This window comes from Biomphalaria glabrata, chromosome 6 (genome assembly GCF_947242115.1).
Source record: "Biomphalaria glabrata chromosome 6, xgBioGlab47.1, whole genome shotgun sequence".
In the NCBI taxonomy this organism is placed as follows: Eukaryota; Metazoa; Mollusca; class Gastropoda; family Planorbidae; genus Biomphalaria; species Biomphalaria glabrata.
Genome location: NC_074716.1, coordinates 25,202,729 through 25,443,263, shown reverse-complemented (window position 1 = coordinate 25,443,263; position 240,535 = coordinate 25,202,729). Strand labels below are relative to the sequence as shown.

At 33.8% G+C, this 240,535-nt stretch overlaps 11 protein-coding genes across 31 annotated transcripts; 6 read left to right on the top strand and 5 right to left on the bottom strand.

Moving 5' to 3' along the window:
* Nucleotides 1-6,359: 6,359 nt before the first annotated feature.
* LOC106063558 (uncharacterized) lies at nt 6,360-23,988 on the top strand. 7 transcript variants are annotated; one of them, XM_056032368.1, is made up of 16 exons: nt 6,360-6,543; nt 7,030-7,272; nt 7,940-8,101; nt 10,932-11,019; nt 11,281-11,398; nt 11,507-11,636; nt 11,828-11,974; nt 12,749-12,946; nt 14,601-14,729; nt 14,834-15,001; nt 15,401-15,562; nt 15,659-15,870; nt 16,412-16,532; nt 20,041-20,193; nt 21,477-21,662; nt 22,854-23,988. In XM_056032368.1, exons 2-16 carry the CDS (start codon nt 7,101-7,103, stop codon nt 23,231-23,233), a joined length of 2,526 nt encoding a protein of 841 aa, XP_055888343.1. In that variant the 5' UTR covers nt 6,360-6,543; nt 7,030-7,100; the 3' UTR covers nt 23,234-23,988. The 7 variants fall into 7 exon arrangements, with proteins under 7 accessions (XP_055888343.1, XP_055888345.1, XP_055888344.1 ...); XM_056032370.1 differs by having other exon boundaries at nt 7,027-7,272; XM_056032369.1 differs by having other exon boundaries at nt 7,006-7,272.
* A 49-nt stretch (nt 23,989-24,037) lies between these two features.
* Nucleotides 24,038-33,996, bottom strand: LOC106072039 (60S ribosomal protein L24-like). Of its 2 annotated transcripts, none has more exons than XM_056032373.1 (5): nt 33,978-33,996; nt 33,511-33,586; nt 29,967-30,214; nt 24,253-24,304; nt 24,038-24,159 (listed from the first exon to the last, which is right to left on the bottom strand). In XM_056032373.1, coding segments are annotated over exons 1-5 (462 nt in total). In that variant the 5' UTR covers nt 33,980-33,996; the 3' UTR covers nt 24,038-24,075. The 2 variants fall into 2 exon arrangements, with proteins under 2 accessions (XP_055888348.1, XP_013087757.1); XM_013232303.2 differs by lacking the exon at nt 33,978-33,996 and adding an exon at nt 33,783-33,877.
* An 18-nt stretch (nt 33,997-34,014) lies between these two features.
* On the top strand, nt 34,015-106,157 carry LOC106067773 (uncharacterized). 10 transcript variants are annotated; one of them, XM_056032361.1, is made up of 24 exons: nt 34,015-34,079; nt 40,156-40,340; nt 40,662-40,820; nt 42,529-42,630; nt 42,782-42,895; nt 42,992-43,075; nt 43,554-43,636; nt 43,818-43,929; nt 84,505-84,634; nt 88,271-88,345; nt 88,636-88,713; nt 90,081-90,953; nt 91,081-91,225; nt 91,482-91,557; nt 92,063-92,230; nt 93,061-93,148; nt 93,528-93,614; nt 94,003-94,203; nt 96,063-96,156; nt 96,354-98,129; nt 98,900-99,074; nt 99,613-99,645; nt 100,031-100,055; nt 104,660-106,157. In XM_056032361.1, the coding sequence occupies exons 1-24, from the start codon at nt 34,064-34,066 to the stop codon at nt 104,716-104,718; spliced, it is 4,938 nt and encodes a 1,645-aa protein (XP_055888336.1). In that variant the 5' UTR covers nt 34,015-34,063; the 3' UTR covers nt 104,719-106,157. The 10 variants fall into 10 exon arrangements, with proteins under 10 accessions (XP_055888336.1, XP_055888337.1, XP_055888335.1 ...); XM_056032362.1 differs by having other exon boundaries at nt 100,027-100,055; nt 104,660-104,798; XM_056032360.1 differs by lacking the exon at nt 100,031-100,055 and having other exon boundaries at nt 94,039-94,203.
* A 380-nt stretch (nt 106,158-106,537) lies between these two features.
* LOC106050936 (coiled-coil domain-containing protein 28A-like) lies at nt 106,538-125,981 on the bottom strand. 3 transcript variants are annotated; one of them, XM_056032375.1, is made up of 8 exons: nt 125,858-125,876; nt 122,818-122,922; nt 122,119-122,267; nt 119,821-119,952; nt 119,081-119,186; nt 109,915-109,975; nt 109,698-109,720; nt 106,538-108,860 (listed from the first exon to the last, which is right to left on the bottom strand). In XM_056032375.1, exons 3-8 carry the CDS (start codon nt 122,192-122,194, stop codon nt 108,806-108,808), a joined length of 453 nt encoding a protein of 150 aa, XP_055888350.1. In that variant the 5' UTR covers nt 122,195-122,267; nt 122,818-122,922; nt 125,858-125,876; the 3' UTR covers nt 106,538-108,805. The 3 variants fall into 3 exon arrangements, with proteins under 3 accessions (XP_055888350.1, XP_055888349.1, XP_055888351.1); XM_056032374.1 differs by lacking the exon at nt 122,818-122,922 and having other exon boundaries at nt 125,858-125,981; XM_056032376.1 differs by lacking the exons at nt 122,818-122,922; nt 125,858-125,876 and adding an exon at nt 125,724-125,742.
* A 7-nt stretch (nt 125,982-125,988) lies between these two features.
* LOC106050935 (sorting nexin-12-like) lies at nt 125,989-132,896 on the top strand. The gene is made up of 4 exons (XM_013206018.2): nt 125,989-126,200; nt 129,320-129,415; nt 130,596-130,720; nt 131,467-132,896. Exons 1-4 carry the CDS (start codon nt 126,042-126,044, stop codon nt 131,570-131,572), a joined length of 486 nt encoding a protein of 161 aa, XP_013061472.1. The 5' UTR covers nt 125,989-126,041; the 3' UTR covers nt 131,573-132,896.
* A 1,555-nt stretch (nt 132,897-134,451) lies between these two features.
* On the bottom strand, nt 134,452-145,836 carry LOC106050946 (deoxyribose-phosphate aldolase-like). Its single transcript, XM_013206038.2, has 8 exons — nt 145,668-145,836; nt 142,195-142,292; nt 141,507-141,657; nt 138,347-138,445; nt 137,734-137,868; nt 136,323-136,451; nt 136,116-136,228; nt 134,452-135,084 (listed from the first exon to the last, which is right to left on the bottom strand). The coding sequence occupies exons 1-8, from the start codon at nt 145,702-145,704 to the stop codon at nt 134,878-134,880; spliced, it is 969 nt and encodes a 322-aa protein (XP_013061492.1). The 5' UTR covers nt 145,705-145,836; the 3' UTR covers nt 134,452-134,877.
* A 6,897-nt stretch (nt 145,837-152,733) lies between these two features.
* LOC106050947 (ganglioside GM2 activator-like) lies at nt 152,734-160,956 on the top strand. The gene is made up of 4 exons (XM_013206039.2): nt 152,734-152,921; nt 153,757-153,973; nt 158,092-158,263; nt 160,731-160,956. The coding sequence occupies exons 1-4, from the start codon at nt 152,834-152,836 to the stop codon at nt 160,878-160,880; spliced, it is 627 nt and encodes a 208-aa protein (XP_013061493.2). The 5' UTR covers nt 152,734-152,833; the 3' UTR covers nt 160,881-160,956.
* A 6,452-nt stretch (nt 160,957-167,408) lies between these two features.
* On the top strand, nt 167,409-178,193 carry LOC106050932 (coiled-coil domain-containing protein 81-like). Its single transcript, XM_013206012.2, has 14 exons — nt 167,409-167,583; nt 168,176-168,237; nt 168,720-168,876; nt 168,964-169,220; nt 169,350-169,429; nt 169,591-169,886; nt 171,491-171,659; nt 173,211-173,493; nt 174,443-174,550; nt 174,653-174,736; nt 174,874-174,959; nt 175,139-175,217; nt 175,329-175,549; nt 175,679-178,193. The coding sequence occupies exons 1-14, from the start codon at nt 167,502-167,504 to the stop codon at nt 175,941-175,943; spliced, it is 2,229 nt and encodes a 742-aa protein (XP_013061466.2). The 5' UTR covers nt 167,409-167,501; the 3' UTR covers nt 175,944-178,193.
* Nucleotides 178,194-179,601: 1,408 nt separating this feature from the next.
* Nucleotides 179,602-203,506, bottom strand: LOC106050933 (uncharacterized). Of its 2 annotated transcripts, none has more exons than XM_056032156.1 (7): nt 203,051-203,506; nt 196,725-197,213; nt 194,429-194,507; nt 193,162-193,307; nt 192,559-192,699; nt 192,106-192,282; nt 179,602-183,699 (listed from the first exon to the last, which is right to left on the bottom strand). In XM_056032156.1, the coding sequence occupies exons 2-7, from the start codon at nt 197,053-197,055 to the stop codon at nt 183,239-183,241; spliced, it is 1,335 nt and encodes a 444-aa protein (XP_055888131.1). In that variant the 5' UTR covers nt 197,056-197,213; nt 203,051-203,506; the 3' UTR covers nt 179,602-183,238. The 2 variants fall into 2 exon arrangements, with proteins under 2 accessions (XP_055888131.1, XP_013061467.2); XM_013206013.2 differs by lacking the exon at nt 203,051-203,506 and adding an exon at nt 198,072-198,260.
* A 542-nt stretch (nt 203,507-204,048) lies between these two features.
* Nucleotides 204,049-218,760, top strand: LOC106050945 (uncharacterized). The gene is made up of 9 exons (XM_013206037.2): nt 204,049-204,279; nt 208,511-208,645; nt 208,835-208,896; nt 209,157-209,402; nt 209,538-209,707; nt 210,583-210,771; nt 213,578-213,651; nt 214,017-214,077; nt 214,954-218,760. The coding sequence occupies exons 1-9, from the start codon at nt 204,212-204,214 to the stop codon at nt 215,098-215,100; spliced, it is 1,152 nt and encodes a 383-aa protein (XP_013061491.2). The 5' UTR covers nt 204,049-204,211; the 3' UTR covers nt 215,101-218,760.
* A 3,162-nt stretch (nt 218,761-221,922) lies between these two features.
* Nucleotides 221,923-238,522, bottom strand: LOC106050942 (circularly permutated Ras protein 1-like). 2 transcript variants are annotated; one of them, XM_013206031.2, is made up of 18 exons: nt 238,394-238,522; nt 237,281-237,382; nt 232,832-232,896; nt 232,217-232,309; nt 230,762-230,943; nt 229,717-229,908; nt 229,017-229,238; nt 228,753-228,904; nt 227,776-227,979; nt 227,476-227,560; nt 226,838-226,944; nt 226,610-226,728; nt 226,193-226,254; nt 225,746-225,923; nt 225,536-225,659; nt 225,305-225,401; nt 224,155-224,295; nt 221,923-223,463 (listed from the first exon to the last, which is right to left on the bottom strand). In XM_013206031.2, the coding sequence occupies exons 2-18, from the start codon at nt 237,370-237,372 to the stop codon at nt 223,311-223,313; spliced, it is 2,268 nt and encodes a 755-aa protein (XP_013061485.2). In that variant the 5' UTR covers nt 237,373-237,382; nt 238,394-238,522; the 3' UTR covers nt 221,923-223,310. The 2 variants fall into 2 exon arrangements, with proteins under 2 accessions (XP_013061485.2, XP_055888948.1); XM_056032973.1 differs by having other exon boundaries at nt 238,439-238,457.
* Nucleotides 238,523-240,535: the final 2,013 nt, after the last annotated feature.

Genomic DNA, 240,535 nt, shown 5'->3' with positions numbered 1-240,535 from the left:
TGAAAGCGATTAACTGTTTATTTTTTTAAATTAAAAAAGCAATATTTTTTTATAAAACATTTTAGATAAAACACCCTTCCTTATGAAACCGGAATGCCGCTTCCTAATCCAACTTAGGCAGACCCTGCTATCAATTCAGGTTTTATAATATGGCGCATATCACTTCATTATTAACTCTGGCTTTATTCATAGACAAGCATTGCACACCAGCTACGTCCGTTAATAGTTCAACTATTTTTACCATTACCCTTGGGGGTGAGGGTATAAACTTAGGCCTACAGAAAGGTATTATAGTTTGTGTGTGTGGGAGGGGGAATACACCTTTGGTAGGCCTATATAGGTACAATAAAATGATTTGTTTTTTTAGTGGCCCCCGAAAGGGGAAAAGACGCTATTAGTTTTGTGTGAAATGTCTGTCCGTCCGTCCCGTTTAGATCTCGTAAATTAGAAAATATATTGAAAATCCGACATCACAATATTTTAGACCATTCAAAGTTCTGATGCAACGGCTACTTTTTTTTTTCTGAAAGCGAAAAATCTAATTTTTAAATCAGTTATGCAAGCAGTTTTTTAAAGAGAAAAAGCTAATTAGTATGCATTATAAGTAAGACCTAATTTAAAAAGAATAGTAATCTTGTAAATTTCATTTTCCTTAACTTTATTTTATAGCACACACACTCCATTTTTTTTAAACATTTACATCAATTATAAGACGTCAGTTAGGCCAGGAGAGGCGCGGTAGCTGAGCAGTAAAGCGCTTGGCTTCCGAACCGGGAGTCCCCGGTTCGAATCCTGGGATTTTCAACTTCGGAATCCTTGGGCGCCTCTGAGTCCACCCAGCTCTAATGGGTACCTGACATTAGTTGGGGAAAAGTAAAGGCGGTTAGTCGTCGTGCTGGCTACATGACACCCTCGTTAACCGTAGGCCAAAAAAAAAAACAGATGAGCTTTACAACATCTGCCCTATAGACCACAAGGTCTGAAAGGGGAGCTAGTTAGGCCAGGTTCACATCTAACTTTGCATTCACTTGCATCTATCCTTTGATCTGCTGGACCGTTGGGGCATTACACAAGATCTGTCAACCTTCTTTCTCCATTCTTATCTCTCATTTGTCTTTGATATAATTTCATTTGGATGTTCTTTCTGAAAATATTGAAGCCTGCCTGGGTGGACCACTTCGGGGGCCGATTTTGAGTTTGTTTCCACACAAACTGTCTTTTGTAACCTTGTTTGTTTTTGGAAATATCCAGTGAACGATTTGTTTGTCTGTGAACGAATTGATAGTGAACGATTTGTCGCGTGAACGATTTGTCGTGAACCAACTGTCGGTGAACAAGTTGTCGGTGAGCGAATAGTCCGTGAGCGAATAGTCGCATGAACGAATTGTTATAAATGCTTTTCTTGATATTGTTATGACTTTGCCATGCGCACCGCCATCCAAGATAGTGCAGAAAGAAGGTGCGCACTATCAGTGACCAGACAAGTCGGATGTTGACAATTGAGACTAACGATTTCCGCCCAAGTCGAGAGCCAATATGGAGATGTTGTATTCAAGGCAGATGCCCCTTTGTGTTTGTCATGTCTCAGTGTAAATAAACGTCTATGTCTCGTTGAGTTGCCTCCCTTAAGTTATTACATTGGTGTCAGAAGTGGGATTATAGGCGACTCAACGAGAGGAGGTAGGATTCTAGCACAATGGCATCTTTGAAACAACTAGACCAGCTTTTAGTTAAAGAGCTAAGGCAGGAACTTCGTTACAGACGCCTGAAGCTTGGAGGTAACAAGGAGGTGCTTACAGCTCGTCTCCGGCAAGCCCTAATTGATGAAGACGAAGATCCGGAGACCTACCTATTTGAAATTGAACCGGAGATTTATGAGCTTATTGGCAAGATAAATGAAGGTATTGATGCAATGTGTGAACAAATGAACAGTATGGGGAACAAGGTAGATAAAATGGTGTCTCAGCTGAAAGAAGGAGTAGACTCGTTGGTAAAGGAGCAGTTGCCTGTAGACTCGTTGGTCAAGAAGTTGCGTGGTCAAGACTGTGGTTGCACAAACAGTGGTGACGGAGACGCTGGGGATTTGAGCGCCGTCTGTGTCTGTGTTGTGGGCAATTCTTGTGGTTGTGACTTTCAAGACGAGAAACGTGATGGCGATTGCTGTGATGATCTCAACGGGATGTACCGAGTCGAACGGAAGGAGACAAATGAAGAAACTGAAGTCTGTTATGTGCCTGAAGCGTTTGTTCCTGTTGTACCTGTTACCAGTACCTCAATGAGCCGGACAGATCAAGACAACGTTGGGTCTGCGTTCAAGCCTGTTGCTGTGGACTTAAAAGACCTCTGCCTATCTTCCGGTGCCTACGAAGGAAATTCGAAGCTCGGCAACTGCATCCAGAAGTTTACCATGAATTGTACGTGCGGCGCATCACACATAGAATTTAGATGCCAAGAAAACCACCAACAGGGCATATGTACTTCTACCATCATCATCGACATTGGCATAGACGAATGTCAATAGGACTACTCTAAATCTGAGCCGTCAAGAGGAAGACATTTTCCACATGAAACTGAAGAGACCTGTATTCTGGACGTGAAACTGTTGTCTGAGGATGACTGCGGTGCATTGGACTTTGTTTGCAACGTGGCTGCATGTGAACCTGCAGCTCCCTTGAGAGGCGTCTGTCGGGAAGGTCTGCTGAGACAGCGTGTCCAATCAACGGCTGTGCTGAAGAAAACAGTGCTCGACAATATCTCTTTGTGTGTCAAACGGCCACGTCATCGTCGCAACAACAACCTGGTCAACTGGAGAAAGAGAAAGCGGCACTGGAGGAAAACAATGCGGATGGCCTCGTGGGGAACACGCTCCCTGCCGCCTGTGGCTCCCACTGATCGACCTCCACCTGAACTGTCAAACCTCAGCTGCAGTGTTTCTTTTCGGGACGAAAAGTGCTAAGACGGGGGCAATGTTATGACTTTGCCATGCGCACCGCAATCCAAGATAGTGCAGAAAGAAGGTGCGCACTATCAGTGACCAGACAAGTCGGATGTTGACATTTGAGACTAACGATTTCCGCCCAAGTCGAGAGCCAATATGGAGATGTTGTATTCAAGGCAGATGCCCCTTTGTGTTTGTCATGTCTCAGTGTAAATAAACGTCTATGTCTCGTTGAGTTGCCTCCCTTAAGTTATTACAATATTATCATAGAACTAAATATTTTTGCCTCACCTGTGGTGTATGTCTATCGCCGTGGAAGAAATATGGAAATAATAGGCTACACATTAGTAGCCTATATATAGTCTATTTATATGTATGGTAAATGAGGGAGGGGGGTGGGAGACATCTAGGTCCCCTAAGCAGTTTAGTATAGTTGACGCTGTGTAGTGACACCAACAATCAGGGGTGGACAGGGTATCAAAATCGGCCCAGGCATAATCATATTAGGCCTACTATCCAGATCACATTTTCCCATTTAGGTAAAGTTACCTTGCGATCTATAGGGCAGATGATAAAAAAGGTCATTCGTTTCTTTGGTCGACGGTTAACGATGGTGTCACGTGGCCAGCACAACGAATATGTTCACTCCAGCGCGAATTCTTATGTTTTTAAGATACATATGTCCTGCTATGTTTGCAATTCGCTTAGTTTGTAGAAGGGTAGGCCTATGAGCCTGCATGAAGCACGGCATAAAGGTCTAGATTAGTTCGCCACTCTTTCGGAAATTTGTAAAGTCGGTAAAAAAAATAATTAATTAGCCATAAAGACGACACATGAAGGACTCCTTTAATTAGAGAATATTAAATATATTATCACATGTAATGTAAACAATTCTGCAGTTCTCACTGTCTAATTAGGTACCGGCCCGAATGCCAGTTCGCCCCTGCCAACAATGAAAGGTGATATTTTTCGGTGTAATTTAACAGGCTTTAAAATGTTATGTTTCGATATTATTAATTTAAGAAAAAGCTTTATAGCATTTGGACGTTCCTTCAGAAATGAATATCAATTTATTACAACCTAGCACAAACATCCTGCAGACGACATGTGATGATAGTCTATGGCAGGGGTTCTCAACCTGTGGGTCGCGACCCCCTTCGGGGTCGATTGACGATTTGCCAGGGGTCGTTTAAGACCATCGAAATATGGATTGTTTTTGTCTATTCTTCAATTGATGTATGTGTGTGTGTGTTGGGGGGGGGGGTCGCGACAGAGTGGGGGATTCTAAAATGGGGTCGCCGAGCTTAAAAGGTTGAGAAACGCTGGTCTATGGGGTTCGAACTCAGGACCATCGGGGCGACAGTCCGAAGCACCAATAAGCCTTATACCCAGGTACACGATCAGGCAGCCCATTTTGATGTTCAAATTGCATTAATAGCCTATAAGGTTTCAAGAAGAACGTTTTAAAATCGTTTCTAATCAGCTTTCCCCCCCCCCTCCACCAACAGTAGGCCTAATAGTTACACCCCAAAGCAGGTTTATAGATTACAAAAGACAGTGGTTACTAGATCTAGAACAGTGGTTCCCAAACGTTTTTGTCTTGTAGACCCCTTGCTATGTTTTCTGGTTTTCGGTAGACCCCCTGCTCAACTTGCAACTTGCTCAACTTGCACATTTTTTCAAATTCATTAACAAAAAAGTAATTTAAAACTACACAACTACGGATATTGTTTCATATACACATTTATCGTTCTATGAAGTAGTCTTTCCAACATTAAATATTAATTAATTAATTAATATGCCTTAAGTATCATTGTAAAGGTTTCGCAATGAGCAGTTTTGAATCTGCGGAACTGTTTTCATTAACAGGGTCGAAGGCAAGTAACTGGGGCCTAAACTATTAAGCTTCGAGCAGGAAGGGCCCTTTAACCTTGGCTTGCTACCCACCTAGCAGAAGGAAAACTGAATTCAAACCTCTGTTGCCTTGCTACTATACCCAAACATGGGAAAGGTCTCGTGGGTCAACCATAAGGAAATATAAGGAGACGGTGACCATTAGCGCCATGTATTCCTGGACCGTCCCCTCTTTCTCTTTCCTTAGGTCTTCCAGGTTAGGGCGCGCCTTGTTATGTTGGATGCAGGCTTGTGAAGGGTCTGTCCTATCCATCTTCAGCGTTTCTGAAGGATATCTACTTCAATGGGCTGCTGCTTTGTTCTTTGCCACAGTTCGAGAACTTGTCTGGCCAGCGGATTATAAGAATCTTCCTCAGGCAGATATTGATGAATACCTGGATTTTTTTCATGGTGGTGATGGTGGTTCTCCAGGTCTCCTCGATTCGGAAGCAGATGGGCAAGACGTGGGGACAGTTGGAGAGATTCGCCCAGAACCGAGATGCCTGGAGGAAGCTGGTTGGTAACCTATACCCAGAAGGAACCACAGGCATAGATGAGATGAGATGGTGACCATTAGACAGTTTGAAGCACACAGCGCTACATCTTGTCAGACAAAACTGTATTTATGTCTTTTGCAAAGATTTACAAAAGAAGCTTTTAATTTTATAACTCATGCTACCGAAGTGACCTTGAACTGTATATGTTGCTTAAAGAAATTCTTTTAATAATAACAGATGTAGGTTTGTGCAAAACAGCTGGTAGAATTAATGTTTGACCTTTGCTGTTTTCCGTATTTTGCTATAAGTAAAGAAATCTTGCAAAACTCTCACAAACCATCATCTTCTCTATATGATGTCGAACAGAGATTTTGTGGGTCTATTTTGAACTTTGAGTGTTCGAAAGATTTTCAAATCTTAATTTTTGTCAAGGTGACATTGTCTCAGATGATCCTCCAGCGTAACTGGTTCATATCGTCATAAAAAAGTCACTTAGGCAACTGCTTGTTTGACAAGGAAGGAATGAATCCCAATTTAAAATAATTAATGCTGTACTGTCTACATTTCTTTTTTTTTTTTCTAAATATTAGTTAGGCTACATGTAGACAAAATTAAGCTATTTAAATAAATATTGAAATTGATTACAACAATTTTTCATTTGAATAGCAGGATAAATATTTAAATGATTAACGAAGGTACAAATCATATATTAGTGTATGAAATACTTACATTAATGGAATGTGAAAATAAAGTAACTCGACCTGCTTAAATGAAATCTAATATCGTAGACCCCCGTGGACATCTCATAGACCCCCAATTTATTTTTTCACTTTCGTAGACCCCTTGGAGGTCTTCGTAGACCCCTGGGGGTCTATGTAGACCACTTTGGGAATCACTGATCTAGAATCTAGGGCTATATGATATGTTTAGTAGGGGAGGGGAATATGTTGGAGTTTCCGCCCTTGGATTTTGCCCCGGAATAGGGGTGCTAGCAACCAAAGCGTCAGTAGCTACTTCATTTCAAGTATTATATTTCTTCTAATAATAGCATAAGGCCTGTGCCTGTAGATCTAGATGTCTAGATCTCTGATTTGATAAACGATTTCTATGTCAAGACGCAAACATGCGTCCTGTTTCAGGACTTACACAGTTTTCTAGATCCGTGTGCTTCATAGATCTTTCTGGAGCTATTCTATTTATTTATTATTATTATATGTAAAGAATAATGATCCATAATCCATGTGTTGTGGATTATAGCTATAAATAATATTATACTTTACTAAAATTCTTATATCTATTTATTACTTTATTTATCTCAATAATACTATTTTTTTTAAACTGCTGATCAGTCTTTTATAGTACAGTACTTTTGCTAGTTATTATAGGCGTGATCTCAAGTGCTTTTAAAATATATTAGTTTTTGTTAGTTCAAATATGTACATAGACAGTATACTTTAAAATTATGCTTGATCTAAGGCAAGATAACTACATATATTTTGACATAATAAACTAGCTTGAATTACAAAACTAATCATGCCAATATTTCGTTTTTACTTATTTTCTTGATCACTGGACATATAGGGCTTATATTCATTTAGGCTATCGAGAAGATAACTTTTAATTAAAAAAAAAAAAAAAAGAAAGAAATGCATTTCAATTAAAGTCTTCAATCTGTAGACACCATTGTTTACCCTCAAGGAGATACACAGCCAGACTACATTCCTGACCAAAGCAGACTAGGATATAAAACCATAGTGCTTAAATTTAAAACAATGTCACAGTTCAGGTGCACAGCAGATATTGTATTTGATGAGCTAGATTTAAAACCAGGACAGATTTGCAATGTGCACTTAAAACAATATTCAGAAACATGCAATTTTCTACAGTATCTGAAGCCACTTACTCCAGAGAAGCCTTATTTCTATGCTCAAATCAAAAGTCTAAGTAAGAATGTTTATCATCATGGTTTGTCAAGAATAATATTTTATTTGTTTTACATTAGAGTTTTACTTAAAATAATTCTCAACTTTTAAAATGCACAATATAAACAAGAAATTTTAATATTATTTCTTTATTTTCTATTAAAATTGCAATGATGTACTTTTACAGCTTTACATTAATTAAGTTATAAGTACGGTAACATTATGTAACATGAAATGGACGTTTGATAAACAACTACTTCATCAAAGGTATCATAGACAGGGCATTCCTATAAATAAAAAAATCCAGTTCCCTCTAAAAAATTGGGCTACAAGGCTTTCTTTTTCCAAAAATAAGTAGTAATATTGGAAAGTTAATAAGTTTTAACAGAAATGCAACTCTTTTCTTCTTCATAGATGAAGAAAGTTCTACAGCAAAATTAACATTCTTTGTTGTTGTTTTTTTTTTTGGTCCACCAATTTAAGGTTTTCTCTATGGAACATTTCAATCTGTAAGGCATCTCAAATTAAACCCTTATATTTTTCTGCATTATTCCATCATGCATGCCATTTCTGCTAAATATTTACTAAATTAACCATAATTTTATAAATAAAATAACATATATTATAAAAAATAAATTTGAACTTTTGCTTATTTTTTAAGTGACACAATCTTGTGAAATTTTTTTTAGATGCAAATAGCAAGATAACATTAGGCATTGCAGGACCAGATATTGCTCCTGAGGCACAACCTGGGAACTGGCTTGACTCTGTTGGTTACCAAAGTGACACAGGTCAATGCTATACATGCCATCAGCGGAATGCCAATACCATAGGTGAAAAATTTGGTGTTGGTAAGTGCTATATGGATATTTAAAAATAATTATTTTACATAAATGTTTTCCAGTTAAACCCATCACACCTATTGAACAGGTGTGGGTTATGTACTTTCAGTGTGTCATTTTTTTTTTTTTTAAACTTCTAAAAAGCTAAAGAAAGTTTATTTAGGTTAAAGGGAGCTAAGAGTGCACTAATTTACTGATAAAAAATTTACAACAGTAATAAAAAAAAAACTATTGGCAACTATTAGGTAGCTGTACACAAGGAGGGACTGCTTAAATAGGCATCTGGCCAAAATGCTTGGTGGGCCAGTGGGTTGATGTAGAAAGTGTTGCTTGGAAAATTTAATAATGGGTAAGGCCAATAATACCCTCAATGATTTTATTCCCTTTTAAAGACGCCCACAGAAGGTCTGCACTGGCCCTCGCATTACTATTTCTAATAGTTCGTTTACACTTTACAATGTAAATACTATTTCAACAAATTTTCCTTAAAAATGTAATAGATTATATCCACATATTATGCTTCTGGTGAGCTCTGAGGTCTTTTGCAGAGAATTTTTTAAGCAATTAACTAACAATATAGGGCCTCTTATTTCATAAATTCATATACAATTTTCATGAATGTTAACACAGAAGGATCATAATAAAGTAATTCAAAATAATTAAGGCTGTGTCTGTAGGGCTATGCATAAAGGTTTAATATATTCTACCAGCCTACAAAGCTACACATGCATGTGTTAAGTTTTTATGCATTTTAAAACTTTTACATATTATAAGGACAGGTACAAATTAATTCCATCATCATCATAGGTCATGGAATTTGTGTGCTGGATCATATGATAGTGCCTGGGATAATTTTATGTCCAGTCCACTTGTGGTTGTACATATACAGCTATTTAAATTAATACACTTCATTCAAGTTTATTGGACCATACCGAAATTTCATTTTAAAAGATTAATGATAGCATATAGGTCACAGCTGTGACTGCATAGCCATGGGAAATACTGCATTCCTCATTAATCTTTGGACTTGAAGACAAGCCTTGTTTTATATATATTTCTGATCTAGTCTTGCTTTCATATGCTGTATGTGTGATCCACACATTTTTTGTAGTGATTGTCAGATTTACCTGATTGTTTTACCTTCATTACCATTTGTATGACAGCAATAAATATGGTACAATTTTATTTCAATATAACCTATACTTTCTCATTCAAAATCAGAAAGTTAGTACTTTTTAAATCATTTTTATTTTAATTATATATATATATATATATATATATATATATATATATATATATATATATATATATCACTTATGGTCAATCTTTTATAATCTTTGTTTCATAGCCTTTATTTGTTAACATTGCTTTCCATTATGGTAAATAACTAACCAAAGGTACAATGTTTTTATCAAAGGACACACTTTAAGCTTCTTTTTCAGCTAATGTAATTAGTGTAAATCTTTATTCCACAGGAATCTGTAAAAATTATTTGATATTTTTATAATATATGTATGAAAAAAAAATGATCAAAATATAAAGCTCATAGTATAATACAATGAAGATAAATAGGAATTCAATTATACTTTTTTTTATTTTATAAAGAAATTTAAACTTTACAAGATTAAAGAAGAATTTAACAAATTTCTTTAAAAATTAATTTTTAATTTATAAAAAGTTCCAAAATTTGTCATTCTCCTGGAAGCAGTCTTTAACTAACAGCAACTGCTGTCCCTATCTAAAACTAAATAGAGAACTAAGATTATCTTCTTTTTACAGGATTTTAAAATCCAGATCAACAAATAAGCTCATGCAGTAAACGACATCTTTTGAACGGACCATTATTTAAAAAAACAAACAAGTCATGTGTTAGAAATCCCCAAGAAATTTTGATGATCTAGTTTCTACTAATACTTCTATTAATGCCCTACTTGAGTGATTGGCCCATGTGTCTAGACAGCATAGTTTTCAATGGTGCATCTTTGTTGAGAGAAATACGTAACTGACTTAAGTGCTTTTTGCTGCCTTCAAATGAGAGTTTGGCAGAATAATTCTCCTCTCCCCCTCTCCCAGGCAGGGAATCTTTGAATCTTTCTGTATTACCCTGTGACCTGGGAGTTGCTTAGAAAGCATCTACAACCACTAGAAAGATTCCAGCAAATATAAATTATGGGCATTAGATGGCATCCATTATAATAGTGATTTGAAGATCAATTAGCTCATAGTATAGTATAGAAGCAATATTTATTGAATTCTGGGGGTGGGGCACACCTATGCTCTGCCTTAGGATGGTTGACCCCATGCCAAAGCCAACTAAAGAACTTTACAAGTAACCATCTAAGAAAGGCACAGATAACAAAAACAAAATGAATTGACTTTAGTGGACAGTTGACTTATCTACAAGAGATGTGGCAAAATATTAGACGTTGCAAAAGAAAATGATACAAATATCATTTTAATATATATATACCTACACACATTACTTTTATTTGCATCTATTTGCACCAATTGCTTTCAATATCAAAACTGCAAATGACATCTAATATGTTTTTACATAGGATCATATTTCTGCTGATAGTAGTAGTAATTAAGTACTTTAAAACTTTAAAGATTCTTACTTAAAATTGTATAAACATCAGAAAGTATTAGGTATTACAAGTTACAAATAAAGTACAAGTAGACTAAATCTATAAGGAGATTTAAAACATAAATAGGCTATTATGATTTTCTTTATATGACAAATCAAAGCATTTACCAGGGTACATATAAATGTTCATGTAGTAAATGAAATTATTATAAGAATTAAATAAATACTGAACTTTTAATTCTTTCTCTCCAGGAGATTTGTTTGGTGTTCTTGTTAATTATTTTGGAGACAAAAAGTCAACTGTGATATTTATTAAAAATGGTTCCCCTGTAGCAACCAGGTATTTAGCCTAATAAATAATAATAATAATTAATTGGCTACCTTTTATAGGCTACTTTTTGCCCAACAATTTAATTCTGTGAAAAATACCAGACTACTTTAAAAGCTGTTTAAAAAAATGCCTTCCTACTCTTAAGAACTCCATAATTTTGTAAAAAATGTTATTTTTAAATAAATGCTTAAAAACTTAAAAAAGAATAAGTACAATCTACAGTATTGTTGCTGCCAATTTAATCATTCACATTTTTAACCTTCTAAACAGATACCATTTTGAGTCTGATCAGAGTCGTTTCCTGCCAACTGTTTCATTAGAAAATGGTCCAATAGATTTAATCTTAATGTTACCAGAAGCAACAATGAGTATACCCAGTTATAGTTTGGTAAAGATAAATATTTGTCTGATAGTCTGTTTCAAGTAGTTTATCAACAAAAACTAACATCATTTCCTAATAAATTTAAAAATGTGTTCTTTTCTTTTTTTTTTTTAGAAAAATATGTTACACTGGATCCATCCACCAACAATAAAATATGATGCATACAAAAATATGTTCATTTGTACAGAAAATTCTGAAAATCATGAAGAGCTAACTATTCAAAGTCCCCAACCTTTGACCTTAGGTAGGCCATATATGTCTACATGTGTATTGTTGACTGATTTTTCCGTGTTTTTTGTTTTTGTTTTAGAATAATGTATTGTTTTCTCTAAACTTTATTATAAACATTACATTTGCTGATGTTTATAAAAATTGTACATAATTGAAAACATTTGTGATGCTTTTGTACACTAAGAGCTTCTTTTTCTTATTCAGACATTCACCATTATGAGGTTATTATTCAGGAGATGGATTCTGGGTCTACATGTCCCTCAATATCATTAGCATCTTGCAGTCCAAAGGTTCCTTCTTCTGCCTCATCACTGCTACAAGATTACATTAGATTTGATTTAAGTCCAGAGAGTAAGACATATATAGGATATAATATATATATATACATACTTACAGTGCTTTTTTTTGTGATGGTACCAGCACCTTTTTCAATGTGGGGAAAAACTTATTACTTTTCTTGTATTTTAACATTTATTATTAACTTATTAATAGTTAAAAATTAGGCAATCCATCACTGAGTACCTATTTTTTTTTTACAAAAAAAAAGGATATAATAATTTTAAAAAAGTTTGGTTTCAGAATATTACAATTAGTAATTGCACCTAAAATTAGCAAGCTACAAATCAAGGTGAAATCTGATTCTCAAAAGCTTTTCTAATTTTTAATATCTAAATGTAACAGATGGATGAATGGTCAGAATGATCACATATAGGTTACTAATAGTAGCTTTTCCAATTATGGAGGCTGCAAAAAAAAAAGTGATAATAGAAACACATACCTTATTTTTTGTATCCATAAGATATACCTATATTAAAAAAAGTAATATTCTAAATGAAATGTGGGCTCTAGTATTTATATAATAGTCACCAAAAACACAATGGCCTACAAAATAGCATATTTCACTACCTTTAGGTACCTTAATTTTCTACATGTTAAATTCAATAATTTTCTTTTAGTAGTTTTTCATCATAGAAGACTTGAATTGAAATAAATTTACCAATAAAAACCATTCATCAATTGTTTGTAAAGTTGTGTAAATTAAGTTATTTACTTTGTTTTTACTTCAGTGTATATCACATATACCAGGTAGCTATTGAAACTTTTTTTTTTTTCATTTATTTTTAGTTCGCCAGTCTCCAATAGGTGTGAGATTAGGCTGGGGTGTACATTATGACCCAGATGCTTGCCATCTAAGCAATTTTAATCCCAAGCAAGAGCAGTTGGTTTACTGCTATGTTACAGCTAATTCAGAAGTTATTTCTGGCAAAATGATGATGCAACCAGAGGGTGGTTTTTATCCAGTTGTAATTCTAAACAAAGAAGGTAAATTGTTTTTCTCAAACTTTTTTTTTCTTAGCTAGTCTTGCTTTCATATGCCATATGTGTGATCCACACATTTTTTGTAGTGATTGTCAGTGTTACATGATTGTTTTACCTTCATTACCATTTGTATGACATCAATAAATATAGTACAATTTTATTTCTATATAACCTATACTTTCTCATTCAAAATCGGAAGGTTAGTATTTTTTAAATCATTTTTATTTTGTTTAATTTTTATGTTAACCAATGAAACGATACTAGAAGCTGACTTTCTTAATGAGTTAAATGTGTTCTTGAAGCTATAAAGAAGGACCATGATGCATGGGTTTCCTTAGTCATGAAAACACTGAACTCAACCTTAATCTTCAAAATTGAAGACATTGCCATTATTATTATTATGATGCAAGTGCATGAGCCACCATTGGCCTCTTTATCTAAAAATGCTAAGAGTGCAAAACATCCTTTGTTTTTAATACAGAAGGAGTCATAAATAAACTACTTTGAACTGGTTTAGATCAAGGCAGTAAATTTGTAGAAACATTCAAATTGCAACAAATTTTGCTAGATAGTTATGGATTTCAGTTAAATATCTAAGACATGCTGTCAGGTTTTTCTGGTTTAATATTTTGATATTAATAAGTGTAATTTTATAATAATAATTATATGATGGTCCCTAGTTTCAGCCTGACAATTATGCCATTCACACACTGTCTCACTGTATGTTTATATACAATGAGAATGATGGAAATGATTGATAGAATGATGATATATCTTGGTGTTCAATAATAAAAAAAATCCACATTACAATTCAAAAATCCACAACAAAATTCATTAGGGTACAGAATAATAGGCCTACAAATAAGGACCTTGCTAATGCTGGAAACTTGTCAACATGGTTTCATAGCAGAACATACACTGACAGTAAGAGATTCCAATAATTCTAATGGCAATGGAGTAAGTACATCTGGCATTAACTCTACTGTACTGGTAAATGACACTTCAACGCTGTCAATGAACACCAATGCTAACAATGACACTCAAAAGACTGTAACAGACACTTCTAAGCAGTTAATACAACACCCACACTGGCAATGTAATCTTAGTCCAGTAATACAACACCTACACTGGCACCCTATCAAAAATAAACACAAAACTCAACGTCTACTTCAAGACTAGAAATAGTAAATAAAACCTCATAGAAAATATAATAAGGATATAACAAACAAAGTAATTCACCCTAAACAGGGGTCCAAAAATCTTACAAAATAATAAGTCCATGGGAATGGTACCAAAGCTGTCCACTAGTTTAAACAAGCAGAAAATCTTTTACGGACCAAACACACGGTCTGTATCAGTTAACTTCAGAGTGTGAACTGTCTCATGATCAGAGAATGACCAATAAACGTCACCGGACTTTTTATGACATAGCAAGCAAATCAAAACAAACAAAAGGCACTCTCCCCCCTCCCCCTTACAAGGTATATTAGTAGAGAAAAAAAATCTACCAGAGTAGGGAGAAAGAAAAATACACTGTTCAAATTACTCATGACACATATGTTACTGGTACATACATTTTGCTTCATATAAACATTTGATAAACAATTGTTGTCAGTGCTAAAATCTTACAGTATGATAAAAAAAAAATACTTTACAGCAGCAAAGGTTATCATTCAAGTGGACAACAATGCTAAGCCTGTAACTCTCACACAGAAGCTTGATGAACATTTTAGAAATGAAATTGTAAAGGCCAAACAATTGTTAAATATTGAAAATGCCCAAAAAGGTAAACAAATAATTTAAAAAATATATTATTGTTTGAATTTAAATTAATTCTTTTTTTAAAATCTTACAATCTTTTTTTTTTTTAACTACTTATGGATGCAACAGATATAAAGATATCTATGTTTAGAATGTCTGCTGCTATAGATGTGACAATTACAGAGGACTTTTGCAGACTGCATTTACCAAAAGATAAACCTGGCATTCATGTAGTTCAATTCTTAAAAACTCTCAATGAAGAAAACAGTTTTTATCTTGTCCGTGTTAATGAATTGAGTAAGTATTAACAAATCCTAAATACTGAAAAAAATGTATATCATTGTCAACAGGTTTTTAAAAAGATGAGTACAACAGTTTAGAAAACTAGAGTGTAAAATACATTCATACTTATCAAAAAGTAGCAAAAGTAACAGTTTGATGGTAATAAGAGCAAAAAGTCTTCTTTTCATCATTTGATAACAAAATAAGAAAAAATAAAACAAACAACACATTATAACTTGAACAAAATACATTTTTATATGCCTATAATTTAATTAGCCTACTTATTTCACTGGTTAGAAAATTAAACGTTTTATATAATGAATAAACATTACCGGTATTAATAAAGGCTTTCTCAAATCTCTTTTTCTCTTGTTGATGTCAAAATAAAATTCTACACTTTTATATGTTATAAAGATGAGAATTCCAGTATTGGTATTGGAGTGGCAGGCAAAGATTTTCCATTAAACAAATTTCCTGGTAAAATAAAACCATCTGTTGGATGGGCTTCAAAAGATGGCAAGTTATACAGAAACTCCAGAAACGATGGGAATTTACCTGGAGAGATCTACCAGAAAGGTAATTTCTCTAATGATAAAATATTAGCTTAATTTTTAAAGAAAAAAAATCTTTAAAATTTTTATTGTTTTTAAAAAATCTTATAAAAAAATTTAGGGGACTTAATTGGAGTGGAGATGGAAGCATTTGCCAAAGAAATGTCAGTGGCACTTTTTACCAAGAACTTACGTCCAGTTGGCACAGCTTATTACACACAGTCTGACAGAAGCTCATTTTTACCTACTTTAGCTTTGTGCGGCAATGGATGTGAAGTAATATTGGAAGTTCATTGGCAGAACACAATGAGAGGACCACCAATTTTCAGTGTGGTAAATTGTAGCTTAATTTACTCTTAAGATCACTGGTTTGAAAGTTCTATGAATTGTCAACAGTGAATTAATAAAACTTTCTTGTAAATGTGACTCACTTTGGCAAAGAAGAAACACGCTATATCTAACCAATTAAAAAAATAAAGGTTTTGTGAGTCAAAGAATCCAAAAGACCTACAATTGATTTTAAGGATTGGAATAGATTATTATATGTGAGTGTTTGATTAAGAAATTCAAATGCAATTTATCTTTTTTCTTTTTCTACTTTAATATGCTTACTGTGCTGTACTTGCATTAGAAAGGATATCTTGGAGGTTTCCATGCTGCCTTTTGGCACTTAGGAATCCCAACTTAGGTCAAGTTAAATCTAAAAAAAATACATGTCTGGTCTCCATCTAGATTTGAATTCCACTTTCTCAATTACATAGCCAAATGGTTTATTCTTTCAATTGATATTAACACTAATATCTTTCACAATAAAATTAAAAAAAAATAAAATCTAAGAATGTTTTAAACTTTAACATAAAAAAAACTATTGCAGGTGAACTTGGAACATTGGTGCCTTCCACCTGGTGCCAAAGTAGATTCTAGTCAAAATAAAGTAATAGTAAAAGATCATGAGCTTCCAGTATGTATACAAGCACCTTATAGTTTACATAAAGGTAAGAAAATATTTTAATAGGCATTAGGCATTATATTTGAAGTTTCCTAGTAGGCCTACTGTTCCCTGAAGGAACATCTTTGCAAGCCCAGAGAACCTTGTGATATGACCCTAAGGCATTGAAGTTCCTCCAACTACAACTAAGATTTGGAGGTCAAATTACCATTGTGATCCTGTTTTGAAACTTCTCATTTGTGATGCATTTTTGTAGGTATCTTTCTAAAGTATCTCAATTCCATTGCAAGGATTCTCCTCTCTAGTTCTGCAGTTAGCGTCCAAGATTCACTAACATACAAGAATGTGGCCATGACCAAGGAGCACATCAGAGACAGAGAAAGCTGTGTAAATACAACATTAAAGAATGGATGGGCCTGTCATTGAAAAAGATTCTAACAAAGGCAAGAGACAGGATTGGAGAAAGACAGTCGACATATCCTAAAAATATCCTTTGTGGTGCCATAATAGTTTAACAGACTAAGGAATTAATGAAGGTGATCTTTGAATTTAAAGATTAATGAAGTCTGCAGCATTTTAGAGATCTACACATTTTGCTACATTTGAAGTAGATAAAGTCATTGTTATGGGTTGATTTACATTCTCTTTTTGTAATCCCCACTTTGCACATTTTTTTGGGTCTTAGAGGATGTTCTACAGTCTTTGTGTAGTGGAGTGGATATCTTTTTAGAAAACACCGGCCACCCCGATATCCACGTGACCCTTCACCCTAGATGGCACCTTGTGTCCGCGCATGACAAGGCAGACCAACGTGGGCACTGTCCATTCGACCGGCATCTCTTGTCGCTGTAGTGTCCGTATGTTACTGGACCTACGTCGTCTCCACTCCCTGTTTGTGTCTGGTTCTACACCATGTGTTTATGTATGGCTGCAGGTCTTTAATGCATAATAAACAGTTGGAATCGTCCTACGAGTTCCTTTCATCATTTAGAATTTAGTTGTCTTCTGTGCCAAACCCACCACAGAAACTTGGTAGCACAAGTGGGGTCAGGAAGAGAGACTACACTGTGGGATCAGAAGACGTCTCAGAATCTGCTTCCTGACAACCGAAACTAAGAAAGTGACAACCAGACGTAGATGTCTACAAGTAACAGTTTTCTTTCCCGTTTCTGTACTTTCAAATATTTTCTATTTTTGTTTTCTTCTTTTTGTTTCAGGGTAGGTAGATTTAGTTTTAGTTAGTTTTTAAGATAATTTGCTTATATTTTCTTAATTGTGATTTTACTTAGCTTGAAAATTGTTTCTGTTGAGATAAATTTAGTTATTAGGTTACTATTATTGTTAGAGTTTCTTAAGACCTGCAGCCAGATGGAGAGAAATATGGTGGAACCTAGTTCAGTGAAGGGGAGAGACGTGGGTCCCACGTGCAGTGGAGGAGAGCCGGAGGGAATGGAACGTGTCACTAAGGGGATGTTGACTCGACTACAAGCTGAACTTGAGGCGTTGAAGCTGGCCTGTCAGCGCCCTCACTACATTATAGAACCTGCTAGAAAAATGAGACAGTGCAGCGGGGATGGCAGAAATGTTGAGGTTTCAATTGAAGATTTCGTCAGAGAAATAAGAGATCTATGGGAGCTCCGGCCTTACCTCTCGCCTCAAGAGAAGACTGCAACCATCCTTGAGAACATAAGTGGTCCAGCTAGAGTAGAGGTAGATCTTCAGCCACCTCATATCAGAAGTGATCCAGAAGCTCTGCTCGATGCACTTACCTCTGCGTTTGAAGTAGTTATACCGGTGCGAGAGGCAGAGATTACATTTCTGATGTCGCAGCAAAGAAGAAGTGAGTCACTGCTCGAATTCTCTCGACGACTATTTAAGGAGTTCACAACGGCCATCAGGCAAGAACAAAGAGAAGGAATAGATTGCTTCAAGGAGGAAAGATTGAGGGACCAATATGCCTACGGAGTCAGAGATCCAGAACTTCGCAGAGAGCTGTTTAGGTTCATAGCGCAACATCCCCAGATAAGTTTTCAAAGTCTACGAAACTATGCATTCAAGTTGGAGAACCAGAACAAAGATGCAGCTCGAGCCCAAGAGCAGTGGTCTGAGGTTCTCTTAGCAAAATTGGCCAAGTTAGAGAAGCAACTTGAAGAGATAAAGGGGTCAGGCTATAACATTCTGCTAAGTTCAACTAACGCTAACTCACTCTCTAGTCAACAACACCAGGGGTCTGGTTATAACAGTCTACCAAGCTCAACTAACCCACTTTCTAGTCAACCACATAGTCAACGCAGACCAACACAAAGACACACGAAACATAGCAACCAAAACAGAATTCGACCAACAGCACCGCCGGGTCTTGTGTGGTCAAGGACGAAGAGAGGATTCTTCCCATACACTGATGATGGATCACCAGTCTGCACCCAGTGCTGGGAAGTTGGACATGTAAGGCGTCACTGTCAGCAATCACCACAACTCACAGCTGAGGTTCAATCTGTGTGCAATAGTGAACCCATTGTTTCACAGCCAACCCACCAAGTAGAACAACGAACCAATGAGCAACAAGCTGATGCAATGTACAGTACAGATGCAAGTCACTCAATTCAAACATCGAGAAATAGAAACTTTAACTCTGGGCAGCCAAACAAGAACAGGCATAACAGAGTCCGGAGGCCAGATAGACAAAGAAGAAACTACAAGCATTTTAACCAGCCACAAAGACGATTTCGCTCACTGCTCCCTGTCACACTTTCTACAGCTTCCCAGACATTATGTTTAGAGAAAGACAGACCACTCTGTATGACCGATGGAACCAGCACGTTACAAACTGGAAAGATGCTTGTCGTTCCAGAAGACACTGACAAGAAACAGTTGTTTCAGTTTTCAAAAACCTACTAGGCTGAACGCCCAGGGACGGGTCATTTCAAGCTAGGGGCTCTGTAGTGGAGTGGATATCTTTTTAGAAAACACCGGCCACCCTGATATCCACGTGACCCTTCACCCTAGATGGCATCTTGTGTCCGCGCATGACAAGGCAGACCAACGTGGGCACTGTCCATTCGACCGGCATCTCTTGTCGCTGTAGTGTCCGTATGTTACTGGACCTACGTCGTCTCCACTCCCTGTTTGTGTCTGGTTCTAAACCATGTGTTTATGTATGGCTGCAGGTCTTTAATGCATAATAAACAGTTGGAATCGTCCTACGAGTTCCTTTCATCATTTAGAATTTAGTTGTCTTCTGTGCCAAACCCACCACATTTGTAAAAGTTATCCAGCTGATCATTTTGAAGTTTGTTGCTATCAAGTGCTCTCAAAATACATAAGAGAAAATTGATGTAAAAACTGTTTTTTTATTCAATTTAATAAAACCTTGTACAAAAACAGTATTTCAATTCCAAATTAACAAAAAAAGGCAATCACAGGTTTTTATTACATTTTATTTTCTTACAAATACTGCTTTTAGAAAAAGAAAACAAAAGCAAAGAAATTTAAAGCAGATTTTTTAACAAGCACATAGAAATATCAAGTATATAATAATTTTTTTACCTTTCTAGGTTACAATCACTTTGAGGTGGAAATAACACACAAGTTGGAAACAAGCTCAGCCCCACCTCCAGCTATAGTTCTGTCCACTGCCACCCCGCTTGACCCACCACCTCTGTCCTGTCTGAAATTAGACTATCTCAGATATTGGCCTGTTAATGATGGTAAGAAGAAATTGTACTTGAACAAACTTCTTTCTAAACATAACTTTGATTAATAAATATACAGCTTTCAACTTCAATGTCGAAACACCAATGAAACAATGATAATTAAACATGACATAACTGACTAAAAATACATTTCTGTGATTTGTCACTTCAACTAGTACATCAGAATCTCTTCAGCTTATACAACTAAACCACCCACTCACCTTAACTCATGATAACATCAGAAACATCTACGTACGGTCCATTAAAAATGACAATTCTATAAAAAATATTTAGATCTTAATATATTTAATTAATTTTTTGGTGTACAGGGGTTGATTGTTCCATACGAGGTTAAAAATATCTTAGTGATAAAAAAAAAAGATTTAGTTCAAAGAAAGGCAAGTTATTTTCATTAAAATTGTATGCTACTTAAAAGGCTTACGAGAAAACACTACATCTACCTGACCTAACCCAAAGGTCTAAAAAGGTAGCAGGTTTTACAGAACATTTTTTTGGTCATAGTTACTATTTTTGTTGAAGATGGTGAGGCTCATCCAGGGTTTGGTTACTAGAATTAAATGAAAAACTGTTATGGCAGATAAGTTCCTCCAACACTAGACTTGGTAGCCAAGCGACTTAATTTTCCTTGAGATTTTTTCTTAAATAAATATAGAAAAATTAAAGAAGAAATAGAATGTAATTGAAGTGCCAAAAAAAGTTTCTTTTAAAAGTATTTTTTACAAAAATGTATCCTTATTTCAGCTTTTTCAACTTGTGATTTAATGAAGGAAAATATTTTAAATTTTAGTTCGACTTTTAATGTACTGTACCTGATAGTATTAGTTTCCATTCTACAGCTTATTGCACTAATTATTTTACTGCTTTCATTGCTCATAATTAAATGTTTGTATTTCTTTTAACTAGGAGGCGTGGTGGCTGAGCGGTAAAGTGCTTGGTTTCTGAACCGGGGGTCCCGGGTTCAAATCCTGGTGAAGAATGGGATTTTAAATTTCGGAATTTTTGGGCGCCTCTGAGTCCACCCAGCTCTAATGGGTACATAACATTAGTTGCGGAAAAGTAAAGGCGGTTGGTCGTTGTGCTGGCTACATGATACCCTCGTTAACCATAGGCCACAGAAACAGTTGATCCTTACATCATCTGCCATACAGACCACAAGGTCTGAAAGGGGAACTTCTACTTTTTTCTTATTCATATAGTTTAACTGGTGTTTTTGTTTCCAGTAATGATGACACTACTAGTAAGAACTGAATGATTGAAAACCAAATGCATTGTTTCAGCAAGTACTCTGGTGAAAGTTGGAGATAAGGTTGGCTGGGGTCTACTTTACCTGGATGATGATGTGCATCACGATGAAGAGCAGCTAGTTATATGTTACCTCACAATCAATCGAAAAATTTTGCTGGTCAGGGTTGTGTCCCAACCACCTGGAGGCTTCTATCCGCTGGTTGTTTTACCACCTCTGTGTATGTATATTGTTTTATACCTGAGTACCTCCCACTAACACAGTCCATCTTACTACCACCATGTCAATGGGGGTTATAGTTTAATTAACTCCATTATCTTAGTTTAATTAAAATTAATGACTTAAGTTGCATACAGGTATATTTAATTTATTGAAAGTGCAGGCTTACCTATTAATGCCATGTACTGGGTATCTCATTTCAGAAATGAAACTATACTAGATTAGAATAATTTATTTCAAATATATATGAATCAATGTGATTTTTTTTTTCCGCTTAGATGATACATAGAAACAAATGATAAACATATTGTATGTACTACCGGTACAAGTTTTATTGTGTAGATTAGATGATTAATTGTCAATAAAAATAACAAGGCAAGCTGTGCAATGACAAAGCTTCAATCAACTCACACACTCTGTCTGGGTGGAAACTTGAACACATTATTTCTTCCACTTTCCATTCTCAGATCAAGCTGAAATGTTGCACAATTATTCATTGTCAATGACACCACATGAAGCAATTAGTTGCAATAAATTAATGTTGTTTTATTTAGAGACAGTAAGGTCTAATAAGCTAAGCCTTATGTATAGTTAAAAAGTTGTTTTCTAAAATTTTTAAACTAGCAATAGACTAAAAAACCTACGTTCATATCTCAGTGGCTAACAAGTTGGCCTTTCATCAAGGAGGTTCAAGTAACTTTTTTTTATTTCCAAGACAGCATTAAAACATTCCTTCCTCCCTACTGGATCATAGCACACTAAGCATGCTAAAAGCATGAAAGTATTTCCCATTGCACACATCTATAATTGTTATTTACCAAAAAACATTCTACTTTTATAAGTACCAGTACTTGGATAGCAAAATATTTTGTTTGTTTAGTTTTGACTGTCACTAGGCTATATTTAAAGTTAATAATTTAGTTTATGGAAAAAATTCACATATAATGTAATTTTAATTTCTTAAAATACAGATTTAATGGGATACGGGTACTAAATTCATTTGACATTCTACATTATAACAGTACCGTACAAATTCAGAACTTCCAATAGTAATTGTAAGTCATGTAACAACAAAGTACTGTCAAATGATTTCTTGGAGAAATGACTCTATTGTTAGCTATTTCTATCATATTAAAATTTAACATGGAAATGGGTGATATAACTAAGAATTATTTTTATAATTGCCTTTCAGTAAATGAAGTGACTCTTGTCTTCTCTGCCACAATTATTAAACAACACCCCATAACTGATAAAGATGTACAAATACTCGTAGAAGAAGCAATGAATTTGATAGAAGCTGAGAAAGAGATTCTTAAAAAGGGAGATGATCCAGCAACAGAATTGGCTGGTCAAAATCTTTTTCGACTCCTACCTAGTGCAGAGCATGAGGAAACAAATGGAGCCATTTTAAAATCAGAATGGGGGCAGGAAAATGTTGTGGACACTAGAGTGGAGAAAAATGTCAAAACCAGTAGAATGTTGACAGTTATAACAGCTCCCAAAACTAAAAATGATAATAAAAATGTCAACAAAAACAACCATAAAAGTTCACAAAGTTGTAGAATAATTTAAGAAAAATAAAATTTCTTATGGCAGCAGCACAAACCTCACTAGGAATACTGGTATCATAAACTTTATCAAGTGTAATAAACATCACAATAGTTGTTTCAAACTATCAGCTTTGTAACGTATTGCTAACTTATGATAATATCAGCATTATAATATTGATATTTTCCTGTATTCTTATGTGCATATTAAACAAGTTGAAAATTCAATTTATTTTGAAACAGATTTTCGCCACAGCTTATCAGTAATTGTATCATTTTACTACATTATAACATTGATAAATGAAATTATTAGTAACATTAACACAAATGATCCAAAGATATTTTTGTTTATGTTGTTATGGTTGGAGTGTTAACATTATGCTATAGAAGAACATATTTATGTCCATTTTTTTTTTTTGCTTTAATGGTACACTATTATCAATGCATTACAATAGGAAATTTGACAAAGATTTCACAAGTAAAAAAATAAAATAAATTCTAATATGTAAGTTTAATGTTGTAAGTTTAATGTGTATGAACTAATGAAGCTGAATTAAAGAATAATGCTAACATTGAAATGGCCCAATCACTAGATAAAAAGAATTAGGGTTTATAATGATGGGGCTTCACTCACTAGAAAGTGTGTACTATTCAGGCTATGAAATATTTTGTTATACTTTGCTGATTCAGCAATAATTACTCAACTGTTATTGTATACACAATTAATGTGATGTTTAGTCTATTTACAAACAAGAAAAATTAAATGTTAAATGTATATTACTGTGTTTGTTAATATTTTCTTTAAAAAAAAACAAAAAAACAACAAATATTTTATATGGTCACAATTTTATTTAATGATAAAGCAGCTTATCTCTTTCCACCAACACGAGGAGCTTTAGCCATAGGCTGCTTGGTTGCTTTAGCTTGTTTGGGCTGTTTGGTTGGGACAGGCTGAAAATACAGAACAAGGAATCACATGAAGGAGCTGTCTATATAATACTTATGTGTACTCAGTTTAACTGAACAGTCAGAGCACTGACATACCTTTACATTTTTCTTCTGAGCTTCTTTAACTTTAACCTTTTCTTTGTATGCCCTGTTAAATAAAATAGGGTTAGTTTAATGATACACATAGACCATGGATGCAAGCAACAGAGCCCTGTTTTGCCTGCAAGGGGGGGTTGGCAACCCCAAAAAACCTGTAAGCATGATGTCTCTTATATCGTCACGACATAAATAAAACATTTACCGATATATATATATATATATCTTTAAATACAAACTATAAATACAGACCTGCCTACCAAAAAAAGTCCAAATGCGTAACGCTGATGGTCAAAATGCGTATTTTGGCACCAGAATGCGTAACACTTACGCGATCCACTATTTTGTCATATATATATATATATATATATATATATATATATATATATATATAATATTAGATCTAGATGTCATGATTAGATCTACAATCTAAACCTAGATCAATACGACAAACAAAGTAGTGGATCTCGTAAGTGTTACGCATTCTGGTTCCAAAATACGCATTTTGACCATCAGCGTTACGCATTTGGATTTTTTTTGGTAGGCAGGTCTGATATATATATATATATATATATATATATGTATAATATTAGATGTCATGATTAGATCTACAATCTAAATCTAGATCAATACGACAATAGAGATGATATCTAGACTAGATTTGGATCTATGTCTATATAATGAATATAATCTACTCTAGATCTGGGCTCAAGAGTGTTACAGATGCCGTGGATCCGCTACAAACGTAGGTCTACTCCAAACTTTCGTAGGCCTACCTTCATCCTTGATCTATTCTATACTAAGAATCTAGTCTAGATCTAGACTAGATGGTAGTAGATGTTATCGATCTAGATCTAGTCTATCTAAATCATACTACAACTAAATTGGATCTAGAATGTAGAGTAATGTAGAGAATCATGACATAACGTAATGACTACCTAGACTCTAGCTAGATCTATTCCTGTATAACAAGTTATCTAGATTCTAGTTCTAGAATCCAGATCTAGACTAGATATCTACAATGTCACTCAATGTGTTTTGAATCGATTGCACTTCGATATTTTTTTCTATACAAATGAATACGGGAATCAGGGATTCAACATAATTAATTTCTACTAATGAACTTACAAAAAAAAAAGTCACGTTGGTGTATCAGCTAACTGACGGTAACAACCTGGTACCAACCCGCCACTCCCTCACTCTCGCGTTCTTCATTTCTAGACTAATTGCTTTTAAGAACCAATCAACATATAGATCTGGACACAATGTGTTCCCCCACCTTTTCTGTTTCTCCCCACCCCCACCCCCCAACAGGACGGCTTAGCGTGACCTCCGTGACCGCTCGTAAGCTAGCCAAGAGGGGAAAAAAAAAGGATACGAAATGCGTAACGCGACGGGTTAAATGCGTATTTGCGTACTGACGGTCATTTTTGGGAGATTTTGCGTAACGAATACGCATTTTGCGTAACGGTAGGCAGGTCTGTAAATACTAAGCTTTTAAGCTTTTACTTAAATTACTATAATGTTCATGTATGTTTGAACATTTCATTTTTTATATATAATATGCACATAGATAGGCCTAACTACTACTACATTAGTATAAATAAAACTTTGTAGCACCTATGTTAAAAGTTAACTCTATTTCAAATAGAAGACTTAATAGATCTAAATATTTATTGGCTGACAGAGTATAGAACTAGTTAACTGGATCTTCTCACTAATAGTAGCATAGAGTACTTAGACTGATTTTTATACCAGATATCTAGATCTAGTCAAGATGTCATTTTAATTCTATGATAATAGTAACAGAGCAGATCCATCAATTTACACCTATCTATATCTAGGTCTAATAAAGAAACTAGTAAGTATTAAGTATTAGAGATCTAGACATACAATAGTCTCTGAGTCTAAGTCTAGACTTTCCGAGACTAGAGCTACTAGTTGACTAGATATTAGATTTTCTCTAGATTTAGGTCTAGACTAGATCTAGACCTAAATCCAAATTATATCCTTTAGATTTAGTTCTAGATCTTAAAGTTAGATCTAGACAGTAATCACTCATCTAGTAATAGTAAATGCTAGATGATAGAAGTCTATAGCCTTAGCTAGAATCATCTACTAGATCTAGAGTCTTGCCTTTTTAAAAATAAGTTTTTTTTATTATTAGATCTAGAATCTAGATTTAATTAGATCTAGACGTTACTAGTGGAATATTATATCTAATAATAGATTATAATAGATAAGATACGATCTACTTTTGATCTACAGTACCTTGCTTCTGTTCAGGGAGAGGGACTAGACCTAGTGGTAGATTGTAACTGTAAGATTCTAACTAATTCTAATTATCTAGATCTAATAGTTAATACTCATTGATATCGATCTATCATTATCACCAACTGAGATGATCTAGACTATTCTAGACTATACCACTAGCCTGACTAGTTAGGTCTAGTCTAGTCTAGTCCCTGGGCAGAAGTTGCCAGAAGCAGCGTAGATCAAAAGTAGATCGTATCTATTAATATTATAATTATAATCTATAAATCACTTTCACGTTCAACTTCTAAAATCATTTTAAAATGTAGAAATAGATCTAGATCTCTAGACTAGATCTAGCCTCTAGGTCTGGTTTCAATTTTTATGCCGGCAGATCTAACTTATTAGAATTAGATCTACTTACTAAATTAGGCGTCTCAGGCCTGGGCCATACGGATTTGTTTCTAACTTTTGTTTACGTTTTTGATACAAGCGAAAGTTCGGAAATTAACGCATGCGCCGTAACTTAAGAATTGTAACTTCCTGTCTTTCTTTGAATTCGACTTATTAAGTTTTAGTTTGAAAGATCAAAACGTGAATGTGAAAAAAAAAAGTCTGATACCGAGCCGGCAATCAGTCGGACTGGCGTTTGTCGGCAAGCTTTTTTTAAAACTTCGATTTTGCCGGCATGCCGGCGATCTTGCATCCATGACATAGACCAATGCATGTCCACTAACATTCCACATTTGAATCTGTCTTAACTCAAAGGTATGAATTCCCTTTTTTTTAAATCAGAGCATTCCAGTTATAATTTTTTTTTTTTTTTTGTAGCATCTTTAGGCCTCTATTTAACTAAGGCTGTATTGAAATGTTTCCAGGTTAGTACTTCTAAGAACTACAACTCAGCCCAAAAATACAACTTAATGTTACTTTACGAACACATTAAAAGAATAAAATTCAAGGCTTTTTTTTTGGGAGATAAAACGAGGTTTAATCATTGAAAAATAGAATTGTGATTTAATAATAAAAAATTTAATAGAAATGGATATGGATTTACATTTTAACATTTACCGTACTATTTTTGATTTAATATAATGATTTATATGGTCTAGTGTCCAGAAAAGTGATCCTGATGTACAATAACACATCACAAGAACTAACTTACAGACCTGCCTACCGTTACGCAAAATCTCCCAAAAATGACCGCCAGTACACACATACGCATTTAACCCGTCGCGTTACGCATTTAACCCGTCGCGTTACGTATTTCGTATGCTTTTTTTCCTCCTCTCTAGACTAGCTTACAAGCGGTCACGCTAAGCCCACCTGTTGGGAGAGGGGCGAAACAGAAAAGGTGGGGTGAACACAATGTGCCCAGATCTATACGTTGATTGGTACTTAATAGGAATTAGATGTCTAGAAATGAAGAACGCGTGAGTGAGGGAGTGGCGGGCTGGTACCGTCAGTTAGCTGATACACCAACGTGACTTTTTTTTTTTTGTAAGTTCATGAGTAGAAATTAATTATGTTGGTGCATTCCTGATTCTCGTATTCATTTGTATAGAAAAAAAAAATCGAAGAGCTATCGATTCAAAACACATTGAGTGACACTGTAGATATCTAGTCTAGATCTAGATCTAGAATCTAGATAACTTGTTATACAGGAATAGATCTAGTTCGAGTCTAGCTAGTCATTACGTTATGATTCTCTACATTACCCTACAAACTAGTTATAGATCTAGATCTAGTATGATTTAGATTGACTAGATCTAGATCGATAACATCTACTACCATCTAGTCTAGATTCTTAGTCTTAGTATAGAATAGATCAAGTATGAAGGTAGGCCTACGAAAGTTTGGATCTAGCGAATCTAGCGGATCCACAGCATCGGTAACACTTTTGAGCCCAGATCTAGAGTAGATTATATCCATTATATAGACATAGATCCAGATCTAGTCTAGATATCATCTCTATTGTCGTATTGATCTAGATTTAGATTGTAGATCTAATCATGACATCTAATATTATACATATATATATATATATATATATATATATATATATATCAGACCTGCCTACCAAAAAAAATCCAAATGCGTAACGCTGATGGTCAAAATGCGTATTTTGGAACCAGAATGCGTAACACTTACGAGATCCACTACTTTGTTATATATATATATATATAATATTAGATCTAGATGTCATGTTTAAATCTACAATCTAAATCTAGATCAATACGACAATAGAGATGATATCTAGACTAGATCTATGTCTATATAATGAATATAATCTACTCTAGATCTGGGCTCAAGAGTGTTACAGATGCCGTGGATCCGCTACAAACGTAGGTCTACTCCAAACTTTCGTAGGCCTACCTTCATCCTTGATCTATTCTATACTAAGACTAAGAATCTAATCTAGATCTAGACGGTAGTAGATGTTATCGATCTAGATCTAGTCAATCTAAATCATACTACAACTAAATTGGATCTAGATTGTTGAATAATGTAGAGAATCATGACTAACGTAATGACTAGCTAGATCTATTCCTGTATAACAAGCTTTCTAGATCTAGAATAGATATCTACAATGTCACTCAATGTGTTTTGAATCGATAGCACTTCGATATTTTTTTCTATACAAATGAATACGGGAATCAGGGATTCAACATAATTAATTTCTACTAATGAACTTACAAAAAAAAAAAGTCACGTTGGTGTATCAGCTAACTGACGGTACCAACCCGCCACTCCCTCACTCTCGCGTTCTTCATTTCTAGACTAAATCTAATTGCTTTTAAGAACCAATCAACGTATAGATCTGGACACAATGTGTTCCCCCACCTTTTCTGTCCCCCCCGGCCAACAAAACGGCTTAGCGTGAGCTCTGTGACCGCTCGTAAGCTAGTCAAGAGAGGGGGGAAAAAAGGATACGAAAAGCGTAACGCGACGGGTTCAATGCGGATTTGCGTACTGACTGTCATTTTTGGGAGATTTTGCGTAACGGTAGGCAGGTCTGATATATATATATATACATGACAAAATAGAGGATCATGTAAGTGTTACGCATTCTGGTGCCAAAATACGCATTTTGACCGTGAGTGTTACGCATTTGGACTTTTTTTGGTAGGCAGGTCTGAACTTAGAATGAGACACATTATAAAAAATCAAATTAAAAAAAAGCACCATTCCTCTATATATATAAAAAAAAGGGGTTGGGGGGTAATGTTAATATTGTGATCATAGCATAAAGATTTATTCATAGAATGACCATAACTTTTTTTTTGGGCATTGTGGGTGGAGAAAACATTTTATATGTATATACACAACACTATAGTATAATATAGTGAAACAAATATTTTACTACAAAAAAGGTGTGCTTATCTTTCACCTAATAGAAACTATAAGAATGTTGACAAGGAATGATCAATGTCATATTTATAAAGAAGAAAGAAAATCACCTGATAGCCTGTTCACGTTGGGCTTTACGAACTTCAGGTTTCTGGTTTCTCTTAGCAATGATATCATTTAAAGTTGCACCAGTAATGGCTCTCTGAAATTTCTGTGTACGACGTGACCTTCTCTTGGCTATTTCATCTACCTGACCTTTCTTGTGCTTTCTGCGATAAAGCACTGTCCAGTTGATATTGCGAGGATTACGCTTCATCGTATGTGAGCGTTCACACTTGTGACTTAAGAAGTAAAATGTCTGAAAGAAAAAAAAACAACATTTCTTTATAATTAGAATTTATTTCCCTTTAACTACTTTAACAGGTAATATAAATTTCACTTTCCCTACATCCCTCATCAACTCCATGTTATAAACTAAATTTTGTAGCGCAAAGCAAATGTCTATTAAATATGTAATGTGAATGAAGAATACTAACAAAGAAAATGGAGAAAAAGTTTTAGAGAACAAAAAATACAAACATCATATCAGATGCAACAAAATAATTAAAGCCATCAAAAATGTCAGGAGTCTATATAGTATATAGACCGAAACAGTCTTTAGTTGGCAAACAGCAGTGTATTTATAATTATAATAGGTACCTAGAATCAAATGAGACCAATATGGTCATTTATAGATCTAGGTATAGCTAACAGTGACAGTCTATTTTAGTGAAAATGTTTTAGAGTAAGTTATGCACTTCAAACACATATTGGTCAGAAAGTCAAAGTTTGACTTTGACAGAAAAGAAAATGAAGTATCAAAAACTTCTTTAGTTTAAGGAGAATAAGGATGACTACTTATATTTGCACCCCTAACCTATATTTGTTATTATATTTAAGGTTAAAGAGGCCATGTGTCTTCAATTAATCCAAACAATTTTTTTTTCCACATTTTATTTGATTCCAAACACCAAAAATTTATTCCAAACAGTCTCTATATTTTGGCATCAATTAACTCAGATTTTAATTATATATTGATATTGATGAATCTGAACAAGCTATTTTAGTGGTTATTACATCTTTATTTTGATATTTAATATGAAACTACCGCACTGTATAATGTGCGTGCCCATTTTCCAATTCCAGTTTGGGGCTCAGTATCCAATTTTATGGAAATCTCTCAAAGGACTACAATATGTTACTATCCAGTGAACGATTAGTTGTGAACCAACTGTCGGTGAGCGATATGTAGCGTGAATGAATTGTTGGTGTCCTCATAAAACAGTCTATTGGGTGCTAATCCCTTGGTTCAATGGCTGACTGACACGTTAAAATTTTCACCTCTCACTAGCTAACTTAAAAAAAAATCAATACAAAAAATTTTTCACGTTAAAACAGCAAAGGAAGTCACCATTACATTCTACTATTACTAATGCGCAAATAAAGTAAGAACTAATCTGATTGGCTGATACAGTGATACAAACACTGGGTAGCCAATCATGTGGTCTTAGAAACATCGTCTTTTTCGCCAAATAGCCTTAGGCCTGTTAGGCCAATAGATCGGCCGCATCATCTTAAGAAGGTTAGGGAATGTTGGAAACTTGTACACTCGACTCTATCAACTCTATGACTATGTCATGTGTGGAGAACCAAGAAGTGGTATAACTAAATTTTTCACATTGCAAAAATTGTGACTTAATCATAATTAGGCGAAAAAACACGGAAGTGTGAAAGTAAAAAATGACCGATAAACTTGAGATTGCGTTTTTGACTTTTTTTCACATAAGCCACACTTGCAAATTTAGTACACTTTTGAATGAAATGTGAGAAGTTTTAAACTTGTGTTATCAATTACTTTAGACAATGGCCTATATAAAGCTTAATTACGTTTTTTTTTTAAAGTTATTTGTCATTTGTACATTTATTATAAAAAAATACTCATTTTTTTGTTTTTAGCAATACAGGGTCCAAGAAAATGATCAATGATTCATTTTTTTTTTCACGGTAGATATCATGCCTAGCTATAATTCTACCAAGTTTTATCGCGATATCTCCTTCGCATCGCTCAAAAACTTGAAAATATGGTTACCATTGGGGGTTATGGGATTTACAGAATTTTGATACGGAAATTTCATCATCAATGTAAAACCACTGGAGGCCATGTAAGGCCTAATATTCTGGATATATTCAAATAGATTTTATATATTGATCATAGTCGCATGAATTATAAAGCGCATTTCAAAAATAATTGTTTCAGACGATTTTGATCCCACTGTTTAAATATTTTGTTATTTTCTGCCATCACAACGCCGCCATTTTGTCCCGGCCTCTCTGACATTTCTTGTAGATGTAGACCTGATAATTTGTTTATTTCATCAATATTTACATTTTAAACAAGTAAAGTTCATAAATATAAATGAAATCAGACTTGTGAGCTAGAAATTCACTATGAATCAGACCTGCCTACCAAAAAAAGTCCAAATGCGTAACACTTACGGTCAAAATGCGTATTTTGGCACCAGAATGCGTAACACTTACGCAATCCACTATTTTGTCATATATATATATATAATATTAGATGTCATGATTAGATCTACGATCTAAATCTAGATCATTAGAGATGATATCTAGACTAGATCTGGAACTATGTCTAAGACTTTATGTCTATATAATGAATATAATCTACTCTAGATCTAGGCTCAAGAGTGTTACCGATGCCGTGGATCCGCTACAAACGTAGACCGTAGGTCTATTCTATACTAAGACTAAGAATCTAGCCTAGATCTAGACTATATGGTAGTTATCGATCTAGATCTAGTCAATCTAAATTTTAAATCATACTAAAACTAATTTCTACTAATGAACTTACAAAAAAAAAAAAAGTCACGGTGTTTCAGCTAACTGATGGTACCAACCCGCCACTCCCTCACTCTCGCGTTCTTCATTTCTAGACATCTAATTGCTATTTAGAACCAATCAACGTATAGATCTGGGCACATTGTGTTCACCCCACCTTTTCTGTTTCCCCTCTCTCCCCACAGGCGGGCTTAGCGTGACCTCCTTGACCGCTTGTAAGCTAGTCTAGAGAGGAGAAAAAAAAAAGGATACGAAATGCGTAACGCGACGGGTTAAAAGCGTATTTGCGTACTGTCTGTCATTTTTGGGAGATTTTGCGTAACGGTAGGCAGGTCTGATGAATACTAAATCTACTATTAAATTTCTTATTTAATAAGTAGATTTATCCTCTACGAAACTCAATTCCAACTTTTTAACTTTTTGAGCGGGGGGTGTGTCTCACTGGCTTAGCGAGCGAGACGCTCTCATGATGACTCATCTTACTTGTTCCATGTCAACAATGTTAAGCCAAAACGACACAAAAAAATCATAACTTTCTAACTATTAGACATACAGTCATAATTTAAACACCATTGGAAAGTTCTTTAAAAGTATTTTAATGATGTACTAACGAAAAATGGTACCGAAAAATTGTTTTTTCAATTTTAAAGATCAATTTTTGATTTCCCCTCCTTATCATAATCCACAATTCTACATTAATACAGACTATGATTTAATCCAGAAATATCTAATTAATGGAATTTCATAAGCAATACTCACCCTGCCATCAGCTTTGACCAGACGCTTGCCATGGCCAGGGTATATTTTGTAACCCGAGTAAGAACAAAGTTCTAGCCTGTAAAATGTAAACAATTCAGTAAATTTATAAAGCCCATAAGATATTCATTTATATACAATAACTATAACATCCATAGCTAAAATGACAATTTGCAATAACTTTAAAACAATTTTAATTGAATGAAATAACCCCTATCTAGTAGATTGTAAATGATTAATTCAAATATAATTTAAAATAACAAATATTCCATTACTTCATCTTGACGACCGGAAACAGAAAGGAAACTAACAGCTGCGGAGATAATTAAAAGGAAGTGGAAAGTAGGAAAGGAAAGTCTTCAATCTAAAAATAAAAAAAAGCGATAAATTATTTAGATCTATTGTAAACAATATAACTAGATCTATAATCTAGATATCATATAGGTAATAAAATGGGGAAAAATAGTTACATAAAATAAAAACAAAATTGGAGCACTAAAATAAAAAATAATATTTTGTCCGTGATAGAAGAAACCGGGAATAATTTTTTTTCAATATGGCTGATCTCGAAGGTAAACAACATATAAAGGCGGACAATGAGTGCATGACAATATAATATAATAATTGACATTATAGTAGTCTACTATTACACTATTTAGGGAAACCCCTCTAAATTTTAAATATTTCGATATCATTTGAGGAATTAAAATACTAATTCTTTCGATAAATATAAGTTTACAGCTCACTCAAATGTTATCATTGTTATGTGAATGAGAATGTGTTTTTTTATAATAATAATTTTAATTTTAAATTTAATATTATAAATAATAATATAAATAGATCTATTATAATATTTAATAATAATTTAATAATGATTAATCTGAATAACCATGATTATTGAATTGATTTGATAATAGTTAATAAATAAGTAAATACAAAATAAATCTCTATGAATAGATGTATGTCTATATATTATTATAATATTAATAATCAGGCCAGTGGCTTAGTTATAAGTTATAATTTATAATAAATTTAAATCTTTAGTTTAGGTAATTTAACGGAAATTACCAAAAATATAGAGTATTAGATCTAATTCTAGACTATAGACATCTGGTTGAGTTTTTTTCAGCTGGACTGGTCACTGAAATCTGTCAGGGTTCGAATTTAATATATATACTGCTGCTGCTCTGCTCTGCTTGTCTCTTGTCTTGTTGTGTTGTTGTGTTACTTAACTTGGCTCACTAGGGGTTTCTTGAATATCAAATAATACTTGCTTGGTACTTTCTTGGTTACTCAATTATAATTCAATACTTGCTTAACTCAAATACGAACACTTAATATACATCAACTCTAACTCCTTATATTCATGAATATCAACAATACTTTAATACTTGATAACGCACACAATTATATCACTCTTATGAAATAGTAATACACAATACACCAGTCCAGGAAGTAAACGTCCAACCTTCCTGGACCGGGAGCAAGACCTTACTGACTAACACATTCTCTCGCACATTCAACGAAGACTCAATCACTCAGTTCACAACACGTGCAACACTTCGCATTCATAACAAGGGGATATAACAATCACACCAAAATATCAAACTAACATTCATTCTCGACATACCTCCCCCTGACAAAATCTAGTCTAGAATCTAGTAGTAGTATTACTAGTAAGATGTCAGTGACTATTCACTATTTTATAGAGAAGGCAATCTGTGGCTATGATTACCAAGAATCTACTAGTTTTAGTCTACTATGTACCAGGTGGCTAAGCCTCGCTCGAAGGAATAATTTATTAATGAAAAATATTTACCAGAACTTATTTTTTTAACGACGAAAATGAGCGATCTGGTAGAGGACTACCTATCTGAAGTGTTGCTTTTGTGTTCTTTTAGTTCTAAATGACATCGTACATGCCATAGAATAGAAAATCTCCCTGTAGTCTCAAAAAACAAATCTCACATTGAATCTTTTGCATTAAACTATTGGCCTATTATTGGCTTGATAGAAAGTCTTTGCAGTGTAACTTCTCAAATGATTACATTCAGAATTTAATTTTGCAATTTTCAATTATGGCTTTAGTACGAAACATCAGGTGATACAAAATATTTACGTTATTGGGTATAACATACACTTTGTAACAAACTAAAATGGCGCATTTTTCCCTTAGAGACTTAGAAACATTGCCTTAGTATTGTAAGTTCATACCGGGGTTCGGTAGAACATCGCTGTTTGTAGTGCGGTCTTGCTACTGTATTCCATGATGGTGTGCAAACATCTTTGTTGAAAGCGTTCAAGAAGTGTTAGTTGCTTTCTGTCAAGTATCCATGTCTAAGATCCACATAAAGAGGTAGAGAGAACCACTGCTTGGTAGACACTGATTTTTTAGGCAGACGGAACAATTTATATTGCCACACTCTTGCTTGGAGGAGTCCAAAAGTATTACTGGCTCTGATCAGATGACTATCAATCTGAAGAGTTGTTTTTTCGTTCTGTTAGTTCTCAATGTAAATGTACATGACAATTAGAATAGAAAGTCTCTTAAGTCCCCCCCAACAGTGTAGAAAAACCACAGTTCACGTCGTGTCGTTTTACATTGCATCTCTTGCATAAAACTATTGGGCTATTATTGGCTTGGAAGAAAGTTTTTGCAGTGTAGCTTCTAAACTGGTTATGTTCAGAATTTAATATTGCAATTAGTATATTCATTATGGCTTTAGTACAAAGCATCAAGTGATACAAAATCTCTACTTAATAGTGTAAACGTGCACCATGTAACAAAGTAAAATAGCCCAGCTTGGTGGTCAGACTAATTCATACCATTTCGCAAGAACATCGCTGTTTGTAGTGCGATCTTGCCAACATATTTCCATGATGGTGTGCACATATCTTTGGTGAAGGCGTTCAAGAAGTCTTAGTTGCTGTCTATAAAGTACCCATGTCTCAGATCCACAAAGAGGTGTTGAGAGAACCACTGTTTGGTAGACACTGATTTTTGTAGGCAGGCGGAGCGATTTATTTCACCACACTCTCGCTTGGAGGCGTCTAAAAGCACAACTAACCCTGATCACATATCAACCTCTCTTTAAAGTAGTTTAATGCAAAGCGTCATTTGATACTATGGTTCCCAGATATGTGAAGTTGTCTACCACATTAAGGGATGCCTATTCGCGTTGATCTTTGGGGCTGAGTAGATTTTATTGGGTGACTTCTGGAACATGACTTTCGTTTTACAGAGGTCTATGGTTAAACCAAAAGAGGCGGCAGCGTAATGAAAATTAGTTTACTGCGAGCTGGATATCACCAGGGCCGGCCTTAGGCCACTGCAACCTATGCGACCGCAGTGGGCCCCAAACTTTCATAAGCTCCGCGCTAATTCTAGGTGTAAATTCTTAAATTAAACAATTGTAACTTATAACAGGGTTCCCATGATCTCCTTATTTTCAAGGAGCTTCCGGGAATCTCCAGAAATTGCAAAATAAACTAACAGTCTGGCAATTTCCTGAAATTATTGAAATCTCCTGAAAACTTAAAAAATGTCCTTAAAATAGACAACATTGTGTCATTTTGGGGTGTCAATCAAAATGGTAAACGCCAATTCTACGCGCGCTATAAAAAAACGGCATTGTCAGCTTTCATTTAATAAAAATGTAATGCAAAGACAAATTTATTTTCTAATACAAATTTTAATTTTCACTTATTATCCTTATACCTACCCTGACTGAGCCATGCGCAATCCATTTCACATAGGGCCCTACAAAAATTAGGGCCGGCCCTGGGTATCATGTTCAGTGTGTGCAAGTAAGTTGTAGAGAAGCTGTGTTATGACCATTTCCTTTATTTTGGTATGGAACAGTAGACTTCCAAGTTTGAACACATTGCAATAATTCACCAGCAAAATAACAACAAATTAAAACTTACCTACAGGTCTACGCAATTAAAGTGTAAACAATTTATAAAGCCTTTAAAGCACAATAACTAATCATACATCGACATAGTTTCATAATAGATCAATCTACAATAAGACGGTGTGCAAATGTTTAATTATGCCAATGGATTCATTAAAACTTGTTCTTGTTTGCAAAGAAATGTCTTAGTGTACTGCTTTGGGCCTAGTGACGTAAGCGGTGTCAAGTTTTTTTCCCTTTGACGTCACATAGAAAATTTCATTCATAAAACATTCTAGCCAAAATTAATTTTTTGATAATGAGACATTTTCAAATCGATATAACGGTCGACCTCGAGTTTTCCCGATGTGGCCAATGAGATGATAATTTTTTTCGCACTAATATGCACATACCTTGCAATTTTTAAGAAAATTGTTAGAGACGTTTTTGAAATAAAATTTATATATATATATATATATATGCATGCAAGAATTGCTCGCTTAAGCGTATAGGATTTATTAACATGACTATATATTAAATATATATATATACATCTAGACTGTCACTACTACTAAGACGGCTATTCCCATTTCTGTAATTCTTCTAATTCTGTTTGTAAAATTTACTTTTAAAAAAAATTGTTTTCATTGTTCTATATATTACATGATCAACTGCCAATAGTCTAACTTTTATTCCTGATCTAAAGCGATTTGATAGGTCATTTATTAATGGCCATAAGACTTATAAAACTGAGATTTATAGTAACTTAACTTTAACTTTATCTAAGCTCTAACAGATATGGCAGTTTTAAATGCAGATGTTAAATAATGAAAATAACCTAAACCTTTTAAAGTTTTTTAAAAAAGAGTTATGATTAGATCTAGAAAAGGATGTGTTTAAGATCTTAACAAATCATAAAACTGAGCATTAAGAGTATTTACATTTAATATACACTTAAACTTACTGTGACAGATTCACTAATAAAGGAATCTAGCTTAAAATATATATATATAATTATTAAATATAGTCTATTCTCTATTTATAGTAATGTTTTTAGTTTTAAAAATAGCTTTAAATTTTGACATGCTTTAAAAGTAGGATAAATGATAGAGATCTACATTAATTTAGTCTATTAATTTTAGATTAAACTTAAAAAAAAAAAAAAAAAAAAGCATAGCATTGTATAGGTTTTCTTAGACTGACATCAGTCTTAATTTTTAAATCCTTTCAATGTAAAATGGGACATTGAACTGATTAGAATTAAATAGTCCTAAATAGATTCTAGCCATCTTAGGTCATAATACTGAAATCTGGTATTTTGTTTTATATAGCTTATATGGGTATTAAGTTTGTAAAATGCTAGCAAAATGTAGCACACCCAATTAAAGAATAGCAAAATAAAAAGAACTAGATGACCGGCGGCGTAACATACGCCGCTATTTTGCATAGCTGGTCTTAGGCCACTGCAATCTATGCGACTGCAGTGGGCCCCCACTTTCAAAGGATCCGCACTTTTATAGGACCCGCGCTAGTTCAAGGTGTATAAATTATTAAATTAAACCATTTTTAACTTAAAACAGATTTCCCGTGCCCTCATGTCAATTTACCTGGAGGTCAACAATTCTCAAAGATAGATTGAAACATTTGGTAATTCTATGTAGGAAACAGAATTATGATATACTGTATGACTTTGCTATACGCAAGGCTCGTAAAGCAATTCTGTACATAGTAAAGAATGAATAAAATGCATAGACAAATTTATTTTCTAATACAAACTCTTAAATTTCACTTATTATCCGCTTCCCTGCCCAAACTTGGCCCAGTGAAATCCGTTTCGAATAGGGCCTCACAATGCGTAAGTCCGGCCTTGCTATTTAGTGTTTGTAAAATGTTTGTTTGTATATTTACATATATATATATATATATAGATAGTAGATTTTACTTGGATTAGTTCCTAGTCCAAACCTCCCGCTGGACAAAGGGGGATGGGATCGGGCAGGGTTTGATAAATTTAAACGAAATTCAAGCGCGCAGCCAGTCATCCGTAGTGTAAATACTACTCTTGTTTTCTCATGGACTATCCGCAGAAATAAGAGAGTGATATTTCCTTTACTTCTTGTTTAAACTCTTGAGGGAAGAAGAGAATTTTTATATATAGATTGAAAAATCAAAGAAATAGGGTATAGAAAACATAACCACATTTCTACTACTTTATGTCATAGAGTGCATTGCCATGTGTAGTTTAATGTTACTTTGTTTTGAACATGCATTTACACTGAACAAAATGTCAACATTGGGAAAAGGCTCACTAAACAATATATTAGTTATGATTTTTACAAAGCTTATATCAACTCACTCAGTCTGTCTGTCTGTTAAAAAGTTTGAACATGCTTTTTCTCCCATTTTCCATTCTCTAATCAAGTTAAAAAACAATTGTTCATTAAACCTGAAAGACATGAATCAATAAAAAATTAAGCAATTAGTTAATTGTTGGTGATTAATTATTTAGTTAATCATATAGTACTAATTAATTAATTTTGTTTTATATATTACAGAAAGGGAGAGAAATCCCATAATTTTCAGATAAATGGAAGTTATTAATGGTTCCTCCCCTTAGATAAGCTTTGTTTTTTAAAAGTATTCTTTTTTTCTATCACTTGTTTATGTTTATTTATTCTTTTGTTGTATTTAGTTTATTTTGGTTATCGTGACTTCTTCTCAATGAAACGTTCACTTTTATTTGTTTTAAAATTAGTTTTGTATACAATGGCCAATCAAGAAGAAACTGATGTAGAAGAGAGGAAAGAGTTAATGGATCTTAGAGATCAAGGACTAAACAGCATACAGCTTAAGGACGAAGATAAACCAGACATTCTGATTTTGGATAATAATAACTTGTCAAAATTAGATGGGTTGGACAAGTGTACATTTTTAACACAGGTAATTTTTATAATATATATACACATATTTTGTAATTAATCATATTTTTATGTATAATATTTCAGTATTTGTTGTTTATACTGTTCTATATACTAGGCAGTCATCTGCAAATAATTTTGTTTTTGTTCCATTACAATTTGTTCCATTACAAATGCAATCTGTTAATTTATCAACATGTTTATTTATCAAGTTAGAATAATTTCTTCTAAATCTAGAAACCAAGACAGTATAAAAACAGTTAGAAAAATGTGTATTGATAAATAATCAATCAATATTGGAGATACAACAAATTTGCTTTGATGTCTATTTTTTCTTCATCAGTTTTCTGCTTGCAATAACCATATTGTGCGTATGGGTGGTCTACAAACACTCACTGCCCTTACAGTGTTGAGTCTTTCAAACAACAGTATTGTGGCCATTGAAGGTCTAGAGGAGCTATTTCAGCTTAAGTGGCTTGATCTGTCATCGAACTCAATCAAAGTAAGTATCTATACTGCTTAACATTTTTTTTTTAAAGTTAAGCTTCTTGGAGATTTTCATACATGGTGAAAAAACTATAAATAGTTAGCATTTTGATGTACAAAAGTGTTTATACGCTATGTTTTTTCCAAGATATATGATAAGTTTTGGTCACCTTTTTAGCACTGCAGATATAACATTTTCTAAGCTCTTCCATTTATAGCACAAAACAATTTCAAAGTGGACTAAGCATTAGACTTCCACTCTATAACTTAAAAAAACTTTATTTATAACAAATGATCAACTACCATATTTTCGAGCATATACCCTGCATATGTAAATATCCCGCACAAATGACAAAATAAGTAAAAACAAAATCATTCAGCCTGCACCCTTATATACCTCATATGTGCATACTTTGACATGACCAGTATCTGCAAATTAGTTTAGTTGCTTACTTACTTACTTGTCACAATTGATTACTGGTATATTAAAGATTCTCTACCACATTGGTGCTAATTGCTTTGTTGAGGTTTATAATGAGATCTTCATAAAGTTTTTCTATGTACATTTCACAACCACACAGCGAACTATAGGAGGTATAAAGACCCACTGGTATGCTCATAGTTTCTGTTCTGCTATGTTTATCATTAAAATAAATTGTGTAAACCCTGCATCTTTGTATGCCCTGTGCAGCTGCCATTTGTTTGTATAACCAGTGAGTTATATGAAAATACAGTAACTAGTGGTAATAAAGGAGATTGCCACATGTTTAAGTATTGTTAAAATCATAGCTCAATACTTTTCTTTTATTTACCTGGAAACATTGAGTTCAGTTTAGCGTTCTTGGCATTGTTTAATTTTTTTAACCTCCAATGGGCGTTCTTAAATTTATTTTATTATTAGATAATTTATAATGATTCTTATATCATTCTTGTACCTTACCTACCCCTTAGCCTGTTGGACCACTGGGGCACCATGCAAGATTTGTCAAACGTCTTTCTCCATTCCTCTTAACATAACATATTATCACAACATTATTATTATTTGAAATAAGTTAGGTTTTGTGAGTGGTTCATGTTTATGTGCCCAAATATTTGTTTGTTTCACTATATAATATTTTGTAAGTATACTTTTTGATATCTGTGAATTGTAATGTGTCTAGCAGAATTAAAATGGTTATCTCAGCCACAAAAGATGGTGTTAATTTCTTATTCTTTTCAAAATTTTAGAGTCTTGTAATTTAGTGTTAGAAAATTACCGTGTCAAAGTGGTCTTGCAATCCAGGATGAAGACTATGAAGAAAAATACATTCTGAATTATACACCGCTCAATAGGAATATTAAATTAGTTCTTAGTAGAGAATAAAATATTGATATAGGTCTGAAAGGGGTTCTAGAATACTAGACTAGGGAATAAAATATCATTTAGCAATGTGCATGTTTTTGTGTGTGTGTGTGATCAAGTTAAGTAAAAAAAAGTTCCTCCCTTTCAGACCATGTTGTCTATAGGGCAGATGATGTTTCTGTTCAGTTAAACCTAGTCTATAAACTCTTTGGATATTTACAACTCTTGTATCTCTGATGTTACTTTTGATGATCCTAGTTTAAAAATAATTTATTTCTTTTACATTTTAAAAATCATCTTTATACATTCAAAAGATATTCAAAAAATAAATTTTTAAGACTTCATTTGTTTTTAAACCACAAAGCTTAATACATTCTATTAGGTCATTGAACATTTACCAAGAGGTAAATATCTACATTACTTGGATCTGTCAGACAATGCAATTACACAGTTCTCTGATATCTCCAATTTAGAAAATTTGAAGGTAAACTAGATTTATGTTAAGTTACTAAAAGTTAGACTAACAAAACTTTTAATTTAGTACTTCATAGATTTTATTTTTGGTTTTAATTCACTGTTTTTTTAAACAAAAAGGATTTTTTCCCCTTAACAAATAATTTTTATTTTTTTATCAGACACTTCTTTTGCATAGTAATAACATTTCCTCACTGAAGCCAGCAGGTACTTGCTTACCAACAAACTTGGAAATTTTATCACTAGCTGATAACAGTGTTTATAATTTAAATGAGGTAACTTTTCATTTTTTTTTTTTTAAAGACACAATTTTTGTTAGCTTAAATTATTTCACAACTTTCATGATATTATATTGTATGTCTCAATTTTAGATCTGTCACCTGGCCATGCTATCTAACCTGAAACAATTGTCACTTGCAAATAATCCTTGTGTTTTGAGCAATGAAGATAAGCAATATCCTTAACAAAAAATATGAACATATTTGTTATATGATATCTACACAGATTAAAAAAAAAAACACATTAAAAAAAACTCTCTATAGATAATGTGTACTTATTGTATTGTATAAATAATTTATGCTCACTTTATTGAATTGTATAAATTTATTGTATTGTTTGTAGGATCAGTCTGGGTGGAGGGGGTATATCCATTGGGTAATGCAAAAGTATGCTTCTAGTTAATAAAGAACGTATAAACTTTAAAATTTAGCAGAGCGTAGGTATCAGCAAGAATATTCTGTAAAAGATTTCACCTTCATCTATCCCTTAGTCTGTTGAACCACTGAGGCACCAAACAAGATATGATGATTATCTTTTCCATTCCTCTATGTCCATTCTTTTATGTTGTCTTCCCATCGCTATGTTAAAAAGACTTATAAACATAACAAAGTATATAGTTTGTAGAAATGACTTATTACTTAACAAGGATTTACAGTATTTGACTATCGACCATTTGTATTAACTTGGTGCACTTCTCTGGAACTCATTGATGGCTCAAAAGTAACTGAAAAAGAAAGGTAACATCAGCACAATCCAGATAAATGACTAAACATGCTTCTTCATAAATTGTATTTCCTTATGCAAAAATAAAATATGTTTTATATGTAAAAATTTTAAACAAATAAGTCATTTCAATATTCTTCATTATAAAATCTACTTCGTTACAGACATGAACCATGGTTTTGTTTTTATTTCAAGGTTTCAAGCAGAGACTTTGTATTCTCAGGGCAAAGTTTGTCAGTTTCATCATGACGAACATCAGAAACTAGTGGAGTATTTAACTGAAATGTTTCCGTTAACGGTGCTGCAAGTAAGTATAAAGTCTCATTTTGTTATATTTTATTATTTTTTAATTGGAATACATTTCTTTGGTTTATTTTATCTTTGTTTTTTTTTTGACATAAGTTTTCCATCAGATTAGGATTTGAAAATTTTAAAATCTTATTAAATTTTTTTTGATAGATCACCATTATATAGAAGTATTTATTTTATTGTTCTAAAAAATATTAAATACTTTTGTTTTGTGACTAGCCAAACATAACAACAATGTACATTTGTTTTAAAGTGAATTTGTTTTACACCGAAACTTTGAAGTTACAGGGTTGCAAGGCCAACCAACCAATATTTTTGTGTGATTATGTACTGTATTACTGTATGCAATATTGTTCTATAATGTAATAACTTATTTATGTTAATAGAACAATATTTTGTAAGCTGAGGCTTACCTTACCTGTAAAGTAAGGGTATTGAAAAGGAATTTTTTTTTTTTTTTACATTTAAAGCATAGAGAAATTAATACAGTATACATTCTAAATGCATATTTAATTAAAATGTTAACAGCTACTTTGAATATTACAGTACATGGTAGCATAATTAATGTATGAAATGCAGTCAAACAATTATTTGGATATCACAAACATACAAAATAACTGCTGTACACTGTAAAACTATTAGTACTGTGTATACCAACACTAAGTATTTACAAGAAGAAAAAGACAGCATGTTACTTGAAGATAGGTTGAAAAAATCCCTGATATTCAGATTTGTTTAGCAACAGATTTTTTTGGGGCTGGGACACTATTGTTAAGCAAATATTGTAGATTAGCTGCACACTATTTATTTATTTAGTGTGTTAAGATAAAGAACTTATAAATATTTTCTAACAATACTTGTTGAATTTTTACAATGTTATTTATCAAGTTGTTCAGTACAGTACTAAAATAAAAATAATTTCTGTTTCTATTCAAGGGTCATAACTGGGATTTTTTTTTCTTTCTGTAGTCACTAACTAACAATATTTTTATGTCTGTATGCAACCATCCAAGTATATGTATAGATAGAGAGAATGAACTATATATATATATATATATATATATATATATATATATATATATATATATATATATATATATATATATATATATATATATATACAATGAATATATTGGCTATTACAACTTTCTAAATCTAGCAAAGCATAGCTACTATGTATGGAATAAGACTTTCAAATCTTGTTTTAGTGGCAAATGAATGGGGAAACTGTGAATATTCAATAATCTATATTATAAAGTAGAATGTGAGGTGTATGTATGTATGTATGTTACTTATAGACATCAAAACCGCTTGACCAATCTTGATAAAGCTAGGCAGAAATGTTCCTTGGATACTAACTTAGACCGTAGTGTATGTATTGTAGCCCTAAAACAAACTTAAGAACCTCAAAAAAAAAAAAGTTGTCCAACTCTATTACAGCTATAGTATGTTATGGATCTAGGCCATGTCTACAATGTTGACATGAGAAAAGATCGAAAGGATTTAGACCTAGATCTAATTTTAAGAAATACACTTTGCGCAGATAGTTTTTTTTACTTTGACACATGAAAATACAAAAGAAGATCCATTGATTTCATTATATAATAAAATTAACCTTCAATTTTGTGTTTCAAAAGCATTTTTTACATAAATTAGTTCCTTATATCTGTGACTACAGATAGTTTTATACTTTAACACATAAACATATTAATTAAAGTCCATTCATTTCATATTTTGATCAAATAAACATTCAAATTTGGTTTTCTAAAGCTACATCCGTTTACGAAAGCTGCGAAGCCGAGTTGAGATAGGCCTAGATCTATATTCATTCATGAAGCGCGTACTAAAAATTATTTCGTTTAATTGTTCACTTTATAATCCCATTCATTTAACAAAGCTATCGCTCTTTTCATTTTTAATAGATAAGAATGTATCGACTTCGGGTAAACCGATTTTCGCAAAACTAATTTTATTTTCGTAGCGAAATAGAAAAAACTTGAAAGGATCATTAGCTAAGTTTAACATACATCTAAATCCAATCCACTACATTAGCAAACACAAACTTAGACCCGCAGGCCGCGGGTAATGTCAGGCTAGTGGTATTATAAAGAATGGGTCGCTTTTTACTCGAACAAAAGTGGCTATTGCACTTATTTTGAGAATGATACAAGCAATGGTGTTTTCAGTATCTAGATGTGACAGACTGATGGACAGACAGACAACTTAAAAGTAATAGCCACTTTTCCCTACTAGTGTCAGTGGGACCACTAAAAATGTCATTTTGGTAGTTCAGTATTGGAATCTGCAAGTAAACTAATTTTGTGTTGTATTTCGACCTTTTCTTTGAATCTTTGTTTTTTTTTTAAATTATTGACTGCCGATTCTAATAACTGCCATTACATCTAAAACTGATACCCATCATTTTAGGCAGGTGTCTAGCTGGTTAAAATGTTAAATTTTTTCTTTTTAGGCAGGTCAGGTGTATTCAGGGTACTTTTCACTCAGGAGTTCTCAAATAATATGGATATTCTTGTAAAAAGCCTGTTCCACACTTCTATTTAAAAACATTCTCTGTCATCATCGTCAATAAGCTAGAACAAGAAATGTCACATGTTGTCCTCTTGCATGGTTATATTATATAGAATCTAGGTTTCTGTCACTTTAAAACGATGTCTGAACTAGTGGAAGTTCCGTGCTAGTTCTTATGTCTAGAAATAATTCATTGTTGTCTCCCCCACCCTATTCTATTCACTCCGGAGCTTTAAATATGGCAGCTTTTACCTGTTGTTTACTGGTCGCCATGGTGGCATCCACAGAACATTGCGTGCTAAGTGGGTCTTGTGTGTTAATATTCATAAGATAGAGGTCAGGACTTCCGATTTCTGGCATTAACTGATACAATGTAAACACGGCCTTATCTCAGATTATTACGAACCGAAAGGGGAAATAATGCAATATGGACGTTTGTTGTTATAGCAAGTTCAATGTTACACGTCTTGAGATGGGTCCGTTTCCCGGCCTGTTGCGGTAGGGTTTCCTAAAGGCGTGACAAGGGAACAAGTGAGTGGAGTCTACAACGCATGCTTCTCTGAAAGTAGGTGTTTTGTATTATTCATGTGTGTGACTGGCGCTAATGCTGCTTGGTCACGTGAGTACGTCAACCCGGTGCCGTATCAATACCATCCCCGCCCTCTCCTCTTCCTCCTCTTCGTAGCCTGTAGTAGTTGCCCGTCTCCCCATCCTCCCCATACCTCTGTCATGATTTTTTTTTTTTTTTTTTGTAGTAGATACAACTTGTTCAAAACTTGATTAGTCGGAGGGGTGATCTTATGTTAATGGACAAGTGATGTGCCATTCGGATAGGTTTAAAATTATCAAATGAAACGATTTTAGTATAAGGAGTTAATTGAAACAATTGGTACATAACGGTTGAAATGGCCAGTAAATTAGCTATGAACCTTTTACATGTAAGTATTGTTTGGTTTAAATGGATATTTTGTTTTTGTTACTTTTTTTTATCTTGATTTTAAGTATTGGCATTTTGTTGTACACTATGTATTTAGCTCGTCTGTCACATTGACTCCTATGTATTGTGATGGATAGTCTTCCATCTTCCACGTCATTAGTTTGACATTTGGTAATGAGCGTGTATGTGTAAGTAAAACAATATATTATTATCTGAATGGGGAAAATTACATAATCTCTCTCCTCGTGTGTTACCACTGTATCGAGTGCATTGCCTCTCACAGCCTTTCTTCGGCGGTGGTTATGGTACTTAGGAGCAATATAATGCATTTCCTGGTGTTCTCGAAATCAAGCCTCCACTCATTAGGGTGACTTGAGCGGGGTGCTTGAATCGAGACTTAATTTTGGTCTAATAAACTTTCAGATGGAGCTCCACAGACGGAATCCCCCAGGAAGAAGCCTTTCCGATGGTCAAAGGGTTACAGACACTTGTACTGGCATCTCAGATTCTTAGTTGATTTTGAAACTAGGGAATTGTTGCATCTTTCCACTCTGTCCTAAAAAGAAATATTCACCCTAACCGTTGTGATATTTTGTAGATGACGGATGTTGTTCAGTGTCTGGCGTACGGCGGACTTCTCACTATTTTAAAGTTGATATGTTCATTGAAGAGTATTTCCATAGCTGGTCGGTACGTGCTATGGCCTTCATAATTCTGTTTAGGTCTATTTTTTCAAGGCTATTATAGGCGGTGATGTTAGTGAATTTGTTATAGTTTTGATTTTTTAAAAATACTCCTTATTGACATGCAATTCAAAAGCTTCTGACAAAGAAATCCAGCACATAACCTGCTTCGGCCCACCAGATTTGTGAATGTTATTATTAGAGTTGAGACTACGTCTCTTGAAGTTCAACGGACACGCCGTTCCACCGACCTGAATGAAACAATATTTCTGTCTAAATGGGGTTTCGTTACACCCGTTTGTTTTTTCCCGGGGGATCTAAGAATCTCTGACTAAAAGATGAGATCGAGCAACCCCTTCCTTCTCTAGACCATATCTGCCATTGAAATGGCCCCTTGAGGAAATGCGTGTGGATTGTGAAAGGGTGTTGAGGCTTTCTTACATCCCAGTAAGTGCGATGTACTCGGTTCTATTTGGCATCCCAACGTGAATTTGTTAGAGGTTGAAAAGCGTTGTCCAAAACTGCACTTGGTGGTAGGTGAAAAAAAGAGGGCAATATTTGTCGCCTCTAAAACTGGGAACAGACTGCATGGTGTATTGGTTCTTGTCAGGGAATTTATCTAAGAAATTCTGGTGCTCCGATACCAAATCACCGCTTAGAGGCAACTTGCGCATGGCCCACCCACGACCTTTTTATCCTAAGCCCAAGATTAATCTCTGGTGATGAATTATTTGGGAGCATGCAACGTCTCGGGAGACGGTTTTATAACGAGTTTGGAATGTTTATATTCTATTGTATTATCATATAGTGACTGTACACGTAGAACTAAAAATGAACTGAAAATAACTCTTTGAGAAACACATTTTTTAAAAACATTTCATGCATATGCATACCAGAAATTCTGTTGGTCATTTTGTGAACCAACTCTCTTTTGGATAGCAGGCTCATCAAGATTTCCTTTACAACTAAACATACATAAAGTTTACATTTGATGCTATGCAAGTGCACATCAAAGTTATGAACTAACAGAATAATTTATAGCCTATGAAAAATAAAAAGGGGGGGGGGGGCATGTATTATGTTAAATTGCCCACAATGAAGATAGCACTGTGTGACTGTATGAGGCGGATAGAAATCCTTGTCATTGAGATGTTTGGTGTCAGATGTGAACTGTATTACGTCATGATGAGTGTGAGCAAACTTTGTCTCAGATATCTAGATTTATGTTTAGTTGATGATTGCTTTGTCTCAGATATCTATATTTATGTTTTGTTGATGACAACTTTGTCTCAGATATCTAGATTTATGTTTAGTTAATGACAACTGTGAGTTTCGTATACATTTACTTTTAAATCATAAATCGTATTTCTTCTTTTTCTCCCTTCACTATGTCGTGTTTAATGATTGCACAATTGTTCGTTTCTGCTCACCTCCCCCCCCCCTCTCTCTCTCCCTCTCTGTTTCTCTCACTCGTTTAATCGTAGAGCCTTCCCAACACAAACTCATCCTCTTAATGATCTCTGTGTTTGCGCAATCGTGTGAGGTTGAAGCCCAGCACTGAAGTCCTGTTTGTCATTAAAACAGTCGCTTGTGCTAACAAACATGATACAAACTCAACACTACACCATTATCACAGTTGATCTAATCCCCTGGCCTTGGTCAACGGTTGGAGCCTACATTCTGATGATGATCCAAGCCTTAGACACAACAACAAAGCTAACAATACTATTGATTCTTGTGGAGACATGTTACCGGCGCAGCGGCAATAATTTGAGAGTAAGCCAATGGGGCAATGTCAAGTGCTTCTATCGAGCATGCCTACCTCATGGCTTTGATCTGGACTGAAGCTGCCAGAGCAGCGAGGACACATTTTTGCTACTGATAGAGGCTGCTGACATGAGACTTTCGTGGCTGCAGCCTCCCTTCTCCTTTTTTTCCAAGAGAGTGAGAGTGAGACCTTGAATGGTAATCATTAATTAACCCCTAGAACAGTTTAGTGGTGGGCAATGGAAAAATATGGTGTTTGGGCAATATAATAGTCTGATTAATCCTTAATGTTTAGCACAGTTTGCCAGACTATTTGCTTAAGACATTCTGCTTATGTGTCAGGCTGCTATTCGCTCTTTTAACCTTTCCATAGCTCCGTCAATTTTAATTCCATGGTCATAAACCATTGGATCACTTTATCTATCATTGTTGTCTATACTTCCACGATTGAAAAGATGTTAGTTACTGTTGTACTAAATTGCTTGTCGCCTAATTGCATTATTGAGTGCGTTATCTTTTCCTTTAAAAAAAACACACACACCAAATACACTCATTGATAACATGGTTTTAAGATGCGTGTTGGTAAAGATTTCTTTTGATGTTATCATGTTGCTGTTATCTGTCCTTTGTTCGGTCTTTTTGTCTCTACTTCCTCATTGCTCGGTGTCTTTCTTGGAAACAGTACGTACAATCCTTCGTCTCTGTGGCATTTTAAACATTAACTTGACCCTAAATTTAAGAAAAGTTAGAACTAACATCAGCAATCTTTACCGAACACAAAGTAAAGATGATCTCTGGACAACGGCCAACGACCAACAGTTTTTATTGTCTTCAGCATGTCATGGGTAGTCATCGGAGCTGGGTGGACCTGACTGGACCTGACGTTCCAGAAATGAAAAGCACAACTTGATTCCTCGGTGCTTTTACAACTCTGCCGCTGATTTCCTCACGATGTGAAAGTTACTTTCTCCCCCGGCATTACAGTGCTCATAACACGAGATAGGTCACTGCACAGGAACATCATGGGATGGATCTCGGCACAGAAATACTTTTACAAAGCTGTCTGTCTGGTAAAAAGTTTGAATACGTGATTTCTCCCACACCCAATCTCTGATCAAGCTGAAATTTCGCACAAGTATCGTTATATATAATTCTCTTCTTCCCTCAACAGTTTGAACGAGAAGAAGTAAAGGAAATATCTCTCTCTTATTTCTGCGGATAGTCCACGAGAAAACAAGAGTAGTATTCACACTACGGATGACTGGCTGCGCGCTTGACTGTCGTTTAAATTTATCAAACCCTTGCCCGCTCCCATCCCCCTTAGTCCTGCGGGAGGTTTGGACTAGGAACTAATCTAAGAAGTAATCTACTATATATATATATATATATGTAAATATACAAACAAACATTTTACAAACACTAAATAGCAAGTCCGGACTTACGCATTGTGAGGCCCTATTCGAAACGGATTTCGCGGGGCCAAGTTTGGGTAGGGAAGCGGATAATAAGTGAAATTTAAGAGTTTGTATTAGAAAATAAATTCGTCTATGCATTTTAATCATTCTTTACTACGTACAGAATTTCTTTACGAGCCTTGCGTGTAGCAAAGTCATACAGTATATCAAAATAATTCTGTTTCCTACATAGATCACGCTCAATAGCAAGAATTACCAAATGTTTCAATCTATCTTTAGAAGCTTCTTTCACCAGATTACACAATTACGGCTGATGCATAATGCCGCGAGTAAGATTGGCGTTTTCCATATTGAATGACACCCCAAAATGACAATTTTTGTGAATATATTTCCGTATATTTTAAGGACTTTTTCTTATATTTTGCAATTTCGGGAGATTTCCAGGAGCTCCTGGTAAATGGACAGGAGAGCGCTGGAAATCTGTTTTAAGTTATAAAATGGTTTAATTTAATAATTTATACACCTTGAATTAGCGCGGGTCCTATGAAAGTGCGGATCATTTGAAAGTGGGGGCCCACTGCAGTCGCATAGGTTGCTGTGGCCTAAGACCGGCCATGCAAAATAGCGGCGTATGGTACGCCGCCGGTCGACTAGTTTCTTTTAATCAATTAGTTAATTAACCATTGGTAAGAAATTATTTTCATTGGTATCTTGAACAAGGGAAAGAAATTGTAATTGATTGAAGTGGTGGTATAAGCTGAATTAGCCCCTTTATAGGTCGTCGTCTGAGTCTTAGTGACCACAAACCTGAAAAATAGGTCGAGGTTATAGAAACAATAAGTAACTATAAAATCCGTGTTGGCTTGAGAAGACTGTTAATGTTTGAGCCATGAGTTCGAATTCAGGTCGTTCGCCTTTTTAATTTTTTTTTATAAATGTTTTGTTATTCTTAGTCTATATCTATTACAAATTTAATTACATGACTGATCCAAAATAATTGTTATAATTACGCTTATAAGCTTTGTTTTTTAAAAAGGTTTTTAGAAATATTTTCTTGTTAACATAATATTTTAGGGCTTTAATGCTTTTTTTTTTTTTTTTTTACTATTTCCTAAAGGGCTAATATTTCCCTTGTAACTGTTCTTATAAAAAAATAATTTATTTTACAGCTGTCGGTAACAAAATCACCTTAAAGAAACAACTAAAATATAAAAATACTTAAAAAAAAATAACAAAGATTATGTAAGGGGAAAAACTCAACATTTACATCTATATAAATCATTGATGTAGTGTTTATTTCCCTTTTTCGATATCAAACAATAATAGCTAATTTCCAATAATAAGAACAGTTTCAATTCAAATCAATAAAACAGTAGACTATCATGTCGTGTGACAAACTAAAACTTAAACCTACTACCATGCGTAGAACTATCAAGTAACAAACTAAAACGTAGACCTACTACCATGCGTAGAACTATCAAGTGACAAACTAAAACGTAGACCTACTACCATGCGTAGAACTATCAAGTGACAAACTAAAACGTAGACCTACTACCATGCGTAGAACTATCAAGTGACAAACTTAAACGTAGACCTACTACCATGCGTAGAACTATCAAGTGACAAACTAAAACGTAGACCTACTACCATGCGTAGAACTATCAAGTGACAAACTAAAACGTAAACCTACTACCATGCGTAGAACTATCAAGTGACAAACTAAAACGTAGACCTACTACCATGCGTAGAACTATCAAGTGACAAACTAAAACGTAAACCTACTACCATGCGTAGAACTATCAAGTGACAAACTAAAACGTAGACCTACTACCATGCGTAGAACTATCAAGTGACAAACTAAAACGTAGACCTACTACCATGCGTAGAACTATCAAGTGACAAACTAAAACGTAGACCTACTACCATGCGTAGAACTATCAAGTGACAAACTTAAACGTAGACCTACTACCATGCGTAGAACTATCAAGTGACAAACTAAAACGTAGACCTACTACCATGCGTAGAACTATCAAGTGACAAACTAAAAGGTAGACCTACTACCATGCGTAGAACTATCAAGTAACAAATTAAAACGTAGACCTACTACCATGCGTAGAACTACTATCAAGTGACAAACTAAAACGTAGACCTACTACCATGCGTAGAACTATCAAGTGACAAACTAAAACGTAGACCTACTACCATGCGTAGAACTATCAAGTAACAAACTAAAACGTAGACCTACTACCATGCGTAGAACTACTATCAAGTGACAAACTAAAACGTAGACCTACTACCATGCGTAGAACTATCAAGTAACAAACTAAAACGTAGACCTACTACCATGCGTAGAACTATCAAGTGACAAACTAAAACGTAGACCTACTACCATGCGTAGAACTATCAAGTGACAAACTAAAACGTAGACTACTACCATGCGTAGAACTATCAAGTGACAAACTAAAACGTAGACCTACTACCATGCGTAGAACTATCAAGTGACAAACTAAAACGTAGACCTACTACCATGCGTAGAACTATCAAGTGACAAACTAAAACGTAGACCTACTACCATGCGTAGAACTATCCAGTGACAAACTAAAACGTAGACCTACTACCATGCGTAGAACTATCAAGTGACAAACTAAAACGTAGACCTACTACCATGCGTAGAACTATCAAGTAACAAACTAAAACGTAGACCTACTACCATGCGTAGAACTACTATCAAGTGACAAACTAAAACGTAGACCTACTACCATGCGTAGAACTATCAAGTAACAAACTAAAACGTAGACCTACTACCATGCGTAGAACTATCAAGTGACAAACTAAAACGTAGACCTACTACCATGCGTAGAACTATCAAGTGACAAACTAAAACGTAGACCTACAACCATGCGTAGAACTATCAAGTGACAAACTAAAACGTAGACCTACTACCATGCGTAGAACTATCAAGTAACAAACTAAAACGTAGACCTACTACCATGCGTAGAACTACTATCAAGTGACAAACTAAAACGTAGACCTACTACCATGCGTAGAACTATCAAGTAACAAACTAAAACGTAAACCTACTACCATGCGTAGAACTATCAAGTGACAAACTAAAACGTAGACCTACTACCATGCGTAGAACTATCCAGTGACAAACTAAAACGTAGACCTACTACCATGCGTAGAACTATCAAGTGACAAACTAAAACGTAGACCTACTACCATGCGTAGAACTATCAAGTGACAAACTAAAACGTAGACCTACTACCATGCGTAGAACTATCAAGTGACAAACTAAAACGTAGACCTACTACCATGCGTAGAACTATCAAGTGACAAACTAAAACGTAGACCTACTACCATGCGTAGAACTATCAAGTGACAAACTAAAACGTAGACCTACTACCATGCGTAGAACTATCAAGTGACAAACTAAAACGTAGACCTACTACCATGCGTAGAACTATCAAGTAACAAACTAAAACGTAGACCTACTACCATGCGTAGAACTACTATCAAGTGACAAACTAAAACGTAGACCTACTGCCATGCATAGAACTATCAAGTGACAAACTAAAACGTAGACCTACTACCATGCGTAGAACTATCAAGTAACAAACTAAAACGTAGACCTACTACCATGCGTAGAACTACTATCAAGTGACAAACTAAAACGTAGACCTACTGCCATGCGTAGAACTATCAAGTGACAAACTAAAACGTAGACCTACTACCATGCGTAGAACTATCAAGTAACAAACTAAAACGTAGACCTACTACCATGCGTAGAACTATCAAGTGACAAACTAAAACGTAGACCTACTACCATGCGTAGAACTATCAAGTGACAAACTAAAACGTAGACCTACTACCATGCGTAGAACTATCAAGTGACACTAAAACGTAGACCTACTACCATGAGTAGACCTACTATCATGTAACAAACTAGCAGTTAAACCTACTATCATGTAACAAACTAGCAGTTAAACCTACTATCATGTAACAAACTAGCAGTTAAACCTACTATCATGTAACAGACTAGCAGGTATACCTATCCTGCGACAAACTAGCAGGTAGACCTACTATTATGTGACAAACTAGCAGGTGCACCTTTTTTCCTCTGGGCTATTTTTCACAAAGCTTATATCAATTCACTCTGTATGTCTGTCTGTCTGGTAAAAGTTTGAACATGTTTTTTGCTCCTATTTCACATTCTTTTCTTTTTTTTTCTTCTATTGCTTGTTCTTGTAGAAACTGTAAAGTTTTGTTTCAATACTTTTAGTGTGGTTATTGATTTTGTATTTTTCCCCGCTTCTATTATTGTTGTGGATATTTGTTTTTGCTGCTGTAGATCTATCATCTGTATAGTATTGAATGTCACGGCTTATTCTCCCTTTTCTTTGCTCTCTATTTAAGACTTTATTATCAATAGAATGCATCTAGTTATTGGATTGTTGAGCGTTTCTTGTAGACTGTAAACCTTTTTTTTTTTTCGCGTTTTATTTTCGAAGTAAAAGTTCTACTTTCTAAAAGTCAATGACAATTTCTAATGGCACTAATGAACAAATCAAGAATGTGTGAAGTTTTATCACGATTATTCAGAGTTCGAACCTTGCCCGCTTTAATGCCCTGCAGGGAAAAAAAGGGGGGGGGGGTAGGGCTGGGACATGATAATTTTAAGGAACGTCCGAAACTTTGAAATCAAACACTTTAACTAATGTCAGGATGTAATAATCTTAACCAACTACAATAGAACAACTAATGATAATCTTGTCAGGATGTAATCATCTTAACCAACTACAATAGTACAGCTAAAAAAAGTCAGAATGTAATCATCTTAACCAACTTAATGATCTCCTTGTCAGGATATAATCATCTTTATCAAGTTTGACCAATGTTGTCGTTTTGCATTCCTAAACAAACTAAAAAAAAAGGTTACAAAGACAGTTTGTGTGGAAACACAAACTCAAAATCGGCCCCCGAAGTGGTCCACCCAGGCAGGTAAAAAGGCAGGTTTCTATATTTTCAGAAAGAACATCCGAATGAAATTCTATCAAAGACTAATGACAGAGAAATATGGAGAAAGATGGTTGACAGGATAATCGTTACGATGTGAACCTGGCCTAACTGATGTCTTCTAATGAATATCTAATTGTTTTGTAAAGGGTCAATCTCTTATTCCTTAAGAATAAAAAAACATTTCCGTAAAAAAATAATAATTTTCCTTTAGTTTTCCATGGGCATAGTGCAGCGCTGCAGTTCACGCCATAATATGAAACACTACTTATTAATTGTTGTTTTAAATTATGTTCCACTTATATGCAATTTTTGACTAAAAATCTAAAACAATTTGCATAAATGTGTTAAAAATAGGGTAAATAGTAATCTCCCCAACTAAAGAGCCTTCCACGTGTTTGTTACTATTAATAGTGAATAGTTGTAAAAGTGGTGTATTTTTATGAAAAAAAAAATGCTTGCACAAGTGATTTAAAAAATTAGATTTTTCGCTTTCAGAAAAGAAAAAAGTAGCCGTTGCATCAGAACTATGAATGGTCTAAAATATTATTGTCACCTCTGTATTTTTGACATCATAAATGTCACTGTGGTTATTTTAGATATTATGAATGTGGCTGTAGTTATGTTTGATGCTGTGCTATCATTGTCGGTTCATCCATGTAGGCGTGGTGGTGACATTGGGTTCATGTTATAAATCACAGAATAATGAAATGACGCTGGATGTAGCAGACACAAATAAGTTTAATATAACATCACATGGTGAATACGATATACAATTCGACCCAGGAATGGTCAGTATTAATCCAACAGAAATATCACCAATATAACAACTTAGTAACTATTCTATAACCAACTACTTTAAACATCTAACTCTACTGCTTATATATTAAGTGACTCTATCAAGTGCTTGCTACAAGATCTCTATGTTGACTGACTGCCTTTAACTCTCTGGTTCACCTAAGGTCAAGAGTGTTCACCCTAGGGCAACATGAGTTGTGAATAAGATTCACAATATTGAATTAACATTTACAATATAGAATTAGGGTTTCTACTCTATGGCATCAACTTTGAGGTGGTGACAATTATGATGTTGGATTTTCACTATCTTTTCTAGTTTATGAGATCTAAACGGGACGGACGGACATTCCACACAAAACTAATAGTGCCTTTTCCCCTTTTGGGGGCCGATAAAAAAAAAGTATTATTCAATGCTAAATGATTGTTGCTAAACATCATCGTACACCTCATAGGAATTTCCTATTGGGAAATCCCTGAGTTTTTTTTTTTTTAATCTTCATTTTATACCCCCCCCCCCCTTTTCCCCAACCAGTTGGAAAAAGACAGCCGCTATTTTTTGTTCAGTGTTTTCCGTATCTCTGTGTCTCTGTGTCACGCTTACCTCTTCCAACCTAAAAGCGCTATGTGTGATGTTTTTATACCTGAAATAGATCTAATGAGTTTCTCCAGTCCCGTTCTGCAGCAGGCCTGCCATATCATTAGACCGTAATGAATTTTGGTTCCTCTAATGAATTTCGATCCTACTAGAGAATATAACCGATAATAACAATAGTAGAACCAAACACGTTTTATTATCCCAATAGAAATTAGTTTCACCATTGTGCACCGTATACATCAGTTCTAACAAGAACTGTTTATATTGTGATACATACTTTTTACTTGTATTAAATAATTAGGTCAAACATTTCATACTGGGTTATTCCATATTTTTAAAAAAAATAATTGAATTGCCTTGTGTGTATCGTCTTTGAGATGGTCAAAGCTACAAATAGACCTTGAGAGAAAGTTTTTTCTGTTTTAAGATTTCTTACGGATGTTGGGGGAAAAAAGAATATATCTTGTTCGTTCTGTACAGAGTAGCATTTACGATTTGTTTGATACATCAAGCCAGTGTCGTCAGTAGGGTGAGTGTCACCCAGTGCGGTAAGCTCATGGTGTAAATCCCCTTTCTCTGTTATTTTAATTTTATTTATTTTAGCATAAAGCACTGAGTAAAATAGCTACATTAACTAATGGTTACATATTAACTAAAGGTTACATATTTTCGTTTTTTATGATAATTTATCAATAGTTATGAAGTGTATTAAAATTGAAGATTATTATGTGAGTCCATTAGGCAGCATCTTATAGTTTAAAAATATTTACGTTTATCTCATTGACTAATTGTAACATTTCATTTGTCGTTGCTGAAACTTATTTTACTGTCAACATCTGAACTAAATGCCCTTCCCTCCATTACATCATTAACTCTAGAAATCTCATTAGTTTCTTTCACACTTTCTCATTCTACGGAATTCACATCAATGGAATGTGAGATTTTGGTAATACTTTATGGATAAAAACTGGTATCACTTGATAAAAGCTGACAAGCTCGACCTCCTGATGTGAAGGTGCTAGTCACCAATTCAATAATTTTGATGCAAACAGTCTATGTAACTCAAGTCTCCATGGAACTTGTACAGAGCTGTAAGTACGGGTTTACTTTTAGCTGGTCATATCAAGTAGGTCAAGTAAAAAAGTTTGCGACATTTGATTTAATCTCAACCAGAATTATTTGCAACAGAAAACAAATAGCTATTTAGATTTATATATTAATTGTGCATGAACATGTTCAGGTCTCTAGCTTCTTGCAATTTTTAAAAAAATTATCTGCTAATTCAAAAGTATATTTTTCCCGATGGGTGTCACCCGGTGCGCCCCCCCCCCCTTAGTGACGCCACTGCATCAAACCTTTTTTAACGGTAATTCGACACTGCCTGGTTAGTTCTGTCTAGAGATAATTGTATGTCTATACTCCTCGACTAGTTCTGTCTATGGTATGTCTATACACCTCGACTAGTTCTGTCTATGGTATGTCTATACACCTCGACTAGTTCTGTCTATGGTATGCCTATACACCTCGACTAGTTCTGTCTATGGTATGTCTATACACCTCGACTAGTTCTGTCTATGGTATGTCTATACACCTCGACTAGTTCTGTCTATGGTATGTCTATACACCTCGACTAGTTCTGTCTATGGTATGTCTATACACCTCGACTAGTTCTGTCTAATGGTATGTCTATACACCTCGACTAGTTCTGTCTATGGTATGTCTATACACCTCGACTAGTTCTGTCTAATGGTATGTCTATACACCTCGACTAGTTCTGTCTAATGCTATGTCTATACACCTCGACTAGTTCTGTCTAATGGTATGTCTATACACCTCGACTAGTTCTGTCTAATGGTATGTCTATACTCCTCGACTAGTTCTGTCTATGGTATGTCTATACACCTCGACTAGTTCTGTCTAATGCTATGTCTATACACCTCGACTAGTTCTGTCTAATGCTATGTCTATACACCTCGACTAGTTCTGTCTAATGGTATGCCTATACACCTCGACTAGTTCTGTCTAATGGTATGTCTATACACCTCGACTAGTTCTGTCTAATGCTATGTCTATACACCTCGACTAGTTCTGACTAATGCTATGTCTATACACCTCGACTAGTTCTGTCTAATGGTATGTCTATACACCTCGACTAGTTCTGACTAATGGTATGTCTATACACCTCGACTAGTTCTGTCTAATGCTATGGCTATACACCTCGACTAGTTCTGTCTAATGCTATGTCTATACACCTCGACTAGTTCTGACTAATGCTATGTCTATACACCTCGACTAGTTCTGTCTAATGGTATGTCTATACACCTCGACTAGTTCTGACTAATGCTATGTCTATACACCTCGACTAGTTCTGACTAATGCTATGTCTATACACCTCGACTAGTTCTGTCTAATGGTATGGCTGGTCCTATACTCCTCGACTAGTTCTGTCTAATGGTATGGCTGGTCCTATACACCTCGACTAGTTCTGTCTAATGGTATGGCTGGTCCTATACACCTCGACTATTTCTGTCTAATGGTATGGCTGGTCCTATACTCCTCGACTAGTTCTGTCTAATGGTATGGCTGGTCCTATACACCTCGACTAGTTCTGTCTAATGGTATGGCTGGTCCTATACACCTCGACTAGTTCTGTCTAATGGTATGGCTGGTCCTATACACCTCGACTAGTTCTGTCTAATGGTATGGCTGGTCCTATACTCCTCGACTAGTTCTGTCTAATGGTATGGCTGGTCCTATACACCTCGACTAGTTCTGTCTAATGGTATGGCTGGTCCTATACACCTCGACTAGTTCTGTCTAATGGTATGGCTGGTCCTATACACCTCGACTAGTTCTGTCTAATGGTATGGCTGGTCCTATACTCCTCGACTAGTTCTGTCTAATGGTATGGCTGGTCCTATACACCTCGACTAGTTCTGTCTAATGCTATGGCTGGTCCTATACACCTCGACTAGTTCTGTCTAATGGTATGGCTATACACCTCGACTAGTTCTGTCTATTGGTATGGCTGGTCCTATACACCTCGACTAGTTCTGTCTAATGGTATGGCTGGTCCTGTACACCTCGATTAGCTCTCATTCAATTAAAGAGTGTCAACGTTTTGATCCAAACAATGATCTCTTACATAAAAGAGTTAAATTCTTCCACACTCATTCTGGTAAACGAAGTACTTAAAGTTCAAATTGAAACAAATGCATTTCTTGGAAAACTGTGACCTTGGCATTGAGCGGTGCCATTGAGATCAATACTTACAACGCATTGATCGTAATTATTATTGAATATGGTATTTCAGCCTCTCCAAGAGTGTCTATATTCGTCAGGGTGATATTGTATCAATGGCATTGTTCTCCCTCGTCTCTCTCTCTCTTTTCCACCTCCCTCTTCATGGCGAGGGCCGATGCTGAAGTTAAAGAGGCAATAGCTTGGATTAGATTTGTTAATAGTCATTGGTACCGATCGATTTGGCATCTGGTTAGTTCTTGTTTTACGATCAGCCTTTGACCTGCTTTTGCACTCCCGGGGGGTCGAAGTCTGATTGACTGAACGTTTTTTTTAATAACCCTCCGTCCTCTCGCCCCTTCTCCTCCAGCATCGTTTATTATTAAACACGCACCACACACACACACACACACACACACTATTGCGAAATTGAATGCAAGGGTTTGGCCGTAAGACTTGAAGCTTAGCGTTCCAGAGATTTAGTGTGTGTCTGCAAGTGTGTGTGTGTGTGTGTGTGTGTGTATGTGCCAGGGAGACAGAAGGTTGTTAAACAAGCGAGGACATGTCTCACAGAATTACTTTTTAGAAAAGTTATTTTCAAGAAACCTTGCTTGCATGTCGAGGCAAGAGCCATCACTTTGAACGTCACTGACCTGTAAAAAAAAATCTACTTGACTTACACATAGAGCTTCGTGATAAGTTTTCTTTAAGTTCCCTCTGGGGCAATATCGTATGAGTTCCGTGTTGAATCCTAAGAAATATATTTTTAAAAATTATTTTATACTGCTTTTGTATTATACAACTCAATTGACTACAGCTTAACAAAGGTAACGTAAGCTAGAGCTACAGATGTTAACATCAATAATTGATTATTGAATTCATTGCCTTGATAAACAAATCATATTGAGTATAGTGCTAGAGCTAGATGCTACAGGGTTGCCCAAAAGTAGGGCTACAGTAATTAAACTACCTTTTATATGATCGGAATTAGTGCTGCATTGTTTGTCAGAGTGTCCTGGAGAGAATGTCGTAATCCTGAAGGAGGACATGTTGACCATCTGAGAGGGTCAATGGTTTATGTTAACAGGTACAGCGAATTTCCCGCTGTTCTAGTGTCGAATTATCGAATAAATAGTTTACGTGATAACTGTAAATAGATAAGAGAGCCTCATTGGATGATTACAGTCTACTTACTTATTGCCAACCATCTCCAAAACGAACATCGCGGAGGGAGTTTCTCTTCCCATTTGTCGTCGATTTCCTGTACTGAAATGTCGAGGAACCGAATGCGTCGTCATTTTGCTCGGCATCTGGTGTAGAACGTCCCAGTGTCTTTTTCTGCTTCACTAAGAGGCAAACAACTTCAAAGCAAAAGATTTCCTTGCAGAAAAGTAAATCAACTTGTTCTTCCAGTCAAAAGTCTGTTTAGTGATTAAACCTGTCCTTAATAATGTTCACGGCCATTTTTACTCATATTTTATTAAGACGCACTAAAAAGTATAAAATAATAAAAATAATTATAATAACTAAACAAAAGCATTGGATGTGAATTTCACTCCTACTAAACACACCCAACGTTGTTTTTTTTTACCTAACAGTGTGCTTTAATGTCTTTTTAAAAATTTAATTTTTACAATTTATTTCTAATTTACTTTCTTAGTTAACTTTTACAGCGAACGCAAACAGCGCTTCTCTCTAAGTATGTTGATGTTATGTGTTTAGGATTGTCTAGCCTAGAGTGTTGTTCAAACTTTATATTTGACGCACCTTAGCCAAAAAAAAAAAAATTTCCCGCCCCACCCTCCTTCTATGCGATGCAATCTTCCCCAGCGGGATACAGTACTGTGCCCCTTCCATCCACTGTAAACTTACAGAATGAGATACAGTACTGTGCCCCTTCCATCCACTGTAAACTTACAGAATGAGATACAGTACTGTGCCCCTTCCATCCACTGTAAACTTACAGAATGAGATACAGTACTGTGTCCCTTCCATCCACTGTAAGCTTACAGAATGAGATACAGTACTGTGCCCCTTCCATCCACTGTAAGCTTACAAAATGAGAGACAGTACTGTGCCCCTTCTATCCACTGTAAACTTACACAATGAGGTACAGTACTGTGCCCCTTCCATCCACTGTAAGTTTACAGAATGAGAGACAGTACTGTGCCCCTTCTATCCACTGTAAACTTACAGAATGAGGTACAGTACTGTGCCCCTTCCATCCAATGTAAGCTTACAGAATGAGAAACAGTACTGTGCCCCTTCCATCCACTGTAAGTTTACAGAATGAGATACAGTACTGTGTCCCGTCGTCATGCGAATTCTGATTTCTGAGCTGCAAAAATGCATTCTCCTGGGATCTAGAGCGTAAAATTAAACCTCACTTAAAAATAGAAGGACATGTCAATTAGGTAATGGAGTCTGACATTGACCAATACTAAAATGTCTTTGATGTACATGTAGCGCTGGTACACCTGTAATGGGCGCCGTGGTCATAAGATCATCTCCAGACTAAGACGATGTTCGACAGTAGGGAAAAATTCAATCGTTCCGACATGAGAAAGTCGAATAGAATCGCGCTATCGGAGACATATTGAAATATCTTCTTAAAAAATAAGGTTTGAGTCAATCTTGTTACAGACGTCTCTCGCGAAAGCAGTAAACATTCTAAAAGGTAGGCCTACTATTTTATTTAGAAGATGAAACGACGGCTTAAATTATTTTAATTTTTGAAACATATGTAATACTCTCATTTTTACTTAATTCATATTTAATATGGATTTATGAATACAATGCAACTACAAAAGGTATTTGTCCCTTGAAATAGAAATTAGCCTCCTTTCTCCTATGTCGGAATGCTGGGGTCACACTTGATAGTTTGAGAAACACTAAGCTAACCTAATGTATTTGAATAGGAGCAAGGGCAAAACAGTCTTGGCCAATTTATCTTTACAATTTACAATTCAAATCCATTTTTCTATGGCATGAACTGGTGAACTTTAAAAAAAAACAAATGGAGAATAGCACGGACGGGGTAGGGGGCGACCAAGTGTATCCCAGAAATAATGTCTCAATGTAAAAATTATGTGTACAAACTGTAAGCTTTTTTTTTTAAGGTGTTGCTTGATAAATTATCATATCAAGCTTCGACAATAAGAAAGGTAATGTAAGAGATAATACCTCTGACTAACACCCAAATCTGTATCAGTCTAAAAGTGTTGAGTCCTTACTTAGACATAAACAAGAATATGCACACACCAAAACTAATTGTAACTGTATAGATTTATAAATAGTTACAAGAGTACAAATTCCTCCTCCTCACACAATGTACTAGACCGAGCACTACGTGATTCGTAGATCCGAGTCTAGACCTTCCTAGGATTTAATTAACTGTCTTAAGCTCTGTGTCTTATTCTAAGATTTCATTTGACACTGTTTTTTCCGACCTCCCGTAGTCTCCGTATTTGGCATAAACAACAGCTAAAAACTATATCGCACTACTTCCGTCAGATCCTGGCCTATGAAGATCTATGTTTCACATGTACTGTAGATTTGTTTTTGTATCTATTTGTAAACTGTGCACTTTATCTCGTGTCCTTGTCTTATCAACATGAATAACTCCAATAGTAAATTAGGCCCAACCCTAGTCTTCTTGTTCAAATGTTTTTTGTTTTAAATAACTTTTACGATCTTGACGACAACAAGTTTGCAGCGACACACCTCTGCTTGGCTTATTTAACCTGGTAGTGATTTGGAGAAGGATAGTCGGTTATGAGTTTTGCTATTTGAACCTGTACAGACGATTTCGGGGGTTTGATTCACACCCCTGCCATTCACTGCAGCTTCCAAAGCGGGAAGTACAAGCTCCTTCTTAGTTTTACAATTTTAATTGTGCAGTGGACGACTTGGTAGAAAATTTCATCTGGCTTTGTCAGGTACACTTTTGCCTTAAATAACGTAAAGTTTATTCATCATTAAACATTGAACTGATGTTACTTACATAGGTCCTCCCGCGCCGTTCGGCGCATTGGGCAGCAAGCTGTCTCCATAAAGATCTGTCACTGGCAATGTTTGAACCCACCTGGTGTCCACTGCTCTGAGGTCCTCCGTGAAAATGTCCGGAGTTATTCGAGGACGTCTCGGTTTTCTTTTCTTGTACTGGCCTCCAGTTCTTACCAGCTGTTTAATAAATGAATGTTCAGGGAAATAGTGCGCACTGTCTTCTCAGTCTAGATCTAAATGTTTATCATTGGAATATTAAAAGCTGTACTAGATCTAGACATTCGCTTAACTAGGAGTCTTTCTCGGGGAGAAGGGGGCGGGGTAAAAAATGTTTTTGAATGTAACATTCATTAATTTTGAATAGAAAAACAATCGTTCAATAAGTTACATAAAGGAGGTGTTGTTGTTTTTAAAACGTATTTGTAATTGTGTTTATCTTGTTATCTTTTAGAAACAAAACAGACTTGCATTTGTTGCTATATCTAGCTTCCTTTATACGAATACTAAGAACGGGTTTCAGTCTAGTTCGTTAATCTGGCTGAGCAGAGTGGGTCTAGTTGGGTGTTGTAGAACTAGCTAGCCTACACGTCGCTCTCGTATTCTGTACTTAACAATAGGCATATTAATTCTGTCTGGGTCTATGACCTGCTCTAGTGTCACGACATATTCTTAGCATTGTCGCTTTAAATGTATTGTATACAGCTCAGAGGCTTGGACAGTGTTTTCATTGGTGGACAACGTGCAACATTGTACATTTTGGAAGCCGGTTCTCTGACATTTGTAGTACCCTAATGACCATAGCTCATTACTATTTAATACTTGACTACAAGAGACAGTAGGGAATGTGGTTAGAAGACCGGGGGGGGGGGGGGGCGAGCGATGAGCACATGGATGACTCTTTGAAGATGTCGTTTTTAATACTTTTTAAGATGTGGCATTTAAGATGTCGCTTTTAAAATGTCGTTTTGAAATCCTAGTGTTTATTCGACAAAAATCTACTTTAAGTCCACCTCGCTCTAAACTCTAAAAGATGTACTCGGCACAACCATCAGATGATCTTAAAGGGGTCTTTATTATGTAGATTGAGACATCATGTATTTCGTATTTGTTTCTTTTGGTTTAAAAAAAAAAAACTTTTCACCAACCACTAGTCTGGCAGATCGAGCCAACTTGACTACTGTGGCTAACCACCGGAAGACAAAACTAATCGACAAATTGATTCCCGCCCTTGCTATTTGTCAACAAACGGTAGAATTAGACGCTTGAATATAGGGCATAGAAAACTCATCGATCTCCTTCCCTTGACTTTCTGAATGGTTTGTCTAAGAAATAGCGAGGATTAGCTAGTGACAGTTTTGAACTTGTAACAAAACATTCAACGACCCAATCTAATGAGTCTGACGAAAACTTAACTAATTAGTTTGACGAAAACCTAACTATTGAGTCAAGCAATGTATAAGCTAATTTTAAAAAAAATTCTAGACATATGGTTGTGCGGGCTACACAATATGTAGGCCGCAGAAACATGCATACTTGACATCATCCGCCCCTTAGACTCTTGAAGGAAACTCAGCTGTTGAAAGCGCAAACAAACTGCATGGCTTCCACCCCCTAGGTTTAGGCAACGAAATTATCACAACTCTGCTAAGGTGACCTGGGGGGGGGGGGGAGAAGCCGTTTACCAAAGCTTTTAAAGAACATGTGGCCAGCATTAGAATCGATAGCACCTCCTTTTTCTTTATTTCTTTACTATTCTTAGGTACCAATTAGAACACAATCTGTGCATGGGCCGTCGTTTTTTTTTTCTCACTCGCACTTACTAAATTTTAATGCAATCAATTGTTCGGTATACAAAGTTCCCCTCTGTGCCAAGGTTCCTCTGTGACAAAGTTCCTCGGTGGCCAAACAATGAAAATTTATTGTGATGGCGCCCGTAACTAAATGTAATCTACCCAACTAGATTATTAAAATCTCAAATTGAAATGCTTACACCATTACTTCGATATTTTGTGATATATAAATATTGTTAATTAAGAATGAATGTCACCCCACTGCTGGAGTTGTTGACATTTCTATGACAGCCGCCATACGTCATCTGTCGCTAGTTCGGGTATTAACTCTGCGCAGATTAACTTTGTTTGTTGTCCCCCTTGCTATGGATTGCTTGAATATAGACTGACACAATTCTGGCTTCTGGGTCGTCTGGAAATTAAGACCTGCTAAAGAATTCCGGAAATTGTGTGTGTGTGTGTGTGTTGGGTTCTCCATAGAACTGGTCTAGTCTTTGTAAATCTAAAACCTGGTAATCCTAAATTGTTGCTGCGAGTAGATTGTCGCTATATAGTTTCTATTGAATTAGTATTAGTTATTTTATGTCTGCAATCCTCACATGCATGTGGTTATGTGGTTGGCACATTGGGAATATCAACATTATGATCTTAGTTCGTGGCATGTCGACAAGAAGACACGATAAGAGGAGGGGTGGGGAGGAGTTCTCAAGAGAACTCGGTACATTCTTAGCCTGAAACATCTTTATAAGATCGTCACGTCTTGTTGTGAGACACTACAGATATCTATGTATTCATTGAACATAGTTTGCGTGAAAAGTATACAATTTATCTGTTTAAGTCTCGAAGAACGTATAACCCATTCCTGCGCCTGCTTAGCCATCCTTCATTTTGTAATTGCAAAACAATCACCACCCTCTCTCTTTCTTTCATTTATCTATTGTTACGTTTTCATATTGGATGAGACTCTTTAGACATGTAAACGACAAATCACAGTTTATAAATACTTTAATCTTTATTAATACTCAAAACACTTTCTTGTTCATCTTCCTCCATTTCGGTTCCTCTTTCCTTTCAACACGCAATCGCACCATTTCACATTCACACTAAGATGCGCACGTAACACCCCCCCTGTTTAACAAGTTCGATGCACATCGAACGTCCAAAATACAAATCACTGAATATATTATCAGACTATTCCAAGTTAAAAAAAATCGGTAACATATAAAACCATAATGTAATAACTAAACAAAATCAAACACAATGTCATGTTAATACCAATACAATTCCAACATGGAATAACAATTATATTCATCACAATAATAACTGTTATTATGAGCAATTGAAACCACTTCTGTTAACATATATCTATAAGTAATCATATTTCTATTAATACACCTCCCCACTCATAATTGTATGCCTGTACAAAACACCATCATTCCAGTCGCAATCAAATAGTTAACAAACAAAGTCTCTCTTGCTCCATGCATATTGTAACAACAATATTCAATTCATTACACATATTTATTCATTGTAGAATAGAACAATAATTACTGTCCATCCTTCCTACCTTTTCTAATCATATCTATATAATTCTAACATTATTGACATGCCATCCTTTCCGCTTCCCTTCTTTGCAATGATGTCCCATTGTGATCCTACTACCTAATGATCTAGCTGTACTGTTTTCTAGGCTGCTAATATCCCTCTCTTTTCTCGTATACGCCTCTTCACTATTGTACCTTGAATCCTTAATTCTAATTAACTGTTGACACTGTCTTCTAATATGCCCCCTTCTCCCACAATTAAAGCATAAGATGTATGGACTTGTACGTCTATATATGGGTTTAAATCGCTTTCCCTGTACCACTGATTGCCTTACTTTACTTTGATTTGGACCCATTCCTATTGCATTGCTTTCTACCTTATCTGTTAATTCTTTCTTCTCGTGCTCTCTGCTACCCATGTCATCTGATGTATGATATCTTATGTCTTCTTCCACATCCCCATTTCTACCTCGCGTAGACTTTATCCCATAATATTTCTTCCAATTCTCAATCTCCCTTACTGAACATATTTTCACCCCATGAATATTCCCAATAATTAAATCTATCTCACCCTGATCTACAACACAAGCTTCCACTGTCCCCTTAACATACGGTGTGTCTATACTAACTTTAGCAATCGGTAATTGTACAATGTTCCCATTAAACATAACACACTTCCTAGATTCGCCTGTATATTCATGGTCTTCCACTAAATTCTTATTCACTCCAATAATAGTGCTCCCAGTATCCCTGATGGTCTTGGCTGCCTTGTTCCCTACGAATGTCTGAAAAATCTCCAATGTTCCAGTATCAGATGACAATGATAAGCCTTGCTCTATTCTACCTTTCTCCCAGTCCTTTCTTTCCTGTCTGTTTCCTTGATATCTTCCGTTGTGGCTATCATTTTGTCTTTCATATGTACCACTTCTATACTGTCTATCCTGTGTCTCCCTTGTTCTGTGAGAGTTATTCTGTGTCTCACATGTTCTGTTAAAGGCAACTATTTCTTCTATATCACTGCCTTTAGATAATTTCTTCTCGGGATGAGCCACTTTATAAGCCCTTATCAGTCTTACTATTTCTTCTATGGATTTCGGTTTCCTCTCCAACAGAAATATTTTTAATTCCTTCTGACACTCGTACATCACTTTGTCCAGCATGAGAAATGTCTTAAGACTGTCAAAGGTTTTTTCTACCTCAGCGGTTTCTATCCAGTTATCGAAATGGCTGCTCATTTTGTCCAAGAAGGTCTGCGGGTCATCCTCTGGTTCTATCTCACAATTAACAAACTGTTGGCGATAGAAAGCTTCTGTTTTCCCGAAAGTTCGAAGTAGTTGTTCTTTCACAATGCTGTAGTTACTCTGGTTCATACATATTTTTGAAGGCACCTCCGCTGTAAATGATCTCGACAATAAGAATGTCCATTTGTCTTCAGGGTACTCCAGTTCTCTCATTTCTATTTCGAACTTCTTCAAAAAAATGTCTATGTCCATTTTGTCTTCGTTGAATATCAAACCTTTATATTTTGCTAGTTTGTTCCCTGTAGTTTCCCCTTTTCTTTTATCACTCTCTTTTTCTTGGGTTGTTTTTAACTTTTTCTCGGCCGTCTCTTTTTCGAACGCCAATCTCTCTCTTTCAATGGCAACTAATTCGTTTTTCTTCTCCCTTTCAATGGCTATCTTTTCTCTTTCTCTTTTGTCCTCCTTGTCTAATCTTTCCTTTTCTTTTTCTCTTTCTCTTTTGTCCTCCATGTCTAATCTCTCCTTTTCTTTTTCTCTTTCCATTGCTAATCTCTCCTTTTCTTTTTCTCTTTCCATTGCTAATCTCTCCCTCTCCATCAACCTTTCTTGTACGTACTTTCTTAGTTCTGCCCCTTCAAGCTCCAACAACCTTCCCTCTTCCTTCAACGCTGCTACCTCAGCCTTGTCCGCCATAGTCGATTACTAATAATATTGAATCGAATGTTCTCCTGTCTCTAGATCTAGACTTTACTATCTCTACTGTCTGCTGACAGGAGATCCCCTGTATATAGAGGGATACGTGGGTTTTACCTTTGCGTTGGGCGCCACTTGTTACGTTTTCATATTGGATGAGACTCTTTAGACATGTAAACGACAAATCACAGTTTATAAATACTTTAATCTTTATTAATACTCAAAACACTTTCTTGTTCATCTTCCTCCATTTCGGTTCCTCTTTCCTTTCAACACGCAATCGCACCATTTCACATTCACACTAAGATGCGCACGTAACATCTATATTATAAAGTAGAAAGTAAGGTGTATGTATGTATGTATGTGTGTATGTGTGTATGTGTGTATGTGTGTGTGTGTGTGTGTGTGTGTGTGTGTGTATGTGTGTGTGTGTGTGTGTGTGTGTGTGTGTGTGCGCGTGCGCGTGCGCGTGCGTGTGCGTGTGTGTGTGTGTGTGTGTGTGTGTGTGTGTGTGTGTGTGTTAGGAATAAAAATAAAAACCGTTTGACCAATCTTGATAAAACTTGTCTGTGCGAAGAGAAGTTATATCATCTTAGAGTTGAATTAGAGTTTTAGCCCTAGGAATGGAACATTACAGTATTGTCTAATGAAAGAATGTTCGTCAGGAAATCTGTAGTCACAGATATAAGGAACTAATTAATGTAAAAAATGTTTTTGAAACACAAATTTGAAGGTTAATTATATTATATAATGAAATCAATGGACCTTCTTTTGTATTAACATGTGTCAAAGTAAAAAACTATATGTGCAAAGTACTGCAAAGTGTAGTTCTTAAAATTAGATCTAGATCTAAATCCTTTCGATCTTTCCTCATGCCAACATTGTAAACAAAGCCTAGACCCATATAATACTATGCTTTAATAGAGTCGGTCAACTTTTTTTTTTTAGGGTCTTTAGTTTGTTTTAGGGCTACAATACATACACTACGGTCTAAGTTAGTACCCAAGGAACATTTCTGCCAAGTTTTATCAAGATTGGTCAAGCGGTCTTTATTTCTATTCCTTACATACATACATACATACATACGCCTCACATTCTACTTTATAAAGTATATATATATCATGGGCGTAGCCAGGATTTTTTTTCGGGGGGGGGGGGGGTTGGGGGGGATTTCCCCCCCCCCCCCCCCCGCGCGAAAAAAAAAATTTATATGTAGGCCTATGTATGTGTGTGTATAATCTTTATTACATTCTGACCCATCATTCTTTCGGGAGACGCTTATTGTGCTCTAGAATAGGTTCTTCCTGGAGTTAGTGGGAAAATTGTAGACTCCCCGCCATTGCTAGCAAGGGAGTCTGGGGGAGTGCTAGGAGCCGCCAACCACTATTTCTGATATTGAAAGCCAATAAAATGCATATTCTGAGGTATCTACAGTGCATTTTCCTGCTATTAAAAAGTTTTATTTCAAAAATCTAATGTGCTATTCTTACTGACTTAGACCCTCCCGCGTCGTTCGGCGCATTTGCCGTCAAGCTGTTTCCACAAAAATCTGTCACTGGTAATGTCTGAAGCCTCTTCCTACCTGCTCAGAGGACCTCCATGAATGTGTGGCGCCAAGTTGTACTAGGATGTCATCGCAACTCTTCTTATGCCTAATTCATTTTATCGGAGAACATGTCCCGCAAACTTCACGCGACTCTCTGTCACAACTTACTAAGGGGTCGACTCCCATTTCGGCATAGGATTTCCTTGATTTACACCCGATCTCTATAACTGATTCCTAAAATCTGTCTTAGCCATCTTTGATAAGCCTTATTTAGTGTTTTTCAAACTATTCACTGCACTTTATTAATTGAGCCCCACCACTCGTAGAAATGTGTAACCTCTCTTGAATACGCTCTTGGAATTAAGTGACTGTAGTTTGCTTTAGATTTTATATCGAAAAGTGAAGTTTTATCGTCAAAATCATCTGTTGGGGGTTTTAAACTAAAAAATCTCTGGAGTTGTTTTTTTTTTTTAATTCAAAACCCCATTTAGCTACGGTCATAGAATTTAGTAACTGTAGTTTGCCTTAGAATAATATTGAAGATAGAGGTTTTCCACCTCAAAACGCTCTGTAGGGGGATTTTAAACTCAAAACCATCTGGAGGGGTTTTAAACTTTAAAAAAAAGCTATCTGTAGGAGAGGGATTTAAACTCAAAACCCCCAATTGTCTTGGCTATTCTTAAATAATTTTAGTGTGTAATTTGTTTTGTTTTTTATATTGAAGAGGTATTTTTTAGCATCAAACCACTGTGAAGGGGGGTTTAAACTCAAAACTCCTTTTGGCAACGCTCATAGCATTTTGAGTGTGTAATTTGCTTTTTTCTTACTTTGAAGATGTATTTTTTAGCTTCAAACCCCGCTGGCGTGGGGTTTAAACTCAAAACCACTTTGGCTACGCTCATAGATTTCTGAGTGTGTAATTTTATTTTTTATATTGAAGAGCTATTTTTAGCTTCAAACTTCACTGGAGGGGAGTTTAAACTCAAAACCCCTTTGAATACACTCATAATATGCTTTGTTTTTAATATTTAAGAGGTATTTTTTACCTTCAAACCCCACTAAAGGGGGGTTTAAACTCAAAACTGAGTCAAAACCCATTTAGCTACGCTCATAACATTTTGAGTGCGTAATTTGCGTTTTTTGAAGAGGTATTTTTTAGCTTCAAACCCTACTGAAGAGGGGTCGGGGGTTAACTCAAAACCCCTTTGGCTACGCTCATAGAATTTTGAGTGTGTAATTTTCTTTTTTTATATTGAAGAGGGGGTTTATCGGAAATTTTGGAAGGGGTTTAAAAATCAAAATCTTCCTTAACTGTGCTCGTGAAATTTGAGTGATTGTCGTTTGCATTTTTTTTGTGTTATAGAACAGGGGAATTTAACTGCGAACCCCCCTTGTAGGGGGGTTTAAACTCAAAAACCCCCTGGTAGGGGTTTTAAACTCAAAAACCCCTGGTAGGGGGTTTTAAACTCAAAACCTCCTTTGCTGTGCTGGGGCAAGAGATAGTTTAGTATTAAAATCTCACCTAAAATAAACAAAATCAAAGCAAAAAATCAGTCACTAAATTCCGATTCCCCCCCCCCACCCGCCAAACTACCCCCCCGCTACGCCCATGATATATATATATATATATATATATATATATATATATATATATATATATATATATATATATATATATATATACCCTCACTCACTCATTTACTATTTCTCCCACTTGCCGTAGACGAAAAAAAAAAATACACCTGTTATCACATACCTTTGGTCTACGACAACTAATATATTTTCATGAAAGAGACCGCAGCGGTTAAATTTGCCAAAAACGATTTTGTATTCGCAATTTCGAGCCAATATGTTGTTTGGGAAGCAGGCATATTTAAAAGTATAATATTATTCTTCTGTTTGGGTTAACCCTACTTAAAAGTTGACACAGAATTTATGAATTCGATCCTGATACAGTTAAGATGATTTTGAAACTTGACTAAAAAATAGATGGTGTTTGAAAACATCAGAGAACCTTTCAAATAATTCGATAAATTTTCTTTTCCCAATATAGTTTGTCTCTCTGACCTAGTCACTCTTTACTATTGACCTATTTTTGTACAATTCAACCTCTGTTTTACGATCGCTTGAAAAGTTCATAAACTGTCTTTAACCGAGGAAAAAAAAAAAAGCAACACCTCAATGTATGTATAAAATTGTATAACACTCGTTTCTGCCGTGTCTTTCTTCTGGTACAGACTGAGCCATTCCAACAGACTTTTCAAGGTACTGATTCTAATTAGTCTCTCAGCACTGATTCATTGGAGTGTGTCTGAGAAACAAGTCCTTGCAAAACCGAAGCAAGCAAGCCGCCCTTGTTTAGATTGCCTGGTTCGGAAATGTTAAATTTACATAACAGTAAAATAGAAAATTTTAAAAAATGAGGTCACGTGATTTGCTCCAGCTATTGGTTGTAAAAAAAAAATATAAACAGGAATATGCGCCGCTTATTTCTAGGCACGTTTAAGAAATAATGAAAGCTTTGAGAACTTGTTCAATTAACACAGACCTCTTTAATACGAAGAAGTTTTAGTATCGCGAAAGAAGTTTGTTACATTGCGCTGCTTAATAAATTGATCAAAACGTGCAGAATCCCAACTTTATGTACATCCACCTACAGTCACAATAAGGTATACAAGTTAAAAGATGAATTTAGAATTTCTGTTCTAAACTGTTTCATCGATTGATAACAACTTGATCTATTTAAATTGTGTCCCTTCTTGGATCACGACACAAAAGTTCACCCCCCCCCCCCCCAAAAAAAAAAAAAAAAAAAAACCCTAAGATCTTATGTCTGTCGCAATCCTGTGAAAATCCTGCCACTAAACTACAACTTTTAGGCGCCGCCGTTTTGCGCCGGACAATTTAGCGCTAAATGTTTTAGACACATCATATGTTCATTATTTTATTATATCTTTAAAAGAATGTTTTGTATTTGTGTTTTTTTTTAATGTGAAGAACAACAGTTAATTTTGCACATTATTTTTAGTGGCCCCCGAAAGGGTCGGGGGGGGGGGGGGAGAAGCCGCTATTAGTTTTGTGTGGTCTGTCCGTCTGTCCGTCCCGTTTAGATCTCGTAAACTAGAAAAGATATGGAAAACCCCACATCATATTTTAATTTTCTCAAAGTTGTGATGCAACGGCTACCTTTTTTTTTTCTTTTCTGAAAGCGAAAAAATTAATTTTTGAAATCAACTATGCCAGCAGTTTTTTTCATAACAATGCACCACTTTTACAACTATTTACTAATAATAGTAAAAAACACGAGAGCATTTATGCAAACGATTTTGGCGAAAAATTATTTTCTTTTAAATTGTATTTTTAAATTAAGTATTTTCTGTCATACTAACAACCTACATTTACAAAAAAAAAATGTTCACTTTTTGTTTTCAAAGAGAAACAATCTATTTAGCATATAAGTGGAATATAATTTAAAACCACAATTAATAAGTAGTGTTTCATAAACACAAGAGGTGTACTATGACAACAAATATGCATTTCATTGTTAGGCTGAATGAGAGATGAAACCTTTACAAAACAATTAGATCAATTAGATGATCATTCAATAACATCAGTTAGGCCAATTTCACATTTAACTATATCTTCATAACTATTAGTTCATTGAACATATAAGACAAAAACAATGTAGTAATAATAATAACATTAATAAATCTCCGTATCCTGTGGTATCAAGTCGTTAGTCGAACTAACAATACAACATTATCGGTAACACTTTGAACACCAGCACGTCTCTGCTTTTTGTATCTTTTTATAGTTGTTGATAGTTTGTAGTTCATAGTTTCTGATATTCTTTCTGAAAATACCTTCCATTTTTAGCTGCTTGAGCGGACCACTTCGGAGGCCAATTTTGAGTTTGTATTTCCTCACAAACTGTCTTTGTAACCTAGTTTAGGATTTAAATTTGTTGTGTAATTATTGTTATATATCTTTTGAGGAATATTTATTTTATTTTTTTTTTCAATTAAATGTCATTGTTTTAGGTTGGAGTCATAGCGCGTGGTATTTAGGATATGTATTCGTGAAACAGTCAAAACCTTTATCAAAAGTTTTTTGTTATTTTTTTTTTGGGGGGGGGGGGGGATAAAGGGGTAGGTAGATTGTATACATGTGGTAGTCTTGTATTATATAATTATTATATGCTGTTGTAAAGGAAAAATTTTTTATCAAAAGGTTTTTAATTACATCAAAACTTCTAGCACCAAAACGTCCAGCACCAAATCAAAAACAAACACCAAAAGGTCGCATAGCTTACTACAAGTCTGCATTCCATGTCCTCCAGATGATCATGTGTAATCTCTTTTAGAATCAGTTTTGTGTTTGTGTGCTCTTTATTCATAGAAGTATTGTATACCCAGCACTTAAAGAGCGTACATAGTCGCATTATAAAATGGTGCCGTTTTCCCAAGTACTAGAGCAAACATTGAGGGAGAGAAAGAGGGAGATTTTTTTTTTTTTTTTTTTGCAAGACATGCTTGATTTCTACCATTCATGCAGTGCAGTCTGCAATCGTCAGCTGATTGAAAGTCTATCTATAGCCTTAAGTAGTCACTATCATACAAGGCCTTTCATTTTATCCAGTTTTAACTAGAATTGTACTTTCGTACCCCCCCCCCCCTTTGTGTTTTCTGTTTCTAACATGTAGGGCTGTTAGTTTATCTAGGTGCTGACACTTGTTTCAGTAGACGCAATGCTCTGCTAGTTGCGGACTTAATAACTGTAATAACCTTCTGACGTCTTGACTTTCATTATTGAGCATGTCATAAACACATCAAGGTTTATCGTGCCACCAGCATTTTATAATGTGCACTTCAAGCAGTTTCCAATTCTAGATAGTAACTAGGCCTAGATCTGCAGTCTTACACCATGGGCCAATGCACACAAATTAGCGTCCAAGGTCCATCCCTACCCCTCACTTTTTAATAATTTGTATTCATTAAGTAATTGACTAGTTTCAACTAGTTTAAACGTTTGATATCTCTTATGAATATATAGTATTAAACACAAACACATGGCCGCCCGCAAGTTCCGAACCCTCCATTTTTCCTGAAGTCGTCAATCGTTCAGAGTCACATTTCTTCTTTAGCGCAGTTTGTCCTTGATAACAAAAGAAACTTCCAGAGTTTTACTGAAGTCAACAGACGTTGTTATTTTTAGTTCAATGCAATCCATATGCAGCAGCATTTACCACACATTTACAGCATCGAAAGTACCTTCTTTCTTAAGAGAATACAACAACAACTTTTCTTCACAGAAATTAGTCACTCTGATGAGCGCCACAGAATTCAATTTCTAAGTGCTTCCTCATGTGCCAAAAAATAATGTTATTTGCATGTTGGCAAAAGTGGGTCTTTCAATATAAGGAAAATCCGATGATACCATCGCCTGCATCGTGCTGCTACCTGTAATGTCATGACTACAAAGTCTTTTTGTATTTAAGAATAAAAGAAATGTTTTTTACATTCACTATTTTAAAAACAAGATGAGAGTCTTGTATAGTAATACTACTTTTGTAGGTCTACGCAATATAAACTTACATTAGAATAGTTAAGAGTTTTGTCTTTTGTAACACACACATACATAGGGGACGCACACCACATTTAGAAAAACGCTGCTAAAATGCTTGTGGAAGAAAGTAAAGGCGGTCATAGTGACCACTCCATTGGGTCAACTTAATACTCAATAGGAACTATCAGTTCAACATTGGGGTCTTACTACTTCTTATATACGCTGACACACTCCATAACAATATTAACATTGAGATCAGGATCTAGTGACCTACTTACAGTATCACGACCTTGCCTAAATAATGTGCACGCGATTTATAAGGTTCCTAATTATTCATGTGGCTCTCCCCCCCCCCCCCCCCTTCCCCAGGCGATCTCTCATGGTATCTCCAGCTTTATAGATCAAGTTTGTTCATTGAATTTGCTTTCATCGTTAGTACTGCTATGAAAAAAAGAGTCTTACGAGACATTGAGCTAGGGACCTTAACTCAATACATGTAGCAGAGTATCGAGTGACCTTTTGAGATCCATATTCTATACAACCGAAGTGCCCATTGACCTGTTAGCTTTAAAGCATAACTAGTTTCTGTCTGACACTGACTAGACATTTTGACACGTACGACATGCCACTTTTTGGACTTCCTCTCCCCCCCCCCCTGCTTTTGAAAGTTGTTGCTTTCTAGTAATTTATGGAAGTGAAAGCGATTCCATTTGTTCTTCGCTGGCCTGTAATGTAGTCTATAGAATCCTGGGAGGTCTGTGCTATATACATCTCAATGGATTAATCTGTATGTTCTACTTGTAATATTTCTGTGGAGATTTGAGCGTCCTTTTTGTCTTTTGTATATTTTTGAAGGTCCGTGTTACATTTGTCTTTGTAGATCTTAGTAGATGTGCTAACAACGTATCTGTATATCTGTGGAGTTCTGGTTGAACTTGTCTTTGTAGATCTTAGTCTTTCCACGCGTCTAAGTTTATACTGCGTTCCAAAAACGGTGGAAGAAGAATGGCGTAATATCAGTCTCTGTTGTAGCAAGCCTGGCCCAAGTGTTGACGGTATTTTGTTACCTCTAGCTACCAAGAAATCGAACTCTTGTATTGACAGCATGGTGGCCAAGTTGATCTTTTCACAAATAGAACACAATAATAGAACGTGAAGAAAAACAAATAGATAAGTGGAAGGAGGGAAGAACGGAACTGTTGTCTTGTGTGAGATAATGATAGAAGACGTTAATTTTTCCAATCTTGGGATTTTGTTGAAATACGAAATGGGTTTGATAATGTGGCAAGGCTTATTTGACACCTGTGTGGCAGACGTGTTTAACGCTATTAGGTAACGTCGATATTATTGTGAGTATGTAAACAATTGTGGAACTATTTTCTGTTTTTGCATAGCTATAGACCTTTCGATAAAGTTAAAAAGAAAATGTTTCCACTACTTCAGTGACCTCCCCATGTTCTTGAGTTCTACGTCGTGTTGTGACAATTAACAGTTGAATGATTTTCATCTGAATCCATTTGTTTTGGATTACCAGTAGGCAATATTGATTTTTTCCCCCCTTGTGTTCCGCTAATGTGTTTCAAGGACACCACTCAGAAATGTGTTCTTTATAATTGTACTACTGTTATGATTCAGCTGATTAGGTAGACACTAGGAACATGGTGCTGCTATTCTAATCCCTAGTCCTAGTCGTGTGTGCCTGAGTGCATTGAGTGGAGGGAAGAACTCGTAGTACGTCGTATTGGTGTTAAAAAGAAACAAAAAAGTAACATTTTAACAATTTTGTGAAAAAAAAATGAGAATTCAAAATAAATGTGATTGTGAACTTAAAGTTTTAATAATAATAATAATAATAATAATAATTACACCAAGACTCAGTCATAATGGTTTGAAGTTAGTCTGTTCAATATACAATGGTTGTGTATGTGTGTAGGCCCACATTGGATGGCTGCCTAGTCGTGTGGTATGCGCTCTGGACTGTGGTCTCGATGGTCCCGGGTTCGAACCACTCCCGCCGCCATTCCCCGCTGTGCTGCGGAAGGTTTGGACAAGGATGTAATTTCTGAAGCAACATCCAAAACATGTAAAACAAAACTATAGCAAACATTGGAAAAATCAAATCTCAATCAAATCTCAATCAATAGTTAACATTCGATTTTCCCCATACACCACATTGTTATGCGTACCGTACAGCATAAGTCATAGACAGAAAAACAGTCGGGGCTATGATAGTGTAAAAGAGAGAGATTTTAATGAAACGCGTCATTTGTTAAGAATAGGCCTACAAAAAAAAAAAAAAATTAAAAAATCAACATTGTCAATGCTTATTTAGTGAGGGGAGTGTTCGGGTGCATCATAAACCATTAGATTAGTCTAAGAGCTATAATTAGTCGTTTTATTCTGAATCTTCCAAGCGTCACTCACGGAAATAGTAGATTTACGATATAAACAAATGTCACGTGGTTTGCGCCCCCCCCCCCCCCCCAGTAATGCCTGTGCGTAGAAGTGGAATGGAAGCGCTTTGTTGATTTCTATTTCGATCAAATCTATTATTAAGTATGAACAGATGACTTGCTATCAAATTGGAAAGAATATAAACAGTTTAATCCTCATATAAAATAAGATTACCTCATGTGTGTTTTAGCATAAGTGTTTCTTAAGTTATTTTGTTTTAGGTGGAGTGTTTCTAACTTATTCTGTTTTAGGTGAAGTGTTTAGCCTATTCTGAAATGAAAACCTGTGCTTGATTACTCAATAGTGTTCTATGTTCCGTTAATGTCCTGCTGAAAGATTTAGCATACTTTATTTTTGAAACCTGATTCATTGCTGTGCAACGCCATTGTCTAACTTTTGAATGATTTTCTTTACATGTTGTTGGGCCTATAGATCTTGTTATTAAAATATTCATGTCATTTATGGACTGTATTCTTGTTTATGTTTGTGTTTTTTCTATTGTCAGGAACTAAAGTAGTGATGCAAACATTATAGATATAACCATTAAAAACAACCAGTAGTTGGCTTAGCTCTGAGTGTTTCTGTGATGTTCAATGGGATATTCTGTTGAGAGAAAACTGACATGACAAAGTTCAATCTTGTTTCTTCTTGAGGATAACAAAATCAGTGCCATTCATTTATTCTGAAACTGTCTGGATTTAAAAAAAATATTTTTTACTAACCATAAAATCTATCATTGATGTCAGAAATGATGGTTGTTAAGCCACACCCTCCCCCTACTGCAGTAAGTTATTGTTTCCTTTTGTTATGTCAACACGTTATGTTGTAAAATTAGACTTTAAAAAATTGTTTAAATGTCTTTAAATTATAACAAATGTTTTGGGGCAGTGAATGAAATGGTTACTTCAAAAAAATATTATTAAAACACTATTGGGCCCTCTCCTCATCTAAGTCTGAGTCTTTCAATCAGCACAATATTATAACATTATAGCAAGAATATGTTTTAAATTTTGAAAAGTGGCTATAAAAAAGACAAAATGTGTTTTCTTTTTCTTTCTTTATACACTGAATTAATTGCATGAATTGAATAGGAATAGCCATGAACTGATAAAAAATCTGATTACAAATATTTTATCATTTAATTGATTTATGTTTAATATTTTTTCATTTTTCATCACAGAGTTTTGCATTTTTTAATGTTCTAATATTTCATCAGTTTTGATCACTAGATATTCAGATAATTGGTTAGATATAAATTTTTCAAATGGTTCACCACCTTAGTTTATTTACTTTGGTCCAGCATTTCCAAATATAGTGAAATGTTTACCTAAATGGTTCTAAAGCATTATCAAAAACTATTATTTCAGGAATAGTCTTACGACTTCTGCAGCTTCAAATAACTTAAAAATAGATGAGACTTTGATTAAAGCTCAGTGCCAAATAATAATAGGAAACAAAAATGGAAAGATATTATTTCTGGAATTCTAACAAAATAATAAAATGCTATTCAACTTTAAACAATTTGCAAACAAAAAAAAAAAAAAAAAAACAGCTTTGATTGTGGTCTGTTATATCAAGAAAACTATAATCACTAGAACAAAAAAACAAGCAAAATACTAAAAAACAATAACTTAACAACAAAGCTTTTGTTAAGTGTAGTTGTATCAATTAGTTTGGATCAGTCATTTAATTAAGTTTGTAATATATCTAGACTAATAATAATAAATCTATACAATTAGAAATATTGTTAGCAATTGTTTTTGTTTAGCATAATTTCATGCTTTTAGTTTTCTCAATACGCTAATGATCCTATCACTTGTCTGGACCAGTTGGAAAGTTGGAGGGCTAAGGCCTCCCAGCTTTCTCAAGCCAATACATTAACCACTGTGCCAGAGAGCTGCTTATGAAAATAGTTTTTATAGTTATTTACAAATTTTTTTCTACAAACAATAAAGGGACTAATTCAACTTATATGACTTTATCAGTCAAGGAAAATTTCTTTCCCTTGTTCAAGATACAAAATTAAATAATTAATTACCAATAGTTAATTAACTAATTGGTTTAATTTTTTTTTATTGATTCTTGTATTGGTATGTAAAAAAAATAATTGTGCAAAATTTTAGCTTGATCCGAGATTGGGTGTGGCAGAAACAACAACGTGTACAAACTTTTTACCAGACAGACAGACAGAGTGAATTGATATAAGCTTTGTTAAAAGGAAAAAGCAATAATGTTATCCAAGTGGATATTCTCATTTATTAAAAGTAAAATCATTTAAAATTTATAAAAACAGAAAATTTGAAAGGAAAGTAGAAGTCAAACATAATACACTAAACCAAAACTTACAAATACAAAAACATAACCTAGTGAAATACTCAGAAAGGCATTGCATAAAAATCATATCTATACTATGTCAAAGGACTAACTCATAACTTTGTGTGAAATGAGTTGTTTGTATCAGCCAGGAAAACCAGTAACTTATTACTACTAATAATTAATAACTAATCAACATGAATAAATAGATGCATAATTCCATTTATTTACAAATATTTTTCATGTATAAAAAAATTGTAAATTCATAAGATAAGAACCATTGTAAACTTTCTTCTTTGTAATAATATTTAAGACTGCAACACTTTAGATCTTCTGGCCTGTTATACAGTAAAAAATGTTTCTTAATTGTATTGAGCTTGACTATGTATAAACACCTAAATGTTGGATAACTTTCATTCTTTATTAGGAGTTTCCAATGATGATACATTTCTGTTATTTTGAAATTCGTAACTGTAGATGTAATTGGGAACATTAATCATGGATGCTTATTGTTTTGAGCTCATCTTGTATATTTATTTGTTATTTAACTGTTGTTTTTTTTTAATATTATTTCTGCATGGCTATTGCAAGTTCAGTGCCCAATCCCTTTTGTGGACCTCTGGTTTGAGAGGGGGGGGGGTGAGGGTGTATCTAGAAGGTTTCCATGCTGCCTTTTGTTAGGCATTTAGTCAGTTTCAAACTTGAGCCCCCTTGGTAGGTAGTCCAGCTGTTTATGTCACTCAGCCACACATCCCAGTAATAAGCTAGAATTGTGTTTTCTGAAAAGATATGGAAAGTGGAGACAGGCGAGAGAGGTTGACTAAAAGGGAGAAATGCGGAATGACAGGATTTTTATTGCTGTTGGTGTATTTGGTTTTTATTAATGTTATTTAAAGACAAAAAATATATCCTCTTGATAATAATTAAAAGATTACTTTTCCACATTTTTAGTGATTGTTGCAGTGGTATTATTATGATTAGACTAGCACTTCTCTGAGATTCAACTAGTTGAAAGTCATACCTCAAAATACAAACAACTGATAACAAGTGTGAAACTTGACTTCATCATTCTATCACATTCTCAAGGCTTCGATGTCATACCTAACTTATCATTTGGGACATTATCATGTACACCTTTTCACAGAACACAACCACATCAGTTTGCCCCAAAGTTAAAAGTCATCAATTTGACACACAGTCATGAGAAATTTGGCAAATTAGGCAGTACCAACTTAGTCCATTTGTCACAAAGTACACTATCTAGACCAATTTGACAAAGTGGAGTGGACAATTTTAGTCTGTTAGTTACTAATTACAAAGACCAAATTGTCAAAGTGGAGAGGACAATCCTAGTCTGTTAGTCGATAATTACAAAGACCAAATTGTCAAAGTGGAGAGGACAATCCTAGTCTGTTAGTCAATAATTACAAAGACCAAATTGTCAAAGTGGAGAGGACAATCTTAGCCCATTTATCACAAAGTACACAGTCTTTACCAAGTTTTAAAAAGTAACTTATAATTAATCTATCACTATATTCACAATCACATTCACCATCATAGCTTGCTTAAAAAATTATATAAAATATTTTGGCTTTGATGGATTCAAGGTTTTCAGACAGGTAGAGAAAAAACTTTAATAATAAATGGCTCTAAATCAACACCAATAACAGTAAACTCAGGTGTACCTCAAAAAAACAGTCTTAGGTCCACTACTATTTTTAATTTACATAAATGGTTTACCAAAAAAAAACCCACAAATTGTTCACATGGAGAATCGTTGAAGTGTCATCCAATTATAATTTTGTTAGTGTGTGTTTTTGAAGTATTACTGTACCTATCAGTAATGTTATGATTGTAACAAAGCCCATTATCTTCAGAAGTGTTTGTATTGATGCTTCACAATTGTTTTCAAATAAAAGCTTTTTAACAAAAGCTTTAAACCCCCCTCCCCCATCCTCCATCTGAAATAGTTGGGGGGGGGGGGGAATGATAACAAAAGACAGGTTGAAGCAGATTTCAAGTTAACTAAAAACAATATTATCAAAAAGACTATTCGTGAACTGTTCATTTATCAGTGTACATTCACAGTGCAGGACATTTTATTTTCTAAAGTCATGATGCAGAAAACAGACAAACGTGTTCATTTTGCTGATCAGTGTTTCTATTGTGTAAAATCTCTAATTTCTCTATAACCACTGCTCTTAGAATATAGATTTATTGTCTTTTTATATTAAACTATTGAACATCTTTAAATTGTTGAATGTATCCAGGTTGTTATATAACTGATTATAGCATGGAGCTTAAAATGTGTAGCAACAAATCTTAGTTCTAGATAAAGATCAATGAAATATTAAGTATGTGGGTAGTACAATCTGTCTACATCAGTGAAAAATGCTGATTGTGATGTCACTCTATTATAATTTTTTAAATTTCATTTTCTAGCTACGAACAGAAGACAGCTCCAAACTTAGCCAATTATTAAAACAACGCAAGTTCCAGCACTTCCAGAATAGTCTGTCCTCCAGCCCTCGATCTCTGACATCTTGGTATCCCCAAGACACAAGCCTCACAGGTTAGTTGTACCTTAATGAACTTGTGGCAGGTCAAAGGATTTGTACTTAATATAAGGGGGAGTAAGTATGCTTATTCTAGGATAATAATATATCTGGAACAAAATGATGTGGCTACAATTGTACCAATTCTACCAAATAAAAAATAAAAATAAACTTCATTAAATTCTAAATGCATGAGTGCCCGCATGATTTTTTGCAGGGGGGTGCAAGTTGCCACCTTTGGCTCAAAGTTTTAGCTTCAATTTTCTTGTTACTGAGACTACTAAGGAAAAGAACTGGTGCCCCCCCCCCTCCCATCCCTATGTGATATTGAGTGCACTGTTAATACTTGTTAATATTTAATTATTATTATTGAAATATTAAACATATGCATAAACTATTTACTATTGCAAACGTTGACTGTGGCTGCCGAAACTGTCAATAACTTTACTAATGCCCAAAATACCCAACAATAGGAGTTAATTCATGATGATTTTTCTAGTATATTTTGGTTTCTTGCTGCTGCAAGTGCTCCACTGATCCAAATCAACGTTTTGACTCAGAGGATGGCATGTAAGAATTTTCAAATATTCTCTGCCATCGTAAACTGGTGAATATGTTAAACCTGTTATTTTATCTAGCGCTAACACTGACAGCAACTACTCAAGATGTAAATACATTGGCCAAGATGACTGCACTCTTCACTTTTGTGCAAAGAAACTTTCACATTATCACATCAAAAAGCAGATGGCAAGGATTTCTCCTCCAAGGAAAAAAAACAAACAAACTGACAAACATTTATCACATTCTAAACCTTATATAAATATACTAATAAGTATAATTATGTGCAAATGAAAACAAATCTTCACGACTAACGTGCCACATAATCTTTCACACTTTTTATAGAACAAAGAATTGCAAGCCTCTAATAAAGCATTCATGGTTGGCCATTAACTCATTGTAGTTTTTTTTTATTACTATAATAAGTTATCCTTACAGCTGTACTAAAATGGAAGCTCTACTTGTTAAGTTGCAAATTAGAAGAAATTAATTGATTTAAAGGTGCAAAAAATTGGCCAAAATTAGAATACTCAGAATCCAGAGGGGTGCGGGTATATGGTCGGCCATCTATTCCTGATAAGTCGTTGACTTGTAGAAACATGCTGGTAGACAACTAAACTGTGTAATATATCTTAAGTAATAAAACTTAAAATAACTTGAATAACTTTCTTCTGTGAACAATACTAAATAACACTTTATTTCTAATTTAGACAAAATCAACTTGTGATCAAATGAAATAAATGTAGTTGACTTTAGTAATAATATGTTTTACTACTCACTACAATAACAAAACCTTTCATTTTCACGTTCTGAATCGTCTGTCTTAACAAAGACCAAAAGACGACACTGTCACCTATGTTGCATAATTCACAGCCAATTGCTAACCTCTTCCCACTGTCACCATAGAAACACACAATTCATAACACCTAGGCTAGTCTACTACTACATTAACTTATCTTTGTAATTGTACTTCAGTGAAAGTACTTCTTCTTTAGTTAGTTTACTTAGAAGCAGTGGCGTCACTAGAGTGGGTGTCACCCGGTGCTGTCAGCTCAGGGTGTCATCCCCGCCCTCCTCCCATTAAAAAAATCTTTTTTTTTTTCGTTGGTTTGTTGCGCTGTAATACATATAGTTTATAATTACCTATGCTATTTGATTTTTCAACAAAAAACTATAAAATGAGTGTCTATTACATTTTAAAATTCAGTTGTTTATTACAATTTATCTATAGTTCACTGGGTTTACGTAGCTATGTGAAACTCTGCACGCATCCTTAATCTTTGGAATCGAAGACATTGCCATTAATCTATAGTTCAATGTTGCAACAATGCAACTATAAGTAAATTGCATATTTTTTTTTATTTCTGGATTTCAAACTTGAAAACATATTAACTTGAAGCTAATGTCTGTAACAATCTCATTTTTAATAAAATTCCACTTTGTGAAAGTGTCGTTTGTTCCTTTGTCTCAAAAAGTTCTTAATTTTAATTTAAAAAATCCTTTTTCACATGAAACGCCATAGATAAGCAGATGGTAAGAAATGGTTGAAGACTTGTTAAATGATTTAGAGATATTTTTTAAGTTGTTACTGGCATATATGAATCATGCAATGTCAACTTTTATTTTCTTCAAGAAAATTTTTTGTTGCCTTTAGATCCATTCTCAGTCATGGTATTTCTGTTTGAATGTTGCCTTTTGAAAAACCATCATATACGCCAATATTTTAAAACTGACATCTACAATACTTTGTTGACTGTTGAACTAAAGAATTTTTCAGTTGAATAGCTCTATATTTATCTGCGACATCAATGATTGCTTCCAGTAAGAGTTGAAGCTCAGAGTTAAAAAACGATCAATGCACATAATAAAACTTGTCGTTAATATAGTCATAAAATGTCAAATATTCTGCTTTTATAGGAACAGTCTGTGCAATTTATCCTTCCGTTGTTTTTCTTCTTTACATCAATCATAGCAACGGCTTCCTTGTCAATTGTATTTGTAGCCGGATGCCCTTTTCCAATCCAAATGAATTCTCTGAACGTCTTTTAATGTTCCAATTGAGGACTAAATTTCAACCACACATTAAATTAAGTTACAAATTTCTATTTCATTTCAATACAATTAGTTGAAAATAGTTGTGTAACATTAAGTGATTAAGTCATCACCATTAGGAAGCATCAGAACCAATCTTGGCACTAACCAAGAAAAAAATCCCCTACAATATTCAAGTATAACATTCGACTGACACATTGAAATATTTCCATCTTGGCTAGAGCTTCTTTTACAGAACAAATGAAATAACATCATCATCATCAGAAATCTCTATGGCCACTTATTTACTTTCCAATTTGACAAAATTTATATTAATAATATGTGAGATTTCAACAATATTTTATGCCTGAAGAATGTAGTCATTTGTTAATTAAACAGTGATGATTGGTTGGCATCCTGATATTACAGTGCAAGCTACAAATTCAATAGATTCAATTAAAACATTTTTTAAAATCAAAGCAGTGTTCATATACATATATATGCAACTCGTAAACATCTGAAAGTAAGGTTTCACGTTTTCCTTGATACATTAAGTACAGCATTTTTAAACCTTTTGATAGAATTTCATTAAACAATTAAAATATGTTTATTCAAAATGAAAAAAAAAGTAGATCTATTTATTAAATGTGAATAACATTTTCCAATATTTGGCCATTGTTGTTTATTTATTTAATTTTTTTTTAATTTACAAAGTGCATTTTTTTACTTGGGTGTCACCCCCCTAACGGGTGTCACCCGGTACGGACTGCACCCCCTAATGACGTCACTGCTTAGAAGTTAATTGATTTGATGATGCAAAAAAAATTGGCTAGAATTTGGCTACTCAGAATCCAGGGGGTGCATGTGCACCACCTTGCACCCCTCCCCCCTGTGGGTGCCCATGCCTAAATGCTGCTGGTAAAGTCATTGGTACAACACAAACCCCATTTGGATAACTGTTTGAGAAAAACATTCAGAAGAAAGCTGAAAACATTATTATTATTATTATTATTATTAATACAATATTAATTAAATATTCAAGTATTGCACATTTATATTTACAGAAGACAACACTGACACATCCCAGTTGTCTTTAGATTCAGTGTCAGATATACCTGGGGAACGACATGCCTGGGCAGGTGAGTGATTATTGTAGTCTTTGTCACATCCACAGTTTTTCCACTCTTTTTTTTTTACCCTTTTTTGTTTCATTAAAATTCAGTATTCAAAAGGTTTCTTTTTTCTGTTGTTGTTAATTTGTATATATAAATGTATAAGAATAACGAATTTGTAAAACTCATTAAACACCTGGCTAATATATTTGTCATCTCACTAAGTACAATGCTTGTATAGAATTTTTATTCCAGGGGTCATTGTTTTATGTAGAACCTAAACATTTTGATCAATTTTCATACGTTTATCTTTACAGAATCTATTGATATAAGAAAACATGGTGACCGACAAGTAGCACCATCTAATGATATCAGGATACAGGATGTAGTGAGTGGTAAGTCCAAACCTTTGTAGTTCTTGGCCACTGTTTTTTTTTTAATTATTATTTTTGTTAATGATGTACACGTTATTTCAAATATTCAATTTTATTAAATGCTGTGTTACAAAAATAATAAAAAAACAAACAATTTACCATTTAATTATTTAGCTTTATCTTTCTAGATATGTCCTTACATCCAATGCATTCATTTTTTAAATATAGGGCAAAGAAACTATTTTTCTTTCACCTTATCATGTCTTGACTGATTAGTAGGAACTGTTCAATCATTTATTTTACTTAATAAAAATATTCTTTTCTATGTAAACTATGTAAGTTCAGGGCTGATGATGTTATTCATAATTCCATCCACAATTATCGAATAGGATGGATAACTAGTCATATGGTATGTGCTCTGGACTATTGTCTTGATCATCCCGGGTTCAAACCTTATTTGCCAACATTCTTCATCTTGTAGGATGTTTAGGCTAGAATGTAATAATCTTAAATTCTGAAGGAACAACCAAAACATGTAAAACAAAACACAAAGTAAAAAAGAAAGTATATATTTTTTGTTTGTTTGGTACATTTTATTTGTTTAAACATTAAACTACTCTTGAAATAAGTTTTATGACTAAAATGTTCTTTTGCAGACATACGTTTGACACTATGGTTAAATTAAGGACTTTTGTTTATTTTCCAATAATCTTTCATGTATGGAGAACAAAAGAACAGCCCAGTAGTTTTAGCAGTGTTTAGAAAAAAAAAATCTGTCCAGAAATGGATTTCTTTTTTAAAAAAAACACATGAAAAAAAAGTATTGATTGACACTGTTGAAGCTATAATTATTTGCATTGATTTGTTGTATTTAAAAAAAATATTTTTTTTTTTTAATTTAAGCCACTGGATTTATTTAATAATGTAGGCCAGGCACTTATTATGTGTCTGTGTCATTATCTGATCTAGAACTTTTCAATCTTTTTCTTCAGACCTCCAGCTCATAAACAAAATCTATCACTATATTCTTTTTTTTTTAATCTCTTGTCTCTATTGAGAAGCTTTTTTTTTCTATTAAAAATGCAAAAGTTGCAAAGATTTCAAAAAGGATAAATTGTGCATTAAAGTATTCTTGAATGTATTGCTTTATTCTGCAACTGAACTTTTGTTTGTATTTTGAGGTCAGTGATTTTTCAAAGACTTAGATTATGTTTTCTTTCCCTTAGTCTTCCGTAGTTCATATTGTTTTGTTTTTTTAATTCATAAAAATGTTTTGTGAATAATGGAAGGCTAGAAACATTTGGTAGCCACTGGCTTAGATAAAAGATGTATCTTTGTTTACTGAGCATGAATGATTAAAAGCTCTTTAATTATTCTTGTGATTCTAGAAATAGATTGTGAGACAAGGAGCAGTGTCAGCTTATTAGAATCAGAATCTGTCTATCTCCCATTCGATGTCCCTTCTAGTCCTATTGCAATAAGAAGACCTTTCACTGCATCAGACAGATCAGAGACATTGAAAAAAGAGGGGAATATAAACAAAGCCTCTCCTCTCAGACCACACACAGCTGCAGATTCAAGGCTCCCAGGATTTACAAAATACGACAATCTTGACCAAAGACCAGTCCGGCCTTTAAACCAGTTGATGAAAGGCTACATAAAACCCAGCTTTGAAATGGCCAGACCTCAGACATCTTCCTCTGAGCCCTCTGTCAGTAGTCATAAAGACAGCTTGCTGCCAACTGCTAGAAGTCAGGATTATGAATCTAGCAGTGAGCAGACAGTGAGTGAGTCTGAAAGTCACAGCCTAAATGCATTTGGTGATGGGGATCAGACAAAGCTTACTGGTCATCAAACCACTGGTCATCAACCCCAGTTTGTTGGGTATCAGTCACAACATGTGGGGCAACAACCACAGTCAGATGTTCAGTCTACAGACCAAGTCAAAGCAGGTTATGCACCACAGGACAAGCTGAATTATATTAAGACAATAGCCTTGAACAAGAAAGCAGTTAATCAAAATGGTCATAAACTAAAGGAGAAATTATCTCCATCCTATTATAAAAGAATCAAACCATCAGACAGACCACACCAACAAAGTAGAGGTGAAGGAGATGTCAAAGCGACAAGATTAGGCTCTCCAGACCGATTAGAAAAAGAGACCAAAGAGATGAAGGGGAAGATCAACAAAGAAAAGAGAGCCTCCCATCAAAAAGCTTCAAATTCTTCAAATAATTTTCAGCCATCGGATCCTCAATTAGGTAAACAATTAATGTAATTATCTTTTTTTTTAAGTATTAATGTATTTATTGTTTTAAATTTTGTCTGTTTCATAAAACTTTTTTTTATGTACATGAAAATATTTTAAAATTAGTTTTGCTTGATCAGGTCACAAAGCTGCCACAATCATTCAGTCATTCTGGAGAGGTTATTGGACCAGGGAGCACAACAATCATGTCATATCTGTACGTAAAGAGATTAGAGCCAGGCGAGCAGAAGATCACATCATCTTATTGAGAAAAGACTTGGAGAGGTAGTAGTTTAGTTTTTTTATTTCCTTGAGGGAAGAGTGTGTGGTAAATTCGACAAAATTTTAAATATACTTTATAGCTATAAATGATCAAGTGTTTATCCTTGGTCCAGTAATTAGGAAAAAGGTTTTAGCAAAAATTCTCTTAACTGCATATAATATGAATAAAGTTCAAGTTTATCAAAGTTAATTGAAAATAACTGATTTAGATTCTTCAATAATGAATGTAGAAATTAAACAAAAATTTCTGTCTGTTTAGAAATCGACAGCTTTATGAAAAAGAGAAACGAATGAGAGTGTTACAGATGGAGGCAATTAGAATCTTATATAATGAGGTAAGTTGCATGCTGTATTGATATGGATACAAAATGTTAATGTTTTCTTTCCTACAATTAATTTTGAGAAAAGTGCCTTAGTGATACATTAATTTTGGAATACATTTCATCATAGTAAAAATGATAACCTTGATATAACTTCCACAACATAATGATATATTTTCTAATGGTGTTGAAGAGCCTTATCTTGGTGGTGGTGCTTATTTCCTGGGTTCTGATATATGCATCTGTTACTCCCTGGTTGCCCAGGGAATAGCCAAGATAGTTGGAGATTTCCACCTCTTCCTGTACCTTGCTTTGGGCTGTAATGGGTGTGCTGTATGCTGTAATATTAATAATATGAAACAAAAAAACACCTAAAATTTAAAAATTTAATTGATCATAAAAGCAATGTTTTGTGTTTTTGTTAGCCATTATTGTTGTCCATTTGATATTTTTTGTTTTAAAATTCTATTATTTTAATAAAGCCCCTATGCATGTTTCATGACTATTGATCATAATTTAGGTACAGGTTTTAAAGTCTCAGAGTCTATCATCTAGTAAAGACCTCAACAATTCCTCTACCAACTACAGCCCTCTAACTACTGCTCTGCCATCTCCAGTTATGATTGGCAATAATGATAACAACAGAGCTTCTGAGCTGGAGAGGACATGTTTGAGTCTTCAGAGCCAGGTGGGCAATAAATAATTAAGTCCATAGAAAAAGTTTTCAATCAGCAGCATTGCAAGAATGTATCATGTGTGCTGCAAATGAATTAAAAGAAATATAAATAGTACTATTTGAAAAAAAAGAACGACATATTCCAAACTTATTATTTATAATATCTTTGAACTGTAACTCTAATCATTTTTTTTCTTCTCCAAATTTAATTTCAACTATCTCTTTGTTTTGAAAATCTAGTTGCAATAATCAGCTTTAAGCAAGAATTCTTTTTTTAGAACAAGTTTTATTTGTTTAAAAAAATATCAATAATTGCAAAGCACATGAGTATAAAAACAATTGCACATAAATACAAGCAATACCAAGGGCAATATAAAATAAAAGAAAGAAACATTGAAACTTTCATTCAATTATTGCCAAAAGCTTGGAATTATACACATTATTATTATTATTATTATTATAGCTTTTATATAGCACTACTTTCATGCTTATAGCATGCTCAGAGCGCTTTTGGTCCAATCTCATTTGTGGACCAGTGGGGGGAGGGGGTATCTAGGAGTTGGTTTTCCGTGCTGCCTTTAGGTGCTCAGTAAACACAACTCTGCCCGAGTCGGGTGTCGAACCTCGAGCCCCCTTCTAGGTAGCCAAGTTCAAGCGCACTTGCGTCTTGACTACGCTTCCCACCAATAAATAAAATAATTTAATAAACAAAATATGCTCAACTAATTAGAAAAGTTTCCTGAAATTAAAAATAAAATGCATTGAAATTAAATGCAGTTATTATTGCAAGTTGAATAAATGTTAATATTTGATATATTATTTTAATGTGGTAATTTTTTTAGGTATCACAGCTTCAAGAAACTCTGGCTTCAGTTTCTTCAGCAGTGTTCAAAAGCAATAGTTTAGAGATTCCAAGTTTGGATCTATCAGGTTAGTTCAGTGGATACAAAATTTAAATTTTTATCTCTTGCCTGATAGGATATGGTGTTATTGAAGCAGTCATCATCTGACTTGTCAAAGATCCTGTTCTACTGCTGGACAGTTGAGATTCTAGTGAATGTTCAAAGAAGAATTAATTCCTCTAGCATAAGGTGGGATAGTTAAGCCTGTTCATGATGTCCTATCCTCAGAAAACCAATGTAAATAGATGACAACAAAAGCAGGTTGTCATCCCTCTCCCTTATAATGTTTCAAAGGGAAACTTCAATATGATGCTTTCAAAGGAAAAGAAAATAAACTATTTATACTACTCTATACTACATACTTTTGTCAAATTTGAATTATTTTGAGCATACTTTTGTTTCTGTAGATAACTCAGATGAAATACAAATTACTCCACTCAAAGATGACATGAATCTGCTTGGGAAACATTCACAGGATGAAAGTAAATATTGGAGTAAGTCATGATAATACATCATGGGACAAATTAGATCAACATGACTAATCATATCACTTTTTAGTATTTTATTACTTTGTATTAGTATAAAGTAATAAAACGATTTTGTAGACATCCTGCATATTCATTTACTATTTCATCAATACATCATGCTATCTCTCACCAGGTTTAATTCCTAACTATATTATCTTATTTCTTCACAAATTTATTTTCAACTCTATATTATCTTATTTCTCTATAGGTTTTATTCCTAACTCTTTATTATTTTATTTCTCTACAGGTTCAATTCCTCTTTATTCTTCTTCTCTATAGGGCTAAATGCTAAACCCATTTTCTTATTTCTCTATTGGCTTAATTCCTAACTCTTTATTATCTTATTTCTATACAGGTTTAATTCCTAATTCTTTGTCTCCTTACCCATCAGAAGAGGAAGAGTCCTATTTTCAGCAGGTGTCAGTGCCAGGTGCACCCACTCCTCCCCGATGTCTTAAGCTTCAGCACCACAGCAATAGTTCACTAATGTTGTCATGGAAACCATCATCACGAGGCAGAGATGCTGTGGAGTTTGAGGGAAATAAACATATTATTGGTAAATCGTTTTTCACTCTGTCGGAAACACATGCTACTTATTTATAATTTAAAAAAAAAAATGGGAAAAGTCTTAAGAAAGAGTAGTGGTAATTAAAAAAAATATTTTTTTAAAAGAATAGTGGTTATAAAAAAAAAATTTTTTTTAAAGTTAAGTTCCCCTTTGCTTTCCCCAAATTGTTGGGTACCATTTAGAATGGGAAGATTTAATGACACCTTAAAAAGTTCAAAATCTCAATATTCAACCAGAATCAAATTCATGACTCATTGCTTGAGAATTCAAGTGCTATACCACAAAACCAACACCCCCCCCCCTTAAAAACATTAATGTTGTACTTAACTGTTTCTCTGTTGCTCTTTCAACTCCATTCCCCCCCCTCCGATTACACCTGTTCATATGTTGTAATGCTAACCAGTTAACTTTATATCTGATAGTAAGTCATAGCTCTAGATGAAACTATTTGAAACCACTAACCACCTTATTATAGATTTATTTCTAGCAACTGATAAGATATCATATCTAACCATTTTAATAGATAAGCCTCCAATCTGATACTGACAATAATATGTCATTCTTTCTATAGGATAATTGTTCTCCATTTCTCTTTTCTTTGCATTCCCCCATCTGTTCATCAGTTGTAATGCTAACTAGTTAACTTTATTTCTCAAAATAAATGATAGCTCTAGATGAAAATATTGCAATCCATGCTTGCAGGTCTTTTTAATGATTTATTTCTATCCACTGATAACAAATCATATGTAAACTTTATTAGATACGCGTCCAGTCTGCAATACGTGACTTTTTGGCGCATCCGTTTTGGCGCTGGACATTTTGGCTCGAGATATAATTTGATGATAATTTAATAAGCACATAGCTTTTATAACAATATTTATTTCACTCTACTATAATATTGTATGTATAGTATGAATTCTAACACTGTCCAGCAAATTTATTTTTTTATAAAGGTTTTGCTTATTTCATGAATGTATAATAAGTCAGATTCCTGAATGATAATGACATGCTATCCCCTCCCCTTTATTATATGTGAGTTCTGCTAAGTGCACTGGATGACATTTTTCTATTTCTTTCCATAAGACATTTAAAAAAAAGAATTGAGATAAGTTAAATATCCGAACATACTAAGATACTCTGAAAAGATATATTTTGAGAAATTGGGTTAGGGTTAGGGGTGATTTGGGTGACACATCTCCCCTTGACCCAGGTAAAGTCAAACAAATGAAGACAAAACCAGCACGAAGCTCTGGTCGTTGGCAACATGTGTCTGGCGATCATCTACTTCAGACTGGTCAGATAAAAAAAACAACCTAAAATAACTTATATATATAATGTACAAAAACTACTAATGTTTTTCACTTAAAAATGTGTTTAAAAATGTATAATAAACAGATTTTTTCACTATATTATACAAAGATAAACAAAGTATACATTCTACCCCTCCCCCCACAAAAAAAAGTCTTAATAACTTTAACTATTTCATGCATGCATAATTATTTCATGCACGCATACTGTGAAGTATGTATTGAAGCCTGGTCTTGTGTAATATTAGTGATTTAACAATAATTAAATAACAAACTTAAATTCCAAAAATAACGGACAAAAATATCTATTGTTCTGTACATGAAATATATGTTCGACACAAACACACATACAAAATATATATATGTATAATTCTTTTTAAAGAAATAATACAACGTAAATAATGTGACCAAAACATTTCACGCCAAAATAGCTGCGTCAAAATGACCTTTGCCCTTAAACAGCTGCGCCAAAATGGCTGCGCTAAAACGTCCTGCTTCGCCAGTCTGATACTGACAATTATATGTCAATCTTTCTTACAGGGTACAGAATCTATGTCAATGATAAACTTAAGGCATTTATTTGTAACAGTACTTCAGTGCTTGTGGAGGGGTTAAATTCTTCTATGACATACAAGTAAGCAATTATGTCTTGTACAATGTCAGTCTACAAATTGAATACTTCATTTGCTTTGTTATTTCAGTAAACAAAAGACAAGTATGGATTAATGAACAAAAATCATTAGTTAGTTCTCTTAAAATCTGCATTAATCTATTACTTTTGTTATTATAATTTTTTTAAATGCATTTCATTTGTTGTTATTTGCTTCTCAGATTTTATGTCAAGGCATTATCTGGTTTTGGAGAATCTCTCGAGTCCAATATTCTTATGAGTAAGTTAGCTCAAAGCTCAGAGAGAATAGTGTGTACACCAAACAGTGACAGCTCGCAAGACAGTGACTCTGAGGAAGTCAGCAAACGCAGGCAAAGACAAAGACGGCATAGAAAATCTCCTAGACCAGACTCCATAAAAATATACTCTAAATCCAGCCATAAACATTCCAATCAGGACAGCCATTTGAGCCAGTCAGATGAACTGCCACAGAATATAAGTGACCAGGGTAATTTGTCAAAAATACTGACTCACCCCAAACTTCATAAACACAGAAGTCAGAATAAATGTCAGCTGAACCAAAATATCCAATATGATTTGAGTCATATGTCAGATTTGGATAAGCAGGAAGATAAAAAGCTAAACATCTCACCAACTAATAGAGACATAACCAAACAAACATCAACAATGAGCATATCTGCAACTGGGGACAGATCTGTTACCAGTGAGCTTGGTGAGAGTCCTTCATCACCAAATGTAAGGTTGTCTCCCCAAAGAAGAGAGTCACCCCCTAGTGGATTATTGAAACCTGAACATCAGATTTTAAAGAAAAATGATGCATTAAAATCTTCCCCTGCAACTGGTTCCAATGAGGCCACCATGTCCGAAGATGCTTCATCTAAAATGCATTCTATTAGTATGTCCTCAACGTTCACCATTGAGAAGGGCAATTCTTTCATTGAAAGCATAAATTCTATTGTTGAACAAAATCTTGGCAGCTTAACATTTGGAAGCCCAAGCAGTGGGCATAAAGGACATCGAAGGACAAGGAGCCGGGATCTGGATAAAGCTTATCAAGAGGGCAGTGGAGCCCATACTGAATCTGATCGTGAACCTTCAAGCCTGGATGAAAGTGTCAAAAATTTGATGAAGCTAAAGAAGAAGCAAAGATCTGAAGGAAGACTTGAAGTAGATGGTGGTTCAGATTCTTCAGGCAGGAGCCATGGACACAGACGACAGCGCAGCAGGGACTTAAATACTTCACCTAAAATAATCCCTGACATTCAAGAAGAAAAAGACAAAAAAGAACTAAAACTAGATGATAGATTAGAGAATGATGGAAGTTCTCATGTTCATAGTGACGGTTTTTCTTCTGTAAATAGGCCAGTTATTGATGGTCGTCATCGGCATTCGTCTGGAAGTCGTCCAAGCAGTCCTGTGGTCAGTATCGCTTCTAGTGAAGATAGACCAAGGATATCTGTTGCTGAACAGCTTATGGAGAGGAGTAAGCTCAGCAAATTAAAAGAAAGCAGTCGTACCTCAGATCAAATGTCCAAGTTTGAGTCAAGTCGAAGATCTTCTAGTAATGAGTCAATATCAAGTGCTCTTGGTGAGTCATCTAAGAGGTCCCCTAGTGCTGACTCATTGCCTGAAAGCAACAGGGAAGAAGTAGATGCCAATGCAGAGAGCAAACGTGCAGGACAAAGTCGCAAAGCTCAGTCTGTAAGTCAAAATTTATTGTCTAGAGATGTATTGTTACCCAGCATGGAAGCTCTTAAAAAGGAAATGCACAGTCAGAAAAGATCTGAGGACAAGGACAGCGATACAAGTTCTAAACCTCCATCTGATGATGAAAGAAGGTCTAGTCGGTCACGTAACTTAAGTGAAAGTGATGCTGAAAGTTTATCACAGCTACCACCCAAAGCACCAAGTGAAAGTTCAAGTGGAAGTCACTCTGATGACAGCAGACAATCAACAAAGAAAAGTAAACACCAAAGGTAGTTAACTTGTATGCATTAATTGGTTTTGTAGCATTTTAAAAATATTGGGAGTTAAATTGTTTATGTAGTTATTAAGTAGGTGACAGTTGGTCTCTTTATAGTGAATGTTCCACTAAAGTATGGAACTACACTAGCATAATATGTGCACAATTCTGATCATTAAAAAGATTGACTACTAATTAAAGTGCATAGAAAACATAATTTAAAAATAAATCTGCTTAGATTTGTAGATGATGTCAATAGATTAACAATACATCTGATAGATACTATTGTCTAAAAATAGCATATAGTTATTAATAAACTTAATTTTCTGTGTCACAAATGAAATGACATTGTAATGATGTGATACTCTGAGAAATCCTGAAACACAAGAAAATGTTTGTTCTAGAATGGATTAAGTTTTTAATGTTAGTAAACTGTACTTCAAACATGTAAAAATGTTTGTTAACAATATGGCCTTTAGCTGATGGTCCTAGAGTTGAAAATCTTGTCCAGAGTGAGAATTTCAATTCTGGATTTTAGGATTGTATAATCTCTTATGGGTATTTGACTTTTGTTAGAGAAATTAAAAGGCACAAGGTCCTATTTAACAAAATCATTTATTTTTGGAGGGAGAACTTCACATCAACTGTGTTTCTGTTTCAATCAATGGGATAATTCTGCAGTTTAGAATGTCGATTAGATTGTGTACATGCTTCAAAAAAATTTCTTTATTAGAATTTTTTTTAAACTAAAGTTTTTTTGTTTTTTTTTATCTGTGTGTGTAGAAGTCCTTCAGATCACTGGCAGCCACCAACAGAGTTTAGTCAGCTCACCCACAGCCCCATTATCATGGAAGGTGGAGTCCTTAAAAAGTCTGCTACAAGTGTGAGAAGAAATCAGTCATTTCATGGACTTCTACCATCCAAACACCAAGATGCCAAATCTTCAGCAACTACTGAGGTGAGCATTATTATTACACAGTGAAAAGAACTTAACTAAACCCTGCCAGCAGACACTGTCTTTGCATCAGATGTGACAATTATGTTTGGTCTGCAGAGTCATGTCAAATGCTTCATTTTTCCTTATTTGATTTGTTATGTATTGCTATAAATAGATGTGTTCATATTTGCATGTAGTGATAATATTATAATTAGATTTAGAGATCCTAATAATAATAATAGACTCAGAGAAACATAAAATAATTTTAATGATCAACATAATTCTGAAGGTTTCTTGACTGAGGTTAGTGTCACAATTTCGGCTACAACATTTAGACTTGTTTAGTTTAGTTAGAACTAAATTTACAACTGAAAAAATACACAATTTACCACTGTAGAAATAGAAATATTTCAGCTTCAGGGACTTGGATTGCTTTCTTGTCATCACTGTCATTATAATTTCATATTTGTTATTATGCTATTTGGCCTATATTGATGTTTTTCTAAAACAAGTAATTGTATACGAGCAATCAAAGAATGATGTTTAAAATTTTTTACAGGAAACCTCTCCCAAAGGTGAAGATCAATCAAATGTAAGTGCAATACTATATTACAACATATTTTAACTATTTTATTTTAAGTTCACTTCAAATTGTACAAGTTATTTAAAAACTTTTTATAAATTGACCTTTACTTTAAAAGTAAAAAAACAATCAACTGATAAGAATATTTTCTCATAATTATGATGAGTTTATTGAAATTTTTTTTTATGAATCAACTAGGAAAATAGTAAAACTAAATGATTTTGAATATTAAAACTAATTCAAGTATAACCAATAGCAATGTAGATAAAATATTATCACATACATTTTAATGTTGGGCATGTAGTTAGGTGTTCACCATAGTCACAGCCATCTTGTTTTGTTCATGCATGCCACCTAATGCCCTTATCTTTCCTCCTCCTCTTCCACTAGGCAGTGTGTGACACCAAATAGACCACCTGGTATGGCGTGCTCTGTTCACTTATTTCTTTCCTTTTACCATGGCTAGTTTTTTCAATTCATTCATTTCTTTTCATTTTTTGATAGTAGGTTTAGTCTTAGTTTGTGTATTCTAATTTTAAAGTTAACACAAAGAAGTGAAAGCAAGAAGTGGGCTAGTCCTTGGACCACAATAGGCTGCTGGTATCATGTACCTAAGAATTATTTCCAGTTCAAACTTTTTTCTTATAATTTTCACATCAGACTTTGTTTTTTGTAAAAAAAAAAAAATTTTTGTAAGAACTAGTTGATACTGCACTTAGTTGTTTGAAATATTTGATATATGGATTTTAGTTAAAGCAAATTGAAATGAAATTATTTTGAATGATTGATGGAGCATTTATTTTTTATATACCAATGGAACAGATTTAAATATAACTCCCACTATCCTAATACTTTTAAATTCTAAGAGTCCTTTAGGATAAAATATCTTTGCTTTGCTTTTCTAATGGAACTTATAGGAAAACACCCTTACATCATTTAGTCCTCCCTCTAGGTCTTAAGGTTAAAATACTTAAGTCTTGTGTTTTTGTAAGAAACAAATGGGAAGAAATACAATTAACAAATGTTCTTACTTCTCCCAACGTCTACACACACATGCACTCTGACAATTCTTGGGGTTGTCAGTTCTAGAACTAGATTGCTTTGCCTTCTCCAGTGGAATAGATATCCAAATTTATCCACATGCTTATGTTCACTCAACATTTTTCTTCAATATTTGAAGAAAAAAAAAAGAAAATATCTGTTTACTTTGTAAAATGTTAGTGTTTATTTCGACCCTGATTTTGCCTTCAATAAAAATATATATTACATTTTTTTTCCTAGTTTACTTCTTGCTTACACTGAAGAAATCTGGATATTATATACCTTAGAGTACTGCCAGTTTGGCTTTACAAAATAAAAATGTAAACACAACAATTCTGAAGAATATATTTAATACTATATATATATATCTATCTTTTATTGTATCATTCTGAAGTCATTTAAAACACAATTTTAATATTGGATATTTTATGCATTATAACTAATATGCTTAAACAATTCAAATAGCAGTATGTTTGATCTTGCATTTGATATTTGTTAACACAATCTATGCATAACTAATTTTATAGCCACCTAAACACAATGAGTAAAATGTGTATGTTCCCTAGTTCAATGTCAAACATTCATTTCTAGTTTTGATGACACAGAACTTCATATTTTTGCCCTAATTTGAGCAACTTTCATCTTTCTGAAGATTATTTTTTCTCACTACTTTAAAATGAAGGTGTTTTAAGTTTTCCTGCAAATAATTTTAAGGACAATGTTCAACCTTGTTCTACTAAACACAGTTGTACGAGATTTCACATTTATAGTCTGCAGTCGAGTGGGTTTTTCTTCACTTACATCTTTTTGTGTAGGACACCCTAATGTCTACAACCATAGTATCATCAGTTCTGAAGCAAGGATTGTCATATGATATAAACTTAACACAGCTTTATGGATAATAAAGATTATTATTATTATTATTGGAGGCATGGTGGCTAAGTGGTAAAGCTCTTGGCTTCTGAACTGGGGGTCCCAGGTTTGAATGCTGGTGAAAATTGGGATTTTTTGTTTCAGGATCTTTAGGTGCCTCTGAGTCCACTCAGCTCTAATGGGTACCCGACATTATTTTGTGGAAAGTAAAGGTGGTTGGTTGTTGTGCTGGCCACAGGACACAGATGACCTTTACATCATTAGCCCTATAGACTGCATGGTCTGAATGGGCAACTTTATCTTTTTTTCTATTATTATTATTATATGAAAAACTAATTGATATTCATTCTTTGGCACTGCCAGGGGTCGAGCTTAATTTGAGAGAAACAAAATTCATTGTAGTTCCTTTAAAAGTGTTCACTAAGAAATTTCTGGTGATGTGGCAGGTCTGTAGCAATATTGCCTCTGACAGGCAACGAGAATCTTCTTAGGGATGTTAAGGGCCTTGAAGGTATCTGTGAGGCCAGTTGTCATTATCTCAGTTGAAATAACAACAGGATATATTGTTATTTTTTACAACATCCATAACCACTTAATCTCCAAGCTTAAATTTCCCATATTTTCTTTGTTTTTCCATTTTGTTTTTCCTTGTATTATGGGATAGTGGTACGGTGATGTCAGTGACTGCAGCATTTTTTTCTTTTTTCTTAATAAACAGCAGATCAGGACGATTAAAATCCAAATGTTTTATCAGTCAAAATAGGCCTATCCCAGTATAATAAGTGATCAGTTGATGCGAGAACCTCTTGTGGCGAGTATTTGTAATAAGGAGGAGTATCCTTATTAATCAAATTATGTGTTAAAGCCAGGTATTGGTGTATTAATTTATCAATTTGGTAATGACGACCTAGGTAGGCAGATTCTGATAAACTGAACAATCCTGCTATTATATGTTTAATTGACTCACCCTCAACCTGCATTTCCACACTTTCAGCTTTTGTCAAGAACATAGAGTTTGAGGATATGCTTCTTGTAGTTTTTTGTTCTAATTCCTCTGTCCTGTATAGATGTAACAAATCTTTCTGTTTCAGGGTAGAGATGCCCTGCTATGAGTCATGTTAAGAATGCAGCTTTGTCAATATTTTCACCATGTAATAAAGCCAGGAATTTTCTGTGGAGTTTTTTTCTTCCCATTGCAAATCTCATGCCCTGTATCATCTAAACCAATATTAACATCAGCATTGTTTAGGTTCAGAGGAGTTGCTTTCGAGTCGTATTTGCCCAGGAAGGAAACTAGTTCACTGATGGATGTGTGCAGTTTTGGTCATATTTTTAAGACTTGCACATTACACAATTTGTAGATGCTCTGCAGTCCACGGCCTCCATCCTTCCTGGGCAGGTATTATGGTGGAGGACTTGGGGTGAAAACATCAAAATTTGGTTAGTAGTTTTCTCTTGAGCTTGTCAGTATCATATAGGTCGTTGTCATTCCATTTCATGACACTGAACATGTAAAGGAGTACTGGGGTGGCCCAGGTATTTATTGCAATAATGAAGTTATTGCCAGACAGTTTAGTGTTGAGGATTTTGTTTACTCTTTGATTATATTTACAAAGAAAGTCCTCTTTTAATTTTTATGGTTTATCGTGGCATTCTGATTTATTCCAAGAAATAATGTTATTATTATAAAGCATTGAACAGTCAAACTAACTCTTAAAAACACAGCCAGTAACAAGCTTTAAGCTTTCAAACTAACTTAGATAAACTGATATAAACTTATATAAACTAATATATGCTAAAAAGGATGTTGACTGTGTTTTGATAAGATCATATTGCAACTAGGCTCAAACGACATGTAAATAGAAAAAGTTGCGATATACATTGCTGTTTTAAACAAATGTATGCATTCCAGTGGTTCAGTACAATTAGAATAAATGGCTGTATGAACATTTTTATGCATGAATAAGAAAACTATAAAGTATAACTCAACATATAACTCTAGTGTAGTATCAGGTTAGTTTTCTTTTTAAGCTATTGGTGTGTTAAATGTTTTCTTTAAAGCTATTTTTACATGATTATTCAACAAAATTTATAGTATATATTAATAAAAATCATATATAAAGTTTTGATTTTCAAACTAAGTATTTTGAAAAAAATTTGACTTCACTCTGATCTCAACAAGAAAGCAAAAGAACTTTTATTAGTTTACTTTTTACTGAATTTCTCGTTGCTCCTTTTTTGCCATTTCATAGGGTTTTTTTATGCAAGATCACTGACCTAAAATTATTATTATTTATTTTTTTGTGCTGGGTTATTGTTTCAGGAATTGGAATATTGTTAATGTAATGAGAGGTCAATCCTAGATGGGTGGAAAACTTCTAATGGCATAAAAGGATCTTTTTTTCTTTCTTTTATTAATGTTAAGTATTTTTTGTTTTTTTTTTTTTCAACTTTCAATAAAAAATAACATTTTTTAGAATTCTTTATTTTTAATTAAATTCAATCACAACCAATGATAATCAATATGTTTATCTGTTGCTCTGTTTCATAAACACACTCCAAGAAAACCAAATGTAGTATATTCAGTCTTAAAATGTGAATGCATGAAAAATTTAACATTTTTTGAAATCCAATGAAAGAAAAATAAAAAATCAGTAGCTTTGGTGGGAGACTTTTTAAAACTTGTATTTGAACTCTTCAAGCCAGTGAAAAAAAACAAAAAAGAAATTGTTCTGGGCTGAAAACAGCAACTCTTAATTCAATCATAATGTGGAAAAAGGTGAACAAGGCCAACATATAAACACATGGAGTAAAGGGGAGAGTATGTGAATGAGAAAGGAATAGAACACAAATAACATATGTAGTTAATGGGTAGAAGCTAGATGTAAATACACAGCAATTAGAGAATCTTTATCAATAAGTTTGTACAAGGTGAATGTTTTGTTTACTTAAGCTTTGATAGAGTGGTATTTTGGACAGTAATGGTCACATTTTTAAAAGTCATTTTTTAACTGCATGCAATCCTAATTTGTTTTTCCACACCTTTTTTTTTTTATAATATAACTTTGAACCAGCTGTGTTTATGTAATTGACTTTCATTCCATTTCAGGATGCGCCAGTGCGGTCTCGAGGCCATTTGAGAAGTCGAACACCAAGTCCAGTTGGTAGTAGAACACCAATCTTATCTGCAGCTCAATTGAAACGTTACTCTGATGGTGGAAAGCAGTTGTCCATGTTGTCGGGGAAAGAGCAGTAGAAGTGCAATCAGTATTTAGCTAACGCTACAATATGTGTGGAATACTTTTCTGTTCAACTATTCTATTTTGGATTCATAACTATTCAATTTACAACTTGATTGATTATAGCCTTTATTTAGAAAACATTGACAACACATAATTAAGCCATGTAGCATTACTATGAATGATGACCAGTACAAATATGGATGGCTTGCATACTCTTCACATTATTGCTAGATATTGAAATAATCCCAGTTAACATTTGTCTCATGTTGCCTTGAAAGTTGTGGGACAATAGAATATGCTCATCTTCTTTCTAGAAAGTCTGTTAACTTGTAAGACTCATTTTTTATATCAAAATAGTCAAATTGTGATAGCTTATGAATCATTTTTAAAAAATCATTAACAGGAAAAAAACAATTTATTTCCCATTATACCTATATTAAGTTTGAAGGTTCATTTGTAAAGATAGCACTGCCACAAAGATTTTGTATATTTGATTAATTAATTAATTTGTGTCATCTCAAGATTTATGTTAATAAGCTTTATATCTGCACTTTGTGTGTTCTGTATCAGTGTTTGGTATCATTTTGATAGGTCACTTCTTTTCATTATAATTCACATTTTGTACATTTTTGTTGCGTACTGAATAATTTGGTTAAGTGTCAACACCCTTTGTTATGTCTTATAATTCTTTCAGTTTAAATTTCATCATGTACAGAGACAAAACAAAAAAGTTTTGTACATATCTTATTGTGAATATGATAGAATCTGTGTAACTAAGGATGGCATTTCATTTTTTTTTCTTTTGAAAAAATATTTTGTTAAAAACTATAGTTTTATGTTCATTTTTTTAAATTTTCATTTCATTATTGCTTATTTATTGTTCAACACTTTCTTTGTTATTTTTTGTTTGAATTTAATTATCTAGTGGAGTATCTTGTGACAAATTATGTCATCTCTGCTTTAGTCTGAATATATTTCTCTAAATGTTTTATGTAATAATTTTCTATGAACTGGACAGTCTCTCAGCTGTCTACTTTATATTCAGTTTTAGACATTGTCACTAAGAAGTGACAGACATTTAAAACACACAGTCACTAATAACCTTAAAATTTTTAACTTAAAAAATCATAACACTTTTGCAGAAAAAAATTTGAGTTTATATATACGTTAGGTGATTTTTTAGATAACATGAATAAATAGTCTAATTATCACTATTTTTGTAAAAAAAAAATATTTTTTTTTAAATGCCTTTAAAAATTCTGAAATGGTAATAGATTTATTCAATGAACCTGCCAGACTTTGTTTATACTTGAACTCATCATGTTATTGCTTCTACAAAATATTAAAATTCAATTATCTATAATGCATCATTCTTTGTGTGTGTGTGTGAATATATAGAAAATATGAAAGCTGAATATGTTACATTATTAGTAGTAAAAGTAAAGTACCCATTCAGATCTACTGATCATATGATGTAAAGGTCATCAGTTTTTATGGTTGATGTTTAACAGGATTGTCATGTGACCAGCACAACAACCAACTGCCTTTGCTTTTCCCAACTAATATCAGGTACCCATCAGAGTTGGGTGAACACTGGCATTCTAAGAATCCCAAATTTTAAAATCCCTATCTTCACATGAATTCAAACACAAGGCTCCTTAGTTCGGAAGCAAATGCTTTACCACTCAATCACTCACTTCCTGCATTATTAGCAATTCTATTTCAAATATAACAAATCACACAGCTTTTGTGCCACAAGATTTATTGTTTACATTTAATTTAGGGTAATAAACAAATACTTTTAATATTAGTCATCAGCTATTTCTGTAAATCTGCATTCAAATGAAGTGTGGAAAAACAAAAAACATACATTAGAACATTGATATGACCAACTAGAAAAAAAAGTCTTAGGTTTAACAAATTCTGCTTTATAAGGTTTGAATCAGATGCTTTTTTTTCTTTTGGAAAGTCACAGAAGTAATTTACATGCTCTTGCTATCTAAAAAACTTTTTTTCCCCTCCTTGCCCTGCCTGCCTATTTCATGCTTGGCTTGGCATTCTTTTCAAGGCAAAAGTCAATAAAATAAACAAGTACATTGCTGAAATTGTGCTAATTAATTATGCTTGTATTTGTTGCCAAAGGACTAAAACTGCCATCTTGACGAAGTCTAGATTAGTTGGACTTTCGAAATATCATTAATTGGATAAGTTCATCTTGATGTCTGATCACATTTCCAATTATAATAATAATTTATATAAATTTATATATAATAATATAATTTCAATTGTCATGTTTTTATGAGCAATAGACTGGGACAACATATCAATGTTCTACTGCATGAAGAAATGACTGGAGATAATGATTCACAAAAGGAATACAAAGATACTTTTAGTTAGAAGAAAGCTTGAGATGGCTGAAGAAAGCTATCATCCCTCTATTATTCACAGCCATCACCATGGATATCACAATTCAGTGTTGATGTTTCACACCAAATCTTATACTGATAATCAAACAATCACTAGGCACAAAAAAAAAAATACAGATCTGTAGGCCTATCATTCCTTTAAACACATTTAAACTATTTGTAAAATTACAGGTCTGTAGGCCTATCTATTCTTTTAACACATTTAAACTAACAATTTGTACACAAACTACATATCTATTAGACATTAACTATTTCTTACAAACAAGGGTAGTTTATTTTCAATTCATATTATTAAGTCTAACAGAAACAAAAACGTGGATAGTTAATCAAAGCAGCTTCAACAACCATTAGCTGCATTGTGCGTTCAGTTGTCAACATATATTTAAAATGATGAGCTATCCCTAGTTCAATAGTAAAGTAAAAATCTAATATTTAAAATTGTCAAAAATACACTGTTCTCAAAATACAAAGTTAACATTTTTTCTATTTCATTGTTTATCAAATCTAATGTACAGGCCTTGTGAAAATAATAGACAGCATACAAATGTAGAATCTTACCACTGGCCAGTGAGTTCAAATATTTGTGTAGTCACCAAGTTTCTTTCACTGGCACAGTTACAAATGTTGATGGATTTATATTTGTATATATAAATAAAAGAAGGAGTAATACTGTACTCTACAGGCCTCGAGTCAATAGTAACAAAACATACTATTAGTCTGACAATGTAATGTATATAAATGTGTAAAAATCATTAAGACATTGGAATAAATAGGACTAGGGAAAAAAATAGCAATATTGGGAATGGATACTAATAGTTTGGTAGTGTTATAGATCACATCACATCTTACAATTGCACATAATAAATGTGTCAAATAGTTTTAACAAAAAAAACACACCATAGTTTCAAATATATAAAAAAAAAGAAAAAAAACATATGTAGTCATTTTTTTCCTCACAAAAATGCAGAATGTAAAAAATATAATAAAAAAAAGTTTGCATAAAAATTATAAATACAAATCTTTTTTTTTTTTCAAATTGCCAGGCATTTAAAAAGAAAGCCTTAGATAATTTCAAAGCATTTAATAAACATTTCAAATATATGAATGAAAGCTGGTGTTCCATTTTAAGGATATTTCTAGTTATTTTGATTACCAATGGCATGGACATATACTTGTAAATAGATTTTTACAATATAGTGTATATTGTATTAAAATTATGTACAACAATGTAAAATAAACTATGTTTTATCAGTACAAATAAACTACCACAGATAGTGACTACTTTAAAAGAAGTCAACCAAACAACCTGGATGGGTTGCTTCTAACAAAGAACTTCAAAGGACTTTGTTTTTAACATTCTAAAAAGAGTCTAAACATTTAAAGACAATGTTTTGAAATCAATTAATAACTTTAATACAATCTAACTCTATATTGTAACCACACAAACAGATAAATAGGTGACGGAGATAAAAATCAAACTGTTCATAGATTAAATTGAAAAATAAAGAAAACTGGACATAATTTCTAGTTTCAAATGAATTACATTTAAGATTTACATAGAAATAAAATAAATGAAGATCTCTCCATTCAGTCATCCTCCCTGTGGAATTCTTTTTTGCCCATTTCGGTCTGAAAATTTTGACTTGATAGTGGTTAAGAATAAATATTATCCATTATGAAACTAATTATTGAACAAAAAGAAAAGCAATCAATCAAAATTATTTGTATAACCTAACTCATACTGCAGCAGCAGCAATAACTTATTGACAATACAGATAGGGTAGATAGAACATTCAAAAGCTATATAAAATATAACCTAAATTTAAAAAAAAAGTTTTGTAGGTTCCTTCAGAAATAAAGATTATTATTTCCTAGCCCAAACCTTTTGTTGGAGTGCAGGAATGGCAGGGTGCTTTTTCAAACTCTGGACCATCTTGATGACACCAGACAACAAGCAGCCATCCAATTTTTATAATATACAAAGTATCTATTTTTGTAATGTTCAGTTTGTGAAAATATTATTTACTCAATAGTTTAAAACAGGGGTGGGAAACCTTTTCCTATTGAGGGCCGCATTACAAAAATTTTGGGAATGGGGGTCTGCATATATATATATATATGTATGAGTGAGTGTGAATATTTAACTGGATGTTTCAAAATATTGCCAATAGAAACAATCTAAGTTTACTTTAAGCTTTTTAGAATGACAAGTAGAGACAATGTTACTTTAGCCTCTTCCTCATAAGTGATAGGAAAGGAAAATTTCAATACTTTATATAGATACTTAAATTTAGTTATTTTTAATATATTTGCATTTTTTTATATGTATAATCTGTGGGCAAAACTGTTTTCTGTAGGTGTCCGAGGGCCGCTTAAAACAGTCCGGCAGGCAGCATGTGGCCCGCGGGCTGTAATTTGCTCACCCCTGGTTTAAAAGATGCTAGCAAATAAATTCTCAAGTTATCAAACCAAAGGATACACAGATAAACTTAGACTGTGAAGCTGAGGAAAAATAAAAGACAATTTTAAAAAATTAAATTTCAACATGGCAGCTCAAAATTATTCTATGGTATGTATATTTGTAGATATATTTCTATATATATGTATATATTTGTACTGTTTTTATTAGCAATGGTTTAAATTATTTTTAATAAGTAAACTTTCATGAAAACATTGTAAAGTAAATAATTCTTTACCTGTGCTATAAGTTTGTCCATTTTTTCATTGTTTTCTTTACGAGAATCTTCTGTACTTAATCTTTTTTTTTTTTAAATAAGGAAAAAAAACATTTTTTTTTAATAAAAAAAAACCATTGAGATTAGAAATCCAATAACAGAATGAGAACCATAGAGAACTAAATAAACAAAAATTAATCTTAAAAAAAATTATATTCCTAATCAAACTGTGTTACCTACCACTTTCTTCCAATAGACTATCACTTTACTAACTGCATTCCTTAATATACTGTCAGGCTGTCAACTAAATTTCTAAACATATTGTCAATCTGTCTAAAACATTTCTAAATATACAGTCATTCTGTCTAAAACATTTCTAAATATACAGTAATTCTGTCTAATACATTTCTAAATATACAGTCATTCTGTCTAAAACATTTCTAAATATACTGTAATTCTGTCTAATACATTTCTAAAGAAACTGTCATTCTGTCAACTACATTTCTAAACAAACTGTTATTCTATCAACTACATTTCTAAATATACTGTAATTCTAATACATTTCTAAACATACTTTCATTCTGTCAACTACATTTCTGAACAAACTTTCATTCTGTCAACTGCATTTTTCAACAGCATCAAATACAAAAACAAAAGCTAATAAAATACTCAGAAAGACACAAAGATAAAAGCACATTCCTTGTTCCATACGCTAGGACAAATTTGTACAAATGCTCCTTTTCCTAGTGCTAATAGCGCATGGAATGGGTTGCCTGAGTCAGCTAGGAAAATCAATGACTTGGCAAAAGTTAACTCATTAACTGCAGTGTTTGTTTTTTTTCAAAAAAATGCTACTTTTAAAAAAAAAAAGAAAATGTTCCAAATATGGCTAAAACAAAAATTTATTATTTAAGTACCAATGATGCTATAGTAACATATTTGGTATCAAAATAAAGGTAAATGAATTGAGAATGTGAAAATGTAAACATCTTTCTATTTAAATATAAGATACAAATTATAATCTAAAAAATATGACAGAAAAACAAGATTACAAAGAGAGTTTGTGTTACACATACTCAGAGGCGGCCCCCGTCGAAGTCGGATCCCTGTCGGATCTGCATATTCGCAAATAATATTCAAGAAGTGATTTAATTTTGATGTAAAATGTTTTACATAATTCGGATGCTCCTTCAGAGTTGAAGATAATTACTTCCTAGTCCAAACCTCCCGCAGGACAACGGGGGATGGGAGCGGGCAGCCTTTGAACCCTGGACCATCCATAAATCTGAACGACAGTCTAGCGCGAAAACCGCACGACCAGGCAGCCATCCGATGGTCAAAAGTAATAATGTTTCAAAGATTCATTTGCCGTAAATTTAAATTAAATAAAAAAAATAGTAGATTAGTTTTAGTATATTAAAACATTACAATATTGATCAAAACGTTTGGAAATGAAAATCTACACTTTTTTTTACACTTTAAGTTTAGAAATTGAAATTCTACATCTTAATCTAGTCTATTTTAGTCTAAACTAGATCTACAAATTCTAGATATAGACTCTAAAATAATTTTAATTAGAATATAAATCCAGATCTAGATATACTGTAATAAAAATCTAGATCTAGTTTAAAAAATCTAGATTAGATCTAAATCAAGATATCATTCCTTTTTTAAACGCGAGTCACATAACGAGGCTTAATAAACATTACTATACCGAGTTCTTTTTTCATTTGAAGAATTAATTCCATATAACGTCAGAGGAAAAAAAAAACACTACGTCACACGGCCTAGCTAGACTAAAAATCGCCTTCATCGATACGAGCCATTTATCCGAGTGTTCATTGACTTTGGTGCACCGAGTGCGTTCTTTTAGCATTTCATTTAAAGAATTCATTCCATATGACGTCAAAGGAAAAAAAAAACACTACGTCACACGGCCTAGCTAGAATAAAAATCGCCTTCATCATTTTGAGCCATTTATCGAGTGTTCATAGACATTGGTGCACCGAGTGCGTTCTTTTAGCATTTCTTTTAAAGAATTCATTCCATATGACGTCAAAGGAAAAAAAAAACACTACGTCACACGGCTTAGTTAGACTAAAATATGTTTTTATTAATACAAGCAATTTTTCGAGGGTTAATAGACATTGGTGCACCGAGTGCGTTCTTTTAACGTTAACATTTAAAGAGTCCATTCATATGACGTCAAAGAAAAAAATTCCATTACCTCACAATAGGCTAGTACCGGTACCATAAAAAAAATGTCTTTATTTACACGAGATATTTAACGAGGGTTCATAGACATTGGTGCACTGAGTTCTAATAGAATTTATTTAAAAAGGATCAAAGCCGCATTGTTTTTGCGTTTTGTCTGTCAGTCGGTCTGTCCGTCATCTTGATATAAAAAAAAAAAACAACTAAAAGTTATTAAAAATTGATTAACCTTTATTCTACGTTTCAAAACATCGCAATAATTTTTAGGTATGAACACAATTGAAAAGTTTATATAATAGATTGTTCCGGATGTTTGTATAAATAGTAAAAGAAAAAGAGAATTTCAGATAAATGAAATACCGTTAATTAAATTTTTTGGATGGTCTCGTATAAAAATTAGATGTACTACAGCCATGTGGAGAGATTTTCATACCTTACTTTGGTGTTTGGATTCTGTTTTCCTTAAAAATCGGAACATAATATTAACGATAATTAGATTTTTTAATGTTTTAGGTAGAAAGTTAAATGTACTGTAAGAGAGTAGTGAGTTAAAATATTTTTCATAAAAATTCGTAAAAACATTATTTCGTAAATGAGAAGATTATTTGTTTATTAATTAGAAGAGGGAGTTCAAACAATTATTTGGCGTTAGTAGATTTTTAAATAAATTCGGAAATTTCTGGCGACGATTTATAAGAAACAAAATCCGGAACTTTCTTTATCGATTACAAAACTTCTATGTTATGTTTTAGCAAAAAAATTAAATGTCTAAAAAGTAATTTTCAGTAATCAATTCTAGTAAATTACTTTTTTTTAAAGCCCTGAACAACCTATTGTCGATATTTTAAAAATTTGTTTAAAGATGAAAATACGGAACAATTCGATATTGATAACCAAATTATTGTGACGCATTGTCAAATAATATAAGTATAATATTAGTAAATTATGCGATTTCAAACAATCATTAGGCATAATTCATGTTTTATAAAACAATATCCGGAACATTTTTACACTTAATGAAATATAAGTCAGTATAGAGATTTTGATTTAGCATTAATATGCATGGAAATTGAATGTAATATAAATTAGAAGAGCAAACAAACATTTGTTGGGGTTGATTAGTTTTGCACAAAAAAATCCGGAACAATCAATTTTTAGATACTTAAAACTATTGAGATGTTACGGGAGGAACATTAAAGTGTAAATCAGATTTTCAATAGCTTTTAGAGTTCTAGTTTTTTTTAATCTAATCGTGATGGACAGACCGACCATCAGACAAAACGCACAAAAATAATCTTCTTTTATTCGGATGGGGGCACTAAAGAAAAAATAAATAAAATCTGATTTTTTAAAAAAGTTTAAGGAATTGGTTTAGCACCTGGTCATGTAGCGACGTTACGATACTGCACGAAAATCGCGCATAAAAAGTCCATTAAAAAAATGTGCGTGATATTTACATACAAAATGCATTATTAGCCTTTATAAACAAACAGAAATGTTTTCTTTTAATTTTAGCAGCTAGATGACCAGAAAAACATCGTTAACTATTATTTATATTTGTTGTAAACATTTCCTGTACATTTTAAAAATGTATTTGACTTAATGATACTGAAAATACACAAAAATTGTCCATCTTTGTTAGCATATTGTAACATTGCCTCCCTTACATTTACGTAATTGTTTTAGAATTGGTGTATTTTTAAGAAAAAATCGCTTGCATAATTAATCTTATAAATTAAACGGTTTGCTTTTAGAAAACCAAAAGTAGCCGTTGCACCTAAACTTTTCAAGCCGCATTTAATGATGAAATAATATTTTTCATATCTCTTCTAGTTTTCGAGATCTGAGTGTGACAGACGGACATTTTGCACAAACCTAATAGCGGCTTTTTCCCCTTACGGGGGCCGCTAAAAATGGAAGCCAACTTTAGAACTTTTGAGACCTAAATTTAGATTTTTGTTCTTTGCATTACTGTTGAAACAGCATATTTAGACTATTTACAGCATTTTCAAATAGAAATGTGATAAAACAGTCAATAAAAGATGATGAATCATTGATTATATTATTATATTTACCTGGTTTTTTAGTCAGAAAAAAAATGAAAATTATTGCGCTTTTCATTACTACCAATAACAATAGATACCAGTACTAAATCTATCAACCAAATGCACTCAAATATTATGTACATTTGAATCAATGGGATATAGATCTAGATTTGTCTTCTTTTTATTTGCCTAGAACATCTTTCATTCTAATACTAGACCAGTGCAAGACATAGGCTAGCGGGAGATCAAAGCATATATCTCAAACTAGATGAAGGACAATAAAAATCCTAATTCATTTTACCTAAGATTTAGACATCTAATAGATTATTATTACTGTTCGTTTGTGATAAATTATGGATTTAGAATAGATTTATATTTTACTTTTATTTAGTAGTAAACCTTTTGGAGTGCAACTTGAATCAGTATAGTGATGGTGATGATTTTTACCAAAAAAACAATACTAAAAAAAATTGCTAGAAAATATACCAAGAAAAGGCCCAGCATGGTCTTATCTTATCTTATATAAAACAGACGTTACTTCAAAAAAAAAGATGATTACGTCCTACGCGTCATGCATTTAGTCATGCATATTAACCAATGACTTAAATTCTGCCAAGTCACTGGTTTTCCTGGCTAGCTCAGGCAACCCATTCCATGCTCTAATAGCACTAGGGAAGAAGGAGTATTTGTACAAATTTGTCCTAGCATATGGGACGAGGAATGTGCCTTTATCTTTGTGTCTTTCAGAGTATTTTATTAAATTTTGTTTTTGTATTTGAAGATTATGGTTCAGTGTTTTATGTATGATTGCTACTTTACTTTTGAGCCTTCTGTCCTGAAGGGTTTCTAAATTTAGTGATTTTACTAAAGGTGTTACTCTAGTCAAATGTGAATATTCGTTTGTTATGAATCTCACTGCTCTATTTTGTGTCTGTTCCAGTTTCTTAATGTTTTCTTGAGTTGAGGGGTCCCAAACGGAGGATGCATATTCTATTATTGGCCTAACCAAGGTTAAATAACATTTTAGTTTTATGTTCTTATTTGATTTATAGGAATTTCTTTTAATAAATCCTAATGCTTTGTTTGATTTTTTTGTAGTTTCATCAATATGTGGATTCCATGACAGTTTTTCATTTATTATAACACCTAGGTATTTTGCGTTTTTAGTCTGTGTTACTGGTTTGCCATGAATAAGATAAGTGGAATTAATTTGTTTTAGTTTTTTTGTTACTCTTAACAACTGACATTTTTCTGGGTGGAAAGACATGCTCCAATTTGATTCCCATTTCTGTAATTCATCTAATTCTCTTTGTAAAATATCTGTGTCTTGTGTTGTTTTTATTGTTCTATATATTATGAAATCGTCTGCAAATAATCTGACTTTTATTCCTGAAGTAATGCAATTTGGTAAATCATTTATGTAAATTAAAAATAGTAGTGGACCCAAGACTGTTCCTTGAGGTATACCTGAGTTTACTGTTATCAGTGTTGATTTAGAGCCATTTATTATTACAGTTTGTTCTCTCCCTATCAACCGACAACTTTCTAGAACTGAATGTAACAAAAACTAAAGAACTTATAATAGATTTTAGAAAGAAAAAACAAACTATACGTGAACTGCAAATAAACACTACATCTATAGAACAAGTAAAGGCATATAAATATCTAGGCGTTATCATCAACAACAAGCTTTCATGGGAAGACCACCTTGGAACTCTGACAAAGAAAACAGCCCAGCGACTCTTTTTTCTATACAAACTCAACAGTTTTAAATTAAACAAGAAGATCCTTGAGACATTTTACGGCGCGACTGTACAAAATCTGCTAACATACGGAATAAGTTGTTGGCAAGGCAACGCCTCATCTAAACTATTGCAACGTCTAGAAAACATCATTAAAAAAGCATCAAAAATTACACTCACAACATTACCACATTTAAAGGAACTTTTTGAACAAACGTGCCTAAGAAAAATCGAAAAAATCTTGGAAGACAACGGCCACCCGCTCCATCAGAACTACGCCAGGTCGTCGCGAAGTGGGCGACTGCTGTCAATCAAAACAAGAACGGAGCGGTACAAAAACTCGTTCGTACCTCACTCGGTCAGACTCTATCACCGCCACTCATTGATCAGGGAACATGAAATGCACCAAGATACCTGTGTGTAGTCGCTGAATGAACTCTTTATGTTGTCTGTTGTATTTATGTGTATTTTTCTGTTGTGTTATCTTTATATGAGAAACGAGTCCTTGTAATCACAACAAATTTCCATAAGGATCAATAAAGCAGTCTTAGTCTTAGTCTTATCAGAAAATCTTTAATCCACTGATGCACTAACCATTAATGTCGAAATATTTTAATTTTTTAAGCAAACTATGGTGGTGAACTTTGTCAAAAGCCTTAGAAAAATCTAGTAAGATAGCATCTATTTGTTCACTATTATCTAAACCTTTTGAAAAATCATCAATTAGTCCTATTAGTTGTGTTTCACATGATCTATATTTCCTAAAGCCACGTTGGTATGGTGTAAGGACATTATGTTTGTCTAAGTGGTTTATGATGTTGCTACATATTATGTGTTCTAGGATTTTACATGTGATGCTGGTAAGTGATACTGGTCTGTAGTTTCCTGGGTCAGATTTTTCTCCTTTTTTAAATAGGGGGGTGACATTAGCTTCTTTCCAGTCCTTTGGTACTCTGCCCTGGTTAAGTGAAGCCTGAAAGAGTATTTTGAACACTGGGGCTAGCTCATTGCTTAGTTCTTTGAGTAATCTAGCTGGAATACCATCAGGTCCAGATGCTTTATTTGGTTTGGTGTTGGCTAATAGTTTTTGAATTCCATTTTCTTGTACTACTAAATCTTCTATGTTGTCTACTTGGTTCAAATTAAGCAATATGTCTTTGTCTCCTGGGGCTGAGAATGCAAAGTATTTGTTTAGGATGTTTGCTTTAGTTTCATTATCATTATGTATTATGTTATGTTCATCTTTTAATGGCGCTATGCCTATTGTTTCCATTTTCTTAGACTTAATGTATGACCATAGGTTTTTGTTGTTATCTTTAGATATTACATTGTTTATGTATTCACTCTGCAGCTGTCTGCTTACTTTTTGGGTTAAGTGTTTAATTTTTATATACTTTTTGTAAACTCTTTCTGCATTAGTTTCTTTAAATTTTCTATATAGGTTTTCCTTCTGTTTACAAAGCTTCTTTAGTCTATTATTAAACCAGCATTTATTTATTTTGTTTGATGTGTATTTAGTTGGTATATGATTTTCTATAATGCTTTTAAGATGGTTTTTAATGAAATTCCAGAGGTCATCGACTGGTTGATTAATGTCTTTTTCTAATAAGAATGTTTGTTGAAAGTTTAATGCAGCTTGGTGTAGTTGTGTTAGGTTACATTTATTCCAGAGTAAGATTTTTCTTTTGGGTATTGAATATTGGATTTAGATCTGCCATTTCTGTTGTTTCCATCTATCTTAGGCTTAGATCTATAGGAATCTACAAAGGTGTAAAGATAAAAGCATAGATCTAGTCAACCTTGATCTACATTCAAGACCTAGCCCTAGTCTAAGGCTAAGGCCTAAGCATAAGGCAATACTAGATCTAAATCTAAATGCTAATAATGTCCAAGTCTGCTTCATCCTATGCTAAATCTTGATCAAGATCTTCATTATTACAATTCATAGAAGTATAAATAAAGCAATAATATAGCTTCTTCAGTAGTAAGCATTGTGGGTGTGTCTTGGACAAGCATAGCCATGATGTTGTAGATTTTTACAGTTAAACAATACTAAAAAAAAAAAAGAAAAATGCCCACAGTGGATGATTATTTATCATAAGCTTAGATCTAGAGATATATCTAGATCTAGAGTCAAAGTCTAGAGATAAAAGCTTAGGCTTAGATCTAGTCAGTTTCGATCTACAGACTATACACTCTACACCTAGCCTACTGACAATAATAGATTTACTGATTTAGATCTAAATACTAATAATATAGATATAAATACGCTAAATTTAGACCTACCTGGATCTAATGTATATATCTTTATCAAATTCGTCATTGTTACTATTTATTTCTGATAAATTTTAGAGGTACACATAAGCAGACGACATAGATTGAGATTCGATAATCTAGGTACACATAAGCAGATGACATAGATTAAGATTCGATAATCTAGGTACACATAAGCAGACGGCATAGCTTGAGATTCGATAATCTAGGTAGGCCTACACATAAGCAGACAGCATAGATTGAGATTCGATAATCTAGGTACACATAAGCATACGGCATAGATTGAGATTCGATAAAGTTTCTTCAGTAGTAAACATTGTGGGTGTGTCTTGGACTAGCGTAGTCATAGCAACATTTTTTTACATTGTAAAAAAAGTAATAAATAAATATCTAAAAAAAGCCAAAAGCTTCTAATTTCTATGAAACAAAGGATGAAGAAAGAACTCTTTTATAAAGTAAAAATAGTTCCACTGTTGTTAGTTAAAAATTTTAATTTAAAAATGCAACGAAACAAAGGTAGGGTAAGAACGTCTATGGGATAGACGTTCCGTGCGTTTAGGGGCAGACAGACCATCTATGAGATAGACGCTCCGCACTCATTGAGTTAAGTCACTGATTAACATGCATGAAAAGATTGACCAAGAAACGCGCGTAGCACATAATCATCTTCTTTTTTTGAAGTAACATCTGTATTTGATAAGATAAGATCTTCATATGACTTCTAAACATACTTTTATTCTGTCCACTGCATTCCTAAACAAAATATTACTCTTCTCCTTCACACATAGTCACACTATCCCTCTACTACCTGCAACCCTATGCATAGAGGCATTGAATTTCTACCATGGACTACTACTAATAGATCCTAAGAATATTTTAAAACTAATTAAAAAGGGCTAAAATAAAAAAAACCTGTTAGAAGTATTTCTAGGTACAAGATCCATTTCAAAATGTGTCTTTGCCAATTGCTCTTGCTGAACTCTGATGGCATCCATTTTATTGAAAGTTTCAGTGTTTCCTGAATAAAAAGAACATTTCAAGATAAGCATTCATAAATGTAAAATAATTCTTGCTCAACTTACTGTTCAGTTCATCATTGACTGGCATCCTGAAAGTGATGTGCCTTTTCCATTCAGACATGTATGTTTGTTCAAAAATCAGTTTTTGGACATTCCTTCAGAAATGAAAATTATTACCAGGAAAGCAAAGGATGAAAGTGGTCAGGGTTTCAACTTAGAACAATTGTGATGACAGTTCAAAGCACATAACTCATAGCCAGTCATCTAAGTGTTCACTAATGATTTTCAAAAAAATCTACTGTCATTGGAATATAAAATAAAGTGAACAACAGTTCTTCTTTCTAGTCATCAAGAATAGCATATAAAGTAAAGTAAACCATCTTGTTGATTTTTTTCAAATTGAGGAAACAAAAGTCCATGAGGTAAGAAAAATCTCCTTTTTAAAGCAAGTACAAAATGACTAACAAAAGATTGAGCTTCATGTTAAATAAATAAAAAAAAATAAGGTATAGCAAAACAAATATTCAGCTCATAATAACAAATATCTGAGCGGACCTATAATAAATGAATTTTGTAGAATCATGCTTATATTATTTTAAAAAAAAAATTAAGCAGAAGAAAAAATGAAATTACCAAACGCCTGAAGTTTTCCTGAATGAAAATCATTTAATAATTGTAAAAGTCCATGTTCCATAGTTCTGACATCTGCTACATCTGTTAGGAATGTATGTTCTTTAACTGGTCGACTTACAGAGCCTTTGTGCCCTGAAGATAACATTGAAAAATGTTTTTTTTTAAATTTTAATGCTGTCTATATAATACAGGCCATTAAAATTGATTGCCAAAACTATATCAAGAAAAAAGTCAGTTGAACACAACTGTTACTTAAATGATTCCCCTCTCAAGTCCTTTAGTACAATAATATTACAATAAATATAATTCAATGCTTAAAAAAAATGGCTACCAAATTGAAAGTCTTGACTTCAAATCAAAGGTGAAGACACTTTTTACAAAGCTTATATTAACCCACTCTGTCTGTCTGGTAAAAAAGTTTGTGCATGTTATTTCTAACCCACCCAATCTCGGATTACACTGAAATTTGGCAACACAAGAATCAATACAAAAAACTAATCGAGCGGAAGCGTAGCATAAGCCGCTATTTGAGGGAGCTTCCTTATGCCACTGCAACCTATGTGTCCGCAGTGGGCCCCGCACTTTCATAGAACCCGTGCTAATTCAAGGTGTATAAATTATTAAATTAAACCATTGTATAACTTAAAACAGATTTCCCATGCCCTCCTGTCGATTTACCAGGAGCTCCTGGAAATCTCCAGAAATTACAAAATATAAGAAAAAGTCCTTAAAATATACGGAAATATATAGACAAAAATTGTCATTTTAGGGTGTCATTCAATATGAAAAATGCTAATCTTACGCGCGATAAATAAAAACGGCATTATGTATTAGCCGTAATTGTGTAATCTGGTGAAAAAAGCTTCTTGAGCCTCAAACTAATGAAGAATTACTTGAGGTCAACAATTCTCAAAGATAGATTGCAACATTTGGTAATTCTTGCTATTGAGCGTGATCTATGTAGGAAACAGAATTATTATGATATACTGTATGACTTTGCTACACGCAAGGCTCGTAGAGAAATTCTGTACATAGTAAAAAATGAATAAAATGCATAGACGAATTTATTTTCTAATACAAACTCTTAAATTTCACTTATTGTCCGCTTCCCTACCAAACTTCTTGACCCAGCAAAATCTGTTTCGCATAGGGCCCCACAAAGCTTAAGTCTGGCCCTGCTATTTAGTGACGGGTGAATATACATAGTAGATTACTTGTTCTCTTCCCATGACTTCTTGGTCACGATGGTTAAGTCCGGCGCTGCTATTTAGTGTTTGTAAAATGTTTGTTTGTAAAATGTTTTACATGTTTCGGATGTTCCTTCAGAGTTGAAGATAGTTTACTTCTTAGTCCAAACCTCCTGCAGGACGAAGGGGGATGGGAGCGGGCAGGGTTTGACAGTCCGTAGCGACATGTGAATACCCACTTGTTCTCCCCCCCCCCCCCCTCGTTTTTCCGTGGGGTTATTATCCGCAGAAATAAGAGAGTGATCTTTCTTTTACTTCTTGCTCGTCCAAACTGTTGAGAGAAGAAGATTATACATATAGATTAAACTATTAGTTAATGAACTATTGGCAATTTTTTTTTTATATCTTGAACAAGGGAAAGAAATCATACTTGAAAGATGTGGTGGTATAAGTTGAATTAGTCCCAGTGAAAACTCTTGAGCCCCAAGTGAACATTTTTGTATGCATTTAAAAAACAATCATGTAAACATTCACCAAGATACCCCTTCTTCCCTCCCCCTTTCACAACTGGTACAGACAAGTGATAGTATTGATAATGCTAAAAGCAAAACAAAAACAATTGGTTAAATATTTCTAATCCCACAGATTTATTATGTCTAGGTCATTCATACATATAATTACATGACTGATCCAAAACTAATTGATACAATAACAATTAATATAACCTTTGTTTTTTTTTAAAGTATTTTTTTTTATGTTTTTCTTGTTTTTGCAATGGGTTAGATGTTTTATTTACCTTAAATTCCAAAGAATACTAAGAGGATCAAAATGTTCATAACAAAAACAACAATTGTGGAGATACATAAGATACATATATTTCTATGTGGATTTCTTTATTATCTCAATTTCAGACAATCCTGGAGATTCAAATTCATAGTAGGGTTTGTCTAGGGACCCATTTGGAGCATTAAAACCAATTTGCTGTAGTTGATCACTCAGTACACATTTTTATTACAAGTATTTTTTTAATTTATAGCCATAACAGAACAAAAAAGAAAGACATAAGACATATAAGCAACAAATAATACATTTTGTTACTTGGAAATGTTACCTTGCTGAAGTTTATCTTTCACTGAGCCTTTTCTCTGGTTGGATGATGAAGGGTTATTTCTGTTAGAGGAATCCATCTAATTACTGCTTGCATTTGGACATAAAATAGCTTTAAAAAAAAACAAATTTATCTTTAATCTTGGCTGAGACCTGACGGGTTAAAAAAAAAGAGGAAAATAAATAAATTTTAGAGGGGAAAAAACTTCAATCAGAACTAAACAACAAAACAATATTCTGTAAAAATTGTTAATCAGAATTCATCAACAAAACAATATCATGTCAAAAGAAAAAGAAAGGATACCAAGAGAAATATTTTTCTTTTTTGTCATTTAAATGGACAGTAGCTGACAGTGCCATAAAATCAAAGAATAATAAATGTTGTATCGTTTAAGTATTGTGGAAATCTGCAATCCATGAGAATGATGATCAGAGCAGCAATCAGTAGCCCACAATTTTATTAATCTAAATGTAGACCATGTACAGCAAAACCACCACAATATTTAACATTTATAATACAAAGATTGTCTCAAATAGCTAATCCCACATACTTGGGTGGTTGAGTGTGGGGAAAGCATGATCCCCCCCTCCTAAATCTACAATTCCTTTTAAATACTTTCTATTAGTGAGGTAATTGGTTTAATATGAATTCACCAGGTTTAATTTATATACCAGATAGTGACATTTTAAAACATTTTCAAACCAAAAATAAAATGTCCCAACTCCAAAGGGCTGAAGATGTTGTCCATATGTCTGATAGCTTCCTAAACAATTATTCCATGCAGAGCAGTGCAATAGAAGACATTTTCTGGAATATTAAAAACGATTATTATAAAGATATCCTCAAGAACAACACCTATGAATGGAAAAACTAGCCCTCTATGTGTATTTATGTTCTTGTTGTGTGCTGTGAACTGTTAAGGAAGACTGATACTGCCTTTGAAACTGGAGGAAAATTATACAAATTCTGTGGAGTAACTAACACTGAAGGTTGAAACAGATGAACCATTAACACTATATCTGCTAGCTTGTCCCAGAACAAAAGACCAGTTGCTTTCTTCTCCAGAACACTATCTCTTAGCGAGAGACGTCAATCCTCCAAAGAGAAAGAAGCAATGGCTATTGTTGAATCCATCAAGAAATTTTCTATTAGGATCGCATTTCAAACTCACCGCGGATCAAAAGTCTGTATTCTTCATGCTAAATCCTCGTCATCACAGTAAGATTAAAAATGATAAAATTCAGAGCTGAAGAATAGAATTATCAATGTAGAGTTTTGATGTGTGTTACTGCCCTGGGAATGACAACATGGCCGCCGATGCTCTTTCTCATGGATTCTGTGCAAGTACAATCACCCCTACGTCTTTGAAAGATCTTCACAACACTCTTTGCCACCCTGGCATAATGCGAATGCTCGCCCCATCTGTGCAGAGATAAAACTTCATTTTTATCAACCATCTGCTTGCAGCTTAGTAAAAGCAACATCACCATTCGAGAGACTTAGTGTTGGCTTTAAGGGACCACTCCCTTCTACCACTAAAAATAAATATTTATTGACAATTTGAATGTCCTGACATGTCTACTCAAACAGTAATTAGATGCCTCACAAACCTATTCAGCATTATCGGGACGCCCTCCTATTTACATTCTGACTGGGGATCAGCCTTCATGTCTGAAGAGCTATGATCTTTCCTCATAGGTAAAGGCATAACCACCGCATATAAAGCCAAAGGCAACGGGCAAGTAGAAAAACTGAACTCAACTCTCTGGAAGTCAATTCTTCTTGTTGTCAGGTCAAGAGGGCTACATAATACGCAATGGGAGCTAGCCCTAAATGGCGCTCTCCATTCAATTAGATCTCTACTATGCACTGCTACAAACATGACGCCACATGAAAGACTATATTCCTACAAAAGAAGGTCCGCCTGTGGTGTCTATCTGCTGACCTGGCTATCTGTTCCAGGGCCTGTCCTAATGAGAAGGCATGCGAGGCAAAGCAAATATGATCCGCTGGTAGATATTGAAGCTTATCAGAACTAAGCCCATATACGTCTTCCAAATGGAGAGGAAGAAACTGTCTCACTACACCATTAGGCTCTGAGAGGCGACTCATCTTCAGAGTCCGTAGTACATGATTTTGCTCTGAGAGACTTTGAGACATCTTCTGAGGTCTCTCTGCATCATTTGGCTCCTGGTAACACTGAGACTTCGACGGGTGTCTTCCTACACTCAGTGGCTTCTAGGGGTGACAGGGAGACATCTGCAGAGAACATGGGTCCACCTGCTTTAAGAGCAGAGGAAAACACCATTGAAAATGAACAAAAATCACTTGCCAGAGATACACCCTTACAGCACTCGTATAATCTCAGAAGTAGAGCGAAAAGAAACTAAACAGGGGGTGAATGTTGTGTATTTATGTTCTTGTTGTGTGTGGTGAACTGATCTGTTCTTGTGTGTCAAAATGTCTTGGTGTCCAGGTCAGCTTGTATGTCTGTGTACAGTGTTATCGTGAACTGTTTTGTCATTCTTGTTCAATAAAGCCTAGGATCAAGACATGTCTTCTTGTAGTGTTTCATTAATTACTACACCCACAATGGCTCCTCTCAATTTTTTTGGAGGGTGGAGGTGGTGTTTTTTTTGTTAATTGCAATTTAATTACCTGGCATATTTGGTAGGTAAATGTGCTTTATTAGATAAAATAGATATAGTTAGTCAATAACTAACAAATAGGCTGACATTTTATATTAACCAGTTTCACTTGTACACTAAAAAAAATACTAATAAATATATGTCATCAACTAGTTTAATAAAATCTTTAATTGTAAAAAGGTGGGGGTAGGGCATGTAATTTTAGTGAACTGTATGTCCATATCTTTACTGAATAACAAACATCATAAAAAAGATATGCTATTGATTCTGATAGAGATGAGAAATGAAAACAAATAGCATGAAAACTTCCTGGGCTAATAATATTAAAACAATACTGTCTTGGGCCATGAGGTAGTAGTTACAAACAAACAAATAAAGAAGGCAAACTTTACTGCAACTAATGATTCTTTGAACAAAAAGTCTTAATAATACTCTTTTTAGAATTACAATAACTTTCAATAACTATTACAATCATTAGAGAGTCTACACTACATTGACTACATCATTAGACATTACATTGTAACAGTTATAAATAATAAAAAAAATATAGATTCTAGAATCTAGATTATTTTTCTAGATCTAGTCTATATCTATTTTAGGCCTACTTATTAAATAATACTTAGAAGTTAGATTAGCTTAGACTTTGAATAAGTCTTAGAATAGAACTTAGAATTACTAAGATAAAAAATAGATTGATGACATATCATAAATCATATGTCTCATATGACAAAATTAAATCTACTACTGACTGTAGTAGACTGTAGTACACTCACTTCACTCAGTATACTCTAATACTAATAAGACTAAATACTGTACTGTACAGTCACCTGTACAGTGTGAGTAAAGTAATTAATTTAGTAGATTCTAGTACTAAGTAGATTATGTGTATAGCATTAGTAATGATTAGTATAGTCATAGTATAGTCTATATAGTGACTAATAGTGTATAGCTCTACAGTACTAGGCGGTAAATCTAGGCCTATGGCTAGATAATTAGATTTAGATCAAGAGTCTATACTAGTCACAGTCACTAGAAGATCTAGTCATTCTATTGACTGGTCTATTATTACACTAAGTCGTAGAGTCTAAGCTTACTGTATAGTCAGTATAGAGAAGTCTAAGAATAAGGGGACTAACAACAATCAATTTTCGAAGAAAATGAAAGTGGTCTCCCATTAAATTTTCCGTACTTCGTCATCATTGTTAGTGTGCATATTTTTATGATTCATCAAATTTTGTGTAGGGGTTGTTTTTCCGTTGTAGAAGTAGAGGAGAAAACATGACCACCCCTACGGCTACTGCGAGGATTACCTCAAAGAAGCAAACACTTGAAGATGCTTACTCACCCCCAGCCAACTTTTTAGAAATCGATGTTTCCGATCCACAGACACACGGAGTGGCTAAAAAGCGATACACAGATTACGAAGTCCGAATGAAGGTACAGTACACTAACACTAACACTGTTTATCTAACTCACTTACGACTTACTCAGTCCCTCAGTCTTTAAACTTAAGGTGTTTCAACTGTTTGTTACTCAAGTTACTGTACGTCAGTGTCAACTAGAGACAGAGAAGTTACTAAGAATAAGACATAGAAAAACTGAAATTTCACTAGATCTAGACATTCTATATATATATAGATTATATAGAGTCTAGTAATTTTCGTCTTCTGAACACCCCTACTTTCTGACATTAGCCTTCCCAATAAACATGCCCATTACTGCCCAGTATCAGTTTTAATTAGGGTTATCCCCCTTTGCCCTAATTGCAGCCCTAAATAGCCCAAATGGCGCCCTAACGATATATTTATATATATTAATATATATATAGAGAGAGAAAGAGAGAGAGAGGGAGAGAGAGAGAAGGGGGGGGGGGCAATATACTATAAATACATATTGCAGAAGTGAATCTACTTCTTTTAATACAATCTAAATAATTTTTAATTATCACAGATATAATTTATTAGCAATAACATGGTGGTGTTTACTGGCGGTACTCAGTGTGTGCTGAAGGAGAAAGCACAAAAACTGCATTTAGTATAGGAGCATGAATTTACCTAATTTATTTTAAAATAAAATCTTGACTATGAGTGGTAATTCAAAGAAACACAGCTATTTTTATAGTCCTTTAGTTGCAGAATAAGAATCTGCTTTCAGTTTTTTTGTAAGTTAAACCGTCACCAAATAAAACAAAAGAAAAGAAACATTTGACCTAGTTCCCGAATACGGTGTGCCTTATTTAAAAATCTACTATAGATCTATACTCCATTTCTTTATAATTCAGACACATTTAGTGCTCGTTTACTCTGAAAAACAAGGGTTTTACATGGGTTGAAAGAGTACTGGTAGGATGATGCCATTTTTTTGTTCTAGGACAAAAGGAGGGTAGGTCCGAGGTTAAGGATATATTTTTAGAAAATTTAAGTATCAGTGTCAGCTAAACATGAACTATCTAAATAGGCCTAAAAACACACATGACATAGTCTTTGTGTAAATATGGGGTGTTCCATAATATTTGTTTGTCACAATCAATGACACTAACGAACGCTATTGTAATGTTGAAAATGCATTCAAAGGGATGTAACTCAAGACCAGAAATTGAACATTTCTATTATTTATTTTGTATATTTTCTTACCTAATTTTGTTTTTGTCTTAGATATTAAACCAAGTGTGATGTTAATGGGTAAAAAGAAAGGGAATATCGCTAAATATAGTGCTAATGTGGTGCAGAGTTGGACATATAATGTGTATGAAAAAAAATGTTTTTATGAGTGACACAATCATGTTCTCTCTCTTTTTTTCTCTCCTTGGCGCTCTAATTTTGTATTGACAAGCCTAGGTAGGTACCTAGCATGCAATCATTAACACAGTACCATAAAAAAAACATAGTGGTAGGAACAATTATTGATCAATCAGGTACCAAATTAGATCACAATCACTGAGTGGAGTGAGCGGGCTAGACACGCGGGGTCAACTAAATCTAGGTAGGTCACAGTATATGGCCTTTTGAGAAGTTGAGGGTTTAGCAGAGAAGGGAGCAATTAAAAGAGTGAAAAATGACACTAATCTGTTGGGCTTGAGTTGGTTTAAAAAGAAATTGATACTAAAATAAAAAAAATAATTTAAGATAATATTTAATAATTTAAATACAATGAAATGACATGAAGTGTTCATTAGTGTACAGATTGTGTTCATGAATGTTACACTGGACCACATTGACCTGACCCTCTTCAACATCATATTTTATTGTAACTGCATAGCGTAACAAAACAAAATATCTATTTTTATTGACAAATGGTTGACGAGTTTATAGATATTTCCATTTTTTTTCCCAGGACTAACCATTACAGAGCTTTAAAAAATTGCGGCAACAGCGCTTAACATAATATGTTAAATAGGTTACAAATTTGAGACAGTGAATCTGAGAGAATCATGCAATTTCTTTATAAATTAAAAAATTTGAGAAAACTTATCACTTGTACACATTTTTATGCATTTATTGTTTAATTGCTCCTATTCCCATCTATTTAAAAGCTTCTTTTCCCAGCTATTTAAAAGCTCCTGCTATTGTTCGATTAATAAATATAAGTAAAATAGAAAAAACAAAATACTTTTTATCGTTAAAAAAGCCATTAAAAATTGGTCAGTCTTTGTGATATAATTTAAAGACAGGGTGACTGAAGAAGTCACATTAATTCTAATTTGATTGAACACAATTTAATAACAATATTCAAAACACAAGGACACTTTAATTTTATTATCAAACACAAAATATAGTAGTTTTAAAATAAAATAAAAAATGGAACAAATTGTCTCTATTAGATGGGAATAAATTATCATGTACCATTTCTGCCTATCAGTATCTTACTGGCCAATATCCAAGTGTTGATAAAATCTAAGCTGATTTTTTCTAGATCTAGATATTTTATATTATTACTAGCAGTGCACACCGATTACGCCCTTGAATTGTTATATTGTTTGTTATGGCCAGAACATCCCCTTCTTTTCTTTTTTTGAAATTTCAATAAACCTACCACATTTTAACAATCCCCTAATATAGCCTGTAAATTAGTGTACATCTTTTACAATGATATTTAATGGCCCTTCTCTTTCTCTTTCCTTCTCTCTCTCTCTATATATATTTTCTCTCTCCTGTAACCTCCATTTTTTTTTTTAACTTGTGCATCATAATATCTCCAGCATAGACTTTTGACTTGATTTAGAAAGACCCACTTTATAATGCACCCCCGACACCTAGGCACTCAATAGTTGACTGGAATCATGTGCTCAGAGGAACCATCCACATCCTTTTTTACAGTCACTATTTTCTAGAAATTAAAACACTCTTTCCATTAGGACGTCTAAGTTAGCAGCCAAGCGCTTCTGTAATACTAAAAAGTCTTAGTTTTTAAGCTAGTAGCCATAGTATCTATTTTCTTAAGCATAATTTTGGTATTCAGTATAAAATTCTAATTCTTTTATCAATTAAATAAATGACTTAGTTTATTAGAAACTTGGATCTTAAATGTTGTAAAATTGTTTTGTTTACATTTTCTAGACAAATCTACCGGTTTTTAAGCTCAAAGAGTCTAGTGTCAGAAGACGTTACAGTGATTTTGAATGGTTGAGAAATGAGTTGGAACGTGACAGTAAAGTAAGTCTAAATAGAAAATATCAATGTCAATATCAATTTTAGAACCATATTGTTTTGAAAAAATAACACACAAAAAACTATAGTTTAATGTCAGAAATATTTGTACTGTGTGCCATCAAAATAAAGCCAATTCCTTCATTAGTAGTCCCTACTTTCAAGTTGACATTTTTTTGCAGAAGTAAATGCTATAAGCAGGCCAGGTTACTCTATGATCTCTAAAGTTTGTTTTTACACAATTTCCTTAGTTGATCTAGGTATCAGCATGTTGCCTGCCGAGGCACTTAAAATTTTGTACTTTGTGCTAATTAGCATTAGTAACCTAATGATTTAAGTGCCAGAAGTAGTTGTGGTTTTTATTTTTACTTTATATAATACGCACACTATTATTCACCATCACCTATCCCACGGTCTCTTGAACCATGATCTGTCAACTTTCTTTCTCCATTTCTCTCTGGTCTTTTGCCTTGAGTAGAATCACTTTCAATAACAGGCCCATTCATTCTTTTATGTTTTCTTCCCATTGATTTCTCTGTCTGCCACTTCTTTTACCTGGTAATGTTCCCTGAAGGAAGGTCTTTGCAATCCCTGTGAACTTTGTGATATGGCCATTAAGTTTGAATTTGCATATTTTTACAGTGGTCAGCAGGTCACCATTGGGCCCATTAGGGTCCTTCTTAACATCTCAATTCTATTGCAAGGATCCTCCTCTCTAGTTCTTTTGTTAGTGTCCAAGATTTGCAAGAATGCAAGAATGTGGCCATGACAAAAGAGTGCATGTCAAATTTTAGTGTTAAGGCTATGCCTTTGTCTTTCTAGATAGCTTTGAGCTTAGCAAGTGCTGCAGAGGACTGCCATTCTGGCCAGTAGCTTAAGTTTGGTTCCTTCATCTGAAATAATTGCTCCGAGGTATTTAAAACTAATGTCACTAGCCAGCTTTTCACCTCCAATACTGATGTCCCTTTTCAAGCCTTGTTAGGTATTGGTAGTAATTTGTTGGTTTTTTTTTTTGGCATTGATTTGCATTCTGTGCAAGTCTTATCAATGTGCATCAGCAAGTCAGCCAGCTCTTCTTCTGTCCCTGTCAGACCACCTAGGTCATCAGAGAAATGTAAGTTAGTATTCTTAAACACTTAAAAACTTAAAAGAAAGTAGTCTTATAAACTCTATACTTTCTCAACAGATTGTTGTACCACCACTGCCAGGCAAAGCTCTTAAAAGACAACTACCATTCAGGGGAGATGATGGGATTTTTGAAGATGAATTTATAGAAGATAGAAGGAAAGGACTTGAACAATTTATTAATAAGTGAGTTTTAAAATATGTAGATTAAACAGCTCATTTCTTGTTTTGGGGCTTAGTGGCTGAGTTATGTAATAAAAGCTAGCTGTCAAATTGAAGCCCTTATCACTAATTCTTTTGAAGACTTCCATTAAAAGATAAGGCTGTGGTTCATTGTTGTGATGACTACAAAAACACCCCTTGTTAAACTATGGACTAAAAAATAAATGAATTTAACATCAACTTTGGTATGAACATGTAATTTGTTAAAGATCAAAAAGGTTTAAAACAAAAGGAAATAGACAATGAACCATATTAATAGAAACCTATGAATCTAGTGCTTACATTAATTCATGAGTTTCTTAAAGCTGATGTTATGATTTTAAATAGAGCCACTCTTTTTTTTAAAAAAAAACAAATATGTCGGATAATTATCTATACCAATCCTTTACCATAACATAGGGAAATATATATTTTTTTTCAAACTTTTTTTTTTGTTTTGAGGGGATTTTCTACATGTTGTGCCGACAATTCAGTAGGCTGGATTAAATTACATCATTGGCTTGTTGTGGTCCGCGAACCATATTTTAGGCATCACTGATCCAAGTTACCGTAAAAAATTTGAGTAGGCTAAGTAAAAATTGTTTCCTTGTTTTGAAGCTTGTCGAGGCTACAATTGGATCTTGTTATCTTAGTGCATTTTATTTTTAATTGATCAGTATAGAGATTACATTTTCTCACATAATTGTTTTCCTTATTTTTGTCATTGGCAGAGTTGCTGGCCATCCTCTTGCACAAAATGAGAAATGTTTACACATGTTCTTACAAGAACCAGTTATTGACAAGAACTATGTTCCTGGTAAAATTAGAACCACATGAAAACAGTCACAAACTAATTTGTTTCTTTTCTTGTATTTCCCTCAGTCACATTTAGGAAACTTCTATTTGTACAACTCTGATAGTAAATTTTTAAAAATATATTTGGGACATTTTTTTTTTTCTAAAACCAATAAGCACAAATTAAGTCAATATCCAGTAGATATTTTAAAAAGAAAAACTTTGACATTTTGTATATCTAGATATAGAAACCAATTCAATTTGAAATTGTATTTATTGTTTTTATTTATTAAAATTGAGAAGATGACTGAGATCTTCCTGTTAAAACACATGCATGATGTTCCATTTAATATTTTGTCTACTGTCAAATTTTGCGATTTGAAACAATGCCATGTACAATATATAAATATATACTTATTTTAACACGACCCTATGCTGTCATTTTTGTGTAATTTATAATTTGTCAAATTCATGTTGCCTGCCTGTTTCTGTTATTAGTTATGTTTAGTGTAAAAGCAAATTATTGTGCAATGTCTTCAAAATGAGCCATCCTTGTATAATGATTTCCTCACCACTTCTTAAATTAGCACCACACTTTGGTTTATCTGACAAAACATAGTAAATTTCATTTCTTTATTGGCATGTTGATATCCAGTTAGAATTTGTACAAATCATTTCTTGAAGAAACAAACACATTTTGAAAAAAATAAAAAGCTCCAAAGAAATAAGACTGAAATAAGTATAAATATTGTGAAAAGGGTTAAATATGTAAGTTTACAAATAAATATTGCAATCTAAAATAAAGCAATGCACACACAAAATTCATTTGCTAGATTATAGTTTTCTAAGCTCTAATAACAGCAAAGACACTGTATGTGTATGTGTGGTTAAAACTTGATCACTGTTGAGCTTTTTCTTAATGATATTTTAATCAATTCAATAGGAACTGGGTTGAATTTTTTTTTTACATTTATTCTACCCCTGATTTTATTGCAGAGATCGTTAACGTTTTCTAAAAAAAAACAACAACATTGGATCAAAACATTTGACACATATTTTCTTTCTATTTTCTTTTTTTATTTAAAAAGATATACATTTTTTACATTTCATTTGCATTTGAGAGAAAAACATGCCTATTTTTTTTTATTTTGATTACATTTGCAATTTTAAAAATTTCCATTTATCACAATTATGTTTATGAGTTCACTAAAGGTTGTACAATAACTAGTGTAAAATCATTGGTATGACAGTATGTATTGTTAATTTTAAGCTTTTTTTTTTAACTAGTTGAAATGTCAGGTCAAGTTGAAGTAACTCTCATTTATAAATGAATGCTCATCTGATTAAATTCTATGAATACATTTTATTTGCATTGTTATGTGTCTTTCATTGGTTTCAATAAATTGAATGTTTCAATTTTTAAAATAAATTATCTATAAAGTGTGACAATTTAAATTTATATTTCTTTGTGATGAAGCTCATTGATGATTCAATTGGTTTTCACTTTTGATCAAAATATATGTTAAGTGTAAATTGACAATAAATGACTAGAATATTTTATTGTCCTTGTATTTGTAGCCAAAGTCTAAAGTTTCAGCACATTAGTATTATTCAGTAATATATTTGTTTTTCTGTCTTATTTTTGCAGCATATAAACTTCTTGAGTCATGGTTATCTTAATTGAAAATATATTCACATGTAAATTTGAACTCATTTTTTACTTAAGAGTACTTAAAGATGAACAACTGCATTTCAGTACAGGGTATCATTGAAATACTCATATTTATGGTACCAGACCTGTTTCTTTATACTGGTTTGTAAAATATTGTAAGCTTACTTAAGTCACAATTCTATAGTAGGCGAACTTAATAGTGAATTTTAGTTTTCATGCACGATAATACAAAATAGACCAATTAAACAAAAGAAATACATGCACAGGTTTTCTTTTGTTCAATCATATTTAAGCACCATTTTATATTGTCAGGGTTTGGTATAAATCCAATTTCAAGTTTTAACACAATTTTTCCACATTACCATTATTCCCCACTGTTCTTGTGTGTGTTTTGTTTTCTCAGTTTCAGATGTTCTCTCAGAACTAGAGATTAGCGTGTCCTAGCCCAGACCTCCTGCAGAGGATGTCAGGGGACAGAGTTAGAACTTAGGACCATTGTTATTACAGCCCAAAGATCATACCACATTACCAGTTTCTCTCTACAAGGGACATAAAAAATTTTTTAATTTCATATTGTTTTTAATATTTCTGTAAAGAAAAAAAAGGTTTCTGAACCACCATATGTAGAATAGTAAAACTAATGTACTACTTTTAGTAATTTTTAGCTGCCCTCGAAAGGGGAAAAGACGCTATTAGTTTTGTGCGAAATGTCTTTTCTGTCCATTAGGTTTAGATCCAAGAGCCTCTGGTATGTTACTATTAATAGTGAATAGTTGTAAAAGTGGTATATTTTTATGGAAAAACTGTTTGCATAAGTAATTTAAAAAATTAGACTTTTCGCTTTTAGAAAAGAAAAAACTAGCAGTTGCATTAGAACTTTGAATGGACTAAAATATTATGATGTCAGATTTTCACTATCTTTTCTAGTTTACGAGATCTAAAGGGGACGGACAGACATTTCACACAAAACTAATAGCCTCTTTTCCCTTTTCGGGGGCCGCTAAAAGTGAAAATTCAGTGCTAACATTTATTTGACACTTGAAAACATGGTTTTCTTTTTTCTTTCAATTATTAGCCAATACACAAAGCCTTTTACTAATTTTGGTTTAATATTCTGAATCTTTGTATCACTTTACTACCTTAAGAGCTGTGTGAAAAGCAAGACATCTTAAAAGCTGAACTTTTACATAATCTACAGAAACATAAGAAAGAAATAAGTAAATAAAAAAAACAATGCTTAAAACAGGTATCCAGGAATTCTTTTTATAGCAGATTTGCATGTTTTATTATTATTTCTTATCTTCAAGGTTCAATGCTAAATTGATACATTGACTAGCAATAGCTTAAGATATAACAATAAGGAAAATTGCATTTTAAGTATGCCAACATTCATATATAAAATGCAATAACATCTGCAAGTGTTGTTGAACATGTACATATAAGGGAATAAATCTAGACAATATAAAAGCATATACAAATATAATAAGCATATTTTAAAAATAACCTGAAAGAAAGGAGAATTCTAGAATAATAATCCAAATGGAGTTTGTAATGAATGTTATCAAAGAAGCAATGGTAGGTTAGGAATTTAAAATAAAATATCTATGTTGAAGCAAACATTTTCATTGGTTATATTCAACATAGCAAGAATAGAATAATGCATGACTAAAATGTTTTAGCCCATGGGCATATCAATCAAAGCAGGATAGCACCCTGTGGCAAAATGATACAGCTGTCTCTCTATATCAGCAAGTAATGCACTGGCACCAAAGCGAAAGAATTTGTTGGAAGTGTATTCCTCCCCTAACTCTTCTTTCATCATGGATAACCATACACATGCATCTTTAGCAGTTCGTATTCCGCCAGCTGGTTTAAACCCAATCTATAGGTTGAAATTAACAATAAAACATGCAATAAAAAAAAAGAACAATAAAAATATAAAAAATACTTCTTTTTAAACACAAAGCTTATATTAAGCGTACTTATATCAATTAGTTTGGATCAGTCATGTAATTAAATTTGTAATAGCTCTAGACAAACAATAAACAAGGTTACAAAGACAGTTTGTGTGGAAACACAAACTCAAAATCGGCCCCCAAATCGTCTGCTCAGGCAGATAAAAAGGCAGGTTTCAATATTTTCAGAAAGAATATCAGAAATTATGAACTACAAACTATCAACTACTACAACCCTATCTTCGGCGATACAAAAAGAAAGAGATTAGAAGACAACATCAAAGAATGGACAGGCCTGTCAGTGAATGAAATTCTATTAAAGGCAAAGGACAAAGAGAAATGGAGAAAGATGGTTGACAGATCTTGTATGGTGCCCCAACAGACTAAGGGATAGTTGAGGGTGAAGGTGAAGTTAAATGTGAACCTGGCCTAACTGATGTTATTGAATGATTATCTAATCCATCTAATTGTTTTGTAAAGGGCCAATCTCTTATTCTATTTCCTGTGAATACCTTGCTACAGTGCAGGGTATAATATGAAATGCTACTTATTCATTGTTGTTATAAATTATATTACACTTAAATGCACATAAATAGGTTTTTTCTCTTTAAAAAAAAAAGTAACCATTTTTTTTTGTAAATGTAGCAGTTAGTATGACAGAAATTTCTTAATTATTAAGTATTAAAAATTTTAACAAATATTTTTTTGACAAAGAATCTTAAACAATTCACATAAATGTACTATAAATATGGTCGATTGTCATCTCCCCTACCATTAATAGTGAATAGTTGTAGATATGGAATATTTTTATGAAAAAACTGCTTGCACAGAAAAAGGTTTATTATTTACCTTTTTTGAGCTTTTCTAAAAATATTTTGAGGTAACTCAAAGCTAGATATTGTTTATTGAATTGTCAGACAACTAGCCCTTCATCTGTAGGTAACATTTAAAGTCTCACCTTTTGTTTAGTAATATTATTAAAGTCACGTATGGCCCTGATCATGACTAGAGCCACTACAAATGTTGCATTAACACCTTCTTTGCCAGTAGAAGTTTTGATAAAGTCAGCTCCTGCAGGAAACAGGTTATAATGGTTTGTTGGCACATAACTTCAGTCATTTAGAGTAATTACTTTGCCATTATTATTTTGTAAATTAATTCCTACCTGCCATCATACATACCATACTAGCCTTGTAAATATTACTCAGTGACCCCAGTTCACCGGTGGCTAGTATGGTTTTCATATGAGCTTTTCCACAAGCTTCTTTCATAAGTTTGACTTCATCATATACACCTGTGAAATTAAACAATACATTAAGCTATGCTTAACAATGTAGTCATTTTATAATTGGGATTTGTTGTAAGCCTTTGCCACTTGCAATTAGGACTCAATTCTAATGGGTGCCCTTTGCAGCCACTGAAATTGGCCATTTATGCTTGTTTCATTGCAATGCAATTTTAAGGTTTTTTTTTATTCACTATGTTTATCCCACAAACTAAAAAAAATTAGGTCACTTAAAAATAATTTTTAGAGGAGTATTCAGCCGATTTTGGTGTGTAGTTATTTTTCTGTAATTTCTGTATTCTGTTTGTTTATTTTTCTGTGAACATGAGTAATACAATGATGCAGCTGGAAATCCACACAAATTTCTATGGTTTGGGTTTTTACTAGCTCAGTAATAATCACAATGATGATAATAAAAATGATTTGTGGTGATTCTGTGAAAAATCTTCAGGATATATTAGTGGTATTTCTGGGTGTCTGATAACTTAATACTAAAACACTTATTCCCATGGTCTTTTAATCCACAAAATTTCAACTACAAAAAATGACAAGAATTTAATTTCCTTTCAAATATTTGTTTATCATAAAGCATTTCATTTCAGACCGATAAGGAAAAGAGCAAGTAAAATAGACAAAATAGGATGTTAAGGGGTTTAGGTATCAGTGACATTATTCATTTGTCATACCCAATTCAACTTTGTAAACAACTGGTTTATGGTGGATACAGAAGAGTTGAGTGGGAATGCTAAAAGACAAATCTTTTATCCAATTTATATTGACAAAGTCTAATGTTTCCAATTTTCTTGATTTCATTATCTGTTGTTCTGATGCAGACCTTTTCCACGTGTTGAATTTAAAACTGGAGATAGGGGATGCACGTCACAATGTCAGAAATGGTAGAAACATTTCAACAAGAATCATATTTTTTGTATTAGATTATGAGATTAAATGGGAGGGAAAGAAGTATTCAATGTCAATGATTTGATATCAGCTTTCCATCATGCTTTCTAAAAGAGTTAGTGGTTAGAGAATTAAATGACTGGGTTTTGTGTTGCAGATCTATGTATTGCAAATTTACTAGTGAAGGGGACTGCAACATAATCTAAGAAATGAACATGATCCATCTAGTTATTTTAAATTATACTTTCAATTAATAGTCTTTTTTATTTATTTTTTTATTTTAAAAACTTGCAAGCTTTTTATGCAAAGGATTATAAGGACCCATCATGTTCTACTCTAAAAGGGGGGGAAATTTATAATTAAGTCAATGTTTATTGCTTTAGATTCTCACCTTTCCAGTTACCAGTAAGTGCATAAGTTCTGTTAATAACAATGTCAATTTCTGAAGCCCCATCTTCCACTGCAGCTCTAATTTCAGCAAGTCGTGATGATAAGGGTGTTTGACCACAAGGAAATCCGGTAGCGACTTAATATTTTTAAATAAAATATTTGAGTATAAGTTTCAGTTTTAGTTAATCTTACTGCTATTTAAAAAATAAAAAAATGAGTATCACTAAATTAATGTAAGACATAATGTTAACAAAAAACATTACTATATATTGTATAGTAATTTATTGCTCCACTATAATTCTACCACAGGCATAAATAGGGCCCACAAATTTATTACTCTCCAAAGCTATCTGGGAGTGTGGGTAAGTGCTGAACTATGATATGATGATTTTAATTATGAAAGTCACTTGCTGACAACCCCTGCTGTCTTTCAGGTTGTCCAAACCATGACTAGTGTATTTACTTTTAAAAATGAACACAGGAAACTTATAAAACAAACTTTATCTTTGTCATGAAAGGTAAACAAAAAGGAAAGTTAGATTTGAAGGGCTCCAAAGAAAGTGAGTAGCTAGGAAACATGAAAAAAAAAAATTGTAAAAAATATATTACTACACCTGAAGCTATTGGAATCTCAAGATGTCCAGCTTTGGCTAGTGCTTCTCTGGCAGCTTTAACTTGATTGGGATACACACAGACTGCTGCAGTTGTTAGAACTATAACAAAATAATTTTCTGTTTCATTTGAACAGTTTCAAAGAATGTTTACTTTTTATCTATTTAAATGTGATACAAGTTTACAGATAAGTAATGATGAATATTAAAATATATTCATTTCCAAGTATAATAATAATGCCAATGTCTTTGATTCCGAAGATTAAGGATGAGTGCAATTTTTCACATCATGGCTATGCATATTTCTTTATATCTAATGCAGACAAAGATGTCTCCTGTGGGTCTATTTAAGTTTTCTTTTCATCCTCTACATCTATCTTGTTTGTTTTTGTAAAATGTTTTACATGTTTCGGATGTTCCTTCAGAGTTGAAGATAGTTTACTTCCTAGTCCAAACCTCCCGCAGGACGATGGGGGATGGGAGCGGGAAGGGTTCGAACCTTGGACCATCGATAAATCCAAACGCAGTCCAGTGCGCAAACCGCACGACCAGGCAGCCATCTTGTCTTTGACAAGGTCTTTTCTTTGGGCCTCAAATTTGTGTCCCACTTTCTCAGATGTCTCTTTCAGAGGTTGACAGCTGCCAGTTATTTTCCTCTATGCCGGTGTAGGCAAAAATGATGCCTGAATTGATCTTTATAGTGCTTCCAGCAACATTGAAGCAACATATGCTTTACAGTATTTAAAAAAACTGTTCCTCAGGCAGACTCCATTTGGAGAGAAGGTGGAAAGGAAATAGCATGTTTTTTTTGGACACCACTTTAGACTCTTTCACAACTCCACACCATATGTTTTGATCCTGCAAAGATCACCCTATGAAATAGTTGTTGTTATCTCCTCTTGTCTTCCATGCACTCTTCCTTTTTTGGTACTTAACAGAAAAGGTTTTAGCAAGGTCATTAGGCCTCCTATGACAATGCCATCTAATTTTTGAAAAGGTTTTAGCAAGGTCATTAGGCCTCCTATGACAATGCCATCTAATTTTTGAAAAGGTTTTAGCAAGGTTATTAGGCCTCCTATGACAATGCCATCTAATTTTTGAAAAGGTTTTAGCAAGGTTATTAGGCCTCCTATGACAATGCCATCTAATTTTTGAAAAGGTTTTAGCAAGGTCATTAGGCCTCATATGACAATGCCATCTAATTTTTGAAAAGGTTTTAGCAAGGTCATTAGGCCTCATATGACAACGTCCATCGAATTTTTGAAAAGGTTTTAGCAAGGTCATTAGGCCTCCTATGACAATGCCATCTAATTTTTGAAAAGGTTTTAGCAAGGTTATTAGGCCTCCTATGACAATGCCATCTAATTTTTGAAAAGGTTTTAGCAAGGTCATTAGGCCTCATATGACAATGCCATCGAATTTTTGAAAAGGTTTTAGCAAGGTCATTAGGCCTCATATGACAATGCCATCGAATTTTTGAAAAGGTTTTAGCAAGGTCATTAGGCCTCATATGACAATGCCATCGAATTTTTGAAAAGGTTTTAGCAAGGTTATTTGGCCTCATTTGACAATGCCATCGAATTTTTGAAAAGGTTTTAGCAAGGTCATTAGGCCTCATATGACAATGCCATCGAATTTTTGAAAAGGTTTTAGCAAGGTTATTTGGCCTCATATGACAATGCCATCAAATTTTTGTTTTTGTTTGACAATTAAAAGTACTAAAATAAATCAAATTAATTTTCAAGATTCTTAATTCCATTTTGAAACTTTTTTAAAGTTTATGACAAATATCTTATGCTCAGTTTTGTCATACTCTTTTGCTTTTTATTTTAGATTTACCACTTTATATATAAACTGCTGTATTAAACTGTTAGGGGGCGCAGTGGCTGAGTGGTTAAGCACTTGGCTTCTGAAACTGGGGTCCTGGGTGAAGACTGGGATTTTGAATTTCAGGATTTTTAGGGCGCCCTTGAGTCCACCCAGCTCTAATGTACCTGACTTTAGTTGGGGAAAAGTAAAAGCGGTTGGTCATTGTGCTGGACACATGACACCCTGCTCGTTAACTGTTGGCCATAAAAAAAGATGACCTTAACAATATCTGATTGTAAGGTCTGAAAGGGGAAAATTTACTTACTTACAATTAAACTGTTTACATCATTGCAGGTGGTGTGTTCCAGGTAGTTGTTGTGCATGAAACCTTGGCTAATGTCTTTATTTCATGTTAATTATAATTATTGCTTTCCTCCAATGTAAAGCTAATTGGTTTGTTGGGCTGTGTGGCTCTTTTATTTCCACATTCTGATTGAGTTATTAAGTTTAATGTTTAATCTCTTTGGACTTTACTGTATACGTAGCCTATTTCATAAGAGAAGCATTCAGTAGGATTTTATTTAGCATGATCTACAGGGAGCTAAAGCTGGAACTAGAGTTAGAGAGGAAGCTGGTTTCTGGCTAAGACAATTCTGGAGCCAGTGTAGGTTTTTTTGAGTCAGTGGGTGGGGTGATGCATATAGTCTAATGCACATTTGCAACAAGGAGGGGTGATGGCTAAACAGTAAAGTGCTTGACTTCCGAACCAGGGGTCCAGGTGAAGACTGGGATTTTCAATTTCAGGATCTTTGCGCACCTCTGAGTCCATCAAGCTATAATGGGTACCTGACATTAGCTGGGAAAACATAAAGGCAGATGGTCGTTGTGCTAGCCACATGACACCCTAATAAGCCGAAGACCACAGAAACAGATGACCTTTACATCATCTGCCCAATAGACTACAAGGTCTGAAAGAAGAACTTTACTTTACTTTACATTTACACCATGTAAGGTACACAAGTAAACATGTAACTGAGGGACTAATGCCCACAATATTCATCATTGCTGATCATGTCCTAATTCCATACATTAAATATTCAGTTCAAATTGTTAACTCACTCATTTATTAGTCATCAATAACTACTAATGTGTGCACTACATTGTCTGTGGTCTGGCTATTTTGAGCCCACCCTGAGAACAAACCCTAGCGATCATCATCATTTTTTCAAAGGGAATAAGTTCATAAGTTCAAATAATTAAGATCTAGTATTTAAAACAAAAAATTGCCATTTACAATCAAATGTAAGACAAACAAAATACCTGATTAAATTAACTTAAAATGGTAGAAATATACCTTTTTCCTTTTGCCATTTTAGTAAGTTCATCAATTCTTTGCTCAAAGGACATGCTGCTTTAAAACACAATCTTGAAACATTGGATGGTGTATCATCCCCTGCTAATGTTGTCAGATCAATGCAAGAAATAGCTCGTAATTCCCATGCTGCCTATGAAAAAGAAATCAAGAGTAATATATAATTTAAAAAAAAACAACAAGTAAAACAATAACGATAAAACCTTTTGGTCAATCTCTGCATCTACCAATCTAAATTGCAATGGGCTATTCTTTGAAAAGGTGAGGTCGCTGTGTGAAAAAGCATGTGGTTTCCTGAGGGGTCCCGGGTTTGAATCCTGGGATTTTTTATTTCAGTATCTTTGGGCTCCTCTGAGTCAACACAGCTCTAATGGATACCTGACATTAGTTGGGGAAAAGTAAAGGCAGTTGGTCGATATGCTGGCCACATGACACCCTCATTAACCTTGAGCCACAGAAACAGATGACCTTTACATCATATGCCTCATATTGCAAGGTCTGAAAGGGGAATTTTACTTACTTTTTATTACTTTTATTCTTTGAAAAGATTTTTTTTTTACCTTTAGCAAGTAGATGCAATTAGCCAAACTAATTGCTATGCAATTAGCCAAACTAATTGCTATGATTACATATTTTGAAGATCTAAAATTTACAAAGAGAAATAATTTACCTGCCATTGCTTTTTAACCGCCCTCCTGCTTGCTATTTCAGCAGCCCGTCTAGTTACAGCAGATAGATTAATTTTCACATTTTTTATTAGCGCCTCATCTTAAAAGAAAAATGTTTAAATTAATGGCTAATACTAAAAGGAATTTCAACAAATCAAATAAGAGCATACAATTAAAATGTTATTTAACCTGGTTAGGCCAATAATAGAATATCAAGTCAAGAAAACATAAAGAAACTAAAACAGATACAAAATAGAGCAGTGAGATTCAAAACAAATGAATATTCACATTTAATTAGAGTAACACCTTTTGTAAAATCATTAAATTTAGAGACACTTCAGGAAAGTAAAGTAGAAATTATACATAAAACACTGAACTATAATCTTAAAATACAAAAACAAAAGCTAATAAAATACTCAGAAAGAAACTATAATAAAGGCACATTCCTCGTTCCATATGCAAGGACAAATTTATACAAATACTCCTTCTTACCTAGTGCTATTAGAGCATGGAATGGGTTGGCTGAATCTGCCAGTAAAAACAATGGCTTGAGTTCAAGTCATGAAGTAACATGTATGACTAGATTGACCTAGGGACACACGTAGGACTTTTTTGAAGTAACGTTTGTATTCGAAAGATAAGATAATATAATTTAATTATTATGTAAAACAATAATCCCAAAATTAATCACACCCCTCTACAATTATCGTTTTATAAGTGACCTTCTTTTTCCAAGCTAGCTCGACATCTTTTTTTTTCTTCTTTTTTTTAGTCTCTATCCTGTGGAGTCCATGAAAAGGCTTGTATAAAGCTAGTATGTAATGATCTTCAGTACAGAAGGAATGTCTGAAATGTACACAAGTTTCTAAAACCAGACTCAGCAAACCCCTAAGATCTAAAGCCAACAGTGATATTGCCAGAAAGAAGAAATCAAAAGATTTATTTAGGCTTCCTAACTTTGGAGGTTTAATAGATCTACAGTATTCTATTTGTTATTTTAATATAAATTCCATTATCTTCTTCCTTTTTATAAAATACAGATGTTTTTCAAAAAACATGATAACATCCTACACATGTTTCTAGGTCAATCAAGCCATGAATCTCACTGCTCTATTTTGTGTCTGTTCTAGTTTATATATGTTTTCTTGAGTTGAGGGGTCCCAAACAGTAGAGAATGCATATAATATTATATTCTAATATTGGCCTAAAGGTTAAATAACAATTTAGTTTTATGTTCTTTTGATTTGTAAAAAACTTTTTATAATAAACCCTAATGCTTTGTTTAATTTTTTAATAATGGGGATTCCATGATAATCTTTCATTTATTATTACACCCAGGAATTAGGAGTTTTTACTCCCCTGTATCTGTTTTTTTCATAAATAATATAAGTTGTAATATTCTTTTTAGTTTTTTTGTTACTCTTAATAATTGACACTTTTCATGCTTCTATTTGACTCCTATTTCTGTAATTGATCTAGTTCTATAAAGTATGCGATCATCTGCAAATAATCTTACCCTTGTTCTTGAACTAATGCATTCGGTAAGTCTTTTGTGTAAATTAGAAATAGTATTGGACCTAAGACTGTTCCTTGATGTACACCTTAGTTTACAGTTATTGGTGTTGATTTAGAGCCATTTTATTACAGTTTGTTCTCTCCCTACCAAAAAATCCTGAATCCTGAATGCATTGATGTAATGAACCAGTAATGCCAGAATATTTTAATTTTTTAAGCAAACTATGGTGGTGAGCTTTGTTAAATGCCTTGGAAAAATCTAATAAGATAGCATCAATTTGCTCAATATAATCTTTTGAAAAATCATCAATCATCTATTAGTTGTGTTTCACATGATGTATATTTCCTAAAGCCATGTTGGTATGGAGTAAAGACATAATGTTTGTCTAAGTGGTTTATGATGTTGCTAGATATTATGTGTTCTAGGATTTTACACAATTTTTCTCCTTTTTTTAAATAGGGCAGCTACGTTAGCTTCCAGTCCCTTGGATCTCTCTTACTTGTACTCCTATATATCCTATGTTGTCAACTTGGTTCAAATTAAATGTCTTTGTCTGAGAATGCTGATGCAAAGTATATATTCAGGATGTTAGCTTTCATTTCATTATAAAAGTTATCTTCTCCTTTTAATGGTGCTACTCCTGTTGTTTCCATTTTCTTAGACTTAATGTATGAACATAAGTTTTTGTTGTTATCCTAGATGTTACACTCTTTATGTATTCACTCTGCAGTTGTCTGCATACTTTTTGGGTTAGGTGTTTAATTTTAATAACATATATACTATACTATATCATCATCACCTGTCATCTGATGCACATACCTTGCCGTGGTGTGACAGCTTGAGTGCCTCAATGACCCTCAGCTTGAGTGACTCAATGACCCTCAGAGGTAGCTCATCACTATACTATATAAACCAGCATGTATTTATTTTGTTTGATGAGTATTTAGTTGGTATATGATTTTCTATAATGTTTTTAAGATGGCTTTTAATGAACTTCCAGAGGTTGCTTAATGTCTTTTTCTGATAATAGTGTTTGTTGAAAGTTTAATCAAATTAATGCAGCTTTTAAGGTTGCTTTTGTTCCAGAGTAAGATAATCTTACTAAGATAATCTTTTAATAAAGATAATTTGATCTAAATTTAAATTGTGTAATGTTTCTATAAATTGTTCATACGGTGGTCTATATGGTTAATGATTTCCAATTAATATTGGCAGGGGAGGTTGAACACACATAATCAAAAAAAGAAGCATTTTTATATTTTCATTGAAAGTTGATTGCATAATTCCTGCATTTACATATCTCTAAGCTCTCTCTCTATATATATATATAAATATATATATAGATAGATAGAACTATATTATACTAATTATAGTATTATAATGACTATATATAATGTAGATACAGCCTACAATTATAAATTATAGGGATGTTGAGGTGGTGTTAATTTGAAAAAACTAACAAAAACGATTAGATGATTAGATAATTATATATAAAATTATAAAAAATAGAGGTCTATCTAGATTATTCTAGATCTAAATCACTCAGAGTCAATCTAATCTAGTCATAGATCTAGTGAAATCAATTATCTAGTGGAGATTACTGAAATTACTGTCTATTCATTGTGAACTCAATCATCTAGATTTAGATCTAACTTTTGGCCTGGACTCTGGACACAGGCCCAGGCTCAAGTGAGGCTGATTGAGTTTTTGAGTATCATTGATGATTGAGTGACAAAGGGTCAAAGTCTCGACTCAAGATCAGGTGATTAAATTATACTGATTATGGATAATGATTATGCTAAAGGCAATAGTTTAGAACCATGCTAAAATATAGACTCTTGAATAGATCTAGTTAATATAAATCTAGATAGCTAATCCTAATATTATAATTATTATATAGATCTAGAATTCTAGATCTATAACCGTTTATGTTTATGTCTAAACAACTGCAAAACTTACTGAAATCACACCCACAATTTATTTGTTCTGCCATCATTTCGCCTTTGCCAACTATAAAATAATACTTAATTAAAGTCTATCTAGACCTAGACCTATTTATGGTAGATCTAATCGGACTAATATATGACAAGAATATAATATATTATGCGTATGGAACACTGGCGGATCCGGGGGGGGGGGGGGGGGGCCCAACTCGGCCAACATCTCCCCGAAATCTGGGAGGGGGGGGGGGGAGTCGGACGAATTTTAATATAGAATTCACACAATTTGTATACGAATTTATTACTTATATTAATAATATATACTAATATACTAATTATTGGTATGATCATGTAAATTACCTTCTAATGGTATATATTTCAAACTATTTTTAGATTATTCCCCCCCCCCCCTGTAGTAGGCTATATTGGCCGATTTGGTGAGTCGGGAAGGGGCGATGGCACCATTAATCCGCCCCCCCCCCCCCTAAACTTTTGAGGGTTGGGGGCGGTCCAATTTATTTGTAGAAACCACAGCTTGCTAACAGAATCAATTAAATATGATAAAATATCTATATGATTAAAACTTCAATAGTCATTGATATTTTAACCCACGGGTTCTCAACCTGTGGGTCGCAACCCCTTTGGGGGTCGAATGACCATTTGTCAGGGGGTCGCCTAAGACCATCGGAAATTTGGGTTTTAATTTTTTTTTTTTATTTATTTATCATCTTCATTTTTTTTTTTAATTTTTTTTTTTTTTTTTTGATTTTTTTTTTTTTTTTTTTTTTGTAACAAGCATAGTTGGTACCATAGGTGGTATAGGCTACATTTTTATTTGATATAACAATACAAAGGGACATTACCCGGATTGCTTCAAACTATGTACATGAAACCATCGTCAAACAAAAAATTAATAGAAAATGAGGGGGACATATTTAAGAAAGATATTGTTTTAGAGGATAAAGATGGCAATTAAAGTTAGTGAGTGTAACATTATTGTTTGAGGGTAGACATGTCTTTTTTCATTGATAGTTAGGCCTACTATTTTGTACTGAGCTTGATGGCTTTAGCGTGTTCTGTTATTTCCCACTGATGTGACGTGGTTGTTAAGAGGCAAGGTTCTAAAAACTGTTTTTTTTTAAATCTTCTTGAAGAAGTTTTTTTTAAGAAAGAAAAACACAGAAAATAGCCGACCTGGTACTGCCTGGTAGACATCTTTGTCACCTGAATAATTAAATTTTTCAATGGAAGGATCAAATACCATCTTTGTATGGACCATTTGGGCACCATGCAAGACTCGTCGACCGTCTTTCTCCATTCCTCTCTGTCTTTATTTTGCCTTAGTTAGAACCTCTTTCAATGTCAGGCCAGTCCATTCTTTTATGTTGTCCTCCCATCGCTTTCTTTGTCTGCCTCTTCGTCTTTTCCCTGGTACTGTTCCATGAAGGAAGGTCTTTGCAAGCCCCGAAGATCTTGTAATATGGCCATCCATAGATTTTAAGCTTGCGGTTTTTTTTTTACTATAGTTAGTAGGTCATCATGGGGTCCAATCGCTGCAGTAACCTGTCTCTTATCTCTTGGTTTGTGATGCGATCTTTGAATGACAGCTATGATCCTTCTGTAGCATCTCAATTCCATTGCTAGGATCCTCCTCTCTAGCTCTGCAGTCAGCGTCCAAGACTCACAAGCATATAAAAATGTGGCCATAACCAGGGAGCGCATCAGTCTGATTTTGTCTTTCCATATTAGTTTAAGTTTTGAAAGGGCTGCTGTGGACCGTGCTATTCGGGCCAGTAGTTTAAGTTTCATTCCCTCATCTGATACAATAGCTCCAAGGTATTTGAAGCTGTATAGTAACCTAATGAAACACTACAAGAATGTCTTGATCCTAGGTTTTATTGAACAAGAATGACAAAACAGTTCACGATAACACAGTACACTCACACACAAGCTGACCTGGACACCAAGCCATTTTGAAACACAAGAACAGATCAGTTCACAACACACAACAAGAACATAAATATACAGCAAGCTGCTAACACTAGTCAGCTTTTCACCTCCAATACTGATGTCCCTTTTAAAGCCCTGTTGACTATTGGTCATAATTTGTTTGTTTTTTCGGCATTTATTTGCATGCCATATGCTGCGGAAGTCTTGTCAATGCGCATCACCAAGTCAGCTAGTTCTTCTTCTGTCCATGTTAGGCCATCAATGTCATCTGCGAAGCGCAAGTTAGTAATTCTTCTTCCTCCAATGCTTACAGTACCTTCATAGCCCCCGAGAGCATCTTCCATTTTCCTTTCAAGGAAGATACTGGAAAGTGTTGGTGAAATTAAGCAGCCTTGTCTCACTCCCACTGTGGTTTTGAATCAGTTTCCATGTTATTGTTGAAGTATAGGGTCTACCGCACTGGTGGCATCCTTGTAGAGGTTCTGGATAACTTTAATTATATTTTTAATGTTGTACTTTTCCATTGTCGCCCAGAGTGCAGCATGCCATACTCGATCGAAAGCTTTTTTGAAATCTATAAGGACATGGAAAAGATTTTCTTGGTGTTGGAGATATTTTTCACAGAGTATTCTGAGGTTTACTATTTGTTCTGTTGTGCTGCGACCTTGTCTAAAACCCACTTGTTCTTCTGATATGATTTTGTCTGCTATCGGGTTTAGTCGATTTAATATAATTTTTAACAAAACTTTGCTGGGATGGTTATGAGGCTGATGGTGCGGTAGTTTTGACAGAGTTGTAAGTTGCCTTTCTTTGGAAGGGTAATGATGAGTGATTAGGTCCAGGGTTTGGGCCACTCTCCTGATTGCCAGATCTTGTTGCAAATCATACCAAGTGCGTTTATCATGGTTTCTCCTCCCGCCTGTAGAAGTTCATCAGGAATGTTGTCAACTCCGGCCGATTTTCCCTTTTTCAGGGCTTTTACTGCTGATGTTACTTCCGAGCGAAGAATTGGATAGTCGTCTATGTTGGATACTGCCGGGACATTTAGTATTTTTTTTTATCTCCTGAGATTTCAAAGTTATACAACTCTGAACAGTAGGCTATTCGGTCCATCTTCTTATCACATCTTTTTCCTCAGTTAAGCATGTATTGTTTTGTCTTGTATTGTGTTAGTTCTTCCATGCTTTGAGGTAGTGAGGTCCTTCATTAGTTGGCAGTGGCGTCACTAGGGAGGTGCGGGGGGTGCAGTCCGCACCGGGTGACACCCGTTAGGAGGGTGACACCACAGTAAAAAAGATGCACTTTTGGAATAACTGACAATTTTTTTTTTAAAGTAAGTGTCATTGGTTAAATATTGGAACATGTTATTCACAATTGATAAATAGATCTAGCTTTGATTTTTTACAAGGTCTTTATCGAATCTATTGAAATAGTAGCTAGTATCGTAATATCAGGATGCCAACCAAATATTCACTGTTTAACAAATGAAGACATTCTCCAGGCATATGTAAATTTTGTAGAATAGGACATTAATGAAGCAATAAGTGAGATTTCTGATTTCTTTTAGGAGATAGTTTCTTTTTGTCGTGTGCCAATTTTCCATAAATTGCGAGAAAATTATCTCAAGGAAAAAGAAAAGTACACCCGTTATTAAAATAATGGTTCTGGTGCTTCCTGTTGAGGATGATTTAGTCACTTAATAGTAAGAAATTGTATGTTTTTTTGTTGTCAACTATTTTCAACTAATTCTATACAAATGAAGTACAAATTAGTTACTTAATAAGTGCTGGACATACAAGTCCGAAATTGGAATATCAAAAGACTATGAAGAATAGTCATCAGGATTGGAAAATTGGAAAACAATGGCAACCGGGTATTAATAAAATTGACAAGGAAGTCGTTGCTATGATTGATGCAAAGAAGAAAAACAAGTGAAGGATATATTGCACAGACTGTTTCTATAAAATCGGAATATTTGACATTTTGTGACCACATTAAAATGATTTTAATGGAGAAAATAGCTGGCGAGATCTACTTAATATCTTTAAATGTCTAGAAAGGAGTGAGCTTGAATTTCTGATATGTCGAGCTCAGGAATATAAACAATACAGCTTCAATGTATGGAGCCATAAAGGAGTACAGAAAATTTTAAGAACCAACAGAAAAGCTATTTAGTACATGTGTTTAAAAGTTCCCCATTCAGACCTTGTGGTCTATAGTGCAGATGATGTAAAGGCCATCTTTTTCTGTGGCCTACGGTTAACAAGGGTGTCATGAGGCCAGCACAATGACCAACCGCCTTTACTTTTCGCCTACTATTGTCAGGCATCCATTAGAGCTGGGTAGACTCAGAGGCACACAAAGATCCCGACATTAAAAATCCCACTCTTCACCAGGATTCGAACCTGCCACCCAAGGCTCGGAAGTCAAGCGCTTTACCTCTCTTGGTAACCCGGGCGAAGGCCGAGGCGGTATGGATTTATTTACGGTCATGATATCATTTGGTGTAACGAGGGCTAGAAACTTGCATGGCGGCGCCCATCCCTCTCCATGCTTGACCACAGCCGAGTACCTATAATTAGGTGGTTCGCCCTGGTCCTGAACATGTGGCCGTTGTAGTCCATCTGGGACTCTTCCGCCCTGGCCGATGACCTAAGTCTAGAAGGCCTTTCGCCCAGTGGTGCTATGTTATCACCCCCTCACATGATTTAGTCCGCCAGTTGAAGCGGTTTACCAGGGCATGGCGCTTGGAGCCACATGTGAGAGATTTAGGTGTTGGAAGGGGAACAATGAGGCCGTCCACCCAAATGCGTGTTACTGTCAGCCATGCTGGTTGTTCAGTGATCGCTCTCAAGAAAATGCATGGATAGAAAGATATGTTACATTTACACAGAGCTGTTCAGCGTCACGAACAATCAATGAATCATCAACAAGGTTGTCAAACATACAGACAACATGAACAATTTAGAACTCAGGATGAAGTAAGCATTGGAGCATCTTAAAGAAGTTTAAATGAAATGACTGGTGGAGAATAATTCATCGCATAATGAATGTTTTTTTTTTTTTTTAAATAAAGGAAACCTCAGAATTTGCACTAATCAGTTTTAGCTTTATCATCATAGGAATCCTTGGGCCTCTTTTCTTTGCCTCTTTTTTGGGCTTTATGTGCCTCTTTTATGCGCCATCTTGCCTCTTTTGTGGGCTTTTTTTTTTTTTTTAATATGTTTTTATTTGTAAGTTATCATAAATTCACAAGTATTAAATCATAAAAAATTGAAAAGTGATTAACCTAAAAATATAATAACAGTAATGAATGTTACTTTAACTTTAGCACACAACTTTTCATTGTTAAGGTCATCGCGAAGATTCTCGTTTAGAATTAGATAACACGAGTAAAAAAGGACATTTCTTAGTGGTGAACAATGTGATCTCAATGTGTTGGAAGAACTTCTTAAGAAAACAAAACACATAACCACTTACCTCACCACCACTAAATAAAAATCCTTAAAAAAAATAAATAAACGAAGCGTATACAAAGGGGAAGAACTCCTCCCTTAACAACTATTCCTATCAATAATGTACAAGTTATTTCCCTTATTCAATATCAAACAAAATAATTACCAAAGATTAATTGACTAATTGAGTATTTTCTAAAAAAAAAAAAAAAGATTCATATTTGATTAGGTACAATAAATAATTGTTTGAAGTATCAACGTGATCGGATAATGGGTGAGAGTGAAATAGCTTAACAATTATTTAAGTGGACTAGACCCAACAAAATTAGCCACGTTTGTGAATACTGAAGAATTAGTTTCCCTTTTGTTGATATCAAACTAAATAATTAATTTCTAGTAATTAATTGACAAATTGGTTATTTTTTAAATTTATTGATTCATGTCTTATCTATGACAATGAATAATCGTGCAAAGTTTCAAATTGATCCGAGAATGGGTGTGGGAGAAATAACCAATCAATCATTAATAGTTTTACATATAAGTGTTTTCGTAATTCATATGTGTTTAATGTGAAAAAGAACTAATCAAACATTCGTTTGTTTATTTGAAACACATTGAAGTCGTTTAATTCTGTTAAGAAGCTATACAAACAACTGTAACCACCAGGCGCTGTTGCACTTGTAATCTTCTTTCTACTTCTGGTGTGTATGACATATGCAATCCAGGAACCTTCCTTTATGCTTGCTCTCCGTGTGGATCTGTCCAGAGCCACTTTTTTCCCAATTGTTAGTGTCAATTTAGAATAGAATCATGTCGATCTTGCATACATCAGTATACTCTAAAAATGAGCGACGAGAGGCTCTCCTGCCTTCTGTAGGATCACCATACAGAGTGTATTGTGGAACTCAACCTTATGGCATTCTGTGAACATAACCAAGCCAGCCTTGGGGTCTACTGCTGATAACAGCGTGGATGTCCTGGCAGCCTGCTCTTCGCAGGACTTCCTCATTGGTTATTTTATCTTGCCACCTTATTTAAAAAATCCGCCTTAAGCATCTAAGGTGTAAGATATTCAGCTTTTTCTTCCTGCTAAGAGTAGGTTGACCATGTTTCACTACCGTATAGCAGAGTGCTCATCCCATGGGTTCGGGAGAATAGTGCTTTTGTATTATAGTAGTCAGCGAGGTATTGTCCCACACTCTTTTCTGCAGCTGTGACATAAATACGTTTTTAAATAACCAAACAATAAATAGAAGGCTAAGCAACTCGTTTCACTATGGGCTAGTTGATGAATGGCGAAAGGATTAGGGACAACTTTTGCACGTTTGGTCATGTCATTTTAATGTCGTCTTGATGACAGGTCTCTCTCTTTTTTTTTTTTTCGCTTTTACCTGGCTAGAAAAAAATAGCCAACTTTATAACACATGAACTTCTTTTAAAATTAACCCATTAAAGAAAAAAAAAGTTTTTGTGAATGTGACACAGTCACAACGTAGAGTTTGTATGTTTGTTTTGCCTTTGTACAGCCAAACATAGGTTAGAATATTAATTTACAAAAAAAACTTCTCTCTTCCTCATAAACCTTTTTACGACACACACACTCACACAAGCAAATGACAAGGTTTTTCATGTAAGATAGGCCGGAAATAAGTGTGGAAGTGCCCAGATATGTGTGTGCTCTTGTGTGTGTGTGAATGAGGCTGTATATGTAAGTGAGTGTTTAGATATGGTGACTTAGACGAGTAGAAAGGCTGGTCGTCAACTCAGACGGACACAAAAGATGGCCAAAAACGTAACTCTCCTGTTGATTACTGCTATAGTCTTGACATTGTTAGCCTCCGGTCAATGCCTACATGTAACAAGCTGTAGTAAGTAGGCCTATATACTTTGTTGTAACTAAGCTATGATACTGTGATATAAATGTGTTGATGATTTATGAAAATAATGAGTCAGACTAAGGGCACAGTGGATTTCTTTTTTCACTTGCAGATTTGTATCACATTCTAAAAAACTCACGATAGTTTGCAAGATATTCTGTAATCGATTCAGTTTTTGTGATTTTATCCTAAATAAAGCTTTAGCCTAAAATGTCAATTTCAATTGTCTCTACGATCAAGATTCTCAAGTCTGTTTTTTTTAGTAAGAAAAGATTGGACAAATAGCTATCTTTGAGTTCATAGGAAATGAGATCTCATCTTCGACCACGATGGATGTGCTTACATTACATTTTTTAGGATCTATTAGATGCACTCATTTTACCTATCCGTTTTTTTGGGGGGTTGTGTGTGTGTGAGATTGATATGTAGTATTTAGTATGTTGTGATTTGTACACTGTAGACGTAGTTCGATATTTGAACTGATCATCGTCTAGCATTGAAGCCGTCCCTAAAAGGATAAAGGTAAACGGTTTACTTTGTAATTTAACTCTGTTTTACACAGTGGAACTATTCTGCAAAGGTATCTATTGACCACTCTATATTGATTCTTTCACCACACTACAATCTTCATTCCACTTCTTGATGTCATCCACCTAGCTTCTCGTCTTCTTCTCATACTTTCACCTAGCATTGTGCTATGTAAGATTGTTTTTGAAAGATTGTTTTATTTTTCTTAAACTTACACCGAAACTTAATTTCTGACTGAAAAATTGGTTGTACTTTTAGATACTTTTGGTACAAAATACTGTCGCCACGTTATTCACAGGTAAGGACCCATCCACTGATGTCATCATAATCAAATCATTGAACGCTGTGCCGACACCCATCAAAATACCGGGAGAACTGTCCTTGTCTATCTCAGCTGAAGTCAACCAGCCAATCACCGGTGAACTCCGAGTTGACGTCACACTTAGCAGAAATGTGGGTGGCATGTGGATAGACGTGCCTTGTATGTCAACACCTCATGGTGATTTGGGATCGTGGTAAGAAAAAAAAATTAGAGCTTTAAAAAAAAAAGCTTCTGTTCAATTTCTTATAGGTTATAGATCTTGGTAGGCCAAGGAGATGTCTAAATTATGCTTTTATCTTACAAGTACAAGAATGTCATTTTCTTTGGTGTTTTGGGGAAATTGGAAGGGAGTAGGTGGTAAAAATGTGGAGGATCTACATTTCTAGATAAGGAGAGAGAGAGAGAGAGAACATTCATTTTACATAAATGTAATTGGTTTCTATTTCTATCATCTATTCAAGCACTTTAAAAAGTCTTAAATTACACTTAATAACAAACTAATACATTTGGTTATTGAATGGTACTTGAGCATACTTCAATTTCTTAAGTTGATCACATACAATGTCAATATGGAATAGACAAAAGTTGCAATGTGCTTGTAGTTTAAAACATTTGTTAAAATCTGCTATTTATTTGTAAATTACCACTGATTCATCTAGAAATCTCTTAAACTGTCGTACACTCAAATAACGAAATCTTGTTCAACATTCACTATCAGCGTCGATTATGTTATTGGATTTCGCTATTTGAGTGATAACTCCTAGAGACTTATCTGCATATGACACAGAGCGGAAGCTCTTGTGTACAGATGTTGATGGTATCTAAGGGAAGCCATATAAATTTTAATTAAATTGCTTCTGGTTATACGCTCAAGTAAAACAATTTCACCAATTGTGCCGTGCCGACACCACAGAAAATTGTTATGACTATGCTTTCATTATAAAAATTGGTGTTTTATCATTGGTATCGACAATTTTTTTAACTTGTGTGAATGCACAAAACGAAGTGGAAGTGAATGAATAATGGAAGGGGAGACAATGAATGTGTTTAGTCCAGAGTTAGTAACCGTTATTTGTGGTTAGTGTTTCAGATTTAGAAGTTTATTGTACTGAAAATGAATATAACAATACAATAATTAACTTTATTTGAACTTTTCTTTTTTTTATAAAGATATTTTAATGTGAATATCTGGTACACGTTCACCACAGAGTAAAAGGCATTAGGCGAGAGAGGCAAACAATAGATATTGAAATAGGCTCTTTTGTATCATATTATAATATAAGTATGATATAAAATCATAATCGCGCCACTGTTTTAACGTCATAGGATTTCCAACTTTTCATCTGACATATTATAATTTATACTACATAGAGGATATGATCTCTACGAATCTAACTATCCAGGCTCTCTGCAAACTGCACCATACACCACCAACTTAAAGAACTTGACAACTCAGGGCTCCAAAGTAACGTAACACTTTAATAGTTGAATAAATAACAGCCAATACTGTACAATGGGCAGCACTTAACACAAGACTGTACAAATATCTCTCCGATAACACCGTACCGCCGTACATTGGCTGTGAAGTTTCATCGCTGTAGGTGGGGGTCGATCGGTGGCGGTTGGCTTGCCTCTTGAGCTTGACGGAGCCATCCATGTTGCAGTCAGCAATGGTCGCTTTCTTCTTCTCTTCCAGTTTGCCTTGATCTGGTTGCCTCGCCGTCGTGCTTTCATCGCCATCCACGTGGAACTCAGAAAACGTTTTCTTCTCCTCCAGTTAGCCTTCATCTGGTTGTATCGACGTCGTGATCGCATCGTCATCCATACTGCACTCAGCAAAAGTCGCCTTCTTCTTCTTCTTCTCCGCCAGTTGGTCTTCATGTGGCTGCAGTGATGTCGTGGTTGTATCGTCATCCATGTTGCACTCAACAAAAGTAGCCTTCTTCTTCTCCGCCAGTTGGTCTTCATGTGGCTGCAGTGATGTCGTGGTCGCGTCGCTCTCTTGTCGTTCGGTATTGAGGGCAGCCGCTTGGCACATCGAGAGGTATAGGATGTAAGGGCTGGGGTTACCAAGATCGTTGGCCAAAAAGGTGACTTCATAGGGCTTTGCGGAGAAGGACTGGGATGGGTTTCAAATCCACAGGACAGGGAATGGTGGGACAAGTCATCATCTTCAGCCGTGTCTGGAGGACAAGCTCCTGGGGCAGGTTGGTAACACTCCACTTCATCTTCGGTCTCAGGCTCCATTCGGCTTTCTTCATCATCATCAGGACCTCTCTCTCTCGTCTCAGTATCGGACCGATCGCCTGTTGGTTTCAGACCTTGTCGATGACTTTCATCGTGCAGATGTCCATCATCTTCAACGTCATGTTTCCTTGGATTTTCTTCACCACCATCAGGACTTTCATCTCTAGCCTTGGCAGCTGGACCAACGTCTTTTGGGTCCGGACCTGGCTGGTATCTCTCAGCTTGCAAATGTCCCTCAACAGCTTTGTCAGATGTCATTGGGTTCTTATGGTCGCCATCAGGGCTTCTCTCGCTAGTCTTAGAATCTGGGCAAGCGTCAGTAGGGTCCAACCTTCGTACGCCACTTGCCACTTGCAAACGTTCCACAGCAACATGCTTGGACGCGGAGCAAACATTCACTTGATCTGTCTTGCTGTTTGATGTGCTCATATCAGGTACAGCTGCATCACAAGCTTATGTTGGACTACAGGCTGCTTCTCTTTCTCTTTCTCGCTCTCTTTCTGATTCTCAGGTCTGTACTCCTTGTTTTCGGATTCACAGGCAGCACCACCTTCATAAGCATTGCCGTTGTTACTGCATTTTTCTTCAAAAGTTTGGGTGGGTTGTAGTTCATTGTTTAGCGATGGCGCAGCTCCTTTATCTTTCAAATCTCCTTGGTCGTACGGGGTTTCTTCCACCACATTCATCGTTTTCACCACGGGGCTCGTGATTTCCTTCACCGAGATATACATCTTTTCAAGCTTGGTACAGATCTCTTCGTTGGACTTCTTCCATGTCATACTCATCTCGTCTCGTACAGAGTTCAAGAGCTCTCTAAAATCTGGTACGACTTCAAACAGATACGTGTCCGGATCTTCTTCTTCTTCCATTATGTCTTCCCGGAGGCGTGCTTGTAAGGTTTCCTTGTTTCCACATGCCTTCAGCCCTCGTTCACGGAGTTCTTGCTTCAGTTCTCTAAATTCAAGTTGGTACAGCAGTTTCAGACGAGCCATAGTAGATCCGATCCAATCCGATTCCGATCCGATCCCACTTCTGACACCAGTAGTTACGAATCTCACTATCCAGGCTCTCTGCAAACTGCACCATACACCACCAACTTAAAGAACTTGACAACCCAGGGTCCAAAGTAACTTAACACTTTAATAGTTGAATAAATAACAGCCAATACTGTACAATTGGCAGCACGTAACACAAGATTGTACAAATATCTCTCCGATAACACCATACCGCCGTATCAACTCTTGCACTGGCCTCTCCGTCTCGTTCCGGGCTTGCACTGGATTCAACAGTTCAGGACTGACTTCACACACTAGGCTCGTTGTGTCGGACTCGATCGCAGACCAAGATCAAGACGCCAGTCGTCTCAACTGTACTTGACAGTACTCCGCACTGAACCGTCGTAATGCTCCGAACAGAACAACACCGTTGAAATGTGCTGTAGATGACCGTGTTCTGAGCCCCTGTCGTGAACCTGTCGTGAAGCTCCTTTTGACTGTGTCACCTGCACTCTTTATATAGGGTCCCTGCTGTCCTTCTAGAACCGGGCAGAACGTCGCTGGACCATTCTGGGTGGTCAGATGACTACAACTCTCGTGACGCTCCTGAGCTCTGTTCACGACGTCGATCCTTCCCGAACCGTCGTGTTGACACTCGTCTCGGCTGGCCTGGGGCGATTTGCGTCGGCTGACTACACTCACACCACTACCCCCATCTGTGCCACCACCAGGTTTATAACAATATTATAATTTATACTACATAGAGGATATGATCTGAATATAGTCTTGATGTAACACTACAAACCTATTGAATACGGTCCTCGGGATAGTCAATAGAAATAAAATATTCAGAATACCCCTCCTCCTCCCCCCCCCCAACTTAAATTGAACAAGACATTCGGGATTACTTAACTACAAAACTCATTTTAAGTTGATATAGGCCTATTATTCATTATCCATAGTGATCATTATGATTTTCAGACATGTAAGTATTTGTCCACATAGCTATTACAGCATGTTTTAATTAAGATCTTTTTTCTTCTTCTCATAGTCTTTGATCTCGTTTCAGTACTTACAGAGATTTCTGCCACCTCCTGAAAAATATTAATGGAACCTGCCCAAAGATCTTAGTAGATAATGGCATACCATGCAGTTGTCCAATAGCCTCAGCTACATATACAATACCACAAGTTACGATTCCTTTAGACATAAAAAATTTTGGATTACGTACTGTAATTGGTGTAAGTATAGCGCTGGAGCTGCTCAATTAGACACGTTTCATTCTTACATAGCTTCATCCCACTCATATAACAACACAACTTATATTCCTATAGATTTGTACCGTTTTTACGTTGTTTTGTTTTGTTTTTAATTATTGTTGGTGTTAATAGGAACATAATTATATTGGTACAATGTTTCTAGTTCTTGCTACTGCTTACCTTCAGTGTTTCGATCCAGATGATTTTTTGTCTCCTTCTTATCTCTGCGTGCATTTACTGTTTTCCATCATTTAGGAGTTGTGCATTTGAACTAGTTTATTTGTTATTGATGAAAATAAAATGAAAATACACAATACATCTACAGTTACACTCTTCTAAACAACAAGTGGTCAGTGGTCTAGTTACAGTGGTTATAGTCTGGCTTTGAAAAAAAAAAAAAAGCAACTTAGTGTGTCGGTGATAGGGACAAATCGATTTCGGTCTGTCTTTTTCATTATTCTTCATGTAACCATGTTCAGTCAGATAATGCGTACAACTCCTTATAATAACATTCACAAGTTTTTAAATGGTCGTTGGATCGAAATTGCTAACTGTAATAAGCAGATTATTATAAAGCTTATATTAACTCACACTGTCAGTCTGGTAAAAAGTTTGTAGGCACGTTATTTCTCCCAAACACAATCTCTGATCAACCTGAAATTTTGCACAATTATTTCTTTTACCTGAAATAATAATAATAATATAAAAAAATAACCATAATTGGTAATTAATTATTTTGTTTGCTATTTTGAACAAGGGAAATAAATAGTACTTCACTGATATGGTAGGCATATAAGTTGAATTAGTCCCCTTTATACTTTGTAGAGAGAAAAGTTTAAAACTAACAATTGAAAAATATAAAACCTATTTTCATAAGCACAGTGGTTAGTATATTGGCTTGAGGAGGCTTAAGCCACTGAGTTCGAATTCAGGTCGTTCATCTTTTTAAAAATATAAATGCATATAAAAAGCGATCACACAGATACCCCCTTCTTTCTCTACCCCTTTCTAACTGGCCCATACAAGTGATATGATCATAGCGTATTGAGAAAGCTAAAAGCATCAAATTGTTCTAAACAATAACAATTGGTAAAAATATTTGTAATCTCACAGCTTTATTGTTGTTAGTCTAGATCTATTACAAATTTAATTACATGACTGATACAAACTAATTGATATAACTACGCTTAGCAGAATTTAAGTCATTGATTAACATGCATGACTAGATTGACTTAGAGACACACGTAGGACGAGTCATTGATTAACATGCATGACTAGATTGACTTAGAGACATACGTAGGACGAGTCATTGATTAACATGCATGGCTAGATTGACTTAGATACACACGTAGGACGAGTCATTGATTAACATGCATGACTAGATTGACTTAGAGGCATACGTAGGACGAGTCATTGATTAACATGCATGACTAGATTGACTTAGAGACACATGTAGGACGAGTCATTGATTAACATGCATGACTAGATTGACTTAGAGACACACGTAGGACGAGTCATTGATTAACATGCATGACTAGATTGACTTAGAGACACACGTAGGACGAGTCATTGATTAGCATGCATGACTAGATTGACTTAGAGACATACGTAGGACGTAATTATCTTCTTTGTTGTTGTTTTTTTACTTGTTTTGTTTTGTAATTTTTGGACGTTCCTTCAGAAATAAGAGGCGCGGTGGCTGAGTGGTTAAGCGCTTGGCTTCCGAACCTGGGCTCCTGGTTTGAATCTCGGTGAAGACTGTGCTTTTGAATTTTTGGATTTTTAGAGGGGGCCCTGAAGTGGGTACGTGACTTTAGTTGGGGAAAGTAAAGGCGGTTGGTCGTTTAGCTGGCTACAAAAAATGACAACCTGCTCATTAACCGTTGGCCAAAGAAACAGATGACCTTAACATCATCTCCCATATAGATAGCCTGGTCTGAAAGGTAAACTTCAGAAATGAAAATTATTACGTCCAAGGCAAAATCTCCTGCAGAGAATGAAAGCAGGATGGATTATGATTAATGAAAGCTGTAGTTTTTTTTTTTTGTTTTTTTTTTTTAATTTAGACCTAAATTGAACCTCACTTTCCTCGGCATTGTAGACAAAGACACCTATAGGAAATTTAAAAAAAGTAAAGTTCCTCTATCAGACCTTGCATCTTTGAGGAAGATGATGTAGCCTAAAGCTCATCTGTATCTGTGGCTCACAGTTAATGAGTATTTCATGAGGCCAACACAACGACCAACCACTTTTAATGTTCTCCAGGGTTGACTCAGATGCGCCTTACAGTTACGGAAATTCATCAGGATTCAAACCCGGGGCCGCTCGGTTATTAAACTAAGCGTTTTATCACTCATTCACCATACCTCTAATAGGAAACGTGTACAATTTTATTGTTTATCCCATGACGTTGATATAGCTATTCCTCTCTGTCTCCCCTCGTCCACAGGGTGAGTACCAGGCCAGCATACGTGTGACTGACACATCAACACTGACAGAGATTGTATGCTTTGATGTTGAGGCTGAGATCTCTGAACCAAGCACAAGGAATTTAGTTCGCAGCATTGGCCAATTTTTCGTCAATCTTTTTGGGCGTTAAAGTCATTCTTTTAATTGAAAGATTTAAAGATAAAACAATGTCATAAAAAAAATAATATAGAAAAATATTACTAAGATTTATTTGACTTTTAAAAAATGTGTGTGCATGTGTGTGACGTTTGATTTGTTAGGTAATTTTGTAAGCATCCATCAAGGGTCAAGCTTTCGTCCTATTAAAAAAAAAATATAAATTTTGACCAAAGGGAAGAATTTAATGTTTGTTTGTAAAAATGTTAAAATTGCCCTGTCATGCCTAACCAGTTATTTTATTGACCTGCTCCATTGACCACTAGGTCTTAAGAGAAAATTTATAATATCAGTATAACATTTCAAACATTTCAAATAAGGTGGCAAGATAAAATAGCCAATGAGGAAGTACTATGAAGAGCAAGGTGCCAGGATATCCGCTGTGTTATCAGTAGCAGACGCCTTGGCTGACTTGGCCACGTTCATAGAATGCCAGATGGTCAGCTTCCACAGTACACTCTGTATGGCGATCTAATAGAAGGCAAGAGAGATGCTCGTCGCCCACTTTAACTATATACAGATGTATGCAAACGCGACATGAAGCTCTTCCAAATCGACACTAGCAGCTGGGAAAAGTGGCACTGGATAGATCCACATAGAGAGCGAGCATAATGAAAGGCTCCCGGATTGCAGATGCCATATACAATAGTAGTAGAAAGAAGGGTGAAAATGCAACGACGCCTGGTGATTACATATGCCCAACCTGTGACCGCAGCTGTGCATCAAGGATTGGCCTCTTTAGTCACACAAGAAGTTGCAAAGGGAAAAGATCGTCTCTCGAGAAGTAAAATGCCACAGAATCTATAATATTAGTGTATTAACATAGTATGTTGTTATAATATCCGGTATTTTTGTAACATAAGTATCCAGTGATCTGTATAGTTCTGTGTAAACTGTTGTCTAACGAGCCTCTTAAACCAATTGATTTGTTACATTTTTATTGTCGAGTCCGGAAATTTTAAAACTGAACTCAGAATGATGAGCACATACATCTACATTAAATGCGGATTGTATGTATAAAATCACTTTCAATTTCAAGTATGTTTTCCTGTAATGGGACATGGGAATTCAGTCAAGTTAATGACCATTAACGAGACTTGCCTCAACATTCTTTGTCCGGTTTGAAAATTTGTGCTATAAAATTTTCCACTGCACTAAGATCAATACAAGTAATGTATCATTAAATGACAGCAATCAATATCTTATAAGGCATGAATGAAAGACACATTTAATCCAATCAGGAACTCAAAAGTTGCCATCGTCAATTTGGGCCTAGAAAACAATAACAATACCAGCTTTAAGTGTATCGGGTTAGCCAGGCCTGTTGTGTACGTGTTATTGCCATGATGGCGCAACCACAGACTACATGTAGAAATGGCGTAATATATATAGGCTAATATGGGTCTTTGGACGCAAGCAATAGGAGTGGAAAAAATGTCGTAGTTTTGCGCCTTTTTGGATATACCATGAATAAAATTGCAATAAGCCAATTTTAGTTATTAATTTGTACTGGCTAGGTGTGTTGTTTTTTTTTTACCACCTTCTTCAATCTCAGAGATAAAAACATTTTCAGTAGATGAGAATCCGATAAATATACGTAGGCTGGTCCGCTGATGTAGGCTGCAAAATAACGACTGGAGGTTAAGCAACTGTGGAAGTTTAATAGGAGAGAGAGTGAGATAATATATATATATATATATATATATATATATATATATATATATATATATATATATATATCGAATTGTAATATCTGTAGATCACATTGTGATTGTTGTAAGTCTGTTACTATTCAATTGGCTCTACTTGTGTGGACCTAACACATTATTTAAAATTTCTGAGTGGTCACATTTTTCTTTCTATAAAACGAACGACTACGAGTTCATGATAATAGCCAAAGGTGTGGTGACAGCTGACCTCGCAAAAATCTTCGTGACCATGGACATTTATCATTACCTTCCAGTGGGCAGTACTGCTGCAGACCTGCAATGTCATTCAAGTGTTCAGTTAAGAGGCATACACTGGATGTTGCTTCCATTAGAATTTTAAATGAATCTCGAACCTAGAAACGCCAGAGAATTTGAAACGCGTTTTAAATAAGAACAATAATAATGGTGCGAAAAAAAACACGTGCCAGATTACTATAGGTTGGTATTTTCACAGCATGTACAGTGGTGTTTTGGTGTAGATCTACAATAATGATAATATTTAAAATCACTAATTCAGTTCATTGTCTGATAGCAGAGCATTTAACGATTGGAGATACAAAATATTTACACAGCTCATGTACTTGCCAACTTTCTGTTTTAATAGAACTCCAAACATCCGGCTATTTCTTTGTTTTCTGTTCATCGATATTTTTGTACGTTGAATTCATAGCTGATGTGTGCATGCATACAATGCAGGGGGATTGGGGAAGAAAATTCGATTAAAGATCTGACATGTATAAAATCTTATTCGGTCTATTCTATTCGTTTTTTTTTTTGCTGTAGGCTGTGTGGATTATATGCTAGGCATGTGTCTGGGGACGGAAGCCACGGAAGAGAGTGTAAAGCTAATTTGGTTACGTTTATATTATTGACAAAAAAAATATAGAAAAAAAAAATTGGGGTTTTATTGATACGAAGATCTGGATTTGGAAAGAACAAATAAAAAAAAAAAAATTCCCTATTGTTATGGCGTTTGTGTTTGTCTATAAATTGGAGTAATTTTAAAATAAATAGGCCTACATAACTAGCTTACCCCAGACGCCCAAAGAGAAAACACACAGGGCTGTAGAACAGACTACCGCTCCAAGCGAGAGTGCCACTATAAACAAAAACACAACTGAACTGCAAGGTACGCACATCTGACATCAGCTGTTAGGTTTCATGCCCTGATAAAGAATTACCATCTAAACCGACAGCAAAAGTATTAGTGCGGAATAAACATTTATATGTGTTACATTTTACATGTACTATTTAAATCAATTAGAGATCAGCATAGATGGCCTATTCAAACATTGTGTATAAAATAGACCATCAACAAAGCTGCTAAAAGTAATTGCTGCTTTCCATCAACCGTTTAAAGGTATCTGCTCCGAAATTCTTAAAAATTAACAGCGGAGTAAAACAAGAATGTGTTCTGGTTTCAGCTCTCTTTGAAGCATTCACTGCTCATCCACCACGCGTTTGACAAATCTACTGAAGGCATTTATCTCCAATTCAGATTAAATATTACAGGACTGAGGGTCAGTGGCTTCACTTGGAGGGTGCGGGGGTGTCTGGATCGCACCGGATGACATCCACCAGGGGGTAACACCCAAGTGGGAAAAATGCACTTTTCGAAAAAGCTACTTTTAAAAATAAAAATTACTGCAAAGAATGTATTTCACAGTTCAGTATTACTATGTCCCAACCCTTCTTAATTTCATTCTATTTGACTTTATTATGCGTTGTACTCGCCAGGAGAAAGAGTTTTTGAAGCTCAGAAATGTAGAAAAACGCTTGGCGCCCGAGACTTCACAACGGACAACTCCAAGTGAATTTAAGATACTCACCCCAAAATCTTATCTAACTTACTGTAATATGTTAAGAAACACATAGGTCTAAGGCGACTTTCACAGCCACTTCTCAACAGGTGCCCACGAAATTTAGGACTTCTACAAAGGTGTGACGCCAGGTTAGAAGTGGACAGTCATGTTTTTTATTTCCACTTTTAGGCTTTCATGTTAAGGCTGACTTTGGTATGCTATGTCTCACAAATGTCAATTTACGTTCAGTCTCCGCTTCCCTTAGACGGCGAATGTCTGTGTGCGCTAAAAGATTTCTCTAATGGTAACATTATCTCGGTATGTTATTCGTAGGATCCTTCTTAGCCATCACTGATCAGCCTCTTTTCAACCTTCCACGTCTTGAAGCGTAGGTGGTCGTTGGGACAATGATTTTATTGAGTAGGTGAATTTTAATCTTCATGCTAATTATTTTGTTTGTTCAGATAGGCCATACTTTTTGAAACACAGCTCCTGCTTTACAATCCTACATGCAACACCAATATACGCATCTCCGTCGCTTGAGATAACACTGCCTAAATAGGTTAACTTTACTATTTGTTCAAGATCAGTATGACCAATGTTGATCGGGAACTGGATAACCTGCACCCTATATGTATAACGTTGAGGGCGTCTGTATCCGTAATCTTGTGTATACATTTAATTGTATTTCAAAGTAAAGCTATGTCGTCTGCAAAATCTAACTCGGTTTGGCTTCAGCTATGAGATCCTGAATGCAGCCTGTTTAATGTAGCCTATTTTATGAAATCGTCGATGGCTACAGAAAAAGAAAAATGAAAATGGGGATAAAATACACCCTAATCTCATATTTTTCTCGATGTTGAAGAATTTAACCGTCTGTTGTGACACAACAGCTTGATTTGCTTTAGACATGTCGCTGAATCTGGAAAAATTGTTGCAAGATGCCTTAACCTCTTAACTCTTCCAGAGTGATTACGATGGACGCTATGAAACTTATTTTTTTAAATCTACAAATCTGAATTTTTGTCCTTTGTTGGTATTCTAGGCTTTTTCTGACGAAGTCTTAAATAATCTTTGGTAAAAAAATATGTTCATCTCAAGATTTCTCAATGGACCTCATTCAACAATCGTAAACAAACAACATTTAGCCACGTGATAATATTAATAAAACAATGAAAATTACGTATCACGTGACAGCCTTAATGGATTGCGTAATTTGTATAGAAGATATAGAAAACCCTTGGCAAAATGTTGTTTGTTTACTATTGGTGAATGAGGTCCATTCTATAATTGTACATTTTTAATTTATATAATAACGTTTGATAAAATGTCAAAAACAATGACATTTTAAAATAAAATCGAAAACAATATTTTTTTGGGTGTAACCAATTTATTAATTAGCTTACAGTTTTATAAAGAAACAAAATAAACAATAGTTTTTTTTTTTTTTTTTTTTTGGGGGGGGGGGGGGCTGACAGCCCGAGCTTATCGCACCGGGTGACACCGACCCTTGTGACGCCACTGCTGAGGGCCATAACAAAAATCAGGATGTGGTCTTCACCGATGACGCAGCAATGGTGACATACACGCAGAAGGAATTACAGTTACTAACCTCCCGTTTCTTTCTGGCCTGCAAAGAGTATAGGCTAACTATTCGCACGAAGAAAAGAGACGTCATTGGGGCCACCTGCTGCACCACCACCACATAATCTCATTGATGAAAATAAGCTAGCTGATGAACATGAATTCTGTTACTTGGGTTACACAATTCAAGATTACCTGTTCCTGGAAGAAGAGTAAAAAAAAAACGCATATGGAAGGCTGCATCAGCCTTTACTAGAGTAGGCCTAAGACCAAGAGTTAGAGAAAATCAGAAGCTCAATTTCGCGAAGCATGAGCAAAACTAAAATTCAATTTACTTGCGCTGCTTCCTAAAGGATCCTGAAAATCACATGTCAAGAAAGAATATATAAGAGTGACATACTCGCTCGAAAGGCTCTTCCAAGCATCTTTACAATCTTCAGACAACGCCGCCTGCGTTGACTTGGTCATGACCGCCAAATGGAGGATGAACATTTCCCGAAAATTATCTTTTATGGACAACTTGCAATGGGCACAAGGAATCTGGCCTTTACCACCTCCGATATGTGGATGTAGTCAAACGGAACGTCAAAGAAGTGGACATCGATGTTGACATTTGGAAAGACATAGCCCAAGAACTCGCACAACGTGGAGAGAGATGGTGGCAAAGAAAGCTATAGACGGACTGCGAAAAACCATTGGCCTTAGCTCTGAACCTAAAGGGTGCCAAACGAAAAATGTCTGGTTCCTCTACCATCAAAGCGAATGCCGCCTTTAGGCTACCTGCGTTACGTGTGGACGAGAATCTCTTCATAATAGGGCTCGACATAGGGCATAGGGCCTACATGAAAAATTGCTCTACGAGGTGAACAATAGTCGTTCAAGGAGGCCGACAATAAACAAATAGCAAGTTCGAGTGGCTAGTTTATTTTATGTTAGTTCAGTACAAGAAATAGTTGATTCTTGTGATACACAAATAAATAATCTCACAAAGATCTATCTAGGCTAGAAAACTACAGCTAGGTGACCAAAGAAACAAAGCCATCATTCTAATGAAGACTTAAGAGGCAGTCACTTTGATAGAAAGATAACATGTTCGAAATTATATATTTATAGTGTTATTTCAAGTGTCAATCCCTAGTCATGCATGTTAATCAATGACTTAAACTCTGCCCTAGTACCATTAGAGAATGGAATGGGTTGTCTGATTCAGACATTGAAAAAGGTGCGTACCGTCACAAAAAAACACTGCTAGATCTATTTAGGTATTGATTCTAAAAAAAACAAAAAAATATGTCTATGCTTTACTGAGAAATCCCCTTCCCTTCTGCCAACTCTAGACTCGCTATATCTAACATTTTATGAATAGTTTTTTAATAGTGCGAAAACATTTTAAAGAGCTCCTGTTATTTGCTTCCTAGCAACGTTGACTGTAATCTGTAATGGCGCATTTTGGTAATAATATTAATATCATCATTCACTCTGAAAGGTGGTCAATATAAAATGACAGAAGCTACACAAGAAATACTAGCGAATGTCCTAAACGGAAGATATTCTTCTATAAAAGGCTTATTATCCGAAGAGGGTATGTGATAGATCTGATCAATGTGAATATTGTGAATAAATGTATTTGTTAAATTTGTTGAATGAAGGCTTGAAGGTCTAGATCTCGATTCTAGAATAATAAAGATAAAGAATTCTAGATCACCTCGGCCACTGACACTGTCTTAGTCTTAGTCGCTAGATGCTAGAAATTTTATAATAATGACTAGCCTATCTTAACTATTTATAATACAGTATACTGACTAGAGTTCTTTTTCTACATAGACTAGATCTAATCTAGATCGTATCTCTTTTCCACCAATGACCCAATGAAATTATAAAAATTAGTCAAATTCAACTTTAACAAAGACAACATCAATTCCATTCAACATCTATGATCATCTAATATTTAAGCAATATAGATCTACATTTACAGGTAGATCTTGGAGATGAAATTTTTTCAGACATTATCTATATCATAATCCTTTTACATTCTAATTATCTGTTATCACACTTTATTATATATTATATTATAGGCCTATAATAAACTTGACTATATTCTATATCAATACAGATTATACAGAACTATTTTTGATACTATTTTATCTAATAACTGTCAAATATATTACTTATAGATGTCTCCAGCATATGGGAGAATGTTTCTGGCTATATTGAAAAGCAAATGTCTCAACAAAAGGTAGGCCTAATTAATAAATTCTTTTAGAAAAGTTTTACGTTCATGTATATTTATTTTAGGATTAAGATTCAAGGATTTCAGACCTTGCTATCTATGAGGCAGTTGATGTGATCCATGGTCAATTATGGTGTCATGTTGCCAGCACAACAACCAACTGCCTTTACTTTTCCCTAACTAATGTCAAGTACCTATTATACATAATGTTGAGTGGACTCACAAGGACCCTTAAAATCCTGAAATTCATAATTAATTTTTTGTAGGGGATTTGAACCAGAGACCCCTCAATATTTTAGAAGCCAATTTAAGTACTCTTTTTTTTTTACCATTCAGCCACCACACACCCAATTTTATTGTATACAATGAATGCACATCATATAAATTATACAAAAACTTTATTAAGACTACAAAGATATAATTTTGAAAATAAATTCCTCTTCAAAAAAAAAATATCTGAAAATTAATTAAACTATTTTTTTTTACAGGGAGTACAGTTACCTGGACTTGGTATTTTTGCTATTTCTCAGAAACAATTGGAAGTTGGCAATAACAAATTTGTCATAACCAAAAGACCTGTTTTTAATATCTCAGAGAAATTTGCCCAAACACACTCACTTCAATTTCAAAAATATTATGTTCAAGGTAATATTTGGATCAAGTCTTTGTTCAAAACAATTGTAATATGATTTATTTAATTTAAACTAATTTATTTTTGTTTGTTCCTTTTAGGGTCCTTGCCTGTGCTTCCATTGAATTTCTCATCAATATCTTTTGAGAGTCCATTTGACAGGGACACAGTTGAAAGATGTGTCAAAGATATTGTCGGGTCTGTCTCTCGTTCAGTGGCTTCCAAGCGCAATGTTGAGCTTCGATTTGCTGGTATAGGCAGACTAATGATAAGGGAAGGCAGAGTGAAAATGAAATTTTATAAGGAGTTCATCAATGGACTAGATTCGACTGGAAAACTTGTAGACTCCTTAATGAATGTAATTATTAAAAAAATGTGTATTTCTTATTGTAAAAATAAAATTATTTCATTGCAACAACTACTCAGCTACATATTTAAAAAACCAGTTATTTATTATTAATATCCATAATCTTATTATTTTCTGCAGAGACCAGGAACTGTGGATTCTGTAATGTCTGACAGAGTATTAAGTCGACCTGCTACAAGCAACACTGTAATCTTACCCAAGTAATTATTGTTTTACAGTTGCTTTTACAGTCTGGTCATATTTGCTAAAAGGAATTTTTCAAAATTTTTAAGATATTTGTAGTAATGTTAAAAAACTATTAATATGATGAATTAGAGAGATGTATACAATAAAAATACATGTTAATTTTCATTGTTTTCAGAATAAATACTGCTCATGATGGTATTGGAAATTACATCGGAAATTTGTCTCCTGTGGCTGAAGAGGAACAAGTTTATCAAACTTCATTGGATGCATACAATGAGTATCAAGTCAATTCAGAGGAGTATCATCAAAAAGGACATGAAGTTACATTCAAGGACTCAGACTATGAGATTCCTGTTGACTTTCCTACTGAAACTGAAGCTGATATTATGAGAATGGAGTATGACAATGTTAACAGCTCTGAACAAGTGTTGCATTCACAAGCATTCTTGGAAGAAGGAACAGCTCAAGAAAGTAAGTGGATCATTCTTTTTTTTTTTATATTTGAGACCTGGATTTAAGTGTTAAAGAGCTTATGATGGAAAAAAAAATAAAATTTATTCATGGAAAATATAGAACAATTTTTTTATATGAAAAAAAAAAGGCCTGAATACCTTTAAAAAAAAATCTCTTGATTAAAAAATATTAACAAATAAATAAAGTGAATATGAACATGTCAGATTCGTACCTGAGAACACAATCCCTCATTGTATAAGTTTCACGTCCCTTGGACTTTATCAGGTGGAGAACAATAGTACTCCAACCCTGCTTCCAGACCTGCATGTTGGTATCACATTACAATTTAGATCAGGTGCAAGTCTGACCAGACCTATCTCCCCTTATCTTTTATATGAACAGTTTATACGAGGAGACCAGTTGCCTCCTAACTGAAAAAGAAAAGCTGAAACTAACAGAGGAGAAAGTTGATTATGGAAACTTACCTCTTATTACTTATAAATGTAAATGATGAAAAAGATTAGCTTATAAAAATATAATTAAAACAGAAATACACATACAAACCAAAAATATGTATTAATTTTTTGAAAGACTGAATATAATATATGTCTAGAATATTTAGCTCCAAAACGTCCATCGCCAAAATGACCACTGTGCCAAAATGACATCACCAAAACATACTGCTTCAAAAAATAATGTTTCAAAAAACTGTGTATAACTGTAATATAACAATAACATTAAGGTTGTTGTAAATTTTTACCTTGATACCAGTTCACCAATGTGCACCTCAATAACTGTAATATGTAACTGTAATGTTTAGTATAACTTCCTTACAATAAATACATATTTACTGTAAGAAAATATTTGATCAAGAACATACTGAGTGGTTTTGTAGGAAAATATTTAGACAATACATACTGAATGGTTTTGTAAGAAGATATTTGTAATGAGAACAAATAAAAGAAGGAATTTCAATATTGATTTTAACATTTATTGATTTAGCTGTTGTACAATGTATTGTGTTGTTCGATCAATATTCTCTTTTATTATTATTTTTAAAGATAAACATAAATTGAGACAAGGAGGAGGTAATTCCCTTTTGTGTTGGTACCTTTTGTTTCTCTTGCAGTTGTATTAACATAGTGAAGTTAAGAAAACATGGCATGAATAATGCAAGTGGTAGTCATGACAACAACAACACTCTAACATCTTTTATTGTAAAAAAAAATAATCAATAATTAAACATTGACAGTTAGTTAATGTTTTTAAAATTATTCATTTGTCCCTTAGTTTTATATGCTTTTCAAACATCCAGAAGTATTAGTTATCCCAGGGCTTCATGCTAGCTTCACTTTATAGAAGACATTCCAATACCAATTTTATGTCTAGTACATAGCTGTTTTAGAATCAGAAATCATTAACTTTTTTGTAATATACAGATTTTAATTTGAAGTCATTATTAAAATTAATATTTTTATTTTTATTTATTGCAAACAATTAAACTATTTTAGATATATTATTTATAATTCATCAAAAAGAAAATTTATACTTTGAAGCAAAAGTCTTAGAAAAACAAAATTTAGAAGTAACATTTTTTGTTGGCATAAACCTTATATTTGCAGGTGAAATGAGACATTTCAGTGGTGGTAAAAGTTCTTCAAGGCTAGCACTTCCTCTTGCAAAAGCTAATGGCATTAGCTTTACTGATGATTTAACAGCACCACACCCTAGTCCAAAACCTATGATGCCTCCGAGGACTGTGAGAATGTCAGTTAATGGTGATGACAATGGGTAAGTTAAAGAAAAAGTCTTTCTTTGAATAAAAACAAATTCTAAATTTTCTGTGATTGTTATTATATACTTGCCAAGTTTGCTGGGTTTTTTTTAGCTTTTCATGCATCATTATGTAAATGAATTAGCTTTTAAATGTTAATTGCATTACCCCTCTTCAGTTGTTGTTTTTTTTTACATTTCAAGGCTATGAAAGGAAATGAATAGTTTTCATCATCTTAAAATCTTAGTGTGTAGGATATTATGTCACATAATATTTCACAAATCTTTTGTGAACATTTTACTTATGTTGCAAAGTGTAGGCCTTCTAGTTAATTATTATGCCTTTAAATATGTGAAAAAGAAAAACATTATACTTAGAAAAATACAATATTAAATCAGGTTTAAGTGTTTAATTTATGTCATTTTTTTATTAGCTCAAAAACAGTTCTATATATATCTATTTTAGGCTAACATTTAAATTTTAAAACATAGTTTATAAATAGCTAACTTCATTTGAAAAATAACAACTTCAGATATTCAATGTGATTTTAAGTGGAAGTTGAATATACAAACCAAAGTTAAATAATTTTATTTCATGTTAGTATTAATTTAAACACACATATAATACAGGATGTGTCCTGGCCCAAACCTTCTTTGGAATACTCTTTTCAATGCTAATCCACCACGCGTTTGACAAATCCACCGAAGGCATATATCTGCATTGCCAATTTATGGCAAACTTCAAAATATTGCTAGACTGAGGGCCAAAACTAAAATCAGAACCACCCTCATAAGAGATATGCTTTTTGCGGACGACGTATTGGTAGTGGCACACTCACAAGAGGAGCTTCAGTCACTAATGTCCCGCTTGTCTATGGCTTGCAAAGAGTATGAGTAAGAATATATGCAAAGAAAACTAATGTTATGGGACCATCTGCAACAGCACCACCATCCATCCTCATTGACGATAACAAGCTAATCTAGCTGTTTTTTTTTTTTTGCGTTTATTTGCATGCCATATGCTACGGAAGTCTTGTCACCAGGTCTGCTAGTTCTTCTTCTGTCCATGCTAGGCCATCAATGTCATCTGCGAAGTGCAAGTTAGTGATTCTTCTTCCTCCAATGTTAACAGTACCATCATAGCCATCGAGAGCATCTTTCATTATCCTTTCAAGGACATTATTGAAGAGTGTTGGTGAAAGTAGGCAGCCTTGTCTTACTCCAACTGTAGTTTTGAACAACAGAATGCCATTTTTGAATGTAGAAATTGATAGTTAATTTAAAATCTAGAGGCAACAGTTTTCATTGAATTGAGAAGCTTATCATTGTGGAAAAGAATATTTATAAATATATTTTGAAAAAAAAAAGTATTTTTTGTTATGTATTAAAAGTATCTGTGCACAACATCATGTGTCATGGAGTGATTAAATTTTGTGGAAGTATTCATTCAAGTAATGGATGTAAATCTGGACAATTATTAAATATGAATATAATTTAAAAATAATTGAATCTCACATTCAACAGCATTAGTAAGACTTGTATTTGCACTTTTTCAAAATACTTTTTCAGATTGAAACCTCCAACACCACCAAGGTTGTCTCCAATGTACAGATCACATAGCTTAGATAACTTCCATGAGCCAAGAACATTGGCTAAAATTCCCACACCACCAGGATCTGCTTGTGGTCATCGATCTGCTGGACAAGAGCTTTGCTACCTTTGTCATCAACGAGCTCGATTGAATGTGCCTGTATCATTTGCAGAAGAGAGAAAAAAAAGAGAAGCAGAGGAAGAACGGTTACTTCAGCAGTACCAGACCATGAAAGATGCAGAAGAGACATTGAAAGACCAGGTAAGACTGTAAATAAATTAAATAATAAAACAATTTTAAAATGTATGGAATCAGGTGCGGAGCATGAGAAGAATGGGCAAAGTCTCCCTATTGCTATTGATTGATTAGTACAGTTAACTCTTAATAATCCAACACTTCATAATTCAACACACTCAGTAATCTGATGTGGTGCTGATGTAAATTCATATAAATAATGTATACTGTAGGACTTATATTTTTAGAATGTAATTTAGTACAGTATGTGAAAGCTGAAATCTTATATATGTTTTGTATTTTTAGATCAATAAATGTTTCTTTTTCATCTACTGCTTATTTGATACCCTTGAAAGTCTAAGAGAATATATAAGTAGATCATTAATAGACTTTTCTTGACATATAGTCTACAGTTATATTCTTTGAAGTAATCTAACCATTGGTAATCTATTTTCAGTAATCTGACACCATTCTGGTTCTGTAACCATCGGACTATGAATCTGTACACTATAATTATTGTGCACCATAGCTTAGTTTAGTCAGAAATAGAACAACTCCTTACAAAACTCAAAAAAAAAAATATTTCTCTTATTCATAAAATACATAAAGTACCTTAGCTCCTTATAATCATTCTGGAGTGCATATAAAGATAGTTGAAATAGAAGTGTGAAAGTTCATCGACTAAATTGATAAGAAAATTCTGATGCAGGTTTGATCTCTGAGCTATTAGAGCAGATGCTGCTCATGATGCATCCAAATGGCTATCCTTTCTCTTACTTAGTCTTAATAAAGAAAATTTCAGATCTTATCCTTATCTGAAAGTACAGATAGTGTTTTTAAGAGATTGTGAGAGACAAAGTCAGAAATGGTTTACGTTTATAGCAACGGTAATATTTATTTGACATAGCAACTTCAAATATTATACAGGCCTATGTATTAATTAATATGTAAAGAGATAATATTATTCAATTTACAGGAACGTCAATGGGCTAGAAGGTTTGATCTGCAGAAGATATCAGCATTTAATTTAGGAGTTGCTGAAGCTGTTCAAGCCAAACTGAAAGCAAAAGATCCAGAACCACAAGTAAAAAATAATTAATTTTTTTGTTCTAATTATTTATTACCATGTTTCATTGGTTATGACTGTTAACTGCATAGAAATGTATCAACAATGTCTTCTTTTCAGCGTGCGTACTTATTTAGTCGACGCCCACTGACGCCTTGTCGAGTTCCTAAACAGGATGAGTACTTGAAAGAACTGGATAAGCAGGTGTTATTATTATATATTGTATCTAATTTTAAATCAGAACAAATCAAAATTACTTTTTTTTTTAAAATTGTTAACAAGAAAGTAAAGAAGTAAAGTTTTAAAATTAATATTTGTATTTGTGTCCGTGTTGCTTGTAGGTGGATGGCAAAGCTAAAGCTGAACAAAAGAAGAAAACAGATGAAGAATTTTTGGAACGTCTTGAACAAGTTCAGTTAGCTGAGGAGTAAGTTGTGAAGATTTGAACTCACTTCCCTTTTTCGTTTCTCATATTAAATATATTGTTATAAAAAATGAAGATACTCACATTTACTAAGTTGTAAATTTTGTAAGCTGCTAATACAATGAGCTAAGAATAACTATTTCAGATGCTTTTTTTAAAAGCTATTTTATTCTTCTTTTTAGTCTGGCAGCCCAGAGGGAGCAATATTTAAAAAATAAAGTTGATTCTACTGAGACATACAAGAAAGCTCTTGAGGCACAGGTACATTTTAAATCAGGAATTTATAACAATGTTACATTATAAAATGTTTGATTAGTATTGTCAATGATTTTTTGCTGTAATAAAAGTACTTGTCAATGTACTCTTTCAAAGCTGAAATACAAACCATTGCCTATGCCAGACAAGGAACCTGATAATGAAATATTTGGCAAGAATGACATGAACAATGAAAAACTGGCAGAGCGCCGTCAGCGAGCATACGTTATATCACAAGAACAAAAAGCAGCTGTGGAACAGAAGAAAAGGGAGGCTATTCTTGCAAAGTTGACTGAACAAAAAACTGAAGAAGAAGTTTTAGCAAGAGCTAGGGATGAGTAAGTGTCACTTTTTTTTTTATAGTTTAATAGGGAATGTTGTAATTTCTGATCTGCTATAAATATTGATTTCTATCTCCAACATTTTCCTCATAAATATTTATATTGTGTTTGTATTTTAATATTCAGTTTGCGAGATGAAAGAGCCTTCAAGCATGTGATTCACACAGAGTCCAGAAAGCACCTTGAGAAAGAGTGGCAGAAACTGGGAGAGGCCAAGAAAGCTAGAGAACTTGATGAACGCTTACATTCTCTTAGTCCTGGTCTGTTGCTGCATGAGCAGTGTGATAAATACAATCGCTGCCGCCAGTGTAAGCGGCGACTGAATAACTGTGGTGAGACCAATATTTGGAGTGAATCACGCTATATACCAGGCACTAGAATAATGGTTTAAAATATTTTTGTTTAAGTCGGCTCCTCTTGTCAAAAAGAAATATTGCCAAAGTTTCATTAGACATATGCAATGTTTTTTTTTTCTAGTTATTGGAAAGGAAGTTATATAGGTAACTTGTTTACAATGTGTTTGGTAATAGGCCATGAAAATGTAATAAATCTTTTTTATAATGTTTTTATAAAACATTTCATCTAAATTTTATAATGTATATGTGACTAAGTTGGATGAAATTAGTCACAGGTTTAAAAAGCTTGAAATTGAGCTTTTTTGTTGTTTTCTGAAAGCCTATTAAATTCTGTCATTCTGGTTGTTTCAAATAGACTGAATAATTCTCTAATATTAAAGTTGAGTCTTTATATGGTTCTAAAATTTTACAAATATTATCAATGTCAATACTATTTTCAGTTGATGAAAACTAATTTTCCACTAACTGACCGATTTTTGTTTGACATTATCAGAAATTGTTTTCACTGAGTTTGTTATTTATGTTAAATTGGAGAAATAGGATTTAAAAATGTTTTTGTTATTAGAATTTTTATCTTGTAATATTAAGTGGGCTTCTCTGTGATAAAATCAGTATTATTCTCTGTATGTTTAGCTTTTTTACAAAAATGTGTATGCTTATTTTTTAAAATTATTTTTGTGTGTTTTCTCTTGAATTCTGTAAAAAAAAACAAAAAAAAACAACTGATTACATATTTACTTGTATGTATGTTTTGTCTTAAGTATAATTATTAGCAAATGAAAATTTTGGATTTATAGGAAAATTTAAGATATTTATTTCGTTTTATTTTATTATATAATTTGTAGCCTGATTTATAATGTACAGTCAATCTGTCTATTAATTTAAATATGAAAACTTACAAATATTTATAATAGACCTTACAATATAAAGTCAAATTGTTATTTTAATATTTCTTGTATAAGTACACATTTTTTAAAACTCACATTATTGACTATTTGCACAAATTTTTTTGGTCATATTTGTATGTTAAAAAATTAAATTTTAAATAATCATTGAAAAAGAAAAAAAACCATTTATATCTATATAAAGTATTTTATTTTTATTTTAGTTAAGTGAGAACTGTTCACACTAATGTACAAAGTGATGAACTTAGATTGGTAAGAATGTTGAAATAAGACATACTGGCTAGAGGCTGTATTCAAACACAAAATAGTTCATCTTTCTCTGTATTTCTTTGGGCATAATAACATTCCTCTCATGAATACTTTCAGAAGGCATCTATGTGTGTGTGTTTTTAGTTTATTACTAAGTAGAATATCTGTTTAACTTTTAAATGTTTGTTGCTAATTACCAAAAAAATAATTTTTGTGCAAATATTTTATAAAGAAGCCTATCTTGGTACTTTTTGGATTCTAATTTTCCTCAGATGCCTCTGCCAGTGTCTAAATGTACATTTGTATAGCATTATGTCTAATTTTTCAACTCTATATTTGTATCAACCAATTTGAAATATAATAGAAGACACTTAGAAGTTAATGCAACATTTCCCTAATATGAATGAAATCTCATGAGCCATGTTCACAATTTGTCTACATTTAAGTGGCTACAGATTCTAAGTTCTGAAATCTGTCTCTAATATTATGTGCTCTTTATCACACTATACAAAAATTCTAATTTAATGTGTATTTAACTGTAAATAAAATCATAAGCACAGATAGACAAAGGTCTTGTTTTAACTTAATACAATGTTGACAATACAGTATTTGTATCTCTTGTTCGAACAGTTTTGAACACACATGTTCTTAAGTAAAATCTTTTCATAAGTCATCACTCCTAAGAATTATGGCATCATGCAACAATTCCATCACTGCAGTGTAAAGACTAAGTAGGCAAATTATGACATTGATCTACTTTTACTTCATTAATAATGAAAAACATTTTTAGAAGTTACAAGTGTTTTTGGAATAGCTCTGTATTAAACTGCAGTAAAAAAACAACTTTCAAATTAGGTTTGAATCCTGATGGAGGCTGGGATTTTAAATTTTGGATTTTAGGTGTCCATGAGCCCACCCAGCTCAAACATGACCTTCATTGGGAAAACTAGAGTGGTTGTTCAAGCTGGCTCTAAACACATTAACTAGTGGACCATAAATTAACTAAAAAATAACCTATTGCATTAGCGCCTAAGACACAGAAGTCTATGCTCCTCCACCAAACAAGAAAAACACAGTCAGAAAGCAACACAAAATTAGTTGGAATAAAAGTGAAAGTTTGTTTGATGACACTATTTGAATGTATGAAATGCTACTCTCTACATGGTGTGCTGAAATAGCTATTTGTAGAGCTGATGATGTACTGGACATCAGTTGTTGTGAGCAATTGATCTACAAAAATTGGATTAAAAACAACTCTTGATTCAAATGTCGAAAGGATCATATGGTGATGTGAAAGACTTGCAATGTCTTCGGTATAAAATAATTTTAGGTTCAATAGCTCTAAAACTAATGTACATGTTTTCATTTCTTAAGTAAAACAGGACTTCTTTATTTCCACAATTAGATCTGATTCTATTTAGGTAATGTATGCCTGTTGACGACAACAGATTCCATAATGAAATGGTATTCAATATTGTGAAGGTGGATAGTTAGAAAAATCTTTATTTGCAGAGGTTTGCTTTAAAAGATTTACAAACGAGTAAACTCAACTTGCAAAACAAATTTCTTGACTTAAACCTTAAGTCACAAGCATTGGTACAAAAAAAATTAGTTTAATTTTATAAAGATGATTTTTTAATATCAATTTCAAGTATGAATAAGTCAGTTTTTTTTTTGGTCTCCAGAATGAGCTTCCAATTTCTATTCTCTGACAAACCTTCTAATACTATCGTGAACAATGAAATGAATTTTACAATTTAATTTTTATGTTTTGAGTACTGGTACTATTTATTAGTACAAATGTTTACATCAAGAAATTCAATTTTTGTTTAATCAAAATGCTTAAATTGTCATATTAATGATATTTGCTCAAACCAGTTTCTATGAAATTGACTAAATGTTACTTTGGGAAAACAATAAAACAAATTCAATACTATAATAGTTTTCTAAGAAACTAACAAAATCAAATTTAAATATATTTGACATATCTTGTGGTGTGGTATGTGTAAAGGAATTTCATCATAAGTTTCAAACCTGCTAGGTATGTCAAGCTGAAATTAGTTACAATATAAAAATGTTCATTCCTAAAGGAACCTCTGAGCTTATATTAAAAACATTAAAAAATCAATTAATTTAAAGGTGCATGTCCAAATTGTGTTGAACAAACCATGGTGGGCAATCTCTAGTCATTTGTTTTCATAGATTAGTAAAATAATATTGGTAATGGAAATATAACTGGCTAAAGCAGGCTTGAATGGAATGATTGAAGGTTTGTTTTTTTTATTTTGTAAATATGTGTATGTAAAAATAATTTCCAATATTATTTTAACAATTCCAATGCAAACATGTAGCTTATGTACATATAAAGAAAGACAGGCAAAGAAAAATACAATGTAAAAAAAATTAGCTAAAGAGTTGTAAATGTGTAAAAACTTCTCTTAGATCTTAAGCCTTGGAAGACAAGAAAAAAAAAACTGGTCTAGAAGGCAGTTACAAACACATACATGCACATACACACAATGAAGAGACACGAAACAAGTTCATTTTGCAATTAAAATTTAAAAAGTAATGGGAAGCTGCAAAAACTCACAAATATATGTTCATCAGTCTGCATGTTAACAGCGCTGTATAAGTTAAATTATTATTATTAACATTATTACCCTAAAGAGTTCTACAAACATGTAGATTACCAACCTTCTACATCTAAAAAAAAAATAAAAATATTGATAACATTAATACTGACTTTAATTATACAATTGAAATATAGGAAAGCAAATATAAATCTTGTAGAAAATGTTCTTCTGGAGACTTGGTCACATCATCGAAACAAACAAATCACTTTTACACTTGGCTACATAGTTAAGACTTTCATTTTTTTAACCATTCGATTACATTATTTTATAATGGTCATATATAGAAAGTGCTTTTCTTTTGGCATAATACCAGATAGTATAGCCTTAGTTCATTTTTAAGCAAGCATATAGTTTATTTTTTTGACCAGTAAACCAATATATCATAATAAAAAATTGAATCCAGAGAATGGGTGAAGTCAGCATTGCTTGGAATATATAGTGTCCGGTCACTTATACCCCTGGTCACTTAATTCACTAGTCCTTTGATCTCTTTATCCAAGAAATTTGAATTATAAAAATTATGGACAAATCTTTGTGTGTATATTTGCAGTTGAAAATAAACCCATTAACAGCAATAAACAAAATACATATTTGCACTGATAATTGCCCAATTTACCATATAAATGTTTCAGCAGGGTTTGACTAAACTTTTATGTGTGATATGAATTTGATCCAGAGAATAGGTGAACTCAGTTAAAACTGAAGCCATTATATTCATTGTGACAAAAATCGAGACTGATGTGGAAAAGATAGAGTGATTGGTAAGTTGACCGTCAGGAAAAAGGTTATGAGCGGCATGATCATGATTCTTCTAATAATATTAAGCTTATCTCTTGTAAAATTTCCACTACTTCCACAATACCTTGGACTTTAATGATAACCTAGATTAAATTCTGTATCCTAACTTGCACACCTCAAATATTTTGCTACATCAAGAAGATAAATAAGCTTTAATGCAGTATGTGCAGGATATTGTAAACATCACACCCAGATTCACAATATATAGCAAATATTACTACTTAATATATAACAAAACATGACTATGAGGAACCGATTAAAAAACTTAATTGAACATAATATCAATAAATACCAAAAAAGAAACCATATGAATGTTTATAAATAAAATAAAAAAGTTAACAAATGTATAGGTTTTAAAATGACCAGATCTGAGAACAGAAAACATGGAATGTAACAAACACTTTGTTCTCATTCACTGTATATACCTTGTCATGGTCTTCTGATGAAAAAACAAAACATGAAACCTGGTGTGAAAATCTGAGTCTTAGAGTAGAGTATGTTTTCTAAAAAAAAAAAATTTGACAGAAACATAAAACAAACAACAACAACATAATGCACAGAAAAGAATACACAATTTTTACTATACTCATGTTAAACAAAAAAAAAAGATTTTTAATCAACGAAAAAATTACAATTTGGAAGTAGATTGAAGACCATTTGAGAGAAAATAAGAACTAAGGATCAATATTATTTCAATTCAAAATTTATAGAGCTCTTTTAGGCTTGACATAGGAAGACATAGTTTCTTTATTCATGACAGAAAGAGTCATTATAAATAATTTTTTTTTGCCTTTACTTCCAATCCATTCTGGTCTCCTTAGCCACATTGAGCTAAAATGGTGAAAGCACTTATAAAAATGAACAGAAAACAATTTTCAATTCTGACAAATGGAAAAAATAGGTTGTTTTAAAAGGTTTGAAAATGTAACAGGAGAAATTGAATTATTTGTATAATTGACTGGTAGAGAAACAGTAACACACTAATCATTCATTTCGAACTAGATTTTGCATAAAACATTATATGCAAATGTGGAGAACCAAAAGGTAGTGATTATATTATGTGTGGATAAAGATAAAAAGTTGTACAGCTCTACACACTTTCCTCTGCCAGATTTGTGTCCCTTGAGCCTACCATCAAAAAGGTCAATGAGTTTGGCATGAAACACTTGTCAGAAATACAAGTATGAATGGAAGACTTATATTTACATTTCCCTCTCCTCAACCAGTGCACACAAACTACACAAGAATCTAGAAATTCATTGTAATGGTTTCTAGTAAATGCCATTTTTTGTACTTTAACTTGTATAATTAAGACATGAAAAAAAAAAAGAATTCATGGTTATGAAATTCTTCTAGTTTGCAAAATGTTTAAAAAGAAATAGGAAAAATTGAGCTGGTGGAAGCATGGTGGCTGAATTATCCTGCATAGATAAAGGTAATATTGTTATTATCAAAGATACATAAAAAATGTATTAAAAAAAAGAAAGTAAAACTTGATATTATGTAAAAATGCAAATTATTAGCATTGAGGTTGTTGTTTTTTTTTAGATCAAGTTTATTTGTTAATGAATTATTTTTTTTTATTACCATGTTAATTAATAAAGGCAAACAAATACTTACAGATATTAATTCATCAGAAATTAGAAATTTTAAAACATATAAAATGTATCTCCTATTTTAGTATCTCCATGAGAAAACTGGCTGCTATGTTAATATAAAACCAAGGAATAAACACAACACTTTATAGGCAGGGGAGTCAACTTCTTGTTTTTTTACAGAGTGATTATAATAACTATAGTTTATCTTGCAATCTACCTACAATGACCCAAAGTTTGTTTTTTTTGTGTTTTTTTTTTTTACAGATTTCAATATGTTTAGGTCGGTTATCACCCTTCAAAGACATAAAATCTACAACTCAGAATTATTTTGTGAAAGAAAAAATGTTTGGTACAACAGGATGAAAAAAAAGCTCTTTTTCTTAGAGAGATTCCAAATTTTTTTTTTCTTAAAGACTAATACAAGAAATTAAATTTAGAAACAGTTAATAACACAAAACTCTAAATATGCTTAGAATTCATTTTCATTTGACTCAATAAAAAGTCAAGCTGTCAATACATAGGTAGCAAGTATGGTTACTCAGCAGTGAAAATTGTAGTAGCCAACCTGAGAGGTTGTAAAACAAAAACAAAAAACTACCACCTGGTAAATAATACATTTTTACGAAAAACAATTGATCAAAATTAAGTGATTAACAAATGAAATAGTTTAATGAAAAGTGAAGATAAAAAAAAAAAGAAATTTTCTATTAATGGATTCTATGAAAAAATCTGCACATTGTTGAAAAAGGCTGATACTGAAAAAAAAAAGGCAAAATAAAAAATTTGCTAGATTTAGAAACAGTATTTAAAGTAACTAACTAAGCATGAAAAAAAGCAAATTGTTGAATTGGGCTGAGAGCAATAAGTGGTTGGAATTAAAATTTGTCATATCTAGAAGCAATTTAAAAAGTAATCTTTTGTAGCAAACACTGTTCACAAAGTTGAAACTTACAAAATAGTGGAGCATAATGTATCATAAAACCCATTTCAAAATAATATTTTAAAATTTTTTTTTGTTCCCAATCTCACAATATGGCTTCACAATTTCAATAAAAATTATTTCTAATTTTGTTCCTTCTCACCAAAAGCCACCACCACCCGTCTCACAGAAGGAAAAAATTATAACCTTGTCAATAATAAATTAAAATTAGAGTTTAATACTTGATTTACAAACTTCTAGTGCAGCTTCAAGACTTAGAAAGTTCTTATCTCCTGTGATCTGAGAGAGGTCATGCTGCAGCCAGGAAGACAGTGACTGTTGTACTGTTGAATCCCCGAGCTCTGCAGATGAGAACCTAAGCTGGTTTAAGATGGTGTGAACTGGGCACCATGTTAAATAGACTCCATTTTTCTTATACCTGGTGATGTTATGAGCAAAAGTCAAGATGGAGTCTCTAGCATTGTAGACTACGTCTCTGTGGACACTGGGACAGGCAGAGGCAAAACAGGAGATTTTTAGAAGATAAGTTCGTTGCCAAGTGTCATAGACTGAGTTTACAAAGTAGATAGGTGTGAATACAAACTTGTAGTACACTTCAGGCAGCAGGCACCTCCATCTTTCAGTTATATTTGGTTGTGTTTCTGTACATTCTTGAATACTTTTGGAATCTAAAAAAAATATATATAATGCATTTCAATTAAACATTAAGTCTTCTCCAAGAAAAAAAAAAGACCTTTGTTTCAGAAAATCATAAGAATCTTATCAAATATAAGAGCGAAAATGAAAACTGTAAATACAATCAAACCTTATGATAACAAGCACAAATACTGTTTGTAATAAGAAATACTTCTTCAATGCAGAATCTAATATGTGCAACAGGTTACAGATGCCATTATATCCTAACATCAGAAGATATTGAAGATAACTATCTATCACAGAATAATGACCATTGAGCAATGATCCCTATAGTTTTACATCCCTTATATAGTCTCATACAAAGTCTTTTCTGGATTGTTTACATCATTGTTAGTTTTTTCCTCAACATATTTTTTTTCTAAGTATTTCTAAATACTGATTGCTGACATCAATAACTCTCCAAGGTCTAATAACAAACAAGTTTCTTTCTTACACAAAAACAATGTGACCTAGCTACCTGGTCAGTTCTCTCCCCCCCCCCCCCCCCCCCAGATTGCACACTGAGGCCTGACAAGCTCTCTCTTTTTTGGCTTGCAAACTAAGGCATTAGAATTCCTTTTTCCTAGTGTCACAACACAAGATGTCACAACGTGTGTTGTGGTGCCGGGGATTTCACTTGAATTAAAATAGTTGAATAAATGACGATCTAGGATTCACAATAAAAGATTCTTTGCTAAAACACAACTCTGGAACTTTATTTAAATATAAAATGTAAGTACAGCTTATGTACAAGTTACAGATCAACACGTATAAAAAAACATTACAAAGGCTTTAAATCAGAGCTCTTAGAAACGTGACTATCTACTAGGACATTCTTTCATCGACTGGCGTTCTTTCTACTCTCGTCAATTCTCTGGCGCTAACTCTTTAAAAAAAATGTCTTTATTTATTTTCAAATCAACCAATAGATTTGCAACATCATAATTACGTCTCGGGTAAAACCTGAGGCGCTGTTAAGGATCTAGATTTGTGGGGTAATTCCTGAGGCTCAGTCAAGGGTTTATATTTCTATTTACACATAAGCTTTTAAATGTGAAATATACAAATAAATCTATAATGGCATCTGTGACATATTACCCCCCCCCCTCCATTTAGCATTTGTATGGTAATAGAAATGCGTAAAAATAATACATGTAAAATGTCATCATTTGGAAATATAAAAAATTAATTATGATGTTATAACTCATTTGGTTAGTACTAATGTGAAAATGTGTACATGGAAAAATATATTGCATATGAAAAATTGACATAGAAAAAATTGATGTATACATGACAATCTTCTGAATAATGATACTAAATGTAATAAAAATCTTAATATGTGTGAAGCAATGAAGAATTTCAATTATAAGTCATGTATCTGTACTATTATAATAGGATATATGCAATAATAATATACCTGAAATAAAATACCTGAAATAAAATGCTCATGATTTAAAAATTAAAATGTCTGATGCATGTCATATGCAAAGATGCTGAAACATAATAAACAAAGTATCTTGAATGAGTGACTTTCCTCAGTGGGTTGCTTGGTGCTGAAAAAAATGTAATATCTAATATAGAACTCCTGTGGAAAAAATGAGTAGACAAATTAATTAATTAATTAAATATAACTGGATAATGTTCTTCCTTGACGAGTATGAATGATAATGAATCAAGTGATACTAAATATGCTATAGTACATATGTAAAGTAGAAATGTAAAGTTCGGAACCCTTCTGAATTGCCGACATGGATGTGCATATGCGTTTTCTAAACTTGAAGAAAAGGTCTTTCAGTTTATAAAGCTGTTGTCTCCATGTCATAATGATCTCACAGATAATGTCTGATTGAACCGCGTTTGAGTTTGGTGAAAATAAGAACTGTCCGAAACCAAAACTCAATTTTCTGGTTGATGAACTTTGACGCTGTAGAACAATGGTAGCAGAATGCTTTGCATTAGAATGTTCCATAGAGCAATGACTGAACATGTCTGAGTTCAATCGGTCAAAACAGCAATGTTGAAGAAGTTCATTTGTTCCTGTCTGAAGAAAATTTGCCCTTTGAGTGGACGGAGGATGAAACTTGGTGTTGTCAATGTTGTTGCTCTCTGAGTTGCTTTCAAATTGCAGGACTGAAAAAGTTTCAGAAACACTGGTTAAGAAATCTGCATGGTCTGTAAACACTTTAGTGTCCTTCACTTTCTGTAGTGCTATGTCATCCAGAGTGATGACCTTGGGAATGTCAAATTGATTTGATGTTGGTAATGAAACATCTATCTCAGGAATGGGTGTTGATGATGTTTCTTCTTCTTCCTCAGGAATAGTTGCTAAGCTTGTAAAATTATCAACTTCTGCTTTGATGTCTTCATTATCTGTTTCATGGTAATGTTCAAACATATGAACATGAAATACTCTGGTAACCTTGTTGACATTGATTTCATAAATATCCATCCATCCCAGTGGCACTACAGCCCGTGGAGGGCTCTGGCCTGCTTTAACACATCCTTCCATTCAGATCTCTCCTGGGCCTTTCGTCTCCACGCCCTAACCCCAATCTGCTTCAGATCTGCTTCCACGTCATCTATCCATCGCATTCGGGGTCTGCCTTTGGGTCGCCTCCCTTTTGGTTTTTGCCTGTATACGATTTTCGCCCCTCTGTTGTCTGACATTCTTTCAAGGTGACCTGCCCAACGTAGTCTGTTCTTTTTAATTTCGTTCACTATTGGTGGGTCTTCATATAATTGATATAACTCATGGTTAGTGCGTGTCCTCCACCCTGTTTCATCCTGTATGGCACCATAGATTTTCCTAAGGATTTTTCTTTCCCAAGTGTTAAGTAAATTTTCAGATGTCTTTGTCAGTGTCCAGGTCTCACTTCCATACATTGCTGCTGGTCTTATTATAGTTTTGTATATTATTTTCTTGGTTTTACTTGAAATCATTTTGCTCTTAAGTAGATGGTGGGTGCTATAAAATGCCCTGTTGCCTGCTGCTATTCTTTCCTTTATTTCTGTTAGTAGGTCATTTTTTAAATTAATAGTACTTCCTAAATATTTGAAAGTTTGGACGTTTTCAAATTCGTGGTCTTTGATTTTGATATTTTGTCCCTCTGTTTGATTGTCTCTTGTCATTGTGATGTACTTGGTTTTACTGTCATTGACCTCAAGTCCTGCTGGTCGAGATGCTTCTTCTAGTTGTATGAAGGCTCTAGCGATGTCAGAGGTTTCTTTACCCAATAAGGCAATGTCATCGGCATAAGCAAGGTATTGTAGAGGTTGGCTGTATATCGTCCCTGTTGGTTGTGGACCCATGTTTTCTCTCCTGAAGTAGTTAGTAATAGTTCCCCTTGTGTTTATGTGTATATTTCTTATAACTCTCTCCAGTGTTAAATTGAAAAGCATGCAGGAAAGTGCGACTCCTTGTCTTAATCCTCGTTTAATCCTAAATTCCCGTGAGTGTTCTCCTTGTATTATGACTTTGCTTTTTGAGTTGTTTAATGTCATATGTATAAGTCTTGTCAGCTTATTGGGTATTCCAAAATCCTGTAGTGTGTCATATAGGTATTTCCTTCTGATACTGTCATAAGCCATTTTATAGTCTATAAAGAGTTGGTGGATTGGTATGTTGTATTCATGGCATTTTTCTAGTATACATCTTAGTGTGAAGATGTGGTCGGTTGTGGATTTGTTGGGTCTGAAACCACATTGGTAGTCACCTAAGATTTCTTCTGAATATTTTCCAAGTCTCTTAGTTATAAGCCTAGACAGTATCTTATAAGTCACATTTAGTAGAGAGATTCCTCTGTAATTACAGCACTTTAACTTGGATCCTTTTTTGTGTATTGGGGTTATAAGAGCCGTTTCCCATTCTGTTGGTATTACTTCTTCTTCCCAAATTCTTGATATTAGTCTGTGTATTTGGGAATGTAAGTCTTTCCCTCCATATTTAATTAGTTCTGCTGTGATTTGGTCCTCTCCTGGTGCTTTGTGATTCTTCATGGTCCTAATTATTTCTGATGTTTCAATGAGTGTTGGAGGGTTCACTAAGGGATCTGGTCCCCCATGCGGCAGTTCATATTCTCCATTGTCTCCATCTTCAGTGGTATTTAGGATCTCCTCAAAGTATTCAGCCCATCTCTCAATGACCCTGCTGTTTTCTGTAATAAGCTGACCATCTTTGTTCTCACACATGTGTGATCTAGCTTGAAATCCGTTCTTTTCATCTTTAATTTTCATATACATTCCTCTCATGTCTCCCTCCTTTGCTAGTTCCTCAATTTTAGTGATCTTGGACTTTTCCCATTCCCGTTTTTTCTTTCTTACAACTTTTGTGGCCCTTCTTCTTGCTTCATTGTATTGCTGTCTAGTGTTCCTGGTTTCTCTCTGTAGCATTATCATTCGGGCATTGTTCTTCTCTTCTATAGTTTGTCTGCATTCATCATCATACCACCCTATTTTCTCGTTCTTTTGTTTAAATCCAACTACCTCTTCTGCTGTTCTTTTGATAGCATGCTTTATTATTTCCCAATGCTCATTTATGTTATTTTTGCAGTCCTTTTCTAATGTTGTCAGTTGTGTTTGGAGTGCCATTCTATAAGTTTCTGCAACAAGTGGGTCCTTTGTGAGTTTTTGACTATCATATTGCTTTGCTCTCTTTCTTTGGTAATTGTGTATGGTACTTATTCTTTGTCTAAATTTAGCTTTTACTAGTAGGTGGTCTGAGTCAGCATTAGCTCCTCTGAAACTTCTTACATCTAGTATGTCTGATCCATGTCTCTTATCTATGAGTATATGATCTATTTGATTCTGGGTGTTGCCATCAGGTGAGATCCAGGTTACCTTGTGAATATTCTTATGTTGGAATTTTGTGCTGCTGATAGACATTCCTTTTCCTGATGCAAAATCCACTAATCTTATGCCATTATTGTTGGTCTCTTCATGTAAACTTTCTTTGCCAATTATTGGTATGAATGCTGGTTCCTTTCCAATTTTTGCATTGAAATCTCCTAGGACTATTTTGATGTCATGCTTTGGCGCTTCATCATAAATTCTTTCCAGTCCATCATAGAAGGCTTCTTTTGTGTTATCATCTGCATCTTCAGTAGGGGCATGAACATTGATAAATGATATGTTGAAGATTGATTTCATAAAGCAGGTTGGAAATCTTTCTGGTGATGGTAAATGGACTTTGCCATTTGTAGAATAGCTTGTTACTCCAATCTGGTAACAGTAGATTGACTTGATCTCCTTGAGCAAAATGTCTTGATTTCATGTGTTCATGTAATATTCTTTGACTTTCAATGTTCTTGGTTGTAATGGCTTCTTTAGTTGACTCACATTTTTTCAAATGAGGAATTTTTGTATAAGTTGTAGAGTCAAGTTGAACTGTTTTCCTTTTGTCTGGTATAGCCAAAGTTGATTGAGTATAAGTTTCTTTAGTTTCTGCTTCTGGTTCTTGAGACTTGTCTTGATTGTAGCAAGAATTTTCAATGAATACCATAGTATTGGTAGATAATGATGCAGATGCAGTCTTGTTCAAGTCTTGATGTATGAAGTCATCATCAGTGGTTAGGGATGGGAAAGTAATTGGTAGGGATGGGCTTGTATTGTCAGGTAGGGATGGACATGTAGTAGGTAGGGATGGACATGTAGTAGGTAGGGATGGACATGTAGTAGGCAGTGATGTCCCTGTAGATTAACTTGAGTCATGATGCATAGATTCATTGTTGTCAATTCTGGCTTTGTAGTCTGGTTCATTCTTTGTTTTAGTTATGTTGCTTTTCTTTTGAGTTTGTTTCTTCTCACAATAATCATGTTGACAATGTGAACAATTATTAATGTATTTCTTGACATCTTTGGTCAAGCTAGGCCAATAATATTCTTTGGCTATTCTCTTCTTAGTACTTGTTACACTCATATGTATGGTTTCATAAAACTCATGCTTGGCTTTGATTATTTGTTGTCTGTACTTCTGTGGTACATATATTTGTTCAATTACATTGTACTTGCGGAAAATATACTTCTTGAGAAATCCATCTTCGAGATATGCTGTACGCTCTCTTAATTGAGCTTTCTGGTATATTCTTGTTAATGTTGCATCATTCTTTTGTTCAGCTTTGAATTCGGTATTTTTCAATTTTAATAATTCTCGTTTTAGTTCTTCTTGCCGTCTTTTGTCATCTTCTCTGTCTATCTCAGCTAATTTATTATCAAACCATCTTTCTCGTTCATGTGAAGGAATATTGAGTTTTTCTGCTAAAGCTATGGCTTCACCTATTATGTCTGTTGTTAAAGTCATGTTACAATGTTCTTTTGCTTGATATTCTCTTTGTTTTTCTGCTTCTTTATCTTCTTGACGTATCTTTGTTTGATATTCTTTTTCTTCCTGTCGATGAACCCATTCATCTGGTTTAGGTACTTGTTTTTCTTTAGCTATGTCAAATAATTCTAACCATCTTTGTGTTCTTGTCTTTGGAGACATGTTGAAAAATATACCAACTTGGAATGTAGAAATATAGTAACGTTTTGAATATAACAAATCAATGTTAGTTATGCCGTAACTGGCTATGAAGTATAACTTTGTTTTACAGTAGAAGTACTACTGGAGTCGTACACTTCGATATATAGATCTATTGAGCCTAGTACTTTTTTTACTGGTTTAACAGTTGGTTAAATCTGGTCTTCTGTTTACTTTGTGCCAGACAAATGATTATTTACTGGTCTTCTTTATAATGACTATAATGCCAGTTATTTGCTTTACTGGTCATTTATATTGCCAGTTATTTGCTTTACTGGTCTTTTTTATAATGCCAGTTATTTGATTTACTGGTCTTTTAATAATGCCAGTTATTATGTATATTGGTCTTATTCCTTTTGCCAATTACATATAATAATAGATTTCGTGAGTTAGACGTAACTCTAACGAAAATCTTTATAAAAGAATTATTGATAACCAACTGACCTGTTAAACACAGAAATTCTGTCCTCCGTTAAATAAGAATGAAGTTCCTTTGAAGAGTTTAGAAATTGGTCCTAGATCTTGAATAAATTTCGTTAGAAGTTGTCCATAAACTTTTATTAGTCGGAGAGTGCCAGATGTCACAACACAAGATGTCACAACCTGTGTTGTGGTGCCGGGGATTTCACGAATTAAAATAGTTGAATAAATGATGATCTAGGATTCACAATAAAAGATTCTTTGCTAAAACACAACTCTGGAACTTTATTTAAATATAAAATGTAAGTACAGCTTATGTACAAGTTACAGATCAACACGTATAAAAAAACATTACAAAGGCTTTAAATCAGAGCTCTTAGAAACGTGACTATCTACTAGGACATTCTTTCATCGACTGGCGTTCTTTCTACTCTCGTCAATTCTCTGGCGCTAACTCTTTTAAAAAAATGTCTTTATTTATTTTCAAATCAACCAATAGATTTGCAACATCATAATTACGTCTCGGGTAAAACCTGAGGCGCTGTTAAGGATCTAGATTTGTGGGGTAATTCCTGAGGCTCAGTCAAGGGTTTATATTTCTATTTACACATAAGCTTTTAAATGTGAAATATACAAATAAATCTATAATGGCATCTGTGACACCTAGTACTTTTCTATGCAGGAAAGTCTTTTCAAGTTCTAAGTAAGGAACATGAGGCATGGCCATACCAGAATTTTTTTTTTAACAATAATTTAGAAGTTATCATGAGACCCAATAAACTTTTTGATCCTGCTGCATGGCTTTCACTTTTCTTTTTTTGTCTTTCCAGTTCTATTGTTTAGAGTCCAACATTGGTCTCTGTTCACACTGTTCTATTTAGAGTGATTATTAAGTTCTACTTGTACTGTTCTATTTAGAGTGATTATAAAGTTCTACTTGTACTGTTCTATTTAGAGTGATTATAAAGTTCTACTTGTACTGTTCTATTTAGAGTGATTATAAAGTTCTACTTGTACTGTTCTATTTAGAGTGATTATAAAGTTCTACTTGTACTGATCTACTTAGAGTGATTATAAAGTTCTACTTGTACTGTTCTATTTAGAGTAATTATAAAGTTCTACTTGTACTGTTCTATTTAGAGTGATTATAAAGTTCTACTTGTACTGTTCTATTTAGAGTGATTATAAAGTTCTACTTATACTGTTCTATTTAGAGTGATTATAAAGTTCTACTTGTACTGTTCTATTTAGAGTGATTATTAAGTTCTACTTGTACTGTTCTATTTAGAGTGATTATAAAGTTCTACTTGTACTGTTCTATTTAGAGTGATTATAAAGTTCTACTTGTACTGTTCTATTTAGAGTGATTATAAAGTTCTACTTGTACTGTTCTATTTAGAGTGATTATAAAGTTCTAATTGTACTGATCTATTTAGAGAGATTATAAAGTTCTACTTGTACTTACTTTCAATGGAATGAAAGCTGTAAACAGACTTAAACAGATTGGCTAACTCAAAGTTTCCCCGAACATCTGGCAAGTCCAGGAACATAGCAGCATCGACTAAAGCATGTACTGTTTTGACTGAATGGGGCAGCATGGTGCGGAGACGGTCAGCATGGATGAGAGCAGCTATACCACCAGCTTGTTTAAGAAAACATACATGACATCAATAAGGAACAAATACATAAAATCATTCAAGAACAAATACATAACATTAATCGAACAATACAGAATAAGAACTAATTTAACAAACACAAAGAAAATAAACAATAAAACATGAAAAACTCAACTGGAAAGCAAAGTAACTGCAATGACAGCACATTAGAATACAAATGGTAAATCTAGGGATTACTGATATAGAACTTAAATAACTTTGCTCCTTTGCAATATTCAGTCTGTATATAAATCATTACTTACCAGATGAGCCAGCTAGGACAACTTGCTCTGCTTCAGCCAAATCTGTTGATTCTTTCAGATAATCAATCAGAGCTTCAAACACCACTGCTCCTCTCAAGTACAAAGACTGTGATTCATAACTGCGGACAGTGGAGTCATTGCCTGGTATGTAGATAAACAGTTGATCATATTATCTAGACTTTTCAACAATGACTTAAGAGCATCCATCTCTTTTTACAACAATCAATACATTTATATTAATAGCAAATTATCATGAAAGTTCTACGCATATGGTGTTTTTCAAACAAATGTGTTCTAAGAAGTAATTGTTTTTATAAAATTGAGTTAAATCCTTCTAAATATTTAGTGATATATCAAAATATTGGGATTATAGATATATCTTATCTTATATAATACAGACGTTACTTCAAAAAAGAAGATGATTACGTCCTACACGTCATGCATTTAGTCATGCATAACCTATATAATTTAACTAAAGTAAACTAGATAGTTAAGAAATGAAAGAAAAAAAAATGCATGAATTGGTTGGCCTTTTTAAAAATTTCTGTTGCACAGTAATCTACTAATCAGAAATACATTTTGTGTATCCAATTAAATACTTACCTAGGAAAGAAGAGCCATCACAATAATGCAAGACCAGAACATTCCAAAGGCAGAAATCTGGGTTTATTTCACAATCATTAGAGAGAATGCCAACCATAGGTATTGATATCTTTGCAACATGTGATGATCCTAGTTCTGTTAGACTCCTATGTTAACAAACAGAAGAAAAAAACATACAAATATTTAATGTGACGCACTGGTCAATATGTGTTCAATTTATTAATGAAAATTTTAAAACATTTAATCTACAAATATTCTAAATAAAACTCAGAAATTTCTTAGGCAAAAAAAATATGATAAGACTGTTTTGCAACCAAATGTATTTCTAAAACCTATAATAATAAGGCTTGTATTCGAGTCCGAAGATTAATGAGGAATGCAGTATTTTCTGTGGCTATATAGCCCTAGTTGCGACCTACAAATATTTGGCACATTCAGCGCAGGCATAACCATTGTCTGCAGGTGGTCAATCTAGATTTTATTTTCGCGCCTATGTCTGTCCTCAGCAGCGGATTTCTAAAACCTATAATCCCCAAATATCAAGTAAAAGGAGCTGATTGCATTTACAATCAACAAAATCACAGGCAGACTTTCTCAATTTGTTAAGCACAGTCTCTGAGAAAGATGCTTAATAGCTTTTCAAAGCATCTCATCTCCATAACTAAACTAAAGTAAACTAACACTATTGTCAGAGTCTGACTCTCAAACATTAATATCTACTCTTTGGGTATATCCAGCCCAAATTGTGGTGCTATCCAGGTCATAAAAAATTTGCAAACAGTGCATAATGAGACTACAGATGCTCAGTTCCATTAGTATTGACAGTAACCTGTGAGATGGAGATTTATATAGCTATCATGCCAAAAAAGGTGTACAGATATTTGTGCAGTTATATTTGTATCTTGAACTTTGAAAAAGAAGCTGTGGTTTGGGCAATTCTAGCAAGCATGTGAAAGCTGGATCTTTTCACCTTCACCTGTCCTTTAGTCTGTTGAATCTTTGGGGTAATACATGTGATCTGTTGATCATCTTTTAATTCAGATAAAAGCTTTGAGCTATTAGATGATTTCGACACTAGTTAGCAATTCTTTGCTTGACTTCATATGTTTTCCCACACTCAATTCTAGACTTAAGCAGGTCGAATAGTTAAGACAATGGGAAATGGTGATTTGATAAACAGAGAAATCAAAATTTTATCTATATACTTTTTAAATTTTTATATCTATGGAAGTGTGAAATGTTTTATGATAAGAAACTGAATAATTACCTTTGGAAACAATCATATTCTGAGTTACACCAGGCGCCTCCAGGAAGATAAATGATCCAGAACTTGACAGATAACAGGCCTGTTCAAAATTAATGTTGACAGAAATTATAGAGGAAATATTTAATACAGCGACAATGTCAAAAGATCAAACAGTAACATCACAAGATTTTATAGATTGCAAAAAAAAAAAAATATTCAACAAGAAAAAATACCAAGCAAATGAAGAAAGTTAGACAAAACAGAAAAATGGATGAATATTGTTGGCTTTTTTTTTTTTTGTTAGCATATAATAATAATTTTATTTATAAAGCGCTGTTAACAAACAAAATGTAGGCTCAAGGCGCTGTGATAACATTACAAACATAAACACGAGAACTAAAATGACAAACTAATCTAAAAAGGTTTTAAACAGGTAGGTCATTTTGAAAGTAGTGTATCATGTTATCTGTCTGAAATCAATGGTGAGTGAGTTCCAAAACTTTGGTCCATGCACTGAAAAAGCCAGCAGACCGTAGCTTTTGAGGGATAAACGTGGCACCACTAGAAGCATTGAGTCCATTGAGCACAGTGTTCTCTAAGGAACATACGGAGTGATCAGTTCACTAAGGTACAAGGACATTTCTGTATTATAGATACACTGATGACAAAGTGTGGCCACCTTGTAGTCGATATAACACAAGACAGAGGAAATATTAGCTGTAGTGGTAATTCAGCCTTGCGTCCCCATCCCAATGGAATTTTGATACATTCTTCCTCTATTAGCTGAAATTTTCTTCTGAGCTAAAGGCTCTTATTCAGTTTGTTCCACATAAAAATAGCATTATGTCCTGTCTTCATTTGCTTTAAAAATAATTTTGGTCAATATTCTTAACTCCCTTGAGAGTGAGTGATTGTGTGCAGAAAATAAATCTTAGCCTCATGACAAGCCATTTAAACTCATAACTCCATTTTTCACCTCCATCTGTCAATAACTTTAAATGCTAATCAATGCAACAATACTGCAAACAGTTCAAGCTGTGACCAATGTCACGTTTTTACCCAACAAACAGACTCTTAAATAATAGACATGTTATTTTCATTCACCAATATAAATTATTCTAAAGCCTTTTTTTTTTTTAGAATATAATTACATTTTTTCAACTTGAATAGATTACATTTTTACATTGCTTCTATAATTGTGTGATCTATATGTCAATAAACACAAGTGGTAATTGAAATGTATATCAACTCTCTCAACCATATAAATAAGGTAAAATACCCAAGTAAGTAATAAGGTTTTCTATCATACCATTTTCTTCAGAAGCATAGTTAGTAAATGATTATGGGGCAGTATAGGAGTTTAGCATAGCCCTCAACACTAAAATCAGACTGATGTGTTCCCTGGTCATGGTCGCATTCCTAGATGTTTAAAAAGCTGTGACACTGACTGCAGAACTACAGAGGAGGATCCTAGCAATGGAATTGAGACGCAACAGAAAGGTCTTAGGTATCACATAAAAGACTGCATCACAAACAAAGAGATTAGAGACAGTATTAGTTCAGCAATTGGATATGCTAACTGCAGTAAAAAAAAAACAAAAAAAACACAAACATAAACTTTATGGTCATTTCACAAGGTCCTCAGGGCTCACAGAACAACTCTTTCAGGGATAAAGAAGAGGCAGATGGGAAGACAACATTGTCATTGAAAGAGATTCTATCAAAGGCAAAAGACAGAGAGAAATGAAGAAAGACTTTCAACAGATCTTCAGTGGTGCCCCAAATGTACAACAGACTAAGGGATAGGGAAATTGTGGCTCTATGACATTTTTTTCTATCTAGAGGATCAATACTATGCTCCATGTTAAGGTAGAGTGAAAGTACAAATACCTGATAGTATCTGATCAAATCAAATTGGATTGAACTGAACATTGATCAGATTTGGATCATATATGATTGGATCAAATCAAGATCCTAAACAGATCTTATAGGGTTTGACTTGATAGAATCAAATCAAATAGAATTGGATCCGATCAAATCACAAACAGATCAGATCTGATTGAATGGCATTGTCATTGAAAAAAATCAGTATTTGAATTCAACCAACAACATCCCCATTATCATTATGACACTATCAACTTCACTATCAGGAAGTGCCAGACTTCCCCAAACCTTTTCCTCCCACTCACCCATGAAGAGAGTGTAAGCTAATAGTAGAAGTTGAAAAATTTAAAAGTAGTAAAATACACAAAATACATTTTAAAAGTCACTATGTAAAACCTCTAGTAATACCAAAATGATTTAGGATTTAGCTTACTTGGTCTAAAGTAATATGCAGGAGGTGATCCATCAAGGCAGAGAGCACCTCTTGAGTGAGCAAATTGCGATGGCAGTGTTACAAGCTCAGCATCTGAGTCACTCTCAAGATGAAAGTGGACAAAGTTCACCTTGACAGTGGACATCAGCCGGATGATGACCAACATGAAAACGATGACTAAAAGCAATATTAGGTGAACATAAAGGCGCCTTGAGCAAATGAGAGGTGGCAGCATCTGTGGCCTGTTGTATCTATATGGTACAAAAAGCATGGCTTTCTGTGATTCTCCTTGAGCCTGATCCTTCAAAGATTTTTCATTCTGTTCTAACATTGTAATGGGTTTTTTTAAATGACAAATTTAAAGCATTCCTATATTAAAAAGGATTAATCTTTCTTTTCCTCTTTATTCTAATTTCCATCATTGATAAATTAAAAAATTGACAAGCACATTCTCTTTCATTGGACTTGTTAATTGAAGAACCTAAAAAACTGTAAAAGAATTGAATAAAAGAGTAATTAGAGATAAAAAAAAAATTTAGATTGCACAATGTAAACTATCATAACAAAATGATAAATAGTATTTGAATTTAATGATGTTTTTAGTAAATATTCCACTTCATACTCCATGACTGCAAGCAAGTAGGTTGCGGCTGTTTATTTGGTATTCACAGCTAACCCTTATATCTAAGGGTCCTTCCCCTATCCGCCACCTGGGGACGCGCTTGGTAGAAGGCGGTAGCTCCCCCAATGGATACATACACATATAGAACTAGAAGGAAATGAGAAGGCTGACACACTTGCCAAGAGTTGGAGGACAAACTCACAATTAAACATTGCACTCTATTCAGAAGAAATGAAGAAACAAAGGGATATAACTCTGACATACCTAAATAACAACAAAGAAACAATAATACAATGCATTCAAATCACCATAAACTACTCACATCCTCACTCTCTTGATATTACTGTTATAGTGTTATTATATATATCAAATAACAATGTAAACTCATACTCATAGAATAATAAATATATATCTATATTAGAATATAAATAGCACACAAAAAAAAATTATCAGGCCTACATAGGGACATAGTGTCACATAGGACTAGGATATGTGTATATGAATAATTATAATAATATGATTGAAATACTTAATACATTTAAAATTACTTCCTATGAGATGAAAATACTAGAATAATAGTATAGAGTATAGACTATAAAGTCACTATAGACACGATAGTAAAACTAAAACCTTTTCAGAAATTTGAGAAATTGTATTCAATTCAAATTCAAGTATTGTAATTAATAAGTTAAATTGTATAATAAATAAGTTAATAAATCACCCACACGCAGGTTGCCAGATACTTTGTTACACTTTCTAACTTTCTTGTATACTATTCTAGATATGATTCTGAGTGTATAACCTATTAGACCAAGATATTTATAGATCTATCTAGACTAGTACGAGTGATCTAAATCTAGACGTCTAGATATTACTATTATTTGATCTAGACCTAGTAAAGCACAATAGAAAATATTGACAATAGAAAGCGTTCTTATCTTTCGAAAAAGAGATTTCTCTTTGTGAGCACAGCTTTATTACCTCCCTTTTTGCATTCTACATAGACATAAAATCTCTATGGCATTCTACAATTAAAAGAACAAATCTTCCGCTGAATAAGTTATTAGAAAACATCCTAAGTTCCCAGATATACATCTTATATTCCTTACTTAAAACAAACGAACTGCTTCTAAATGTCTAAGTACTCCAAGTTCCAAGTAATGCATAATGTTAAGAACAAGGATCCCTATCCCTTTGTTTTTATATTTCTAGACTGTTTTCGCATATAATATACTAAATGAGCCCACTATAATTGACATAACATTATTCCTAGTCAATACATGTTGTTAACTGACTGAAATTAAAATAATGGCATGTCCATAGATGTCCATGGATAGTTAGGCTATTTCTATAAATAATCAACATCTAGACACAAGCAAAATATTAAAGTCTCAAAACTCTAACATATAGATAAGGTTGCATGTCAATGTGTATGCACCAGGAGGCCCATTTACTCCGACTTCAGCCTGCTTTTCTTTTTGGGTGTGCACCCATAGCCTTTGATCATCCAAGATCATCGGCAAGGCAGCAGGTGTTTATTTTCGGAGTTTTCTCTCGTAGATGAACTGCTATCCCTATATAGCTTACTAGTTTCATCTACCCGGGTTTAGAGTTAGAGCACCCTATACTCGCTTTTTGCAATCATTTCCCTGGATTTCTGTGATGTTTTTAGTAAAACAATAACACCGCCTAGCAGTGGCGTACCCAAGGGGGGGAGGGGGGAGAATTTTAAGCTCCCCCCGGGCCTCACCTGGGAGGGGGGGGGCCCAAATGGGTGTCCGAAATGTATTTGTAAATACATAAATTATTATATTTGATTGACAAATAGTGTCAACGGGTGTCTTTTTTTTTCAACATTTATTTTAAACTTTGTTGCCACGAATAAAACTGCATGATAGGCCTATAGGCCTACAGCGAATTCGGGTATCTTGTTACCTTTACTAATAATAGATCTAAATGGCGAGTATTTTATGGCTACACTAATTAACCTTGAAGCAAAATTTACAGAATCGAGTATAACAGATCGAAAAGTTTTTCTTAATAATGCTAGAATAGTTCATTATTCGGGTTTGGCGTCTATAATTTCATAATTAAACTTCACACTCGAGTTATTACCCCTCTATTCATCTTTCCTCAATCCAGTAGAAACTCTTTTTATTTCCATCTAATCCTTTTGCTTTCGCACAAAACATAAACAACAAACAATGACATAATATCATATAATATTAGCACATCCTTCCTTTTGAAGTTATTATCACATCCTTCCTTTTAAAGTTCTTAAGAGTGATATCTACTAGAAACTTTAACAATTCGTCCACTTCTGGTTGTCTTGACTGGCATAACAAGTTCTCTAGACGTTGGTCTATAACAGTCTGTTTCGTTTGTTCCAACAGTTTGCAGTTCATTGTCTTCATCGGTATCATAGTACCCAGAGATGTCTTCATCGAAACTCTTATTCAAAAAGCGTTGATTTCTTCTGTATGTTTTCCATCGTTTGTCTTTATGATGTAAGATCTGGGTGCTGAATGTTTTTTTATGACAACTGCTTTCTGCCATGTTTGACCTAGACGAACTCTCCGACAGAATAATCTTTAGGTAGTCTTGCTTTTGCATCGTATTTCAGTTTGCTTTTCATCTGTCGTTCGTTGAGTAATGTCTCTGCATTTTCAGCTACCGATGGTTTCAATAGTTTGCGATCAGTTGGAATGATTCCCTGAATCTTCTACTCGTCAGCAGTTGTGATGGTGAATACGGCAGTCCGCTTATCGGAGTATTTCTATACTCGAGCATAACGAGATATGGATCTTTCCCACTTTTGATGCTTTGAATACTTTTGCTTTCGCACAAAACATAAACAACCAACAATGACGTAATATCATATAATATTAGCACAGAATCTTCTTCATGCAGTGGAAAATTAAGAATTTTTTGCCTATCTTGAATTCTGGTCAAAGCTCTTGCGCCCAATTAATATAGTTCAGAAGAAATACAAAAGTCTGGACTGCATATACGGGAAGCTGCTAAAGAAATTAGTACCCTTTCATGCTTTCTGCAAAATGATGAGAAACTGACAAAAACCCAATCCATCGAAAAAGCAAAAGAAGGTAGTGAATAGCTTCCCTGTAATCAAAACAACCAGAAGAAAGAAAAGACTTGATGGCAAGTTGAGTTCTAATGTAGGACTGTCAATAGAACTGCAATTCAAACGTGTTGCGACAGAAGTGCTGAACAGATTTCATATGGAGATGAAGGGTAGATTCCAAAAGCTGGAAAGAAAATGGATACCTTTGGGTTTCTTCTTGAACCAAGACACCTGTTAGATGAAGACACGCTTATGACAAACTGTGTTACTTTTCCCGTTTGTATGATGAAATAAATGGAAAATCGCTTTTTTTAATGATGTCATTGATGCACGAGCACTTTTCATCAACAAACCAGTAATACAATCACCAATAGACATATTGAGGAAACAGGCTTCATATGGTAAAGTGTGCTCAAACCTTGCAACCTCCTCCGAATACCGCTAACTCAGGCCACTTCCATTACATCATGTGAGAGATCATTCTCAAAGCTCAAGTTCATCAAAAACTATCTCAGGGCACAATGACGCAAGAAAGACTTATCATGGCTTTAATGTCAGTGAAGTCGCAAATACTAGAAAGTATCAATGTAGATGATGTTATAGATTTCTTTGCTGCACATAGGCCTAATGCACGACGTGAAGCGATATCAATTGAGATTTGTCACTTGTGCATTATTTAACTAATAAACAACGGTATTATTCATTAAAAGAGTCTTAATGATTATTTTTTGTTAAGTTTACTGATATACTGAACCAATTTGATTTTAGGCTTATGTATTTTTGCGTACATTATCTCATGTCATAGGACGAATGTCAAAATGCAAGGGGCCCCCAAAGAGGTCAATCCCCCGGGCCCCCAAATCCCTAGTTACGCCCCTGCCGCCAAGCGAAAACGCACTAAGCGAATCCATCTGAATGTCCAAGAAAACATTCTTCTGGACCAGAGTCATTTCGCCCGTATGCAAATTACCACCCCAGTGGTCAATGGTCACATGCCCTAGCTTGCCCTCCGCCCACCTCGCCACATCCGTTCACCAACAACTTCAAAGAGCCGGCACAGATAGCCGCCGTTAGGCATGTATTAGACAAACAATGGCTCTATCTCTCATAATGACAAGTGGACAACATAAATACATTTACACATAGAAGCTTCAGTGGGTGTGAGCAATTAAGCTGTGAACGTAAATATAGAGTTAGGTGCTGAAACAAATGTGATACATACATATATTACCTGAGCTAGCCAGGAAAACCAGTGACTTGGCAGAATTTAAGTCATTGGTTAATATGCATGACTAAATGCATGACGCGTAGGACGTAATCATCTTCTTTTTTTAAGTAACGTCTGTATTATATAAGATAAGATAAGATATATTAAACATAATAATGGTCACATGCCCTAGCTTGCCCCTCCCCCCCCCCACCTCGCCATTGACCATTAACCACTGGGGTGGTAATTTGCATACGGCTTTATCGCTAGGCGGTGTTGTCGTTTCCAGGGTCACTGGTTCGAGCCTTGGTCGGCACAGCCCCTTATTTTCGTAGCATTTAATTCACTACTTTCTCTCATATAAAAAACTTGGTCCCTGGTGCTGCTGTTCATTTATGTTTAATATATGTATATATCACATTTGTTTCAGCACATGTTATACTTCAACTCTATATTTACATTCATATCAATTGTAGGCCTATACTCAACCGTGACCTCCGTCACCTATATCGAAGGTGTGGACTCAACCCACAAATAGTAACCAATAACACTGCATCAGCCATCATGGCCACTCTTTTATAAAGTAACTAGCATTAACCACCGGTTACGCCCGTTGATTTGTTCTCAGGCTATATATTATTTATTTTGTTATGGACCCCCTCCCTTGTTTTCTCACTTAGCCTACATCTTGGACGGGGACACTACAATTCGTTCACTGGCATTTCGTTCACCAACAAATCGTTCACGACTTTTCATTCACACGACAATTCGTTCACCAGACATTTCTTTCACCCGACAATTCGTTCACCCGACTATTCATTCACGCGACATATCGCTCACCGACTATTCGCTCACAGACAACTTGTTCACCGACAGTTGGTTCACGACTAATCGTTCACGACGAGAATAAATAATATTAACAATATGTTACTATCCAGTGAACGATTTGTCTGTGAACAATTTGTCTGTGAACGAATTGTCAGGAAACTTTTTTTTCTTTTCAAATTGCTTTTATATAGCGCATGCTCGGTGCGCTATGGTCCTATCTCTTTTGTGGATCTTTGGCGCGGAGGGGAGGGGGTATCTTGGAGAAGGTTTCTGTGCTGCTTTTAGGCGTTTAGCAAACACACCTCTGCTCGAGCCGGGATCCGAACTCGAGCCTTGTTAGATTAGTCTCTGAAAAGAGATAGGCCTACATATTTTCATACAATAAAAAGTTAAAGTTAGCTTTCAGATCTCCTTTTGCTGTTTAACTTGGCGTTCATAATTATGGGCTACTCATGTGACATGACATATTAGTATATCAGCGAATTAACTCCAAAAGACATATAAAACTTGTAAAATGCTTTTTAACTTAACTTGATCTAGTAAATAGTCATGTTGCTAAGAAGATATACTAATTAGGCCTAACTCACCTAGAATGTTGCAAATGCTACCAGAAAGTTTCGTGAAGTCTAAAAGTCGAATTCTCAGCTGATAAATTATGTGAGGCTATTTTGTAGGGACTACTGCAAAACGGATTCTCGTTGTTGTTTTTTGAAGGCTTATTTCATAACCCGTTTGCAGCGCGAATGATAGACCAGCTTATATATAAACATTCTGAATAATTCACTTTTGCTATGATAATCTCTGTTCTTACTTCTACACTCGTAGATGAGCATAACTAAAAATTGCAACATCTTATTCCGCAGAATATAAATGTAACACAGAGACTATAAGGAGGCTAGGAAAGTAGGCTAGATCACATCTTGGCACAGCCAGGGATGGTGGTTTCGGAGTTCGAAAAATTTGATCTGTTTTCTTACCAGTCGCTGGTAAATCTACGAGAATTCAAGCGGGAGAAAATGTAAAGCAAACTAGTTACCTAATCCCGAGAGGATGGGAGGGGGGGGGGTAAGAGAGGGTTAAATATCCAAATGAAAAGCTAAACCAAAATTAAAGTTATCAAATTCCATGAGCGTATATGTGTGTCCAAATTTTTTTTGAAAAAAAAAAAAATCCTGCTTGCGCCAATAATTCCGCAACTTGAACACTGTACATGGATACTCTAAAGCGACCATTTAACTATCTATTAAACCATCTAACCGTGGAACTATACTAACATTTTTTTTCTTTTAATGATATGCCAGTTTGTTTTATCAAAACTTCTGTTTAATTAAAAAAATATATATTCTGAAAAATTACCAATTACTAGACTCTAGTAAAATGAAACATATTTCATCAAATTTTAAATCTATTTCAATTTTTTAAATTTCAGAAAGCATAAATTTATATTTTGTCAACTAATTTTTTATCTTTTTTTTTTTGTTAAGTCTCTTATTAAACATTATTTCAATAATCAAATTAAAAAAAAAAAAAAAGGAAGACTAAGTGGCTGTCATTTGTTCAAATATAAACTTAATAAATAGGAGAGTTGAAAAATAAAGATACATAACCAACATCACTTAGACTAGATTTGTCTAAATCTACTTGTAGTTGTAGATCTACATCTTTTGTTTGATGGATCTGTAGAGATCTAGCTTCAGAGGTTTCTTGGATCTTTGTTGAATGCATAAATCTAAAGTCTATTATTTTAAATGGAAACAAAAGTTCATAACGAACTCTCTGCATTTTTAGCTTGCCATTCTTTAGAAGATTCTATAAGGTAATGAATAAATCATTAAATTAATAAAAAATAAATGATAATTCATTCAATTCATTGATGTTAGTCAGTTAGTGACAGTTAGTCTAATAGTTAGAAAGTTATGATTTTTTTTGTTGTTAGTGCTAGATCAGATTATTCAGATGATCATTCATGAATCGTGATGATAAAATCACATGTATAAAAAAAAATAATTTTAAAAGTTAATCATTAATCATGTAGAGTTAGAGTAGTTTATGTGGCATTTTTTGTGGGGTATGCTATTCGGACACCTATACTATAGGCCCAAATTTAAAAGTTTGACTTTGACAGCGCATTATTTTACAATGGTTCGACATAGAAAAGAAAATGAAGTATCAAAATCTTCTTTAGTTAAACACTAAAAAGTCTAAAGGCAAAGGAGAATAAGGATGACTACTTATATTTGTACCCCTAACCTATATATAAAGATGTTTTGAAACTATGCATAAATACGAACACAAAAAATAAAAATATGAACACACTTATTATACCAAAATTAGGTCACTGGGATAGTGACTTCTGCACCAACTTTTAGTAGACTTATTTTATGTTTGCATGACTAGATGTGTGTTGAATGTTTGTGTTTTTTGTTTATTAATTTAATAAATTTCTAATACAGATGACGAGATGATCTTTTGTAGTATAGAATATAATATATAGATCTAGTCTAGATTCTAGTACCGGTTAGGATAGCCATTCTTGCTTAAATGAATCCTCTATATTCTATATTCTCTCTATATAAATCTAGATCTATCTAGTAGGTCTAGAATAGTCTAGATCTAAGCATTTAACTTCATTCAATGTATCAAGCTCACTCCAAACATTTGCCCATTTATTCTCTATTAAAAAAAACAACAACAAACGAACAAATATAATATAAGATCATTTTTATTGATGTCCAAAACTGGCTGTCCGAAATAAATTTTGGTAAGAAAATCGTAATTTAATTCGGATACCCTATTAATTTTTTTTTTATGGAATCAAACAACTTGGCTTATAAATCAAATAAATCAGCTCCAAAAACAGAATAAATATTGCCGGGCTCATTAGTATAGACTTAGCCAATCAAAAAATATAATCTTAACCCTAGGAAGAGGTAAAGTCATCCGGGTAACATAGGAAAAAACAACAACCTGACTAACAAATTTGAAATTCGTTTTTCTTACATAAAAAGACAGCTAAATGGAAGGAAATTGGGCCAGAATCATTGGAAAATGGACAAGCACATTATACAGCGCGCTAGTTTTATAATAAATATTAAAATAATTATTCAATGACCACAAAAACAGCGAAAGTCCGAATTCATGTAATATCCGAAATAAATAAACATCTATATGTATTATTATAACTCAATAGTCTTTACTCACTCACAAAGGCATCTGCTGCTGCTATCAGCATGGATGTCCTATACAGTGTACACTGCTCTTCCTCATTGGTTATTTTATCTTCCCATCCTTATTTTTAAGATCCATCATCTTCTAGGCTGACTGTCACTTAGACTCTTAACTCTTAGTGTGACTTAGCCTTGACTTAGTCTTACTCTTAGTCTTAGACAACATTACGAGTCAGAGAGGTGAAAGATATTTACTATTAGAGTATTAGTAATTAGAATCTAGATCTAGATACTAGTAGATTTATTTAGCTTTTTTTAAGTTTTTTTTTTAACTCTGATAGTGATATATATCTAATATATAAAGCACAAAATAGGATGTACATATGTCCCAAATGAAAATTAAAACCGTTTGACCAATCTTTATAAAACTTTGCATATATGTTCCTTGCATACTAACAGTAAAACTAATTAAATATATATATATATAATATATATATATATACTAGCTGGACAAATAGCGGGCCTTAGTTTGTCACAGTTTGTGTATTACTCATCTAGTGGATTGGATTTATATATATATCTATATTATAAAGTAGAATGTGAGGTGTATGTATGTATGTATGTTACTTATAGACATCAAAACCGCTTGACCAATCTTGATAAAACTTGGCAGGAATGTTCCTTGGGTACTAACTTAGACCGTAGTGTATGTATTGTAGCCCTAAAACAAACTTAAGACACTCAAAAAAAAAAAAAAGTTGTCAGACTCTATTACAGCTATAGTATTTTATGGATCTAGGCCATGTCTACAATGTTGACATGAGAAAAGATAGAAAAAGGATTTAGACCTAGATCTAATTTTAAGAAATACACTTTGCACTCATAGTTTTTTACTTTGACACATGAAAATACTAAAGAAGATCCATTGATTTCATCATTTAATAAAATTAACCTTCAATTTTGTGTTTCAAAAGCATTTTTTGCATTAATTAGTTCGTTATATCTGTGACTACAGATTTCCTGACGAACATTCTTTCATTAGACAATACCGTAATGAATCGCGTACTAAATATTAATTCGTTTAATTGTTTACTTTATAATCCCATCCCTAGATCTAAAACTAATTCAACTCTAAGATGATAAAACTTCTCTTCGCACAGATAGTTTTATACTTTAACACATAAACATATTAATTAAAGTCCATTCATTTCATATTTTGATCAAATAAACATTCAAATTTGGTTTTCTAAAGCTACATTCATCTGCGAAAGCTGCGAAGCCGAGTTGAGATAGGCCTAGATCTATATTCATTCATGAATCGCGTACTAAAAATTATTTCGTTTAATTGTTCACTTTATAATCCCATTCATTTAACAAAGCTATCGCTCTTTTCGTTTTTAATAGATAAGAATGTATCGACTTCGGGTAAACCCATTTTCGCAAAACTAATTTTATTTTCATAGCGAAAGAGAAATAACGTGAAAGGATCATTAGCTAACTTTAACATACATCTAAATCCAATCCACTAGATTATTCAAAAGCATTTTTTACATTAATTAGTTCCTGATATCTGTGACTACAGATTTCCTGGTGAACATTCTTTCATTAGACATTACCAAATGGTTACACATTAACACATCTCTCTACTGAGTCTATTCCTAGGCCTAGGTCTAAAACTCTTATTGAACTCTAAGATGATAAAACTTCTTTTCGCAATGATAGTTTTATGCTTTAACACATAAACATACTAATTATTGTCCATTCATTTCATATTTTAATCAAATTAACATTCAAATTTGTTTTTCTAAAGCATTTTTAATACATTCGTTCACTTTTCGCTAAAGCTGCGTAGCCGTGTTGAGATAGGCCTATATTCATTCATGAAAGAAAGTTCATGCATGCGCAGCACAGAATGAACTCTATAAAAGCCAATTTTTAACTCTATATTAGTGTAGATTTAGATCTATGTCTACCTCAACATCTACTTTATACTTTATACACATGAACATACAAAATTTAGTCTATTCATCTCAAATTTAATCAAATATATGTAGGCCTACAAGCAAATGTTTTAATTTGAAAAAAAAATGGATTTAAGCCTATTAACTATTTTGATTTGATAGCTTCATTCGCACTATTTTTACATTGACACATTCGCTTTACTTATTACATTATTATTTCGTTTAATTGTTTACAAAACACTCTCAGTGACTATATCGAAAGTAATGCGCAAATAAAGACACGCGGGTCACTGGTAACATATGTCTAGTATATGATAAAAATGTCAAACAAAGATTATAATGTTCCTTTCAATTTTTTCTCTTTCGCCATGAAAATAAAAGTAGTTTTGCGAAAATAGGTTTACCTGTTAAGCTGATACATCCATATCTCTTAAAAACGAAAGAAGTGCAAGATGAATGAAATATAAAGTACAATTAAAACGGGTTTGTCTGATTTATTAAATAAATGGGATTATAAAGTACGTCAGGAAGTCTAAATTCCCAGATATAAGGAACGAATTTATGTAAATATGCTTTTGAAACACAAATTTGAAGGTTAATTTTATTAAATAATGAAATCAATAAACTATATTTTTTTTGTATTTTCATGTGTCAAAGTAAAAAACTTAGTATTAAGACTTTAAGATTTGTTATTAGATCTGCATTAGTTTTTGACCTTCTTTAGTTGATTTTTAGTAGTTGCTTTACTAAGAAGGATATAATATGGCGTATCTCCCTTAATAATTCTTGCTTAATTTGAATTTTTTTTTTTTTTTTTTTTTTTTTTTACATTCTAAAATTATTACTATTAACATTAATTCATTAATGATTACTTCTCAAAAAAATTTCATTTTGATCATACTTGTTTTTGTTTCTCTAGAAATATAGATGAAATAGTTCTGACCTACTTTGTTGGGGTAGTCGAGCTAGTTATTCAAGGAGATGAAGGCCTTGATCTTGATGATGTTATGGACATGATGAATGCTTATTTGCCTGGTTTTGATTTAATTGGGAGGTAATTAGATTCTATCATTAATTCAAATTTATATAAATAATTTGAAAACCAATGTTGACCTTATTCTTGTGGTTAAATTAAATTTGTTACAATTTTCTGCCTTCACCTTGCTTTAGTTAATTTTAATTATAGCTATTAAATGCAATTTCATTGATACATGTAATGTACACATCAATAATTTGTCTGCAGAGAAAAAGTAATTGATTGGATGTTTGGACTTGCTGGTCGACTTTTAACATCAGAAAAAGAGAGTAAGTTAAATGGTAGTTAACTATTTCATGGAAATAAATTAATTTTCTTTTGTTTAAACCTTTAAATAGTTGTTTGATTATTACCGGTATTATTAATTTTTTTTTTTTACATTACTTCAATAACTTAATCATCTGTATACAAAATAGTTATTGGCTTTAAAGATTATTTGGTGCTATAAGCTCACAATTGAACAGAAGAAAAGTATAATTAATATATGACCAAATTTTGTAGTTCAGTGTATGCATTATCTCTCCCATAGAATCTGAATCTAAAGAAGATGCTTATGCTGAAAAAACTATGCTCCCTGTAGAGGATACCAGGACCAACTGCATTGCTTCTGTTGGCAAAGAAACAGAGACAGATGGAGAAAAGAAGTTTCCAAGTTATGAGTACTCCAAAGACTCAAAGTGCATAGATCTAAATATGGGTGTTTTTAAATCTAGTTTGGGTTGCTCATCACCTCCACATAATATTAATACAAGTATACACAGTAAGAACTTAGAAGGTTGGTCAGAATTTTGTCCTTTTTATTATTAACTGAAATATTTAAATCTACATTGCACTATGTCAAGTTCCCAAATAAAAAGGCAAAGCATTGAATTAATGATATCAATATAGTTTGACATTGTTTATTCTCCAGACGGTGTCAACTGCTGTGAGCCCAACACTCAGTCAGGGACTTTAGTGTCATCACCACTTTCTATATCTTTGTTTCTGCCTCTGTCATCCTCACCCACTGAAAAGTTGTCTCACTCTAAGAGGAAAGGTAGACAACTGAGCTGCTCTTCACAAGAAAGCACAGATGAAAAGGTTGCTTTTTTTTATTATTTAAAGCTTTATGGCATTTATTGATGGTTGTTATTTTGTAATGTGCTTTGTTTGTTGACCAAGGGAGGAAGTTTGAATCTAATTCTTTCTTCTTCTTCTTCATTTTACATGTCGGATGATTCAGATCAGTAATCTTATATCTGAGATGAGCCGTGCAGTGGTTTTCCAGGTCAGGCAGTTCTCCTTAGAGTTTTTTTTTATTGGAGGGTTTTGGGGCCAGAGTATTGTTCGGGCCTCTTGATATAGTATACAAGGACATGGTCTGCATTCTCTGGTGATGCTCCACAAGGGCAGGTTTCGCTCGTCCCGAATTCAAGCTTCCGTAACATATGTTGACTCATTCTGTTGTGTCTGGTTCTGAGCTGAAAAATTATGTGTTGGTCATGTTGATATAGCTTTTAATAAGCATCCTTATTCTTGTAATTGGGATGTGATCTGGTCCAATTCTCGTTTATTCTACACTCTATTATTTTCATCATTTCTTCTGGGTAAAGAGGGATTTTCATTCATTCTAATTGAAAGTAAACATTTTAAATCTAAGTCCATAGGGTGCCCTATCTAAGGAGAAAGTAAATAAGGTTAGTTTCCCTGTTAGCCATTGATTTAATGGTAAACTTTACATCCTTGTTAAGGAGACAAATATCTAAAGTGAATATTTTTTTGTGAATGTTGCACTTTAATAATTAATGCACATCTGTTGTAATTAATTCACATTTAATCAATTATTGTCAGGCAGTTTTTACTTGAAATTATTAACAATACTCAGAGCTGGAACTAGTTTCTTCAGTCAATTATTTACAAATGTAAATGATCTGTATCTGTTTTCAATGAACCATTTTGGGCTTCTGATTGACCAGCCTGAACAGTTGAGTACTGAAGAAGAGTCTTGTGTACAAACTCTTCTAGAGATGTTTCCTGGAGCCTGTACTATGGAAGCCAGACACTGTTTAAAACTTTCTGCTGGAGATATGGACAGAGCAGCTCAACTTATTATGGACAGGCAAGAAACTGGACAGGCTATCACTGACAGAAAGGCTCCAACTTCAGTAAGAAAGGCTTTACTTAATCTATATTGGACTTTCAATCTTTTTACTACAACACAGAAAACTGTTTTGTTGAAGTTTATTTGTTATTACCAACTCTAATACTATACCCCTCACTAAACCTCATTGATATCCGAGTTTGAGAAATACTGCTCTAGATCTATAGCTCATATTCAACACACATTTAGTCAAAATTATTTGGCACACATGAACATCAAATGACTAGGCCTAAATCTATTTACATGTGCTTTTTTTTTTCTTCGCATAACTAAAATAATCAAAATAAAAAATATCTGGCAAATTTTTTTTACCCATGTTGTTTTAAAGTAGACAACTGATCACAAAGAGTTGAGATTTCTTTGAAATTGATAACTAGTAATGCATCGAGCTAATGCTGGCTAATTTAGATGTTTTATATTTAAATTATAGGTTATAATTCTTTACTTTTGCAAGAAATATACTGTAGGTATTAACAAAAATATCAAATATGTGCCGAGCCAGGAGAACACTATTAATAAACAGCAAACAAATGTAGTTTTTATATTATTTATGTTAAATGTGCATTATACATAGACCTAAGCACATTATTTTCAATCTACATAATGCTTCTGGGTATGGAGAAGAAAAAAACAGCAGTTGTAGTTACAGGGGTTAGGGGTGCACATCACCAAACATCAAAATGACAACAAAGTCTATTCACTTAATACATCAGGTACCAGATTGGTCAAGATATATATTTTTTTATTTTTTTGGAGTCATATATATTATATTGAAAATATATTTAAATTTAGTATATTTTGATACATTTCTTTTAGTTCAACAAGTATCTTGAGTTGAACTATTAACAAAATATACAAAAACATTAAACATTTAAGATCATGGGTAATACAAAAATCAAACTTACATATAGCCATGTCCAAACATATTTTCAGGTTTACAACACTGTTTTGACACAAACAAAGTCTTGTCCTAAAGACTAATGTAAAACACAGTTAAATTGTTTGAAACAATGAGTTTGTTCCGGATTTCTGACCTACTTGAAGTTAAGTCACATGGTTGTTGAACAACAAAGAGAAGAATGGTCATATCTTCTATATATTTCCATTGATGTTGCTCTTCTATTTTTAAAAGGTTTTACTTTCACAAACATCTTAAAATATACAGAGCACATTAATGAATTTCATGAATGTTCTAATAACTATACGAATGTTTTAATAAAGGGCCAAGAACTGTTTAAGGATGAATTTATCAGTGATATTTCTTATATAGTCCATGACAAGCGTCAACACATTGCCTATGATACATTCATGTACAGAAGATGTTTTTACAAACGTTTTTGCAAGATTAAAAAAAAAAAGCTTGGTGTAAACAAACAAACACACACACACATATATATACAGGATAATATGCATATTTGTTGAAACATTCTTATACGGTTATTTTCATAAATTTTAGCTATTTTTATGTTATGTATTTCATATACTGGTACATTATGCACATCGATGACATTAAGATTGATTAAAATGTGTGTTGGATGTATTATTACGTTCTTGAAGTTCTTGCATTTTTAATAAATTCAATGAGTTACTTTATACAAAATGTTACAGTTAAGTATAAAAAATGTGTAGACGAAATAGATCTAGATCCATTTCGTTTAGTAACCAACAATGAAAGGGCGGGGTAAGACACATTTGGCTGGCCTGTGCAAGAGTAGATCTAGATGTATCCTTGACTATGAGATGTGTTATTTGTTCGCTAGACAACTCAAGCCTTTTACGCACAAGGAAAAACACATGGCTTTCCTTTCATCTTTTAGAGCAACTTGTCAATATATCGACTACACACTAAACTAGGCCTAGAGCTATCTGACCAATTCAATACACATTGGTCTGCTGTCCAACTTTTTATTGTTCTACTCAAGTCTTAGCTTGTTTACTTTTGGATAGAGAGGGAGCGGGGTGGATGAAAGTGTTACATTTTTTTCTTTATTTCTAGGGTAGGTTACCCAAATGCTAAGAACTTATCTGTAAGTGTAAATAAAGAAATCTAGATCTCAGTATGAGTATGTCAAACAATAGGCCAAGGCTTCGGTACCTTCTATCAGAGGTTGAACTATCTGTTTTAGTTGAAACTATTTAAACAAATGAATCTCTAGATACTCCTGTTATTAACAAATTATAGTTTGGTGCTAATGAATAAATTAAAACCACTAAATATTGACTTAAAACGCTTCAGATTCCCACTATAAACTAACTGAAACACAACAACCACATGACTCGGGAGAAATCCGGAACAACCTCATTGTGTTGAGGTTTTTTTTTATGTGATAAGAACAAACTAATTAGTGTACAAAGCTGTTGCTCATTTAAAACTGCAGTGTTAAGTGCAGTCTTTCATAATGTGGTACATGGTGCTCTCTTGACCAGCATCTTGAATTACCTTTTGCCATTGAAACTTTTGTCCACCACCTTCCTCCCACCAATCCATCCATCTAATCTGTCTTATTCTGAAAATTAGTGCTACCTATGCTGCTTTATGAAAAGTGTACAAAACTTGCTGGTTTAGACTTGGTGAGATACTCCCTCTTATCTTTTAGAATGTTATGGCCAATCCAAACTTGACCTAATTCAATAAGTTTTCTATGAAAAAGGAATAACTAAAAAAATTAAGTTTGTTGTTAAAATAACTAACTAGCACCAACAGCCCTTCCTACTTGATCTTTGTTATAAAACTCAAATAGTTATTTTAATCTTTTTTGTTTATTTTTTGTCATTGAAAAATCTATTTGCAAATCAATTTATTTTTACAGAGGAGCCATAAATTCAAGAAAGTGATTGACTATAAACTGGATGATGACAGCATTAAATCTGGTGTTTTAAAGAAGTAATATATTTGAAATTCTTAGGTGCAACTCCTTCAACCTTCACTTAATTTGATAATGTGGTAGAGGAAATTTTCTCTCAAGCTATAAAGAAAGCCTTCTACCATTTGACCCCTGTTTCTGAGTGCCATTTACAGTTTTAGTCCCATCATCCTCTTATATTTCTTTGTGGCACTTATTGTCTTTCTTGAACAATCTTTTTTAGGGCTAAGCCAACTGCCATTATGAGTTATTTATTCTTAAGAGTTAACAAAATATGTTTCTGGTCTGGTTAGCTTTCTTTAAACGTGTCCTAAGATATTGTTAGTATGTTGTAAATGACAATGGGGTTTATGGGAAATATAATACCTATACATTTTCTTTTCAGATATTCTTTTGTTGATACAGAAGAAGATAAAAAGACATTCAGACCACAGCCTCCAAAAGGGGTAAACCTTTTTTTTTTTATATGGTTTGTTGAATTAGAGTTTGTACACCCTTTAACTAAAAAAAAATAGTAAAAGACTGGAAAGCAACTATAAAATAGAAATATGCAGTTTTTTAAAAATTCAAGGAAATTCAACTATTTAGAGACACAAAGAGTTTCTTAGGGGCTTACACACACAAAAACAAGAACAACATAAAAATACTTTAATTTAAAAAACAAAGCTTATATTAAGCGTAGTTGTATTAATTTGTTTGGATCAGTCATGTAATTAAATTTGTAATAGATCTCTACAATAATAAATCTGTTAGATTACAATATTTTTACCAATCGTTTTTTTAGCGCAATTTCATGCTTTTAGCTTTCTAAACACGCAATGATCCTATCACTTGTCTGGACTAGTTGGAAAGGGGTGGAGGGGGAGAAAGAAAGTGGCATCTGGTTGACCCTCTTTTTAAATGCATTTATTTTTTTAAAAAGGGTGAAATTGAACTCAAAGGTTAAAGCATTCTCAAGCTAATATACTAACCACTGTTCCAAGGAAATGCTTATGAAAATAGAATGTTTTATAGTTATCTATTGGCTAGTTTCAAACCTTTCTCTCTACAAAGTATAAACAGGACTAATTCAATTTATACCAGCACATCAGTACAATTTCTTTCCCTTGTTTGAGATACCAAACAAAATAATTAAATATCAATAGTTATTTAACTAATTGGTTCATTTTTTTTTTATTGATTCTTGTTTTGTCAGAAATAATTGTGCAAAATTTCAGCTTAATCCGAGATTTGGTGTGGGAGAAATTGTGTACTTTGTCTGTCTGTTTGGTAAAAAGTTTGTACACATTATTTATAAGGACTTCTTGTTTTTTTTTAAATAGGAAGCCAAAAAGTTGGTTCGTTACAGAGATGGTCAGGTAGTAAGTATGAAAGGAGAAAAATTTTCTGAAATTTCCAAAAAGGAATCTGATGAGGTCAAATCTACATATGTTAATTTGAAACCTGCTAGGAAATATAGATTTCATTGAGTCAAATATAGATTTCATTGAGTCAAGTATAGATTTAATTGATTCATGAAACCATTTGTAAATGGTGTGTGAAGAAGAAAGGATAGGACCATTAGACATGACATGACTGGATGGACTATGTACCAATATTATAAAGTATTCAGGTATATGTTAGCCAATTATTATGTATCATTTTTTGGGGGGAAAGATATTGATTTTAAATCTGTTAAATACTAGATTACATTTTTAAAAATTCTTTTATTGGTTCTTGTTGTGAAGTATTAAGAAATCTAGGTTATTTTTTTTTTAATGTCATTATGTTAATAAACATTTGCTCTGTTGATTTAATAATGTCATGTCATACAGCTCTTGTATTTGCTTGGTAATCTCATTTAAAAAGAGAGATGGACATTGTCAGTGTATCAGTGTAATAATAAATCACCTTCAACTATCCCTTAAAACAATTTCAATGTGTACAAATTAGTCTAGTGATCCTAAAATAAAAAAATAAAAAATAAAATAAAATCTTAAAAATCAAATAGAAAAAAAATTAATTGAAGGGGAGATTACACATTATGAGGAATGAAGATCACAAAATTTATTTTTCTCCAGATTCTGCTGCTTACAGTTGCTTTATTTAGTGATTAATTATACAAATATTGAAAACTATTTTTTTTTATATGAACTATCTTGTGCTTAAGATGTCGCCTCTTGTTGTGAAATATAAAACAAATATTTTTAATACAAATGAAATATTCAGCCTAAAAAAAAAACTTAAAATAATGCTGATCAGTAATCACTTAAGAACTATGATATGAATATTGATACTACTTTATTCTAAACTAATAATATCAATCGTTCCATTGTGGAGAAAAAAAAACTTGGACATGCTTTGTGCATTAGTTTATTTCTAGCTAGAAGTTTGTTTGCATAACTTCTTTAATATTTCATAAGCTATTATAACATACCTATTTCTTTTGTGTTTATATTTCCAATATAAGGTCTATTCACTGCCAATGTGCCATAAACCAGTAAGTTTCTTGTTTCTGACAAACATGGAAACTCATTTTGTAATAAATTTCATATTTTAAAAAGTTTTGCTTTTGTAAATTTCAGTAAATCATTCAGTGATTATTAAAGTTTAATAAACATATAGAAGTATTTGATTAGTATTATGCAAATAGAATAACTAATAGCAGACAAAAAAACAAAACAATCCCAAACATTCCAAAATGTCCATGTTTTAATGTTCAGGCCTTGGAAACTAGCTGGTTTTATCTACTTTTGAAATATAATTTTTTAACCTCTTTAAAATACATTAAGAGAAGGAAGGCTATTTCTGTAGCTGTTCTATTATTTATATTTCAAATTCTCAGTATTTACTTCTGGCATTTAAAACAAGCAATGTTCTCTTGAAGGGAACTATTACAAAGCATAAAGTTCTATCTTAGAGGTGCAATGATTAACATATGTTCTACTTTACTGAACTTCAGATCTGCCTGAAACCTTTCTTCCATTGTTGAAACAAAATCAATATATATGAATGATTTATCATCATAAATATATGCATTCACCTAGCATTCAAAGATCATACACAGAGTACATTTTTTGTTGTTCACAACCAAATTATAATTATTGTGAATAGCTTGTCCTAAAATATTTTTCTTTTAAAAATTTATTTAACATTCTGGTTTTTTTTTGGGTTTTTTTACCATTTTTAGAACATTGAGAAACCTTTGTCAGTTTAAAATTTGTTCTTTTTCATGGTCACCAGTTCATGTGAAGTCATAGACTTTATATTGGTATCATTGTCTTAAAAAAATAATTCTACATACATTTATCAGTAGCAGCCTGATTTCCAGAGCTCCCATTTAAACTCATGTGTTAAGCTTTAGTTTTAATAGTCATAAAAAGGGCTATTTTTTTTAAATTGACAGTTCTGTTCAGTAAATGAATGCAACTGATCCAATACTATAGAAATAACTAGTTCTGCTATGACCTAGTCATGAGCTGTGTAATACAAAATGTAAAGTGGACATTTATTTATTTGGAAGTGTTAAGCTTACTGTACCTCATAACCATCAGTTCAAATACATGACCTTCAGCACCTTACATTACTTCCGTGTTCTCAAATTTTTACCTGTGCCACCACAAACGAAAAAAAAAATTAATTTGTTCGCCATTTCAAACAATATTTCAGGTGGAATGAATGATTTTTGAAGTGTTAAAGCTTTTTTTTTTTTCATGTGAAAGTCGTTGACATAATGATGTACGACAATCAAAAGAAATTTGACTTTCTGACAGATAGCTGAAAAGAATATCATTTAAATGTCTTTTTCAAAAGGTTTTGAGTCGATATGCCTTACTTTAGAAAATGCAACGTCTCTTGCTTACAATTTTTTTCATACATTGTCATTTAACTTGATTAATATTCAAACAAATTTTTTTTTTCAATAGTAATACAAAATTTTTATTCTTAAAAATAAATTGATTGGCTCTGCATTCTCTCTCCCCCTTCCCCCTCCTTTCCCTTTAGTCAAACTGTCAGGGATGCCCCTGTGAGCTTGAGAAATGCTGCATTGATTTATCCCATTTTATTCTTGCTATCATTCTCATAACATCACAACTATTTTTGGAATAATTTTTTTTAATAAAAACATTTCAGCAATGCCAAAACACTAACTTGTTTGCTGTTACACCAAAAATATAATAATACTGGTACTTTATACAACTCTTCTTTATGTAGCGGCCCCTGAAAGGACAATAGCCGCTTTTTTTTTATAAGCAAGTGCTTTAAACAAGTAGATAACTTGTTCTGATATACACCTGTCCTTATATGGTATGAAGAATAAATTATGAATCAGAAATGTAACTCATGAAATATAAACACTCTTTTTGTTTATTTGAATAGCTTCCATTATTATTTCTCTGTCCTGTTGACTCAATGTTGGCAGCAAAAAAAAAAGTTCAGCTCAAACCTGAAATTGTTGTTAGTACTGCATTGTCCAGTTGTTAGTACTGCATTGTCCAGTTCATTTGAAAATGTTGCTTTTATCATTCAAAACTAGATCTGATATTTCCATTATTTTGTTTCAAATGTTGCTTTTAATTGGTTGCTTGTCTGTTTGGAGTTAAAAAACAACATTATAAATTGTTTTCAATAAATATAAATCAACATGCTTGACTTTAAAAGTTCAAACTATGAAGAATTCACAGTTGTTAGTTCTACCTCAACTTCTTGTAAGAATACATGAATTATATGTTTTTATTGGTTTAGTATTTAAAGATTTTATTTTTGGACATCCTATGTTTTGGTTTCTAAAAACATCTTGCATTGTCCTATCTTTTAATTTCTCAGAAGGTTATGATCTTTTACTATCTTTTTTGGCTTTTAAAAATATTTCATTTTGATTCGCATAAAAAAAATAGCACCACGGTTTAGTTTTTACATTATAATGTCTATATTTGTGTTGGGTTTTATTGAAATGTATTTATTTTTTTTGTATTATTTTGTTTTGCTGGTCTTGCATTTATAAAAGCTTTTTTGTTTTTTAAATATTGACTTGTGAAATGAAAATCAAATATTCTTAATGTTTCAGAATAGTCTCATTGTCTTGCCTCCATAGTTTTGTTGATGAATAAAAATGTATAATTATTAAATACACCACTGGTAGAAAAGCATACTATTGTTGTTTTATTTAAGTATCAGTTTTACCAATTCTCTGTGCACTTGTTTTGTTGTTGTTGCAACAAGATAGCTTCATTAGAATCTAAAATGTATTGGCCATCTTCTCTAAGCCAAAGCTATAGTTCACTCATCAATAACTCTCTTACGTAGATGTGATACAAAAAAATTAGTTAAAAACCTTTGTGTGTGAAGTGTGAAAGTAAATGTCAGTAAGGGATAGACTGACATTTAGATCTAGAACTGAAGAGTTAAAATTTGTATTTTGGGGGGGGGGGGGGGGGGGGGGGGGGGAGAAAGAGAATGGGATTCAAATGATGGGGCTAAATAGTTATGAAAAATGTTATAATATGACATTTTTAGATGCATATATTAGCTTGACACTTTGCTTTCGATTTTTCCATATCCATTCTTTATGTATATGTGCAGGGCCTCTAGAAGGTTTAAAGGAATATTTTGAATTCAAAATTTTTTATTAACTTTTTAGTTTTAAATAATGAAGCAAATTTCCATCTTTTATGAATGCTATATTTTTGAAAATTCATTTTAGAAAAAGTTATGAAAATTCTGCTGGGGGCCCTTGGACATCCTATTTTAAGTTATAATGCAAAATATGAAAGCTAACAGTCAACTAGAAGCTGAGTGATCAGTGTTGAAAAATATATGTAATTCTCTTTATGGCTCAAGAGTTTGGACACGCAAGCAAGAAGTAAAGGAAAGATCACTCTTTTATTTCTGCATGTCAGACGAACTAGAGTTACACCAGGAAAAAAAAAAGAGGAGGTGGGGGAGAACAAGTATTCACCGGTCACTAAATAGCAGGGCCGGACAGTTGTGACCAAGAAAGATCACTCTTTTTTTTATTTCTACCTCACGTAGCGGCGAAAAATGAGAAGGGGGGGAGAACAAGTAATCTACTCTGTATTCACCCGTCACTAAAAAGCACGGCGGACTCAACTGTTGTGGGGCCCTATGCGATAGGGATTTCGCGGGGCTAAGTTCGGGTAGGGATACGGATAATAAGTGAAATTTTAGAGTTAGTATTAAAAAAAACTACTTTACGAGCCTTGCGTATAGCGAAATCATACAGTATATCATAAAATTCTATTTCCTACATAGATCACGCTCAATAGCAAGAATTACCAAATGTTTCAATCTATCTACAAGAATTGTTGACCTCATGTAATTCTTCATTAGTTTGAGGCGCGAGAAACTTCTTTCACCAGGTTACACAATTATGGCTAATGCATCATGCCGTTTTTATTAATCGCGCGTAGGATTGGCGTTTTCCATATTGAATGACACCACAAAATGACAATTTTGGTCTATAAGCCTATATTTCAGGAGATTTGTATGAGTTTTCTAAAGATTTTTAATAATTTCAGATTTCCATGACCTTTTCATATATTTTGCAATTTCAGGAGATTTCCACGAGCTCCTGGTAAATCAGGTGGCCGCAGGAAATCTGTTATAAGTTATAAAATGGTTTAATATAATATTTTACACCTGGATGGCTGCCTGGTCGTGCGGTTTGCACGCTGGACTGTCGTTCGGATATATCGACGGTCGAGGGTTCAAACCCTGCCCGCTCCCATCCCCCGTCGTCCTGCGGGAGGTTTGGACTAGGAAGTCAACTCTGAAGGAACATCCGAATTATGTAAAACATTTTACAAAAATGTTTACACCTAGAATTAGCGCGGGTCCTATGAAAGTGTGGGGCCCACTGCGGTCGGATAGGTTGCAGTATCTTACGCTGTCGGTTGTCTATATTTATATATATAACAAGTAATCAACTCTGTATTCACCCGTCACTAAAAAGCAGGGCCGGACATAAACATTGTGGGGCCCTATGGGAAAACGAAATTCGCCGGGCCCAGTTTGGGTAGGGGATACGGATTATAAGTGAAAATTAAGAGTTTATATTAGAAAATACATTCGTCTTTGCATTTTATTCATCCTTTACTACACACAGAATTACTTTACGATCCTTGCGTGTAGGGAAGTCATACAGTATATCATAAAAATTCTATATCCTACATAGATCACGCTCAATATAAAAAATTACCAAATGTTTCAAGCTATCTATGAGAATTGTTGAACTAAAGTAATTCTTCATTAGTTTGAGGTGCGAGAAGCTTCTTTCACCAGATTCCAAAATTACGGGATAATGCCGTTTTTTTTTTTAATCGCGCGTAAGATTGGCATTTTCCATATTGAATAACACCCTAAAATGACAATTTTTGTCTATTTTTCAGGAGATTTGTATGAGTTTTCAAAAGATTTTAATAATTTCTGGATATTTCCAGGACTTTTTCGTATATTTTGCAATTTCAGGAGCTCCTAGTAAATCGACAATAGGTCGCGGGAAATCTGTTATAAGTTATACAATGGTTTAATTTAATAATTTATACACCTAGAATTAGCGCAGGTCCTCGGAAAGTGCGGGGCCCACTGCAGTCGCATAAGTGCGGAGCCCACTGCGGTCACCTAAGGCCAGCCCTGCAAAATAGCGGCGTATGATGTTAAAAGAGACAAAGTAGATATATGTTATGCTTATTGATTATAAATAACTGGTCAAAGACAAATGTATCTGCAAAAGGGGAGGGGCTAAAATATGGAGAGAGGCATCCTTCAGAAATGTCTTGGGAGGAGCCAAGCATTACTTTTCCAAAAAATATTCATGAATTCATGAGCCAAAGTATGGTCAGATGGGAGGCTTAATTATAGGGACCTTCCATTGAAGGATACAAAAAAAAAAGGTTCTGGCAAAAAGTTGGCATGGGGTTTATTATGATGTGGCTCTTTCCATTGTATAAAAAACAGAGAACCATTGGTCTCAGCTACAACTTTTGATTTAACAGATAGTGCAAATGTAGGTAATGACAACTAAATTGTGGAAAGGGTTAGTTTTAACTGGACTGCTCCACAGGTAGAACATTTTATCTCAAATCATACACTGGCTAAAGGTGGGGGTGGCGTTATAAAGCAGGACATTCCAGCAAAGGAGGGTTTCATCAAAGATACAAAACATTAACCGACTATTTCAATGTAGTGGAGCATGGGAATCGTCTAGTTAAAAGTTTAAAATGCACCTTTGTGTTCAACATTGACAAAAAATTTAAATGGGAACAACAGAAAATAAAACTAAAAGATGAAAATTCAATTTCATAAATAATTTATTAATGAAAATGTTTAGCTTATGACAAAAAAATGCTTTTATAAATAAGAGTATACAATTTATCAAATGCTTGCAGCAGATTCGTAGGGTTGTATGTACAAATAAAAGAAATATAAAAAAAAATTATGTGCCAAGTATCACAATTACAATCACAATTTGAACATTTGTTTTGAGTGTATAGAATGTAATCAGAATCACATGGGAAAAAAATGAAAGTTTCTTATGAAAATTGTTTTCAAGGCTCAATGATGATGTAGTTCACATCTGAGAAATAAAGACGATAGAAAATTGACCATTAAAAATGTCTTCAAGCAGCAAAGTTGTGAATCATAAAATATTATCAAATGAAATTTGAGTGGCACCACCAACTCTGTACACAAAGGAAATATAAATTTTTCAGCTAACTGAGCAACACATTGAATGCAAAATTTACATAAAATGCATGTAAGAAGTTAAAGCACTGACTTGTTTTGCCTAGAAGGTAAGCGCACTATGCAAGTTCATTAAAAAAATAAGTGGAAATGCAAACAAACACATCTGTAGTTAGGCCCAGTCAGATTGCTTGGTGAAATTAATAAAAGTTCCCCTTTCAGACCTTGTGTTCTGTAGTGCAGATGATATTAAGGTCTTCTATTTCTTTGGCCAATGCTTAACGACAATATTTTGAACTAAGTAAAAATATATTGTTTTTACTCTGCACTACCAAAAGAATCACAAGCCACAGATTTATGTCTATTCATTTAGTATAAAGTTAAGGGTTAATTTTGATAGGGTACTGTAAATGTCCATGAGCTAATATATTTTTTAAAATGATAATTTAGTTGAAAGTAAAACTTTTAAATACCAGTTACCATTATATTTTTACTACAATAGAAAAAAATTAAAAATCGAATTTGTTATACATGCTTGACAACTGTAAGAACAGAATGTTTTAAACCTGGAAACTAATTATAGCTCTAAGAAAAAAGAAAATAAATGCTTAAATACATCAACATTGTTTTGTTAATATGTTTGCTAACTGCCATTTTGAAATCAACAATGAGAATTCAGAGAGAAAAAAGAGTAATGACCAAAGTACATGATATAATTAGTTTTCAAACAAAATTTAACTAGAAACAATTGTCAATAAAAATAGGTCAAAATATAAACATTTTATTTACATGCTTTTTTTTAACAATTTTTTTTAAGAAATATATTTTTAAAATAAAAAAAAAATACTAGTAAGAAAATCTTATAATTTTGCCAATATGATACATTTTTCTATATTTAGATATCCTGACAGGAAGATCGAGATTTGAATAGAAAAGCAAATATTTTATCCTGACAGGAAGATCAAGATTTGAATACAAAAGCAAATATTTTAAACTTTTATTTTCTTTTGCTGTTTTCATCTAGACTTTTTGAAGACTTGGAAGATGATCTGTCAGGAATAGGAGCACTCAACTCACTAGCATCCACACTCCGTAATCGGTACATCATATTTGCCATCCCATCATCCATTTGTAAGCAGCGTTCAAGTAGCTGAAAGCAAATGAAATATTGAGAACAATGTTCATCTGATTTCTAATGTTCAAAATGCAGTGCTCCAATTGGATACACTGCTGTCTGGTTGAGCAGTATGCACACTGGACTGTCTTTCAGACTTGTCGATAGTCCTGGGTTCAGACCCTGCCTGCTGTCAACCACGGTCGTCCTGCGGAACGTTCGGACTAAGAGGTAAATTATTAGCTTCAACTATGAAGAAACATCCAAAACATGTAAAACATTTTTACAACAAATATTTAAAGCTGGAATGGGAAATTAAAAGCAGTCACTCAGTCAAGTTAATCACTAAATACTTTTCTTTTAATTTGCTGGCTACACATTTATTTAAATCTATACTGCTTGATGAAGAAGCACAGCCTACAATAGAAACCATCCCTATAAATGCACTGTAAAATAGATAAAATATAATATTATTGATAGGCCTAAAGAGATTGGTCAAACAAAACTTTAAAAGTTAAATAAGAGATGACTGGCTGGCTGGTCACATACTTATCATTTCAGATGTTTGATATGAAGTCAAAGTAAGTTACATAATAAAAAGCTTCATGGCTCCAACAATCATGTTATAATTTTTTGTAGTAAAAAAATAAATAAAAAACGTTTTAGAAAAGTCTAAACTCTAAAGCAAAAAGACAACAATAGTTTATTAAAAAAAAAAAGCTTGTACCTTTTTCTTCACACTTCTTTTCTGTTTCTTTTGTGATGGTGAAGTTGATGATGATGATGGTAAGGCAAGGTGTGTTGGAGATGTTTCCTCATCGCTGGGTTCACTATCACTTCTTGTACGACCAAAAGCACTGATTTCTTGCTGGAGAGAGATAAGGAAACAAATGATCACAAACACTGATGTTGCTATAAGGAAACACTGATGTTGATATAAGGAAACATAATCATAGGTATAGATTTCTTGTACATTTTTTATTTCTAGCTCATTAAAACAAAAAGAAACTAAATTAAGGAAGAAAAAATGATTTAATTAAAAAGTACAACTTTGTGAATCTTTCACATTGAGGATTCTGTTAGTACAAAATTTACAACTTAAAAATATGCAATGTCTATTTTGCACAAAATTTGTATATTAATTATAAAAATAGTTAAAATTGTATCAATGAAAAGAAAAAGAAGTCTAGACTTGACTAACTCTAAATAAAGAATATATATATATAGATATAGCTTAGTAGCTGTGGTCTGTCCCTGTCTTGGTCTCAAATTCAAGGAAACAAAATAAAATCATCTATGTTAGTTACAGATTTCTAATATCAGAGAACTTATTGTTATACTCAGATTATGTAAGCTCAAGCCTAGATTTATAGATAAATTTTCCCAGCATACAGGCCTATTAGTTTTTAAATAAATAACTAAGACTAAATTTAACTAAATTCTTTGAGATTTTTCATACATGGCAGAGAAAACTCTAGACAATTGGCGTATCCAGTGTACACATTCAAGAAAGTGTAGATAACATGTTTTTCTTGGCCAAATAGGCTCCTTACACTTCCAAACTCTTCTGTTGGTAGTACAAAATAATTTTAATATGAAGCATTCAACTTTCACATGTAAAACTTATTTTAAAACAAATGGGCAATTGACTTTGATACAACAATCAACTGCCATGCATTGAGATGTTAAATTATTGCTCAATTAGGTTTTCTATAGATTGATTCCATTAGTGTTTTCTACAGCCTGAATTTTTTGTATTTATTTCAAGGTTTTCAAAATGCCCATAATAACTATAAACCCTGAGTTGACAATAGCTGTTTTCTCAACTCACTAAGAATGTACAAACTACATTGAAAAGTTATAAGTACAAATATTACCATTTGTTTTCTTTGCACAAAATTCTCCATGCTCTGTATTCTGCTGTAGATAGTTTTATACTTGGCACGATCCAATGTGGAGGAACTCTCGCTATGACTGGTGCAGACACAACATAACATAGAAATTGTGAATCAACATTAACATCAAGTATAATTCACAAATATATCAGTAATTTTACTTATTTTTTCATTAACTAAAATCATTTTTTACTTCTTAAGTAGATGATTTACCTGCTTCGCCAGGCAAGTCTCTGATTCATCAATGCCAGACCTCTAGATTTAGAAAAGTGTCCTTTCAGGGCTAAATCTGCAGATTTCTTGGCCACATGGGTTCCTAACACTTCCAAATTAGCATCTAAAGAACCAGAAAAAATAACCAATAAAATATCTATATTCTTTACATATTTCTCAATGTAATTAATTTTTTAAAATGAAATTTACTGTCTTCAGTGATTTTCCTGTCTGTTGTTGATGGCATTTTGCGGGTCAGTACTCTTAATGCTTTATTCCCCTCAATATCAACATATTCTATTTGAAGTTGAAATGGTAAATCATGATTGGTTAAACTGCTCTCATTACTTTTAGAAGTTGTGGTTTCATTGCTTACTTGCTCAGAGGCCTGTCAATGAGTGAAAAAAAAAAATTATTTCCTGTTTCCTGAAGTCAATAGCTGTTTTTTAAAAACAATTTTAATCTTATTTTTTTTTAACATATTAAATAAAAACAGAAAAAAGTAAAAAAAAACGATCACATATTTAATTCTTTAAACCATAAAATTCTGAATTTCATCTTCAAAAACATTAAAGATTTTCTTCTTCATTTACCAAAATAGAAATACTTCTCAATAAAGAATGGTAAAAAAACAACTATCAGAGAAGACCAACTAACCGTTTCATTTTCAGCAGTCTCATTTTTTTCTGTTAAATTTTCTTCTGAGACCTTTGTCACTTCTAAAAAATGGATTAAATTTTTTAATAGTACAAGATAAATTATTCTAAATATAATAAATTTAAAAATGAAAAATGCACATAAGAAAAGTTAAAAAGTGTGTTTTTTTTGTGTAATAATTTGAAGAACAAAAATGTTTATTTAGAGATTGAAAGTGTGTTAATCACAAAATTTTTTTATAACATCTAACTTATGCATCTTAAAAATATTTTTTTTCCCTTGTGACAACATTCATAGAAATAAATCTAAATATGTGCTATTGTTAGAAGCTAATAATTTTAATAATGTAAACATTTTAAAAATTAAATCAACAAAAATATGCCCTTAAAAAATTATTTAGCTTCATTACAAACTTACTTTTTTTCTTACTTCTTTTGGCAAATTCAAAAGTTATTGTTGAACTACACCTGACATTGCCAGCGTTGTATTCACTTCTGTTAAGCTGGCTGTTGGGGTCATTTTCATCTACCACGTACCTTACCGGGCAGAATCAATATCAATGAAATGAATAATGAAAACACTGAATTGGTTAAATGTAATTTGAATGCTAATGCCAGGTTTAGAAAACATAAACGTCTCACTCACAGATCATTGTGTAGAATGAATTTGGCTTTGACTCGGGTGGCAATGATTGGGTCAGCAAGAATGTTACCAAATTCTTCAGTAAGCTTCAGAGGATCCACAATATTTACCTAGTCATGGTCAAATAAATTAATAACTAATTAGTTCAAGAGTACATCTTTTTTTCTTATCCAATATTTTGTATAATCACTATTCTGCCTAATCATTGTTGTGTTAAAACAATTCTGTTTTTTTTTAATGTCCATCCTATTTTGTACAGCATTAGTTTATTTTTTTCATAAGCTGGTTGTTCACTGTTTGTTAATTTTTTGTTCCCATTTTTCTGTTCTCTTATCTTGTTTTTTCCTTGTTAATTATTATATTTCAAGTTACCTCTTAAGTTAAAAAAGAAAATTGAATAGAAAAAAAGAAACAAAACTTTTTGGCTGATGTCAGTATAAAAAGGTTAAATTTCTGCCAGTATGTTCCCAACAAAATACATGGTTCTTTTCCTCCACCAGCATAATTTAGACTTTTTTTTGACACCAACAAAAGAGATCAGTTTCAGTTAGCATAATATAAATTAAATGCAAAAGGATCATAAGAAATTGTATGTAATCAAAATCTCTGTTAATGTAAATAACAAATCATTCAAAGCTTACCTGGCCACCAGTTTTGTCAGCCAATGTACCTAGCTGCACCAGCTTGCAGTCTGTTCCTTGAATAGTAATCACTGAGATTGTAACACTGATCATTAAAAACAAAATATATATATATATGATCATTCAACCATGTGCTTACTAAAAATTTCAACAAAAAAAAATGGCTTGTAATTTTTATTAAGATCAAACCAAAAAAAAAAACAACAACAAAAAAACATGTTACATAATAAAGTATTGGTACATAATTCACTAAATAATATGAATTAATAATTTTTATTAAAATAAGATATTAGGACTTACCCTTTTGCTGAAGCATGTTCGGCAGCTTTAGTGTAGAAATCAAAAGCCGTTTGTTCATCTGTATTCTCCTCCTCTAGTTTCCCCAGCCCAACATTAGCTTTGCCATCAGTGCAAAGAATAACCTTTGAACCAGGATGATGAGCAGCTAAATTGGTTGCAATAATCAGTGCAGGGCCCAAGGCAGTAGCACCACCTTCTTCAAGACTGTAACATTGAAAATCATTTCTAGCATTGATCTCAAAGCTGAATTTTTAATACATTGTAAATGTTTAAATATATAAAAAGATTGACTAGTGTCATCAAATGTATTTTTGGTGTATTTTCAGATCTTTTTTTTTTTTCATCACTAAGTTCTTGCTACATTTAGTCAAACCTCATTTAGAAATGAAACCCCAATGTTAAAAACATGCTACAAAGAAGTGCTTCCTCAAAATAATATATTCAGTCAGACTGTTTCAAGAAGCATTGAAATCACATTAAGTTTAATTTTTAACTATGAATTATAAAGATCTATTTTAAAATTGTGCATAGTCTGCATACAAAGGACACAGGTAGCATCAACATGTATATATCAAAATGTTCCAAATACATTAAAAGTGCCTCATCTCTAAATGCAGACAAAATACTGGTAAAGGGAACTGAGATAAATATTCTCATTTATCTTAAAGATGCATTTTGAAAGCATTTTATTTCTTATTATTCCCTCTAATTTATCTCTTCTTCATTACACAGACACAAGAATATTTTTTTTTAATCTTTAGAAACCTTGTATGTAATCCAGTGGGAGAATGTTTTAGGTTAAAACAAATTTTCCCTATAATTAATTGTAATTACATTATTTTAAAAGTGGATGATTGTAAATAAAATCAATTAAGGTCTATTAGAAGGGGTTTAAATGCAATTTCAATAAATCACTTGGGATGTAAAATAAGCAGACACTAGTCAGTGTTAAAGAAATGGATAGTCCATTTTATTACTTGTACACTTTTTCTCCAAGAATATGTCTGCTGCTTTTGATAGCTTGAGGAAGAGATAACTCAGTACCAATTTTTATCAACATGTCTTCATTAGTCAGTTTGTCTCCAGAGATGATTACCTCCCTTTGAGTGCCATCTCCAACTATAGTGACCTATGAAGTGAAAGGTTTCAAATTATTATATAAAAATGTAACCAGGATTTTAATCTGTTTTACTGTGAAACAAAAATGTGTTATTGAAATCCTTCTTTTTAAAAAAACTCACTTCATTGTTAAATGTAATTAAAGCCACCCGTCTATTGGGATGATTCTTTGCCATTTCACCTAGCTGGTGGTCAACAGCAGCCTGCATGGCTTGCAATCTCGAGATGTAGGTCACAGAATGACCAAGCTGTGAGGGAAGGCGCTGGTCTATCTCATCAGCTTCTATGAAACTATGCAATCTTTTGAGCTGGCTGGTGCCTCGCAGCTTTATTGAGCCTGAAATCTAAACAGTTTTATCATTCATGCATCTTCGGTTTAAAAATGTTTATATTGCCTAAAATTTCACAAATAAATTACTTTCAGGGTAAGAATATAAATTAAACTAGAGTAGTACTTGTAGTTCCCCTTTCAAACCTTGTGATTTATAGGGCAGATGATGTGGCCACAGTTAATATGTCATGACACCCCACCATGACAAATCACCTTTATTTTTACCCAAATAATGTCAGGTACTCATTAGAGTTGGGTGGACTCAGGGGTGCCCTAAAAAAAAATAATTTTAAATTCCTGTCATCACCAGATTTAAACTCGGGACCCCTCAGTTTGGAAGCCAAGCACTTTACCACTCAGCCACCATGTCCTCAACTAGAATACAAGTAAACATAATTAAGAGCTATGTTTTTCAAAACATTTAATATTTTGATGTCTTGACTTAGCAGTAGTAATAAATTTTATAAAATGAATGCTCCATCTACTGGTACCTCAGTAGTAACACACATGCTGCCAGAAGTATCAACACAGAAAATGACCAGTGACTGGTCAAGCCCTGACATTGTGCTTGCAGCTGTTGTCATGGCTGGCTCTAGTAAATAAGTTACATCCTCTGTGGTAGGAACTTCTTCAGGCTCAATATCCAAAGGTATTAGTTCTTCACAAAACTCACATTTCCAAACCTAGTCAGAAATAATTTAGAAATTGTAAAAGAGTTTCCTCAATAGCTTTACGTTTTTCTGTGATGTTTATTAAAATATCAAAGCCAAAGAGTACTGTGAAAAGAATTACAATTATATGATTCTCTGAGACCCAGTGAACACATTTTAACAAAAGCTATGGTAACCTAATGAATGATACTAAGCCAAAAATATCTGGAAAAATAATTCTTAAAACATATTATTAGTCAGTCATACAACTTTCCAGTGTCTTGGCAGTAGTTCCTGATGATGAAAAGTATACAGGACTTTTGATCAAAAATATCCATTCAAAAATTTTGTTAAAAAGTTTAAAAAAAAACAACTTTAGTTTTAACTCTTTCTCTAAGTAATTATTTTCCTCGTTCCAAAAGAATTATTCATTTTGCTCATTTGTATTTCACTACCCTGTTATGATTAAAGTTCAATAACTTGTTTGTATGTTTATCAGAAAATGTTATATTTGGTATCGAATTATAGGGGATTGCATGCTCTTTTAAAGCAACACAAATTAAAGTTTATAAATCCAAAATCAATTTGGTTTAATAAGGTCAAATCAACATTGGCATCATAAATTAGGAGAGAAAGAGTTAAAAATATATTTTAGTTAATATATTTTATGCTACAATTCAAGCAATGACTAAATCAGATCTTATTTTCACATCATTTTTCTTTACAACACATAATCAGTTCAACCTGCTCCTGTATGGTTCAGTAGAAATGTAATCAGAAGCATTCTGATAAGACTTAAGACTATAACAAAACATAAAGAATTTAAGCAATCTCTCATGATCAGTAAGAAAATATAAAATTTACAATTTAGTTGTTTAATTTTCACCTTTTTCTCATTATCTATGCAACTAATGTGAGACAATATAGCTGAACACTTGCTACAAATGACAGGTTCTCCAGCGTGCATATTTCCTGGGGCCTGAAGACTGCTAAAGTTGACAGACACAACATTGGTGTGCGCTCTTTGAAATCTGCGCTTGGAAGACACTGGCCTCATTGGACTTTTGTCTAGGATTCATTAGAGGATTATACAAATTGGTATTGCAAAAACAAGACGTAACTATGTACATCTTATTTTTGTTGTCAACTTAGTTTTTTTTTTATATTAATTTTAGGAACAAGAATAATATTTCTATTCATAATTTACATAAACATTTATTTAAAGAATAGTATTTAACATTCATATAGGTATTGTAGCTATTTCTTGATTTTTCTATCTTTAATAAAGAAAGCTAAAATAGCTCAGGGAAGATCTTTTTTTTAAAATGTTGAATAATACTTATGTTTCTAGATGATTCAAACTTCTCCAAGTGATAAATTTAGATTAAAAAAGTAAAAAAAAGGGTAAAAAGTCAGTTGTTCATTCATGTTTTATTTCAGTGTTCTGTTCATTTATGAATTCTATTATTATCATTGTGTTCTATGATAGAAGATTTATTTATGCATATTTCAGTCTAGAAATATTTGGGCCTCAGACAATTGAGTACAGTATGTGTGAACCCTCTGCACCCCCCCCCCCCAGCCTAAAAGCATCAAATACATATATAATATTTATACATAAATAAATAAGGCTAGTTAAGTCTGAAGATTAGTAAGGAGTGCAGTATTTCACATGGCTATGCAGCCCCAGCTGTGACCTATATATTTTACCACATTCAGCTCCAACATAACCATTGTTCACCCGTGGTTGATTTAGATTCTCATTCCGACATCTACCTCTGTCCTCGACAATGGGTTTTCTTTTGGTCTCAAGTGTGTATCCCTTTGCTTTTGTGTTTTTTTCACCCTCTACATCTGTCCTCGGCAGTGGATTTTCTTTTGGTCTCAAGTGTGTATCCTGTTGCCTTTGTAAGTAATCTCTGAAGCCATTTGCAGCCAGGTACTCTTTTTTATGTCAATTAAAGCAAAGTTGGCACTATGCATTACAGAAAATGCTAAAGAGCCCCCCTTCTGTAGAAGCCCCAGACTTGAGTCTGTTTGTCCCCCCCCCCCCCCCCCCCAGGTTACAGGCCTGCCTATTTATTCTACAATTCATCTTACGGTACCTATTAAAATTTAATTTGTATTAAAAAATATTTCTTCCAACAGATCCCTTGCATTAGGCTAGAAGGTTTTTGTCACAAGATATAAATCTAGAATTACTACAATAAATCAGCATGACATCAGACTTTCAAGGTTATTCTTCCCCCCCCCCCCCTTTAAAAATGTTAAAATATGATCTGTATCATTAAAAGGAACTATTCCAGCTTTAAATTTTCCAAATATCTAAGAAAAAAAAAACCTTTTAAAGGAGAGCATTTTATCTTCCCTTCTGCAGAGAGTTCTTTTTTCCAGTGATGACTCCTATGTTTTTTTTTCTTGGAGTCAGAATCCACTGCAACAACAAATGAGCAGAATAACAAATGTATCATTCTTTACATTATGACAGTTTTAAATGATTGTGAAAAATTACAGTAAAACTTCAATATAATGTACCAGAATGAATAGCATGTTTACCCACAAAATGTAATAATATGTAATTAACTTTAAACTGAGCCTCTATGGGTTGCAATGAAACTTTTTATTACATTCTTTGTTTTGAACTAAAATAACTAAATAAAAAGATTTAATTAATCTAGTAACAATGTGCATGACAAAATAGGATAATAAGTTATGTAACAGAGGTCATCATAACTGTGTAGCAAACAATCCAGTTGTTATTAAGAAAGCTATATTATCTAGGATGTTTGGAAAATAATTATTAAAATTTGAAAACAATGAAAGTAATAATACATTTGACAAAACTCTTAATTCAATATATGTGATCTAATTATATGATTTTATTAAGTGCATGGTTTTTAGCTTATAGAAATGAGGAAATTAGGTATGGCTTAATGTTTAAAAAAAAGAAACTTACATTGTCTGGCATTAGAAGTAGACAAAGCCTGAATTTCATCTCCCTCAGAACTAGATCCAGAATCACTAGTTCAAATAATGAAGAAAATGTTATCAAAACATACATGTAGATAATGTAACAAATGATTACAATTAAATTACACCAACAAATTATTAAACATTATTCTACAAAATACATTTTATAACTGAACTGGTGACATGGGTTTGGATAACAATATGATTAGGTTATGTGATCATCTAGAAAAGACTAGCAACAAGGTCCTTGGCCATTCTGTCATTTATTAGAAGGTCATTTGGGACCCTATGTTAAGAGAGAAAGTGGCAGAGTCAAGATGGTCAGGTACAGTTTAGTTCAGAAATAATAACTTGAGATCAACTTGTCAAGTTCTTTAGTTAGTTGTGTCATATTGACCATTTTTATGCAAACAACCAGAAAGAGAGTCATAGCAATACAATTAATAGACTTGAAAGCAATCAGAGTTTTAAAAAAATCTATTTAGAATAGTAAAAAAAAAACATTGTCTATCTTCACTGTTGCATGTTCCTGAAGTAACATAATATTAAGGTACCAGTGCAGTTTAGCGTGCAATATATTTAAATTACAAGCTTAACAATATTCTAAGCAGTTATTGTATATGAATCTAAAGTCCTTGTTATTTAATTTACAAAATTGTAGATCATAATTTTTTGAACTCTTAGATTCAATATGTTTTAGGGAAACAAAGAGGCAAGTTTGCACAGTACCATTCATTTGCAGGCACCTGAGATGAACTCCTATTGAAAAATCAGAGCAGGAAGGACTCAATCCTCCTGTAGTGTGCTGGCAAGAAACTGGGCCGCCTCGTAGCTCTCTGAGCTGGGGACACTCGTACAAGATATGCAACACTGTTTCGACGCTCTCTCGACAGTGACGGCATCGGGAGTCATAGTTCGGGCGGAACCGGGCAAAGTATGCCCCAACAGGACATCCTACACTGTGCAATGATTGCTTGTTATGACCTCCTTAACCGCCACCACGGATGGTCACGACCTGGATAATGCATATGCTGCCAGACACTATGTGTTCTGTCGGATTTCTCCCAGGACTTTAACTACGTCTCATAAATGAGTGCTCGGATTTCTGCCGTTGCTTGTAAAAACGTGCTTCATGCTTCGAGGTGTGTGGCTGCCAAAGCTCCCTCTCGTGCAAGGGTATCTGCCATTTCATTGCCCCTCACGCCAGCTCCAATGGCTCGGATGATGTTATCTGCAGCGCTGACTGCCTCTTCTATTATGGGCGACCCTCCCCCGCCGCCACCCATAGCTAGGAGACTGGAGCGAGAGTCGGTGACTAGCGCTAGAGTAGTTGCACTAGTTTCATGTTGGGTCATTCGGACTCTAATAGCCTTGAATGCCCAAGTTATCCCTGTTAATTCAGTGTCCATGGAGCATGCAGCGAAGCCGCATGGGCCACAGAGCCGATCTGGTTCTGTCCGGTCTGGGTAGATTATAAGGACCCCATACCGAGATCTATCGGGGTCCCTCAATACCGACCCATCTGTATAGCAGAAAATGGCATCTAATGGGTAGGACTTTAGTGTAGCTGATGCCAAATTTTGGAGTGTTGCAGGTTTTAATCACCTCTTGGTGGCTCCCTCTGCCCTATAAGGGCCAGGTTAATTTGTGGGGCTGGCATTCTCCTCCATGTAGGGCAAGTACTAATTCTTCTAATGGGAATTCTGTCAGTGGAGAGCCCAGCTGTTTTTGACAAATTGGCCGCAATATGTAGGAACGAACGCATTTCCTCTCTCTCACTGGCTTACTAAAATAGTGGTAGGTAGCTTAGAGTTGCCCCTTTTATAACACTCATAAGCCGTGAGTACCGCCCTCACCCTCCTTAAATTTAATGGGGCCACATTAGTTAAGATTTCAGCAGCATTTGTTGGGCTTGTCCGAAAGGTGCCACAAATGAACCTTAGGGTATGTACTCGATCGAGTGATTTGAGGGCTGTTTTACTAGAACTGTATAGCTGTACTCAATTTGCAATCTAACTGAGGTTAGTGAAATGGGTCTGCAGGACTCCACGTTAGTCATGATAGCATGTTTGCAGGCCCTGGGTAGTCTGGACTCTGCCCAGGTTTGATTCATAAACTCTAGGAGTTTACCTCTTGCAATGCCCCCGAGGTGTTTTACCATGTCAGGGGTAACTTTGTCTGGCCCAGGAGTCTTTCGGTTCTTACACTTTGCAATCGCTCTGTCAAGCTCAGCACGACAGAAGGGCGCGTTGCACGTTGCTTGGCTTTCAGGCTCATCTGGCTCCCTCTCGAGCCTTTACGTTCCTTATTGAGGGCTTTGGATATGGCTGTCTTCTTTTCGGACTTGCTAATTTTAGCAAAGTGTCGATTTAGCAAGTCGGCCATTTTGTTAACCGCTGACACCGACCCTCTGGGTGTGGATAGAGGGGCAGCCGTTCGCACTGTGTCTTTGGCCTCAAGAAGAAGAAGACACCTGGTTTTTAAGGAGTCCAAAAGATCCATTCCGGCACAGGCAGTGTTCCAATGGTCCGACCAGACGCGTTGGGCCAGTTCACTCGTCGCTCAACAGAGCCTGTTGTATTCCCGAAGGATTTTGGGAGTACCCTTCCTTTCAGCAAGCCTCCGGGCCCGCTTGCGTATCAGGACCAGCTTGTTCAAATCCTGAGACCACACGCGTTTCTGCCTGCTGCCGTGACAAGTCAGCGGGACAACATTGCCGATTTTATTACAGGCACCAACAATCTTCAAAAGTAAATTAAGGGCTCTGAAGAAGACTGACAGTTCTTTTATTATCATCATTTTAGCAGAGTTCTATATTTAAGAGTATATATTTATTTCTTTTACTTTCCATAGCCTATTAATCTACAAGCATTGACATTCATTTTTTTAAAATCTATTTTTTTTTTAATAATAAATTTTAAATTTTAGCTTTTATCATTGGCCTCCTTCAGTCATAGAACGATTATGGTTCATCTCAGAGCACACTTCCTCATGTGGCGGTAGAGCCCTATTTTGGAGAGACACTCCCGTCCACAGATAGCGCAGGTTAAGGTGGCTTTGGCTTCGGTGGTAGAGGAGTTGGCCGTTTTTCAGATTGTACGTTTTTCTTCCTGAGCTGAGACCCAGGTACTTTCACTGTCCATAGGTTTCTTGGACACTGTCTCTCTCCATCTGGTGCGGTCTAGAGCTGTGTCTTCCCAATTGTCAGTATTGATGTTCACTGATTTGAGGTCACATTTTATTACATCTATGTAACAGAGGTGGGGGCGCCCAGTTTTTCTTGTGGCAGTCGCGAGTTGTCCATAGAGGATGACTCTCTGGATATGCTTGTCCTCCATCCAGCGAACATGTCCAAGCCAGCTTTTATATAGCGCTACTTTCATGCTTATAGTATACTAGAGTGCCATGGTCCAATTTCAGTCGGGGGTAGGGGTATCTGGAAGAAGGTTTTCCGTGCTGCCTTTAAGCGCTCAGTAAACACAACTCTGTTCGAGTCAGGTGTAGAACTTCAAGCCCCCTTCATAGGTAGCAAAGCCACGCTTCCCAAAATAAAATACTGCTGACCATAGGACCTCATTGAACTTAATTCCAGCTAAAAAAACTAACTAAGTATCAGTTGGGACAACACAAAATGTTACAGCAAAATATTGAAAGTAGCTGAAACATTCATTTCTGACTTCCAACTTAATATGGGATAGAGATTCTTTAAAAAAGACAAAAGCCATTCTCAGTCTAGCCCATATCGTCTAGCTTAAAAATGTTTATAAGTAGCATACATAATTTTTCCTATTAATATAAAGCTTTAAACAACACTGGTATGACATTGTTATTGATTTTAAAGGTTATATACACAGCTGTGATTAAAAGCTTTAGTAGATTGCTGAGCATGACAAGTCAAACAAAATGTCTAAAGCATTTTATGTTACCTTTGACAAGCTGCAAGCGTCTGCCTTGAGTGGAAATACTTTGTTAGGCTAATTTCCACTTCCTAACAGTTTACGAAAGAAAGGCTCAGTTATATTGAGGTGCCCATTGGAAACAAGTACAACTGGCAGCAAATAGCTTCCCCCTCAAAAAAAAGCTGGAGAAATTTCAGACACACATTTGAGACCAAAATAAGTAAGACTGCAAAAGTAAACTTATTTTGACCCCAAAAAGACAATGTTTTGTCTGGGTTGGATGAGGAAAATATATAGATTACAAGTCAGGGTAGTCATGTGAAACACTGTGAAATAGCGTGCTCTTCCTTAATCTTCAGACTTGAAAACAAAACATTTTACATTACAAAAAAATACCATTCTTTAGAATTTTTTCTATTAACAATGAAAATCCTATCACATCATGTTATGAGGAGTAGCTAAACCAGCAGCATAGAAGCTAGAAGTTTTGCAAATTTGTAAAATCTGATATAACCACATGTCAGTGAATTCCCTACCTGACATGCATTCCTTGCTCAAACTCCTCCTCTGAAACACTTTCATACTCCTCTTCATCGTTTGTCAAAATATATTTGGATGCAAAATTCATCTTTCAAGTACTGTGCAAGTAAAGACAAATTATAAATGATAGCTATGAAAAGTCTAGTGCATAAGTATTATAACATTAATACTAGATCAAAAGAAAAAAACAAACAAAATAAAATACTTAAAAAACAAAAAACAAAGGTTCTATTAAGTGTACTTTATCAATTAGTTTGGATCAGTCATGTAATTAAATTTGTAATAGATCTAGACTAACAATAAAAAGCATTTATAAAAAATTTTAAAAAGTGGGATCGAGCTGAATTCGAACTGACGGCTTAAGCCTTTTCAGGATTTTCATACTAACATGGTAACCACAGCTAGTGGAGAGCTTATGAACATGGAAGATTGTATAGTTATTTATTGTATCTATATTCTCGTCCTATTTTTCAGGTTTGTGTTCACTAAGACTCAGATGATAACCTATAAAGGGGACTAATTCAGAGATTTTTGTTTTTATGCTGTCAACTTATGCATTTTTAAGTGTATTTACTGAAATGAAGGTCTAAAAAAATGTTAATAATAAATTGATGAAGTTGTTTCTTCATTTTTTCAATAACTTTTTTTAAAGAGAGTTTTTTGTTCTTATGCTATCATTTTAAATGAATTTTAATATTAGATCTAATAGCTGCTAGAAAGAAAGACAAAAAAGCAACAGAAAAATGTTGGCAAGTAATTCAAGGGAGATAGTCTAGTATTAAGCCTTAAAACCAAAATGGCTATTTCCTATGACAATATATGGTAATAAGAAATAAAACTTAAAAATTTATATTTTAAAAACTATTTATCTCCGAGGAAATCAAATTACATATTTGTAATCTGCATTTTTTTCTGCATATTCTTAAAATATAAGAGAAACCTGATTTAGCGTTTCTAGTCTCGTATACTAATACCCTTTAGACTTTTAACACTTTACTACTAACTAGTCTACTATTTTAGTAGTCTAGATTCAAATTTCTAGATCTATTTAATTTATTTTTAAATAGGCAGCTGTGTGAACACAAATTATCATTAATAGATAAGCTTACACTTTTTTCTACGATTCATCTGGAAAGTGAAGTTACAGTGTTTACCTTCTCGTTTCCTCTAAAATCTATTTTTGTTTCTTATGAGCTCTAGTCATAGACATATAGATCTATAAATAGCTCTTGTAAATATTCTAGATCTAGATTCTATAGGTCAGTGCTTTATGCCAGCAGGGGTTCCTAGTCCACGGCCACGGGTCATAGAATCTATCTAATCGATCTCTTAAAATGGGAGAGGGGGGATCTCTTATTAAACAATATGAAAATGTTTTATCTTATCTTATATAATACAGACGTTTCTTCAAAAAAGATGATTACGTCCTACGCGTCATGCATTTAGTCATGCATATTAACCAATGACTTAAATTCAGCCAAGTCACTGGTTTTCCTGGCTAGCTCAGGCAACCCATTCCATGCTCTAATAGCACTAGGGAAGAAGGAGTGTTTTAGAAGGAATTTGATCTATTAAATTTATCTACACCATAAGCATAGTGAGTAAATGCCCCCGAACAGAGGAGCGCCACACGCAGAGAGGCGCCAAAAAAAATTGAAGACAAATTGATTTTCTGGAAATTTTTAATTAAAAAAAAAAAAATCAAAGTTCTGGAAAAAATATTTTTTTGAGATGATGACAAAACACGATTATATACAATTACAACACAGGAATCAATAAAAGAAAAAAACACTATTTAATCAATTAGCGGTAATTAATCATTTTTATATAGAAAAAGAGGAGATACGTTCACGATTGAACGGTGCTCTCCCTTCACTTCATATAAGCTTTGCTTTCCAAAAAAGAATTTTTATATTTTGCTTCATGTCCATTTGACTTGGGATTCTTGTTGTGTAACCATTGTTATGTCACTAACATTATAATGTGTGTGTGTGTGTGTGTTGTAATATTGTCCAAAAACAAAATGAAAAAATTATTGGAAAATTGATGTAAAAATGATTTATTTGAGTTATAGTAACTCCAATTAAAAAAAAAAACAATGAACACCATCCTGTGCGCTACGCACACCTCGCCTATTATGTATTGGAAAGGGGGGGGGGCATGTTAATATCATTGTCTCATGAGGAATCTGATCTTTCATAGTTTCTGTGCTTTACATGTTTCGGATGTTCCCTCAGAAAAGAATATTATTACATCCTAGTCCAAATCTCCCACAAGATGGCGGGGGATTGCGGCTGGCAGGGTTCGAACCCAGGGCCAACGAGAAGAGCACATACCAAACGACCAGGCAGCCATCCAGAGTGGACAATAAAGGAGAGGGGCCAGAAAGGGCGAGAATGTATACTATAAGTATGTCTATTGTGGGAAAAAAAACACATTATTTGTTATAAAAGTTTTGAGTTTTATAAATTATATGGTCAGAATCTCTCGAGCCAAAATGGCTGCACCAAAACGTCGTGTACGACTGAGACCTGGACGCAACCATGATTTTTTATGGGGGAGGGGTAGAAATGAAAAAAAAAATTAAAATGAAGAAGACATTGGTGTCTCTAAGGGGTACTGGCCGCGTCGGGTGACACCCACCAAGGAGTGGCACCCAAGTGGAATTGCACTTGTATATTATATATAATTAACCTATACATAAATATAATTCTAGCTTTTGTTTATATTTAAATTAGCAAGTTTTGTATCTAATAAGCCCTGTCAATTTGTTGTACTTTGTCTTGTTCTATTTAGTAGGTTTTTTTTCTACAGTCTTCCTGGCCATGTTTCTTTCTTTTACTAATTTATCTCATTCTGGTGTCCAAAAGGGTTTGTATTTCCTAACTTGACCTCGAGGGATGTGTTATGTTAGAGACTACAGTTGATAGGTTGTGTTGACATCTGTCTTCATTATGCTTGATAGTCTTGTGTCTGTTTCTTGTGAAAAAGCTGCCCAGTTAGCTTTTTTATAGTTCCATCTAGTTGTTTTGCTGTGTTGGTACCTACCTGATGTTCCTATATTGAGGAGTATAGGCCTGTGGTCACCATCTATGTCTTCAAGAACTGTAATTTTAGAAAAGTTGATAATGTCTCTTGAGATGAAAGTTAGGTCAGGTTAGTTGTGTTGTGTGCTCTATGGAGGAATGTTGGAGGTGAGGTTTTGTTTTGCAGAAGTTGCTGAAGTTGAAGGTTAGAGGCATTTGCTACAT

What these genes read in the sequence shown, in the direction of transcription:
- LOC106050946 (XM_013206038.2), bottom strand. Translation starts at nt 145,704, where the DNA reads ATGATGGCAGAACAAATAAATTGTGGGTGTGATTTCA. An exon ending in CGGTTAAAAAGCAATGGCAG is followed by an intron (nt 141,658 to 142,194) that starts GTAAATTATTTC and finishes TCTTTTTCATAG; the next exon opens with GCAGCATGGGAATTACGAGC. An exon ending in TGAGATTCCAATAGCTTCAG is followed by an intron (nt 137,869 to 138,346) that starts GTGTAGTAATAT and finishes AAAAATATTAAG; the next exon opens with TCGCTACCGGATTTCCTTGT.
- LOC106050936 (XM_056032374.1), bottom strand. Translation starts at nt 122,194, where the DNA reads ATGGATTCCTCTAACAGAAATAACCCTTCATCATCCAACCAGAGAAAA. An exon ending in GAAAGATAAACTTCAGCAAG is followed by an intron (nt 119,953 to 122,118) that starts GTAACATTTCCA and finishes TGTTATCTTCAG; the next exon opens with GGCACAAAGGCTCTGTAAGT. An exon ending in CCTAGAAATACTTCTAACAG is followed by an intron (nt 109,976 to 119,080) that starts GTTTTTTTTATT and finishes AAAAAAAAAAAG; the next exon opens with ATTAAGTACAGAAGATTCTC.
- LOC106063558 (XM_056032368.1), top strand. Translation starts at nt 7,101, where the DNA reads ATGTCACAGTTCAGGTGCACAGCAGATATTGTATTTGATGAGCTAGAT. An exon ending in GACCACCAATTTTCAGTGTG is followed by an intron (nt 15,871 to 16,411) that starts GTAAATTGTAGC and finishes AAACTATTGCAG; the next exon opens with GTGAACTTGGAACATTGGTG. An exon ending in GGTTGTTTTACCACCTCTGT is followed by an intron (nt 21,663 to 22,853) that starts GTATGTATATTG and finishes ATTGCCTTTCAG; the next exon opens with TAAATGAAGTGACTCTTGTC.
- LOC106050935 (XM_013206018.2), top strand. Translation starts at nt 126,042, where the DNA reads ATGACCACCCCTACGGCTACTGCGAGGATTACCTCAAAGAAGCAAACA. An exon ending in AGTTGGAACGTGACAGTAAA is followed by an intron (nt 129,416 to 130,595) that starts GTAAGTCTAAAT and finishes CTTTCTCAACAG; the next exon opens with ATTGTTGTACCACCACTGCC. An exon ending in CTTGAACAATTTATTAATAA is followed by an intron (nt 130,721 to 131,466) that starts GTGAGTTTTAAA and finishes TGTCATTGGCAG; the next exon opens with AGTTGCTGGCCATCCTCTTG.
- LOC106072039 (XM_013232303.2), bottom strand. An exon ending in TGGTCAAAGCTGATGGCAGG is followed by an intron (nt 30,215 to 33,510) that starts GTGAGTATTGCT and finishes TTTTTCTTTCAG; the next exon opens with ACATTTTACTTCTTAAGTCA. An exon ending in CTCAGAAGAAAAATGTAAAG is followed by an intron (nt 24,160 to 24,252) that starts GTATGTCAGTGC and finishes CTGTATTTTCAG; the next exon opens with CCTGTCCCAACCAAACAGCC.
- LOC106067773 (XM_056032358.1), top strand. An exon ending in TTCCGTTAACGGTGCTGCAA is followed by an intron (nt 43,930 to 84,504) that starts GTAAGTATAAAG and finishes TTCATTTTCTAG; the next exon opens with CTACGAACAGAAGACAGCTC. An exon ending in AATCTTCAGCAACTACTGAG is followed by an intron (nt 99,075 to 99,612) that starts GTGAGCATTATT and finishes AATTTTTTACAG; the next exon opens with GAAACCTCTCCCAAAGGTGA.
- LOC106050947 (XM_013206039.2), top strand. Translation starts at nt 152,834, where the DNA reads ATGGCCAAAAACGTAACTCTCCTGTTGATTACTGCTATAGTCTTGACA. An exon ending in CATGGTGATTTGGGATCGTG is followed by an intron (nt 153,974 to 158,091) that starts GTAAGAAAAAAA and finishes ATCTCGTTTCAG; the next exon opens with TACTTACAGAGATTTCTGCC. An exon ending in GATTACGTACTGTAATTGGT is followed by an intron (nt 158,264 to 160,730) that starts GTAAGTATAGCG and finishes CCTCGTCCACAG; the next exon opens with GGTGAGTACCAGGCCAGCAT.
- LOC106050932 (XM_013206012.2), top strand. Translation starts at nt 167,502, where the DNA reads ATGACAGAAGCTACACAAGAAATACTAGCGAATGTCCTAAACGGAAGA. An exon ending in GTTAATGGTGATGACAATGG is followed by an intron (nt 171,660 to 173,210) that starts GTAAGTTAAAGA and finishes ATACTTTTTCAG; the next exon opens with ATTGAAACCTCCAACACCAC. An exon ending in CAAAAGATCCAGAACCACAA is followed by an intron (nt 174,551 to 174,652) that starts GTAAAAAATAAT and finishes TCTTCTTTTCAG; the next exon opens with CGTGCGTACTTATTTAGTCG.
- LOC106050945 (XM_013206037.2), top strand. Translation starts at nt 204,212, where the DNA reads ATGGAAACAAAAGTTCATAACGAACTCTCTGCATTTTTAGCTTGCCAT. An exon ending in GGTTTTGATTTAATTGGGAG is followed by an intron (nt 208,646 to 208,834) that starts GTAATTAGATTC and finishes ATTTGTCTGCAG; the next exon opens with AGAAAAAGTAATTGATTGGA. An exon ending in AAATCTGGTGTTTTAAAGAA is followed by an intron (nt 213,652 to 214,016) that starts GTAATATATTTG and finishes TTTTCTTTTCAG; the next exon opens with ATATTCTTTTGTTGATACAG.
- LOC106050933 (XM_056032156.1), bottom strand. Translation starts at nt 197,055, where the DNA reads ATGTTAGAACAGAATGAAAAATCTTTGAAGGATCAGGCTCAAGGAGAA. An exon ending in TGCATATTACTTTAGACCAA is followed by an intron (nt 194,508 to 196,724) that starts GTAAGCTAAATC and finishes AATTTTGAACAG; the next exon opens with GCCTGTTATCTGTCAAGTTC. An exon ending in CAGCTTTCATTCCATTGAAA is followed by an intron (nt 183,700 to 192,105) that starts GTAAGTACAAGT and finishes TATTTTTTTTAG; the next exon opens with ATTCCAAAAGTATTCAAGAA.
- LOC106050942 (XM_013206031.2), bottom strand. Translation starts at nt 237,372, where the DNA reads ATGAATTTTGCATCCAAATATATTTTGACAAACGATGAAGAGGAGTAT. An exon ending in GCATAGATAATGAGAAAAAG is followed by an intron (nt 229,909 to 230,761) that starts GTGAAAATTAAA and finishes ATTTCTGACTAG; the next exon opens with GTTTGGAAATGTGAGTTTTG. An exon ending in TTCATTCTACACAATGATCT is followed by an intron (nt 226,729 to 226,837) that starts GTGAGTGAGACG and finishes CTGCCCGGTAAG; the next exon opens with GTACGTGGTAGATGAAAATG.